This window comes from Alnus glutinosa, chromosome 1, assembly GCF_958979055.1.
Source record: "Alnus glutinosa chromosome 1, dhAlnGlut1.1, whole genome shotgun sequence".
Taxonomy (NCBI): domain Eukaryota; kingdom Viridiplantae; phylum Streptophyta; class Magnoliopsida; order Fagales; family Betulaceae; genus Alnus; species Alnus glutinosa.
This window is the reverse complement of record NC_084886.1, coordinates 19,292,016-19,580,373: the sequence shown is the minus strand read 5'-3', so window position 1 is coordinate 19,580,373 and position 288,358 is coordinate 19,292,016. Positions and strand designations below refer to the sequence as shown.

Here is a 288,358-nt window from a genome sequence, read left to right as displayed (position 1 = left end):
GATTCTGAAAATAAATATTGACTTCTATCAACCAAGTGTGTGTGTTTGTGTACAACAAAAATATCTTTAAATGCGGAAAATAAAAAGACAAGATATTTGTTGACGAAGTGGAAACTTTGTAAAGAAAAAAACCGCTCTGGTGCAGCCAAACCCAAAAACTCCACTATCCAAAAACAAAACAAGTTACAAAGCACTCGTACTCACAAAACCTATTGCAGTAATCATACCTTTAAATATAACACGAAGCCCATCATGAACGCTTCCCAACCAAGTCACCTACTTGAAGGGGTCTTTGATGAATTCCTTTACCTTAGGGCTGACCCCTAAGATAGACTTTACACGAACTGTTGAGTACATACCGGCAACGGCTAGAGAGCTAGCGGATCTTCAATTTTCCTTAAACACCATCTCTAAGCACTATGGAATTCATTACAAATTCATACAATTTACAAGCCTAGAGCCCCCTATTTATAGGCTTACAGAAAACCTAAATCTGCTTAAATTCGAACACTGGCTATCAAGCGTCCGGACGGTTTTCTGCGACCGCCTTCCAGAATAGTACAAATCTTTCCATAACAGGTATACGTCCAGACGGCTTGGCCGAGCATCCAGACGATCTTCGCTATAACTCCTTTTCACTTTTTAACGGAAGTCCAGAATATTCTGAAAAGCAGGATAGCGTCCGAACGTGTTGCCACGTCGTCCGGACGTCTTGCAGAAACTTCCCAAACAGTGTCGACTGCTAAAATCCAACTCCGTGTAGAATTGGAGAAGCTTGACCTAGCGTCCGAACGGTGTTGCTCTGACGTCCGGACATCTTCAACTCTGAAGCTTCTAGACACTACGGGGTGTCCAGATGCCTTCAAAGGCTCGTCCGGACGGTTGCACAAAAACTGATTTTTCTGTCTTAGAATTTGCAAGGAATCTTCATAGACATCTTCTAGAAACTTGTGACCCGTCACATGTTTTGAAATGAACACTGTCTGTATACATGAAGACTCTGAATAAGAACCGATCATCCTATTAATTTGCAACCATTACATAAAGTGTTTTTGTCATCCAGAATGTTGCCAATATAAAATACTAACAAACTCCCTGTTTGGCCATTCTAAGACAAAAAAAATTTGACCGGTTTGAAAAAGGGGGAGTATTTTTCTCTGAAAAGGACAAAAGGTAAACAGAGTATAAGAGAAAACCACAATTACTAAAATTCAAAACAACAAGAATAATAGTAAAGTGTCTCATCAAAAGCTCAAATCAACATAAGAGAAAACCGAAACCTCAAGATATCACATTTCCTGAATTTGAGCCACTTCAGCTTTTTGCTCTTGAAGCCAGGAAACCATAGACTGAAAAATTTTTAGTCACTTAAGTCTTCTTGCCCGAAACTGATCATCCGCAGAAAGAAATCCTATAGACAAGTGGTCTGCAATATGATAAAGAAGATTCACCACTGAATCTCTAGCTAGTGTAGATCTAAAGGAAAAGGTTACTGAAGACTCTCTATGAGCAGGGGAAATGAGTTCATCTAAAATTTGAGATCTCTAGAACATATGATTTCAACATTGATCTGTTTTCTAAAGAGCTCTTTGTCTGACACTATGCTGGAAGCTACTGGACAACATATTCCTGAAAATATTTAAACAGAAATCTATCCAAAAATAACACCACAATGAAACCAAATGAAAATAAATATTAGATCCTGTTAATTTCAAACATAATGTAGTATTATGATGGCTATCAATTGAATGCATAAAGAAATACAAAATTAGATATAGCAATCCAAAAGCCACAGATTAGTAATATCCATCCAGCATAAAGAAAAAGAAGAAGAAGATATTCATGCACAATCTCTCAAATCATAATCAATTAAAGATCCCAATATTCTAAAAAGAACCAAAACTTAAGAGAATAAGAAAAGTCAAAGGAAATACCTGGAAATGAGAAAAGATGTGCAGAGAATGCCAAAATCTCGGGATCAGTCCTAGAGAAAACACACACAACACAACATAATTGGCAAAAAGTAGTATGTGTGTTTGGCAGAGAAAGCAAAAAGCTCGGGTCCAGATGTGGTACATATTTGTCCAGACGGCATGCTGTCATATAAGAGATTGACAGAGCCGAGCGCGTTCGGACGCAAGAATATGTCCATTCGGACGCTTCACACTTGAAGCTGAAAAACAGAGGGAAATATGCAGAAATTTTTTTCCTAATGTTAACTTCAGAACACGCATGTATAAATAACTGATAAAACAGTCAAATAGCAATTCAAAAATATACCGAGATATAATTAAGAGTTAAAAGTCAATAAGTACAAAAATTTCCCTGCAGATAGAAATTTTTCAATAGCAAACTTAACTCATGCAATGCAATGCGTGTGTGTGTGTGAAAGCTTTCTCAATAAGGTATGAAGTTCACTGATATGACTTAAAGCAACCGGATTTTCTAAATTAGAGAGAAAATCAATGTTAAATCAGTCAAAAGTCAAATCTTATTTTACTAGGGTCTACCTACCCTCATTTGATACACTCCCCCTAAGCTGCAACACTTTTGTTTTACTTCGTCCTTTAGTGACCGTCTATTTTCGCAATGATTTGGTCACTGACTGTTTCTATAGGGACAAGTTCAACAACAGATTTATAGCACAAAAGCAGTGGATCTTTTTATTTATCCATATTTATTCAGTTTTGAATGCCTTTTATCACTTGGTGCTGCAACCTAGAAAGAATGCCAGAATTTATAGGTTCTAGGTTCAACTAGCGAGTTGGTCAATTTGACCATCTTAGCAAAAAAAAAATCTATCTCATTAGAATTTTCAAAAGCTAAAAGTCATAGAAAAAAGAAATGTACCTTAGAGGAGCCTTAGATAGTGCACATTTTCATCGCATGAGAAAAATAACTATCTATCAAATAGATGTAGTAGGGAAACTTTGTAGATATCAAACAAGAACTCTCAATTATATAAAAGCAAAAAGATTAATGCACCAAGAACTGAGACATCAGGTAAAAATACATAAGATATCTGAAAAGCTAAATACAGGAATAAATATCTGCAACTTTCTCCCCCCGCCCCCCTTTGACCTCAAGGAGAGAGGTTTGACTATACCAAGACAGAAAAGCAATGAATGCTTTCTCTGTCATCTCTAGAATGTACCTGCAGAAAATTTGCAAAGCAACCAAGAGAAAATCTAGGAATAGAAAATGTGGTTCCTTAAATAGAATGCAAGACAAAAATAGGATATATAAGATATGACAATCAATGCAATGCTAACATTCCTTGTATGCACTAGGATTTAGGAACCAAAATCCTAGGCATGGTGAGACTGCACCTATACTAGGTGAGACTGCACCTATACTCCCCTCAATGGGTGAATGGTCTCATTCTTTCTGACCCAACCCTGGTGTACCCGTGGTAGATGTGATCGGGTATTACTCATACTGTCCATTCTCCTAAGCATCCCTTGTAACAAGCTCAGCAACCTTTCATAGGCATGGTTGTTATCGGGCTTTTGCGGTGTTTTCTTGTAGTGCCTTGATGTGTTCTTCGAAACAGACCTCTATTGTTGCCGCTGATGCCATGGAACCTGATATCCTCTCGAAGGTAGAGTACCTGATGTGGTCTTAGTAGGCAACTTCCTCTGAGCATTCTTCTTATGAGCTTGGAGCTGTGGACATTTGGGTCGGATGTGACCATTGATGCTGCAGTGATGACAAGTGGGCGGGCTTCTTTTGTTAGAATGCTGCTTGACTTTCTATGCAAAAATATGGTTAGCATTCTTACAAACAATATTGCCCTTACCTTTTTATATGTCTCCTATGTGGAGGGACATATTTTGAAGATGAAGAATCTTCAACTTCATTTTTTTCTCAAAGCATCTTGCTTAATTCAAGGCCTGTGGAATTTTAACAAATAACAATTTGGCTTAATATGACCAATCTTTCCACAATTATGACACTTAGAAATAAACTTACTTTGTATTCTTGATTCCTTGGAGTTAGGCATCACATGTAGTTAAGCAAGAATTATCTAAACAAGCTGTATCTTCTATCACAGGCTTAATATCAATAGAATCTAATTCAGAATCAGAAGCATGCGAAGTAGAAATACTTAAATCAGTAACAATTAAATCAGGCTTGTTAGAAATATCTGTATGAATACAAAGCATACTTTTTAAATTATTACTAGAGAATTTTTCCAAGAGATCCTCTGATTCTTTTAATTTATTCTCTAGTGCATTAACAGTATCAAAAAGCATGGTATTCTCATATTTCAAAGAGTTAATCAAAACATGTGATTCAGATAATTGTAAAATCAAAGACTCTTTTTTTGCTTAATCTTCTTGAGTTCTTTATTGGATTTCTTAAAGAGTTTACCTATTAAAATAGTATCTTTAGAGAAATTATAAAAATCATTTTCAGAGAACTCAGGAAGATTTATGTTAGAAAAAGTCATGAATCACACTTAGAAAATAAATCCAAACATAAGTGAACCCGATTTGATACCAATTGAAAATAAATATTGACTTCTATCAATCAAGTGTGTGTGTTTGTGTGCAGCAAAAATATCTTTAAATGCGGAAAATAAAAAGACAAGATATTTGTTGACGATGTGGAAACTCTGTGAAGAGAAAAACCACTCTGGGGTAGCCAAACCCAGAAACTCGACTATCCAAAAACAAAGCAAGTTACAAAGCACTCGTACTCATAAAACCTATTGCAGTAGTCATACCTTTTAACTATAACACAAAGCCCAGCGTGAACACTTCCTAACCAAGTCTCCTACTTGAAGGGGTCTTTGATGGATTCCTTTACCTTAGGGCCGACCCCTAAGATAGACTTCACACAAACAGTTGAGCACACACCAGCAACGGCTAGAGAGCTAGCGGATCTTCGATTCTCCCTAAATACTCTCTCTAAGTACTATGGAATTCGTTACAGAATTCATACAATTAACAAGCCTAGAGCCCTTTATTTATAGGCTTACAGAAAACCTAAATCTACTTAAATTCGAACTCTGGCTATTGAGCGTCCGAATGGAAGTTAGCCTCGTCTGAACGGTCTTCTACGGCCGCCTTCCAGAATAGAGCAAATCTTTCCACAACAAGTATACGTCCGGACGGTCTTCGCTATAACTCCTTTCCGCATTCAAACGGAAGTCTGAAATATTCTGAAAAGCTGGACAGCGTCCGAATGTCTTGCAGAAACTTCCCAAATAGTGTCGATTACTGAAATCCAACTCCGTGTAGAAATTGTAGAAGCTTGACCTAGCGTCCGGACGGTGTTGCTCTGACGTCCAGACGTCTTCAACTCTGAAGCTTCTAGACACTGTGGGGTGTTCAGACGCCTTCAAAAGCTCGTCTGGACGATTGCACAGGAACCGATTTTTTTGTCTTGAAATTTGCAAGGAGTCTTCATGGACATCTTCTAAAAACTTATGATCCGTCACATGTTTTGAAATGAACACTGTCCGTATACATGAAGACTCTGAATAAGAACCGATCATCCTATTAATTTGCAACCATTACATAAAGTGTTTTTGTCATCCAGAATGTTGCCAATATAAAATACTAACAAATTCCATATTGACGAGTAATATTTTAGAATGCTACATGTGATCACCCAACACACCAAGAATTTGTCCATGAAAGATCTCACTCCTAAATGTATCAAAGTAACTCGCACTTGACATTTTGAGTTCAAATTCCACTTAGGATTGAGAGTAAACGTTATAAATAGTGGTTAGTTCAAGTTATTCAATTAACTGTAATTTATAGAATAACAACTATGGTGGTACAGTTTAGTACATTGTAACCACACCAACATATCAACTAGAAGTCTCAACTTCCATGATCAAAATAGATCATCATAATTAATATGTTATACTCTTATCAAATGGAATGCCCAATTCCATTACTACTCATAAACTAGGGTTTTTAAGTTACATTGTATTATTACTTAGATCTTCTGTGTAATAATAAGATTATTACAACTAAATCATATTCAATATAACTTAAGAACTACATATGCATAAAATGTCACACACATGTGTATAAGGATATGCCCAAGGTTCTAATAAACCTCAGAAAATAAACAAATTTAATAATAAACCGAAATTGTCATACAAATCAAATTTGGTTTTAAGATATTATCCCTAACATACACTACAAAAAAATGACAATTATGGACGGTTTTTAAAAAACAGTCTCTAAATAAATAAATATGGACGGTTCACTCAAACCGTCCATAAATGTAAAGATAGTTTGAAAAAAACCGTCCGAAAATGTAAATTTTTAGATGGTTTTGATCAAACCGTTAGGAACAAACTGTCTGGAATTATATATATAAAATCGTGTCAGAAATGGCTTGGATAAAAAAAAAATATAAATTATAGACAGTTTGAAAAAAACTGTCCAAAAATGTAAATTTCCAGACGGTTTTAATCAAACCATCTATAAATTCATAGACAGTGTGGAACAAACCATCTGGAACTTTACATTTTCAGATGGTTTGTTTCAAACCATATAGAAAATTCATAGGGTAGTCAAATGACGCGAATCGACACCCTCAGCCGTAGATTAAAGCACTATTGACGGCTTAAACAAGTCTAAAGAAAATGACGCAGATTGAGAAGAAGAAGAGCAAAATGTGAACCCCAGCCTCTCTGAACCCCACATCGCATATTCACTGAGCAAAGAAGGCGTACAAGCAAACACCAAAACAGGAATGGTGAGGCTTCAGGAACACAGTCGGCCGAACGACAGCCTTGAGGCTTTGCTATTCAGTGACTTCTGTATTTGTTTTGGATCAAAAGGGTCTTTCTTTTTGGGTTCATTGATTCATAAAGTTCTTCTTTTTTGGGTTCTGGTTTGTTATCATCAAAGTTGATACAAAAGGCCTCATTTTTTTTTTACAGATTTGATCAACCACCGGTTCAGCCTGGCAGTTTTGTTGTGATTTTTCAGATCTAGTTTTTACAAATCTGCTCAACCACTGGTTCAGCCTGGCGGTTTTGGTGTTATTTTTTAGAGGTGGTGGTGGGATTCGAGCATGCTGGAGGTGGGGGCGTGGTCCAGGGTGGGCGGAGTGGGGGTAGTGCAAGCGTGTTTCGAGGGAAAACCAAAAAAAAAAACGAAAAAAAAAAGAAAAAAAAAAGATATTAATATATAATGATATTAATATATATATATATAAAAAGAGAGAGAAATAAATCGCATGGATAAAAATATATATATATATTAATTCTGGACAGTTGGGTCCCAAACCGTCAATAACCCGAATTCCCTACCCATATTTCTAGACGATTTCAGAAATCGCTGATTTTTCATAGTGATAGGTAACCTCTGATACATAATGGACTCTTTGAAATGCTTGTCCCTCTCTCCCAAGTCAGAGTTATTCTAGTTCCTTCCAATGATCATCGTGCTCCTCGACCATTCCAGCTCTAGGCCCACTCGACTCTTTGCGTCACCATCAAGTACAGGCTCTTGAATAACTGTCGAAAATGGAGGCATTATTTTTTTTTTTATTATTTTTTAAAAAAAAAGGAGAAGAAGAAGAAGAAGAAGAAGAAGAAAAGGAGCAAAGAAAAAAGAGAAGGAAAGGAAAGACGAAGATCCAAACGACCTACCTCTCATGAACGGTACTCCTCGCCCACGATTAACTATTATGGGGCCCAACTGACAATCAGCATCCCAACTGAAGAACTTGGTCTCCCACTTTTAGGGGTTGAAGTGCTTGGCAGGCACTATAATGAGACTTTGGTCTTGGCAATAATGGAATCTCCATATTCTCACACAGGGTAGCTTTGAATGATACATGTATAGTATGGGTGAATATGCGGGTGGATAATAATCGTCCGTATCTACTATCCGCATCTAACCGATATTCGCACATGTGGATGAACTTGATGTGTGTTTTAAAGAGTACTCGCAAGCGCACGAATCGTTTGCAATATAGTATGTGCAAGTGCGAGGTCGAATCCACAGGGAAATGGTCAAATATTGGTGTCTTGTTTAATCAACCTCATTTTAACCTAGTTCCAAAGGTTTGAGGATTGATTCAAGAACAAAAGACTAAATAAAAGAGATGGAATGAAATATGCAAATTAAAAGGAACTAAGGCTAAGGAATCCACCCAACCAAATCCAACAACTCACACTCTTGGTTTCCATTTGAACACCCAAAGAACATTAAGCTTGGGGTGTCATTCAAGTTTCTCAACCATAAACCCTAGAACCATTAAATGAATCCAACACAAAGACAAATCACAATGAGTACCAATTTGAAATCAAATCATCCAATGTATTATTCAATCACAATGGATATCATCATTCAAACCGATAAAACAATGTATCCATCGGTTAAAACACATCAAATGTTCTATTTCCACCACTAACCACATTCATTGCAAAAGATAAAACATTAAATGAATGGAACTTGAACAAAAAATATGATATATCATTAAATATGCAAGTGGTACAGCAAGAGTGTGAGTGTCATCAGTGGAAAGGTTTCATCCTCAACCTTAGTTGAGGTTACTAGCCTTCCATGACTAAGAACACCACAAGAAAATGAAGAACAACCATGGAAATTAAAGAAAAGCTTTACAAAGAGGAAGTGTCTAAGAACAAAAGCTACTGAAATATACTACAAAATGCACGAAATTAAACCTATCTACTGTTCTCTACTCTCTCTACAAGGAGGCATGGCTATGGCTTTTATAGAAGAAAACTAGGGCTAGAAACCCATGTAAAATGACTCCTCTACCCTCCTCTAGGGTTCCTCTCTTGCTAGAGACAACCAAGAACATGAAACCAACGTGTTCTGCTGCGAAAATCAGAGGGAGAGCTGCTTTTTGTCATGGAGGAGCTTCTGATTGGGTGTTCTGGTGCGCTCTACAAAAGCAGGTTCTGGGAAATTTCGATCGATTGACTTTTATTATGATCGATCGACTTCGGGCAAAGTTTCGATCGATCTACTTTTAAGTTTGATCGATCGACTTTTCAGGACCTCCGAATTTCCAGGCATTTCCTTACGAAATTTGTCATTTCTCGCTTATTGACCTACAGAAATAGAAAAACACAAAAACTAACCAAAACTTCAGAAAATAACAAGGCTAAAGGTTTAACTAGTGCAAATCAAGGGGTCCAAATACACAATATTTGGCACTCATCAGATGCGGTTAGCAATTTTAAGGAATGCAAATGTGGTTAATAACCGCATCCTCATTCTCTTTGTATATATATATAAATTCACTTAAACGATATCGCTTTGGATTTGATAAATTTAGGACCTTTAGGTTATGTTAGGTTTTTTTCACAATCATCTCAAAGTCATACCTCATTACATTTTTTTTTTCTCTTTTTTTTTTTGGTAATCCAAATTCCAATTATTCTATGAGACAATTACCATCTATGAATGATAATCACAAATTGTGTAACAAATTAAATCTTAATTTATTTAAGTTTTCATATAGTAACAACTGCATTATGTAATCTTGCATATGGATTTAGATAATAATTCAAAATGCGGATAGCGGATAATAGCCATAATAACAGTGAGAATGTGGATATCTAAAAGTGATAATCGCATTTTGCAGATGCAGATATTGCTAATAACTACATCTGCATCTGCATTTTCACCCTCATTGTATAGGAATTCCCTAGTACAAAATTTGGGGCGTTCCTCTTCCTTGAATAGCTCTGGCCAAACCACACAAGAGACAATCAAGATCCTTCGTGCGTTGGATGTCAACTGCAAAAGGGTAAGCTAAAAAACAGTGAGCACTTTGAAGGAGATTCGAAACTGGAAACCGAAATCCCGCTTTAAAGATGTCCCCATAAAAGCAAACCTCATCCGCCCCTTCATAACGACTGACTCCATAATGTTATATGTTTGACATTGCTCCTCCAGTAGACTCGACGTAATCCATGAGCGCCACCCGCTGTCGGGTAAACCCTCAACAACATGACGAACAACTCCACTACCTTGAGCACCTGTATGAGCCATGGTAGATGGAGTGGCAAAACGAAGTAGGAAATATGAAATAGATAAAAGGGTCTTACGGCGCTTGAGAGATAGAAAAACCAAGGGCAAACTATTGGCAGTTTATTAGAGACAGATAAAAGCTCGGGACCTATAGCGAATAGACGACAATCATATGAAGAAGAAGGATTTAGCGATGGAAGAAGAATGAAATGTTGAAGGGTGAAGGTAACAACAACACTCTCAAAAAACCCCTTTATATGGGGTCAAGAGGCGTGTTTTCAAAATTCAAAGTTGGCCACCAACGGTACACGCTCGAATTTCAAAACGACACCAATGGCCAATTCCCTTAATTCGCCAATGTAGCCATAAGCTAGTGGAAGGGACGCTCACGCCATACGAGACTGCGTGCTTTTTCAGCTCACGGGTAGTAGAAATTGATTAGTATCGTCGGGTTATCTTAAATAATGCACGTATTGAGGCAACCAAAAAGAGACAATGGCCCCGTTTACTATCTCCCTTCCCCCCCCCCCCCTTCCCCTTTTTTTTACTGTTCATGTCAGTACAAATATTGACGACAACTTGAAATTTGTGGCTTCTTCAATGCTGACAATTTCCTATTTTACCCTTCTACAACAATGATAAAAATTTAACCAAACAAAACTTTTTCCCCCTCTCTGATATTTGCATTTCAACCTTTTTCCCTCTCTCTCTCTCTCTCTCTCTCTCTCTCTCTCTGTAATACCCGAGAAAGACACCCCACTTAAGTTATTAAAATATGTGCATAAATATAAGGTTTAAAGATTGCTCTTAGCCTAATAGAATTATGTAGTTATGCATATAGAGAGTTGGATCAGTAAAGCGAAGTCGATCGAGTGACTTTCTGGTCGATCGAGCGATTATAGGTCGATGTCGATCGATCGACTAAGTTTCGATCGAGCGATTTTATCCAGTGCGACGCAGCTTACGGGTAAACAGCAGAAAAGTGATTTTTACCTTTGATTTTGAACCCATTGCTTATGGACGGTTCCAAATGATTGAAACTTATTTAGTTAGCCTAAGTTAGCTTAGTTTGGTTGAAATTGAACTTGATATGGTGGTACAATTTAATCATGACACAAGATATGGAAGAAAATCTAATCTTGGATATTAGATGATCTTGCATGGATATTTCTCTCTCTTGCTGCCAAAGATCCGACCCTTGGAAGAATTTGTGCTGGATTGATCTCAGCCATTCGTAGTTATTATATATAGCTTGCATGGGACACCAAAAAACCAGCCTAAGCTCTCCCCATATCACTCACATAAGCTCCCTCCCCTTCACTGTTTTGGGTACTGAATCTCCCATTGAAAAATCTCTCTCATTCTTCTGTGAAAGCCAGCACCTATAGCCAGAAATAAAGCCTTAAATCTCCTCTTGTTTCTCAACAAAACACCAGTAATCAACATCTGAAACCTCTCTCAGATTCTAGCTCAAAAGCCAGCAACTTCCAACTCATTTCAAGCACTTTGCTTTGGAGTTAGACCTCCTTCTTCTATCCAATCTGTTGGGTGCGAATCTTGGTAAGTGAATCTTCCTTTCTACTCTCTAAAATTTAGTATGTGTTCCCTAGGATCATGAGTAATTTCTCCTCTTGAAAGAATTACACTCATGAAGCTTTAAACAAGCAAAATAGTAGCTTTGCTTTAATACTTTTGTGTGGGAATGAGCTGTTGAAATATAGGTGTATTGATTAATGAAAAGGAAGGTGTGTATGTGTGTTGTGTGCTGGAATTCCCTACATGAATGAGAATATTAAAGTATGAACTAGTAAGTAAGTGTATATGGGTATATGGCTAATGCATGTGTGTGTGGAAAGTATTATTTTGGCTACATAAGGGTATGAATGAGAGTTATATATATATATCAACATACTAGTGGAGTTAATGGCTAGTAAAAAAGGGATGTCTTAGTTTCATTATTCAATAACCTAAGATGGCATTCAATATCTTGATCAAGAGAACCGAAAAAAAAAACGGAAGTATTAGGACAACGGTTAAAATGATACTTTAAGGATAAATATAGTGAACATATTTGTAGCATCATTTCACTAATTTAGTATTACCATATGATTGGAATTATGCAGTTATAGAGAAAGACTTTTGGAGCAGAAACTAGTAAGTATCTCTAAACTTACTGAGGACGAAGCTGGTTGACTTTCCTATAATATTATGTTTACTGTTTTATTTACTTGTTTGCGCATGTGGCTTTGCATGTTTTATTATTTTTAATAATCTGTCTAATAACAAGCTGCTGGATCTAGATCCACAGTGGGTACGCGAGGCTTCACATGAGTTCCTAGGTTCTTAGTGAATGAGGAGGTACCTGAAAAGAAAATAATAAATACAAAAACTGGTGTACCTAGGTCACCAAGGATTCTGAGGTTTCCAGGAGCCTAGGCTCCCAAAGATTATAATTAAAAGTTAAAGGGAGGAAGCCCAGGCTTCAAATAACACGCTAACCGTGCCTAGGCCAACAGAGGAGTGGAAAAAGGGAAATACCTAAAACTATACCCTTAAAACTATCATTGCTTTATGATTACGTTTATGTTCATTTTATGTCTATGACTCGCGATCATGGATTATATTTTGTATATACATGTGATTATATGGCCATTACATTGTGTTGCATTAATTAAATAAATCAGCACTCATATTATTATTGGAAACAGCGGACTCACTTTAGTGTTTATGTTGTTTTCTTCTCTTTGTATGGCATTTGTAATGGTTCAGGCTATGAAGAAGAAGAGGATTATCAGTACTATCCCGACACATAGATGGTTCCTGGTTCAGTTTTGTAAGGCTGGATAGCCTATATTTTGGGACTACCCTGTTATAGTCCATTAGCCTAACTTAAGACAGTATTTATAATTCTCCGGTTATATATAGATATTTGGCTTGTATAATTATCTAGCCCTGTGTGGCATGACTGGTATTACTGTCTGTATAATTATGCTGACTGGCTCATTATATCTAATTTGAGGTATTTCAGTAGTAGCTCTGAGGTGTCAACCTATTCCCAATTTAATCATTCCGTTGTCAATAATTACCTCTGATAAGTTAGTAATGTCTCGTGAAAATTCGAAAATTTTCACCTACGCTTTTTGCAAAAGCGGGGCGTTACACTCTCTCTCTCTCTCTCTCTCCCTCTCTGCTCATTCACGGCTCTCAAAGTCTAAACCAAACCCACCGCTCCATCCCAACAAGCGATCAGCTCTCTCCTTCTAACTCTCTCTATGGTACAACAGGTGTGCCTATTCAAACCCCTAAAAAGTTGGAACTTCGACCTTTCACAGCTGGAGAAAATCCACAAACAGGTTGATGAATTTCTTTTGCCTTGACGCCGCGCCTCTCTCTCCGTTAAAAAAGGGGTGTCTTTTTGGCGTTCTTTGTAGCTGGTTAGAGATCAGTCGGTGTTTCACTTTGGGTTAACTCTGATCTTCTTCCAGTCTGCTTTACTTTATCTCTGTGACTTCAAAAGTCTGAGTTTTGTTGTTGTTGTTCTCTTTTTTGAAATCTCTTCAAAAAGATGCTGAGAATTGAGTTTATGAGGTGGCACATGCGTATGATCATATGATTTTTCTTCCACGAACTTTTTTTTTTTTTTTTTAATTTTTGTTTCATTTTCAGCTTTAACTGTTAGTGTAATTAACTCTGGATTGTCTTTTATTATTACCATTTGCGTTCTTCATAATTTTCTTGTGGCAGTTAGAAATGACAGTAATTGTTATTTTGTGGAGTAAGAGCATCTGTATTGAACTATTCAATTTAAAAGTTTCACCAAATTTTGAAGAAAACCCCAATTTTCCTTCAAGCATCCCACTCATCAAACTTTAGGCCAGGGCAAACAAGTCAAGCAGCTCTGGGACGTCTGAAATTTTTCATGCTAACAGTTACAACATTTTCAGGCTTTTAGGTTAAATGAAACGGGGGAAGAAGACGATGACAAGAGATTCTTTTATTAAACACATCGTTTCAATAACTTTGCTTGACTGGTGGACCACATGCTGGCATTAAGGGCTTAACACTTGTTTATCTTAATGTGTCAGTGGGATTAGAAAAAAAGAATGCATCAATGGGCCTACTTTAAAAACAAAAGCCGATCTACTTAAAGAAAAACACATCAACTTGCATCAACGCATTAGTCCAAACAACACCCCTTTTTTTTTCCTAGGCCGTCAATCCAAAAATCCAAACCACTTAGCTATTAATCTATATAAAAAAATAAAAGACAAACCACTTATTGTAGTTATAATAGCTTTTGTTACATATTTCAATTATATAAAAATTTATATGATTGTAGTTAGCTAAGATTGTGGAGAATAATAATGATTTCATCGAGCTCTAATCAAATTTCTAATGAGCTCGTGTCGAGGTCAATTTAGCATATTTGGCGGTAGATCATCGCTTAAGAAAAAAAAATCTGATTATCATTCTAATGATATTACATTTATATGTTTTAAACAATAATTAAATTTTGTTGAAGTATTTATTTCTTTCATTAATTTTTTTTTAATCAATTTTTGTTCAATTTTTGGTTTTCTTTTTCATTTATAATTTTTCTTTAAAAAAAATAATTTTTCCCTCCTAAACCAAAGTCTTGGCTCCGCCACTATTCCTCGGCACCCCTTTCCCTTTCATGGTGGCTGGGTCGCACAAGCGGAACGAGCTAGTCCAATTGTTGCTGTTTGGGAGTGAGTGTGAGCTCAAAGTTCATACCGTTTCTTTGGGAATAGATGACAAGCAGGGGCTATTTCAGTTAGTTTTGGGGATTTGACATGTGCGTTAGATAAGAAAATTGTCTGTTCTTAAGTTGTGATTTTTGATGAGCTGAATTCTCTAGATGAAATTCAAGTTGTGATTTTCATGATAGGTAAAGTAGTTGTTCCAAAACCAATAAAAAACAAAATCTATTTAAAATAGAGAAATTTAAATTTCTTTTTTTCTTTTAATCAATTTAAGTCTTACGTACGAATGCAACTATAGGAATAGGGGGGGGTTTGATTTTTTCAAACGGTCATAAAATTCAATTTCAAACTTACCTAGGTGTATATTATATTCAAAAAAACTGAATTAGATTGGAAAACATTAAAGTGGTTTTCTTTCACATTTTTATTCTTTTGTGTATGTTATTTATTTATTTCAGTTTTAATATTTTATCTTAATATTTGTTCAATTTTAGTTTTTTTTTTTTCATTTATAATTTTTCTTTAAAAAAAAAATTGTCCCCCCTAAACCAAAGTCTTGGCTCCGCCACTGTTCCTCGGCACCCCTTTTCCTTTCATGGTGGCTGGGTCGCACAAGCGGAACGAGCTGGTCCGATTGTTGGCTGTTTGGGAGTGAGTGTGAGCTCAAAGTTCATACCGTTTCTTTGGGAATAGATGACAAGCAGGGGCTATTTCAGTTAGTTTTAGGGATTTGACATATGGGTTAGATAAGAAAATTGTCTGTTCTTAAGTTGTGATTTTTGATGAGCTGAAATCTCTAGATGAAATTCAAGTTGTGATTTTCATGATAGGTAAAGTAGTTGTTCCAAAACCAATAAAAAACAATATCTATTTAAAATAGAGAAATTTAAATTTCTTTTTTTCTTTTAATCAATTTAAGTCTTACGTACGAATGCAACTATAGGAATAGGGGGGGGGTTTGATTTTTTCAAACGGTCATAAAATTCAATTTCAAACTTACCTAGGTGTATATTATATTCAAAAAAATTGAATTAGATTGGAAAACATTAAAGTGGTTTTCTTTCACATTTTTATTCTTTTGTGTATGTTATTTATTTATTTCAGTTTTAATATTTTATCTTAATATTTGTTTAATTTTAATTTTTTTTTGATATTCTTCCTGATGTAGGGATGCGTAAATATGTCTACAACTAGCGACTTCTCAAGTGGTCCTCCATTATGTAAATATGAAGTTCCTGCACGAATAAGGTACTCGTAGACCTCGAGCAATCCCGGTAAAAAGTGGTACGGATGTCTTAAGTACAAGGTAATTTCAAATATTAACTTTGTGTTATATGCCGTCATCCAATGTTTTATGACATTTATGTTTTCTTTCCATGCAAAAGGCCGGTGACTGTGATTTTTTTGTATGGGCTGATAAGGAAATGTCACCTTACGAGAAGGGTTTGGCGAAATACCTGAAAGAAATGGAGGACAAAAGGGTTGCTGATAATGACAGGTTCGATGCATTCATTGAAGACAAGTGCAAGTAACATTACGACAAACTGCGGCGGGACTTAGAAGTGGGTCAAAATGACAAAGTTGATGTACTGATTGGAAAAAAAATGCAAAAAACATTATGATAAAATACGGCGGGAGTTTGGGTTGGGTCAAAATACAACTTGGATGATGTTAAGGGCTGCATTGTTAGTTGCCATTTTGCCTTTAGTATTTTATGCTAGTGGTTACAATGGAACTAGAAGTACTAAGTTAATGTTAAAATAACAATTATGGATGCAGTTTAGTTGTATGTTTTCATTTTGAATGTTATATCTATATATGCATCAAATTGAGCACCTCTATATTTTGAATGTTATGTACATCTTTTTATCATGGTGTTATTAAAAATAGAGCATTTCGAACATGTATTGACACAAACAGACTTTGTGTATTTGATACTATGAAAAATAGAATTAAACAAACCTTCGTTTATGAACATATGCATTACTTAAGTTAAATATCATTGGTCAAATACCATACCCGTCTCTAATCCATTACAACTCAACATATCGGAGACCTAAGTCATTAAAACAATTATAACCAAATTACTTGTCATAAAATTACAACCAAACATATCCATCACCTAATACCCAAACTTTGATCTTCTTGACGTTCATGCCACATTATTCTACTCCCACATGCTATTTTTCATCGTATTCCGATATGCCCCCATGTACCTTGCACTCGACTATGATTGATATGGTCGTAGTCCAGGTGTTACATGCGTTTCACCTGGCATATTAACCAAATGTGATACATCAATCCAAGCTTCGCTGTATAGCTGTTGTAGAGCGTGTCTGAATAATGGATCAATATCCCCACAGTCCTTGCGGATGAAGTTGTGTATAGTACAACACGCAACCACAAGTAATCGTTGGTCCAGTACCTCGTACGGGGGCAAATTTTCCAAAATTGGGAACCAATTCTTCAAAATCCCAAACGTCCTCCATCGTCAATCGCAGTGAAGAGTGTCGGTAGTTAAACAACTCTTTATCAGTCCTGGGTTGGGGTCCGCCTTGGCGAAAGGTTTCCAAGTAGTATCTTTCGTTTCGATATGGAGGCAAGAACCCCTTGTAGCAACCATAAGCTGAATCCACTAAATAATAATATGCTACCAAATACATGTTTTTTCATTTATTGTAAGTATTCCCTCGTCTAAATAGTAAACCAATATTCCGGTAAAGACACTTGTTGTAGTAACAGTACCTTCGTCTGGCATTGGGAAGTTCATGGTTGGATCGTTTATTGTCTTAGTGAAAATTCTTGCGTCGTGTGCGCTACCCTCCCAACCACTGCAGACAAACATGAAACAAAGGTCGAAGTTCGTCACGCACATCACATTTTGTGTCGAGGTTGAGCTTTTGCCTCAAAAAGGGACGTCCCTGTGATTCGTCACGCGCGCCATCAGATGTGTGCCATCGATAGCACCTATCTGAAATTGGATAATGGTTGAAATTTGAATAATAACAAACAAACACACATAATAAAATCTGAGGACCTTAAACCACGGGTAAAATCGTAAATTACGGGCGACGTAAGGATGAGGAATCTCAGTGCTACAAGGTTGTATGATCATCTTTCCCAACCTGCAAAGTGCCCTGCATACGCGATGACAATATTTGCTAATTGTGGCAGTTGATCGCTGCAGCCTATCACACATAGTCCTCTGTGACTGTGCCTGTGCAACTACTAGGCAAAAGGCTGCTACTTGCTCAGTGATTTTAACATAGCTGCTACTTCTGAGATAACCATTATATTTTAAGGTGCAACATAGTTTCATGAAGGTGGGGGGAAACATTCTGAAGAGCTCATAGCATGTATTCGGGTTAGGATTGCTCAAACCCAATGGATCCACATTGGGCCCGTCAAGGAAGACGTGCGTTGCGGAATGCGCACAACTCGGTCCATGTGTTGCATCGTATAATTCAATTCTTGAAGCACACTGAACAGTCTATGAAATGAAGTCTCTAACTCTTCAAGGACCTCTTGTGTGTACCTTTTCCCATCGTTTTCATCTTCATCGTTATCCATAATATCTACCCAGTTTACAGCGTCGAAGTTCGAGCTCGATGTACCAGGGCCATCCATGTCAATTAATCGGATCAAATAATATCACCTACATGAGGATACTAACAACTTATTAATATAACTAAATAGAAATAAGTACACTAGATAAATATCATAAAGTTGAAAATATCACTACATAACCAAGGTAATAAGTCATAACATATCCAAACTACAAACAACTCTAAAAGGCTAAATATGTCTAGTGAAATGCAAACGACGAAACATAAATAAGGTTCAATCGTCATCACCCCGAACAAAACTGCATCCAGTCTCTCTGGCAAGCATCTGTCATCGCTACGAAAAGCTTCGCATAATTGTTGACGGACATGGCTTCACACGCCTTACGTTGTTGATGGGCATCCAATCCAAACTCAGCGGCCAACGTGTTTATTGTGGCAACAGCGTCAAGGAGCCAATCTCTTCCACGCCCGGTGCTACAACCTGCATTCCCAACAAATCCAATGGTCTTGGTCTTGATCAGCATACACTCAATGTGATTTGCGATGTTGTAGAATTTCTGGTTGAGGTCATGCATAACTGCCTCTCCTTTTGACGACCTTTTGCTACTATGTGGCGACTGGTATGTCGGGGATACAACCCGCTTACCCTTCCTCTTGTGAGTCCGTGGGGGAGGCTGTTGGGGTTCGGTGAGGACAATTATGGCTGGTGTGAGGTTCAGGTCAAAGCATGCAATGTCGTCGCTGTCTAAACTTTTCGGGGGGGGACCGTGTGCTAGCATGTCTATACTGACCAATTGCAGTTGTCCCTCCAAAGATGTTGTTCAAAAAGGAGTAGTTTACCGGAGCGCCATTCCTGAATTTGTAATATTTACTTGTGCCGTATTGTTGCAACACATTGTGAATCTGTTAGGGGATGAATAACATTTGTCAAGTTCATAGAGTAACTGCACAAATGAAGGTGAGAGACTTACCGATTTCAGTTGCTCCCATTGAAACTCATCTAGCGCGACCGTGTTGTCCACCTCGTTCCAAACTGCTCCAGTCGCAATGTGGCCAGTAAGGAGTCAATGAAGTTCTTCTAGTTTGTTCTCAATTTCTCTATCTTCTTCTTCACCTGATCTTGACTGTACTGGACGCCATCCCCCTCGACACGTTTGTTCAAATTAGCAGTAATGTTGGCGAAATGGCCCTTGAACAACTCCCGCACACCTTTTGTTACCAAATCCAACAGTTCATAAACTAGTGTCAACTCATGCTCTTCAGTCCATTTTATTTTACGGGGTTTCGACAGTGTGGTCGATGGGGTTGGTACAGGATGCTTCCTTGGGGACTTTCGTGGGGTATTGACATATGACATCTATGAAAAGGTTTCATATGCATGTACAATAATTTTATACACAATAAATGTTAAGGAATATAAATGACATTAAAACACATCACAAAGTTTAAAACAAATGACCAATCGTTGAAATATTGAACAACATCATACCGTTTTAGTTGTCGGACGTGGTCGTAGGAAGTACCGTGGGCGCTGGAGTGAACAGTCACAAACACAAGTATACAATTAATAACGAAATTTTAAGTGTAATTGTTTTATAGAGTGGAAATAGGGTAAAGGAGAAGCGAGGAAACATATAAGAGAAAATGGCCTATATTGCGGAATATATAGAATGATGCTTTGATGGCCTATCTGAGAATTTGGACCTATTACTTTCGATTTTAAAATGCAAATCAAAGAACACGATTAGTTAAAAATGCAAGCTAATCGAAGTTCAAAATAATTCAGTTCATTTAATTATTGCTTCTCTAGCTAATTTGAGTAAAAAAAAAAAAAAGATCAATAATAAATAAATATTTATTTTTAAAAGGTACATATAACTATCTCATCAAGAATACAAATAAAATTATATTTTAGTTGATTTATTAAATAAATTAACCATTTTGCTTATTAAGATATTTCTAAACTAAAGGTTGCTTTCATGTCCGCTAGCATGGAAATATATAGGATCATGAGTCATGAGAAATTTCTCTATATACAAATCGGATCCGGCTTGGGTGCTGTAAAAAAATGAGAGGCTGAGAATTAATCAAGTCTTTTTATTATTTTTTTGTTCTTCTCGTTTCTTACTCGGCGAATACGGAATACCTTTAAACATTCAGAAAGGAAAAGAAATAAAGACGAAAATATGCGTGCTTTGTGAAAAACGTAGGATTGAAGCGTAGTCTGGGTACTAGAAAGTGTTTAGATTCTCAGAGGTTTTTTTTTTTTTTTTTTTTTGATAATTATATTCCTTCATTTACGGGAAGAAAATAGAAGATTTTTCTTTCATTTCTTATTTTTGGTTGGTGTAATTTTCAGGACTCTGCATGTTGTAATATTTCTCCCATGCTTTTATTATATTTGTATTTTCTAGCATATTTTTAGTATTAATTCTTGAAATGGAGATTATATTTTTAATTTTAAAATTACGTTAATTTATTTTTTTTTTATTATATTATGCAGATTTAGTACCGTAATACTTTTGATCTTGAACAAGAGCATATAATATTCTAAATGAGTAAAAGTTTAAATGAAAAAATTGAAAGGTTGAGAATTAATGACAAAAATTTCCAATAAATCGGTTTGTAAAAAATTTTCTATAATCCACATATAAGATTGACATCTATCTCTTGACATATGGGAAGTACATATATATTTTTTTTTTTTTGAGTGAAAGCACATGTTTTAATAACATGTACTTCTCATATGTTTTTTTTTTTTTTTTTTAATTAATACTATTAAAAGACATATGTCATTTTTATTAATGTTGTTTTAATAGCATAAATAAAAAAAATATGCTTCTCACATGCTTAAATGACATATGTCATTTTTATATATGGATTGTAAGAAATTTCTTATAAACTGGTTTGTAAAAAAAATTTGTCCAAGAAGTAATCAAGTCTTTTTATTATTTTTTGTGTTCTTCTTGTTTCTTACTCGGCAAATACATTTCAATTGTCAGAAAACACCCGGCTTCATACTATTATTCAATCATTAACTATGAAAATAAAATAATACCGGTAAAAATTAAAAAAAAAAATAAAGACGAAAAAAAAGTAAAAGAAAAAGTCCACGCGTCAGTCCTACATCTTTCACAGAGCACGCGTATTTTCGTCTTTATTTTTTTTTTTCCTTTTTGAATAATAAAAAGGAACAAGAACAAGAACAAAAAAATAATAAAAAGGCTTGATTAATTCACAGCCTCTCTTTTTTTTTTACAGCACAGTGCTGTAGTTTAACCCAAGCCGGATCCATACAAATCAGTGACTCATTCAGTGGTGAATTAAGCCACTGAAAAAAAAAAAAAAAAAAAAAAAAGGAGAAAAGGAAAAAGGAAAAAATGGGAGGAAAGGCTGACGAGTGATTCTTCTACATGGCCCTACATTAAAGTGTTTGAAGGTATGTAAGACAAAGGAATGGTGGGGGCCTTAAAGCAGGAGTGAGTTTGTGGTTTTCACAAGTGTGTACTAATGGTCTTGTGAAGTCTTTGGGAGTTGGGAGCAACTATTTATGGGACGTCAGATTTATAGGCATGAAGCTTTCCCTAGTACTGGGGTACAAGAGTTCTGGTTGGATACTTTGTGCTAGCTTTTTCAAAATGTTTTTCTATTGTAATCTCACTTCAGGGTAAATATGGTGAATTTTTTTATCAGCTTTATGAAGGATATGCTCTTATGAGAGGTGAACCTAAGATATGCATTGTGAAATCAAGAGTTCCATTGTCTACAGTCATCCTTATTTATTTTTCAGTCTTTTGAGACTTAGCTAGGTTTTAACTGTTTAGGTCAATTAAAATTCCTTGAATAAGTTTCTAATTATTGCCTACTGTTTGTATATAATAAGTGCTTCACATATATCTTGTAGTAATCTGTTGCTAAGTGTACTTGCTATTAATTATCAGTACTCTCATCAAGTGGAGGAACACTGGTCTGAAAGGAATTGTTATCCAATTAAGGCTTCAATGAAGAAATTGATAAAGGTGGAAGTATCCAAACAATCAAACAACAGACAAAATGCTCCAAGCAAGGTTGCTCGGCTAATGGGAGTGGACACGTTGCCATCAGATACAAATTCTGTAGCTCAGCCAATCGACAAAAAGAATGAAAAAGTGGGAGTAAAGTTCTCAAAGAAGGAAATGGGTGGAAAGAGCTTAGTTGGTCATGTCTCTTCTGACTCAAATTCTTCCATACTGATGGAACTCAACTCATCTTACCGTGATAAGGACAGAAGTGCTGATAGATGGAGCTGAGAGCAGCTTTATTTTTTATTTTATTTTATTTATTAATCTTTGATTGAGAGAAGGGAGTTGGTTAACTTTGGGTTTTTTAAAACTTTTAAATAACGTGGATTAATGTGGCTACCTCTACAATTTCAGGACTTCAAACCACATAGATGTCATTAGAAGCCAAGGGAAAACAGTGAGTTTTACAAAGAGAGTCATACTTTTTTATAAATCATTCCATTAATTATGAATTATCATGTTATTTAACCAGCTATACATCAAAAGAATAGCAGCAATGACAAACACCATGACCCAGCCAAAGTCCAAGTATGCATAAAACAGAGGACTTGCAGAAAAACGCGCACACAGTAGCGTGAACAGTAGCATGAACAGTAGTGAATGAGCAGGAAAAAAAAACATAAATTTTTGGAAATTTTATTTTCACCTTTCCCAATTTTCCTTCCAATCAGACAAAACCCAAATCACAATGATCAAAGACAAACTACATGTATCAAGAGCTGGCATCAAAATCACCCAATATTTTACATCAAGTTGAAAAATCTGGGGAAGAAAAAAAAAAAAAAAAAAAACACACCTGTGAACGTGATCTGGTACTTGGACCCGTGGTTGCAAAAGTCATCGACCGTCCGGCCGGGCATGCACTGCTGGAGGCCAAGCACCTGCTTCCCCGTGCAAACCGAAATCTCTTGGACCCACTATACACTGACGTCGGCTGCTGCTGCCTTGTGGAAGATCTTAAAGACATTTATAGGCAAATGATGGAAGATTGCAAAAATCAAACTACCAGGGATGATTCGCACGGTCTAATGAGGGAATAGATAGAAAAGACCAGTGATGGGAAAAACAGATGGAGCGTATCGTACTGCTCTTGGATGCGAATCGCAGAGTGGTTAAGGTGTAAATGTAAGAGATAGATGGATATTAATGCAAATCGCCCGTCAAGGAAGACCTGCATATTGATGGAGACAGATGGATCAATGGAGTGAGAGGTTTGGGGAGAGGCGCTTTGACGGAGGACTACATTCGCTCAATCCATTCACTTTGGGTTGCAGAAATTTTTGGGGCATGAGGGTCTACGCACTGTGCAAGCTGGTTGGATTACAAGAATGGAGAAGAAAATGAAAGGTAAAAGTGAAAATCAGCACCTGCACGTTCTGTGTGAGATTCGGAGAAGAAATTCGTCAACCTATTTTTGGATTTTCTTCAGCTGTGAAAGGTAGAAGTCCCAACTTTTTAGGCGTTTGAATAGACACACATGTTGTAATAACCCCGACCCTCTTTCAAGGGTAGAATAGTCTTTACGACCTATGAGAATGGATAACTAGACGGGAATAATAAACACTTTATTTTTTTTACATATGAAAATTTTATTTCTTGTTATTAAATAACTGCTTCTATGTTTTATTAAAACACCTGCTTTTAAATTTAATAAATTTATATCAATTTAAGTTCCACTTTTATATTTTATATTTATAAAAAAATATGAGGACCAGATTTTATATTTTTATACAATTTTATTCTTATTAAAATACATGTTTTAGTATATAAAACCCTAGCAGCCAAAGAATGAAACCCTAGCCTTATAAATATCCCTCATAGCCGTCATTCTTCTCCCCGTACCTCATAAGAATTTTTACAAGATATCTCTTCCACCTTCCACTGCAGACAAGGTAACCTCTTGTTCCATTACTTTCTTTGGCACAGACGTCGAATGCACTGTTATTCTTCTATTTCTTTTCTTTTGTTTCTTTTGAGTCTGGATATCGTATTGATTATTATTTTTCCTTATTCCCTTTTCTAGCCGTGTACGACATAGGGGGATTAGCCTTAACTCTTTGTTTTTTTTTGGGACAAACCAACTTGTCCCTTCATCCCTTTTCTCTTTTATTTCTTTTGCTAATTCTTTTTCTGTTTCTTTTTGCTTTACTATTACCGTAGCCACACAGATTGGGTAGCCTTTAAGTTCTCTCAATTATTTTGTTTTCTCTCCCTTTTTGTTACTGTACGATACCAAATCCTGCGGCATTTGTCTTCTTCTTTTTCTCCTTATTCTTTGTTTTTCCGAACACCACCGGGAAGTATATGTATATATATATATATAATTTTTTTCTCTTTTCTCTTCTTGTCCTGGCCTATCTCAAATTCAGATTCGTTGTATTACAAAATTCTCTCTCTTTTCAATTCAACCGGATGCTACTTTGGGAAAAAATTATAAATTGTTGTTTATTTGATTGTGTTTCTTTTTCTTCTACTCACATGTTGCCATAAATTCTTTCCAGATGGATGTTTAATCCTGAAAATTCTATTTTGATACAAAGTAGTTTAAAGTAAACATTCAAACCTTATTGTAAATTCCTTAAAAATCATGGATTATTTTTATAAATTATTTTACTTAAGGGTATAGTTTGTGATATCGGAATTTATTAAACTCTATAATTATAAAAATAAAATATTTCTGATGACAATTACCTTTATGGAGTCGTATTTCTAATGTCAATAAAAGAAAACGTGTTATTACTTATTTAATGATTTAATTATTAGTAGAATAATTAATGTTGTTAAACATACCTAAAGAATCCATTCTCAGTAGGTTAGCAAGACGGATCTTAGTGGTGTCAGTGTGTAGTCTAGTGATTAGCACAAGGTTTTAATTTATTTAAACCTGTACCAGGTGACTAGTTAGCAGTCGAGATAGTCCAGCGACTTATTGCAATCAGAGAGGTAAGGGATCCTATACCCCTTTTCAAATTGTTTTATGTCATATTACTTTATCCTTTTTTTTAAAAAGTTATATTTGCAATTAATTGTTCTTGTTCTATATTTCAAATTATATTGATGCATGAAGGACTGTTTTAAAAATAGTTTTGAGATGAAAATTGTCGGTATAAATCTTAATCTTGAAATCACTGTTTTAAAAGAAGCTTTGTTTATAAAGGATTTTCTTGTTATTCGTAAATTGTGTAGTTGGTTCCCGAGACGAGAAATTACAGTTTTTTTTTTTAAATTAATGAGAAAAGGAGAGCAAAAACCCTCCCCACACGTTGCCTCCAGAGTTATCAAAGGAATAAGAATAGTTTTTGAAAATGAGGCACGTGTGTGTGGAGAAGATTATTATTTTGGCCCTAGAGATATTCACAGAGATTTACATAGTTGAAGCTCGGTACCGTTGCTTGGATGAAAGCGCAACCGCCCAGAGACTTAGAGAGAGCGGATCCATCCCTATGTCATGCTAAGTGCACTTCAATTAATTAGCTGACGGGGCAGGGCCTGTGGCCACAGTTTACCTGCCTGAGGTCGCAGTAGACCGCGCAACCCTAGTACACAGGGCGTAATAGTGTACATGGGCCCTATATATGAGAAGTCTTAATCGTTAACGGGTATTTTATATATTAAGTAAAATGCCGAATTTTGATTTGTGTTCTAGAAGTTTAGATTTCAAGTGTATTTTAATAATTGTTTTAAAGAAAATGAAGTTAACTCAACCGTTTTATGGTTGAGGGTTACCTTACTGAGCATTTTTCACTCACCCCTTATTTTGTTTTTGTTTTCAGGTTATGAGCAGAGAGACCTAGGCGGCCGGGATGGGATCTAGGCTAGCATTAGGACATTGCATCTTTGTTACCTTAATAAGTGCACTTGCACAATAAATTTAGTTTTTCTTTAGATATTCAATTATTGAATCAAGCATAATTGCTCTTTTCGAAATAACTGTTTCCGCATTTATTAAAGCTCTGATTTTTAAAATTATTATTATTCTCTTTATTTAATTTATTTAATTCAGCATATTAGCTAGGTTACCTAGTAGACCTTATGAATCTTTGCGGATTGGTGTTTGAAAATGGATGAACCTAACCCTTAGCGGTTTGAGGGCGTTACAGTTTTGGTATATTGAATCAAGTATAATTGCTCTTTTCGAAATAACTGTTTCCGCATTTATTAAAGCTCTGAGTTTTAAAATTATTATTATTCTCTTTATTTAATTTATTTAATTCAGCATATTACCTAGGTTACCTAGTAGACCTTATGAATCTTTGCGGATTGGTGTTTGAAAATGGATGAACCTAACCCTTAGCGGTTTGGGGGCGTTATAGTTTTGGTATCAGAGTAAAGGTTATAAGGTTCTGTAGACTCGTAGGAGCCAGATTATCAGGATAGACTTAGTGGGGTAATGGGAAATCACATTCCGGCCTAGTAGAGTCAGTCTTTTACTTAAGTTAGATTGTTGGGGAAGTACTCCCTTGCTTAGTTTTGAAACAGGTGGTTCCAAATTAGATGGCACCTATTACAAGCAACGAGGCCGACAATGACGTGGTTGGGAATGTTGTCAACAATGAAGTTGGGACTGCAAAGAATCAAGCTCCGAACCTGGAGGTTTTGATAGTATTAGCAACATAATCGGTATACATGCAGGAGGACCTCATCAATAGAGTATTGGCGATTGAAAGGGTGCTGAAGACTAACAAGAAGTACCTTAGCCTCGGGGAAGGAGAGTTGTACCCCCGAATGACGAACAAGGAGAGAGAAAAATCATCTTAAAGGAGAAGCCAAATAATCAGAGCTATGACTGGAGCTCGGCAGCACAACACCAACCAGGAGCCTTAAGAGATGAACGGCGTCGAGCGAACCAAATATGTGGAAGGATACACCTTGGGAAATGTTTGCACAAACAAGCAGTTTGCTATAGATGCAAAAGATCGGGCCACATTGTCAGAGTTTGTAGAGCACCTGCTAATCACCAATCGGGTCAAAGTCAATACAACGGACGAGGGAACATCGCACCAGCTCAAGTTGGCACTTTAAATTTGACGAACGCTAACGCCTACAGCAAGAGGGACACTAGTAGGCTTCCGACTTATCTGAGGAGTTTCGTTTGAGTAGATGGAAGTGCTACTGTGGTTGTCATCATCTTCTACTAAAAGACTGTGATCTAGGGTTAGAATTTCTAGAGTTAGAATTTTATAGCAGCCTCAGGAGGAGAATGATTTGGAGCAAGTCATGTGGAGGAAGATGTCTACTCGAGTAAAGAAAACGCCATGCCGTAGATACCAAGTGGTTGGACTTTCAAGAATTTTCCTTTGAAGAGCTCATTATGTTTCCTTCAAGTAAAGAAGTCAAACTCATCATTGACCCCTTTATTAGGAGTGGTGCATACCTCGCAGACATCGTATCAGAGTGGCGTAACGGAAGCGTGGTAAGCCTATAACTCACAAATACCATGTTCAACATTTACCTTACTAGACTGAAGTACCAAGAGTCGTTAGTGGTGTAAGATTTTTGTGTCCTTCAAATTCCAAGACATTTCCTACCTTGAGACAATAAAAGTTTCCTTCTAAACACCTTTTCCATAAATTCTTATCTTCACATGGCGTTGACAAAAATCTTTTGGTTTCAAAACTCCAAAGCTGACACTACTATTGTTGTAATATTACAAAGAATATTTATTATCCCCTATTGTTTTATTACTGTTTGACATTAAGTCAAATTCATGAGTTTTATAAACATATATATATATATATATATATATATATATATATATATATATATATATATATCTTACGTTTTGATTGAGCTGTAAAGAATGGAAAACGTTTGACCATTGATTTTATTTGACTGTTGGTATTTTAGTAAGCTTTATAAAGCATGGTTTGATGTCCACCCTTGTTTTTCCATTTTGTAAAGATATTAAATAAGTAAATAAAAGCAATTGCTTTACGTTTTGTTTTTACAATTGGTGATATTGGATTAATATTGTCCAGTATCAACAATAATATTTTTCAACCAATTATTTGTTTACATTTTATTTATTTAATCGTTAATTTTCAGATTTACTTTATTTCAGTTCTACAAGAATTTTGTGCACCATAAAAAAAAATTAAAAATAAAATAAAAATGATGATGTTATTTTCAGTATAAACTAAGTTCCCAATAAGCATTTTGATAAATTCATCTTTGACTTCCAACCTATTTTTTTAGCATGTGTTTTATATGTTTCAAAGTGAATTCGTTTTAGGCCAAAAAATAAAATAATTGTTAATTTTCATATTGATTTTAATTTTATTTCTACAAGAGTTTTGTGTATCATCCAAAGATTTATTTCCAACAGCTTATACGAAACTTGGCTCATTCGAATTGCAAAAAAAAAAAAAAAAAAACCTATCTAAAATAAAACCTCTACCATATATAGTGGTTTAATTTCCAATCTCACATACATTGGTTAGTGAGTACTTCTCATTCATTTTCTTCCTTCTTCCCATGGCAAAAATTTTTTGAAAGAGACAAAGCCCTAAAGCTTGGGATAGCCTACCTTTAGCACCATTCTCTTTTTCTCTTGTCTCTTTCACCGCTCACCAAGCATACAAACCTTGCTCTTGGGAGAGTAATCCTCGGCATGTACTTCCCTAGTACCATCTCCCTCTCTCCCTTGCAATATTTCAATTCTCCTCATCTTTTCTCTTCATTATGTATACTTTTTCCTTACATTGTCTCTTGTTGATATTTCTTCACACAACTCGGTTAGGCGGTTGTGGTATCCCATTCTTTTGTCTTTTGTTGTAGTTCAACATGGTTACCTTTTTGTGTTTGGAGTCCGTATAATTAGATATAATTAGGCAGCATTACCCGATAGAAAATGCAGTTAGACTGTCATTGAAGCGAAGTCCAAGATTCGTGGAGATCGAAGTACCAGTCAACGGCGATATGTTGCTATATGGAACCTCATACGGAAGGAAGTGTATGCCGCCGCAATATTGGGACAAAGTGGACGAAAACTATTAGAACCAGAAACATACGAGAAGATGTCAATAAACGAACACGAATCGACAATGACTCAGAGTCGTCAGAAGAGCTATACCAATGTGAGATGACCAAAAAAAAAACTACATCAATGCGAGCCGACGAGAATTGGAGTTCAAAGTCGACACGTTTCTTACCCGTTAAAAACAACTTATGATATGAGTCATTTGGCAAAGGAGTACGTGGAGGAGATTGTACGGTTGCACAGTATACCAGTGTCGATCATCTCAGATCGTGACCCACGCGTTACCTCTCGATTTTGGCATTGTTTGCAGGACGCATTTGGAACGAAGTTAAAATTTAGTACGGCAGTTCCCCCTCAAATTGACGGACAATCGGAAAGAACAATCCAAACATGTGAAGACATGAAGAGAGCATGTGCCCTGGACTTCAAGGGTAGTTGGATTCAATATATTCCTTGATAGAATTTGCCTACAACAATAATAGCTACCAAGCAAGCATCAAGATGGCACCATACGAAGCCCTCTACGGGAGAAGGTGCCGATCACCACTCTATTGGGACGAGGTTGGAGAACGACAATTGACGGGAACAGATTTAATCCAAGAAACTGCAAGGAAGATTACCCTAATCAAACAGAGACTGACCGAGGCTCAGAACCGGCAAAAGAGCTACGCGGATCACCAACGAAGAGATTTAGAGTTTGCAAATGGAGATAAAGTATTTCTGAAGGTAGCACCAATGAAAGGAGTGACCCGTTTTAGGAAGAGAGGTAAGCTGAACCCTCGATACATCGGACCCTACGAGATCTTGGATCGAGTTGGCCCTTTAGCATGTCGCTTAGCATTGCCGCCATATTTGTCTGGAGTGCACAATGTCTTCCATGTATCGGCATTACGAAAATATGTCGCAGACCCCTCACACATGTTGGAGGCTGAAACGATTCTCGTACGAGAAAATTTGTCATACGAGGAGGTACCCATGAAGATCATTGATAAGAAAGAGAACGAATTACGCAGGAGACGGATCCCAATGGTCAAAGTATTGTGGAGTAACCACCAATCGCCAGAGGAAGCTTCGTGGGAATTGGAGGAGACTATGCGTGACAAATATCCGTATTTGTTTGCCTAGTAACCGAATTAAGGAAGTTGAGGCAGATAAGACTAATTTTGAATGTAATAAATTCCGCAGAGTTATCGATATTTTTCTCTCCCCCTTCTTTTTGTAGTTAGTGGAATGGAATATGGCTATTTGTTAACTATTCGATTAACATGTGCAATAACGACCTCAGGGCGTACACCAGACGAACCAAAGCGCACGATCCTAGTTTCCGACCACGTCAGGCATGGGAACGATTGATTAAGGAGTTGAAGAAACATACTAAGTAGGGAGCACCCTACCTTTGAGGCCATTCAGTATGATCCGCCTACCGACAAGGACGAGATGAAGACTTTGCGTTGGGAAGAGCAAATAAAAATCCTAGACAATGATGACATTGACGAAGGGAGTACACGTTGCTCTGACTTTAGCTTTGAGGAAGGCCCGGTATGGGTACCAGAAGAGGAAGAAGCCGATCCAGAGGAGAACCCCCTCCTCGAGTACTATTCAGAAGAAGATATGTACGTCTACGTAACATAGGATAAGGTCGACGTTATAGGCGGACCTGAGTACAACTCCGATCAGGTACCTTCCATAGCTACTGTTGTAGTTGAGTGCTGAATTTCGGGGACGAAATTCTTATAAGGAGGGGAGATTGTAATAACCCCGACCCTCTTTCAAGGGTAGAATAGTCTTTACGACCTATGAGAATGGATAATTAGACGGGAATAATAAACACTTGATTTTTTTTACATATGAAAATTTTATTTCTTGTTATTAAATAACTGCTTCTATGTTTTATTAAAACACCTGCTTTTAAATTTAATAAATTTATATCAATTTAAGTTCCACTTTTATATTTTATATTTATAAAAAAATATGAGGACCAGATTTTATATTTTTATACAATTTTATTCTTATTAAAATACATGTTTTAGTATATAAAACCCTAACAACCATGAATGAAACCCTAGCCTTATAAATATCCCTCATAGCCGCCATTCTTCTCCCCGTACCTCATAAGAATTTTTACAAGATATCTCTTCCACCTTCCACTGCAGACAAGGTAACCTCTTGTTCCATTACTTTCTTTTGCACAGACGTCGAATGCACTGTTATTCTTCTATTTCTTTTCTTTTGTTTCTTTTGAGTCTGGATATCGTATTGATTATTATTTTTCCTTATTCCCTTTTCTAGCCGTGTACGACATAGGGGGATTAGCCTTAACTCTTTGTTTTTTTTTGGGACCAACCAACTTGTCCCTTCATCCCTTTTCTCTTTTATTTCTTTTGCTAATTCTTTTTCTGTTTCTTTTTGCTTTACTATTACCGTAGCCACACAGATTGGGTAGCCTTTAAGTTCTCTCAATTATTTTGTTTTCTCTCCCTTTTTGTTACTGTACGGTACCAAATCCTGCGGCATTTGTCTTCTTCTTTTTCTCCTTATTCTTTGTTTTTCCGAACACCACCGGGAAGTATATGTGTATATATATATATATATATATATATATATATATATATATAATTTTTTTCTCTTTTCTCTTCTTGTCCTGGCCTATCTCAAATTCAGATTCGTTGTATTACAAAATTCTCTCCCTTTTCAATTCAACCGGATGCTACTTTGGGAAAAAATTATAAATTGTTGTTTATTTGATTGTGTTTCTTTTTCTTCTACTCACATGTTGCCATAAATTCTTTCCAGATGGATGTTTAATCCTGAAAATTCTATTTTGATACAAAGTAGTTTAAAGTAAACATTCAAACCTTATTGTAAATTCCTTAAAAATCATGGATTATTTTTATAAATTATTTTACTTAAGGGTATAGTTTGTGATATCGGAATTTATTAAACTCTATAATTATAAAAATAAAATATTTCTGATGACAATTACCTTTATGGAGTCGTATTTCTAATGTCAATAAAAGAAAACGTGTTATTACTTATTTAATGATTTAATTATTAGTAGAATAATTAATGTTGTTAAACATACCTAGAGAATCCATTCTCAGTAGGTTAGCAAGACGGATCTTAGTGGTGTCAGTGTGTAGTCTAGTGATTAGCACAAGGTTTTAATTTATTTAAACCTGTACCAGGTGACTAGTTAGCAGTCGAGATAGTCCAGCGACTTATTGCAATCAGAGAGGTAAGGGATCCTATACCCCTTTTCAAATTGTTTTATGTCATATTACTTTATCCTTTTTTTTTTAAAAGTTATATTTGCAATTAATTGTTCTTGTTCTATATTTCAAATTATATTGATGCATGAAGGACTGTTTTAAAAATAGTTTTGAGATGAAAATTGTCGGTATAAATGTTAATCTTGAAATCACTGTTTTAAAAGAAGCTTTGTTTATAAAGGATTTTCTTGTTATTCGTAAATTGTGTAGTTGGTTCCCGAGACGAGAAATTACAGTTTTTTTTTTTAAATTAATGAGAAAAGGAGAGCAAAAACCCTCCCCACACGTTGCCTCCAGAGTTATCAAAGGAATAAGAATAGTTTTTGAAAATGAGGCACGTGTGTGTGGAGAAGATTATTATTTTGGCCCTAGAGATATTCACAGAGATTTACGGAGTTGAAGCTCGGTACCGTTGCTTGGATGGAAGCGCAACCGCCCAGAGACTTAGAGAGAGCGGATCCATCCCTATGTCATGCTAAGTGCACTTCAATTAATTAGCTGACGGGGCAGGGCCTGTGGCCACAGTTTACCTGCCTGAGGTCGCAGTAGACCGCGCAACCCTAGTACACAGGGCGTAATAGTACACATGGGCCCTATATATGAGAAGTCTTAATCGTTAACGGGTATTTTATATATTAAGTAAAATGCAGAATTTTGATTTGTGTTCTAGAAGTTTAGATTTCAAGTGTATTTTAATAATTGTTTTAAAGAAAATGAAGTTAACTCAACCGTTTTATGGTTGAGGGTTACCTTACTGAGTATTTTTCGCTCACCCCTTATTTTGTTTTTGTTTTCAGGTTATGAGCAGAGAGACCTAGGCGGCCGGGATGGGATCTAGGCTAGCATTATGACATTGCATCTCAGTTACCTTAATAAGTGCACTTGCACAATAAATTTAGTTTTTCTTTAGATTTTCAATTATTGAATCAAGCATAATTGCTCTTTTCGAAATAACTATTTCCGCATTTATTAAAGCTCTGAGTTTTAAAATTATTATTATTCTCTTTATTTAATTTATTTAATTCAGCATATTAGCTAGGTTACCTAGTAGACCTTATGAATCTTTGCGGATTGGTGTTTGAAAATGGATGAACCTAACCCTTAGCGGTTTGGGGGCGTTACAGTTTTGGTATATTGAATCAAGCATAATTGCTCTTTTTGAAATAACTGTTTTCGCATTTAATAAAGCTCTGAGTTTTAAAATTATTATTATTCTCTTTATTTAATTTATTTAATTCAGCATATTAGCTAGGTTACCTAGTAGACCTTATGAATCTTTGCGGATTGGTGTTTGAAAATGGATGAACCTAACCCTTAGCGGTTTGGGGGCGTTACACATGTTGTACCGTAGAGAGAGCTGATCGCTTGTTGGGATGGAGCGGTGGGTTCGGTTTAGACTTTGAGAGCCGTGAATGAGCAGAGAGAGAGGGAGAGAGAGGGGGAAAAAGGTTGAAATGCAAATATTAGAGAGGGGGAAAAAGTTTTGTTTGGTTAAATTTTCATCACTGTTGTAGAAGGGAAAAATTGGAAATTGTCAGTATTGAATAAGCCATAAATTTCAAGTTGTCGTCAACGTTCGTACTGACATGAACAGTAAAAAAAGGGGGAAAGAGGGGGAGGGGGAAGGGAGATAGTAAACGGGGCCAATGTAAAGTCAATGGTGCATGGACTAGGAAAAAGAGACAATATAAAATCAATGGTGCATAGACTAGGATAATGTATAATTATTTGTCTGAATTTGATATAATTTAGGCAGATAATTTTGAAATAACACATATGAGACTAATCTGGTCAGGTGGGTCCTAAAAGTGATCTCTTAGAATTACCTACCCAAATTCTATTAAATTCGAACAAATAATTATAGGCGATCCTGATTCGGTCCTCAAACCCTCGAAATATACACACGCCTCAACGTTCAAAAAGATGGGACATTATTGCGCCATCTGACACCACAAACGGTCCATTGCTGTTTTGACTCCCCGGGGAACAAGACATCAATGCGCCGTCTGACATTTAAAAAAAAAAAAAAAAAAAAGCCTATTGTTGCCGCGACTCCCAAGAAACCAACCACCAACACACTGTTTACCTCGATAACTACCATTTCAATTCACAAAGGATGAACATCGTTTCAACATTCATCCCTACAAATATGTTTCTACCACTTCCTAATAGCAAGTAATCAATAAACCATCGAGCCTATGGATTAGGATCCTCTCAAATTATTTGTCCGAATTTGAAAGAATTCGTATAGGTAATTATGAGAGACCACTTATGAGACTCATCTAACCAGATAAAAATAGTAATGCACAATCACCTATCAAGTCAAGTAGATCTCATAAGTGGTCTCTCATAATCACCTGTCAAATTTTTTCCAAATTCAAACAGATAATTTGAGACGATTCTTATCCAAGCCCACAAAAACTTTGAAGACAAATTCACTAGTGGGAATCACAAGGCCACCTCTCCACACTAGGAATCTGCTGGGAAACCCAAGGCTTTGAAAGTCACTTGGGCAGCCTGGTCACACGAGGTTCACAAGAAGCCATTAATAGTGAATGTAGAGTAGTTGCGGCATCTTAGATTATGATTTTCTTTATGCAAATTTTTCACCAAAAAGTTGACCACGGTCAACGCATATTTTTCTTGTCCAATGCCTACTAACCATACAACATTGTTATAAGGTGGGACTCCCTCAAGGACTTCAATTTTAGACGGTTTTCTTGCAATTTTCAGATAGCTGAAGGATTAAAGGGAAAAATTAAAATTTAATCCATATGTTTTCATGCAATTTTGATTTAATCTCTAAGTTTTTAATTTTGATAATTAAGTTTTTGAGTTTTAATATTGTTTAAATTAGCCTATTTCTCAACTTATTAACTAATTAATTAATAACATGTCACGTCAAATCAATTAATTAACACAGTATAGTTTTTGTTTGAGTATCCATGCAGTACATATGGTAAGTGGATTTATGAAAAGACGTGATTTAAAGTATCCATTTTCCTTTCTTCTTCGAATTCTGTCTCCGGCCGGCCGTGTGAATTTGCCACAGTCTAATCTGCTGCATTCAATGAAGTTTAGTGTTTGACTTTGGTGCTTCAATCAATTCCAAGACTCGTGGGAACCGACCACGCCCAGCCGTCAAAAAAATAAGAGAGATTATTGAGTTTCACGTGTTTTTGATGGGGCTATAGTGCTATACCCATATGACTTGTTTGGCTTGTGCAATAATTCGATGTCTTTCTTTTTTTTTCCCTTTTTTTTTTTTTTTTTTTTTTTTTTTTGGTTTAAAATAAATCGACATCTGAACGGATTTATGACTGTACGTTCCTTTCCAGATTTTCTAACTTCTTTAATTTCAATACCTCATTTTCTTTGTGAAAAGGCATCCCAAATATTTTATATTATTTTTCTTTTTTGTAAATTGATAATTAAATATGTGAAATTAACATGTAATTTAATAATAAATTTGCATATTTTTTGTACAAAAATGAACAAAATATAAGATTTATCTTCCTTATATGGCCTATATGCCACCCATATATATATATATATATATAATTCATTATATTTAATAATAAATCGTATATACGGTGTGTGGTATGGTAATTTATATTAAATTACCTAATGAAATCAATAAATTGATGTCAAATCAATTTAATTAATTATTTCTTGATGGGAGGAACAATTACGGTGTATACCAATTTTGAAAATCTTTGACCTATCCTATAAATAAACAGCATCGGTACTCTATCAGTACGGCATTAATTCAGTTAGACATAAATTAGAAGATACCTCAAATTATAATTTTGCTTTTCAGAGATTCGTAGAAACACTTGAGCAAAGTGGCTAGAAAATACCCTAATCTTTTTATTTTATTTCCGCTGCATATATTGTTTAGCATAATAATAGTGTGTATATATATATACACACAATAATGTTTATACTTACATAAAATGTACAAGGAAATGAAATCAAACACTTCTCAATTTGATAATCTATCTGAACCTTTATTTTGTACTCAAACCTAAACAGTTGTTATCATGGTGGAATTAATAGGGTCAAAAATTAGCTTTCGAGGGTCATTTCATACAAGAACGCTCACTCACTTTAGTATAAGACTTGATAAAAAATAAATAAATTAAAAATTAAAAATTAAAAATTCAGGTAGGTCCGCCACTGCTAAACAGCCTAGACATGTACATAATTGGGATTGGGTTAAAGAAATTATAATATTTAAATTCCAAATTAAATGGATCTTAATTAAGTGTGTGGTTTTATATAGAATGGTTTTCTTGATGAGAGATAACATTTTATTACAAATTTATTTAAACATTGATTTTCTTTTGTAATGTGTTTTTGTGCATGCGTCTGTTGTTGTCGGAAATCAAAAAGCTAAAAGGAGAGTACATCGTTCCAAAAAAAAAAGAAAAAAAAGGAGAGTACATATTATATATATATATATATGGTAGGAGTAATGACTACCATATATATATATATATAGAGGTAACATTGTTTGTACATACTCAAAAGAGCGCCACTAATGATTAAGCTCAAGTCTGAAATACCTTACAGAAATGCCTAGTCTAACCTTTAAAAGTTAGTGAAAATTGTGAGTCCACAACTCATTAAGAAAATACTAGCAACCAATATAATTTGTGAGAGGTCAGCCTCTATTTACTTTAAAAATTCTCTCCCTTATGTATATTAAAGTTATTTAAAATACAAGTTGGTTCTCAATGACAAGCTAAAATTGGCTTTCATAAAAAATGCATTGTTTTTAGAAAATCACCGCGACAATGCACCTTTGTGAAAATGTCAATGTAAAACCCTTTTCTAAATGTCAAAATGTGAGAAAAACCTTTCTTTCATAATACATTCTAAAACTAGAAATTCCTTAGCATTTTATTTTTCATCTATTACATCAAAGCATAATATTTACATACATTTCCATTCACTTGCTTGTAAATAATGATGAGAAAACATTATTGAAATCAAAGCATGCTCATGTTACAATACATATTCAAAATCTCTAATGCTAAAACATATCTCTAACTGAACTTTTGATTTACTTTACTTTTTCAATTTATGATTTCGTTAAGCATATTACCTCACTTAACATTGGGTTGTTAGGTGTACTCCCCTAATACTAGGTCGTCAAGCGTACTCGCCCACTTGACACTAGGTCATTAAGTGTACTCTCAACTTCGAATTGGGTCGTTAGATGTACTCACCCACTAACAATTGGTAATCAAGCGTATTCCCTCACTTGACACTAGGTCCTAAGCGTACTCTCCTACTTAATACTAGGTCATTAGGCGTATTTCCCACCTAACTTTGGGTTGTCAAGCGTACTCCCTTGCATAATCCTGAGCCTTAAAGTCTTCTTTTGTAAAATTGGTCTTTTCATTTCATTTCAATTATTTATACTTTCCTTGAAAACTTTTCTATAAAAGGGATTTCTTGCAAATCATGTAAATCACACTGTAATCATATAATGACATACAAATGATACTTAAAATAAGGCTCATATCACAAGTAAAACTTTGCATATACATACTGAAAGTAGTTCATAATAATTTCAGTGATTTCATCGGTGGGAAGCTTTACTTACCCTTTTTTTGCTAGATCCTTCACTTGTTCAATCCGTACTGTGTGTTCTTCTCTTAGCTTGGACTTCCCCAAGCTTTCCACAACCTCCTTCTTCTTTTTCTTCTCCTTTCTCTCGTCTCTCAACTTATCTCTCTCTCGGCCTTGAGTCCCCCAATTTTCCCCTCATTTCTCACGTGCAAATAGGCTCAACTGCTCAAGCACGTAGTGGTGGGTGACCTCGGTTAATCAATCTAGGAGTGCATTTTATAGGTTGTCACTTCGTCGCACCCTCATTGTCACTTTGTCGCACCGTACATGTGTGAATCAATCTCGACCGCTTATCTCCACCGACCATTCGCAGAAGCTACCACATGGATATGCTCTCTTGGGCAATCGAGAGTCCTTCTCGATCTATCAAGATCACCAAACTTCAATATGGCCATCCATTTTCTTGTGCAAAAACCAAGTTGGCAGGTGGCAATGCCATCTTGTTTGATCAAGAGTCCCTCTTGTCAATCGAGACTCTACACAAACTTAAAACTTTTGGTTTTCAACTCGGATTTTCAGTCTCCTTCGAGCTAATGCCTACAAGCCTTATTGATCTCAACTTAACTTGAGCAAGTCATATATGCAACTCAATATTTTTCTTTATCATCCTTAAATCTCTAATTAATTTTCGTTTCTTAATTATCCATAAAAACGAATTAAGGAACCACTAATTAATTATCCATAGTTTTTATGGAGGGGGATAGTGGACTGGACCACTTACTCAATGGGCGAGGAGGGTGATCGAATCACTCCAACCAGCTATTGGGGGTGGTCGATCATCCCCTTAATAGGGTGAAGGGTCGGACCACCCAACTACTCTCTTAGGGGTGGTTAACCACCCTTTTAGAGGTGGAAAGCAAGGTCAAACAATTTCAACAACTTTTGTCGAAGTTGGCTGACCAACTTCTCAAAGGGTGAGAGAAACAATGATTGGACCACCTAAACCAACTACTTTTTTGAGGTAACCAGCCACCTTGAAGGATAGTCCAACTAGGCTTAGCAATTCGGGTCAGCGGGTTGGGTTCGTGTCGACCCAATTGACCCGATTACACAATCAGGTCCAACACGAATCCAACCCGATTATTAATTGGGTTGAATTCTGGAACCCGAACACGACCCGCTTGCCAACCGTGTTATCCGAACACGACCCGGGTAACACGATTCACTGATTCAGCAATTTTAGCCGCTGGGTCTTCCGTCTTTGTCGCTGACTCGCTGTTACCATCAAGAATCCAAATTCAGATTTCAAAGTTTTAGAAACGAATCTCTCTCTCAGTCCTTATCCTCTCCAGGTCCTCCTTCTTTTCCCTCTTTAGCTCCTCCCTAACCCTCCTCATCTCCATTTCTCTCTTCGACTCCTTCTTCGGCCTCATCAGCCCCAACATGAACTCCGACACACTTGCCACTCCCACTAGAAACCCCAAGTATGGGGCCAGCAGCTACGGCTTCTCCACTGGAGGCGTATACGCGTTGACGCACTGCGACTCAATGTTCAATTTGTCCCAGGATTCCCAGAACCTCTGATTCCCATCCAACGATGGCAAAACTGTCCTCAAAACCCTAGAGTCTTCGAGAATCACCAGGATCGGTTCCGTGTCATAAAAGCCCATTCTTCACTAAATCACTAAATTCATTTTTTATTTTAATGAACCATGTTATAATTGCATTCGCAGATCAACCACGTTATGACTCGAACCCAATAATGCCAAACCTAAGCTCTGTTTTTTCATGTCGTGTTCGTGCCAGGTTCGCGGGTCGTGTCAAAAATTGACAAACCTAAGTCCAGCAACCCTTTAACTTTTTTTTTTTTCTTCTATTTTCTTTTAATACTTATATGACTTGATTCATGTTGTTCATTAAAAAATAAACGATCCAAATTAAAGGAATTATATGTTGAAAAATATATAATGAAATATAGGAAAATATGAACGCAATAAAATAATTAGGACTTCAATGCTGGATCACAATGACAATATCTTTAGAACGTTTTTTGTTCCCGTTTTAAGTGCTAAGGGTATATGACAAAATAGCACACATGACATAATAGATTAGGATCATCTCAAATTATTTGTCCGAATTTAAAATAATTCGGGTAAGTGATTGTGCATACGGCCACCCCCAGGGGCCGTAGGTAGCCACGCAGCCACCCCAGGGGCAGCAAGTAGCCAAGTGCCTACCCTCGACACTGCCTAACCAACAACCACCCATTTTCTATTTTCTATTTTATTATTTTTAAAATTGTTTTACAAGAAAATGAGAAGTGTTATAGAGGTTAGATCCAATGTTTTTGGTGTGTTATTATTATTATTATTATTATTATTATTATTATTATTATTATTATTATTATTATTATTATTTATTATTTTTTTCAAACTGAAGTGTTAAGTTCTTATTGAAGGCACAAAAATATGAATTTGTACAACAACCCACAGAACCAGCTCTTATCCTCTTACTGAATAAAATGAGAAAACATATGTTTCTTATTTACTCGGTCATATCATGCGTCAGTGTCAAGTTACCCAAAACATACTCTTTTTGAACAATTGGCGTTTCTGCCGACTGTCGTTCTGAGTGCGCACAAATTCATTCGTTTTACTGTTTCCTTACACATTCGTTTCTCTTGCCAGACATATCGCATCCTGCCGGCTATTCTTCTTACACCTAGGGACTCACCGGAGAACCAATGAATTAATATCCATTTTCATTATACTCAAAATTCACTATAATATATATATACACACACACAAAATAGAATTGCACAGTGCCATGGTGAATTAATCACTAGCCAACACATATAAAATATACATCTCATAATATGTACTTGATAGATCATAGTATAACATTCATGCAGCGGAAAACATTTATGCTGCTTAAATTAAATCCTATAAAACTAATAAATGTTATTTACAACAACAGTGCCATTATATTATCTATACGTTTAAGGCTTAATAAAATTATTAATTACACAAAAAGAATGATTGTACAAATCACATGTCACATCGACACGAGCCATATACAAAAATATTTGCAAAGTGGACTATTCGAGTCCAACACTTACAACTGTTACGATATGCTTAAAGTTTTTTAATTTTTTTTTTTTTTTTAAGTTTTTAATATTTTAATTTTTTTTAAGTTTTATTAATTTTAATTTTTCAATTAATTTTTAAAGATTTTTATTTTCTATTTTATTATATTGTGCCACGTGTCAACCCTCAGGGGTTGATACATGGCAGACCGTTAAATATTAGATGAAAAAATTGACGGAGGTTCCAAGTCTATCTTTTTTCAAAATCCAGGTACCATCTGTGATACGAATTGAAACTGAAATACCAAAAAATAAAATTTTTAAACTACAAATACCAAATATATTTTTAACCCTTAAAATTGAAAGTCTTTATTTCATACTTAGTTGTGTTTTAATCCGGTTAACTAAGATAATTCAACTCACTGTTGGGCTTGCATACTCTATGCCCATCTACATGGGCTACGCCGACGGATTATCCTAGCTTAGGATATGGGTTGTTATATGTCTCCTATGACTTCTTGGATACCTCAGATTGACCCGAAAAACACTTTTGATTCCAAAAAAAATCATGTATAGATGAAAATGAATAAATATTTGATTGAATGAAATATTAATCGTGATAATGATTTGGTTTATTACAAAAATAGGAGTTTCATAGGTTTGTGAGAAGTTCTTAGGAAGTAAGTAGTGTATTAATATAAAGTTGATTAATTAACACATGCAATGAAAGGGGAGGAGAGTTTGTGTTAGTTTATGATATGTAATGTTATCGAGAAGAGACATGATATTTTGTCACCCTAAGATACAACTTTTAACCACTTTACTCATGTGACAAGAACCGGTGGTCCCTTAACTAGCTTTAGGGTTTTTTTTTTTTTTCTAAAAAATAAAATAATAATAAATAAAAGTAAAAGTTTCCACGTGGGCAAAAATGGTCAAAAGTTGTGTGTTGAGGTAGCAATGTATCATATCTTAATTGAGAAATGCTAGAGTTCATGCATGTCTTTTTGGGGTCCTTCTATACTATCATGGCACCCTATTTTTGATAAATAAAAACTACAGCATGATTTCTCTCTCATGATTTTATTAAAAAATACAGGGTGTCATGTCAGCATATATAAAAGGACTCCAGAACGATAATAGAATGAGCTCTAGTATTCATCATTAATGTTAATGGGCTTGAATTAAATTTTAAATTATTTTATTTTTAGAAGACCACCGCCAATTATGTCGTTTAATTACTCTTATTTTATTATTTGAAGTGATTAAATATTTAATAGGAGATGAAGATACATTAATTAATTCCTTCGTGGAAGATGGAAGTTGCTGGGATGTTATCCTCCTGCCGCCTAATTCTAACACTAGAAAGATTATTCTTGCCCATTGGATGCAAATATTCCTGTATATATATATATATATATATATATGTGACTAGCTACGTTGCTCATTGGATGCAAAGCATGTCATCCTTTTTCTTCTCAGAGTTGAATAATATTATTCTTGCCCTAATCCACTATTCTAACTTTATGTACATATATATCATTTTCTATGCGTTCATTAGCATCTTTTTCTTTTGGTGGGACCATATTTTACTAATGGAAATTGCTTTCCCTTAAAACAATATTCTAAATATTAATGCAACCACATATATATATATGTGATAACGTAACACTTCAAAACATGCCGCCTGATCGAGGACCACTCCGACGACGAATTGAACCCCTTTTTCAACATCTTTTATGAGACACACACATATACAAATATATAAATATAACCAAACTAAGGAATAAGCATTAATTACGTAGCTAGGTTCGTAATTTTTTTTGACAAATTCATGAGGGCGGCCCTTGTTTCTCCCTAACTTTGCACCAAAGAAAAGCAGAGAAAATTAAAGAAAGCAAACTAGTCAAGTAAAGACCTAACTCACCGTCAGCTTAGTCAATTAGGACCAAGGGGCGTTCATGGCATGGATAAAGCTGTAAAGCAGATCGAAAAAGATCAATTGGTACTTCCAGGAAGAAGCAAAGAAAGACACTTGAGAAAAGGATTCTGGTAAGTGGTATATAGAAAGGTATATATCTGAGATATAGATATATATGGGTAGGTATATTCAAGAATCAAGCTAAGGGAAACTTCAATTCAAATGCAGATGTCAGAAAATGAGTTATAAATATATCTCACAGAATCAGATTCAAATTAGCTGTCTTTCGGCTGGCTTTTACGTTTCTTGAATTCAAGGCAGAGGGAATTCCAAATTGGAGATGAGACTTCGTCTATTTTGTAGACCAAAGATGATAACTTGAGAACATTACTTAAAAAAAGAAGCAAATTTACTTTTTGGTTTTGGAATTCATCCAATACTTGGTCTCTTTTGAATTTTCCCATGCATGCTTGTGTACATTGGAGTCAACTACCGCCGGCCAGAACCTTTTCAATCTACTCAAAAACAAGATAGAGCTTGGACTCAACGACAAAAAGTAATGTAAATAGTTTACAAGGATCAGAATCTTTTAGAATTAGGTTATTCCTCAAAGAAAAGATAATGCAATGGACAATTATATATATATATATATATATATATATATATATATATATATATATATATATAAAGTGAAATAAATAAGGGCTAAATACCTAATTGCCCCCTGTGGTTTAAAAACTTTATTTTTTGCCCCCTCAGTTTTTGTTTTTATCATAGAAGGTACATGTGTTATGGAAAAGACGAAAACTGTACCTCCGTTCATTTTTCCGTCCTAAACTAACGTACCACCATGTCATCCTACACGTGTCGACGTACCTGTACGACACCTATCCCTAGAGCAATGTCAGTGCTGACGTGGCTACTATATATATTTTATTTTATTTTAAGGACTTAAAAAAATAAAATAAAAAAATAAAATAAAAATCTAGGGGTGGCTCAGCCACCCCCATGGCCCTTGGGGGTGGTTCAGCCACCCTAAGGGCCAAAATGGGGGTGGGTCGACCACCCCGATTTGGCCTAGGGGTGGTTTGGCCACCCCCATGGGCCAAAACCTCTTCTTCTTCTTCTTCTTCTTCTTTTCTTTTTTTTTTTTTTTTTTTCCACTTTGGCCGAACCACTCCCATGGGCCACGAGGATTGATCAAAATCACCATTAAGCATGTGATTGATCAAATAATGATTTTGATCAAATGATGATTTTAAAAGCCACCTAATTTTTTAATGGACACTTGATTGATATTTAATGTACTATTAAAATTACTCCCCTCTCACGGATCATCTTCTTTTCTTTCTTTTTTCCTCCTGCTCTCCCCCTCTGTTCTTTCTTCTCCCTCACCCCACGCATCCCCCTTTTTCTTCTTCTTCTTCTTCTTCTTCTTCTCTAGCTTCTTCTTTTTTTTTCCTTCTCTCCCCCTCTCATGACCAACAAACTGCCCCCCCCCCCCCCCTCCCTCCCCGCCTTTTTTTTTTTTTTTTTCTTCTTCTTCTTCATTGATTTTTTTAATTAATTATTCAGATTAACTTCGTTTGTATAGTGAAACGATACTAATAGTTTAGTGTCATTTTACTGTTCAAACGATATTAAACGATTAATGTTATTTTCCAACCGACACTATTTTAGCGACGTAAAATGAATAGTGTCATTTTTTTCCCCAAAAACGACATTATTCAAGCAATACTTAACCTTAGTTTTTTTTGTAGAATAGACTGCAATTTATATGAGAATTAGAGTAGATAAGAATAATACAAATAGACTTCAATTATAACTAGGTAATCAATGGCGAAGCCAGGGGGTACGAGAGGGGTCAAATGCCCCCCTCACCTTTAAAAAACCTCTTTACCCATAGTAGAATTTTTTCAATGCTCACCCTCAACTACTCATCAGGGGGCAACTCTTTTTCAAGAGGACCGGGATTCACGACTCAAGCCGACGTTCTATCACTGTTTCAGACATTTTGGTTAATTAGGTGAGAGTTCAGATGAAAGTTGAAAAAGACAAATTGTATTTTTTTTCCAAAACGCACCTTTTAAGCTTCGTGGAAGGGTTCACAAAACGATTGTTTAAATAATTTAAAACACGTCTTTTCACTTATTTTCATGAATGGTTGTTTATGCAATGCGGCACCGTTTGTAAGAGGCCAATTGACAAGGCCTCGGTTAAGCTTTACGACCTACGAGGGTTTACTTTGTTTAAAGGGTATCGACTTTTTTTGTTTTGTTTTTTCAAATATAAGCAACAACGTCAACTTTAAACAATTAAACTTAAGGCAATGGCTTTTATCTATTAATTTTTAATTCCGAGCTACCGCGTGTGTGTAAAATTGGAAACACTTGACACTGATTTGGGGAATAAGATCTTCTTCATTTCAAATGAAATGAATACTATTCATTTTATTGTTAGGATTTAAAGTTGCTGCATCTAATGGTGTACATGATTTCACATTATTTAAATTTTTAAAAGACCTGCCAACATTGACTTCATATCACTACAGAAAAAAAACAGTTTTTTGAGCTTCTTTTTTTTTTTTTTTTTTTTTTTTTTTTATCTGTTTTAAGGCCTAAAAATGGCCCAAAATAGTTTGAGCCATTATTTTTTAAAACGGCTCAAACCATAGGGTAAGTAAATCTCGTCTTGAGCCATTTTAGACTAAAATGGTTCTAATTAAAGCCGTTTTAACCAAAACGGCTCTAATCAATTTGAGCCGTTTTAAACCAAAAGGGCTCCAACTAATTGGAGTCGTTTTAAAGACCCTTAATATGGCTCAAAATAAAGAAATAAAAAAAAAAATTTAAAAACGTTATTTTATTTTTTGAATCGTTTAAAAAAAATGAAAAAAAAAAAAAGAAGCTGAGATCCATCAGCAACACTCTCAAACACCTTCATAACCATGAGCAACCCACGTCGTCTTCCCTTTTGCACCCATTGCCTTCTTCTTTTTCCTTGGAGTCTTTTATCAAACACCTAAGCTACACACTAATGGTTTCATCTTCTATTAAGATATGATTTGCAAGCTTGATTGCCCACCTGTACACGATACACCATTATTAACTTTCATATTTGAGTTATATTTTCCTTTTCTAACAACATTGAAAAAAAAAAAAAACAAAACAAAACAAAAACAAAAAGCACTAGCCCACCCCCTATTTTTTTCGTAGTGTCTTTGATTCAAAAACGGCTCAAAAAACTGTTTCTCCTCCTCCGTCCACGTCTTTGATTCAAAATGCCCAAAATCTACGAAAGCCAGTAAACCAACGCAAATCGATGAAAATGTTAGGAAAATCACAAATATAATACAAATCAGAGAAACAGAGATCAGAGAGAGAAAGTGTTCGTGTGCGAGAGGTAGAGAGCTAGAGAGAGATATAGAGAGAGGACGTACTGGTAGTCGATGGAGAGCAGCGGTTGGCGGTGTCTGTGAGAGAGAGAGAGTGACGGAGATCAGAGAGAGAGAGAGTAACAAAAGAGAGATATATTAACGAGAGAGACGTGCAGGACAATTTCTTAAAAACAAAAACAAAAAAAAAACTTTTTTGAGATTTTTGAGATTTCGGGTGTGGCGTGTGCAGGCCCCAAAATTTGGAACCGTTTTGTGGCTAAAACGGCTCCAACCACTTATTTTTTATGTTTAATCAGTTTTTTTGAAGAAAAAAAAAATTATATATATGTTTACTAAATAAGCATATACTATACTAGGTAATTAAATATAGTATTACACATTAATTATAATACGTTGATAATAGTATTTATATAGTATATTAATACTTAGTATATAACATATATTGTATAATTAGTAGTAACTATATATATATATATATTATAGTTTCTTAGTTATATAGAATACACTTAGATCAATTAGATCTTCTATCGACCCTATGATCCTGTCATGATCGATTGGACTAGTATTTATGATCAGTCGCACGTTAGATCGAACATTCATTGTGTCAAGTTTGATTGATCGAACATTCCTATTACAATAGATCGGACTGATGCACTAGGATGAATTAGATATTCGATCAAACCTTCAATTGTGTCAAGTTTGATTTATCGAACATTCGTATCACAATAGATCGAACCGATGCACTAGGATGGATTAAATATTCGATCAAACCTTCAATTATGTCAAGTTTGATCAATTATTTGATCGTATCACAATCGATTAGACTAATGCACTAGGATCGATCAGAGTAATACACCAGGATCGATTGGATGAGTCTATCGATCCTATGATCCTATCATGATCGATCAGACTAGTACTTATGATCAATCGCACATTAGATCGAACTTTCACTGTGTCAAGTTTGATTGATGGAACTCTATCACAATCGTTTGGACTAATGCACTAGGATCGATCAAATGGTCTATCGATCATATTATTCTATCATGATCAATCAAGCTGCTACACTAGAATCAATTGGACGTTCAATCGAACCTTCACTGTATCAAGTCTGATTGATCTTTATCATGATTAATCAGACTAATGCAATAGATTCAATCGGATGATTGATCGATTGGAATAATAATTTGGATCGATCAGATCTTCTATCGATCCTATGATCCTATCATGATCGATCGGACTATTACTTACGATCAATCGCACGTTAGATCGAATTTTCACTATGTCAAGTTTGATTAATCGAACTATATCATAATCGATCAGACTAATGCACAAGGATTGATTGGATGTTCAATTAATCAAAGTAATACACTTGGATCTATCAGATATTCTATCAATCCTATGATCATATCATGATTGATCGGATTAGTACTTAGGATCAATCATTCGTTAGATTGAACTTTTACTGTATCAAGTTTTAAAAAATAAAAACGACTCCGTTTATAATAACTCTAACCCTATATACTATAAATAATATATATATATATATGGTTGGAGTTATTATAAATGGAGTCGTTTTTAAAATAATAATAATAATAATAATAATAATAATAAAAATTGGAAAACGGCTCAAATTAGAGGCCTTTTTTTTTAAACGGCTCCAATTAGAGCCGTTTTAACAAAACGGCTCTGATAAAAAGGGCTCAAAATGCCCTTTTTTTCTGTTCTTTTTTTTTTTGTAATGTATACACCATTAGATGCATCAATTTTAAATCCTAACATTTCATTTGAAATAGATAGTATCCATTTCGATCATTTAATGAAATGGTGAGGATCATATTCCCTATTATATATACTATGTGCATGGTGGCGTTCTATGGGGGTATATACAGACTACAGTGTGTGGGTGCACGTATTAAAAACAAAAAACAAAAAACAAAAACAAAACCACTTTTTAAAAAACAAATACAAGCATAGGAACAATAAAGTGTGGCTTTGATACCAATGGTAAAAATAAATAACATGCAACAAAAACATAGATTCAGTACCTCTTTTGCGCTGATATAGGATCTTGGGATGTTCCACGTGTCTAACAGTCCAAGTGCCTCTTCATACTCTAAAATCCAGAAAGAGAGAAAGGCTCTATTTTATGCCTTTTTCCTAGTATTTTTGCACACCCCAGTTAAATATTAAAAAAATAAAATAAATAACAACAATCTCTTTTTATTTCCATTCTCCATTTAGTGCCATTTAGGGCATATGAATGCACTTTCAATTCTTGTGGAGTAACTCTTAAAACGTTACTCCACAAGAGGGACAGAGTCAAAAATATTTATAAAATGAGGCCAAAGCATACATGAGAAATATAGGGATACATATACTTTGACCCTCTTAACTAACAACTATTTTTTATTTAGCTCCATGAACTCATAGGTGTGATACTTAGGGAGGGTCCCGAGAGTTTTCTAGAGAGAGAGAGAGAGAGAGAGAGAGAGCTTGAGTGTGCTATGTTCTCCGAGGGGGTGTGGAGGTTCAATTCTGAGCCTCCCTCCTCTGGTGTCTGCTTTCCTCCTTGCCCTTATAGGGTGGGGGAGGTTTTTTTGTTCCTCCCTAGTTAGATCCAGTGTGGTTAGGTGTCTTCCAGCCATTAGGGTTGTGAAGTTTTTTCCCCACAGTTAGATCCAGTGGTGGTTGGAATTCCCTGGCCAAAGCTTTCACGGGATTTGGGTAGGGGAGCTATTTTCTGGTGTGTCTCCGGCGGAGTTTCTGATCTGGTTTTTGTTTTTTGTTTTTTGTTTTTTCTTTTTTTTTTTCTTTTTTTTTTTTCTTTCTTTGGAGTCAAATCTGCTCACTCCGGCCAATTCTTCCAAGGCACGTGCCTCTCCACGGGGTCACCGGCCTCTTCTGGTCAAGCAACTTCCAGCCACGGCCGTGCTGGTTCCTCACGCTCAGCGCGTGGCCTACACGCGCCAGGGAGGTCACTCCCTGGTTCAATGCGTGTGGGTCACATTTTGCCCTCCATGGTGCATTGGGGGGTTCTCTAGTGGTTCTGGGATCTTCTAGTGGTCTTCTTCTGCAAAGGTGGTCCCTGGTGGTGGCACGTGAGCTACATGCGCCGTCACCGGTGACGGCGTTTCCCCACGCCTATTTGGGTTTCTGTTATGGTGTTTTTTTTTTTTTCTTTTTTTTTCTTTCCACAGTCTTCCTGTGTGATTCTTAAATGTTACTGGACTATTTGTTGGCTTAGGTGCTAGATCTACCCTCTATTATTTGTTGAGTATGCTTAAATGTAAAGAGTGATGCATTGTTGTCCTTGTAATGTTTATGTATTGTTTAAGTTGCCGTTCAAGTTAGATTTTTCTACCTTAGGGTGTAGGGGTCTTGTACCTCATTTCTCTGTATTTGTCCTTGTTAGGAAAAATATTGGCCTCATCGGTAGCCAGGCCCAACCTGAACACAAGGCACATTGGGTTCACCCGACTGGGCCAAAACGGTTCAAGAGAAATTAATCTGTCTAAGCCCGCCAAGATCATTAGGGCCCAGCCTATTCAACCAACCCGACTATCCGACCCGAATAGCCGACCCGGGCACCAATCGACACCTACGCTCGCGTAGATCTCAAGATTACTCGAGATCTAGGGGAAGTTGGGCACGAAGCAAATCTAGATCGTGTGCCTGGAGCCTCACCAGTGACGTCACCCATAAAGAATCGTGCACCCGGGATAAGCGGTCGTGGACCCGAAATATCCGTGCGCCCGAAGCCACGTCTTCATCGACTACCGATTCCCGTATATACAGGGAATCGATTAACTGCTCCTCAAACTCTATAAATACCATAGACCCTTCAAATATTGAGGTACACTGTTTTATCTCCTTGACATTACTCTGTGCATTTATCCTCAGACAATACACATACTTAAGTATCAGAGCGGGATTGTCGGCACCCCCCGACGCAACTTTCTCTTGCAAGTATTCGGAGAGAAGGAGCATACAGGTGAATCACTGCTCGACACGTCACTTACCGGAATCTGTCTCAACAGATTGGCGCCGTATGTGGGAACGACTTGTGTCGTTTTTCTACTAAAAATTCGCTATGGTGAACACTAGATCAGAAGCAAACAGAGTGCCCGGGGATGACCAAAACGTCCGGGAGGAAGGAAACTCTAACGATCCCCAACTTACTCGCCTGAATGAAAGAATGGAACAGATGGCCAAAAGTATTGAGGATTTGGCTACTATGAATGCCATCCTCCAGGCTCGGGTTCCGGAACTTCATCGGACAGCCACAGATCCAGAAAACCGAGAGGCCCGCAATAGTCACATCGGAGAGTGAAAGGAGGAAGAAAGACACAAAGGCAGCCAAGTTGAGGGATCCGGAGAGCGAAATGACAGGGAGGAAGAAATCCCTTGAAATCTTCCCCCTCCTCAAACTGAGACTGAAAGGGCGGTGCAAGGCATGATCGCTCGATTGGAACAAAGATGCAAAGTTCTAACTGCAGCTATCCAAAGAAACGACAAGGGAAAAGCTTCCCTAGTCGAAAATCTGTTACAAAAGACTACCTCTCCCTTCACCGAGGAGGTGGCCAACATTTGTCTTCCCAAGAAATTCAAAATCCCAAAAATCTCGTTTTATACAGGCCTTGAAGATCCAGTGGAGCATCTGGACAATTTTCGTGCTCACATGGACCGCCACCGAACACCCGAGATGGTAGCATGTCGAGCCTTTCCACTTACCCTCTCGGGCAATGCCCGCGATTGGTTCAGGAAACTTCCGTCGAACTCCATCTGTCACTTCGATGACCTCGGAAGGATGTTCCTAACACAGTTCATGGCCGAGAGGGTCAGGAGAAAGCCATCTGGATCCTTGATGTCATTACATCAAGGACCCGAGGAGTCTCTCAAAGACTTTTTCATGAGATTCAACCAAGCGCGGCTCGAAGCTGAGGTAGCAACGGATGACCTCATATACGGAGCCCTCTTTCAGGGAATCCAAAAGGATAGTGCTCTCATGGCTGATATAGCCCAAAAGCCCCCACAGAATCTAGACGGCTTTATGAGTAAAGCCGAGAAGTACATCAACCAGGAGGAAACGCTCCGAGCCCTATTGGGATCTGAGAAGACTCACCTGTCCACTTCCGAGCATACTTACCCGTCCACTTCCGAGCATACTCACCCGTCCACTTCTGAGCGTCAGAAGAAGAAAAAGGATCCTCAGAAAGAAGAATGTAGGCGTGTTCCGGAAGGAGAGGAGGCCAGACCAAAGCGAGACTGGGAGTCGCTCCGAGATCACAACTAGACTCCCCTCAACGCTCCCATCATGGATGTTCTCCTAGAGATAAAGCGAGACCCAATGTACCGAAAGCCCAGGCTGGTACTCGTGAACCCGAATTCACCATATGCAGATCAATATTGCGCTTCCCACGATACCACCGGGCATCGCACCGAAGCTTGCATTTCTTTGAAAATATTGATAGAACGCTTCATAGAGAATGGGAAGCTTGTTCGATTCCTTGCAAATCAAAGGATTCTACCGGACCCAGGGCACGGCAATCGCCCCCAGGAAGATCTCAATCGGTTCCACCAGAATCAAAACAATCCACGGAATGACCAAGAAAGAGATCAGGAAAGAGCCAAAGAACGAAAGCGCAGACCAGATCCTCAGGTTGCCCGAGAAAGAAGCAGAAGCCGAGCCCGTCCAGTACCACAGGAAAACCTCCCAGAAATACACACAATTGCTGGGGTTTTCGAAGGAGGAGGAGAGTCCAGCTCGGCTCGGAAGGCGTATGTGAGGCAATTGAACGACTTCGAAGTATACTCGGTGCAAAAACCTCCAAAGTCCCTGAAAGATGAGGCCCAAGTGATCGGGTTCTCAGACGATGACTATGCAGGGGTGTCTCTTCCACATACCGACGCTTTGGTTTTAAGCTTAGCCATCGCGAACCACAAGATACACCGCATCCTGATAGACACTGGAAGCTCAGCTGATATCCTTTATAGGTCAGCCTTTGAGCTCATGAAGATCGATCGAAGCAAAGTAAACCCGGCTAGGCATTTGCTTGTGGGATTCACAGGAGAACAAGTGCTCCCGCTCGAGTCCATCGAGCTCCCGGTCATGGCAGGAGCGTACCCGAGGTAGAGAACTATAATGGTCCGATTTCTAATAATAGACCGACCTTCGGCCTACAACACCATTCTCGGGAGAACAACTCTCAATGATCTCAAGGCTGTAACTTCAACCCCCCACTTGAGCATGAAATTTCCAACCAAGGAAGGGGTCGGCGTGGAAAAAGGACATCAGCAAATGGCCCGAGCATGCTACAACACAAGCTTGAAAAAGCTCCCTGAAGCTACGGGTCTCGGAGAGAAGACCAAGGAGGACGGAAAATAGCAATCACCGTTGGGGGAGCCAGTCGAGGAATTGGAAGACTTCGAGCTCGATGACTCGAAGAAGAAGATTCGGGTAGGCTCGCAGCTTTCCCCAGAAATAAAGGAGGCCCTGGTAGCATTCCTTAGACGAAATGAAAACGTTTTTGCATGGAGCCATGAGGATATGCCAGGGATACCTCCTTCTGTGATTGTCCACAAGCTAATGGTCGACCCGAGCCATTGACCGGTCAAACAGCGAAGAAGAACTTTCTTGCCGGAACAAAATCAGGCCATAGCTGAGGAGGTGCACAAACTCCTACAGGCCGGGTTTATTCGAGAAGTAGATTACCCAGAGTGGCTGGCCAACATGGTTTTAGTCAGAAAAACCACCGGGAAGTGGAGAATGTGTGTCGATTTTACCGATCTCAACAGAGCATGTCCCAAGGACAGTTTCCCATTGCCTCAGATCGATCTCCTAGTAGACTCTACGTCCGGGCATGAACTCCTAACATTCATGGACGCCTTCTCAGGGTACAACCAGATTCACATGGATGAAGCCGATCAAGAAAAAACATCATTCATTACCGACCGAGGTCTATATTGCTACAAAATGATGCCATTTGGTCTAAAAAATGCTGGGGCCACGTACTAGAGGCTCGTCAACAAAATGTTCCAAGATCAGATTGGACGGAACGTAGAAGTTTATGTGGACGACATGCTTGTCAAAAGCATCCGAGCCCCCGGCCACATAGCAGATCTGAGGGAGACCTTCGAGACACTGAGGAGCCACAAGATAAAGCTCAATCCGGCCAAGTGCGCTTTTGGCGTCTCCTCCGGGAAGTTCTTGAGATTTATGGTCTCGCAGAGAGGAATCGAGGTAAATCCCGAGAAAGTCAGTGCAGTCCTAGGAATGCAATCTCCTCAGACCACCAAGCAACTGCAGCAGCTGACCGGGAGAATAGCGGCCTTAAACCGGTTCATCTCCCGATCCACAGATAAATGTCTCCCATTTTTCAAGATTTTGAAAAAAGCGTTCAAATGGAATGGCGAGTGCGAGGAAGCCTTCGGGAAGTTAAAAGAATATTTGACCAATCCGTCACTCTTGAGCCGCTCGGATGAAGGGGAAATTCTCTATCTCTACCTAGCAGTATCTCCCTCGGCTGTCAGCTCAGCTTTGGTCCGAGAAGACTCTGGTATCCAAAAACCGGTGTATTTTACCAGCAAAGCACTCCATGGAGCCGAAGAGAGGTACCCTTGGATTGAAAAATTGGCCTTTGCCTTAATCGTCTTAGCATGGAGACTAAGGCCATATTTTCAAGCACATGCTGTACGGTGTTGACCGAGTGCCCAATGAAGAAGATATTGCAAAAACCAGACCTTTCTGGCAGATTGGTGAACTGGTCGGTAGAGCTAGGGCAATTTGACATAGAATTCCATCCTCGAACTTCGATCAAGGGTCAGGTCCTAGCTGACTTCCTCCTGGAATTCAGTAATATACCCGAGAGCGAAGAACTGCCCAAGAAGGAGACCTGGGTAGCATATGTAGACGGTTCCTCAGCTAACCGAAGAAGCGAAGTCGGTGTCGCTCTTACAAGCCCGGATGGAGAAAAATTCCAATATGCGATCAAGTTGGACTTCATTACTACCAATAATGAAGCGGAGTACGAGGCCGTGTTAGCCGGGCTCTCTATAGCTCGGGAGATGGGAGCAAAGAACATAGAAATCAGAAGTTATTCCTAGGTTGTAGTAAGCCATGTGCAGGGACTTGCTGAGGCTCAAGGTGAAAAAAATGATCCAATACCTCAACAAGGTATGTGAACATCAGTCTAACTTTGACAGGACTGCCATGACAAGCTGCTGTCTCGTAAGGTAAAAATGCACTCAGCCCAGTACCTGCTTATTAGAGGAGTACTTTACCGAAGAGGATATACCGAGCCACTTCTCAAGTGTCTCACGAACTCGGAGGCTGAATATGTGCTTAGGGAAATACACGAAGGGGTCTGCGGGAACCATTCAGGCTCTCGGATGCTGGTACACAAGGCAATGAGAGCCAGGTACTACTGGCTAACAATGAACAAGGACTCGGTCAGACTTGTTCAACATTGCGACAAGTGTCAAAGATTTGCTCGGGTGATGTACCCACCTGAAAAACTAAGTCTAATCACCTCGCCCTAGCCATTCGGGAAATGGGGGGTGGACATAGTCGGACCCATGCCACTAGGAAAAGGAAAGCGGAAATTCCTTCTTGTTGCAGTAGACTATTTCACCAAGTGGGCCGAAGCCGAGGCATTCGCCACCATCACCACCGACAACATGATAAAATTTCTTTAGAGCTCGGTCATATGTTGATTCAGCATCCCATATGCCTTTGTTACTGACAACGAAAAGCAGTTTGACTGCAGGCCATTTCGTAAATGGTGCGTCGAACTTTGGATTCCAAATTATTATTCCACTCCGATTCACCCACCGGCAAATGGGCAAGTGGAAGCCACGAACAAAACACTACTCAAAACACTGAAGAATAAGCTCGGCAATAAGAAAGTAGCTTGGCCCGAGTATGTCCCCAAGGTACTTTGGGCCTACTGAACCACAACTAGCACTCCCACTAATGCTACTCTATTCTCTTTAACATACGGTTCTGAGGCGGTCATCCCTGCTGAAGTCGGATCACCAAGCTTCCGGGTATCACACTACAATCCGAGACTCAATGATGAAGGAATCAAGCTCAATCTGGACTTGTTACAAGAAAGAAGAGATGAAGCACAGGTCACATGGGCAGCATACCAGGGTCGAGCCGCCCGTTACTTCAATAAGACGGTGAACCCACGGAAGTTCCGACTCGGTGATTGGGTCTTGAGGAAGCTAAGCCCGATTACTAAAGATCCAACCGAAGGAAAACTCGAACCCCAATGGGAAGGCCCCTACAAAGTAATACGATGTCACGACAAAGAGGCATATCATCTGATCGATACAACCTGTCGAGAACTACAGAGAGCTTGGAATGCCAAGCATTTGAAGAAGTACTTTATATGAATCACATGTAACCAATTATACTCTCAGTAAATTCAATTGCTTCAAAATTCGTACAGCTCAAATTTTATCCAGCTTATTTCTCAGTTCAAATCAAACCAGATCAAACCAGCTCAAATCAAATCAAATCAAATCAAACCAACTCAAATCAAAGTGTTGTGTTCCTCGGTTCGAAACATAACTGACTTGAAACACGCACACACCGGTCATATTCCTCGGTAATGACTCAGACAAATCCAAAATTTGTCCAAGTCATTGGGGGGTGACTCAGTTCAAATCAAACCAGATCAAACCAGCTCAAATCAAATCAAACCGGCTCAAATCAAAGTGTTGTGTTCCTCGGTTCGAAACATAACCGACTTGAAACACGCACACACTGGTCATATTCCTCGGTAATGACTCAGACAAATCCAAAATTTGGCTAAGTCATTGGGGGGTGACTCGGTCCAAAGTTAGACCAAATCAAATCAACTCAACTCGGCAGCTATTCAACAAGCAGCTATTCAACACATTCAAATTGAACAATAATTTTAATTGAACAATAGTAATTTTGGTTACAGGTTATCTAGGTTTAGAAATCTTAGTTCAAAATACAAAAAAAAAAAAAAAAAAATTACAAAATTGGGCTCCCACTAGAGTCCCCTTCATCCCCAGCTTCAACATCCTCGGTTTCTCCATTCCCGGGAGTACAATCAGAGACAGAAGGCCCGGATGTCAAATCATCTTGATACGGATTTGGAGAGTCCTCGGTCCAATCCGTCACGTCCGGAAAGAACTCCACGCCCAAGGTCTGAAGCTCGTTGGTAGCAATCTCCGGCATCCCAATAAGATCAGGAGTCACGGTCTTTGGATCGACCTTAAAAACTTACGGGTGAAGAAGCATAGTCCTCAAGCTTTCAAATCCCCAGTTTGATCCTCGGCCCTAGTTGAGGACTCGGAGCCAGGGGACCAAGTCGAGTTGCTTCTTCAAGCGCTTGGACTTGGACTTGGACTTGTAATGATGGCTCTTCTTTCGAAGCTTCTTGTGCCTAGCATGAGCCTCTTTTTGGCTCTCGATTAGAGCCCGCTTATCTGCTGTTAGTGAGTCCTTCTCCAACTGCACCTCTGCTACCCGAGCAGTCAAAGCTGCCCTGGCCTCATTAGCCTTGGTCAGGTTGGTCCACACCCGATCGAGGGTCTTTTCACTTTTTAGTGCTTGGGCACGAGCCTCTTCCACCTGTTTCCGAGCTAAAACCAAATCCTAGTCCCGAGCCTCAATAGTCCGATCTCGGATCTTAATGTCCTTTTTTAGGGCCTCGATCTCAAACTTTAAATCCTCGGTCCGGGACACGTCAAATTCCAGCTCCTGAATCCAGAACTGCATCTCGGCAACTTTGGCCTTCAGAGAGGCTTGACTTTCGATAGCCCCCCGATGGTTTCGCCACAAGGCTACCGACCTTATTATGCCCTACAAAAAAAAAAATGGGTGTGTAAAAAAAAATAATAATAATAATAATAAGTGTAAAAATTTATTTTCACCTCATGAAGCTTACTTGAAGGTGAGCATGAAGGAGTGCCTCCGTAAGTTCACCCGAGGACTCGGTCCTGGACGTAGATGAAGACTCCTCCGGGAGTATCTCCAGCAGGGCCTCTAAGGGACAGGCCAGTAAGCCCTCCCTCAATGAAGCTATCAATGCTCCCTGTAGGGATGTGCTGGCTTCCTTGCGGCAGGGCAAGGGGTTTTGAGCCTCGGATTGGGGTTCCTCAAGCACCTCGGCTCTTGGGGGGTCTATCACCAAGTTCTAATCAAAGCCTTCTTTGATCGGCACCAGCAAATCCGCCGCCCCGGATTCTAGATTATCTTCGCGTTCCATCACCATGTGGTCCCCGGTTCCCAAGCCATCCCCAAGTTCTAGGGAAGTTTTCGGTCTCCGGTGGCGGGTGGTCCCCGGACATCAATGCAGCCTCGGGCTCCAAGAGAGTCTCGATGTCTCCTATCGTGGATTGACCTAAAGGCTCGCCAGTGTTTGGCGCCACTGAAGTAGAGGAGTCCGGAAGAAAGCGTTTTGCCGGGATCTCCTGGGTGGCTAGAACGGTTGGCAGTATAATGTGTGGGCGACCGAAGAGGAGTTCCACTTCACTTGCTTGAGTAAGTGCATACATTTCTAGATCCGAGGCGAAACGGGTCCTCTTCGGTGACTCATGCACCTTTTCCTTTCCTTTGCTCTTAACCGACCTTCGAACCTCCTTCTCAGATTCTTCGGGTTCATCTTCTATTTGGATTACATCAAGGGCGGGCGCCTGAGTAATCTCGGCCGATTGACCCCCGAACGAATAAGCCCGAGTCTCCTTCTTGGTTTCAACCACCTTTAAAGGAACAGCCGAGGCGAGGGCAGTGGGAGACTCCTCCTCGGGAGCCTCATCCAATTCCTACCTAGGTTCAATCACTTTGGAGAGGATGGCCGAAGGAAAAGCTGTGGGAATCTCCTTCTCAGAAACCTCTGCTAACTCGGTTGCAAGTTCACTCACTTTGGGAGAAACGGCCACGGTAGAAACACCGGCCGGTCGGCTCTCGGATATAACCACCCCTTTCAGGATGGTTGTTGATTTGTTGACCCTTTTTGGCTTAGAAGAACCTATCGTCGGTTTTGCGCTCCTCTTCGGCAAAGGAGCAGCCGCCGAGGCCTTGGCCCGGGGGGCAGCAGCTGCTTCGCTCTCGGATTTCCTCACCATAGTTTTTCCCTTCCAATCATACCAAACTTTACCGGTGGGAATTTGGTATTTGAGAACTTTCCGCATGTTCTCCTCGGTGACAATATTGTCGTAATCTATCTTTGCGGCATTCCCCGGGGTCTGGGAGAACGTCAACATAGTTGCAACCCTCCTGCTCCCGATTGCATTCAAGGCTGGAGCCTCCCCCAAATCGGCTTGGATGGGTCTCCATTCTTGAGGCATCCTCTGGTTGCCTGGGAGGGGTGCAACCGACTCCCAGTCACCCGAGACCCTCAAAAACTCGGATCTCCACCCTCGGTTGTTGGAGTAATTTGGAGAAAGGTAGATAAAGATTGGGTTGTTCTTGATGGTAAACTCTACGACCCCCTCTCTTTTGTAAGTAGCCTTGTACACGTTGAAGAATTCAGGAATCGTCATCCGAGTTTCGAGTACCGAGTGCCATAGAATGAAGGATGCAAAGAGATATCTCCACGCATTCGGTGCTATCTGACTCGGGCAGACGCCAAGAAACAACACCAACTCCCAGCCGATGTCTGGGAATGGGAACCAAACTCCCGCCAGCAGCATCTGCTCGTAAAGAACGATGTCTCCACCTCGAATCTCCCTACTAACCGGACTCTGGAAGTGTAGTAGAACCGAGGGGGGAATGTCGTAGTTGTTCCGCAGACGATGCTCATCCCCAACTGAAACCTTCAAAACCCCTCGGTGATCAAGAGGCACGAGAGGTCGGGGAGCTGCTTCGCCGGCAACCGGCTCCTCGTCTAGATCGGTTGCATCCTCGTTCTCGAAAAGGGCCTCCTCTCCTTCAAGCTCCGGGATGTCATCCCCTTCAAATTCTTCCACACTTGACATTTTTTGAGATTTTGAGATTTGAGGGGAGAAGGTTTAGAGGTTCTAAAGAAAGAGGAGAATAGGTTCGAAAGAAAGAGGAGAATCCAAAGTAAGAAATGCTAAAGTACGGAAGAAGGGGTATTTATAAGGGGTGTGACCCGGATCTGCCGGTTTTCGATAACCGGAAGCTGAAAGGCCATGCTCGATTTTTGTCCTTTCGAACCGGCAGCAGAAGAGCCTCCGGTCAGTACCTGACAAGCCGCCCTATCCCTTGAAAGCCGAACTGTCGTCAAGTCGCATTAAATGCGCTTGTCGCCCACGTTAGCAAATCCCAGAACCCAGGATCTTAAAAATAAAAGCTCGAAATTCGAATTTGAAAATGAGCGGGATTCTCTCAAAAAGAGCGGGATTTTTCAAGAGTAATGTCCAGGGGCTCTTGGATCGATGCTCCTCGAGTGAAGCAACGGCGGACGAATTGAGACCTTCCAAGTATGCCACCGAGTCAGTTTTGAATTCAATAAAGTGAGGGCCCATCGCCGTTCTCGACAGCATGTCCTTAGCCCAATTCGAAATCCGAAGCCAGTTGAGATCAGTTGATTGTAACTTAATTCACTTAAGCATAAAATTTGCATAAAAGAATTGGGGGGTAAACTGTTAGGAAAAAGGCCTCCTCGGTAGCCAGGCCCAACCCGAACACAAGGCCCATTGGGTTCACCCAACCGGGCCAAAACGGTTCAAGAGAAATTAATCTGTCTAAGCCCGCCAAGATCATCAGGGCCCAGCCTTTTCAACCGACTCGACTATCCGACCCGGGCACCAAGCAAATCTAGATCGTGCGCCTGGAGCCTCACCAATGACGTCACCCATAAAGAATCGTGCACCCGGGATAAGCGGTCATGGACCCGAAATATCCGTGCGCTCGAAGCCACGTCTTCATCGACTACCGATTCCCGTATATACAGGGACTCGATTAACTGCTCCTCAAACTCTATAAATACCATAGACCCTTCAAATATTGAGGTACACTGTTTTTATCTCCTTGACATTACTCTGTGCATTTATCCTCAGACAATACACTTACTTAAACATCGGAGCGGGATTGTCGGCACCCCCCGACGCAGCTTTCTCTTGCAGGTATTCGGAAAGAAGGAGCATACGGGCGAATCACTGATCAACACGTCACCTACCAGAATCTGTCTCAACAGTCCTTGCCCTGGAACTTTTTTCAGTAATATATAATCGCACATGCTATTTGTTCAAAAAAAGGTGTGATACTTAGGTATATAAAAATTTCCACTTTATTGCAACTTAGTCTAATCCGTCAGTCTGGACCGTTATGTTGGACAGAAAATCAAATTTGATCAAAATCTTTCAAAAAGACCTTATTTTGAACATCGAGAAACCTAAATTACCATTTTTAATTATTAATTAGTTGAAAAAGAAATTTTTAAAAACAAAAAACAAAATCCAATATTTTTTTTAAATAAAATCTAAGACTAATTTTTTTTGTTCTTTCGTTTTTATTAAAAATTAAAAATAGTCAAAAATTAACCTAAATTTTTTTTCCATAAGACAAAAATATCCTTATTTTTAAAAAAAAAAAAAAAAAAAAAAATTGGGGTGGTTCTGCCTAACTAAAAATTATTAAAAAAAATTAAAAAATTAAAAAAAAAAAAAAAAAAAAAAGGGGAGGCTTTTTTTAAAATTTTTTATTTTCAAGAAAAATTACATTCTATTTTTTTTTTTTAATTTTATGAAGAATTTTTTTTTTGTTAATGATGGGATTGACAATTTTTTGGTAGTTTGGGATAAATTGATAGTTTGAAGAGAGTGTATGCGCTTTTCCTAATAATTTTTATTATAATAGAGCCAAGGGCCAAGTCATTTTTTCTTTTGGACAGAAGCCAAACTTAATTTTTTTGGTCCAAAAATAAATAAATTTAACTATTTATATATTATAGTAAATAATTTTTTATTTTTATTTTTTCAAAAAGATACTGGCCATATGTCTCTTTCCCACGAGTACTAACTAGGCTTGGCTGGCTGCCACCAACTTGTACATGCACTATAAATCGACCGTGGCCTTAATTTATGGGAAAACACCTGCCCGCAAGTTCTTGTTTGTCGAATGAGGTTGGGACTGCATTGGACAGTGCATGGCAGATACGAGGGAGGGGACCGGACTACTCATCATGGGGCTCCTCTTTCTTTACATATAAACAGATTAAACCCGACATGCAGGGCCCTTGAGGTTCCCAAAATGCACTCAACCTAACCATGCACAAAAGAAGAAGAAAAACAAGTAAACGTACAATCTTGTTGCCATTTCCAAATAAAGGCCCTTCGTTTGTGAGTTTCACACTCTCATTCTTACGGCTGGCAATACAACAGTACCAACATAATAATTATAAGAATGGGAAAAGCAGAAATATATATCCCATTTAGACATGATATACTTCACCTAATTAACACCCCTCTCAACTTTTATCTCTTTAAATTTTAAAAAAATTCAATATAGTATATCCATCTTTTAATTTTTATTATTTTATATATATTTTTGACATGATCAACCAAGGGGAAGGAAGTAGAGGGAGAATGAAGATTCGAACTAATGACCTCCAGTTCGTAAAGCGCGATCCCTAACTAATTGTGCTACTCCTTGAGGTCATCTTTATTTCTTATATTAATAAATGATAGTGATCAACAACAAAAAATATTTGAGACTTGCTTATAGGTTAAGGCTTCACAAGAATATTGCAATTGCGTTTGCTATTGTGGTAAAACATTTACAATGAAAAATGATACTCTGCCAGGTTTATGTTTGTTTCTAAAGCGTACGTTATTTTGTACTCTTACACTATAAAAAAATCTCTGCAATTAGTGACGTGTCAACAATAATGTACTTTTCGACACATCGCTAATTAGTGACGTGTTAAAAAATAACACTTCACTAAAATAATTAGTGACGTGTTAAATCTGATACGCCATGAAATTTGTTACGTGTCTCATTGACACGCCACAATTTAGAGGCGTGTCATACTGACACATCACAAAGTTAGTAGCGTGTCAAATTGACACGCTACAATTTAGTGGCCTGCCAAGATTGACACATCACTAAATGTTAAGTCGACATAATTTTTTAAAATATATATATATATATATATATATATATATATATATATATATATATTTGAAATTTAAATTTTTAGTGACGTGTCAAATTTGACACGCCACTAAATGTTAAGTCATATAATTTTTTTTTTAAAAAAAAAATAATAAATTTAAATTTTTAGTGACGTTTCAAATTTGACATGTCACTAAACGTTAAGTCAATATAATTTAAATTTAAATTTTTAGTGACGTTTCAAATTGGTCACGTCACTATTTAGTGACATATCAATCTTGGCAGTCCGCTAAATTGTGGCGTATCAATTTGACACGCCACTAACTTTGTGACGTGTCAATGAGACACATCACTAAATCTCCTCGAGAATACGCGCGCCAGCTGTTTCTCATTTCTTTATTTCTTTTCTTTTCCCCCCTTTATACGTTTCTTTTCCCCCCAATTTTTCTACCTCCCCCGCCCCTTTTCTTCTTCTCTTCTAATCCATTTGCCATTTTGTTTTTAATGTTAGGCACAACTTGGAGGTTAAGAGAAGGAAGCAGGGTTATTGTTTTCAGGTACACGTATGCATGGCTTCAAGTTCATGTCTTTGTTAAAATGCTTAGATGGGAATGTGGATCTCTCATTATGTCTTTGTTAAAATGCTTGATCTATGATTCTTCCAGCAAAATTGTGCTTGTTTTATTTTATCTCTGTTTAATCTATTTGGATTCATCGCATACTTTGGTTGAATATGTGCAAGGATTTGCATTTGATTGTGCCTTACAATATCATTTTTGGTTGATTTTGGTAGATTTTAGCTGATATTCTACTATGTCTTTTTACAGCCTTGGGTCCGATTCTTTTCCCAGCCATTTATAGGGAAGGCAAGCTATGTCCACTTCAATGAGTGGTAAATCTTCCTTTCAATCTTATACAATAGCTAGTTGAAAACAATGAGGAAGTGTCTCCTATGGGTGCGGAAGTACAAGGACGACTCAGTCGAGCGACTACACGGCGCCTTTCGAAACCTGAAGACCCAAAAACAGGAGTCAGCTATCTTTGCTCCGGCTTTTTTTTTTTTTTTTTTAATATACAATTTTAGTGACGTGTTGACAATAAAAAAAACACGTCACTAAAACTTAATATTTTTTTTTTAATATTGGAATTTAGTGTGGTGCTAAAAATTGACACGTCACTAAATTAGTGGCGTGTCAAAAACTGACACGCCACTAATTACACGCCACTAAAAGTTAGTGACGTGTCAGACCACCAAAAATACCACTAAATGTAGGTCATTAAAAACCAGTTTTTTTGTAGTTAAGTGCTTCATGGTATTTGAAAAATAATACTCAAGACTCCAAACAACACTTATAAGGGGGGTTAAATAGGTGTTCACAATATAATACAGAATTTAATGTTTTTCTTTGGAAAAACTTTAGCTTTAGGGTTAGAAAGTTGGGTTTTAAGTCCAAGATGATGTGCTCTAGTACGAGTTTCTCACTATAAAAGGGAAGATTTTTAACTCCTATATGTGTTGTTGTGTAGATCCTTGTGATCTTTGAAGTGGTTTATATGAAAGTTTTGGTTTTGATATGATAGGTGTGGTTTTTTGGATTAAAAATTAAGACTTTGATGTTTTAGTCTTCATTTTAGACCTTATTTAGTCTCTAAATTAGTGAAATGAGAAGCATTTTTAAGCCTTAAAACACTTTAAATTGTGAAAATGAAGGATTTTTCGAAGTTAGGAGTTTCTATTCAGAAACAGTTCTAACGATGGATGATCGTCCTAACGTTATCTGCACCACCCTTGCGCAGACAAGCTCCCTGCCCACATGCAAACTCATCACCAGGCTCCAGTTCCCACTAGTCAGACTTCTTGTAGAATCATTATCGAGACACTGGTAGAATTTTTGTTGATGAACTATGTGTAGTAGCAGCACAGTGGTTTGATTCCCACTTCAAAAGCCTTCGACACATGAACACGACTCTTGGCACAAACCCCAAGATCCTTGTGTATCAACACAAACAAAGACTTGGTACCAGTATATATCTAAACTCCTTTAGAGTCCTTTCAAATTTTGTACTTTAGAGATACAAAACAATGAAGCAGAACTAGTCTTTTAAAGACAGAAATCATGTGTTCTACGTGGCAGCGTCCGAACAGTTTACAATCATGTTCAAACATGATTAGAGTTTCATGCCCAAATTATTTTCCATGTCCGGACATCATCCCACATGCTAGGGAACATTAACTCTTAGGACTGCCTCATGTTCGGACACGTGTCCTTCACATCACTACCATAGAAACTTACTAACCTAGGTATGTCCACAGGCATATTCGGACAACTCAAGGAACATTTAGTCTCTAGAGCTCCTCATGTCTGGATAGCTTTGTCCTTGTTCGGACATTCGTCATACATACCGATCAGGTCCAGACACCAGAGGGAACATATACTCCTTGGGTCCTCCATGTTCGTACGTACCACATTGTCCAAGTTTGGACATCTATTGCAGTACTTTTCTTCTTGAAGAAATCTTCACCGTCTTTACTTGCACACTTAAGTACAGAACTACCCAATCCCCAATAAATAAAAACCAAGTTTTGGACTTCGAATATGCCAACCAAAACCTAACATTTCCTATATGTTTTGGAGAGCAGACTTTAGACCAAGCCAAAGAGTCAAGTTATGTTTCTTTGAGTCCTTGAATCCCCATTGAAAAAAATAGAAATAAAAATCCTTAGAATTGAATCAATTTGAGAGCAAAGAGATTTTTGAAGTAAGAACAAGGACATGGTAAAGCTCGATAAAGCTGCAACCACTTATGTTATCAAAGTCTGGCAACCTATGGTAGTCTTTGCCTTCCAACCAGCAACTCTATTAAGAACATTATCCTCAATCTCTTCAAATGATTTATTTTTACTCTTATGAATGAAGATGGAGAAGCCCAAATAATTAGCATTAGGGCTGATCATTCTATCTCACTTACTGGCCTACTATCAAAAATGAAGTCATTAATTTTGTTCAAGGGTTCTTTAAAAGTGGCAGAATGCTCAAAAAAAGATTAATCATACTCACATTACCCTTATTCTTCTAGTGGATTCTCCTTCTAAGGTTAAACAATTCAAACCAATTAGCTTATGCAACTTCAATTACAAAATTATTTCAAAGATATTGGCTAATCGATTAAAGTCCTTGTAAGCAAGGTAATCAATTCCATCCAATCTACTTTTGTCAAAGGTAGAACTATTCATGACAACTTTATTGTTGCTCACAAAATTTTTCACTTCATGAAAAATAAAAAAGAAGGGTGGACTAATGACTTTAAAATTATAAGAAATGCTAGAGCTCCTTCTAGCGTCCTTCTGGTATCCTTCTGAATGACGTGCATTTAATTTTATTTTATTTTGCTTAAAAATTGCATTTCGTAGGTCACCTTTTGAAATAATTTTTTTTATTAAATCCATATTATCCAGAAGAACGCTAGAAAAAGCTCTTGTATTTCCCTAAAATTATATGAATAAACAAGCTAAAACTTGACTTTTGAACTCCTTTAGCTAATAAATTAGACTTGAGCTGCAAGCTAAAACAGGTTTATAACAAGCCTGCATATAAAGTTTCTATAACTTGGAAAAAGTGGGCAACAATCCATAGGATATATATACACACACCTGGCTGATATATTTTTAATAAAATCCTACTTACAACAATAAACTTATTTTTAAATTTGTTGACAAATTCATTTACATTTTTATATGAAAAATTCCAACCTGGCTGACTTCTCTTATATACCATTTATCAACACTGGAATCAATCTTTGCTATTAATGATTTAATTAAACACTATTACGTTCAATATATTGATATGTAAGCTTTAAATTTTTATTTGATACTGTATTTTTTAATCTTTCCACTTATAACCATGTACTCTTTTTCTTTACTTTGAATTCTGTCATCAATTATATCGAGTGTTGAGACAGTTTCCGGTAGGTGACGTGTAGATCAGTGATTCGTCAGAGTTTTCCCTCTTTCTTCTTCGATCTGCAAACAAGAACAAACACTACGTCGGGGGGGGGGGGGGGGGGGGGATGCCGACAACCCCGCTTCGATGCTTAAGTAAGTGTATTGTTCTTAGAGAAAATGCGCAGAGTAAGGTTATATAGATTAATCAGCGTACCTTAATGAATGAGGGGACCTTGGTATTTATAGAGACTAAGGAGCAGTTGAGATTATTCCTATATATGCGAGAATCGGTAGTTGATGAAGACGTGGCCTCGGGCGCACGGATATTCCGTGTTCCACGACTGCTAATCTCGGGCGTTCAATCTTATACGAGCGGCATGACATTGGTGAAGCTTAGGGAGCACGATCTATTGTTTGATCATTTGATCTCTTGATCAACCCTTCCGTCATAGTCATGAGATCAATAAATTATTTTTCAAGCAATTCTACCCGTGGGTCAGCCATCAAACAACTTGGCTCTAATACCAAATTGTTACGAGAATTCGTAAACGGATCAAGTAATACGCCCTTCAAGCGGAAGAGAAGTCGTATTTAGCTTCTTATTTCGACCTATTTTGATAATTGAATGAAGTAGTGGTAGGAAATTAGAGATTTTTAAAGCCTCCAAAAACTAGGTTTGATAATTAATTTTGCATGCCTTGGTTCACTGCAAGCAAGGGTTTAAATAGGATTACAATTCAGAATTAGGTCAAATCCCCATGGGATTTGTAATACTAATAACACCTAAACTATGAGAATAAAAATAGAATATTTCCCTACTTGTCCCACAAGGCAATGAAATACTCCTTACTGCCTTGCCATAATTATTTTGCTAGCCGACAGTGGAGTATAACTCCTATTGGAATATAAATAAAATACTTTACTATATTTGCTATTCTTGTAACACCCTCCTCGTGCAAGTTGGTTTTTAAGTGTGAGTTCTACTCAAGGTTTATATCATTTGGTATCAGAGCTAATCACCATGTCAAGTATGGGATCGGGTGCAACTCGTTGAGTATGGAATCGAAAGGATTGCAGCTTTGTGGTTGAGTCACGGAGGAGGCGACTTTAGGCTGAATCAAAATGTCTCGGTACTATGTATGGACGGGACGTCATTGAATACTGATAGGTGAATGGAGCCACCAAACGAGAAAGGACTACCATCGGGTTAGTATCGATAGAGTGTGCTATCGTGGACGTCGGCTGCAGAGTGTGGAGGTATTTTATGATTAAAAGCGTCACACACAGCTTAAGTACAAGCTTAACAATATGTATAAAAAAAATTTGGTCACCCTCTTCTTGCAAGCCGGTTTTTATACCCAAGGTTTGTACAATTGGGTATTAGAGCCAATGATGTTGAATTCCCAATTTGATCGTTTGGCCCATTAGCTAGCCACTCAAGCCCAAATCATGGAATGATTGGAGAGAAAAATAAAAAAGAACTATTGAGTGACATTAAGGCAATGAAGGAGGAAGAAAGCAAAATCACTCGCTATTCTCCACCGTCAGCCAATGGCCCACAAAGATCCACAATGTCGCGACGTCATCCACAAACCAAGCCGTTCACAATCCACAACCATTGTCCCTTTAGTCGCATTCCACGGGCCAAACCAGTCATGACCCACCGCAACCTGCATCTTAGATGTGGCGCTACCCACCATCCCACCCCTGTCTCAGGAACTGGCAAGACAGATGGCGATATGATGATCTTGCTTTGGTTACACCGAGGGACAGATTCAATTACTTGTCACCTGCTCTTAGAGTGATACGTGGTCGGGGTGTGTCAGTCAAATGATAATTTGAATTTTGAAAAATGCTCATTTGGCAGTTATCACACACGCAATGCATGTATAAACAAGGGGAGGGGGGGTGGAAGACATCCTTTTTCTACTTTCTTTGACTCATGTTGTTTGAATTTTTCCTTTGACAACTTCTAATTTGCAACTTCAATGTTCTTCTTTGGTCTTTGTAGCTTTAATGCTTTTTGCTGGTTGGTTTCATTACCACAACGCTACTCCAAATTAAATTAGCTTGGCTCCAAGATGTATTTCAAATTGTTGCTTATCCAATGGCTAGTGGTGGTGTTTAAGAAGATGCTGGTGAAATCACTAAAGAAGTAGTTTGTGAAGTCGTCATTTTGGGCAGTACCTAGAGGTCCAAAATCAGGATCGAAATGCTGGAAAAGCTTCACCACCATTAATGTAGCATCCCAGCGACGATAACCTTGAGGGCTCCCTAGGAGGGGGAAGGAGCACGGAGGGTGGAAGGGGTGGATTTGATCTACTTTATAAAGGACATTATGGTTTCCAATCTTTGATTTTTGGCCCTGTGTTTAATCCCTAAGGTTTTGTCCATCATTCACTTGGCGTTGGCACAGTTGATGCCCAACGCATGGCGAATACTTACAGCTTGCAGTGGAATACGGTCGAAGTTCTTCAAAGAGGCAACCCTATCCTTTCCGCCACCGAGTTCTTGTATATGTACCAACCATTAGACAATAAACGTGGGATATGAATCTTCCATTCCCGCCGTCAAGACCACCGGCTCGTCATGATTGCGGGAAGGCTTTCGAGGTTAAAGAAGTGGGACTCCCAATTCTTCTATGTATCAAGAACTGATTGGGAGTTTGTTGTCAAAGATGCCGAGAGTTTGGTACGTGGAATTAGCTTCTATTGTGGGTGGGGGACCGCTCTTGACAAAGGTAAGCGAATGTTTCCCCATCATTTTTATTTTATTTTAAGGTTAAATAATTTTCTTGTACTTGTGGTTTGGGCCTAAATCAACCAGCTACCTCAGTTTTAAAAAGTGGCACCAGTCGTACATCAAATATATACCAATTTGGTACTTTTGTCCAAGTTCCATCTATTTAGTAATGGAGCTTCACATGACTGCGCTTAAAAACGCGACACATGCCCCTTATGCTACATATTTAAGTCAACTCAACATATCACAGGCGGTACTTGTGGTATTTAAGTCACGCCAAATGCCAAAAATATTAAAAGTTTACAAAACCAAATTTTTGAAACCAAGGTAGTTGGTTGATTTAATTTAGGCCCAAACCATGGGTACCCAAAAAGTATTTAACCTACATTTGATGATTATAAAACATCATTATTTTTTTTTTGGATAAAACATCATTATCATCATGATGCTATTTAATTTAGAGATTTTGAACAAACGTTTCAACATTCAAAGAAGTATTAAATTTGATTTCATTTCTATTATCATTCATTAATTACAACATTAAATTAATTATTTAAGTAAACCTTATAATGCTTTGCGCACATGAGAGAGTAAGCTGATCGACGAACGTAGATTGACCTAATGGGCTGGGAGCGTTACATTAACCGTACAATATCTATTCCTTTAAACTTTTTATTGATATAATATATCTACACATACTGTATTCTGGAATATTTCCATTTTGTTTTTCTTGTGTATTTAAAATTAAAACCAGTTTCTAATTAGACGTACCCTAAATTAACTGACCTATGTGCCTACATATATATACCATAAACTTTGTTATGTATTTTTGCCATCTACCAAGTGTGAATTTGACCTCAATCCAATATGATCCACGTATAATTTCTTGGACTAAAGATTTCACCAAAAAAAAAAAACAAATTAAAGTGGTTAATTTCCAATCGATCTCTTTTAAATAAACATCTTCATGTTTGAACAGATTATATGTATTCAAAAAGATATAAGGAGTCGCCAATTCCGTGTCTTCCACTTAAACAAATGGCTTTATCAGTAGCTAGCCAGCTAGCTAGTGGAGATCATGTGAGACATAACATGACAATGTTAAAGAGTAAATGTCGCAAGAACTGCCGTGAATGCTGCTTTCACTCCCGACAAGGTGGTGACATGGCAGTCAAAAGAGAACGGCAAAATAGTGTGGATGGGCCATAAAGATCTTAAAAAAAAAATTGTTGGTTCCACGCCTTTCCGGCGAAAGCACAGATGCAAGTGATCGAAGAGCATACCTTTAAAAAAGGTTGCGAGTACTGAGAGGGATATATATATAGATTCTCCCCGACGGCCGAAGACCCGTCATCAACTCGCCGCGTTGAATATATATCTTTTAATTACCCAGTAAAGAAGAGCGTCGTTGCTCCAATTAATCAAACGGGCCTTAACTAAAAATATATCTAAAATTAAGCACACAAAGCGTGGGTTAAATTTAATAAACGCCCACCACTCCTCGCTTATGTGGCCGGGTCTGGGGCATGCATGTAATTTACATAAAATTGGGGGACTGGAGAGAAATTGTCGGCGCATTCCAATCATCTATATATATATATATATATATATATATATATATATATATATATATATATATAATTGCTCACTAATTTCTGTATATGTGTATATATTTTTCAAAAAAGTTTAATTATACTCCGAACCTATAATATATATATATATATATATATATATATATATATATATATATATATATATATATATATATATATATATATATATATATATATATATATATGTTCAGCAATTCATTCACTATTTATTTTTCTTTTGGCTTTTGTGGCGTGGAAAGATTTGAAGCTAATGCTACGTTTGTTTCGATATAAAACTTGTTTTTGTTTTCAAAAAAAAAAAAAAAAAAAAATCCTACCTTTCAATATTTGCTAAACATTTTTAGTTAACCTAAAAAACTTCATTTAAGCTACGTAAAATTGATGTCCTTTTTTTTATTATTTTTGTAAATTATTTTGTAAGTTAGAACTTATGTTTCTTGACCTACAGTAAATCATTTTTCGTAGACTGCGGAAGTCGTTGTCCGCCGCTTGCCAGCATCGATAATTTTCTATACAAGCTGTCAAACGTCAAAAAATATTTTCAATTAAAAATATTTTCTAAAAAAAAAATATATTTTAGGTGGAAACAGATCGATGGAGGCCAATATGTACTCCAATTCTACTCAAACTGGTTGTATAATCTCGAGTTGGTCACCCAAGACGATCTCACGCCCTCCAGTACTCTATTATATATACCTGAGTTCATACGAAGGTTCAATAATAACGTACGAAGTCAAGAAAATAAATATTCAATATTCCATTCCCTATTGTTGTCTATGTATGTGAGTCGTGATCATGCCACGTAAGCAATTCGTTCACCATGACATCTCGTAGACATTTCACGTTAGCCGCGTCATTTTCATGGAATAGATCGATCGAATAACAGTTCCGTAAGAATACAAGAATCTTTACTACTGCCGTGCTTTTTCTACGAAGAATGTTTGAATAATATTTCATATTTTTGTTTTTTTTTTGTTTATTTTCGTGTAATAGAGATGTACAAATTTATTATTAATATGTAGAGCCACATTTAAGTTTTATAGATTTAATAATCAATTTATAAAAAAAATATGCGTCTCATCGTATATATACGAGATGAAAAGATCGATGAAGAGATACATGTATAATAAAATTTTAATATACTAGTACGGGAAGCGAGGGAGTTACGTTTCAATTTTCAAAGGGTAGGGCCATAAAATCCGAGCAAAATATTATATTTTTAATTTTTTAAATAGAAGTCAACCTCCAGGGAGGAAATAAAATAATCGCCAAACATGCCCTATAGAAAGGTGTCAATTGGTTTATATTATTTCCCGCTCTTTTGTCAACAGAGTGACAACAGAGACGAGAGAACGCCAAGGGGGAGGGAGACCATATTCCCAACCGACCACATAAATTAAAACCTTGGAATTTTTGAAGGTCTCAGTCAAAGCCTCGCCAAACATGCCTAGACTGGCTACCTCTCCACTTTTCCTCTGTAACTCCTATATATCAACCATACTTCCCTCTTTGTGTATCTCGCACTGCCCCCACCGGCCAGCATTCTCTCTCTCTCTCTCTCTCTCTCTCTCTCTAACATAATTAGCTAGCTATCTTTCAATGGCTTCCACAAATATTATGCCGAACCAAAATATGAAACATGTTTCATTTTCAGAAAACATTAGAACAACCCGGTCGCATTCATTTGGGCAGGTCCCCCTGCCGAAGAAAACTGAAGAAACCTCTACGGCGGCTAGAGTGTCAGTTGTTGCGGCTTCTCTTGTAGCGACTGCAGCACTGGCTACAGCCAGGCCGATCATCAAAACCGGCTCGAGTTTGGCTCATCTATGGAGACAGATTCAAGGCTCAAACGACTGGGAGGATCTTGTTCAACCAAAATTGCACCCGCTTCTCCGGGAAGAGATTGTCCGGTACGGGGAGTTCGTCAACGCGTGTTACAAGGCTTTCGATCTCGACCCCACCTCAAAACGCTACCTGAATTGTAAATACGGGAAGAAGAGTATGTTCCGGGAAGTCGGGATGGAGAGCTCCGGTTACGAAGTCACCAAGTACATCTACGCCACCCCGGACATCAGTTTTCCAATCCAAACGGTTGATTCTTGCGGCCGTTGGATCGGATATGTTGCGGTTTCCTCCGACGAATCCGTTAGACGGCTCGGAAGAAGAGATGTAGTCATTACTTTCAGAGGAACAGTCACTAATCCCGAATGGATAGCAAACCTAATGAGCTCACTGACTCCGGCACGTCTCGACCCGCATAATAACCGGCCGGACGTGAAGGTGGAGGCTGGATTTCTCAGCCTGTACACTTCCGACGAGAGCGAATGCAAATTCGGGCTCGGAAGTTGCCGTGAACAGCTTCTCTCCGAAGTATCCCGGCTTTTAACAAAGTACAAAGGCGAGGAGCTTAGCATAACAGTGGCGGGGCATAGCATGGGGAGCTCGCTAGCTCTTCTTCTTGCTTACGACATCGCCGAGCTCGGATTGAACAAAGAGAAAACACCCATCACAGTGTTTTCGTTCGGCGGCCCGAGAGTGGGAAATTCCGGCTTCAAGCAACGGTGCGAGGAATTGGGTGTTAAAGTATTAAGAATAGTCAACGTGAACGACCCGATCACAAAGATGCCCGGGGTTGTATTTAACGAGAATTTTAGGGTTTTGGGAGGAAGATATGAGTTCCCATGGAGCTGCTCGTGTTATGCTCATGTGGGTGTTGAATTAGTCCTTGACTTCTTCAACGTCCAGAATCTTTCATGTGTTCATGATTTGGAGACCTATATCAGCTTACTCAAATGCCCGAAACGACTACGCATTGAAAGGGATAGTACTACTGTAGATATACTCAACAGAGCCAGAGAGATGCTCATGGGTGCTCAACAGTTTAACCTGTTGCCGTGGAGAAGTTCTGCCACCGATACAGTAAACTTTGTTCAGTCACAAAAGACATAACAATTCTTTATAATAATTTATTTTTTGATTTTTTCGTGCTTCTATATATACATATGTATTGAAGTAGGATTTTAATTAGTATTTTGTACATTAAAGCAGAAAATTTTGATAATTAATCTCGGCAAATAATATATATAAACTTTTTTTTTTGATGAATAAGTGAACTTTACTAACCAAAAAAACAGAGTACAAAAAAAAGGTCTAAACCAACCAAACAAAAAAGAAACAAACAGAAAACAAAACTCTGTTAACAACTAGCCACAAGGAGAATACAAATGTCAAACCAGTATGCTCCCATCTAAATTCCACATCTGACAGATCGCCACGTTCTTCATGCTCTTTATGAATTTTCCTTTTCCTGATATTCTATTCTGATATATATATATATGTAAACTGCTGTTGTGGAAGAAGATTATTAGCAAATTAATCTTCGGTCTTTTTGTTTCCCGATTTTTCTTTTCCAGAAACGTTATATATATTGAAAACTAGATCATGAAGCTTCACCTTTTCTTTAATCCTAGTAATTAATACACAAATGCCATCCATCCTGAAGATCATATTATATGAAGCTAGCCATGCATGAACGAATGCCATCCATCAATCTTAGTCAATCTCAATTGGGAGTTAAGTTTTGTAGTTTCATTGTCATCATGCTGTTACCATCACCATTATCATCACCGTAATCCACGTACACTACCATTTCCTTTGCTGATCACTTGATCATCACCATCATCATAATCATATATAGCATAACACACATGACTATTAATTGTTGCTTTATCACCACTCACCTTCTTCATATATAGCATAACTAGACTTCTTATGAGGGCGGAACCCGGATTTGAGATGAGGGGGACGGAACTAAAAAATAAATATCTTTAAGGGAAAAAAATTAATTTTGAAAGGTCAAACTCTTAAAAAATATATATATATATAATTTAAGTGAATTTTTGAAAAAATTTAAAAGTTTTAAATAATTTTGGAGGAAATTACCCAAAAAGTAATTTCATCCTGGCTTCTTCATGTAAGTTATGCGCCATATAAGAATGCGCGGATTATTAACGATAGAAAACCATTGCGTGTTATAACAAGCAAATTTTCTCCTCCACGTGCGACCGCCACTATAAAGTTTGTTTAAGCAGGCCTTAGCAAAGGACAACATGTACATATATGGTTTGGTTGTTGAATGATTAAGCCCTCTATATACTATGGTGAGTGAAACCATCTTAATCATGAATTAAAGTTCCAATTAGACGCAATGCATTAACAAACCCTTGGAACATGATTCAAATGCGAGATGGGTCGATTGGTAAATATTTTAGAAACAAGAGTAAGAAAAGATATAAGAAGGAGAAGAAAATTAATTACAGAAAATTAATGTACGGGTACATGATATGACAAGTTGTGGTTAATTTCCTGACATGCAATTGTCATACAGCAGGGAGGTCCGACAAAAACTGACTATACAACCTTTTTCGCATTGACTATGTATATAGAAATCCACGCGATTTTAAGATTGTCAATGGCATGCATGGCTAAACAAAGATTTCTTGTTTATATATCAGAGACAATTTGAATTATATTTTGGCTGATTTATCTGATTTTTTTTACTATGTAATTTGATGGTAAGGGAAAATGAGCTTATGCAAGAAATAACTTTTTGCCTTTAGGGAAACAAAATATATAAAGAAGGGCTATCAGATGATGCTAATGGTCAATAAGAATGATTAAATGAATGAGATAACAATGTTCACGTGTGATGGCAGGTGCATGCACTAGCTAACTTTTTATATTTACTTGCTGATTAACATGCATATATTAATTAAGACGAAAACAAAACGAAATAATTAACCAGATCATATGATCGATCAATTCAAATATTGCTACTAAAATTATGTTAAATATATGAAATATTTAACTGAAATTAAGAATAAAGTATAGTTAGGGTTCAACATCACTAATTATTCTAAAAGTTTTACTTAATAAAAAATAACAAATTTAATAATTTAAATAATATTGTAATATAATAGTAATTGTAACTATCGATCGAGCTCATATATGCATATAAATATCAAAGTCAATTAACACTCACCTAACATCTGTAAGCTGAATTAGCAATCTGTACAAGAGTGACTTTTCAGATTCTTGCCGTTTTTTTTCTTCTAATAGACGATCATATATATGAACTAGTACTCTTGCTGATTCTCTTCTAGATGTCGCCTCACATTTGGCTGATTTTCTCTTTTGATAATTGGTGTGCTCATGGAAAATGTGGGATGCGGTCGTGATAGAAAGGTTTAAACCCATTTCACGCTTAATCATTCAATTATGAATATAAAATACATTAATGTTTTACTTGTTAGATATATAGTTGGTTTCTACCGTCCTATCCTACCAAATAGTTGTTATGGTTAAGGGTGTACAAGCGGGGCGGTTATTAACCACTAATAACTATCAACAATTGCAAATCGAAAATAACCGCAACCGGATAATCGAATAACCGATATCCCAATTGCGTTTACCGATTATATGATTTTAGAAAACCGGTTAATAACCGGTAACCCGTTTATATATATATATATATATATATATAGTAGATGGACCTCAAACTCAACCTTTATATTCAAAGAATTTTTTTAAAAAAAAAAAAAAAAAAAAAAAAAAAAAAAAAAAACTCAACCTATACATCCTACTAAATAGTTGTTATCCTGCTCTTTGGTTTTGGTTACGGTCGCTTCTTGCTTCTTTGTGGTGGCATGGGTTTAATTTCTTTTTTTTTTGGTGTCCAGCCTCTTAATCGAGTAAGCTAGGGGTAGAGCCAAGGAGGGATTGGGAGTGGCCATGGCTCCTTTTAGGTCTTTAATTTCTTTAGGTCTTTTTTAGTCCCTTTAGAGTTAAGTTCTTAATTCCGCCTTTTCCTCTGGTTATATGGTTTCTTTGTATTGTTTGCCTTGTAAGTTTGGTTTAATTAATATGTAGTTCTTAGCAAAACTTCTTGTTGCTTTGTTCTCCCTAGCTAGCTCACTTTGTGAGGTTGTGGGACATGTTTGCCCTTGTGTTTTCTATGTATTCTTTAGGGCATGTTTGGTAATATATCCAAGATTAAAATAGCTATTATGTTATTTGGTTGCGTCTACCAAAATGATGAGGAATAACCATTTCCCAAGAAATAAAATAGTTCTAAAAAAATATCCCCAAAAACCATGGGGTAGGGCGAGATGGTCGTGGCCACCACTGTTGTTCCCTTAATTTGGTGGCCCCCAGATAGCTTGGATAGATGGTTGCAATTAATCGGTCAGCAGATCGGGTGGTCTGAGCACCTTTGTACGTTCGGTGATTGGGGGTGATGCCGACTAGGAGATCGAACGGAGTGTTACTTATGTACTATTATTTAATAAGGGTATTTTACAAAATTTGATTGAGATCTGATTCCATTTGTTAAAAAAATTCCCATTCTTGTGAACGTTGTCACCAAACAAAAATGAATATATAAGAATGGTCATTTGATTCCAACTTTTTGTATTCCTCTTTGTACTCATTCTTATTTCTAGGTCATCATTATTTCAGTGTGCTAAACGTACGTGTCCTTAGTTTTTTTTTTAAAAAAAAATAAAGCTTACTTATCAAAAGAGAAAAAGAGATTGAGAGAGAGAGAGAGAACACAGAATTCAAAGCTGAAATTATACGTACTGTCCCATAACAGAAGAAACCATCTTTAAAATATAAATCAGATACACTGCAAAGAAAACCAATTACTATATGGCATTAATTGGACTCACTGTATATATATATATATATATATATATATATATACATTCTCTACGTACGCTGAATCTCATATTTAATTTCTGGCCAGCAGATTCGCAAACAAAAACGTGTTATGATCAGTTCGTGCATGCACGGCTGTTAATATTCACAGGATTAAACTCTCAAGGGTCAAACTAAGTGCATCCAAATAGTGTTGACTAAACTTTAATTTCCCATTTATTTCATATTTTTCATGAACCTCATGTCATGTGTGATATATATGTTCTTTATTATTTATATTTTATATGATCGCTGCTAGCTTCCTTTTTCTGTGTAAGTAATGATCACTACTTTGATACTTTCCGGCCACTTTAATTCAAAAGTGATCAGCATTAATACTATTAATTGCAGTGCTCTATCTCATTAGATGACGCAGATACCCCTACTAGCGTATCAAATTAACACGTATAGTACCACCCACACACACACTAAAAAAAAAAAAAAAAAAGTTGTTGTACAGTACTATCAATTATCTCTCTCCTAATTGACAACATAAAATACGTACGTACTAGGTTGGATAATGTAGACGACCACAAATTAATTAATTAAGATCAATAAACTTTGTGCATGTGATTTTGATACAAACAACAATATCATTTTCTATAGTAATAATAAACTAATTAACTTATCATGAGAAAAATTGTGACTTTTGTTTACTTTTCTATTAAAAAACCAATCATAAGACTAAGACGGTGGCTCTCTCTTGGATCATTATTACTTTCTTTGTGTTTTTCTCTCTCTCTCGATCTGTGCAAGCCGCAATTTCAACTGGGGCCATGCATGACCGAATTATAAATCAGCCTGTACAAGTACTATAGCATAGAATTGAAAAATAATTATGTCGGGTAAATATATACTTTCTATAATGAAATGTACAGCTTTGATTAATGCTCCGTTTGTTTCGACGTAAAATAGTTTCCGTCGTAAAATATTTTCGACGAAATCAATTTCAAAAGAAATTATTTTCTCGAAAATATTTTTCGGCGTTTGGTTCGCACGAAAAAATTACGAAAAGGGAAAATGCAACTGTCGCCGGAATCCGGCGACGACCGGTCGCCGTCGCCGGAATCCGGCGAACATGTTTGGCCGGATCCGGCCAAAATTGCCGGATTCCGGCAAGACACCTCCGGGACCGGTCAGATCCGGCCTGATCCGGTCATTTTGGTCGGATCTCTGCAGGATCAATGGCCGGATCCGGTCAGATCCCGCCGGATTCCGGCCATTTGGGCCAGATCCGGCCGGATCAGTAGCCGGATCCGGTCAGATTCCGCCGGATTCCGGCCATTTTGGCCGGATCCGACGGGGTCAGTGGCCGGATCCGGTCAGATCCGGCCGGATCCCGGCCAGATCCGGCCGGATCAGTGGCCGGATTCCGGCAGGTTTCTGTCCATGGCCGGATTCCGGCGGCCGGCGGTGTTCCGGCAACCGGATTCCGGCGGCTGGCGGTATTCCAGCAGCCGGCAGGATTCCGGTGGTCGGATTCCGACGCCGGCATTATTCCAGTGACTTGATGATGCCGGATACCGGTGCTGCCTATTTTCGAACGACCGACTATTGTAGGATTTGGACAGTCAGATATCAAACGTGCGTGTAAGGACGAAGGATATAATTTTGGAAAACAATTTACGGTTTTAAAAACCGTAAATCGTTTTCCAAAACTTAAAGAAGGTTTTACGGTCAAACCGAAAATGATTTTCGTTGACCGTTATTTTCGCCCCTACCAAATACCGTAAAATACCGAAATCATTTTCCGGAAATCATTTTACGCCGAAACAAACGGAGCATAAGTGTTAATGAAGCCGTTTGAGATTTTTAGTATTTTGGTTAATCACTTCATCATTTAATCATATATAATTAGGTTTAACCATTTTGTTAGAACAAGCCCCCTAATGTCCCACTCCAAATCCAGTGACGAGCCTGGAATGTGGAGTCAAAAAAATTAAAATTAAAATAAAATAGAAAAGAACGAATTTCAGCAACTATATATGTTCTAGCACCCCATGACTTATTAATATATAAGTCCATACTTAAAGGAAGGGTTTTGTGTAACGACCTACCATCAACAACACAATATTGTATGCTTTTAGTTTTCTCGAATCAGACTTCAATTCACAAGAAGCCACTCATCCTGGTATTACTCTCGCAGAAGCACGCTTAATTGCGGAGTTCTGATAGGTTCATGACTATCACGGTTTTAAAACGCGTTGTGTCATGAAGGGTACGAATATAGATATAAGCACATTTTCATTCACAAACGAAGTGAGACGTCATAATCACCCCATCTTAAGACCTAGCGTCCACGCTGGCAATCCTCATGAGATTCCTCCATTCTTGACATCCCAATGAGTGCCCATTGGCGACCCTCATAGGCTTGTACACACTCCCCCATCTCAAGATAGACAATGATTCTGATACCGTTTGTAACAACTCACCCCCAATGACACAATATTGTCCGCTTTTGGCTCCCACAAACCAGATTTTCTAAGAAGTCACACATCTTGGTACTACCCTGGTAGAAGCACGCTTAACTGCATAGTTTTGTAAAGTTTATAATCATTACTGCTTTAAAACGCATTGTGTCAAAAAATGTATGATTATACATACAAGTACATCCCCATTCCCAAGCGATATGAGACGTCACATTTTGACTCCTAAGCTATGCATGCGTGTAGGATCCAGGTGAGATGAGTCTCACATATATAGGTCTCATACCCATTATGAGTTTGTGTATAATGGGTGTTCAAAGTGAATGTGAAAATGAATTGTGCTATTTGCACACAAATACCTTGTACTCATATTGTCCATATACTTATTGTAAATGTGTGTACAAATATTATTTTTCAATAAAAATATTTGTGAGGGAAATTGCCCTTTATTTTGAGGGATTTATTTACACTAGAAAACAGAGGGATTTTGGGAGAAAAATGGCAGCATTTATTGAAATTTTTCTTCCTTTACGAGAAAATACAAATCGATCTAAATAAAATATATATATATATATATATAAATTAATAATATTATATTTAGAATATATTTTAACGAAAATCTTTGTCGGAAAATAATGTTTAATTATTTAAGGTTAGGTATACAGACCCCTAGCAAGGTCAGCTTTCCCTCTTAAAGTCTAAGCCAAAAGATGAAGTAAGAGAAGCCTACAGTGCCATACTAGGGCAAGAAACACATGGACAGTACTCTTTTCTGGTCGTAGACTCGTAGGTACATATGTTAAAACTTTCTCCTCTGTAAGAATTACGCTGCCGATCAGCCATTGTCTGCAGCTTTATATGACTAAAATACATCAAATATTTCATTAATAAGAGAATCTAGCTACCAATGAGCAAAGCACTGAAGATTAGTTTATATTAATATATAGTTAGGTGAATGACTTTTGGATCATTTGAGATTTTAATCTAAATAAATTTGGTTACTTTATTATAAAATTCTCTTGCATGTTTTTCATTCCGCGTATCAAAAATTCTCCTGATCACCATGAACCGCCCAAATTTGGCTTCTAATCAGAGCCTTAAAGTATATATATATATATATATATACATACACAGATGCTTTTACTGGCCGGTTACAAGTGATTTTTTGATTTTGTAAGTGGTTGTCTCCAAGAACATCGATCCTGGCATGCATGGATATGCCTTTTAGGCTTTTAGCTAAAGACAATGGTATGATCATGAATCAAATTAATGTCCCCGAAGATATCAATATATATATATATATATATATATATATATATATATATATATATATATATATATATATATATATATATATATATATGTTCTTTTTGGAAATATTGATGAAGATGAGAGCTACGAAAACTCTCCTTCTTCTGTTCTTTTTCTAAGTCTATTTGTAGTCTCCTTAATTTTGTAAAGAGTACAACCTCTCTTGGTCTAATCGGGATTAATGGGTGGTATCAAAACAGTAAAAAGAAGACTCTCCTGAGCCTGACTATTAAGCTTATATTATATTTTATGTACACGTGTTTCTTATTTTTATGTTTGTAAAAACACAAAAAAAAAAAAAACATAAACATGATCCGGCATTTTTATAGATCGAATAGTTGGAGGTGAGGAACTTCCTTCAACTTACTTTGAAGAAAAACTTTTTCCACTTTTTTTTAACAAATTTTGGGGGAATAGAGGGGCCACGACCCCCCTCCGGCCGCTCCCGAGTCTGTCTCTGACCTGAGTATTGAAAATGTTTTCTCTAACATTTTGTTTAGAGTTAAGTCTTGAATTAATGCTCAATCTAGTTTTCATCTCCTATTCTATTGAATAGACTTTGTCAAACCCTAATGCTCAAAGGCCATAATTAAACACACACCTAATACAAAATCAATATAGAATTTGAACATATAGGCTTCCATAATCCACTCTCTCAATTAATGTACGACTTAACTTTCACAATCTAATTAAGGTCGGCATCACATAGTTGAGCTCATTGTATTAATTTAATTTGTTGAAGGATGATTATTATAAAAGTTCAATATTTTTAAAGGGACAACATAACATTTGGATGTCCAGCTAGTGAATTAAGGATGATCCTACTACCCCATATCATGTTCTTGTGGAAATTAACGTACTAGATTTGAGGTTAATTGAACAAAAATTGCTTGATAATGTTCATAGCATGCTCAATAGTCAATATACTGATTTTGAGGAGCAAAATAACGAAGCTATTAATCAACACCTAAAGCTTGGGCATGGTTTCACCAAGGTACTTATTTAACCTTGGTTAATTTTCATATGGCCCAATTTTGAGCCGTATTCAAAGTTTCCTAATAACAACCCAAGCCCAAATATGTTGCATAGATATTGGACAACACCCAAAACCAAACAGAGTTGAGTTTGGGCCTATTTGGGCTTTGATTGTTATTAGAAAACTTTAAATATTACCCCTCTCTAATTAACTTATCATTGAGTTTAAGTTTGATAAATATATCCCTTGTTGGATCAAATTGTCACCCCATATCCTTTATGCATTCAACATATCAAGAAGATTACAGATTAAAAATTATCTGATCTATAGAAGGTTCAGCTTTATGCTCTATTGTTTAATATATATATATATATATATATATAAAGAAAAAGAAGAAAATATTCGATTAGTACGAAGGTTGGTGTGCTTGTTGAGTACAAAGAGAACGGTTAATCCATTAGTGGAAATCTCAAAAATATTAATCCAATTAATAGTCATTTGGTGGTGTATTAAGAAATAGTTATATCAGGTGTTCGTAAGTTAAAGAAAACGAAAGGGTAACAAGAAGGCCTTTTGTAGGACATATTCCTACTTTTTCTGCATCTTTAACCGTCGAAGCCAAAGGTATCCCAACCCTATAAAGGCTATAAAGGTTAAAAGTCAAGACCCTTCTTACCTTTCCACCATCTTCTGTACCTCTTTTTATCTTCTGTATTAAATGATATAGGACTAGAAGTCAGTGTAATTTTCTTCAATTTTAAAGACATCTGAGGCATCATCAATTGCCACTGAACCAATATTATTTTTGGCTCATTTTCCTTGTACGGCCTATCTACAAGAGATCTCCTCAGTCACTTCTCTCCTTCACCCTCTTCTGGTGTATTTAACAAGAGATTGTCACTACAAAGTTGTCTAAGAGTGCTTTAATTCTTTCAAGTTCAAATAAAAAGGTGTAAAAGATCATTTTTTTTCCAAGTGGATTTGAATAAAAATGTGACCAGTCCGGCCAGCTATCATTTCTTGAGCAGGAGTGAGCTGAAATATGTGCTTCTTGTTTAATTTAGCTGATCCTGGTTAGTTAGGGAAAGAGGTGAGATTTGTCTTGCATATAGAATTTCTTTAATCTTGGGTAAGAGAAGATTGTTAGAATATTTTTTTTTAATGGGCTAACATTGATTGTGGGTTCTGGTTTGCTAAAACGGGTTGGACACAGCCTAAAATGACAAGCTCAAATGTTGTTAGAATTATCATTGAGTTATTGGGTTTTACACACCTTAGCTAAGTAGGAGTTGGATTCTTACTGAATGTCGTAAACAGCCGCCCCAGTTGTGTGTGTGTGTTGGGGTAGAGGGGGAGGGTCTTCAGGCCTCTGACCATCTGCTAGTGATTTAAGGCCTAATGCTTGGTGTGGCGTCGGACATTAAGCCGAGAATTAGTCATTGGTCTGACAAGCAGTCTCTACGCTCGAAAGGTTCGATTACCACCTCGATAGGTCAGTCGTTCAGTGAACGAGGTACATTACAGTTATAGGAACCGACAGATACCTCGTATTAAAAAATAAAAAACAATATGTAGGCATGTAACCTTAAAGAGTATGTGATGAGTGAACTCTATATGGTTTGCTCTCCCCGTGCTCTCCACACAACACAATACTCTATCCTCATTAGTGGGAGAATTTTGGCTTGCCCTATTGACAGCCACCTTAGAAAGAAGCAAGGAAGGGGAAGACTTTTTGCAGCATATTTGATTCAAATCAAAATGCAAGTTTGAACAAATGTAGCTAGAATTATGTCTAAAAATTTTCCACTACATATTTTGATAATTTTTTATGTTCTAACATATGATATCAGAGCCACCTTTATGTTATTTTGTTTAACATTGCATTTTATGGCTTTTGATTCAAAAAAACTGAGTTTATGCAATAAATAAATAAATAAAATAAAATAAAATAAATTAACCCTTAATAAATAAATAAAAAAAGAGGACAGAAATTTCTTACAAACCAATTTGTAAGAAATTTTGTACAACTTACATATAAGAGTGATATGTGTCCTTTAAACATGTGAGAAGCACATGTTTTTTCTATTAATATTATTAAAATAGCATGTGAGAATATATGTCAATCTTATATATGGGTTATATGAAATTTCTTACAAACCGGTTTGTAAGAAATTTTTGTCCATTAAAAAAAAAAAAAAAAACCCTTGCGTACATGGGTTGTGCGGCTGTGGAGGCTTTGTGTGGGTTCGTGTAGGTGCTCTATGAAGCACAACAGAATATCCATTTAGTGAGCAAATTTGAGTGGGATGATACGAATCAATGCTAGCCGCATGTGTTGCTTATGCAGCAACCCAACTGCTACACGCCAAAGGTTTTGCTCGCCACAACAAGTTGAGTTGGCATGCGGTGACGTTGTTCGCCGCAAGCGGTGTAGAATAGTGGCGGCATTTCCCCCTTTAATTTACTTATGGCTATTGACCGGTGTGGCCACACCCCAACTAAGGGTGTGTTGCATTGTCGTAAAGTTACTAAAAAGGAAAACTAAGCTTTACCCCTTAATGTTTCACCTCCTTTCCAATTTTGTCTCCAAAATGAAGAAAAAAAAAAAATTTGCAATGCACCCCAAACAAGTTTCCTAATTTTGCAATGTAGCTAATTTTTCTGAAAATATCTCTAAAAAATTCATTTAAAAACAAAAAAATAAATAAATAAATAAAATTTGGGTGGCTCCATGGAGCCATGGGGGTGGTTCGCCACCCCATGCCTGCCCAAAATTTTTTTTTTTTTTTAGTTGCTTTTTTTTGAGATATTTTCGGAAGAATTTGTTACAATGCAAAATTAAAAAACTTGATTGAGGTGTATTGCAATTTTTTTTCACATTGAGAGGTAAAATGTAGTTTTCCTTTATTAAAACATAAACAAGCACACACGGTACCGGTAGCCTCATTTATTAATCATTTTTACATTTTATCTCTGTCTCATAACTTTTACACATAACCCGTATAATCATTTCATCACATATTAACATAATAAAATAGCCTTCAAAACATTCCACGCATCATTTGAGACAATATTTATAAAAGTAATCAACGTCACACATTTATTGCATAAGAATATTTTCATATGTTTCAGACTCTCCTAAAAAGGTAATTCGTGTTTTTCTTTGAAAGCATAGTACATAAAATGCACCGAGTCAATATTTATAAAAATATTAGCACAATGATAGCTTGCTTACCTCAATCACTTAATTCCCATTGGAAACCATCTCCGAATTCTCTAACACAGAAATCTATGTAAGAGCATCCACATCAAGCTCTCTATTTTGAACTTTTCACCAAATATTAGAGAAACTTCTCAAAAACCTCCATGCATTGAGCTCTCTATTATTTCTCCAAACTAACTCTCGTCAGAAACTCTCTCCAAATTTAACCCCATTTGCTCTTACGCCATTCACTTTAATATCATTTTTTTTCTCTTCCCGCGCGTCTTCACTTTTCCTCCTCGCCTTCAAGCTTCTGCATCATCTCTCTCTGGCGCGATGTCTTTTAGCTCCGTGGAGGACAGTTGCTGAAACAAAGGACTCTGTGGATTCGCAAACGGCGTTGTTGCTTGGAGAATGAGTGGGAAGAGAGAACTTGTCACGGGTTGATTCCTCATAAGACAAGAAATGCGGTTATTGAGGAAGGAAGCTAAAACTAAAGTGAAGGGAAGAAACAAACTGAAGTGAAAACTAAGCAAGAAAACTAGAAAAGAAGTTCGATCAGGAAATCTTGAGAAGGTTTTGGAGATAAGGTCATTGCGTCATCTTCAGTATACGTGGCGGCTTTTGGATGGAGCTGAGCAGTTTGTGTTTTACAGCTGGAGGTCGATTTAGTTTTTTTTTTTTTTTTTTTTTTTTTTGGCAAATAGGCCGGTTTAGTGGTATAGTTTAATTTTGTGAATGTGGTTATGTTCGTAGATGATTGTAGAGGATTGTTTTTGGTAGGAAAATTTGATGTTCATATAATTAAATTGGTTGGTGTCAAAACTAATAAAAAATAATATATGATTAAAATAGAGAAATATTTAGAGAGTTTGATGTAGAAAGTGTTTCAAAAGTGAGAGATAAAATCAAAAAAGTAGATTATTTAGGTTAAATTTAGAGAAAATTTTAGAGAGCTTGATGTGGATGCTCTAAGGGTCTATATAAGTTCTCGATCTTAATGATATCCTTAAATCTAAACTAGGGGCAAAATTATCATTTTGTCTGACCATTGAACGTTTGGCTATCGTGTCAATCGTTAAGCAACCCTATTGAATATTCGTTATTCTAACAGAACCTCTATTTCTAATAAATGCCCTAGCTTTTCACAATCTAAGGTCCTAATATGACTTCTAACACTATTCTAAGCATAAATCCAACCTCCACACACGTTAAAGTTCATCCAAATTCATCATCAGAAATCATCATAACAACTCATGAATCTACATCTAACCTCTCAAACAGTAAATAAATTCGCAAGACTAACAGAACATCATATACTTAACCATAAACTAAACTACCCATGCATTATCTAACCATCATTCCTTCAATAACACACCTAAAAGCTTAAATCCACAAGCTAAGAGGCGAAAGCTACAAAAATGAAACCAACCAATAGATAAACAACAAGATGGTAGTCTAATAACACTACTGAAACAAGGTTAGGCTAAAAAAATTGCCTCATTTGAAGAATAAGCCACAAGAGAGCACATTTTCTCTCCAACTCATTATTTCTCTCTTTCTAGAGTTTTCTGAACTGGAGAGGTGAAAATGAGGCTATGGGGCAAGAACAGGGGGTATAAATAGGCTCCAAGGTCGCACAAAAGGGTTAAGGTGTCTATCTTTTAAGTACTACCAGACAGGCATTGTAGCGCCCAAGATTTTAAGACATAAAATATAATGTCTTAGATTAAGACCTAATAATAATACAAAATAATATAAAGATTATATGAATATTTATAGAAGTGAATATTCAATAATATTTGAGGCACGTTTACAGTCTCAAATTGATTAGATAAGTTTAACGAACCTCAAATCCTAGAATACAAAAGAAAGAAAAGAAACCAGTCTGACGAGAGCGCAATCGATCCCCAAAAAAACGTTCGATCGCATAGGAGCTCGATCGCCAATACCTAGCGTTCGATTAACACCGAACTGAAGAAAAAGAATTACACAAGTTAGTTTCCTTAAGTTAGAGATTAACTATTAGTTATCATATATTATTCTTTGAGATGGCTCAATGGACAGCTCAACACCCACTTGCAAGCACCCCAACCATCGATCATTTTACCCTAGATAATCAAAACCCTTCAGAGTCTCTATAAAGAGAAGGCTTGCATTGATCATTCTTCACTCTTTCAAGGAAAACCAAAGCTCTCTCTCTCTCTCTCTCTCTCAAATTCTCTACAGCTCCTCCTTCTTCTCGGTTCAGTGCAGAAAACCAAGAAGGCATCCTATTTCCCTTATGTTTCTTCTCAGCCAAAACCTAAAAATAGAAAAAGAATTACCATCTCTTTCGGTTTCAACAGAAAAGCAAAAAGCTCTCTCTCCCTTCCTCTGTCTTCTCAACCAAACAGGAAAGGATCTCAAAAATCCTCTCCATCTCTCTTGGCTAACAGAACAGCAAAAGAAGAAAGAAAACAGAAACCCTCAATTCTCCCATTTTCTCTCTCAGCCAACATGGTGTTTAGCAAAGAAGAAAAACACTCACTCTCTCTCTCGGTGTCTCTCGGCCGGTCCTTGTTTATGTTTTAGGAGTCTCTTTTAAAATATACCAAAATCATTTGTGATATTTTTGGGTAAGTTCCTAAGGCATGATTTAGTTTTTATGATTTTTAAAGTCATTGGGTTATTTAAATATTTAATATGTGCTTAAAAATGATATTTTCAAAATGATGTATTTATTTTATAAATAGGGTCAAATACACTTCTGGTCGCTGAGTTTTAGAAACTTTATTTTTTAATATCTAAGTTTCAATTCGCATCACAGATAGTACCTCCATTTTGGAAAAATATCAAATTAGTACCTCAGTCAAGTTTTCCGTCCAAAAACTAACAGCCCTCCAAATGTCAACCCCTAAGTGTTGACACATGTTTTAATATAAAAAATAAAAATATTTAAAAATTAATTAAAAATTTGAAAAAACTTTTAAAAAAAAAAAAAAAAAGGTGGTTGTCCACTCCCATCGTGACCAAGGAGCCACCCACTTGACCGGTCTGGGGTGGCCGAACCACCCCTCGGCCATCTCATGGCAAAAAAAAAAAAATCAAGAGTGGACCACGGGGGTGGTTCGGCCACCTCCAATGACCAAAACCCATAAAAAAATAAAAAAAAATAAAAAAAATTGCCATGGGGTAGTTGAACCACCCCCCATGGGGTGGTTCGGCCACCCCAGACCGGTCAAGAGGGTGGCTCCCTTGGCCAAGGGGTGGCTGAGCCACCCCTCTTCTTTTTCTTTTCTTTTTTTCAATTTTTTTTTTGAAGTTTTTAATTAATTTTTAAAGATTTTTTATTTTTTATATTAAAACACATGTCAATCCTCAAAGGTTGACACCTGGCGGGCCTTTAGTTTTTGGATGGAAAACTTGACCGAGGTACTAATTTGGTCTTTTTTCAAAACGGAAGTTTCAAATGTGATGCGAATTGAAACTCATGTACTAAAAAATAAAGTTTCAAAAACTCAGGGACTAGAAGTGTATTTAACCCTTATAAATATGTTATTATAATGCCCGGATAAAATTAAGTATTTTATAAAAGCACTGTTATGCTACCCAAAATTATAAAAACTTTTTTAATCATTAGTTACACTAATGCTGTTATTCTGTCAAATTTTATAAAAGATAAAATATAAAATATTTATATTTATGTCGTTATATTGCCTGTATGTTTTTGAAAATATTATACCCATTATTTATACTAATGGGATTGTTATATCCATTTTCATAAAAAGAATATTACACTTTTTAGCATTTTAATGCTGTTATGATGCCTATTTTACTTAAAGAGTATTTTGGACATTAATTAATAAATGTCGTAATAATGTCCACCTAAAATATGTGGTAATACAACCAACTTATTTTTATATCTTGTTGTATCATCTAAGCGATATTAGGAAATTATGTTAAATAGTTTAGAAGTCAAAAGTAATAGAAGTGTTAAAATAGGTTTCTTAATAGTTGTACTAATACACTATCACATGTACAAAACTATATTGCAGTGAACACTTGTGTGAATATTTTCTAAAGCAGAAAAGGACTGTAAGTATAAATTACTTACAAAAAATGATGTTGATTTCCATAATATTATGATTGCAGATTTGTTTAATTGTGTATGTGTGAATGGACTTTGCATATATAACTGTTGTGACTAATGAATTTATTAATAAATAAAAGAGTTGGGAGTGACATCTGCCTGTGCCAAAAACAAATAAGCTTTATAGTTAAAAGAGCACATGGCTCCAAGGCAATACGTTAAACGGGAGTTATGTCTCCTAGAACCCATTAACCGGAGTTACGTCTCTATACTAGAAAGGAGTGCAAGAAGGAATAAATAAGACTGTGCATATAAAACCGACATCTTATCATTGCATTATGTGTTTCTAAATAAATCAGTAATTCATTATATTATTGAAACAGTTGACTCACTCAATTACAGTATGAGACCACAATCACATCAATGATTATGCAGGACAGGAGGAAGGTCGGGACTATTAGGATCATTATGACAATCCTGATATATGTGGATAAGACTATTTAATGCCTCTTTTATGTGATAGACCACCTTGTTTAGTCTATCATTTGTATATATGACAGACTTATCGTTTACATGTTTCTTTTGATATGTAATATTTTACATTATGGTTTGTATTAGGTTAAAATAATGGTTACATAGTATATGTGTTGCATGTGGCACATATGTTATCACTTTAGTGTGTATTTATTATGTAAGAACACGTTGTTCACATTTATTTATATTGAGGTATCTTAGACAGCTCTGATGTGTTATTAATTCCTAAGGATTTAGAAAAATATATATTCCACTGCAAGATTTTATCGTCTAATATGATAATATCACGTGAATTATTAGATATAACCACTTATACCTTTTTGTAAAAGGCGGGGCGTTACAAACATTGAATGTTCGATGGAAACTTTGAATGTTCTCCACCGATCGTTCAAATCCAAATTCGAACATTCAGCTGGACAGAAAATTCTTAAAAAGTCCAAGATCTCACACCTTACCAACTAATAACTAACATTAGCATCCTTACGTTATAATTAGAGCGTACTTAACCATAATTTTAAAGTGCAACTTTACTACCCAGGTGAGTAAAACTCACACATATACTTGTTATTTTAATTCTCTCATAACATAATTATTTTATGTATTAAACGTGGATGTTTACAACTCATATGAAATACATTTTAGAAGAATGTGAACTCCACTTTTGTGAAAATGATTGATGAATAATGGAAATATGAAGCATGTGGATTTTGTAAATGCATGCATGTAAGAGACTAAAGAATTGCATCGTATGACATGGTACACCGTGTAACGATATAACATCCATGGACTATTATTATACAAGTTAACCATATGGTCAAATAGATTTATTTTTATTGCTTGAGCTTAAATCCAATGGTTTCATAGGTGATTAGCGCACCATATACGGATGATGGTCACAATTACGACATAATTAGTGGTATGGATCACCTGGGGTCGGAGTCGTTGGACTCAATCGGGCGACTAATGATGATGGTACACGGCAATATCTATGACACCGGCATTATACTACAAGTCACTCGGGACATCACAAACCCTGCCGAGAATGGGTTAATATCATAGGCAGACCATATAGATATTTAACATATGACAATTTTACTTAATATATCATATATAATATCCATAATGCATTACCATGAAATTATTTGTATTCAACATATGACTTTATTTACATTATTGCTTGTGATTTACAAATTTTTGCTGAATAATTGATTTCACTACAAGATAATATATACGTCATATGTATTATTATTCACTAAGTTATGGACTTACGCTTGCATTTTTTTTACCTGTGGTACATGTGTTGTTTTATAGTTGGACTATCTTTAGATGTTAAATTCAAGAAGGACCTCGAGGCAATTGCGCATTTGGAGTAATTATAGAGATCTAGTCAATGCTTTAAGATTTATGGCAAGATTTTTGTCGGCTGCTCATGGTAATTAGAACTTTTGGGTAACATTGTAAACTTGGTGTTTGAGACATGTTTGTGTATTAAGGTTTAGCTCAAATCTTTTACATCGAAGATATGTATAGTATAATTGAAGTCAATGTTATGATTCTTAGTAGATGTTCTGGTTCTAATGATTAATGTTGATAGACATATCATATGTTTCCGCTGTTTAGTATTCGTTTTTTAAGAAGTAGAGATCCCTTGGTCTTACTCCTTATGAAAATTGACAGTGAGGAGAATTGTAAAGTTGATTACCAATTAATTAATTTCTTGGGGCGTTACAATTCCACTTCCTAGCTAGACACTCTATTTGTTGTCGATGCTTCCCATAACACCTTTCTCTGAACGTGCTGTCATTTCTTGAAGAAGAATGATCGTTAGAATATTCTTAGGAAAAATATTTTTATACTATCATTCGCAATCTAAGACCGTTTTAGTAAACTATTTGGAAAAAATTGCACAACTTAATACTTATACTTATTGAATATGAAACCTATCTCATTTTTAGACTGAGCATAGCCTATGCTCTTGTACAGTTTCAAACTTATAACTTATATCATATCGACCTAAATTCTAATAAGATCAATCCTATGTTTCTTAGAGCCAAACAGCTATGATACCATACTGTAACCCCACACCTTTAATAACAAGTCATAAGTAATAAAATCTAATTTGACAAGACATTACTACTAAAAAAATGCAGCAGAAAAATAGTAATAAATTTTTGTCTTACAATTGACCTTATAAACCTATCAATAAAACATACCAAAACTTTTATTGCATTAAATAAAGTTTGTACAATTTAAATCTTACTAATTATATAAAATAATACAATATGCCACATTCCACATGCTGCATGCATAAATGTCCCAATTAAACAAACCAAATTGAATTCGCTTAAGTTAGTATCCAAAGCTAAAAGATCACATAGCCTCAACAGTAGATACCTAAGCAAGCATATAGATTAATATCTCTCTCCTCTCCTGCAAAATCTATGTAATTGTGAAGTGACTCAAAAAGAATTCACAATTACACAAGCGGATTAATGAGTCCACCGTCTCAGTAAGTATAATATAAACTAATCTTTTTAAAACATGTGATAAGAGCTCCTTCCTCTTTTGGAAAATCACTCTATCTAGTGATTACGAAACAACTGGGGTTTTCAAGAGTGGTTTTATAAAAATCATAGCTGCTTGATAATCACATTAATTAGAGAGGGTTATTCACACTCCATATCCCAATTTAGAAGTGATAAAAATAGTTAATTTTATATATATATATATATATATATATATATATATATATCATCATATCTTGTAAAACATAATCATATCTGAAAACTCATAAAACAGTACATATTAGTTTCCCGAGTTCTTCCCTTCGAAACAACAATTTGTAGCCGAATTTGTAGGGCTATTTTTATACTCAATTATGAAATCATAGCCCGAGAATTTGACAGCCATTTTGGTTGAGCTTCGGTAATGATAGTTTGATCGAGCAAGTAGCGTAAACTCCGTTGGTCAGTGCAAATGATGAATTTGTTGCCCAACAGATATAGCCAACATTTTTTAATGGCAAAAATTAAAGTTATCATCTCCTTTTCGTATGTAGAAAAATCTAAATTTCTCCCCTTTAAAGCTTAACTAAAAAATACATGCATAAGATCGGCCCTAATTCTTGAGCCTAAAGTATCACATTCAATTATAAAGGTTTTGTTAAATTCAGTAGTGTTAGCACAAGCATGTTGTCATAGCCTTCTTCAACTGATTAAAAGCTTCTTCTGCTTACTTATTCCACGTGAATGCATCTTTTTTCAGATCAGCAACTATGTAAGGGGACTTGCAATGATGTCATAACCTTAAATGAATTTGTGGTAATAACCAATGAGCCCAAAAATCCCCATATTGCCTTAACGGCTTGAGGCCTGGGCCATTGAACCATAGCCATGAGCTTTTCATGATCCATGAAAACTCTCTTGCTTAATATTATACGGCCCAAATAATTCACATGTTCTTGCCCAAACTGAAATTTTCATTTTTTTCACAAATAATTGATTATCTCACATAATTTGTAAAACCACCTCGAGGTGTTTGATATGTTCAGCCCAAGATTTGCCATAAATTAAAATATTTTATCAAAAAAACTAGCATGTACCTTCGCAAAAGCTCCTTAAAAATTTCATTCACGAGGGATTGGAAGGTAGACGGTGCATTGGTGAATCCAAAGGTATCACAAGAAATTCATAATGCCCTTGATGAGTGCGGAATGCCATCTTCTCAATGTCCTCCTCCGCCATTGGAATTTAATGGTAACAGGAACGTAGACCTAGCTTGGAGAAAACTCAAGCTCCACTAAGCTCATCCAAAAGCTCATCCATAACTGGTATTAGGAACTCGTCATTTCTAGTTACATGATTGAGAGCTCGGTAGTCCACACATAACCTCCAAGAGCCGTTATTTTTTTGACTAGCAAGACCGATGACAATTATGGGCTTGTACTAGGCCGTACTACCTCAGTTTGTAAAAGGCACGTCACAATTTTTTCGATCTCATTCTTTTGGCAATGTGTGTAACGATAAGGCCGCACGTTGACTAGACTGCTCCCAAGCTGCAAGATGATCTTGTGGTTCTACAATCGATTTAGAGGAAGCCTATGTGGGTCCTCAAATACCTCTTCATAAGTTTGCAACATTGACCTCAGTTCATTATTGTTAGAGTTGGGTCATTTCTTCTGCGCCCAAGCACGATCATACCTACTTGTCTATCCATGGTGTTCAACTAAGTTAGTGGTAAAAATTGAAAAGGCCAGCCCCTTTCTCTTTTCTACAACTCCCTACACATCTCCTCCACTACATGATGCAAGGGTGCCTTAAGCCCTCTTAATTCCACTTATTCTCCCTTTCACCAAAATCTCAACCACAACTTGCTAAAATCCAAGTAAAAAAATCCCAACATCTAGAACCATTGGGTGCCTAACATGGCGTCACTCCCATACAAGGTTACTAAGCAGAAATCAACTACAAAAGGTTATTCTTGCAACCACAGCAACAATCCCTTGCAGAAGCCTTAAAATTCCAATTTCTTGCCATTAGCAACAGTGATTTCCTAATCCCCGTGTGGTTCAGCTTCAACCAAATCCTTTATGCCCATCTTGTGATAAGAAATTTGTGGGTACTCCCACAATCCATGAGGGATGTGATTTCGTGTTTACCCAGCATTCCTCTCACATTGTTCCTGCGTGGGAGATCCCATGATGGTGTGCATAGAAATCAGGGGCTCTTCATCTTCTACTCCATTTTGTTCCACAATATCCCCATCTTCCCATTCGTCATCTTCAATCAAAAATAGTGTTTTACATCGGTGGTCAAGGATGAATTTTTAATTAGTCACAATTGAAACACAAGCCACAGGATCCCCGATCTTGCATCTCTGTTGGATTCAACCGTTGCACGATGGAGTTTCTTGCTCTAAACGAAGTGGTCGACTGTAGCAACAGGATTGGGTCACCTAAATTTGAGCATCATTGGTCTGCAACAACGGGTTTTCGAATGCTCTACTTTTAGGTCTTAAAAATAATATACCTAACTCAATTGCTTTGGAGATTGAGGTAGGCCTTGTTGCTTGAACCTCTATTCTGATTATATCTTTTAGGCCACTAACAAAATAGCTTAATTGATGTTGGGAAGAAATCTTACCAATACGGGTGATAAGTTGTTCAAACGGTAGTTTATAATCTTTGACTGGCCCAATCTGTCGTAGCTTAGTCAAGTTCCCAAAAGGATCTTCAAATTGCGTCGGTCTATAACATGTGTAGAGATTTGCTTTAAGGTTCTCCCAAGTCACCAACCCTTGCTCTCTTGAAATAGTTGGTTCCACATATGTACTTTCCCCTCTAGATGGTAAGTTGCCAAGGGAAGTTTCTCCTGCTTCTTGATTTGCTAGTATTCAAAAAATTGTTCAACTCTATAATTCCAGCTTCTCAGATCCTCCATGCCGTTATACCTTGGAAAATCTAATTTACCCAAATTAGATGAACCCTAGGTGCATGTGTCTGTCACGGCTTCTGAATGAAAAGCCTTCTCCAAACTTGTTGCTTCTTTCAGAAATTAGATTGTCCACCTTGTTGGTGTTTTCGTCTAATTTTTTCATTTGTTGTTTCATCACTCTTCCCAGGTTTGAAACCTGCTATTCAAGACGATCTATCCGTTGATAAGCTATTGAAAAACCTGGCTCTAATACCAAAATGTTACAAGAATTTGTAATTGATAGCTTTACTGGCCTCTCAATAGGGAACGAACTCGAATCAGTCTTTTCTTCCTACCTATGGTTGCTAATTCAAGAATTAGCAATAGGATTTTTAAGAGGATTTGTAGCCTTTGTCAAACAATTCTGTTGAGAATTAAACTTTGCGTACATTGATTCACGCAAATGTGGGTTTAAATAGAGTAACGAGCATAGACAAATCTCAATTGGACTCTGATTTTTAATACTACCCAAACTAGGAGAATATCTTCCTATACTACCTAAACTAGGAGATTATCTCCCTACTGACTCTTAACCGACAATGGAGTAGAATACTCTTTATTGAAATAGGAAATAACTAAATACTAGACGATAACAATTGATAATGGAGTAAGACACTTCTTATTGAAATAGAAAATAATCTAACTACTACTTGCACTCCTTTAGGACTCTAATCTTGTAACACATAACCTACAATTATTTATTGTTGTGAGTTAATTAAGTTTTGCACGTAAAAAATTAGATTAATCAAAAAACCTAAATTCACGATTGATCGGTCTCTTTTCTGGTCGATCCAACTCATTAGGGTTGAGAAATAGATTGCAGCTGTCAAAGCTTAGTTGAAGTACTAGTCAACCAATTTGTCAAGAATTTTAAACAGATTGTATCGGTCAAAGATGAGTTGACTGACAATGACAATTGTTTTCAAGATGGATTGATTGAAGGATGATCGATCGAGGAGACAAAAACTAGATTTTAGATTGGCTCAGTCGAAGTTGGATCGACCCATACCTATCAATCAAACACTAATTTATCTAGACAACTGAGTGGCCACAAATATGTGATTTTCTAGGGCATTTTTAGTGTTTTGAGTTTTTCTTATATATATTTTCTTTTCCTATGATAAAGCGAGTGATTTTGATGGAAAAGAGAGACTTCTTGAGGCTTCTCTATGTTATTTCAAGTTTATCCTCTTAAAAGAAGTTAAAAGACTAAAACCCTTTAAAAAAAAAAATCAAATTGGGAAAGGATTACATTGGATCAAAACACTGAAACAAGGAGTGGGCTCATCAACAAAACACCTAATATGAAAATAACAATGCAGAAATACAACTGAATAGTAAGAAATAGGTCAAACAAATGACCCGGTACTCTTTTAAGGCCCGTATAAAGCGGTTACTAAAGCAAAAAGGCCACATGTAGGGATAAACTATCTGAACCTCTGCTAGGAAAGTGCAACAACCACCAGTAGGAAGCTGAAGCAAGAAAGACACTATAAAAAAATTGAAACAGGATTTGATGAAGAGGGAGTACTATCTCTAATAGCACAAGTCTCCACAACAAGTTCAAACCACAATATCATACGGAGCCTAAAACCCACAAAACCCGATAAAAATAAAAGCAAATGACGGAAATACAAAGACAACAAAACAACATATTTACAATGGAAAAAGCAAAAAACAGTAGCATCAACGATAGAAGAGGCGAGGAAAAGGCAAATGAAAGCCTTTAACCCACTCAAACGGCAAAAGGGTGATCGAGGATGGTGGCTAGGAGTTGGAAGGCCAAAGAGGAAGGTGGACTGACGCGTAGGAGTCCAGAGTTGACATATAAAAGTAGATCTAGCTTTGAAGATAACCAATCTAAAAACCAGGTTAGTTCCAAGATGGACAAAGCATGAGGCGCGGTGCAAAGCGACATAGAAAGATGAGCAACAGTGGAAGAGTGGAGGAGCGGCATGCTACTGAGATTGTGGGTGTAAGAGATATCTAACTAATGAGAAAACTCAAAAAGAGAAAAAAGAAGGCGGGGAAGGGAGGAGAGAGGGAGAAAGAACCATCCCTCCTCCCCAAATGGCTGCACCATCAGCCGAAGAGAGCCTCACCAAGGAGGAAATAATTCTCTACCTAGAGAGAAGGAAGAGCTTCTCTCTCTAAAGGAAAGAAGCGTAGAGAGCTAAGAGACTAAAACCTATTTTTGACATATAAGTGTTCTAAGTGTGAGAATTGTACATAATTAATAAAATCATCATGCTCATATAGAATCATAGGGTTCATCCCACAAAGGCCACAAAGTTAAAAAAAAATCTACACAAGCAGTGAGAAGTGTAGATTGTACAAATTACGAAAATGCTACGTTGAGAGCATAGAGTACATTGTAGAAGGACTTACGAATATTAACAAAAAGGAAGAGAAAATAGAAGGGATATCATTTGATGAATAAGATTGAGTGGTACAACATGCTTGTTTCTTTATGTGTGTAAGTTGGTATTATTTGCATTGTACAAGGCCCCTGTGTTTATATAAAGGATTTTCCTTGGAAAAATGTTTGGTTTTCATCTTTTGACTATCTCTTGTCCAGCTCCATACAAGAAATGGGCAAATCCACCATTGAATATGTGGGACCACATGGAACCAACATGTAATCCTATAGATTTAATGATGAATTTATAAAAGAGATGGGTAAAAGATGGGTAAGCGATGGATGTATAACATCTCTCTTTTTGTCAGCAAAGGATTTTTGTATGAAAATTGAAGTTAAGTTTTAATTGATATTGTAACAACCCAGAAAAAAAAAAAAAAAAAAAAAAAAAAAAAAAAAAAAACGCTAGCCACATCTGCGCTATTACCTCTAAAAGATTAGTCAATTTGAAGCTTTTCTATAATATAAAGATCAGTTTCATCTAATAACTAGGTAATGTAGACTTATCACACTCATAACTATCTTTATAAATCACTCATTCTATGTGAGCTATTCATCATCTTCTCAATGTAGGGCCAGGATATTACAAACTCTCTCTCGAACTCCAGATGTTCTCGTTAGAGCTACGTCATGCGGTACTCCAGTACAATATGGCCTAGCGTTACTAGGTGGCTCTGATACAATTTGTAACGACCCAGAAAAAAAAAATGCTAGTCATATTGCGCTATTACTCCAAAAGACTAGTCAATTTGAAGTTTTTCTATAAGTAGGCAATATGTGACTTAGCACACTCATGACCATTTTAAAAAATCACCCACTCTATGTAAATTACTCTTCATATTCTCAATATGGAATCAGGATGTTACAGATATTATTATATAAAGGATTTTGATTAGGACCTATTCACTCCTTTTAAGTCAAAATGCTCAAACTTTTTCAGGTGCTCCATCTTTTACAAAATATGGCCAAGTTTGATAAACCAAAACAATTATATGCATTAAATCTTGCAGCCATCCAACTGTTTGGCTCTCAAAATTGATTTCTATACAATTTCTTTTCTTTTCTTTTTTTAACCAAATAATTTATTCACACACCTATAGTTATTATTATTATTATTATTATTATTATTATTATTATTAAATGACATTTTTCACCTTTGTTAAAGGGATGATCAAGGTTATGAATAAGCTTTGGGAGTAAATTATTTTTTAAGTAATGCTATATATAACGCATTTTATCTCTATTTTATTATATTAATGTGATACAATTTTGTAGTCATTGTAATTTTTTTTTTTTAAAAAAAATTCTAAGTTTGGAAAAGTGCGGATTTTCAAGAAAATGAATCTTATGATATGTTGGGAATCATTTATGATAATCATCCACGTCTAAATTGTATTCTTCATAAACCTCCGCCTACATCACCATTCAATATTTCTTGGCCCACTATTAGCCAAACCACATAGGCACTGGGTCCAATGTGAGTAGGATCGCTTTACCATGCTTCATAATTGGAAAAATGAGCACCATGGAAATACATGCCACTCAGCCAAAGAAAGATGATGGAGAGTTGCCGTTTTTTCCTCTTTTGAGATGGTAAATATTTCTCAAAACATGGAGTGTGAATCAAACCTATGTTTGAATTGAAATTGAGATACTGCTACAAGTTTTTCCCCTTTGAATCAGATAGATTTCATAAATGAGCGAAACAATCAACCTATTGATATTGGAAGAGCCAAAAAATTCTTCCAATGTATCATTTCTAGGTCCAATGAAATTTATATATATTGGAAGAAGTCCTGTTAAATAAAGATTTCTTCTATAAGAAAAAAGAAAAAAAGAAAAAAAAAAAAAAAAAAAAACTAGAGTTGATTTAAAAAATAGTATATTGTATAGCATTACTTTTATTTTTTATTTTTTAGAAGAGTGTGTTGTATAGCATTATTTTTATTTTTTATTTCTTATTTTTGTGCTCTTCGTGAGTAAAATTATCAAGGAAAGAAACAAGAGCAGAAGAAATTATTCCCAAATCATTATTGGTTGCTTTTTATTCCGACCTTTGTTCTAGGGTGGGGTCTTTTACTTGTTGGGTATGCCTTAGCAAGTGAAACAAGAATGATATGCTGTCTCAAGCAGAGTGAGTGGTACGATAGCAACCCAACCACAATTTTGATTTGATAGCTTCGTATTCGTGATAAGTTTGAATCCGTGATAAGTTTGGAAGTGGTAATTTTATTTTATTTTTTATATAAATTTTTCATTTTTATTGAGTTAATGTGAAAATACCCTTCAATCCATCACATTTAGGCAATTGGGATATGAATGGGACGAGAGGTAGTATATAGCATTTTTTTTTTTTTTGAAAAAATATATAAAAAGTTTTATGACTAACCGCAATTTTAGAATAGCCTTTTAAATTTATAAGTGTACTAATGTGACCCATTAAACTATTAAAATATGTCAAAAATATCACTTTTATCGAAATATTCCTATAATACACTATAGTAGTTTACTTGAAAGTCAGGAAATTATTCTAATATCAATTGTCGGTGCAATAGTCTTTTTTTTTTAAGTGAATGACATGAGAAATTGTTTAAAACCCGTTACATCAGCCCGTATGAAATGAGTGTAAAAAGTAACATTACTTTTCTTTTTCTTTTTTTTAAAAAGCAAATTAAACCTTATGATTTACAAATAGCTTTGTGTAGTATCAAACTAAACTCAAAAGTCTCGAGGTATGCCAAAAAAATAATTTATTCATTACAGTCAAATTTCGTTCACTACATTAACATATTCCGATACTATGACATGTCATAACCAATAAAATTATATCACGTGTCTTATTTAAGTCAAAATCACACTAACAAAATATGTTAAATAACTTAAATCATAAGACTGATTTAATATATTTTTAAAAAAAATATATTAAATAAATAAAAAAAGAGAGAAACTCGTGGCTCTTATTCCTCCACGTCTGTTGTTCGCGCTGTCGGCGGGTTTTTTGTGCTTGGGATATGTGTGGGTGACCCGAGAACGTGAGAGACAGGAACGCGTGGAACTGGGTGGGTCAATGTTGGTCAACGGTGATGGAAGTACATCTCAGACATACATTGAATCTGATTGGTAATTTAGGTTCAATTAATCTTGAAGCGATGGATCCTTTTCAATAAAATCTTTTCTTTTGTTTTTTTTCTTTTTTTTTTGGGCTGAATAAAATCATTTAAATCTTATATAACCTTTGTTCTTCCTTTGGGTGACAGTGATAGATGCTGCTCACGTGGAATACACAATATGTTTTTCTTAAAAACAAATAAAATATATGGAAAATGTTTAAATATGTCACGCGCTGGGGAGTCACAGCCTCACAGACGGTAACCCGATCATGGTTGGGCCCAATGTTTGTTGGTATCCACCAATCACGTTTCACGGGTTCACGCCACGTTTGGGTAATTTTATTATTACGCTTGGAATCTATTCAAGAACTCCCCGGCCAATCAATAAAAATATATTTCAATTATGAGACAAGTTCTATTTACTGTGCGAAACACGGAATTAGCTCTTACTTCTTTCAAGTCAATGTGAGAGATGGGTCTTTCTTTAAGTGATTAATGCTATTATTTATATTTAGGAAAAAACGTTATTTCAAACAACTACCTAATTGGTAAAAGAAATAATTTATTTATATTTTTTATGCATTTTTTTATATCTACATACAACAAAATTTTAAATCCATCATTGAATTTGTGGGGCTCAATGTAAATCCATAAATTTAAAGGTAGATTTAAAAATGAGATGTGCATAGATGTATATGAGATGTAAAAATATCATTTTTTAATTAATAATGTCTCCTTCAAATTTTTAATTAGGACAATATCTCTCAAACTATCAAAATAGTGTCAATATTTTTCAAGATTGACAAAAAGACAAAAATGACTTTACAATTTTTTTTACAATAAAACAAAACCACTCCTATAAATTCAAAATATATATATATATATATATAAACCAAAAAAGTTAATTTAAAAGAAAATGAAATTTTTTAATTTCTTTAAAAAACAAAAATTTTAATTTTAAAAAATAAAACGAAAACTTATTTAGTTTTTTATTTAATTTTTAATTTGGCCACCATGGTGTTTTTATGTATTTCCATATTGAAAGTTTGGTGGAGACACTGTCATTGTCACCCCCAAAACACTTCTGACCACATTTATCTACGTAACAACTTTTATTTTTACTTTAAAAAAAAAAAAAAAAAAAAAAAACCAAAGCTAGCTAGATGACCACATTGCCACATGAACTATGTGGTTAAGAGTTGTGTCTTGGAATGACAAAATATCATATCTCTACTGTCAATTAAGTGGTAGTTTGAGAGGAGTATGTAGACTTTACTCTTATATTTATTTATTTTATTTTGATTGACATGATATATTTTAAATATAAAATATATATAATAAATGAGTATAAGCAATAACATTATTTTTTATATATAAATATTAAGGATTTGATTCCTACACTACATCATCACAACAATCACACAACAACCCTTCACATGATGGTGGACCCCAATGTGTGAGGCCTACCCTTATGTGAGGGGTTGTTGTGTTGGTGTTGTAAATTTAACATTTTCCTAAATATTATGTATGCTTTTAAATACTTACTCTTTAATATGATAATAAAAATTACTATTAATATATAATATATATATATATATAAAATCAGTCCAAAATTCAAAGTCAGAAAATAACGAACTTAAACAGCATTTCTCTTTTTTTTATTACCTTAAGCCCCCAAATGCATTTGAAAATGGGAAACCCGTGAGCTAAATTAATCATCACCTGCAGGTCATTCAATCGCCTCTCTTAGACTTTTCCTCAACAGGGCACAAGCATCCCCGCCAACAGGATTTTCTTTCCCATTTCAGCTCTCACTTTCTCTCTCTCTCGCTCTCTACGATTTGCTTTCTAAACAAACTCTTTCACTCCCACAATTCCTACGATTCCGCAGACATGTACCCGAACCCGTCTTCCTCATCCTTATCGTCCCAAAAGCCCATGGGCCCCACCGGCCTCACCCGGTACGGTTCGGCCCCGGGCTCCCTCCTAACCACGGCCGTCGATTCCGTCATCGGACCCAACCGCGAATTCTCGGCCCTTCGATCGCCATCCTCCCTTATGGGCCACCCCCAGTACTTCTCGGCCGACTCGTCTTCCATCACCTCCGAGTCAACCTGCAGGGTCAATTCCTCCGACGATCCCAAACAACAGCAGCAGCAGCAGCAGCAGCAGCAGCAGCCGCAGCCGCACAAAGGGTTACAGAGATCTTACGGTCTGAATGAGATGGCCGTCGTTGGGGATTTCGCAACGGCTAGTAATTTCAGAAGTGGCGGTGGATCTTCTGCTCCCTCGTCTTTGGTCCGCCAGAGAAGCTCTCCTGCTGGGTTTCTTAGCCATCAGCTCGCTTCTGCTTCTGATAACGGTGCGTATGTGCAGCGCTTTACTTTTACTTTTTACCTTTCACATTTTTCTTTAATTTGCTTTTCCATTTTTCGTTTCTGAAACAGCTTCTTCAATTTTGCCTTGAAAATGACACGATTTTTTCGTTGCTTGAATGAATGGCGTGCTAGAAAATTTTGTACGGGATGGTTTTTAACTTTACTAAGAAGCAGAGTCCTTTGATTGGTCGGGATCTGAGTACAGATGTACAGTGTACCACAAGTATTCAGACCCGTATGAATTGACGAAAATGACACGCCCAGGATAGTTTATATGACGAAATTAGCCTTCTGTTCTTCTTTTGGGCTTTTTCATTCACGTGCGAGTGGATTCATTGGCTTTAATCACGGTTTTGTCCTCGTTGATTAGTGTTGTAGTTAAATGCGGGATTAGGGGAAGTTAATGACCTTTGACTTTTCTTAAAAGTAGGGAGGGACTTGGGGAGGGCCTTTCTATGCGTCCAGGATTAACGTTGACTTAATTCAAGTACAAAACACGTAGTCTAGCGTTGCATTTTGTGTATGCTCTTTTACATAAAAATCAGTTTTTTTTTTTTTTTTTTTAATCATAAAAATCAGTTTTAAGTTCTCATTAAGTGATTTTTACTTAAAATAAAATAAAATGAAGTACTCATTTTTAGTTGTACAAGAGTCTACTAAATAGAATTATTCAACTTTAAATAACTGATTGGAGAAATTCCAAAGTACTGAATTTTTATTAGCTGTTAGTTTGTGTAAATTTTTTGAACATGGAATTTAACAGTTTTTACCTTCTCAAATGCTTTAAATCTTAACAGAGGCAAAGCATTTTGTTATTGTCATATAATTCAATCTTATATTAATTATTATCTACTATGAAATATTGAATCTTATATTTCATTTTTTTTAACACTTTTCCTAACCACACACATCATCCAGCTGATGGATCACGTGTGAGCATGGTGGAGTAGGTGTAATTTCTGTTCAGATCTCTCGATGATGGTTTTTTTATTTTAATCAGCCATGGAGGATAGTTCACCTTGGAAGATGATGATGCGTGTGGGATTATTATTATTATTATTATTAATTAATATTAATATTTTATAACATGAGGAAGTTTAAATGTGCGGTATAGATAAGCATCTAAGGCAAAGTGGTCCCTGTTGTAGAAAGGAGGGGAAAAAAAAGAGTAGGGCAAATTGGCGTTTTTCTTTTCCTTTCTTTTACGTTTTTGGTCCCACTTCTCCACATCATTTTGGCAATCATCAGCAGCAAAAATATAATTTTTGCTATAAATAATTAAGATTATCCATGCATCAATGTGAACTTCACTTGGGGTTTACGGAGGCCCAGATTCTTTTATTAGAGAAAGTGTAGACACTTACATTAGGAGGGTGGTTTTGTTATCACTCACTAACCTTTTTCTTTCTATCTTTTGTCTCTTTATAATATAGTTTGATACTTAATTTTAGCCAAAAGGCCACTCCAATGAGCTAACTCTTCAAAGCATTTCAAATAGTGCTAGACAATGTGAAAAGGCAAAAAGGACGGATATAAAAATATCATTTTAATGGATGATTATATCTATTTAATTTTCAACCTTCTTTTGGGACAGAGTGGTCTTCTGAGATTATTTTATATTTTAATAAGAAAGCATCCAATCAAACTGCAAGGTTTTTTTTTTTTTTTTTTTTTTTTGTAATTTCTTTTCTTTTCTTTGGGGCACATTGAAAGAGTTGCCTTGATTTTATGTCAATGGGGATATATTAAGGGATAAGGATCTCCATTAATTTATTGTCCAATTGCTATCAATTTGGGCAATACATATGAGAGAGCTCGCATGGGACCCACTTGCCTGAATAGGTAACCGAACAGCCCAAAATTTATTTGGGCTGGTAGGTTCCATATAGACTCTCTCACAAATACGTGTACAAGGTGTGTGTACAAAAATCATTTTCCCTTCTCAAATTGCTACATATCTCAATCCTATACTAAGAGTTAGTTTATTGGATGATAGGCTTTAGGGGGTTTTCTTATAAGTCTATGACCCCACGAATTTATTGGGAAACAACTTCTTTTCTCATATCTAAATAAATAAATAAAATAAGAAAGTACAATACACTTTTTGTAATTCTCTGTTAATTAAGAATACTATGATCAAGGTATACTATCCTCTTGGCATGGCGTGTCAGACTTCATTCATCTAGAGAGATGGTAGAGAAGTCGAGAAAAAATGAGTAAAGTCAAGAAGTGGGGTCGGTTAATTAAGAAATACAATATACTAATTTCATATTTTGTAATTTAATAGTGCAATTATATATTTAGATTTTCATCAAAATTCTTAATTTTCTATTCAATGTCAAAGCTCTCTAAATTAATGATGCCAAGAGGTTTGTTTTGTAGTAGTAGAGTTGAAGCCTGTGATGGATATGCATTAAAAATAATTTAAATGTTTCTTTCTAAAATTAGGGGAAAAAAAAAAACCAATTATTGATTTTTTGTTATGAATTAAATAAAAGATATTGATATTTTCTATTGAAAGGGGGAGATAGATTGAGTTGCAGAAGAAAGAGAGTGCTGAAAGTGGGGAGTGAGTGGAAGGAGATGGTTACAAGAAATTTCAACTTTTGTTAATTTGAATGATGACATGAGAATTATAACCTTCGATTTTTTTGTTTTTAATTTTTCCCTTTTGTGGGTCTATATAACCCTAGAAGGTTGGGAAATTCTTGTGATGAAATTCATTATGAGTTGCAATCGGTGGATAGCACCACAGAGTTGCTTCACCAGTGTCATCTTAGGACTTTGCAGCTGCTCCTCTGGCATGAGACTCCGGTTATGTCCTGTTTGATATCTTTCCCAATGCATCCAACAGCAGCACCTTCTGGATTTGGCTATCTAGGTCATTTGGTGTTCAAACTTCAGCAAATTAGCTTCGATACTGTTGTCATAGGAAATCCCTTTAGATGAGCTACCAAATACAAACATGCCCCAGGTGGGTATGAAAATCTATGAGTTTTTGATGCTGTAGCATTCAGCTGAACTATCCATTTTGTGGAAGTCAAAAACCAAGCCTATGGGCTCTCAATTTGGGAAATCTTTTTGGTCCTGTAAGTGTCCATGGTAGTTGGCTGTTATGTAATAGATTATCTTTTTGGCTATTTATTTCCTTTAGGTACTTTTGATTAGGGATTTAATGTAGGGCTGGGATTAGAGCTTCTTTTTCAGTTCTTATCTATCTCTTTCTATTGATTTTTTTGTTCTTTTTTTTTTTTCCTCTTTATTTCTTTCTCTTTCATCTTCCACTTGCCCCTTTAATCCATGCTTGTTTTCTTTACTTTTCTTTAATTGATTAATCAAATCAGATCTGCAAACATCCTTATGAGCCTGATAAACCCTAAATTCTATTCCCTATTCTTACTGCTATCAAAATCTCTAATCCCCATACTTTACCCTAATTGACCTACTATCTTTCAAATTAAACTTTAACCCTAATATCCCTGATCTAGCGCTGGAAATTGCAGGATTCAGCCTCTGTCCTGCATCAGTTTTATGATGGTAGACTATATTCAATGCAAGGGATCATTCTTAATGATGTATAAAAAATAAAGGGGAAACTTCACTTTAACCTCTCTGAACTTCCATCACTTTTGCAATGTCCTCTTAAATTTGAAAAACTCTCAATTTAGTGTATTGAACTTTAAATATTTTGCAATGTCACTCCGCTGTTAGGGTTTGGGATTAAATCAAACTGCAAAATGGTTGAAATGACCTTTTTACCTAGGCAAATTTTATAAATTTCAAATTTACCCTTAATTAATTTTATTTTTTTAAAAAAAAGTGACTGGCGCAAGGTGACCTAACATGGGTCACGACCAGACCCACGATTACAAGGTCAATTCTTTTTCTTTTTTTTAAAAAAAATGAGGTAATTTTGAGAACTTTGCACCCCTTTGTTATGATTTAACATAAAATCCTAACGAATAAGTGATATTGCAAAAAATTAGAAGTTTGATACACTAAATTAAGAGTTTTTGAACTTTGGAAGAACATTGCAAAAGTGATGGAAGTTCAGGGAATTAAGTGAAGCTTTCCCTAAATTAAATAACCTTGTCACCTGAGTGAAAGATTTTGTGCCTAAACCATGGAGAATTGGAGAATTCCATGGAGAATATTATTGTATCTTTTTTACATTTGTTGTATCTTTGGACGGAGGCTTTTTTGTCACCCGTGTCTATTAGCTTTTCTGATTTTCTTATTCGTTTTTCTTTGCCTTCTTAGGCGTTTCCTTGTGTATACTTTCAGTGTACTAGAGGGGCGCCTTACACTTTTTTTTATAAAATTTCATTTACTTATCAAAAAAAAAGATTTTGTGCCTAAACCACAACTTGTCATGTATCTTAACTGATGGCCTCTCAGTTGTGGTATGGAGTAAATGCAGAGAGAACTCCATTGGTACTCCATTTCCTTCCTCTGGTCAGAAATGCCAGGATGAGGAACTGCATGAGAAAGGGCACCCCTGATTCTCTTCCTTCCCCATATCAGGAAAAGCGGGGTGGAAAAGGACAGCATTAGAAAAGAAGAATTAAAATTTTATTAGTAATTCAAGAAGTGGTTCAAAAATTTCAGCTTGAATATTTACAAGATCAACAATAGATTTGTCTTTTTTGTTAGAAAAGAAGAAGAAAAAAAAATTGTCTGTGGTATAGTGGCCGCATTAGCAATTTGTAAGCCAGATGGAGGCCCTAACACTTGCCTCTAGTTTATGTATCAAACATCATGATAATTCTTAAAGCTCAATGCATGAGTAAAACTGCTCCTAAAATTATATGCATCAACTGAAGTTGGGCATGTTACTCAGCCCTTATTTTGTTCCAACCTGACTTGTGTAATGATTTTATCATATTCCCAAAAGGGGCTGAGGAATATCTGGTGTAATTATTGTATAAGTTTGGGTTCGGCTGAAAGATCAGAACATTCCCAACTTGTGATACTACCCCACCCTCAGTTTTTGAGGCCTTTAATGTGCTAGCCTAAAAAGGTTGTGCTTATAAGCACGGTAAATTTACCACCGCTGGGTTGGGTTCAACTAGCAATGTTGAAATTCTGATTGTGATAAATGTGTACTTCCACAGATGAAAACAACAAATAAAATACTATTCATATTAATAGTAATGTTAATTCATGATGATTGTTACTGTTATTATAAATTCTTTTTGGTAAGTACAACTTGTTTTTATAGGTTTTGAATTGAAATCTGTAACTAATGACAACCAAATGGCAGGCTTTCCAGTTACAAGGGGATCTGCAGGCTACATGTCAAAGGGTGGCTCTAATGGTGGACACGGAGTATCAAGGTTGAACTCTCAATTAAGCTTCACAAGGCAAGATTCTCTTTCTCAGATCTCGGAGGTAAGTGAGGATGTCATTGATGGCATTAGCTCTGACAATGGCCACCAAAATGCTAGGCATTCTTATGCCACTAATAGCTTTGGAATGGACTCCTGGGACAACACAAATTCTATAATATTTTCAGCCCCGCATAGCAAACGAGCTAAAAATCTTGACGGAGAGATGTTCCACTGTTTGCATGCTTTAGAAACTCAGGTATTAAAACTATTAATGGATCTTTCATTGAGGCCTTTTCACAGCAGTATATCTTATATATATAACATGCGACTTCTGATAATCGAAGGAATAAAGTGCAAACTTATAATTTACAGCCCTTGTAACTTGATAACTAAAATGTACATATGTATGAGTAACAAAAGGAAAGGGAATTAATGGCTAAGGAATGTTGACTTTAATCAACCTGAACTCATACAATGAATACATTAAATTATCCACCATGCATCGCCTTCAAGCTCATAGCTTTTGGATCCAAACTGATCCTGAAAATGATGTTTTCTCTTGTTGCCATGACGTCCACAATTTTTGGTGGATTAGCCAAACGCCTTTTTTTTTTTCCCTTGCCGGCTCATCACCCTTTTCATTATGGATAATAGCTCCTAAGTGACCCGTTTGTTTGTTCTCTTGAAGGTCCCATAAAAATTGATATTATGAAGTATCACATGAGGGTGGCTTCTGCTAAAACTCATTTTGCAAGTCAGCATCTGATATATTTGCTGCAGAATCTAAAGGTCGCATTTGCCATATTATACTCCCATGACAGCTTCTGAGTTCTGTTTGCCACTTCAACTGAATGGAGCCCTTTCAATTCAAACACAATTTTGTTTCGTGCTAGCCCAATATGCATCTGTAGTTTAATACTCCCTACGCTAGGCATACTTGGATGATATATCAATAGAGTGGCTTGCTTTAACTTCTCTTAGAAGTTATAGTAGTTGCAGTTTTCATCTTTAAATAGAAAAGAGGCTAAGGAATGATAAAGGAAATAAGAAAGAATGAGACAAGAAGGCAAGAAGTAACCCTAGATTTTAGTAATTATAGTGAAAAATATTACCAGTTTTCTAGACCTCTTTTTTTTTTTTTTTTTTTTCAGTTGGATATATTTTCTGCTGGATTGTGTCAAGAAATTATTCTTCAAGGACAAATAAAATTTCTTTGAGCTTTTAATTAGAGCATGATTTTGTAGTTGATGTGTGATTTTGCAATGGAGTTAAATAAGTTCTTTTCCTTGACCTTTGAACAATTCACAATTCTGGTGGTTGATGTTTCCTATCCATCGTCATTTCAGTTTAGCATGCCACAGACAACTCTTGAGATGGCCACCGTGGAGAAGCTAATTCATATCCCTGAAGACTCTGTTCCATGTAAAATTCGCGCTAAACGTGGCTGTGCGACTCACCCCCGAAGCATTGCTGAAAGGGTTAGTAAAAACTCTGAAGTAAATTATTTATTAATATTATATGTAATACTCACAGTAAGATCAAATTACTCTGTTTTGGTTTATGTATCACGAATCATGTAGATCTATTATTGTGAATGCATAATAATCATAAAAAATTGTCATTGTTAATGGAGCCATCACTTGGAATGCTGGATGGAAACAAAATCCCCCCTGGCCCGCGGGAGCACTTTCAGAGTTCACTATAAAAATAGGTTGCTTGTATATTTTTACTCGTGAAACAATCGCTAAAAGGTTTTATGATTACATTTGACTGTCTCATAATAAAAGGATTTTTTTTCCTTTTTATTGTGTGTGTGAAAAGGAAAAGATTTTGCTTTTGATTAAAGAGTTTAGCTAGAACATTTCCAAACAAAAAAAAAAAGTAATGCTACTAATAGGTTTTACCTCTTCTCTAATCCATGCTCTCTCTCTCCCTAATTTCATAGTTGAAGGCATGTCTACCAAGACATGCACCCAACAAATATGATGTGGTGAAACTTTATGACGTTGATGAGATATACAACATGCCGATTAAAGTTAACTTTCTCTCATGTGACCTATTATCTATTTTACTATAGAGGGCAATGCCTAGTCAAATGCGATTTGCATTTCAAGACCAAAAAACCTTCGCTCTAGTGCCTACAGATTGGTGGTGTTGGATAAAAAGATAGAGCTAACAAATATTTGTTAGAGTTGCCTTCCACTATCTTGCTTTTGGAAACTTCTATACTCAAAAAGCCTTTATCCCTGAAGATTGGGTTGGCTGCATGAGTCATTTACTAATATTAATGAAGATCATCCATTACATGTATACGTTTTTGGCACTCAGTCCTATTAGACCAACCACTTCAACACATGGATCTTTGGTTTTTATCTATTCATCAAGAATTTTGAAACTTTGCTATGTTTCTCTTTGATTTGGTGGTGTTTATGTATACAAGGAGGTTATATAAATAAGTCCCATTACTAACTGGATTGATGATAGTGCACTGATCAGTCACCCATGATCACTTGGATTGTGAATAATATAGAGACAGAAAGTAAGGTGGACAAATCCTTTAGTTAAAATTACAGGTTTTGAAGGAGCTGCTATTGTCATTGCAAGGTCAACTGTTCAGCTAACATTCTTCTCTCCTTTTTCCTCCTGAATAAAATTGTTCTTTTGTACCATCTATGGAGGAAGCAATTTGTGATTTACAAAGAGCTAAGGTAGTAGTTAGGAAGATGTGATCAAATAGAACTTTTCTTTCAACGTAAATCCTAGAAATGATCCTCTGCCAGTTAGTAAGTAGTGTGAATTCCTTAATTTGGTTTACGGTTGATTCTTCAATGGTCATATAAACGCTAATACAGTATTGGCTTATTTGATTACCATGAGATGTCGGGCTGTGTTATGTTTTGGCATTTTCATCAAGTCATTTCCTGGTTTTGATTCAAGTTCGAGACATTTTATGCTTCCTTTGTTGGAATATAATTTAATTTCTTTCGTATTGATCTTTATAAATATGTAGGGAAAATTTATACCGTACGAAAATGATTCATATTTTTAGCTACCAATCATTCGGAGATATAACATCCTTTCTCTTACAGAGTTCTTGAGAGAATTTTAACTTTTAAGACCCAGTTCTATAGTTAACTGCTAACAAATCTGTCAACCAATCACAGAAAGGATGAAGTAATACTTAAGGTGTTGTGTTTAAATCTTGCGAATATTTGACAGCGACCAAAATAAGTTGTTATCTCATTACCTTTTTTAAAGTTAAAAAGTCAGAGTTTTGTCACAGTTCCATGCCAAAGAAAAATTGTGCAATCAAAGATGTTTGAACTTGGAGCAAGATCAAAGTGTTGTATGGGATTAGTAATGCCACCAGCGTAGTGTCAGTGGTGATTATATCATTGTAAAATACTCCCACTTGAGCTGTTTTTAATGAAAAAGAGAGGTGTTGCTGCTGAAATCATGCTCTTAAATTAAGTCGTAGGTGTTGGGCATACTTGTTCTGGCCTGGATATTATTTAGTTGATTTAAGCAGACATGATGAATACCTTTGTCTAACAAACTCAGAGGTTGATGCATATAGTTTTGTGGTTATTTGTGTAAGAATGGCACAATGGTCATCAGGTTGTTAAGGGGTTTGAGGAAAGAATTTCAGGAAGAGATTTATCTGATGGTTTGAAATTTGTGCACAGCACCTTTTTGACAAGGGCAAGCACAGATTGTTGAATTAAATTCTTTTGCCCCAGGACATGGAGGCTCAGTGAATGATTATTAGATGGGGTTTAACTTCTTGATAGAAGTTAGAACAGCATTGAAACAGTGGTTAAGGATGTTTGGTAATAGCCAGATCCTTAGGCTTCACATTTGTTGAGTAATCATTGGAACAAAAGAGTTTGGAAGCGAGGGGACTGGGCACATTAATTCAAAGACGGTCAAAAGAATCAGACGGTCATGGGAGGTGTAATGGATCGTGGACAAGATTGATGACATGACAGCTGGTGGTATAGTCAGCCTGATAGGAGGAGTTGGTTAGCTTGGCCTTTATTGAGCAGTGCATTGGGTAATGTGGTTGCACACTGTATGTTGCTGTAAATAAGAACAATATTTCCAATAAAGATCACGTGGTACTGCACCCAGTTTGAGTATTAACTTTTGCTGTTAGTATGGAACAGTCCAGAAAGATAAAGAGCTATTTATTGAGTTCACTGGAAAACAGGTACACTAGAGAGTCAAAGATGTTGATAAATAAGACATAAAAGAAAAAAGAAACTTTAAATGTGATTTCCATTGAGAACTGCAGTTGGGAGGTGTGGTAAGTCACTTGGCTCTGGTGCCTCATGAAGCATTATGTTTAAGATTCGACTCCCCTTGAGTGCAAACAATTCTTTGGGACTACGCCACAGGCAAAAGCTCGAGTTTTACCCGACCCGTGTAGAGGTAGCGCTTTGCACGGTGTTCCGATGATCTAAGCCCCGGATACCCCAGTTATCGAAAAAAAAAAAAATTATGGGACAGGAATTTGTTTTAAGAGCTTCTACGCTGTTTTTGTGAAGGGGCATTTGGGTGGAACTGCAGTGAACTATGCAATGAAAATTTAGGAGAAATGAAATTCAGATGGTTGAATTTTCCCTTGCAAGAAGTAGGGAGTGACTCAAGAGCTGATAAAGTTAGGAAGCACAGAAAGTGGGATTACCCTTGCAAGGTGTAGGGAGTGAGTTCAGTTAACTACCTACACGAACATGATTATATTCTGTTAGCTGGAATAAGAGGTAAAGCTGCAAAGACTGGAAGATTGTCAGGCTGGTATTTTTCCAACAAGATAATATTGTTATATAGTCATGGCTGTGAAGGACTGAGGGAAGTCATTGTGACCTCTACTAGTACAGATTTGGCATACTGGCCACACCCTTAACCATCACTATAAGAGGGATTGGAGCACCGCATGAACCAGCTTTCACTGATCAGACTGAGTAACAGAGGCAGTAAAATTATTACAGCTTGTGAAACCTGCACTAAATAAATATAATTCACCATCATGGAGCAGTGAGTTAAGTGCAGAAAATGACAGGAGTTGCTTTGTAGATTGGTCTTAGTTAAGCCTAGAACAGCTATGGTGCTAGATGAAAAATGGCTTTCGTGAAAGTTAAGTGACATCCAGAGCACTGCTGATTTATCTATTTCCTCCAAGTGTTTGACAGGATTTTATGAGCAGTTAACCTGGGATGAATACTGTCAAGATCACAAGTGAGAGAGGTCTGTGGATGGCGCTGAGAGGAAGATGTGGCAGTGCCATAATCAAAAGATGTTCTTGGTGTAGTTTTTAAAATATACTTATGAACATACTTTAAAGATCTTCATTACAATAGATTACAAGATTTTTGTGGTTATAAATAGGACCTTTAGCTATATACGCATTTTAGAGGTAATCTCCATTGCTTTTATAGAGAAAGAATAATTAACATTTAAAGAGGGTTAGAATCTAAGTCATTTAATTTATTCATTCATTGATTGGTTAATATTAGCAATTCCTAGTTCTATGGTAGCAGTAGGATGGTATCTCAAAGATTATATTAACATTATAATGCACCTTACGATGTCATGAAAAAATCCTTTGGGACTGTTGTCAATGCCAGCTATGGACTTAACCGTGATACTGAGTGCATTTACTTTTTCATCTCTAGAAGGGAGAAATATTGTTAGTTGTTACCGATTTGTTCATTGAGAAATGGGATAAATTCAAGTGCACCTATTTTTTGGTGTGACTGTATGTCTTATACTGACTTGGATTTCTGTTTTATTTATATACGCAGGAGAGAAGAACCAGAATCAGTGGGAAATTGAAGAAACTACAAGACCTTGTCCCTAACATGGATAAGGTAAATAACATGAAACTCTTTTATTTTGGACTAGCAACAAATGTCGACTCATCTATTATAATATTAATTTAAATGATTAAATTCATAATTTCCTATCAACTTAAGTTTTTTGGATAATCAGTTATTTAACATTGTATAAGAACAGAAGTCCTAATTAAATACGAACCTTGACTTCACAGTTTACACCTTATTTCAGTTAAATATTTCACATATTGGGCCTCATCTATTCAATGGAAGTTTTGAACCCACAAGTGAGAGGGAGTGTGAGAATATTAATTTAAATAATTCTTTTGATAAGTAATAAACCAATCTTATTAAAAAAGTAAGGCGCCCTTTAGTACACTAAAAGTATACAAAAGGAATCGCCTAACTAGAAAGAGAAAAACGAATTAGAAAATCATTAAAACTAATCAACAAGGGGGACACATAAGACATAGTCCAAAGATACAAAGTGCGGTAGGAGGATTAAATCTCCTTAGAGGTATTCTCCAAATCCTCAAAGATAGAAAACCTAGAAATGTCCTCGGGGGGGGGGGGGGGGGGGGGGGGGGGGGGGGGGGGGGGGGGGAGTGAGATGATTTTAGCTGAGGGAGCCAAAATGGATTAAGGGGAGCCCAATTTTTATTCACTAAAATAGTCTTATGGATAAGGGAGACCAAAAGTGACATTGGTGGAAAGAGCGAGCAACAACATGATTATTGAGGATTTGACATTGGATATGACCTTAGTTAGGGCTGGATGGCAAAAAAGGATTCATGTAGTCTACTCCAATTAGTTGGAATTAATTTTAGTTGGCTCATCTAATTAATTTATTGATTTAAATGTTTCTAATAGTTGATGATTGATCTGCTTGTGTAGTTCTGAATTAATTTCAGTATTGAAGCTAGTTCAGATATGCGATGAAGACTTTAACACTTGGATTATGTAAATTCAATTTTTTGTTATTGAATTAACTATTTTGCCATAATAAATGCTATGAAAATATGTGCTATTATATAAAACTAGGTATCACTTAGCAATATATGACGGCATTTTTCAGTCTCACTGTGATGATGGTAGTATGTCTTATCAACTTTCACCAATTTCTTTTCTTACAAAAGACTTAATTTTTTGGGGGTTGGGGGGCGGAGGATGAAGGAAGAATCTCATATTCCCTTCATTTTCAGTACTTGGTGCTCTTACATAAATAATTTCCTTAACTAGAAATATTAGGAACTTAAACATGCTACACTGTTGTTGATCTTTATCTTTCAAATTGTCCTCCTTGTGGATGTATTCTATGACATATGGAAATTTCTCTTTAAAATGTTCTTGCAGCAAACCAGTTACTCAGACATGTTGGACTTGGCAGTTCAACACATCAAAGGCCTTCAAAATCAAGTTCAGGTGTGTAAAGTACCATCAGTGAGAAATAACAGAATAATTCAATATTTAAGACATTGAATTTTCTATGATTAAAGGATTAATAATTTCAATCTCTACTTATAATAATAATAATAATAATTAATCTATTAACAGGAAGCATTAGATTTTCTAAGATTTTAGACATCTGAGTACTTAAACCTTCATATGGTCTTCCGTTAACATTTATTTTCTTCCCCTTCTTCCAGAAGCTCCAGAAGGAACTTCAGAATTGCAGCTGTGGATGCAAACAAACCACGTAACGTTTGCTAACTGGAAATATATGATAGAGAGGTTTTCCATTGGAGTAAAATATCTTGTGAAAGATTGTAGGGCGGCCGAAGCTAGATTCACTTTGATACCTTACCAAGTTCGATCTAGTGTTGCAGCAGTGAAACCAGATGTATATAATGCAGGAAAACTATTGTCTCCTACTCCGTCTGGGAAAAAGATGGGTGTATCTGTTTCAGTAAAGGAAATTGTATAGAATGTAGTTCAATTTCCTTAACCTTGATCTTTTTTTGTACATCCATTTGGTATATGCTTTAATTTAGATGAGGGATTGGTTGGTTGGTGCATATGAAATGCAACAGCCTCGTTAAAATGTACCATTGCTTATGTTTATTGAGCTTCTATTTTGACAGTCTGAAGAGATGTCAATGCTGGTTCAAGACAGATTCATTTTGCGCAATTTGTATAATTATATGTTGCTGGAATCCAGGTGGATGAGCAGGCACTTGTGCAATCTTTCACCGATTACAAGATTGTGGGTAAACCTTAAATACATGAACCCATCCCATTACCTTCATGTGGAGGATTGTCTTGTCTCGACATTCTTATCATTAGGAGGGGCAATTTTTGACACTACCTGCAACAAGACACAAATCCAACAATAAATTAGGGAGTTAATGTTAAGATGTCTATCCTTTTAATTAAATGGTTCATATTAGGGTTGTAAAGACCTCCCAAATTAATTAAGTGGTAATTAATTTGGTGCACCTCTCCGAACTTATTTTTCAAGGAAAGAAGTTAAAATGATACTAAGACCTCCTAGGTAGAGGGCTAATAGCCAAAAACAAAACAAAACTGTGAGCTTGTTTGACAAACCATTCCCAACTCTTCACGGTAGCTATCACTAAATTTCAACACAAAGAAACTAGAACGTAACCAAAGTATCATAACATAACTTAACAAAATAGGGCTAACATCAAGTATCTCAGTTAAAGACCAGTTTTCAAGTCAAATATTGAATATTACAACCCGTCTAAGTCATGAAGACATCAAATATCATAAATATTAAGTCATTGAGCTCGAGTGAAATATGGGTCACAAAACAATTGATAATAACCCCATAAGAACCCTAAAATGTATCATGAAGAGGGTGATCATGGTCATGTTACAAATCGCCATTCGAAAGTGGGTCTAAATCCTCAAAAACCAAACTAGCGAAGTTGTCCAACGACCTCTTCCTTTTTTGGTCCCCAATCTCCATCGTCTAGGAGAAGTCCACCATAAAACAATAATGTTTTACAGATGAAAAATATAAAGTGTAAGTCCACAACTTAAAATATTTTACAGATGGAAAATATAAAGCGTAAATCTACGACTTAGTGAGTTAGCACACAAAAAACAAATCAATAGGTAATGAATTCAGCAAGTTTATAAAAGATGTATAAATCACATGCAACATTATGGAATAGGATTCTTGTTCGAATAACAATACAGAAAATTCATGTTGATGCATAATAATAATAATAATATATGAGATCGCATGTGAACAAGTCATAGTAGTTCTCATATGGTCTATCCGTACATTTAACCCTCTTACAAAAGTTTGCACGTCTCATGGAACCTTTGGTACAACACCGGTGCTCCTGAGAGATACATAGCTAGCCACCAGTGGCCCAACCGGGTCCAACCACAGGTGATCCACACCACTAGTAATGCCGCAAGTTGTGATTGCTATCCGTGGATGATCCCGCTGGTCACTCTGGCCAATGGATTAAAGGCATCTTAAATTCACAAACTCTCGACCAAAAGATCAAGCTCATATAATGGTATGCACATGCTTCAAATGCTTCACTTATTTTTACATGGTAGCCATGTTATACGATGGAATTATCATTTCATTTTACATGTATACATTTATAAAACTCAAACAATACATTCATTTCATTCATATTCCCTTTAAAAAGTTAGGAAAAATTGTATCATTGGTCCATACGATTAGCCTAAATAACAAATCGTTCCATTTGATATCAGAATGAATTCAGAGATCCTTGTGGTTGGCTTAATTTATAAATCGTTCCCTGGAATTAAATTTCATTAAAATTTTTGACAGATTCTGTTATGCGCCATGTTGATACAAATAAGATGGCGACACGTGTCACTTTTAATAAATATATATATATATATATATATATATATATATAAAACTTTTAAAAAAAAATATTAAAATAAAATGAAAAAAGAAGGGATGGGTTGTCGGGAACCCACCATCACCCATAATGGCATTTTTGCTTAAAGCTATCATATTTGTTTTTTGTTTTTTGTTTTTGTTTTTGTTTTTAAAGTGATATGCTAACATGGCAACAATGGAATATGATAATGTTTTATTGATCTTACATGGCAGCTTAAACACGTGGCACAAAATCCGCTATGGCATGTTTGAGTGTTCGAATTTTTGAAATTTAAATTCAACTATAATTTAGAGCACAAATTCGTGGCAAATAAAGTTGAAAATGTTGTTTGAATAATTTGACTTTCTAAGATAAAATTAGAAAAAGTGAGATAAAATCTGATTTATTTTAAAAAAATTTGAACACCGTAGTAAATAGAATAAAAATTCTTCTTATTCCCAAACATATCTTTAAAACTTTTTAACGGAATATGAATAAAATGAGTAAAAGAATAAACAATAAAAACACAAGAACTTCTGTTCAGTTTTGAAAATCAAAAGAAAAATAATAAGAAAGAAAAAGAAAAACAATTCTAAAAAAACAATTTTATTTTTTTTTATTTTTAACAGAGACATAAATCAATAATGAAGGCACAACATGCGCAGTATGTTTGTGCCAGCTTGACTACACAATCATTTCTCCTCCAAAATTAAAGACTTTTCTCTCTCTCTCTCTCTCCAAATTAAAAGACTCTTTCATTGAGAATGAGAGAGAGAGGATGTGAGTAGAAGGAGGTGGGGGTTCTTGTCGTTCATTTCATCCCATTTGATTTCATTCGGTGCAAACTCAGAAGGAAGAGAGCAAAGAAGACAAGGAAAGAAGAAAAACAAAAAATGTCGTCGGACGAGGAGTCGGGGGGAGAAGAGTACCTGTTCAAGGTTGTGATTATTGGGGACTCGGCGGTGGGCAAATCGAACCTGCTCTCCCGCTACGCCCGCAACGAGTTCAACATGCACTCCAAGGCCACCATTGGGGTGGAGTTCCAGACCCAGGTCATGGACATCGACGGCAAGGAGGTTAAGGCCCAGATTTGGGACACCGCCGGCCAGGAACGCTTCCGCGCCGTCACCTCCGCCTACTACCGTGGAGCTGTCGGCGCCCTCGTTGTCTACGACATTAGCCGCCGCACCACCTTCGATAGCATCGCCCGCTGGCTCGACGAGCTCAAGAGTGAGCTTCTCTTTCTATACACATTTTCTTCTTTGATCTGCCTGGCTTCTCATGCTTTTTGTCTTGTGGATCTGACCTTTTGTTATCATGGCTTTGTGGGCTGCTTCATTTGCAAGCTAGCTATCTACCTACCTAAAAAAGCGAAAGTAAAGTAAAGTTTGTTGAGTGAATCCTAGTCTTTTGATTTGGCGTCAAGCTTGGTCACTCCATTTCTACATGCTTAATCAGTTACGTACTTGATAACCCATTTATTTATGCTTATCTAATCGATTAGATTCAGTGCCTATGGAGAAAGACGTCATTGCCTGGTGTTAGTTGGGTCTTGGGAAGATAGATCCGGTTACTTTCCTCAGCTAATTTTGCGTTTTTGTATAAAGGGTCCTCTGTGGTTCACTGAAATTACCTATTCTGATGCACTTGTGCTATCTCCTTTGCTTTAGACCCAACTCACCCTTGTTTTCTTGCTCCCAAAATTCTTTGCTTGCATAAATGGCCAACTATGACATGTCACACACTTCAACCTCCCCAAGAAAAGGAATTCTATAACACATTGGTTGAAACATCCCTATGTATTCCTGTAAGAATATCCTATAACTCGAGTGGTACCTGCGAAGACAACAGACCCCAGAATCAGCCTCGAGAATTCTGGATTTCATGTGTGTGATTAGCTTGCATTAGATGCCTGTGGAAAGTGAAGCAAAAGTCCTTTCTGATTAAAGTCCATGTTTGGTTTTTGTGAGTCCAAAATTTCTTTGGACTTGAAGCACGATTTGTGAGAGAAAAAAAAAATATAATTCTCCATTTTTGGGTCGTTTTGGTTTTGTGGGATTTTGAATCACTGCTGCGGATATGGATTTAGACTTTTGAGCCCAGCTTTTCTCCTTTATGGCTAACAAGTGACCCTTTAAATTAATGCCATTTGAGATTCTAAAAATAGCTAATGAATCAAGGTACATGTTACTTTTCAATGAGTTGTGCTAGTTTCTACCGCCTATGCGTTGATAGACTTTTTGGGGAAAAAAAGTTTGTTGGGGGGGCAAAAATCTGTTGATCAATCTTGAAGTTATAAGGAAGGTGCTATTGCTGATTTTTTTTTTTCAATTCAATGAATTGAAACAGCTTTTTAAAGCCATAAGTAAAGCATAATTTTATAAAATGACTGGTTCACCAGAAAATTTGATGATAGGTACCTCAATTTTCTGTCTTGACATCATAAAGAAAATAGATGGATGTATATCAATCCACCATTAGAGTGGGCTTAACAGATTCAGTTTCGTGTCTCCAATTACATTCATTATGCACAGTTCCATGGAAACCAGTATTGCCTGTGCCCTGTCCACATGGACTCTTCAAATTTGTGATTTTGTCGTGCACAACAAAAGTTTGGATGTAAATAGGTGTCTGTGCACCTATTTTGAGGTACTTACCAAGCAAGTGTCCAACAGAGGCCTACCTGAGCACAAGGTCACTCTTGGATACTTTCTAATCTACTTGCTTTGATACTGGATATCTCGTTGTGGGAAATTCCCATCTGCTGACATTATTTTTTCTTTTTTAATTCAAAAGTAGACACTTGGATTTGCCAGATGTGATTGGAAAAAATTCCATATTTTCTAACTCAGCTGTCTCCCTGCACTAACGCATATCCACTTCAACACTAATCTTTCAAGCCAACCTGCTCCCCAAGGGGGTTCCGTGATGGGGATGGCATCGTTGCTGTTGATTGTGGAGTGGCGTTCATTGTTGACCATGTGATTTTCCCGTTTTCCTTGCCAAGCTTGTGATCTTGCTGATCTTTTTGAAGATGAGGAAAGTGTCCAGTAGGCGGTCGAAGTGGTCGATGAAGTGGTGATCTGAGAGAGACTTTGACACTGTATTCACTGTGGGTTTGGATCTATCTAACAAGGTGGGAGGGGTTATAGCTGATTGGATCACTTGAGTAACAGGCGGAGCATTACATGCTTGCTTTTGCATTTAGAATACTTTAATTGGTTCAGCAAAACAAACAAAAGCATGTATGCCGACCAGTCATTGGTCATGCACAATTGCACATTACCCAAGAAACCATTGATAAAGGAATCCTCCTTTGGTATCATGTAAGATCTTTTCTTCCCAAAAATGCAAAGTATGAGGGTAAGCCTTATCCCACCAACATATATTTTTATTTGAGCATGAGCAGATTTATTCACAAGAACGCACAGTATTGTGGGGAGTTTTGCTGAAGACAGTCAGGATTAGTGAGAAGTAGATAAAGCAGCTAGGCGTTTGTCCTGCTCTCAAGATGGAGTATAGTACTCAATGAAGGTCCGTGGGAAAAATGTGTCCGATGTTTGGGGTCTTATGGAAATTGTTCTAGTGTCCAATGGCCTAATGGGAATTGTCATCAGGATCACAGTTCAAATGCTCTTTAATTAGACAATTGTGGTACCTTAAATGTATATAACCCAAATTTTACCCATCCTATTGTGCATAGTTGCTTGCTGAGGGTACTATATATATCATTATAGCCCTCACTCTGACTCTCTAGTGTGGTTTTAACTTACTGTTCTTAATTTCTTTTGAATTATCGACTACAAGGTCAGGAATTTTGTTTGGAAATGGTGAAATATGAAGATATCTTTCATCTATACTTATTTATTGGATTATAACTAGGGGGTGACAATTTTTGTTCGCATGTCAGATTCAAGTCGTGTCAAGGCATGTGTTTAAGACTAGGTCGATTCTAATCCAATCCATTTAATTAAAAGGGTCAAACCCCTCAACCTTCAACCCTAACCCGTTAAGTTCATGTCAGGTTTGCAGGTCGTGTAAAAAATTGACAGCCCTTATGTCGCATGTTGGGTTCAAGTCGTCTTGATGCATGGGAATAAAACTATATATGTCGACTATAACCCGACTCATTTAATTAAATGGGTCAAACCCCTTAATCCTAACCTACTAATTTTCTGTCGAGTTTGCGAGTCATGTAAAAAATTATCAGCTCTAATTATAACTCTTAAGAATCATAGTTATTCGAATCACTTGAATCTTGCACATCTATTTGCTTTACTGCACAATAATCATGTCTTCCATTTCCAGTTATTCTGCTAGACGCTATTTGTATGTGCTCATCTTTGGAGATCTCAAGGTTTAGGTTTGATTGAAACAATCATGCAGCTCATTCTGATACAACTGTGGCAAGGATGCTGGTGGGGAACAAGTGTGATTTGGAGAATATCAGGGCTGTGAGCGTTGAGGAAGGCAAAAACCTTGCAGAAGCAGAAGGATTGTTCTTCATGGAGACATCTGCCCTAGATTCAACAAATGTTAAGAAGGCTTTTGAGATTGTTATTCGAGAAATATACAACAATGTCAGCAGAAAGGTCCTGAACTCAGATACTTACAAAGCAGAATTATCTGTCAACAGGGTAAGCCTCGTCGATAACAGGACTGATGGATCAAAGCAAAACCCAAACTTGTTTTCTTGCTGTTCCAGGTGATCGCTGTTCTCGTCTCCAGAAAGTTTGTTAGTTTGAGAGCTTTTGGTTGGTTTGTTAATTCATTTTGGTTGGTTGGTTGGTTGTATTGCTTGTTTGTTTGTTTCTTTTTTGATCACCAAATAAGAGAGCATTATAGAAATGAAATTGTCATCTTTAGTCCAAGTAAAACAAGAAGGCCTTTTCTTTTCTTTTCATTTATATATATATATCTTTTGAATACAAGGAGAATGTAACTGCACAAAATAAAGTGGACAGCCATATTCTTTTATCCTCTGTAAGATTGTGTTATTTATCGTGGGAATGTTTATTTAGCTGCTAGATTTGTTGACATTTTCCATATTTGACTGATGTTATCTGCTGATTTTATGGAAGGACAGCAAGTTGTGCCTTGTGTGGCTTCCTTTAATGGGTGTTTTAGTTTTAACAGTTGGTGTCATGGACTAGGTTTGGTATATTGGTAAGACCGTTGAAAAAATTACAGCACTGAAGCCAACCAAATTCGGTTAGGTAAAGCTGTTACTACCAGAAATCTCGCCTTGTTGATCTTCTAAAACAGAGAATGAAGTTGGTCTAGTTTCTTAGCACTCCAATGTGACACTCTGCCTTGGGGATGTTTGCAGATTATTGATATAGTCATCTTAGATCCAGGCCAAATATTCTTGGCTTAGGAAAGTGAAAATAATAGATTTCACTTTCTAGAGGGGTTTTACCAGATGAGCCTAGTGAAATAGAATATAGCATGCATCTTTACTCTTTTAAATTTCCGGGCCAAGTTGCCAAGTTGGTGTGTTTGGTCGACAAATTTGGACCAAAGGACACTCAACGTGAACAAAACCAAAAAATGGAGGGGTACACGCCAATCATGAAATCCACTTTATTATTTACCTTTTTCGTAGCTTCTACAAAATTAAAAATCAAGGTAGTGGTCTAGTGATGAGGGACTGTCATAGGACCACAAAATCACATCAACCAACTAGTAAATTGCCACTCTTGCCTATAATCCAGCCACCCAACCAATCACACTCCCATATGATGTGACCACGTGAATATGGATTTCACTTTTAAGTGCTGCCCTAGAAAAAAAACTACAGAATATATGCTATAATTATGCTATAATTTTTTATATGGGTCATATTTGATTTAATTTTCTTTTATAAAAAAAAAAAATTGAAATTAATTTGGAAGTTTTTTCACAATATCTCATTCATAGGTGGCATGAGGTGGCATGAGCCTGAGATCCTCACTCAACCAAATCAATTTTTGCAAAATTATTCAAACCTCTCTGTCTTTGTCTCTCTCTCTCTCTCTCTCTCTCTCTGCTAAGTGGTTTCCCCAATTACATTGCAGGTGGAGGGTCACCATTGGGTGTTGACATGATTGAGACCCCAACTCCCAAGAAAAGCCAACCTCACCACCATTTTCACCAACACCCAATACAAAAGATATGATCCAAACAAGTTGAAACAACCTCATAACAAAGAAACTAAAATCAAATTCCAATCATCAACAGCCACCAACGTTTAAATAAGCCAAAAAAATAATAATAATAAAAATAAAAATACAACACAAGACAAGATGTTCTTGGAAGCTGACCCATCATCATGACTTCAGTCACAACCATAATTCATGTTTCTAGAAGCTCTAGCTCCAATAAAAGCAGGAAAGTCTTTCTTTTTCCTGCTTGATTTTATGGAGATGGAGACAGTGACAAAGACCACCACCTTTTATTTATTTATTTTTTCCCCCCCTTTTTTTTCTTCTCATTGAGATCTCCAATTCTTGGCCATTTCAAACCCGTTTTTGCAATATTGGTAGTCCTCAATAGTTCTATCGATTTCAGCCTGGGTGTTCATCACAAAAGGCCCATACTGAACCACCGGTTCGTTCAGCGGCTGCCCTGCCACCAGCACAAACCTCAACGCCTTCGAAGACCTGTTCCACACGCTTAGACCATCTCCAGGACTCAGAACCAGGACATGGTGAGCTGCCGCAGATGATGAGTTGAGGGACCCAAACACCCCTTCCCCTTCAATTACATACACGAAGGAATTCCATGCTTCTGGGATATTCTGATGCAGTTGAGCTCTGGGTTTTAGAGTGAAGTCTAGATACAACGCCGGAGTTCGGGTGTAAACCGGAGATCGGATTCCCATCGATTCTCCTGCTATAATTCGGACCTCCACCCCATCACTCTCTGCCCTTCTTATGTCGTCCTTTAAAAGCTCTTGATACCCTGGTTCAATCCTGAAAACCAAGTTTTCCAATTTGGTTCAAGGAATTAGTATTCAATTGCTATTGGCGCCAAGAATTATTCAAAACATGGGAATTTATATAATTACAATTGTGGGATTCCGAGAAAATAAATTAAAGATTTCCGTAACGCCACCACCATCTTACCACTATGTTACTATGCTAACGTGGTGTTGCCAATCCATTTTTAGACCAGTCATTGTTAAAAAAACAAGTCGATGGTAGATTAGCAATGCCACGTCAGTATAGTGCGATATTTGCTCAACGAGAAATATTATACACTACACTTTTATCCTACTTTGCTAATGTGACACTCGGTCTTTGGATTAGCCATTGTTTTAAAAAAAATAAAAATAAAAATTCAAAAACTGATTAGAGGTGCCACATAAAGAAAGTGGTGAATAACATCACTCCAAGTAGGATGAAGCGGTGAAAATCCTTTTCTTAATTAAGAAATTCCAAGAATTTAGAAAAATCGGGTGATTAGCACGTAGTATTTTGAATGACTCGTAAAATATTAAGAGTCTGTTTGACATTGCGTTAAGAAAATGAGCTTTTATCTATAAAAAAGCATGAAAGAATATTTTAGACAAAAACCTTATTTTCAAGCTTTCTTTAAAATGCAGTTTTGGACTTTTTTAGAATAAAAAAGTGTTTTTAAAATTTTTTACTAAACAGACCATTTTTGTTTGACACAACTTTTAATGTACTAAAAATACTTTTTAACCTCCTTAACGCAATTTTAAACGGGTTCTAAGTTATACATAGAACTGTGAAGAAGGCAAGTGGGGCTAATGACATATAAATTTGGAAATAATGAAATTGTCGGTAGAAATAAGAAACCTTACATTTTGTCTTTGGAGGATAAATTGATCCAAAGCTGTAAACCCTTTGAAGTTCCTTCTCCTGAAGGCATTTCAGAGTGGATTATTCCTCTGCCTGCTGTCATCCACTGCACAAGAATCACATGAAACAAAATTTCAAATTTCCAAGTTTAAATTCTATTGATCAAATTATTCAAAAGATAATTGATAGCAACTTATGAGCCTTCAAAGAGTGAGAAGTAAAAATAGAGAAAAGTTACTTTTAGCTATTTTGACTAGTAAAATTTGATGAGTCTATTAAGAACGCTCTTACCTGCACATCACCCGGTCCAATTGTACCCTTATGGCCGGCAAAATCTTGATGAGTAATGCCTCCCTACAATCCAGAAATAGCAATTTCAGTTTCTTAACTATTCAACCTCCTAATAGCCAAGTTATTCAATAGCTTTGAGAGAAAAGTATACCTGTAACATGTATGTGACAGTCTCAAAACCTGTAAAAGAGATTTAACATCAGAATATAAGGATCATGATTCATGAACACGTATAATTTTACAAACAAAAATGAGATTAATGGTATGAATGCAGAACCTCTGTGTGGATGATCAGGAAATCCAGCAGGAGGAGCCACTGCAAGATCAAAACAGCCCAAAATCTCAATACCAAAATCATCAATCAAAGATAATATAAATATATATATATTTACGATTGGAATCACGTATACCTGAAAAATCATCTAACATCAGAAAAGGATCCAAAGACTTCAATTCACTCCTGAGAATCATCAAATGGCCCAACAAAAAGAATCAATACCCAGATGATAAAAACTGAAGAACAAGATGAAAATGAACCAAAATTGAAAGATATCCTCCAAATAATGAATACCCAGAAGCGAAAAACTCGAGAAAGAAAGAACCCATGAATCAAAATCGATTTAATACAATTTAAAACAAACAAAAAAGGCCCAAAGAAAGGCAAGAATATACCTTCCAATGCCTCTCCTAACAACAGCACCATCACCCTCATGTTGAAGTTTGGCCGGAACCTTCTTGGCCACCAATCTCGGTCTGTTAAAAGCAGGGGCTTGATCTGAATCAGACATGGTGATATTTCTGATTGTTGCTGGCTTTGTGTTGAAAAGTAGCCTGCGTGCTATAGCTCTCATAGGCGCCTTTGTGCTTGCCTTTCGTATTTATGATGAGCTTTGCTCATGTATTTATATCTAACGAATAGAGAGAATGTGGAAAAGATGAAGACGACGGAAAATTGAAAGGGCTCTTGGGTTGGTTGGGTTCAGGCACAGGGAAGTTGTAGGCGTGGGGAAACACTGGGCAGAGGGCCCCGCTTTTCCATTCTTGGACCAATCATGGATTCATGGTGATGATGTCAAGCTCCTGTCATCATGAGGCTTGTTCTACAAATCTCTCTGGTCAATCTACATGTATGGGACTTTTATCCTCTGCTCAACATCAACACCTCTAGCTTTAGTTTCCCCCTCACCTATATTCTTCTTTCTTTCTTTCTTTTCTTTTCTTTTTTAGAAAAAAGAAAAAAAAAATTATCACAACATAATTATTTTTATTTTTATTTTTATTTTCCTAAGATATCATATGTACTTAATTTATCATCTCGATGTACGCTGATATATATACTCGACTCGATCCGAATTAATGAAGTTTTTTCGAATGGGAAAGTCGGAATTGGAGAACATGGAAAGGCGCATGGTAAGAAATTACCCCTCTTGCCACATCAACAACTATTCATATATTCATTTTTGCAATGAATTAGGAAATACCCTTAGTATAGTCAATAGACATAGCACCATCTAACACTTAATAACAATCATAAAAGGCAAAATAATTCGGTGCCATTACCCTATCAAGCACTAGCACGTGACACCTAACAAGCTCCATACCTCACTAGAGGACAATAACTAAATGCCATGCCAAACCAGGGTTCTATCCTATTGCCAAATGACATCTGCCTCAAGCCAAACCGGAAGAAAAACGCAATGAGTATGTAAAGAAAATCAACCATTCTATGTACATTTATTGCAGACATTCTTCATTTCTATATTCAACTATTTCTCCTGTTTTAAAATTGGCATTCATGTCGATACTCTGACGAGTTTTTATCCTTATCTCAATCCTCTTTCGCAAGCTTTCTTGAGCGGTGGTCAGTTGTGCTATTTACCACACCATCAATGAGAATAATTTTTTTGGATTTATTTGATTGTATTAGTCTTTTTTTTTATAAGCCGGGTTGTTTGAATCATTCCAACTGTTTTGCTCATGATGTGAACATTAATTTCAAGGAAAGAGATGGATCGATCTTGTAGTGGGAACCCATCCAATGCCAAATGCTTCTTAAACCTATCCAAATGACATCCATCACACACACGTAAGCATTGCGTTTGCCTTTTGTCCTTTTTTATTTTATTTTTTTTTATTTTTATTTTTTAATTGGGTACGTTTTTATTTGTTCAACAATAAAGGACATTGACTTTCTCACTTGTGGATTAATGATCTTCTAGTTAGACGGCTGGCTGATCCCACTCCGCGATTATACGCCACTCGCCTTCCAATTGGATGGAACCCATTTCTCTTAAAAAAAAAAAAAGTGCAAATGTATAAAAAGGGTTTGAACAGCTTTCTCACGTGTAAATGTATAATATTTGAACCGACAAAATTAAGGGTCTGACCGGGTGACTTGGTTTGAACAGGTTATTTTTTAAAAAAATATATAAATAGGTCTGAACAGGGTTTTTTTTTTTTTTTTTAATATATAAATAGGTTTGAAGGGTTTTTTTTTTTTTTTTTTTTTAAAAAAAAAAAGTCTACATGTCCCCTCAAACTACCACCTAGTTGATCATGTTCTCCCTAAACTTTCAATTGGGACAATATCTCCTAAACTACCAAAAAGTTGGCAATGTTTCTCAAGGCCAGCAAAAAAAAAAAAAAAAAGACTTTACAATTTTTTCAATAAGACAAAAATACTAATATAAATTCAAAAGGAAAATTAAAAATAAATAAATAATTTCTTTGAAGAAAAATAATACAAAATTTTAATTTAAAAAAAAAAAAACAAAAAAAACTTTTCAAATTTTAAATTTGGCTACCCCTGATTTTTATGTATTTCTTTTTTAAATTTTAGTATTTTATTATGGATATTTTCGTCATTGATGGGAATATTGATAATGTTTTGGTAATTTTGGAGGGAAATTGTCTAAATTTAAAGTTTGGGGAGGACATTGTTAATTGGATTATAGTTTGAGGGGACTATGTAGATTTTACTTTCTTCTTCCTTTTTCTTGTTTCTTTCTTCTTCTTTTTTTTTTTTTTTTTTTTTTTTTTAATATAAACAAGTTTGAGCAAGTTGATGGGGAAGGTTGCAACTGGTAAGTTTCATTAATGGGTCTTCAAAGAATCAACAAAATGTGAACCACATAATATTTTTTGTGTAGCGGCTAAAAACTGAAAATGAGTTGTTAGGAGGCACTTCATATAAAAATACTTTATTAAAGAAATTAGTTAAAAGATTTCGTAAGGAATTAGTTTTGAGAGATAAAAAATAGAGAAATGATACATGCACTTCTAAGTATTTATTCTCAAGTGCATATTCTTTGACGTGACAATGATATAGGATCTAAAATCCAATGACAATTCATCCAAAATTTAATTGTAATTTAAAATGACTTAAATACTCTAACTTTATAATCAAAATTTACATATAATACTCTCAAAATTAAACAAATAAAAGGAAGAAAAAAAAAAAAAAAGTGGCTCATAGAGGTGGCACAAACCCTGAACCTGGGGGTGCCCGTGCGCCACCCCTGGCTTGCATCTAGGGTGGCTTGCGCGTCGCCCCAAAGCAAGCTCAGGGTGGCCACACGACTACCCCATAGGCCGAGGGTGGCTCGTAGGCTACCCCCACCGGCAGGCCCCCTTCATTCTCTTTTCTCTTTTTTCTTTTTTCTTTTTTCTTAAAAATATATATATTTTTTAAAGTTTTAAATTTTTTGAGATTTGATATTTTTCATACATTTGTATTTCTAGGTTTGATATTTTTTATTAAATTATTTTTTTAGAGTATTTAAATGAAATTTAATGTATAAAAATAGAATATTCCATCCGATTTAACGAGATTCCCTAATGGCATAGGGATTTTGGTAAGTAAATGGTAGTTCAATGCGGTTGGTTGGTGAGAGTGTCAATTTGTGGAGGCATATTGACAAAGGCTGGTAGTTCATGGGGAAAACTGTAATTACTCTTAAAAAAAATAGTTTATTTCTACTAATTAATAAGGGATAATTGCACCGGAGGTCCCTGTGGTATACCATAATTATTTTTCACTCCCTATGGTTTAAAAAGTTCACTGGAGGTCCTCGTGATATGCAATAATTACAAATCGATCCCTGGCGTCAAATTCTGTTAAAATTTTTAACAGATTCCGTCAAATGCCACGTCAGCGCCACGTGTCGCCAATAAGATGGCGACACGTGTCTATCGTAATAAAAAATATAAATTTATTAAAAAATAAATAAAAATACTTATTTTTTTATAAAAAAAAATTCAAAAAAAAAAAACAAAAAAAAAAAAGAAGCTGAAGGGGTGGCCCAGCCACCCCTTTGGGGGTGGCCTGGCCGCCCCCAGCCACTGGGGGTGGCCGCGCGCCACCCCCGGCCACTGGGGGTGGCCGCGTGCCACCGCCGGCGGCCTCTGGGGGTGGCGCGCGGCCACCCCCATGGGCTGTTGGTGGCCAGGCCACCCCTTTCCCATTTTTGTTTTTTTCTTTTTTTTTTTGTTTTTTTTTTTAAAAAAATAAGTATTTTTTATTTATTTTTTAATAAATTTATATTATTTTATTAAAATTAGACATGTCAGCGCCACGTGTCACCAATAAGATGACGACACGTGGCGCTGACGTGGCATTTGACGGAATCTGTTAAAAATTTTAACAGAATTTGACGCCAGGGATCGATTTGTAATTATTGCATATCACGAGGACCTCCAGTGAACTTTTTAAACCATAGGGAGTGAAAAATAATTATGGTATACCACAGGGACCTCCGGTGCAATTATCCCAAATAATAATTACAAAGGGTAATTTTGGTTTTTCAATGGTCAAAATAAGGGTATTTTCGAAAGATTTTAGTCAAATTTGATATTTAGTCCAACATAACGATTAAGACTAAGTTGCAACGAAGTGGCAGTTTGATGTACGCAAATGTTATACCTGTCAGTTCATGGAGCTAAATCAAAAATAGATGTTAGTTCAGTGGGTCAAAGTACATTTATCCTATATATTTATTTATGTTAGTTTGTAACAGTACCAAGTTTGCTCCCGCTTGTGGATTGATAAAAAGAAATTGGGATGCGGCAAAGGACAAATCAAGGAAAATGATTGGGTGAAGATCATAGTTAGAGATCATGAGAAGAATGCTTTGGCAACCATGTGATTGTTATGAAAATAGAATTTTACGTGAAGCAAATATTAATGTTAGAATATATGACATGGTAGGATATTTCCTTACATTAGAATATATGTTCTGGTAGGATACTTACCTTATAGGATAATTAATTTTTAGAAGATTGATTGTAATTGATGGTAATCAAATCAAATAATTTGATTATCATATTTAAGGTCCGTTTGGGATTACAGTTTCAATAAGTACGATTTTAAAAAAGTGCAATTTCAAAACGCAATTTTTAAAATTGTACTTAGCGTTTGGTAATATTAATTAAAAAGTGATTTTTCTATCAATTGAGTGTTTGGATAACATTAATATAAAAGTGCGATTTCATAAACAAATTATAAACAAGGAGATTTGTTTATAGTAGTAAAATAACTAACATTGTTTAAACCTTAATTTCCATGCCTCTTCAAACCAAAGTATGACTTATTAGTTACTATGTTTTGGTATAAACTATCACAAAATATCATTTTACTAAAAAAAGAAAAGAAAAGAAAAGAAATTTATTTTTCATTTAGATTGAATTGTTATATACCTAATTGTACATCTTTTTAACTTGGTGAAGGACTCTTATGCTATAAATATTCTATAATGTTTCTCTATAATTTATGTATATATACACTTTTTATTGAAATAAAGATTCCAAATAGACATAGAATGGAAAATAGAATAACAAACCATCAAATTAAACCAATAATATCTATCAAACTTAACTTTTACATAATTCACCAATAATTTAAACTAGTAGTTGATAAAAACAAGAAAAACTTAAAGTACATTAAAAATTAGCCTAAAACATAAATAATAAAGTATTGTTTACAGCCCACAAATGGACCGAGCTATGTTGTCACGAACCACTTTCATCTCCTCATCATGTATATTACCAATGTTTTCCTGACTGTTACTCCTTGTTTCATCATCATTGCTTTCTAGATTATCGGAGTTACTTTTATCCCACTTAAATCTCTTATCCTTCCTATCATGTATTCTAATAGAATTATGAAGGACTGCGGTAGCAACTACAATGAACATTTGGTCTTTAATATCATAAGATGGCATTTGCCTTAAAATTCGCCACCTATTATTCCACAAACTAAAAGTTCGCTCGATTGCACTTCTAAGTGATGAGTGAACATAGTTAAACCTCTCTTCTATCACATTTACTCGACCAGCTCATCGAAAATCTGGAAGGTGATATTTCTCTCCCTTGTAAGGTATCAAGTATCCTTTTATTAAGGGGTATCCAACATCAACCAAATAATATTTTCCTCCACATGATAATAATAATCATCTATACGATATGCATTCCTTATAAATAAGAAAAGAAAAATGGTATACATGTTGGTGGTTTCGGAAAGTTGGCAGATGGACTACGAATAGCATCTAAAAAAATACGCGTATCATGTGCTACACCTTCCCATCATGCCATAATAAATGTGAAAAGTAAATCAAAATCGCATGCCGCCATAACATTTTGAGTTATTGTTTCATAGATTCCAATGTATGGAATCTTCTTATCCTCTCTAACAACAACTAGGACATGTGTTCCATCAATGACACCAATGCAATCCTAAAATACAAATTTCGTTAAATTTATATACTTACTAAATTACTTTAACAAAAGGTATATATAAATTGAGTAATACTAATGAACAAATAAAATAAGTACTTTAAAATGTGGCCAATACAATTGACGATGTCGTATATTTTTTGGAACTTCACTGAATGTAGGGTCAGAAGGTTTGATGAGATCCATTGTCATTAGGTTAAGAGCTTTTATAATTTTATGCAAATGTCTACGTATAGTCTCACCAGAATCTTGAAATCGTTCTTGAACCAATCTATTACATGATCCCTGTGCAAGTGTCATCAAACATATACCTATTGACTCTTCTAGTCTGATTTGCCTCGTGTGTTGAAGTCCATATGTATGTTATAGAACATTACATAATTAAAAGAAAACACGTGGTTTCATTCTAAACATATGATGACATTTTGTCTCGTTACCACTCAATGTATATATTAACCACCTATACTCAGTTTCTTTAGAATTTTTACAAGGTTGTTTAGCAATGCGTTTAATGGCATACGCCACTACTTCACGACATCCAACATAAATAAGATGGTAAAATTCATCATCATCCCCGACATTATCATGGCAATGATCATCATTACCATAATCAATATAGTCATCACAATCCATGTATATGAAACCTAAAAAAAAAATATCAATTAATAAAATAGAACATTACAAACTAAATGTTTTGGAGAATTTGTTCAACAATCACAATCTAGAAAATCACATTGTTCAAATATAAAATAACATAAGCTGCAGCAAATGGAGAAAATAAAATCACATAATCCAAACATTTTTCTTTATCATTAAAATAAAAATAAATAAATTAAAAAAAAAAAAAAAAAAAAAAAAAAAAACAACAACAACAACAACACATAGTTATCCACTTGCTAATCAAATAGAAAAGTGACGTCCCCCCAACAATGTTGCTTCATCTTTTAGAAACATAAACTGCAAATATGGTTTTTCCATCACAACAAACATATCTCTCTTCTCTTTATTCTGAAAAATATGAGCCGCCATACGATGAAGATATGAACCCTCCTCAACACCATCCAAGGTGCACACACACTCCATGACATCACGAATACTGCTACCTGAATTCCCCGAACTAGTTGACTTTTTTAACTCTACAGCATCACTGATACGACCGAGCTCGTGTATCAACTTTGACACCATTCCTCCTTTCTTCCCTTTACTTTGCATGAAGGTAGCTACTCGCTTCTTTCTCTTTCTTGAGGTGGTTGTGTAGGATTAGGCAACTGTGTAGAATTAGGTGGTTGTGTAGGACTAAGTATCTCAATATCATCATGACCATTTTGAGGAATCGGCTCACCAGATGAGTCACATGACACATCCACGATAGTCTCAAAATTAGTAGGAAAAGCACTTGAAGAGGGGGTCCATGAAATTTCTCTTGTGACTACAGTATCTTTGAACATAATGTCTAATAAATGAAAGTTCTCTAAACATTTTTCTTATAATTTTGAAGTATCGGGAACCTCCTACATAATTAAAATGGTTATATTAATAGCTAAAAGTACGTAGTATTCCTTTAAAAAGAAAAAAGAAAAAAAAATGGTTATAAGAAATACACCTTTAACTTCCTATCTCACCACTCATTTGTTGCCGCTATTATTCATTTGGTTGCGTCCCATCTCAATCCAATTTCACTTCCTTTCGATTTGTTCCAAAGAATCCAATATTTCTTCAATGTATCCCACTTATTTTTGAACTTATGATATTCTCATGACTTACCAGTCTTATTTTTAAATGCCGCTTTAATGTTCCTTCAACCTATTTTTGTGAAGTGTATTTTGTCGATTACCCTAAAACGCCTCATCCACACAGACTTCACAAAAGATTGTAGTAAATTGGACTGTCCAAAGAGCTCTAGCATCTGAGTTACTTTGTTTTGATTCAAGGTTGGGATTGGAATTCATATTTTTATTTTTCATCTACAAAATTATATTTTTAAAGTTGGGTTAGAACACTAATATATAACAATGAGATTTTTTTAAAAAAAAAATAATAATAATAATTCAATAGCATTCTTAAATCTAATAAAACAGGTATGATCACTGAAAATGCCTATCATGCCATCTCTAAATATTCTTTAAGGTTAATCTCTACTAGTACCTTACATTTCTTAGTCGCACTTCTTCTTCTTTTGGTTTTTTTTCCCTGTAATGTTTCTACACTACACTATATTCATTAAAAAACAAAAAAAAAAAATTCCTACACTACGTAAAATCAATATGTAATTATTTGTATTCAAGGAAATATAACTTTTTGTAAGAGAAATATTTGGTTTTAATTGGATGAGTGGTACTGATTTATTTTCTCAAGTCTCTTCATCAACAGCAAATGCCATACACCTGTAATTAACCGCAGAGACGGTGGAAAGTGAAGAGGTCAAGTCAGACGTTTTTTCGTTTAGTTTTTTTTTTAGTTGCTTAGAAAATAAGCCATATGTCGCTAGTCAATCACTGTACAATGATTGTCACTGTACAATGAACAGTAATCCATAATTTCTTATACAGTAAACAACACAGTAGTTTATCAATTTACTGCGCAGAGTGAACAGTGATCCATCACTGTTCACAATCACTGTTCACAGCAGTGCGCAAAGCAAACAAATGAAACAATGATCAATCACTGTTCTGCGCAGATTGTAGTGATCTATCACTGTTGCCGATTACTGTTCAGTGAATAGTAATCTAATTACTGTTCAATGCAGTACACAGTGATCGATCTTGTCTATTCAATTTTAAACGTTCACTGATTTATAAAAAAATAATAATAATAATTTAAACGTTCACTGAAAATCTGCGTGAAACATGCATCGTCAAACGTTCACTGAAAATCTGTCTATTGAAGCACATTTTACCTGTCCTTTCATCATTCTTTTTCAACATATACGCATATAAAAGCACAAAAAACAAATGAACTACCCTTCTACCCTTCTTTCCTAACATAAAGCTCTTTCTACCATTCTTTTTCAATATAAAGCTCTGAACTGGTTTATCAAAGCAGTTTCAGTTATTCAAACAAAAACACACAAACAAGCAAGAAAGGGCAAAACTTTGCAAAAGCAGTATCACCGATCATAGAAAAAGAGAGTCTTGCTTGAAAAATAAGGTAAGATGCTTACCTGGGATTTGGAGACAAGATGTAGCGAAGAACGACAGTCTGGAGCAGGCCAACACCAGTGAGAAAGAGAATAGGGCAGAGAGAAGAACAAGAAAAAGAAGAAAAAATAAACGTTTTAACATATTTTAGGTGGGTATTCTTGGATTTTTTTTTTTCCTTCCCGCACAAAAATTTGGTCACTATCACGCCAAATATTTGCTATGCGAAATCGTGATTTTGGTTTAAATTCACGCCTTTTCAATTAAGCACCCCCTAGCCTGCTGCCAGAAATCGTGGATTTTTCCATGATTTTAGAAAATGCGATTTTTAAATCGCAATCCTAAACACACAATGTTTTGCGATTTCTTTTCAAATCGCAAATTATTCTTTTCAAATCGCAATCTCAAACACACCCTTATTTTTATTCCACCTCTATCAGTTGTAATAATTTTTACTTAAGTGTAATGAAATATGTAAAGATATGCAGAAAATTAATCTCAAACCTTATGTTTGAAAATGTTTAGGTTCCCTTTAACGAATCTAAAGGTTTAGGTTCCATCACAATCTAACAAATTATCACATTACGTGTTTGTAAAATCATTCACGTAATAAATTGTCATTACGAAATTATTTTCGTAACAATTAGTATCATAGCCAAGTTTTTCATAACCCGCAAGAGTATGGAGGATTACAAAGATGAGTGTTTTGGGTAAGAAAAATACATTTGAAATTTTGAGTTTCAGAACATTAGGAATTGCGCCTGTTCAAGTACCATAAAGACACTGTATAAAGACGTGTTAACGGGACATAAACTTTTAAATTCCTTCATTGAAGACACCATCAGAACATAGCTTAAGAGCTGTCCTGACGCCCACCCTATGATCACATGCCAAAAACAAGTTTTAAGCAAAAATTTCACCCTTTATTTTAAAACCAATCACATGTCTATTTAAAGACATTAAAAAATTAAACATTCAACAATAATGAAAATGGATGCACCCAATGTGATCAAAATGTGTACCAAAACACACAAATTTCAAAAAATATAATTGATTTTCACACACACACAATGCACTTAGAAATTTGGAATTTTAAAACCATGTCAAGTGTATTGTGTGGCAGAGCTCACAAGCAAGATTGAGACATTAAATTTGTAAGGGAATCAAGCTTTGACATGAAACCTCACATGTGAACTAGACTACTCTTTGGACAAAAAGTCAAACCTTATATATACCAAGGCCTAAAGACACTTACATACCCATTCCCCTTTAGTCAAAGCATCAATTTGCACTTATGTCCATTTGGTTGTTTAGTCTTTTCCGTAATGAATAAACGTCGACTCTTCCTATAAGGACTTAAGAGACAATCATTTAAGTATTGTGTTCACTAATTTTCATAGTTTTTGAAACACATGATATTTTTAATCACATTTGTTTTATACTGAGAGAGGTGATGTAATAAGTATTAGATCCTAGGTTCAACTAGCTTGTGAGCAATTTGATCCTAGGGATTACCTAGTCCACACACATGGTTGCCCACCAAGAACTAAACATGCGACCAACCCCAGCTTGTGAGCAAAGTGTGCAATAATAGTTCAACATTGTTCAAATAATCCATCTAAAAAATTCACACACACAAAGAAAACATCCATCATAAGTATCAATTTCCATGCAAAAAGGTACATAACATGATAAGATGAGTGAACCAATCAATGAATGACAAGTGAAAATTGAGGTACTCTAAATGTGTATACAAACAGTAATGGTATTCTCTCATTTTTATTCATCAAAGAAAACAAAACAAAAGAGAAAGAAACATGAATTGCAAAACTAAAGACAAAAAGAAAAAATGCAAATAAAAAGAAATGCATGCCCTATGATGCATGAAGCTCACCCTAGGCATGCCACAATCTACCTACTCTATGTAGGTCTCTTATCACTCCCCCTCAAAGGGCGAGTGATCTCAACTTTCTTGGAACTATTCATTTTCTTTCTAGGAATAGCCTTACCACCTTCCAATTTGTCAAGCCTAAGTACTGTATTTCTCATCATAGAGACAAGATTCTTCAACTAAGTCCTAGGAGGGTGGTCTTTTTCCTACGTGCCATAGACCTAAGCATATGACAATGGGGTCAAATGTGACCCACTCTACCACAGATGTGGCCCATAGGGACAAACCTTGGTGAAGGTTGTCTCCTAGAAGGGTTCATACCCTCAACCTTAGTTCTATCGCCCAAAAAATATCATTGTCTTTATCAACAGCTTTAGGGTAAATAGCATCAACAAATAGGAGAGAGAGAGGGGGGGGGGGGGGAGGGGCAAAACTTATATTCCTCTTGTTGACAGGTGTGGTTTTTGAAGTGGAAGCATTTCTGTCAAAACAAAGCCCACACTTGTCACTATAGGTTTTTTGAGAACTCAAAATATGGTTTAGCACTAAAAGAAATAGGCATATCATATTTGGAAGCAATAAGTTCCTCTTCTAAGCATTCAAATTTATCATCTAGCACATAGTTCTTATGCCTCAAGAAATCAGTAATAAAATTAACATCAAGCAATTTGGCACCCAAAGATTCATTCTCAACTTTCATCTCATTCAAATTTTTAAGTAGATGTTTGTTCAACTTTTTTTTGTTTTGTTTTGCACATTCCTTAAAAAGTTGATTATAGGCCTCTTGGAGTTTGAGTCTTTCATCAGAGTCATCTTGTGATTTCTCGTCACAAATCTCAACAAACACGAAACGTTCACACTCAATAGAACCACCAACATTCTTCATAGAGGTAGTAAAAGCCATGTAACTACAATTCTTCTCCTTGAATGCCTCGAGTATTCTTGTCTTTTCTGATCCTCTCTTTATTTCCTTAGGTGGCTCCTTATGATTCACCCTTTAAAAGATCCATAGAAGGGGTCTTGCTAGTCCCCTAAGAACTTTTGAGGAATTTATGAAACTTTCGAGCCAACATGGCTACGGCTTCAAAATTAGAAGAATCCTCATTAGAGGACTCCTCAACAACAACCTTCTTTGAGGACCTCAAAGCCAAATTCTTCTTCATTTTGGCAAAGGTAAGGATAGCTCGTAGGTTTGAAGAGAACCAACACTCTCTTATAGCCTCATAGCATCCACATCATGCTTTCCTCAATAGCAGTGACTTTAGGTCTAAACTTCTCCGATAGAGACTTCAAGATTTTTTTGAAAAATCTTGTTGTCAACAATCTTTTCACCTACATTTAAGTGGAAGTTGAAAATTTCATTTATCTGATCATAAAACCCATCAAACTTTTTGTCATCCTTTGTTTTAATCTCCTTAAACATAGATGTTAACATTTAAAGTTTGGAAGTTTTTACCCCCCTTAGTGCCTTCATGGGTCTCAAGGATATCTCATGCCTTCTTCATAATCTCACAATTAGAGATGTGTCAGAATTCTTCGGGGACACATCCATGAAGATAACATTAAACCTTTTATTGTTCCAGTTACACATGCTAGTCTCATCATTGGACCATTCGGCCAACGCCTTTTTGAGTCGTTTCTATCCTGTATCAAGAACACTCCCAACATTCTTGTCTAAGGACTTAAAGAAAGCTTTCATGTGAACCTTCCAATACGTATAGTTACTCTCGTCAAAATAGAGATGATTGATCAAAGATTGAGCTTGTGCCATGAAACACCCCCAAAATTAAATAATTATATTTACTTAACTTTGAGTGCTACTCATAGTGTCATCAAACCAATTAACTGGTAATTAGCTGAATTCATTACACTACACTAACTATCAGAGTATACTATAGCCGAAAGCATAATCAATTGATCTTATATTTTTAGTAATGAATCCTTTAACACAAATATGTATCATCAATTGTAGACTAAAAGCCTTTAAACAGACATTTCTATAAGATTAAACAACTATATATATCTACGCAAACCTAACAATGCGAGCTATTCGATTGGCATCTTCATCCTAGTGAATTTTTCACTCTACGGCTGCCAACCTTTTGATCTGCAAGACACAGAGATTTTCAACAGGTGGAAGAAAGCAACTGCATAAGTCCACAATTTAGTAAGTAAATTATTATAAAACTTATTGATGTGATGAGCCTTAAATGACTGTGCATTACACTCAACTTATTAGGAGTGGGTTTTTCATAAAATAGAATGTGATGTTCCCATTATTATATCATCTAAAAATTTAGGTTTATTTTAAAGAAGAGTGACATAATCCCCGTGACAACCACTAATGTTTTAATGCAAAGAAATCATGGCGTGTGTATATATATATAAACGTTTAATCACAGCTTTCCTTTGTATGGTCTATCAAAGCCGTTAACCCCTTCCTAGTAGGGTTGGCACTGTTCCAAGGGACCTGTAGTACAATAACAATGCCCCGGATATTGCCGCATAATGTAATATACTAGCAGCCGGACCGAATTCGATCTCGGTGGCCCATGCTATTAACGAAACCGTAACCGTGACCCCATCCGTACATGGTGCGCCCGTCACAAAAAACAACCATTGGATAAAAGGCCAAATATAAACATAAATCACTGTGACCATAGGGTCAAGCCCGTATAATAGTAAGTTCATGACTAATATACCGCACGTACTGGTATACCATATCATACGATACAAATATTATTCATTTACTTTAAGAAAATTATATGTAATCATTTATCCATTTGAAGTAGTCTAAACATGTTATAAAAATAATAGGCTCAAGATGTATCATTTTGAAAAGTAAAGCATACTCAGTCCTTTGACATGTCACATGCTAAAGTATAATCAGTTACGTAGGCATTTACTTACTTTAGTCGCTCATCCACAAGCCCAAACATCTCAAACTCCCCACTACTGTGAAGCATACCCTAATATTAACCATAACATCAAGAGTTCTAAACCATGCACGTAAAAATCCTAATAACACTCTGGGTATTCTAATCTATCCTTAAAACCCTAATTATTCATTTCTGGTCACTGTTGAACGTTCGACTTCAAGGTTGAGCATTCGACCAACAAGGATCAAACATTCGATCAAATGCAGTGAACGTTCGATGGGTACCAAAATGAATGAAAAACTCAAAACTTCTACTAAAACAACATTCTAACTTAACCGTAGCTTATAATAACTCTTCTAAAAACATATTAAACCATAATAACATGATCAAACATGAATAAGTTCATAATTTTTGAAAAATATAATTACCCATGTGATAAATCATAAACTCAACATGGCATGCTAGGAATTCATAAAATGCTTGACAATCAAAAATGTCAATGTATAATCATTGTGAAAAATGGATTAAGGTTCAAAGGTTACCTTATGAAGGATGTAACCACTCCAAATGCCATATTTCTCTCTCTAGAACCTCTCTCTCACTAGGTCTAAGGTTTGCTTAAGTACAAGAATGAAGGCTGAAGGCTGAGGGTTGTAGTGTACTATTTGTAGGCGTGGAAATGTGATAAGATTGGCTGAGATGACTGAAAAGTTAAAATGCTTTTTAGACGTGATTAAACGTTCAGGGAATACTTCAAACGTTCCAGTAGGATGTCGAATGATTGTGAAAAAAGACAGCTCGATCGTTCTAGAGAGTATCGAATGTTCAGCTAGGGTAACAATCGAACATTCTAGTGGGGCATCGAACGTTCATCTAAGATATGAAAGTTTCAATTATTTAGGTTTTGAAAAAGAAAAAAAAAATTAAGGAGTTCATTGAATTTTTTTTCAAATGTTAACCATGAGTGTTGGTTTTTATAAAACATGATTAAAGCAAATATTTGTTTTATATTTTATGTTATTATTTCAGGGTATTACATGCCATGACAACAGGGGTCATAAACACAATAATGACGCTAGTCTAAACAGAGTGAACCCACTCTAATATCAATTGAAGGTACCAGAATCCAACCCCACAACCCAAAAGCACAATATAAAGTAATCTACTGCAATAAATAAATAAAGATAAACAAACTACAGCTGCAAACACACAACAATCAACACAATGATTTTGGTGACAATGCGAAAACCCTTTGAGTATATTAAAGGTAAAACCACTTCGGGGCAACCAAACCCAAGAAGTCAATTACTAAAAATATTCAAAAGTACATACATAGTAAACTTACAATCCCTTTGTAAGAACTAATACTACGTACGCAAACTAACTTATCGCTTGCCTCCCTGCCTCTTCAATAGGCTCCAGCTCCTCATTGGCCAATATTCTTTATATGACTTTCCTTACCAACCCACCGATAGACTTCAAGCGGTTGAAGGTTTAATGAAGTTGTGGTTTGAATAACAAAACACCAATAGAGGGAAAGCATTAAAGGCTCTCAACAATGGCTCTCTTGGCTCACACATGTGAAGCTAGGAAATCTCTCAAAAGGATCGAAGGTGTAGACTTCACACCTTACACAATGATCATCCTATTCTATATATAGGATGATAAAATCCCTAGTTGCAACTTGTAAAAAGGTTTTATTTTTACTGCAGAATTTCTTGTGGCGTTAGGACAGGCCAAATAACGTCGGGGCGGTCACTTGGTTCATCGCTAACTTCAATGACAACTCAGCATCGTCAAGACGGTCTTGTTGATGGAGCTCTCTGGAAGGCATCTTCCATAGGCAACATCACAATAGTCTTGGTGACAGAGCTCTAAGGTAGTCAACTTCCACGAGTAACGTCACGATGGCCTGCTGAAGGTACAAGTGACAGAATGTCTCGAGTAGGCATTGGAAGTTACCTTTTGTTACTAGCGTCAGAATGTCTACTAACGGTCCTCTCGGGTAGGCTCTGGAAGTCTTGAATAACAACTCATGTCAGGTCAATTGGTGACGATCTTGCTAATGGTAGAAAAGGAAAGAACAAAAAAAAAAAAAAAAAATCAATTCTAAAGCCTAACTTTTTACACCAAAAATTTTAGAACGCTAGTTTTGATAATCGAATTTGGAAAATTTCTAAAACATAATAAAATATAAATTAAATGATTCATTCATCCATTTATATTAACTTAAGCTTTTGAAATAAATTGTGATTTAACATGGTATCAAATCAAAGTAAATGTTCTAAGTTCGAACCATGTATCTGTCATTTACCTTCAATTTCCATTACATATTTTATGGTGCATTTAGGAACCAAAAAGAATCTTAATTCTTTTTGCTACAGTGTTGGGTTTTTTCTTACCTAAGTAGAACCCGCACTTAAAAACCATTTTACTTGAAATTTCAGAATTCAATTCGAATTCCAAGGCATCATTAGACGTCTTTTTCAAATTCCAATGATCCTACTTTGTTGACTATTTTTCAAATTGTCTACTCCCTCTCTCTCTCTCATCCCTTTGCTAAAATAACAAAAGCCTTTTTGCTAGTTGAAAGCTGTACTTGACGCTGGTGGTCTAACATGACTGGAAAGAAAAAATAAAAACAAAAAATAATTATTTATATGAAATAATAATTTATTTTAATCATTATTTCACACTAATTTTCATAACACCAATCATTATACACAACTTTTCATACCTCAAATCATTTTCTATCATGGTTATCCGTGAACAAATAATCTCATACAACTCTCACTCAAACACAATTTCAAATATAATTTAAATTCTACTCATCACCCAAACACATTTTATTTGCCTCGAAATTCACAAATCAAATAAGAATTCAATTCTGATTTCAAAAATCCAACACCCAAATGGACCATTAATGAGTAGTACTACATGCAAGACTTCTACCCCCTAAATATGACTTGACTTTTAAAATTGTCATTGAATTTGAGATGAATCACTATTGAATTTTGATACAATAATGATTTTAAAAGCCATATTATATTCGGGGGGATAAAAGTCTTGCATATAGTATATATTACTCTATTTTAATTAAGAGAAAACTTGAGCCCACACGTGAAGGTGAATGTTATAATATAAATTAAATTATTAAATTTATCACTTCCTATCAGTTTAAGCTTTTGAGACAATTAGAACATTTATAGATTTTTTACATGTAAAATTATTTTCATTTCGACAAAAACATAGTTCTGCTTCTTGTTTTTCTTCGTTTGTCCCGTTAGACTTGTAATTAATACATGTGATTCTAATATAATTTTTATTAATTTATAATAAATTCTATAAACAATGGGTAATGGTTGAGATCCTTGCATCATATTAGAACCACTTGTTTTAACATTTAATACTAAAGCATATAAAATAATCTATTATTTCTTTAGAGAATAAATGTAAAGTTTCATAATCATAATTTAATGATAGTGTTCTTTCAACAATTTAAACTGTATAATCAGTTAAAAATGATAATTTTGAAAGTAAGAAAAAAAATAAAAGTAGAGTGTAATTTTTTTTCTTTCTAAAATTAGTAAACTAAGTTCTTCATTGTTTATGATATCACTCTGGTTAGACATTAGAGATCTAGAGGATAAGTTCATAAGAAGTGAATCCAATGTTTTTCATTAACAAATTGTTGATCTCACTAGATTCTAAAAGCTTAGATGAACAAAGGTTTTCTTGAATTTGGATTTTAGTGTGTACATATTTTATGCCATGTTAGCCTATGAATGCTAACATGTAGAACTTATAATCCAAACTTCAAGATATAACTCTTTTCCATCAGTTGGTATTGCACCTATGTCACTAAAGGTGTCAACCTCTTCTCCATAGGGCATAAACCTAATAGGCCTCATGCAAATAGACTAATATATACATATATATTTCAAAGTCATAGTCTTCATGCATTTTTAAATTAAGCGAGATGTTACACATTCATATTTTTTGTAAATTTATCACTGAATCTGTAAGACTACATGTTGATCACATGCGGTCTCCACATATTCAATGGTGGATCTGCTCATTTATTGTATGGAGATTGACAAAAAATGAGCGAAAAATATAAACCAAACATTTATTTTAAATTAATCATATCACAATAAGAATGGAGCCGGTATGTCTATCTAGCGGGACCAATATAATTATATTAAAAAAATATATATAAAGAATCTATTTTCTGATAATTAATTTATGACTTAAACCTTCAAGTTATATATATATATATATATATATATATATATATATATATATATATATATATATATATATATATATGCTTTATGTGATGCTATTCATATATAAAAATTATAATATAATTCAAAAGCGCATATAAAAATACATATTGACAACTTTAAGTTCATATGTTAAAAAAAAAAATAATAATTATGCTAATTAAAATCGATGCTCCTCCAACAAATAAAAGCTAGTCATCAATTATCATATTTGTACTAAACTTTTCAGTCATTTCCTTCACAATGTAGACAACTAGGTAATCTTCTGAAAAAAATAAAAATAAAAATAAAAATAAAAATAAAAATAAAAATAAAAATAAAAATAAAAATAAAAATAAAAATCCCTTATTTTATTTCTAAATCTTGTATTGACAATATTCATAGCTGAAAATCTCGCTCAATCATAGCAGTGAAAACCGAAAGAGTCAACAAGATAATAAACTTTTAACTTTCCAAGTTTTCACCAATCCTCAATATTTGTCAAAAATTATAAACAAGCTTTGTAAATCTAAATGATAAGGCACATCATGTTGGAGTGTTGCAATTATCATCTAATCCTGATAATCAAAGTACATGGCTTAATGCCTACTTTTCCCCCAAGAACGTGGGGTATCGCATATCACTAAACTTACATCTATCAAAGGGAGATGAATCAAAATTCATAGTTGACATGATGAATTTTGTCCAATTTTTTATTTATTTTTTTAAATAAAAGTATATATAACCAGATAAACAAATGAAAATTCTATCTGCTAAGTGGTTGGACGGCTACTCAGAATTCAATCTATGACGATTGAAAGTAGGAACACTAATAAACAGATTAGGATCTCTTATAATTTTTTTAAAATTACAGATTCTCAAATTATGTTAATTTAGGTCGTTTCATGTATCGAACGGTATAAAAAATGTTATCTATTAAAAATGTGACATGTTAACAATGAGAATTGAATATATTTTTATCAGGCTTTTATGCTTTATGTCGTAAAAAAGCTTTGAGCAAAAAAACTGTCTTTTGGTTTTGTAAAAAATAAGCGTCTCTTCAAAAGTGGATAACAAGCCTTATGATTTATGATTTTTTTTTTTTTTTGCCTCAATAACATGTCATATCTTTAATATGTAAACTTTTTCACGTCGTTCGATATAAAAAAATCAGCATAGATTCACTTAATTTGAGTATCTAAAATTCCTTTAAAATTGATGAGGATCCTAATCCCTAATAAACTTTTTTGCCACTATTCATAATGAAGATTATCATGGCCTATAATTCAGCACATGATCTTCAGTTATAAATAAGCATTAGATTTTTTTTGTTTTTTTGTTTTTTTTTGGAAGGTCTGAGGTCAACTTCTAGAAGCTTGGGTGGTGATTCCACCATATATATGTGATAGTGGGGATTGGGAAAGCATGTACGCAGTTGACTTTTCTATTTGACATTGAGGAACCTCAATAAAATTTTAAAAACATTCTAGGTTAGTGTATGCTTTAATTAATTGTTTTAAAAAGTTGTATTTTCCTGTATTGTTTAGAAAAAGAAATTGTTCCAAAAAATTGGGACACGTGGTAGGTCATTTAAGATAATTGGATTTTTATGGTGTTTATGATAAAAAAAATAAATTCCCTTTTTTTTCTTTTTTTTTTTTTCTTCACAAAATCAAACCATAGAATTTTTTGAAATTTTTTATAAGAAATCAAATAACCCTTTTACCTCGACATAACCCTTTCCTTAGGCAAGGGCAAGGGATCTCTATCTTTCTTCACCTCAAAGATGGGAATAACTTCAAACCAGTCATAGCAGAAAGTAGTGCCTTCCAATGAGAAGTTGACACGTAAGCCTAAAAAAAAAAACGAAAAAAAAGAGAAAAAAAGAAAGAAATCAAATAGAATCAAAACACCTGATGGATTTCTTCAACATATGCAAAATTGAGATCCGGCCGGAAAAATGAGCATACCGGCCGAATCTCAGTCTGTCACAGGTGGTCGGGGTTGGGTCGAGGTGAGAGAAAGAGAGATCCGGCCGGAAACCCACGCACATCGGCCGGATCTCTTTCTATCGCAGGTGGTCGAGATTGGGTCAAGGTGAGAGAAATAGAGATCCGATCAGAAACCCACGCACGTCGGTCGGATCTCTCTCTGTCGCAAGTGGTTGGGATTGGGTCGGGGTTAGAGGAAGAGAGATCCGATCGGAAACCCATGCACGCCGGCTGGATCTCTCTCTGTCGCAAGTGGTCGGGGTGAGAGAAATAGAGATTTGGCCAGAAACCCACGCACACCAACCGGATCTCTCTCTGTCATAGGTAGTCGGGTTTGGGTTGAGGTCGAGAGCGCCGAATCTCTCTTTCCCTCACCGGATATCTCTCTGTCATCTGTGATCCGGCCTGGGCAGTGCCATGGTGGGGCGGACGGGTTTTTCTTACTTGACGGTGCAGGTTGTGGAGGGTTTTTTTTTTTTTTTTTTTTTTTAAAGGTAAAAATGGGAGTTGTGAGAAGGATCTGGTACTTCAGCAATATTTCAATTTGTTTGGTTCTAGCTAACGTGTCGACTGATTATTGGTGGGCATAAACTCATTATTTTCTACCATGAGCGTATAGAAGGGGCACTCCCTCAAGATAACCCTTTTCCTTTCCTTCCAAACAAAAATTAGCTATAAATTGATTTGTAGCTAATTCTTACAAAATAGGCTAATAAAATAATTTGTATTTCTAAAACATGTGCTTCTTACATGCTTTTTTATTAATATATTAAAAAAATGTGAAAATAATATGTTATAAAAAAAAAAAACATGTGACTCACATGTTAAGGGACACTTGGCAATTATTATACTGGTTTGTATGAATTGTTTACAAACTAGTTTATAGCTAATTATGTCACTCCCACCCAACTTCTTTTTTTAAAAAGAAAAAAAAGGGAGTGGGGGGGGGAACTGGCAAGGAACCCTTTCTCTCCCAAATTAACATTACCACTATTCCACCATTATCTTACTATGTTGACATGGCATTGCCAATCTAACGCTGATTTTTTTTTTTTTCTTTCTTCTAACAATGGTTGATCTAAAAGTAGATTGGCAGTAGGGTTATAAATGAACAGAGCTACTTGTGAATATACTCGATTCATTCGTAAATACAAAACTAGGCTCGATTATTAACTGATACAAAACTAGGTATCTTTTGCATTCTTCCACATTTACACAAATACTTTTATGCAAATCGCCCTTTCTCTTAACCCCCTCCTTCCTCAAGCTCAAATCCACACATGACATCTTACCATAACTCCCCTCTTCAACATTGGGTGCGTCAGTGGCCACCACGGCACATGATGCCCGTGTGCGACTATCTTCGGCCTAGAAGGAGTGTTGGTGTTGGATGGAGCGTCGATTTGAGAGTGAAAACGATTGAGAAGAGGGAGTTTGCTGGTGGGTTTTCATGGTTGGTGTTGATGGCTGCACCACCGCGTGACGGTTTTTGGCCACAGAGTACATCAGGGTAGCCGTCACAAGCGTTTTGTTGACCTTTGGATGGTGGTTAGGGTTATAAATAAACCAGTTTGTTTGAAAACCCGATTTTTAAATTCAACTCGAACTCGAACTCATGACTACATAAACCCACTTATTACTGTAGAATTCACTCGATTATTAAGTGACACATGCTTGCTTATTACTTCAAGAAAATTGACTGCCAGTTAAGGCAATTTGTGGCGTGAGAAGGGACACGAATCTCATAAGGTCCCTTAACACTACTTGAATCTCCATAATGAAAATGGTATAGTAGCACACCAGAAGAAGATCCACAGTAGCAAGTATGTCACTGATAGAGGTTGGATCAAAGCCATACGTGGTCAGAACCAGCCTAGAGGACATATAAAATAAATAAAAACTACAAATCTGCATAGCCCGAAAGAGAGATCTAACTATGAAGAGCAATTACAAGAGCATTGGGGAAGACAACAAGTAGACGAGCGGCCCTAATTGAACTGGAGATGGAGGTGGTGCGTGCAACACACGTGTACCTAGGTGGTGCGTGGAGTGCACGTACAACAACAAAGGGTGTCAGTTGGTGTAGAGGAGATCAGTGGAGGCGGACATAGGGCATGTGTGCTGAGATGGAAAGCAAAACTCTGTAGATATGACTTAGCTGAATATGAAAAAAGAAAGAAGGAGAAGAAGAAGAGAAAAAGGAAAAAAAGGTGAAGTGGAATTTTGAAAAACCAAATGAGAAGATGTTGAAGGTTTGGGTGTGGGGTTTTTTTATATTATGTTTTAGTGTATACAAAATTGTCACAGCTTTTGTTTCATTTTATTTTTTTGAATTGGGTTGAAAAAATTAAAATTGAACATAAGCTCAAAATATAATAATAAAAATAGTTAAAAATTAAACAACACCCAACATGTACACTAGTGTTATCGGGTTCCGGTGTGTCCATGTCGTTAATTGGACCCGAACCCGAACCTGAACCCGAAGTGGAATGCAACGTCTACAATAAAGACTAAAACTTAAACCCTGGGAGAACAGAGGACAAGGAAATGGGGAGCGGGAAAGCGGAGAAGCCCTCAAAAAACCCTAAAAAGAAGCGGAAGCCGCTTGGCCCAAACAGAGTCGAGGCGAAGCCTAAGTCCAAGAGGAAGCGCGAGAAGAACCGGGCTGACCTAATCGAAAGCAAAAGCGACAATGAGAAGAGCCGAGACCAAGAGGTGCAAGCGGCTCCAGCGGCCGAGCAGCAGCTTAGTTTCTTCCTCGATCAGTTTCAGTCCGCCAATGGGGTCCAGCTTTCTTCTCTCGAGTTGGATTCAATCAAAGGTACTTTCGATTGCCCCTCTGTTTGGTTTCCGAGACCCGAGAAGAAAATAAAATCGGTGTTTGGTGAGTGATTGGTGTTCTGTGGTTTTCTGAGTCAATCAGATACGTGCATTGTGGAGCTATCTCAAGATATGGACCAAGAGGTTGAAAACTTGGGGAACCATATGAAGGCAGCGTTTGGCCCATCGTGGAAAGAATCGCTTTGTGAAAAGCATCTCTTAGAAGGAAAAGTTGATCCCGGGAGTCCCGCACTTCTTATTATTAGTTCGTCTGCCTTGAGATCAATACAACTTCTAAAGTGTGACTGCTTTTCATTTCGCTCGCAGTGATTTTATTTTTCTTTGTTCAAATTTGTCGAACCAATTGCATCGTTTATGTTGCTAGCGTATCTGTAATGTGCCGCAGTTTCATATTTTTTTTTTTTTTGTGTGTTTTGTAATTAAAATAATGTTTCTGAGGAGTTCGTTAATAATTGTGCTCCTATAGGGGCTTTCGGTCGTTGACGAAAGAGTGCCATGCCGCAAAGCTATTCTCGAAGCATATGAAGGTTGAGGAACAGGTAGGCTCTCTATCACTTCGATTTACTTCACTCGGCTCTACTTTTACTCTTACATTGCTAATGCAACTTTTTATTATGGTTGGGATAAATGATGCGGAGAGGTTTGAAGTTATTCAATAGATGCATGAGGGCAAGAGTAGTAGAGTTAAATGTTAAGTAGGGGGACAATGAGAGGAACCCGGTTGAGAGATTTAGCAATATGATGCTCTGAAATGATTTGTTTGTATTGTCCGTGCTCAAAGTGACTATAAGTATAAGGGGAGCCTAGTAGGATTTAGATTGAAGTGACAAGAAGCACTTGACTTTCGTATGGTTCAACTCTGTGAATCTCATCAAGTTCTTGATAGCTGTGCTGGTTGACCGTAAATATCAGGGATTGGGTCCCATCAATTGAGCACTTTTTTTGTCGATTAAATGCAGTGATAGTCAGTTTAATTCATGATCAACTTTTCAAACCAAATGGGAGTGAGTCATATAAGTCTTGAACTATGTTCTTTAATTTAACTTGAAGAACTACGAGTGCATCTATAATATAGAATAGAAATTTGGCATTAGTTTTAATCTTCCACAAAATGTATAGCACTTAATAAATTAGACAGGATCTAGATGACATATTTTAGTCATCTATTGAATTTATTTTATATAACGCCAGTCAGTTTTTTAACTTTTTTCATACAAGATTTTTCTTGCCTTTGCATCACCTACATTCTCTTTTTGGATTTTGATGGTTGCACCTTTTTTATGTGTTATATCCTCAGTTCTCCCCTCAAGTGTTAAATAACAAGTGGATGCATCTGCTTTCACCACTAATTTGCAGTTGTCTTATTGTGAACTTTGGGAATTGATGATAAGATAAAAAGATTGGCAAAGGCACCAGCGATGCTGAGATTATCCGTTTGCACGTCAGTCTGATCCCTAGCCTCATTAGTTATGACTTCTTTTTTACATATTGGTATCTATTTTATATTTTATTTTTCATTTTTTACTTCAGTGATCTTGGTTAGGCATCCAACTATCTGTGGTGAGTGAGATGAATGGATTTAGGGTTTATATTGGAGTTTGGGAAATGATGTCAAAATTTGAAAAGAATGACTGAAGCATTAGCTCTGCTGAATATTATTTTGCACGTCAGTCTGATCCCAAATTCTGTGGTTGGTTCAAATCATTCGAGGTTCTATTTTATATTTTATTTTTCATTTTTTACGTCAGTGATCTTTATTAGGCATCCAACTATCTGTGGTGAGATGAATGGATTTAGGGTTTATATTGGAGTTTGGGAAATGATGCCAAAATTCGAAAAGAGTGACTGAAGCATTAGCTCTGCTGAATATTATTTTGCACGTCAGTCTGATCCCAAATTCTCTGTGGTTGGTTCAAATCATTTTAGGGTCTATTTTATATTTTATTTTATTTTTCATTTTTTACTTCAGGGAGCTTTATTAGGCATCCAACTATCTGTGGTGAGATGAATGGATTTAGGGTTTGTATTGGAGTTTGGGAAATGATGCCAAAATTCGAAAAGAGTGACTGAAGCATTAGCTCTGCTGAATATTATTTTGCACGTCAGTCTGATCCCAAATTCTCTGTGGTTGGTTCAAATCATTTTAGGGTCTATTTTATATATATATATATATTTTCATTTTTTACTTCAGTGAGCTTTATTAGGCATCCAACTATCTGTGGTGAGATGAATGGATTTAGGGTTTGTATTGGAGTTTGGGAAATGATGCCAAAATTCGAAAAGAGTGACTGAGGCATTGGCTCTGCTGAATATTATTTTGCACGTCAGTCTGATCCCAAATTCTCTGGTTGGTTCAAATCATTTTAGTGTCTTATTTTTTATTTTTTATTTCAGTGATCTTTATTAGGCATCCAACTATCTATGGTGAGATGAACGGGTTTAGGGTTTGTATTGGAGTTTGGGAAATGATGCCAAATTTCGAAAAGAGTGACTGAAGCATTAGCTCTGCTGAATATTATTTTGCACGTCAGTCTGATCCCAAATTCTCTGTGGTTGGTTCAAATCATTTTAGGGTCTATTTTATATTTTATTTTTCATTTTTTACTTCAGTGATCTTTATTAGGCATCCAACTATCTATGGTGAGATGAATGGATTGAGGGTTTGTATTGGAGTTTGGGAAATGATGCCAAAATTCGAAAAGAGTGACTGAAGCATTTGCTCTGCTGAATATTATTTTGCACGTCAGTCTGATCCCAAATTCTCTGTGGTTGGTTCAAATCATTTTAGTGTCTTATTTTTTATTTTTTACTTCAGTGATCTTTATTAGGCATCCAACTATCTGTGGTGAGATGAATGGATTTAGGGTTTGTATTGGAGTTTGGGAAATGATGCCAAAATTCGAAAAGAGTGACTGAAGCATTAGCCCTGCTGAATATTATTTTGCACGTCAGTCTGATCCCATATTCTCTGTGGTTGGTTCAAATTGTTGTAGGGTCTATTTTATATTTTGTTTTTGATTTTTTACTTCGGTGATCTTTATTAGGCATCCGACTATCTGTGGCGTGCTGATGACTGGATTTAGGGTTTGTATTGGAGTTTGGGAAATGATGTCAAAATTCGAAAAGAGTGACTGAAGCATTAGCTCTGCTGAATATTATTTTGCACGTCAGTCTGATCCCGTATTCTCCGTGGTTGGTTCAAATCATTTTAGGGTCTATTTTATATTTTGTTTTTGATTTTTTACTTCAGTGATCTTTATTAGGCATCCAACTATGTGTGGTGAGATGAATGGATTTAATGTTTATATTGGAGTTTGGGAAATGATGCCAAAATTCAAAAAGAGTGACTGAAGCATTAGCTCTGCTGAATATTATTTTGCACGTCAGTCTGATCCCAAATTCTCTGTGATTGGTTTAAATCATCTTATCTTACCCTCTTTTTTTCCGAGTGCAATTGTCTAATGATTCTCTATGTTTTAATGTTTTTCTTTGTAATTGATGCAGGTATCATTGTTGAAGAATCGCGTTAATATTGCAAGTGGTACACCAAGCAGGTTGGTCATCATATTGAATTATAATAAGTTAGTCAAGACTTTGTTTTCTCAGTGAATCTCAGGCAGGTTGTTGTCTACCACTTTCAAATTGTTGCTGTGCCAAATGACATTTTTTTTTCCCTATCCTGTCTTTGAGCTCGTTTCCAATGCAGTTGAATAATTTGGTCATGCATACTTTTCATTCAATCCCAGGATAAAGAAGCTAATTGACATTGACGCTTTGGGACTCTCGCGGTTGGCAGTGATTTTGCTTGACATACACCCAGATGTTAAGGGCTATTCCTTGTTTACGCTTCCACAACTCAGGTTTGATTTTGATTTATGAGTTAATCCATCTCCATCTTCCTTGACATCATGCATTTATTGCATTATTGTTTGTTGTTGTTTGCAATGTTTTCCAGTGTTTCATATTGGATACCTCCCTCCAGTCCCCCCCTTCAACTTCTGTGAGGTTTGTTTGATACAATAGACCTCCCAGGAAATTGCGTTTTAAACATTTTTTGTTCTAGAATTGCACTAGATCTCACCTTAGTACAATAATAGATGTCGAAGTAAAGAATTCTTCGTTTTTATTTTAATTTTAAATTCACTCGCATTTTATTGGGTGGTGCTGAACCTTTGATATCAATTCTTGTTTGTTCAATATTATGAGAGGAGAATCTTTCGAATTCACTCTTATGCATTTTATTGGGCAGGGATGAATTCTGGGACTTGTACAAGAACTATTTTCACCAGCGCCTACTCCAAGGTGATATGCGTATTTGTCTCTATGGTCCATTAACAAGTGGCACCAAGTCCAGTGGGAAAAAAAGAGGAGTTACTGAGGATTAAATAACACTAATTAGGTACAAATTTTGAGCCAAATATGTTACGCCTCAATATTTTTCGATTTTGTTTCACCCAAAACACATCTCCTTCCAATTTGCGTTGCTAGTTTTTTCTTTCTTTCTTTCTTTTTGGTGAGTTTATCTATAAAAAAGAAAATAGTTGGTGAAATGAAATATTCACTCATTCCTTCTCTCTCTCTCTCTCTCTCTCTCTCTCTCTCTCTCTCTCTCTCTCTCTCTCACTCTCTCTCTCTGCTTTTTTATTTGGTATCATTTTTGCCAATCCCCTTCTGTATTGATGCATTTCGTTTAGGGTTGGGCATCAACTCCGGCGGAGTCGGAAATGGGGGTTTTAGCTTTCGTCTTTGCCTGAGTCGGAAAACCTCCAACTCCTCCGACAGGTTTAATTTTCAAGAAGTTTTCAGTTTTCATGATCACATCTCCACCATGAAAAGTCCAAAAAAAAAAAAAAAAAAAAAAAAAAAAACCTTTACTTCATCAATCTCAGCAATGGTTTATTGGAATATGAAGGGGATTTTGCATTTTGTTCCTCCAATCTCCAATAGTGAAAAAAACCCCATCAATTTGAACGGTGTTGGGGTCTAGAGCGTGGAGAGTGGAGAGGCGAATGGTGGAGAGTTTTGAGGAACAATGGTCAACAAGATTCCGAGTCTTAACGGATTTATAGGGAAGAAGTAACATATTTATAGGTTTCAAAATTAGATTATCAATAAAATGCAGTCCTAAATTATAGGTTGGTGTGCGCACTCGCTTCTAAAAAATTGTTAAATACGAAGTTGGCTCTTGTGTTTTTTGTGTGTATCAAATTAGTCATTGAGTTTTAAAAAGTGATAAAATTAGTCGATGTGCTTTTTTCTGATAGTGTAAAATCAGTCCTTTTGTCTACTTCTGATTACGTACCCTTTTTTCCTGGGCGAGTTTTGGTTGTAAGTAAATAATGGTGGTGTAGGGGCAATGCTCATGGGCTAGGCACAAAAGAAAACCATCGATTTGATGATAGACTAAGTGCGATTTTGTTTATGGTGATGTGGCAAGGCTGACCCGGAGTAAGAGGACTAGATAGAAAACTGATTTGGCAATATTTGATGATTGTCAGGCATATAGAGAAATGATCCCTACACTCATTTTTCACAGCAGCCTCACAACAAGTTGACGTGGCTGGTAATATTTTATTATTTCTTTTGTTTTCTTTTCTTTTCTTTTTGTAAAAAAGTAATAAAATATTACCAGCCACATCAGCTTGTTGTGAAGATGTTGTGAGAAATGAGTGTAGGAATCATTTCTCATGATTATATAGAGATGGTAATGTATAACGCAACGTGATTGGACTAAATTGCTTTTTTACACGTGGCAGATGACCACTAACAAAAATAAATAAATAAATAAATATAGAAGGAATGATTAATTTTAAATTGTCAGAAAGTATAAAGACTAATTTTTATTATTTTTGAAAATTCAAGGACTAATTTAGTACACATATCTGCATAGGCCTGGATCGATCGGACATGACAATACCAACTGATTTCAAATTGTACTGTCCTGTATAACCAATTAATAGTTTAATTATTTCTTGATTTCGAACCAAATTTTGAGGAAGAAAATAATAAAAAGTTTGTGACGAATAGTTGCTTATTCGGGATAGGATAAAGCATCGTGTTCAAACATTCTACTATTATCTTCTTTAATCAATAAATTTGCACCAATAGGAACACTATTGACATATTAATTGATCAACTCAAGGTTAAATGGTCTTTGATAAAAACGAGTTATATGCTTTAGAATATTAATTAAATTAGTTATTTTTTATTAGTTTAAATTTTTTAGATAAGTAGATATTTAATATGGTATTAAAGGAAAATGCTTTAGTTCGAATCTTGTTGTCTTCGTCAATCACCTTTATTTAAATTAAATATTTCACATATTAACTTAAATAAGTATAAAGTTGTATAAGCCAATCTGAACCCAAATCATTTAATTACACGGGTTATACTTCTCAACTAGTCAACTTTGACAGTTGACACAATCCATTTAAATAAGTGGATTACAGGGTCTACATAACCTATTTAATAAACTGGTAGTTTGGGTTAATCCGACTTGAATCACTTGTTTAATTAACAATATTCTCAATTATTGAGCATGAAAATGCCATTTTATACAATAAATATTGGCATAATAATTCCTAATTATTGAACATAAAAATGAATTATACTAATAAAGTTATATCTTTACAATTATAGATGAGATTGAGGATAATTTTTTTGTCTTAAGACTTTGGGATTTTAAAACTAATGGTAAAAATTAAAAAAATGTTTTAATTTACATGAGTTATGCAAATCGTTTGTTGGTTAAGCAAGTTGACACGAAATTTACCGGTGTATCAATTGAGTCTGATCGGGTGGATTTGGTTTGGCTCGAATTACATTTTATTAACCTCTAACCCACTCATTTTGTGTTGGGCTTATATTGGATTCGCGGATCGTATAAAAAAATTACCAATCATAGTTCATCCCACTACTAGTTTTAAGGTTTTAAAGGCTTCAAGTAGATTATTCTTTTTCTCTCTACCAAAAGAAGAAGAAAAAATAGGGATAATTACACTTAACCCCCCTGATTTATCCACGGTGTGGCGATTTACCCCCCAATATACCAAAATTGGTACATGACCCCCCCGAACTTGCCAACGTGTGGCAAAATCAACATTCCGTCCAATCGACCGTTCGTTTGGACGGAAAATCGGTCACGTGCAAGTCACGTGACCATTTAAGACAGAGACCCTCCCCAAGTCACGTGACTTGCACGTGACCGACTTTCCGTCCAAACGAACGGTCGATTGGACGGAAGGTTGATTTTGCCACACGTTGGCAAGTTCAGAGGGGTCATGTACCAATTTTGGTACATTGGGGGGTAAATCGTCACACCGTGGATAAATCAGGGGGGTTAAGTGTAATTATCCCTTTATTATTTGCCCCATCTCGTTGCCCTTGGCTCTATGCTCATGACCATACTAAACATTGACCATTGATATAGTTTAACTAAATGATTATGTGAAATAATTTAAAGAGTAATGCTATATACCACATTTTACGTGACAATTATCTCACATTGTTAACATAACAAACCTGATTAACCATTAATTTTTTTTGGGAAGGAAAGTACACTTTACCCCCCTGATGTATCTACCTATTGGCAATTTGTCGCCCAATGTTTAATTTTTAGTAGATGACCCCCCTGAAGTTGTATCTGTGTGTCACCGTGGATCTTCCGTCCACATGCCCGTCATTTTAGACAGAAACTGTGTCACGTGCAGCGCACGGTCACGTTTAACACAGTTTCCATCCCTAAATTACCCCTGACATCATCTAACCCACACATATCACTGTCTTGTGCCCCTCCAAAACATCACTTTCAAAATTTGTTTCCCACTCGACTTCACTCTCCACTCAAAAGGAAGAAGGCGACGAAGAAGGGGACATCGATTTCCCAATTTTGGTCCCCACCCGACACCGATATTCTCTCAACCAAACCGAAAAAGCAGGTGAATGTCTTTTTCATTCATTTTTTTTTTGTGATTTCTATATAGTTTAGGGTTTGTCGGCATTTGGGTTTTGAAGAGTGGGTGGGTGCATAGTAACTTTCGAGTTTTTGGGGGTTTCGGTTGTATGGGATTTGTTTACTAATTTCTAGGGTTTTGGGGTTGTTGGAGATTTAGGTTAAAAACATTACAACTATCGGGAATTTGGGGGTTTCGGTTGTATGGGATTTGTTTACTAATTTCTAGGGTTTTGGGGTTGTTGGGGATTTAGGATAAAAACATTACAACTGTCGGGAATTTGGGGGTTTCGAGAATTTAGGGGTTTCGGTTGACACTGATTTAAGTTGAGGGTTTGTATTTTGTTTGTTTAGTTTAACTGTGATTATAATAAAACTGTTTACTAATTTCTAGGGTTTGGGGATTTGGGATAAAAGCATTACAACTGTCGGGAATTTGGGGGTTTCGGTTGACACTGATTTAAGTTGAGAGTTTGTATTTTGTTTGCTTAGTTTAATTGTGATTATAATAAAACTGTTATTAATTTCTAGGGTTTTGGGGTTGTTGGGGATCTGAGATAAAAGCATTACAACTGTCGGGAATTTGGGAGATTCGGTTGACACTGATTTGAGCTGAGGGTAGGGGTGTAAACGAGCCAATCTTGAGCAAGTATTGCCTATCCGAGATCGGCTCGTTTAAGTAACAGTAAAGCTCGAGCTCGAGCTCGGCACAAACTAAAAAATCCTGTGCGAGACCGGTTCGTGTAGGAAAATATATTGTCCGAGCTCGAGTACTCGGCCCGAGCTCGGCCGATTCAAAAAAGAGAAACACAGAAAGGTTTATACATTGTGTAATAAATGGAAATTACCTTGGAGGCTTTCTCGGGACCGAATTGGATTTCTCGGACAACAATTTGGTGCAGGCCAATATGAGTTTCACGGGGAAGACCCATTTGGTTATGGAGGAGAACACTAGCTCTGCGAGTTGGAGTCCTCAGGAGCAAAGGAAAAATAGGATTCAAAGGAGTTCGTGCGATGATCGGAGTCGAGAGTGGGTGAAATTACTTATCAAGCTTTCTTCTGCTTCTCGAACAGACTTAATTGAGTTAGAATTTGTCTTTAAAGATTAAGGGTAAAGTCGAAAATAAGATGAGAGTGGGGTTTTTGAAAGAAAGAGGTGAGCATTGCATTGTACAGGTGATAGAACGTGGCGCATGGCTCAAGACTGGAGACGCATGATTCCGTCTTGTGGGTCTTGTGCAGTCACTTGCCAAACAAGTCATGGAGTCAATTGTCACTCATGTCATGCAGCCAGGCGCCAGGGACTCAGGCTGAGGCGTGCCGCGTGATTACCTGGGGCACAAGCTCTACAGTAAACGTTTTGGTCTTTTGGACTTTTGGTTTCTTAAGTGAAAAATCCCCTACAACGTTATTTTATATGGTCTCAAATGTAGGCTACATGTGGGTTTGAGATCAACGTGCAATGAGAGATAACCGATCAGATGGGATCTGTGATTGAAAGTAGGTGGATAGCACTTTGGCAGCATTCAGCAACATGATGCCACATGTTAATCAATTATAACACTCTACAGGACAAGCTACACGCATCGAGATGTTGAAATCTCTATAAGACTAAAATAATAACAAGCAAACTAGTTTTATTTTATTTTATTTTTTTCTTAAAAAAAGGGAAACTATTTTTATATGGGTAGTGCTAACACTGTCAAATAGGTTCCTTCTCTTTTTCATAAAAAAAGAAGAAAAAAAATTCCTTCTCTTTTACATGGGAAAATTAGTGACCTTTATGTTGTGTTTAGCACTCCAATATACGTACGATTTTTTTTTTTTTTCAAAAAAACTTGATTTATTCCTTTTAAGTTTTCACCACATTTTTAATTAGTCCTTAAAGTCAATTTACTGTATCCATATTTCTATTTTTTTCAATTTTACCAATCCCTTAAGATTTTTCGTTAAATCCTTACCGTAGGTGTCAAAATTTGTAAAATACCCTTGTTCTAAGGAAGAAAAAAAAAAATATTGCATGAATTTAAGTTTTAGTCAAAATTTAACGAAATTTACAAAAGTACTCATGTCTAAATCTTTAAAAAATTATATATATATATATATTGTATTTTAAGAATTTTGATAGGATTTAACGTAAAATCTTAATTGGTGGGTGAATTCATGTGTAAGTCGTGTATTACAACTGTAACCCACGATGAAAATTAAACGGTTGTGATTGAAGAAAAAAAATTTAACGATTAAAAACTTCCTGAATAAAAGTGTAGAAAAAATTATGAAAAATTTAAAATTATTAAATCAACAATATATGATTAATAAATATATAATTTAATAAAAAAAATTGAAGACTCATAAAACGCACTGTTTCATTATGGAAAATTGCTTCCACACGCACCGTTACAACTTAAAAAAAAAAATGTTTATATAATTAGACACTTAACCATAAATTAAAGTGAAGTATATTATTTACACACATCATACACAAATTGTACACACAACACAATCCTTTTAGTTTTTGGTGTGTTTTTATTTTTTACTTTTTTTAAAAAAAAATAAAAATTAAAAAAAGCTAAAAGGCATTGTGTGTACAATATTTGTGCAAATAACATAAGAGTTAGTGAGATCATGCTGCATACAACTAGGAGAAATAAATCTTGATTTATTATGTAGATTTGGTCAATCTCATTCCCATATTTGCATTTTTTAAGATCTTTTATAATTATAGGATTTCAATACTTACATGTGGATTTGGTCAATACTTACAATTTACTTAATATAGATAGATATAGTGATCGTATCATATAATCTAAGCATTATCATATGATCTCGAACAAAAATGTATTATCATTTAATTTTTTGCACTAAGAAAATAAAACAATAGTCAATATAAATACTAACTAAAATATATTTAGTTTTTTTTTTGAACAAAATCTCTACTTCTTCATTAATCCGATAACCATAAAAACAACTTGATCCCATAATGATAAGTTAAAACATTAACAATGATAATTATAATATTATCATGTGATTCATGTGGTCAATAGTCCTATATATATATTAATATAATGATAATACTTTCTTTCTTTTTAAGTCTATTGATAATACTAATTAGATCATATCTAACGGTTATATAACACAATAGGGATTTGATTCTTGTACAACACTAATACAACAACTGTACAACAACTCTTCACATGAAGGTGGGCCCTAGTATGTGGGACCCACCCTCATGTGAGGGATTGTTGTACAGTTGTTGTATTGGTGTTGTAAATTTAACATTTTCCAACACAATATTATATCATATGATCTAAATTATAATGATAATACAATTAATATCTAAATTGTGATTATAATTAACATATGAGTGATTTCAATCATAATAACTTAATTGGAGATTATATGAATCACATTCTCATTATATATGAATAATATGATTAGGTTTCATAAGTGTCATTATATCATATGATTAATGTGAATTCATAATTACTAACTTATGCATGTAATCTATATACCTTGACCCTAGTCATTGTATCTAAATATTACTAATAATTATTAAATACTTAAAATCTTAAATCATACTTAATCAGTGTATGAGTCTATCTCTAAGTACTTAAATACTTAACCATTATATTACTATAAATTTATATACTTATATGACATTATGTACCTGTAATTTATACTTATAACTTAATTTATAATTATATATGTATATATATTTATAAATTTGAATTATAAATCATATCATATCACTTGACTTATGAGATTATCTATGCATCTATAATAAGTATTATCACTATGAGTCATAAATCATAATTATCATAATTCATAAGCTATCTACTAATAATACTAATATCATATGATCATACGATTTAAGTATCATCATATGATAACATATTAATATGATCTAACAATTCGTATGATCTTAGATCTTGGATTATGTGATGTAATGATTACTAACTATCTAATAATAATACTTATAACATATAAAAAGTGATTACATGTCATATGTCAATGATGCCATAATGTTATATTATTATATGATCATATATTCCTATTATATTACATGAATAATAAGATTAAGTATCTGGATTGCCATTATATCATATGATTAAGAATTAAGTATTGATATTATTCAATTTTAATATTTTATATACATGTAACCAATTAATATATACTAACCAATGATCATTGTTAATTGTTACTTAATTTATGCTTATATATATATATATATATATACTAGTCGGACCTTAATAAACGAGTCGATCCTTATACGAGCGGGTTCACGAGCTTTAGTCGAGTCGAGTTTATACAAATTTGCATCGTTTAATAATCGAGTTTGATTTTCGTGTTTACGAGTAGCTTATTTAATAATCGATTCGAGCACGAGTCAAGTTTATTCGAGCCGATCTCAAGTAAGCTCACGAGTAGCTCAGCTCGTATACACCCCTAGTTGAGGGTTTGTATTTTGTTTGCTTAGTTTAATTGTGCTTTAATGACATAGGTCAAATAGAAAATACAGTGGACTTTATTAATATAAACATCCATTAACAAAGAAGCAATGGAATACAAAAATAAATAAATAAGAATAATAAAATTTAATACATACTTCAGACCATTTTTCTCACTAAATAGTTGGAATGCTACTTCAACCTCAAAAATGCACAAAAACTTAAGAAATTAGATATATAAAATATCAAACCTGTTCTCCCTAACTGGGTAAATATATAATCTAAAATCCCTCTCAGATAAGGTGAAAAACAATTAAACATTGCCACTGTAGAGCTTGAAAAGTAATTAATTACATCTTTGATTTGTTAAGCAAATTGAGAAAACGGATTAAGGGGGAACACCAATCACATAGTATTTCCATAGTTATTACGTCTTTATGATTTCAAAATAGCATAATAAGACGACAACAATTTGGCGGAATGGCAATGGAAGTCTGAGTAGAAGTTGAAATCTAATGTGAGGAACTAAGCCAAAATAGGCAACTCATAATTTTTTCATCTGCAAAAATAGCAACACAATCTAGCATATCTTTCAAGCATATTGAGAAACATTCAAGCCGTACCGCGAGAAAAATATGACTACATATACCAAATTCACAACAACAGTTGTTTTAAATCATAGTAAACATTTCTTGTCTTTGTTTGAGAGTAAAATTTACTTCAGCATCAAAAAGGAAAGCATCAATTAGTTATAGGATCTAAAAGCTCAAAGTCCATAAACCTCCTCTCCAGTTTCTATAATTCAAAAATCACAACAAAATTTAACCTTCGCAAACACTTGAGACATACCTATATGCACAAAGATACATAGACAACTCAGTCACTTCAATAAAAAATTTATCAAATAAGTCCTTTACCTTTTCACAAATAAATAAATCACAGCACACACAAGCCAAAAAAGAAAAAAGAAAAAGAGGCACAATTTATATAAAAAGAGAAGATTATGGAAAGCTAGCAGTAAATAGTAGGTATAACTCTCATCCAAATCCAACTAATTAGCTAACTTTCAGTAGTAGGTTAAAGTCAGTCCAATCATAAACTAACCAAGGAAGAAATAACTCAAAACATTCAAAACATTCTAAAACTAACCAATGATGTAGTCCAAGCATCCAAAGTATATGCTTTGAAGATAAAAGCATCCAAAGCATATAGTGGTCCCATGTTCTCTCTTGGTGCATAACATATTAATTCCCTGGGGGCATATTGATGGCAGTGGGTTCATAGCTTATTTTTCCTTGGATGAATTAGGCTGTAAATGTAATGTAATGTAAAATTAAAATTGTATATTAGTGGTCCCCTAGTCCAATTGATAATGTAATATTTTTGAATGTGTAGGATGAAATTAGTGTTTGAGATAAATTATGGGGGTAGGTTCGACAGAACATATGGAGTCATCTATTCAGGGGGGTGAAATGGTTGTTCATCCTCAAAGTGTTGATCCAGATAGTTTTACTTTTTCTATGCTTAAGTCTATTGTGGAACAATATGGGTACAATCCGGGTGACTTAATTTACTTTAGAGACCCCAATAAAGATCTAGTTGTGGGTTTGCATCTAGTGTCCTCGGATTATGATGTGCTTTATATGTCATCGGTACATGTGGAGAACAATGTTGTTGAATTGTATATTGTTTCTTTCCAAGATGATAGGGAAAGTGAGGAAGATGATGAAGAGGAAGATGTTCGAGGTAAGGTTGCTCTTAATGATCCATGGTGGGATGATAAAATTAGCGATGATGAAGATATTTTTGAAGTTAATTATGATGTCAATAGGGCTGACCCCTCAACTTATGAGTGTGTGGAGGGTGATGGAGAGAATGAGGATGGGGATGGGAGTGGGGATGGGGATGGGTTTGAGGGTGGTGCTGGAGTTGAGGGTAGGAGTGGGTCATCTACATCGTCCCACGGCATGCAGCCATTTGAAGATGTTGAGGTGGTTGACAATGTTTCTGAAATGGGTAGAAGTGACATCATGTTGTCACCACCTGTTAGTGATGAAGATTCTGGTGGGATTTCATCTAATCTTGGTTCGGAGTTCCATGCGATAGACCTTGTTAATCCAACCTCAAAGCTGAAGATGAAATTTTATAGTTTACAACTATTCAGAGAAGCTGTTAAGCAATACAATGTACAGAGGGGCAAAGACATACAATTTGTAAAAAATGAAAGAGCTAGATGTGTTGCGGTTTGTAGAGATCCCTCTTGTGACTACAGAGTCTATGGTAGACAGATGAGTGATGAGCAGTCTTTCGAAGTAAGGTCATTAAGACCTAAACACTCTTGTACTCGTGTATACAAGAGCTCAATTGTAAATTCTAGGTGGATATCAGATAAGTTGTTTGACAAGCTTAAGATTCAACCAGACATGCCACTTGAGGTGATACAAGATGAAGTGAAGAGAAAATGGAACGTAGAAGTGACCAAGAGCCAAATGTATAGGGGTCGAAAAAGGGCAGGAAAACAGATTTTTGGTAATCTAGGTGAACAGTACGGCAGGTTGTGGGATTACTGTGAAACTTTGAGGCAAACAAACAAGGGCAGCTGTGTTATGATGAAAGTTGAGAGACCTACCTCTGCCTCGGAATCTATGTTCCAAAGACTTTATATGTCCCTTGCAGCCATGAAGCAAGGGTTCCTGGAGGGTTGTAGGCCTGTTATCGGCCTAGATGAGTGCTTTCTGAAGCGTCCCTACAAGGGAACACTACTAGCTGCAGTTGGCAGAGATGCCAACAACAACATGTACCCTATTGCAATTGCTGTTGTGGAAGCTGAGATAAAAGAGAGCTGGACTTGGTTCTTGGAGTGCATTGTTTCAGACCTTGGGTCCCATGCGAGGCACGTTAGGCATACTTTCATTTTTGATCGGCAGAAGGTTAGCTTTATTACTTACATAACTTTTTTTTTTTAGAATTTTAAATAATTTTACATTTTATTACTTACATAATTTTAACACTGCCAAGCTGGAATAGGCAACCTCCTGCACCTGCACCTAGACCACCTCCACCACCCAGGAGGATGTCAGGCAGACTGAAAGTTCCAATATATCCCAAACCACCAGTTTGGATTGATCTTACTGAAAGAACAACAGATGGATGCAGAGGGAAAGTGTATGGTAAAAACCCAGCAACCCCAGCTGTGATATCGTCAACGGTTACCAAGGAGAAAGGGAACGGTAAAAGAATGGTGCATTCAATTGAGAAAGGGATACAGATCATGGACTCAAAGATGAAGAAGAAAAGGCCAGAGTGAAAGCATTGATTAGGTCTATTTATTTTTCTTTTTTTGGTGTAATGTTTTATTTTGGACAATGAAATATGTGTTTGGAGGTAGGGTTGCATGGTAAAAACTGCAGGGTTTTTTGGACAATGAAATGTGCAATGTAATTATATGTTTGGAGGTAGGGTTGCATCTTTTTTTCATTTCTATGTGCGATGTAATTATGTGTTTAGAGGTACAATTTGTTTTTGAGTAGTGCATTGTTGATTTGTGTGAAAAGCGTGATGCAATTGTGTTTGATACCAATAGTTTGGTTGTCAGACTGGTATGACAAATATGGAAGATTAGATGAGGCTAAGAAACTATATGTTGAGACTAAGAGACGGATATTCTTCTTAATAATTCTATGATTTACCTCCATATGACTGCTTGCAATAATGCAGGATTTCTTTTGTTCAAGAAAAATGAAAAGGGACTATGGCCTAGCTCCTTAACGTTGCCCTACTTGTAACACACATATTTATGCAATTGTCATTGGGCATGAGACTAAACCTAGCTTGTGTCCTGAGAATGAGAAAGTATGATAAGTTGATAACAAACCATAGCTAATAAACGTTGTCATTTGGTAAGTGATGTGTAAAATAGTAACAAGTGAAGCCCATTTTTTAAAGCTTTTCAAGTCTAATTTATTTATCTATTTCCACATACAAAAAAATAACCAACTACCAATTCACGTACATCACTTCATGTTTAGGTTACAAACTTGTGTCTAAAAGATCAACAATTCTATGGCACATACAAAAAATAACCAACTACCAAATCACATACATCCCTTCGTGTTTAGGTTACAAATTTATGTCCAAAAGATCAACCCTATACACATACAAAAAATGGCCTACATTACAACATAAAAATGGGGCCTACATTACAACATAACATGGCATACATTACATCGAAAAGGTCTACATTACAAAACAAAAGGCCATTGTCTTTAAGGTAACAACATACGACCACGTCCAACTTCAAACGCACCATTTGAAGTTGATCCTGCCATTAAAAGATACGCCACGATCAATATCCATGTACATAGAATTATTGTCCTATAATTTTTTTTCATTGCTTGATACTTGATCTGCCCAATCTCGATTTATTTACGAAGGGCGGCATTTTCAATCTCCATCTCTGCCTCCGCCTTTGCAACTTCAGTTTCAACCATTATACGACATTGTTCAGCTGCTTCACTCTCCATCTTCTCCTTAAACTTTGCAACTTCGATTTCAACCATTGTACAACAGCGGTCGGCTTCTTGAATCAAACTTACATGCCATTCCCGCAAACGGCCTACTACCCTCTCTCCATATTGACACATTTTAGGATCAATCCATTCCCAAAAACCACATGCCCGAATTATCTACAAAACTCCCCACAAAAAAAAAAAAAACAGTAAATAAAATAAGAACATTCCCTCAACCCTAAAAACAAACCACAACACCAAATGTACCTATAAATTAGAATAAAATTGCACTTAAAATGTTAAACAAAACTGCACTTAAAATGTTAGGACCATTTTAATAGACTACATTTTAAACAACTACAACTACTAAGAAACTACATTTTCAATCATCTCTATTTTTATGCATTAACGATCACAATTTCATGCAAAAACTCATACCTACATTAACAAAACAGTGGATTCGGACAGTTCATTAACAACTCAGTATTTCCCAAGAATCTCCATCAAGCCTCCCATAATTCGGCAGATTGGTTGTGTACGTATTTTAATTTTTGTTTCCTTTAAACAAAAACTCATGAAAGAATTGCTTTTCATTGTTCCAAAATCAAGCAAACCCATAAATGCGAATTAATTTTTCAAATCCAAAAGTCATGAACACTTCCCACTTTAACAATGGGCACAACCTAAACCCTAATTTTCAAAATAATGAAAATCTGCAACATTCCCATCATATAAATTTACAGTTAATGAGAGTTTTAGTTAGACTTATACCTTGCAATTCTCGCATTTTCGAAACCTTCTACCGAATTTTTTTTTCGGTGTACAAGGTTAACACACAAGTCTGATGCTCGCAATAACAAAGTGGCTTCATTGCAGATGTTGCCCAACTCATTGAAGAATCCGACTCTGAGGTAGCAGTCCCCGACGGTCCAGACGGTTGCATTATCGGCAATAGCAGGACTTCGAAACCTAATTTCTCCAGCTCCTACGGTCTGTTTCAGTGTGGGAGAAGACAAGAAATAAGCCAACAGGTCCCCACAATGGTCCGACAATATAAGTGATGTTTGGGTTGAGTGGGTTAGATGATGTCGGGGGTAATTTGGGGATAGAAACTGTGTTAAACGTGACCGTGCGCTGCACCGCCTGCATGTGACATGGTTTCCGTCTACAATGACGGGCATGTGGACGGAAGGTCCACGGTGGCACACAGATACAACTTCAGGGGGGTCATCTACCAAAAATTAAACATTGGGGGTCAAATTGCCAATGAGTGGATACATCAGGGGGGTAAAGTATACTTTATTTCTTCTTCTTTTTAAAGAGAAATGCTATGTACCACATTTTTATCCCACAATTACCCTATGTGGCAATCTCAACAAACCCTTTAATTTTTAATTTTTTATTATTTTTTTTAACAACGACTAATCGTAGTGTTGGTTGAAACTGTCATGTCAACATTGTTAAATAATTATATGATTAAAATTAGTTTATAGCATTATTAAATGATATTAATGTCTCTCTCACTTTCTCCCGTGTGTGTTTTTTTAATGGGTTGACGGGTCAACTCACAGACCATTTAACATGTTTATAAACGTGTCATTATGACCTAAACTCGTTTAACTTAAACCTAAGCCTTATAACTTTATGTTGGGTTCGCGGGTCGTGTAAAATTGTAAACTCTAGAATTACTATTAAACTTTAAATTTTATTGAGTTTTCGAAAAAATGACATGGATCGGGTTATGGGTATCCAAAAGTAGGAAACGGGCATCGACTCCCTCTATCCTGTTTGACCCAAAAGCAGACCTCCCTAGGGTTTTAGAAAGCCGGGGCTTTTAGTTTAAGATCCTCTGAGGGGTTTAGACGCTGAGATAGAGAGTTGGGAGTGAAGGAAAATACAAAGCTCTTTGTTTTCCTGTGATTGAACACAATGGCGACGGCACTGAACGTTCCTCCAACAACTCCTATTCCGACGCCGCAGCAGATGAAGAAAGAGGAAGAGAAAGTGGATTACTTGAACCTCCCTTGTCCTATTCCTTACGAGGAGATCCACCGTGAAGCTCTCAGTTTGTCCCTATTTCTCTGTCTCTCTGTCCTTCATTTTCTTTTTTGCTTTTGCCGGGCTCTGATTTTTAGTGGGTATCAGTCTTTATGGCTAGTATTTGGAGATTTACTTGGTTGGATGTTAATTTTGAGTTAATTGGGTATAACGTTTTAGTTCTTCATTGTTTGTTTATGTGTTTGAACTGAGGGGGATTTGCTCTTGTATTATGTCAATTTAGGATCAGGAGTCATAATTGCTAAAACCGTTAAATGGGCTTTATTTTTTTTTGATCTTTGTTTTAATTTTGATTATTTTTATTGATGCAAAGTAAGAGGGGCATGGAGTTTGTTGAAAATGAGTATTTGTTTGGATCAGTGTCTTTAAAGCCAGAACTATTTGAAGGGATGCGCTTTGATTTTACCAAGGGACTCAATCCGAAGTTCTCACTAAGTCACAGGTAGCTTTGGCCTTCTCATTTTTGGTTTTCAAGTTTCTGTCCATGTTTTCATATTTGTATATTGATTTTAATGGTAACTATGCATTGTTCACCACCGGACAGTGTGTTCATGGGACCAATGGAGATTCCTTCACAATCTTCTGAAACCATCAAAATCCCTACCGCTCACTATGAATTTGGTGCGAACTTTATTGACCCAAAGGTAACTTACCCTTTATTGAGTAAATTTGTTTATTTCATTTTTTTTTGATAAGCAAGCAAAAATATTAATGAAAAAAAGCATAGGGCGCCCCTAAGTACACATGAAGTATACACAAGAGAAACCAAAGCTAACCCGAGGAAATGTGAACAAAAACCACAAAAAAAACCCTAGAACCTGAAAGAACACCCAAAAACAACCCACATAAGAACCCAAACAGAAGCACCCACCAAAGAACCCAAACAAGAACAAAAGGAAAAACACCCAAGGACCCAAGATACAACCCACAAAAACCACCAAGGCATACAACCCTACATCATTTGGGCCTTGCCTTTCCTACACCTAGAAGAAGCTTTAAAGTCGCCTTTCCTACATCATTTGTTTATTTCATGATGATCTTTAATTAAATATACACTGCTGGCATGGATGGCTTTTACGTAGTTGATGCTTTTTGGGAGAATAATGACTGATGGGAGGCTCAATGCAAGACTGAAGTGTGATTTAACTGAAAATCTTTCATTGAAGGCTAATGCTCAGGTAAATGCATGTGTTATCTGCCCCTTAGTGCTCTTTTTGCCTTTTGTTCCTCAATAGTTTTTTGCTGACAATGTCCTTTATTATGTATAAGGCAGTTGATTATCTTTTCTTCTGATGTTACAGCTTACAAATGAGCCACATATGTCACATGGCATGACTACTTTTGATTACAAGGTTAAGTTCTCTTGCTTATAAACTTGTTTGTATTCTATCATTGTCCTTTTACCAATGAATTTGTAGTGAATTGCATTTTTTATTTGTTTATGTACTTCTTCCTGCTATGCCATTGGAGTGTTTGAGGCTGCAGTGGCACTTTATTTACTCAAAAAGTCTTTTACCTGCAAAAGTACTAAGAGGGCTATGCAATCTCATTTTGTTAAATTCGTACATGGCTATAGATTTTTTTGTGATAGAGTTTTGTTTACTTTTCATGAAAGGTTCATTAATTCTTTTTGTGCCAACAATTGATAAATTCAATGAGGAAGTGTCAAGTGGCACTTTCCATGTTCAAATGACGTTCTCTCAACTTTTGTTCTACAACTTTGAGTTGGATTTTATTTTACTAATAATGAGTAGTAATTTTAGCTCAAATGGAAGATCTTCTCCATATAAAACGAGGATGAATGTGAGGTTGTGGGTTAAAGACCAACTGGTGCGTGTGTTATTTGCTAATTCAACAATTATTACTTTCCATTTGCTAATCTTATTCTTTGTTGGACATATTTGAGTTGGACATATTTGAGTTGGACATTTTTTTTGAAGCTCTCCTAAGTTGGTAAATCTTTGATTAACATTATAGTATCTCTCAATTTCTTGAACCCATTTTATTCTATGCAGGGTAAAGACTACAGGACCCAGTTTCAACTAGGAAATGGTGCCTTATTTGGAGCAAATTATATTCAGGTATAGGATCTTCTGGAATCATGCCATATTTTTTTTTACTCTTCTTGTTGGACTGATTAATTTATGTTAAAATTTGTATTTTTGAAGCTGGATATATGGAAGAGAAATGGGTAGTATCAATCTGGAAAATATAATAGAATTTGTTGATCTAATCTGCTTGTATTATAGAAATACCAGTCCGAAATAAAACAGGTCCCTGCAAAAGATCTGTTACTGCAGAAAAATGAGAAATACAGAATCTGTTAATACTTCACTAGCTATGATCTTATAGAGAGATCATTCCTTGTCTTTTCTGTAATGGTTTTGCAAAAGACCCCTCCGCCTAATGTTTTTCTCTTCAATCATACAGAGGCAGGTCTCATAATTAACACTTGAACAGCCTCGTCCAAAGTGCTTAGAATGTTATCTAAATATCTTAAAGTTTAATAGTGTCTGGCATCCATTAGTTGAGTGGGTTTTGTTCCATTTTTTCAAAATTGTAATTGATTTATCTTTGTCCTAAAGTTTAATATGTGGAGATAGACTCAATCTATGTTTATGTGTTTGAGAGGAGAAAGAAATTTAGGTAGACCTACGACTTCAAAGATAGCTAGACTCATGATGGGATTGCAATGTGTTAAAAGGGCTAGAAATGTACAATGCCCAAGGTTTTTGGCACAAAGCAAGGAACCAATTTGCTAAGACCAGTTACCTTTTTTATTTTTTTATTTTTTGTTGATAGATGATATAACTCTCCACATTTACCAGGGTGTACCCAAGATTTGGAGTGTAGCAATACCAACAAACATGCCTCCTTACAATTGTTACTAGGTCGATCTATCCTTTCATTTCTAAGAGGTTTGAGGTTTGGTGTTACCAAGTGTGGTAATAATACAGTTTGTTTTAAGGTTGGGCAATTTAAGGTTTGCTTTGTTGATTATAGACTGCAAAAACATTGTGTCATTGATGAGATAGTAATATTATTAATTGTCTAAGTTGAGTGGTGGTGGGCTTAACATTTCCCATCTTCTGTTTTCGGATGACACTTGGATATTCTGCGGGGCAAACGTTGAACACCTCTGTCATTTGTGTTGCCTGTTCTTATATTTTAAGGTAGTATCAAGTTTGAAGATTATCTTGGCTAAATCGAAACTGGTCCTTGATGGTAATGTCAATAATGTAGAATATCTGGCACGCATCCTGGGATGCAGGGTGTCTTCCTTGACTATGAAGTATCTTGGTTTTCCTCTGGGAGCTTCTTATAAGGCTAAATCTTTTTTTGATAAGTAAGCAAAAATTTATTAAAGAAATCGTAAGGCGCCTCTAAGTACACATGTGGTATACAGAGGAACAACCAAAGCTAACCCGAAAAAACCCACATAAACCCTAGAACCCACCAAGGCACACAATCCTATGTCATTTGAGCTTTGCCTTTCCTACGCCTAGATGAAGCTTTAACGTTGCCATAATTGATGGAGCTTTGCAAATTCAGGAGCTCCCTCTTGCCTTCGGACTTCTGACGCGCTATCATCTTGTCTCGCTAAAATTATTCTTCCATGGCATCCCAAATAGCCAAGGTCTCCTCCCCAAAAGCACCATCTAACACCCAATCCAAGGGCATTCCATCCCAAAAATCAACGTCCTCCTCCCAAACCTCAATCTCCCCGTTGTGATCAAAACTGACAGGCCAAATCTATTTGGGATGCCATTATTGAGAAGATTGAGCGTCATTTGGCTAGTTGAAAGCAGTTGTACATGTCTAAGGGTTGTAGGATTACATTGATTAGGAGCACCCTCTCTAATTTTGGCTACTTATTTTTGGTCTCTTCTTCCACTCTCTTCGGGTCTTGTCAATTGTATCGAGAACCTTTAGCGGGATTTCTTGCGGGGTGGTATCATCGAAGAGTTCAATTTTATCTTACAGGTTGGAACAAGGTTTGTTCTCCAATTCAAACTAGCTGAAGTTGGGTTGGATGTGGATGTAGGCCCTTGCTTAAATCCTGGTGCAGGTCAGCCATGTTGCTGTTTTGCAGTTTGAAATCTTTTCCGATTTGTTGACTACGAAGTTAAGAAAAAAGCAAGGGATGTACTTTTTTCATCTTCACTAAATTTTTTACTTTCTTTTAACCATCGTTTAAGAAAGAAGGGACTTTTATTTAAAGATCAAGGCAGAGGAAGGCTGATCTATATATTCTTGTGATAATCCCCATGGCCCCTTGAACCACAGAATACTGAACACGTATACTGTACATGCTACAAAAAAATGCTCAGGGAAAATGCTATATGATTTTGCTCTGTTTTATATAAGTTGTTATAAACATCTTGCCAATTGAATAATTTCTCAGATTATGTATGTGATTTTCATTTTAGCAGCTTCTGTATATGTTAATTGTGATTTTTTATTTATTATATATGGTTTCAAGACAAATATGAGAGGTTCTTTTGGAATTCCATCATGACAGTTTTTGTATTGATAACACTGATGCTAGGTGGTGCAGAAATGCTGTATGCTATTCTTAGTATTTAACATGCTTTTGCTTTTGTAATTTTTTGTTTATTGCCAATCATCAACCTTTCTCTCTCTCTCTCTCTCTTAGACACAGAAAAAGCAAAAAGTATATGAAGAATCTTTTACTGAAAGAACTTAATGTTTTTCAGAGTGTGACCCCGCATTTGTCTTTTGGTGGTGAAGTGTTTTGGGCTGGTCAGCATCGGAAGTCTGGTATTGGTTATGCCGCTCGATACAATACGGATAAGATGGTATGCTGGCATCAGTTTGTCCTTATCACATAATCATAAAAGAAAAATGGATTCTTGGTGCATATATAGCAATTTAGTTATTCTGCTGTGTAAGGTTACTTAGCTGTTCTTTTGTCCACTACTGTGCTTCTCCTTTCTCATTTCTGTTTTCAAATAACCCCCCCCCCCCCCCCCTCTCTCTCTCGAAACACACACACGGAAAAAAACATTTTTTTCCCTTTAATAGTAGTGTGAAGAGCTATTCAAGGTGACAAGTATCTGAGATGTACATCTTCGCTCTTCCTGAAAGCTTAATGAATGCTGAATTCATTATGAGATGGTAATAGTTTACATGGAGAACCCTTTTGGTCAAGTTTTAGTGTAAAACCCCAAATTATATATTTGACTTTGGACCTACTGTGTTATGCATAGTTAAGACAATGAATGTGATGGTGATCTTACTTTGTTGTGGATTCTGAGACCGTGTCAAGCTTTCCTTGCTGATCTGTTGTACCTTAGCCTGTTTTTTTTCACCCGCCAATCCCCAGTAGTTTGGAGTTACATCAGTAGGTTGATCTTCTCTTCTCTGTTCTTGTCTTTTTCTTTTCTTCCTTTTTTTTTTGTTTGGGGGGAGGGGGGGGGGGTATTGAGCTTCTTTAATTCCCACACGCTGGTATGAAAAATTCACATATGCATGGTGGGGTCGATTAACCTAGTTGCTTATTTTCTACACACACATCCATGTCTATTATACACATTGTGGGGATTACTTCATGTTACCCACATTTTGGCCTAAACTGAGTTGCTGTTTGCTCAAAAGTTTTCATTTTTTTGTAACCTATTCCATAGTGCTTTTATGCTATATGTTTAATTCATTTGCTCTAATTCGCTATGATATGTGGGTGTATAAATTATTCTTTAACTGTTTGGAATTTGTAAAACGAGAAGTTTTTTTTTTTTTTTTTTTTAAATTTTTTAATTTTGGTTCATGTGTTTGGGGAAAAATTTGTGGTTCTTTTTGGGGTGGATATATATATATTTTTCTTAATACGTCATTCTTAGTTGAGTTGCATTAACCAATTTTCCTGCAGGTTGCCACAGGTCAAGTTGCAAGTACAGGATTGGTTGCTCTGAGCTATGTTCAGAAGGTATCGGAGAAGGTGAGTGAATCTAGCTGAAGAGGAATATGTTATGATTGTTACCAAGTTTTATTTCTTACGCATTTTTCTTCTTTTTAGGTTTCTCTAGCATCGGACTTCATGTACAACTACATGTCAAGAGATGTCACAGCCAGTTTTGGTTATGATTACATCCTTCGACAGGTAGCTTCTACTCTTGTAAATGCTCTGGCATCCTGGAATTGGTATAATTTGCCTGTCATTGTATGTATTTCTTAGTTGTTTTATGTTACATGTGTGGTTAGTTTTCAAATATGACTATATTATCATTATGATATGAGAGGTAATAATATATTTTTTCATTTTTGACATTGCAAGTTGATACCTTTTTATTTTTTATTTTATTTTTTCTTTCTTTTTTAATAGTCTGACTCTAGGTCAAGTCCATAGCTTAGGTTAGACACACCCTCTAACCAAACTGCACTTTATTGAGATGAGAGCCTTGTAGAATATGTTTGATCAGTTTACTTTAATCAGGTGGGTACAAATATAGACCATGCAGCCAGTAGGTACTATACTGAACCTGTTACAATTCACATGGAAAAAGTATGTTATCTTTCTGAGTGTAAATCCAGCGTGTTTTGATCCTTAATATCAACTTAAGGAAGTATTTTGCAATGTTATTAGATAATCGTATTTAGTCTTTGTGTGTGTGTGTGTGCCTATATAGGATAAGCCTCAGCCTCATGTGCGCGCACGCCTATATAGTATAAGCCTCTGCCTCGGTTTTGATACACATGCCTCAGTTGTTTGCCACTCATGTCTACTTCTATTTTATCAAGTAGATGTCTACTTCTATTTTATCAAGCAGCTGAAGGCCCAAATATGGGCTGCACTTCCATTTGTAAACTGGTTTCTTGGTATAAATGATCTAGTAATGCTTCCACTTATTTGGGATGATCTGTTAGCATTATGCTGAAGATTTGTGCAAATCCAGTTTCTTAACAGCATTAGCATATCGCACATCTCAAAGGTGTACAGTCCTTAATTTTTTTTGTTGATATTCCTACCATATTTTGCTTAAAGGCTCTGTTAACATGTTTAACAATCATGTAATGTGTTCTGGTTATTCTTTAAAGTTTATCTCTTGTATTCTAATGTTCAGATCGGCTCATATATGAGAAAATTGACTCACTTGGCTGCGACTTCATTGTCTTTGGTTCTATTTCATTTTCCTTTAGAGTTTTGTTACTGTAAAATTTTGTTTGGAATTGAGGCTTTGTTTGGTTTTTAAAACAACTAGTTGATCGGATCCTTAGGTGACCTAATCTTGTTGGGATTAAAGCTTAGTTTTTTGGTGTGTTTGGAAGGAAAGAAATCTTAAGTGTTTTGAGGATGTGGAGAGTTCCATGGAGGATATTTTAGCTACGTTTTTTCATACGTTGTATCTTTGGACGTTGGCTTTTTTGTCCTCATTATCGATTAGCTTTGTTGATTTCCTTGTTTGTTTTTCTATTCCTAGTTAGGTGTTTCCTTTTGTATACTCCCAGTATACTTAGGGGAGCCTTATGCTTTCAAAAAGACTAAATATACTTACTAAAAAAAAGCCTAGTTTAGTTGAGTTGAGAATTATAAGTTCTTGCATCTCTCTATGGACTAGATAACCTATTCCTTATTGTGTGTTACATATATTTTTTTATTTAAAGTTCTAAAAATACTGTTTGTATACTATTGTGAATGACTTATCAAAAAAACTATTATGAATGGTCCTAGGATTTAAAGGATTGGAAATAAAGAAATCCATGTTAAATGCACCCCTATAATGTTCAATTATTAGAAAATGAATTTTTGAAAGGCTGGTTAACAGATGGTATTCAAAGGAAGATCCTGTTTTCTTTTTGTCTGAAACCTTGGCATAGATCTAAGTTATGATCTCCATCCATGTTAAATGCACCTACAATGTTGTTCAATTATTAGAAAATGAATTTTTGAAAGCCTGGTTAACAGATGGTTTTCAAAGAAAGATCCTGTTTTCGTTTTGTCTGAAACCTTGGCATAGATCTAAGTTATGATCTCCCATAAAGTTTCGAATTAAAAAGAAAGGGAAAGTACAAAACATTATTTGTCTTTTAACAATATGGGGAATGCTGAAAGCCATAGTACGTGCCAAAGAAAAATGTTGAGCTCCTAATTCCCCAGTTGTAGTTTCTAACTTTCTAGATGATGAAGGTGCACAAGCTGAGCTCTAGGAACTGTCAAGGATTTTCTTGGATACATTAATTGAAGAAACATGATCTTAGGTTATTTGGAAGCATTTCTTTAAGTTAAGAAACTTTAGTGGAGGGGTTGGACTGTGGGGGCGTCTCTCTCTCTGGTGAGTGAGGGCGCGTCCCGCTTAGTTTTTGTGCTGGTTTTCTTCGTGCATTAGCTTCTCTGGTTGTTCATTTGGTTGCTTGGATGCCTTGGCTTCTTGTTGTCGACAATGGCTGAAGAGATTGGTGCACGAGTTTTGTGTTGGTGAGTAACAAAGGTCATATTGGGAGTTTTTTTATAGAAGTGAAGTCTTTTAAGTTCATCATCGAGCAAGGGGGTAACTCCGTCAAGCTAAGAATAGTGAAACGAGGGAAGGGGGCTATCTGCATTTGATTTTTTATGGGGAAAGAGGGAGCTTTTTGGTTACTCTTGACGGTCGATGAGGTGGCCAGAGTGGACGACAGTGGTGGGATTTGTATCACTTCCTCGGTATTCCATGATTTGTTTTTGCTAATAAACTGGAATTGTGCTCATTTAAATAGATGGAACAAGTAGTTCTTTGGGAATGTAGAGGGGAGGAAGAAGTCTTTAATGTAGGAGATTCAGTCTTTGGATTATTTACAAGAGGAGAGGTCTCTTGTAGAAGAAGCAAGAGTCAGAAGAGCCAAGGCGAAAGCAGATTTGGAGTGTAGCTCTTATGGAAGAAGTTAGTTGGAGGCATAAATATAATGCGACCTGGTTAAAGGGAAAGGGATCACAATACTAGATTTTTTCACCGCCTTGCCAACTCTCACAGGGTAGACAACTTTATCTCTAGCCTTAGCATCAATGGTAGCAGTCTTGATCGAGCTATAGAAGTAGCAGTACCATCAAATGAGTCCAAGTAATCCGACACAGGAGAAACAAACCCCTTCTGCAGAGTCTAAAGAGGGAAAATCGAAACCTTCTCATTTGGGGCACCAGTGAACTGTATCCATAAAGAGAATCTTGAAATACTAAATGATTGTATCATTAATTGCCTCTTGACAAACTCAACTCTCCCCAAATCACACGTAAAGTTTGCAACATGTCCAGTGCCAACAGAAGACCCCGTGTTATGGCAGCTTTGAGCCTTGCGAAGCAATCTCTGGGGTACGAGGAATTGACCGGTCCCAGCCCTTGCCCAACCAACACATCTGTGTATGACCAGTTAATAGTGGCTTCAGCCGGAGCCCACAACAGTGACGCCAAAGGGCGCCCAAGCAAGCTAGATGAGTAGTCTCCACCTAGAGACACCTCTGATTGACAGTTTGTATGACCAGCTCTGACATAAACATTTCCATTGCAAATTCCCTGACCATCTAAACTTTTATGAAAACTTTCAAACATTTCCACTGCAAAATATCACAAAATATAGATAATTGCATGCCATGTTACATTAATTCTCATAACATTGGCCATTACATTTTCTTTTGTCTTTATCTTCAATACATTAGAGTCTTGGACATTAAAATTTTTATTGTATCTTCATTGCCACATTCTACATTAACTTGTTCTCTGTTTGATACTCTAAAATGTTTGCCAATTGAAGCATTGACTTCTCTATCACGAACCCTAACAGAAAAATGAGCATCAACTATGCATTAGACCATATCTTGGATTTCTAGAAAACCAAATTTTTGTCTTCAGTATTAGTTAATTCTTTCTATCAAGTTGAAAAGGATCAAATGGTCATGCATACAAATCTTGTCAGCCCATCAAAATAATCTGTCCTTTATGAGTGCCATTTTTTTTTATAAGGTAATGACAATTGATCAACATCCATTGATGGGCCGACAAGATTTTCATGCATGATCATTTGATCCTTGCAATCTTGATAAAATAAATTAACTAATGCTAATGAGATAAATTGGGTTCCATGGCAAATTGAGGTCTACGCTAATTTGATAGTTTATACTCATCTTCTTGTTAGGCCTTGTGAAAAGAAATCAATGTTCCAAATGGCGGACATGTTGGAGTATTACAGAGAGACCGAGTTGACATGGAATTTGGGTGAGTAAGGTGTAATAACAATTTTAATAGACAAGCGATATGTTAACAATGACTCTTATGTTATGAATGTTGAACCTTAAATAGAAAAAAATACAACATGGTGGTGCATGATAAATAAGGACTAGTGTCATGGGCATTATATCATCTGGGCGTAGAGGTCACAGAATGTATAAGAAGATTGGTTTGCAGAGTGGCTAGAAGTTGGCTGGGCATACCGATTCATTGGCCATGGGAATATTGCACTTCATATAAATAAATGTTGTTTTGGTTACATGTAAAATGTCTAGCTGGTGCAATTGAAATGGATTAAACATCGGTGATCTAGTGTTCTGAGCAACAGAATATATCTTGTTATGTATTTTGCAGATGTAAATATAGTTTGTTTGTTTGTTTTAGTTAGTTTTTTATTTTTATTTTTTATTTATTTATTTTTATATTGCAGGATTGAAATATAGTTGTATGTGAAGCTACAGATTCTGAGACATGTTGCTTTGCAGTCCCTTATGTCACCATTTTATAATTGTCTGGGCTCATTGTACTTAGAATGCTTAACATTCTTCTTGCTGCTATATCCTCCAAGCAAAGCTTAAATCTTTATTTGGTTTATTAGATCTTTCATTCTCTTATTAAAGAAAAAAAAAAAGAAGGAAATCTGTCATTTGTTACTTCGCATTTAACTCGTACTTTAGAAAAGCCAATTTCATAAAGAAGATAACTCTCGCTGACCTCCAGATAGATCACAAAAGAAATTCTGAGGGGCTTGCAGCTGCAAGATCAATTTTATAGTTCTATCTATACACAATTTAGTCAGTTGAGAGCTCAGATTATCACTATAGAATGGCAGAATAAGATCTCATTTGGATGTTAGGTTGTTCAATCAACAAGGCTATAGTTTACTACCAGGACTTGCATCATGAAGAAAAGTATATGCCCCGGGGTCTGGGCTCAAGCGTTAAGGGGTGGGGTGGGGTTTGTGTAATCTGAGGTTCAATTTTTCCTGAAAAAGGATACACACACACACACACACACACACACACACACAACAATGTGAAGTATTATATGCATTGGTTTCTTCTCATCTTTCTCTCCTACCAGATAAGGGAAATGGACATCCCCTTTCCATCCTTCCCACTAAGCATTCATGAGAAAAAATGGGTATCTTTTCCTTCCTCCAATGTTTCCATCAGTTTATCTTTTCCATCCTTCTACCAAATGGGGCCTAAAGTCCAATCTTTTCATCCTTTGTACCTGCTCTGCAAGATCAGCCCTTTGGGCCAAATGGCACTTCCACTTCCCATAAGAATGGGGTGGTGGATGAGGTGATGGGTCAAATCTCACGGGGTATGAATTACTTACCAATTGAATTTAAAAAAATAGGGTTTTGCAAAGTTGGCATTTTTTTCCTCCCCCCTTGGAAAGGGCCCTCCCCGTGTGGAAAGACAATTTTGAGTGTTGGGAATATGAAACTACATTTTGAAGTAACAAAACCAATCAAAGGATAAAAATGAGCTGCTGGTGGATTTAACATGGAACGCCACAATTGACAGTTTGCTAACTTATATTAGTACTTCTGTTAAACATTAAGGAAGAGTTAACTACTTAGGAGCATATCCAAGTGTTCCCATTTGAAGCTAATAATAGAACAAGAATGAAGAGTAAATTTTTATTTCAGAAAGTCGATGAAAATTTATTGTTTCATTATATAAGTTTGGCCAAAGAAAAATACATGATCAGGATAGAACTTGTAGTAAAAGTTTAGTTTGACAGTTTATCTATCGAGACAGTTTGATTTCTTCTAAGTTATTCATATTTTATGTTTTTCCTTTTGGAAAACTAATAGACTTATTAAAAAAATTTAATCACCAAATTCGGCAATCTAGAATTAGTTACAGGATTGGATTGATGCTATTTGGTTGGTCAATCAATTGGTGCCAGAAATTTGTCTTTATGTTTCATTAGAATATATATATATATTGATAATTAATCAAGATATCATTCAAAGTTGTACTAGAATATATGTTTTTTTAGAATATATGTTTTACTAGAATATAAATTTAGATATTCAAGAAAAGTTGTACCTTTTTGATATATTAAAGCTAGACAAAATTATAATAGAATAATTCACTATGGAACTTTTGCATGGTATTCCATAAAATTTTGTCAAGTTCATTAAAGGGTAAGAATGCCAGAAAATCTGTATGGATCAGTGCCTTGCTGATGTGTGTGTCTAGCCTCTAGGTTAGGTGATATTTCTGTTGCAGTCTGCAAGATCCGCCATGTTGTGTAAGGGGGAGGGGAATTTCCTATGGAAAGTCATCACTCGACACAGGAAGAGGTTTGGAACCTCTATCCATGTCTCTCTGAGAATTCTTAATTGCCTAGTTGTAAACATTGATAGTTATTCCTTCCTATAGAAGAGAGGCTGGAGTGCTTTACCATAACTAATAGCGGAAATGCTAATTAGCAGTGTTGTTAATAAAACAGTGTTCTTATTCGAAATGTCTTGTTGACTTCAGCCTAAGCCCACCATTACTCTTAGGGTGGGCTCAGCCCCCAAGCCAGTTTTCAATTCGCTTCTCTCTCTCTCTCTCTCTCTCTCTCTCTCTCTCTCTCTCTCCAGCAAGGCTTCCTCGGAAATAGTCTGACAAGCCACGCCTTGCAAGATGATGGGATGCATGTACAGATGGCTCACAGTTATCTGCTTTCTCTTGGTTCTGATAGTTGTCATAGAAAAATAGGTCAAATATTTGAAAGTTCTTGTCACAGATTCATTGTGTACCGTTTGTGAATGACAAGCTGGATTCTGTGCCTTAACCTCAATTCACCATTCTGCCTGACTATTTCTTTATGGTTCTTACAGTGCCGCCTCAGAGGGAAGATTGATTCCAATGGTTGTGCGGCTGCTTTTCTGGAAGAACGACTGAATATGGGTTTAAATTTTATACTTTCTGCAGAGGTGAGGATCAATTGTTAGCCGGTGCTTTTTCCTTACCTGCGTGCCGGGCAACTGTGATTATGGGAAGTCCTATAATATAGTAGTCTTCTAGATGGATGCATATCTGAGATATGTTTTGTAAATTGTGGAGAACTTTTGAATTATCATTGTTGAACAGTGTAGAAAAGTTCCATAGGTTATAGATCAGCTGCTTAGATCTGCGTATTGACAAGTTTTCGGATGTCTTGCAGCTTGATCACAAGAAGAAAGACTATAAATTTGGGTTTGGACTGACGGTGGGCGAGTAGATGAGCACAACTTGATGCTGTTTTATCCTCATTGTTGGTAGCAACGTTGCGATCCTTCTTGCTTTATTTTTCCTATTGTCAGCAGATCAAAGAATCGGTTTTGTACTTCTATTATTTGTGGGTAGCATCAGATGCTGCCACAATCCTAGCGGTCATATTGATTGATTTTGAGTTACACCCTTGTTACCCTTTAGGGCTGTAGAATGAGATGAAATAATGAAATTTAAAGATATTTAGGGTTTAAATAATGTGATTGTTTTGGTTCTTTTATTTCTGTTCCTTTGAGTGGGATACGGAAAAACGCCACGGCGTCGATTGATAATCTTTTTTGGGGAAGCTTTTTGCTTTTTAATAAAAAATTAAAAGCATTAACAAACAGCTTTAAACACAATATTTACATAACTCTCAAAAGTACACTTTTTCATCCGAAAAGCTAAAAACATCGTCTAATAGTGTTATCAAACGAATCATTGTGGGAGGGGAACATTTGAGCTCATGAAAAATTCACCGTTCAAGCCTGCTACCGCTTTATGAACCCTATATGCTTGAAACCCTACAAGGCTTAGTATAGGGTTATACAGGGATTGCATAAAGTTCAAAACCCGAATGGAAAGTTTGGGAGAGAAAAAACGTGTTCACCAGCTTGATTAAGCTTTTGAATATAGTATTGTTTGCCAATTGACTTTGTTCGCTTGTCCAAGCCTCTGTATTTCAGTATTTGTGTCTGGTGTGTATGAAAGTGTTGTTACAGCCTTTGACAAATCAAATTAGGGATCCTGATTTTATGTAATAGGGTTGTGTCCTGTTACACTGCAATAAGGCAGTTCCTGTGAGAGGTCGTTTGGCTCTACTTGCTTGTGTCTTGCTTGTTTGGATTGTCTGCACACTTGTTCGAGTAGGTAGGACTTGGGTAGGCTATCTTATGGGTCTGCGTTATTGTCATGCAGTAGGACACATTTATTGAACAAGATCCACGTCGACCAATTAGTGGGAGTAAAATCAATTTAGTTTTAGCACTGTTTTTTGGTAGAGAAAAATGATGTACACCACATAATTTTTGGCAATTACCAATTGGGAAATAAGTAATTGGTGTTCTAAAAGGGATTCAACAACATCAACCTCTCTCTAGCCAACTATAGAAAAAAGGGTAAAATGGCATCAAGAAGTTTACCACCTCCCTTTTTTTGTAAAAAAAAAAAATAAAAATTATTTCTTCTTGATTTTTGGAGAAAATGTATGTATGTATTAGTTTTAAAAATACATACATACATTTTATGCTGGAAAATACCCACTTCATAGCCGGTGGGGGCTCACTATGTTAACCTAATCTAAAATGACCCAAACCTATTTTTCTTCAATTTTTTTTTTTTGCTGGAAAAACTTGATGTTAGACCACTAACAAAGATGCTAAGTGTTTGGTGTGCTTTAAGGGCCCTAGGTTTGATGGATTTCATACTAATGCTAATTATTAAAGTGGGTTTTTTTTTTTTTTTTTTTATTTAACAATGCAGTATACTATACCCACATTTCAATCGAATGATGTGTTAATAGAGTAATTCTATATATACAGTGTGTGTCCATAAAAAAATAAGGTGGCTTTTAAAATTACCATTTGATCAATCACATGCCTAATGATAATTTTAAAAGTCACATCATTTTTTGATAAACATTATATATATATATATATATATATATATATATATATATATATATATATATATATATATATATATATATATATATATGTAAAATTACTTGCGTTAATGTCCAGCAACTTCTATTTGGGTAAAAAAAAAAAATGAAAATTTAAAATAACACGGTCATTTCAGCCCAACAAAACAATTTTTCAAAACCTCAAAATAGAGAAAGAGGCAGGGAGAAGTTGAGGTTTCAAACCCGGTGTAGGGGTCTAGGGGATTTGGAATTCCTGGTACGTGATCGATCTGACTTAGAAAAACAAGCGTTGCACAAATTTGACCAAAAAGAAGAGCAAAAGATGACAAGAAAGTTGGGTAAATAAATAACATGAAACAAAATCTCCTTCTCCAGAGTGGTTTCTTCCTGTCGCTCCCCACAGTTGTGAACGGGTCTCCCACTCTCTCTCTCTCTCTCTCCAAACAATATCAACGAAATTGAAGTAAAAAATGACGGCGGCTCCGATGAAGATCGTGTTCGGGCTGCTGACGCTCGTCACTGTGGGAATGATTATAGGTACGCAATCAATTCATTCCTTAACTATAAATTTGTTTCTAATCTAATCTAATCTGAATCCTCAACCCAATCTCTAATTTTTCATTTCTCTTTTTCATTGCTGCTTCAACTCTTTTGCTTGATTTCTCTGATTTTCCATAAGGATGCCGTTTGTTTCTCGGGAAAAAAAAAAAGTCTTTCATTGGTTTTGTTCGAAAACAAGTTGTTATTAGATTCCTAATACTTCTGCCTTTTACCAAAAAAGTGGGTCCCGCCTGCTGAAGAGATCAAGGTTTTTTTTTTTTTTTTTTTTTTTTTTTGGATTCAAAAATTGATTCCATTCCTAAAGTGATGATGTTGTACATTGATAGTGCTCCCAATGCTTTATTGACCACCAACAGAGAGCTTTCTATCAGTGTAATTTTACTGATATGTTGTTTTGGAATTGCAGGTGCTTCATTTCAACTAGCATTTATACGAAAGTTGGAAGACTCCTATGGTAGATTTCTTGGGCATTCCCTCTATAATAAGCTAATATAAATTCTTACTAAATAATGAGCTCATATTATGTCTTACCTTTCCTTGCATATCATGCTTATATTATGTTGTATAAATATTGTATGTATGAGAAATGACTATCTTATGTTTGTCCATTAAATTTAGCTTCTTTTCCCTCTGTATCTTTTCCTTCTTAAATTGCTGTTTGACATTTGTTTTTTTATTTCTGAAATTATACACCAAGTTGAAGAGTTGACATGCTACTTATGTTAGTGCAACTCTTGGTACATATATTTTAGTTTTGCAGGCAGTTACCTGGTATTAGTGGGTGGGTTTGAAATTTGACTTTTTAAGTTACCTTAATAATTTATTGTTGGAGTTAATGAACAAGTGCAGGGCATATTTTGGAAGATTATATCTTCTCATACTTGCAGGAGGGTCACTTCACTTTATCTAGGAAGTAGAGATGATTGGAAGATAAGATACTTAGACATTAAGTGGAAGGAAGAAGCAGAGATGCTGAAATTTGCAGGACATTTGATGATATATCTATTAAATTATATATTTATTTTTTGTTTCTGATATATTTACTTCAGGGAAGTGAGCAGCAGTTTAAGGTATAAGTTTGTGGTTTTGAAATTGACTGATTTCAATGCAGTAGTAAATTTTCTATTTCCTTCACAGATGAAACTTAGTTTAGATTAATAAGACGAGTGTTGTTATATCAATAGCAGTAGTAGAGAATTTTTGGCAATTATAAGAGCATTAGAATTGTCTCAATTAATTCTAAAAAAAATGTTATGGAGCTTATTGTCAACATTATGCTATTCTCCTATTCCCAAGATTTTGATTGTTGATGGATGTTTATGTTAAAAAATATTTTTTCTGCTCGGATATATGCTTCCTAAGTTATATTTTGTCTTATTGTATTTTATCAAATGAAATACTTAAGATTCATATCCTTTCTGGGGACAGAGTTTCCACCATTTAGAAGATTGCAGGGGAATCAGAATGATGGCAATCTTCAACTGCCTGGAGGTGGGTATGCTTCCTACCATTATGTTTGTTCCCAAAATTGAGTTTTGCATCAGAAATTTTGATTCCATTTTATTCTGATTTGATTGCCTCTGCAAACTATAAAATGGACCCATGATGAGTTACTTATTTTAATTTTCAAATTGTGCCTTTGATTTATTACATCAACAGTTTATGTAGTATGAATTTGAAACATGTGTCGGACTTTGAAATGCTGTTTTCAATGATTTATCGATAATGTGACCGACATCTTTTTAGTCATGAACCAATAGGTATGTTTTCAACATTGTAGCATTTTTTTTAATAAGTAATCCAATCTCATAAAGGAGTGGAAGGGGGGCGCAACCCAAATACACGGGAAGTATACAAGAGAAATATCAAATTAAGAAAAAGAAGAATACATATCAAGAAATTCTAAAAAATTAGAAAAACGAGAATAGTTGTAAGCAACCATCAAAACATAAAGAGATTTGAACTTAATGACTTTTAATTCTATCACCTTCCTCTTACAATCTTCGAAGTTTCGAGCATTGTGTTCTCTCCAAATACACCACATTAAGCACAAGGGAATCATCTTCCAAACTTCTATATTGCAATGTCTTCCAAACTGTCTTGCCAATAGGCCAAAGGCTAGACAGAACCTTTGTGGGTCTTGAGGTGTTTTGTTCTCAGGTTTTAGGTTTGTTTCCTTGTGGGTTTAGTTGGGTTTATTTTGTGGTCTACTTCTTCGGTGTTCTTTTCGGGTTTTGGGGTTTAGCTTTTTTGGGCTTGTTTGTTTTCTTTGATTGGCTTTGGTTATTCCTTTGTATACTCCCAGTATACTTAGAGGCGCCTTACGCGTTTTAATAAAACTTTTCTTACTTATCAAAAAAAAAAAATGTCTCGTCTAACCCGTTGGGGCATGACCCACTCTATCCCGAATAGACGACGAAAGATCAATTGTATTATTGCAACAAATCTTTGGCTACTTCGCAATGGAGCAATAGATGATCAATGGTTGCCCTACTCTTCTTACTCGCAACACCAATCCACCACTATGATGTCCCTCCTTCTCAAGTTATCCATAGTTAGAATCTCCGTCCATACAAAGAATGCCACTCTCGAAAGATTCGTATTCCTCCAAATGCTCTTTCAGGGAAAGGGAGAGCCATAGGGGGGAAATAACGCATTGTAAAAAGATTTGACCTCAAAAACCCGCCTTTGGAAGGAATCCAACAAATCTTACCTTCACCACCTCGTCTCAACCTGAGAGAATACAAAAGGTTAAAGAATGAGGTAATCAAATCCACTTCCCAGTCATGCATTGATTTGATAAAAGTAATGTTCCACTGTAAAGTGTCATTAGAAAATTGCCAATGATTTGCCATTTAAGCCTCCTTGAAGCGAGTTGTAATTAAAACTCAAGGAAAGATGCCTCCAAAGTTTGAACCCTACCATGTATCATGCCAAAATTTGATCTTAGAAACATCACCCACCTCAAATCTAATAAATCTAGAGAATTCCTCCCATCCCCACCTAATATTTTTCCACACCCCAACCTAGTAAGACCCAATAACCACATTAGAACATCATTCTCCCCACATGTTGTCATAGTTAAATTCCACAACCAATCTCCTTAGAGCCTCTCTCTCCGTGGCATAATGCTATAACCACTTCCTCAAAAGAGATTGGTTAAAAAGAAACAAATTTCTAGGTCCCAAACCAGGATATCAGACTGCAAATCTTTGACCAACTTTCTAGATAGAATTTTCTATGACCAACTTCACCCCACTTACCAAAAAAAAAAACTCCACCCCACAAGAAATCCTGCTGAAGTTTCACAATACGATTAGTAATTCCAACAGGGACGGGAAAAGGGACATTAAATAAGTAGGCAAATTAGAGATAGAGTGCTTTTAATCAAAGCGATCTTACCACCCTTGGGCAAATAAAGCCGTTTCTAACCAACCAAAGGCTGTTCTGTCTTCTCAATAATACCCTCTCAGATTGATTTTGCATTGAAAAAAGCCCCTGACGGAAGACCCAGGTACTCCATGGGCAGAGAAGAAACCCTCCAACCAAGGATGCAAGCCAAGCCATCAACATCTTCCACAGCCCCTACAGGCTAACTTTGATTTGGTCAAGTTAATTTTCAAACCTGAGACATCTTCAAAGCATAAGAAAAGACAACGCAAATAACAGAGTTGATCTAGGTTTGCCTTACAAAAGATCAAGGTGTCATTCCGTAAATGGGAGATGAGACAAAATGAGCCCATCATTATTCCTAGACCCCACCGAGAAACTTGGTAAGAGCCCTCTATTCCCAGTTGTAGACAACATTCTACTCAAAGCCTCCATAACAACAACAACGAGAAGCTACAACGAGATTTCCTTTGGGGAGGAATTGGTGACGAGTTCAAGTATCATTTGGTGAAATGGTCTAAAGTGTGCACTCCAGTTTCAGAAGGCGGGTTGGGTATTAGAAATCTGGTGGTGTTTAACAAGGCTCTATTAGGCAAATGGATGTGGCGTTATGGGATTGAGAAGGAAGCTTGGTGGAGAATAGCGGTGGATTCCAAGTTTGGAAGTTTATGGGGAGGTTGGTGCTCCCTAGAGCCTACAGGTACTTTTGGGGTGGGGTTGTGGAAGAACATCAGGAAAGGGTGGAAGAAATTTGTAGGATTCTCTAGATTTGAGGTGGGAGGTGGGGCTAGAACCAAATTTTGGCATGATTTGTGGCGTGGGAACTCAACTCTTAAGGAAGCTTTTCCTGTTTTATTTGGAATTGCTCGTGCGAAGGATGCTTCAGTTGCGGATAATGTGGAGCTTGTGGGTGGCTTCAATCAGTGGAGCATGTGCTTTTTTAGAGAAGCGCATGATTGGGAAGTGGATACCTTTGCTGCTTTTTTCCAGGTATTGCACTCAGTCAGTTTTAATAGAGGTAGTGAAGACAAATTGTGGTGGATCCCCTCCAAAAAAGGTTTGTTCAAGGTTGGGTCTTTCTTTAGCTCTCTGGCTTGCGATGTGAGAAGTCACTTTCCTTGGAAGAGTGTATGGCGGACTCAGGCTCCTCCGCGGGCTGCTTTTTTCTCGTGGTCTGTGGCTCTAGGCAAGATCCTAACGGTGGATAACCTCAGGAAAAATGCATGTCATTGTGGTGGATAGATGTTGCATGTGCAAGAGAAGCGGGAAATCAGTGGATCATCTTCTCCTTCACTGCGATGTTGCATACGCTATGTGGAGTGCTATTTTTTCTTGTTTTGGTCTGTCTTGGGTTATGCCTCTGAGAGTCCTTGACTTGTTTGCGTGTTGGTGGACGGCTGGTAGGCCGAGGAGTGCTGTTATTTGGAAGATGGTGCCGACATGCATTCTTTGGTGTGTTTGGAAGGAAAGAAATGATAGGTGTTTTGAGGATTTGGAGAGATCCTCGGAGGATATTTTAGCTTTTTTTTTTTTTTTTTCATACGTTGTATCTTTGGACGGTGGCTTTTGTGTCACTGTTGTCGTTTACCTTTGATGAATTTCTTATTTGTTTTTCACTTTCTAGCTAAGTGCGTTCTCTTGTATACTGCCGGTGTATTTAGGGGCGCCTTACGCTTTTAATAAGACCAACTTATTCCTTATAAAAAAAAAACAACAACAAAAAGCATATGTGATAAAGGATCCCTTTATCCAGGGCACAAGAACTATTAAAGAAGCCAATGAGTGTTCTATTAATAAAAAACAGAGACTTGCATCATGGAAATACAATGTGCTATCCACTCACACCATTTCTCCCCAAAAACCACATTTCCTCAACATATACAACATGAAACCCTAATTAACATGATCATAAGCCTTCTCTAGATCTAATTTACAAAGCACACATGGTTACCTTGATATGATTCTACTGTCAAGGCATTCATTGGCAATAAGGTCTGAGTCTAAAATTTGTCTCCCCTTGATGAAAACATTCTAAGTCTTGGAAAGAACCTTCTCCAAAACCATTTCAGCTTGTCTCGCCAAGTCATTAATAATCTTAGTCTTTCTCAAATTCTCAACATCAGATAAAGTTATTTTTCTGCAATAACATCAAGACCTTGGAATTAATCCAAATGAAACTTTTTTTTTGCTTCTCTTTTTTTTTTTGATAAGTAGAGAATTTTATAAAAAGCGTAAAAGGCGCCCCTAAGCATACAGGAAGAATACAAAGAGGAAACCAAAACAGGAGAGCAAGAGGAGAGAGGAAAAACACCCGAAAAACCCAAAAACATAAGGAAACCCAAAGACCCCTACAAAACCAGCCCACAAAACCCAGAGACTAAAACATTACATTAGAGGCACTCTTGCCTTGCCCCGGCTAGAACCAAAACCCCTAGCATCATAATTAATAGTGCACTCTAGGTTCTTCACTTCACGACACCCTTTAAACTTAGGAGTGAGGACTGGAGCCTCTAAACGATGCTCCGCATAAATTAGAGCCATGAAGTCTAAGAAGGCCTTCTCATTCCCCTCGTGAGAAACCCCCAAAGTTTGAAAACAGAGGCTAAGATCAATAGCTGTCCCGGGAGAACCACCAAGCTTATCAAGACCACCTCTCCGCGAAGAATCATCAACAAAAGCTGTCCCGGAAGACTCGCCCACTTCTGAAGGAGAAGGAGGTGTACCCTTTGGGAGAAGAAAGCCACGCCGAAGGAAAGGCTGACAACCCTCGTCAAGAGCAGGAGTAGACATTAACCCATCCTTTGATGGTTCAAATAAGGGCTTGGTAGCATCCCCAAATGACGGCAAGGAAGGAGCTTTGGGAACACTGAAAGTCTCAAGAGCCTCCTTAAGCAGAAGCTTATCCATTTTGCCAACCTTATTCTTTCGGGAGTATTTTAAGCACAAACTTGGATTCCGACGAGTAAATAGGCGCTCCAGACTCCGACATCACAGGAAGAGAAAAATGCAGCCTTTCACCAAGGGCTGCCGCTTCTGATAAGCAAACGCCGGGGGCTGGACCAAACCCATCTAGAGCCGGAGGAGGAGCCGGCAAATCGTAATAAACCTCAGACGAAGACGGCAACAGAGGATCCTCACCTAGGGCGAATCTCACCAAGGACGCCGAAGACAGCTCAGCTGCAGAAAGCGTTGGGCTGCAACCCACGTCTGACTGCTCCGGAGCAGCGGCAATCACCTCCACTAAAGCCGCCGGCGATGAGACCTTCAAAGAAGAAGGAGAGTGCATAGCAGACATCGAGCACTCACCTGACGAACAACCTGAAGCAAATGGCTCTGGAAAAGCAACGACGCCCACCGAAACCGTCGGGCCCAAGGTCGAACCTGGACTCGCTCTCAAACCCACAGAAAAAGCGTTGGAGCCCCGTACCTGATCAAAACTTGACATGGAAGACTTCTTAGACCTACATCCCACTCTACTGGACCTATCCCTAAAACGCCTCCAGCCCAACCCATAACCACTCTTAAGCAACCGACCCAACCCAAATCTGCCTATTCTCCACTTCAGCCCAACAGAGGAGTGCAAGCCCAAAAAAGGCCTACGCTCACAAGCCCAACCGATCCACGCTTCAAAAAGACCAAGAAGCTTCCTGAGAACCCCAAACTCCTCTGAGGTGTCACTATCACACTTCTTCGAGCATGCCAAACTGCCTCTTCTGGACACGAAACCCTCTGAAGCGTCACCTTCACCCACTGTAGCCCTCTGCATGGAACACGCCAGACTGCACCCACAGGACCCTCGAAACTTGGAGCCACCAACAAGAGGGTCTTTACCCAGAGGATCAGCATACCACCTCAGCGAACGACAAAACGCCCGCGACCTTACCCAATATCTTCCCCGCCGGAGCGCCACAAGAGGATGACGACACCATTGAGGAATAAAAAAAAAACAACACTTTGCTCAACTCCCCAGAAACACGACCCCACCCCCGCCCGTCACGGCCTTCAGGGAACACTGCCATTCCTCTTCGGCCACCCACATCGTAAACCGACACCATTGGTAATGTTTGCTTCTCAACATTACCAAACACCTTCTCATTCTATTTTTTCAAGTCGATTTTCAAAGCTTTAAATCTTTCAATTTACACGCTAGGATAAAAGTAGGAGAGCCTTGAAAGCTGTATGACATCCACCACTATTTTACCTTTTCCACAAATCCTTCTGTTTTTAACCACATATTCTTGAACTTGAAATACTGTATGCTCCTTTGAACATCTCCACAATCTAGCATTATTGGAAAGTGATCCGATTAAATTTAGGGAGCCTCCTCTGAGAAACATCAGGGGACTGGACTTCCCAAGTAGGTGAGAAAGAAACCTGTCAATTCTGGGCCACAAAGGAGCGTCTCGGTTATTAGAGCATGGAAAATTTCCACCTACAAGAGGGATATCCATATGTAGCATTTTTTAACTGTTTTTGAAGAGAAGAAGCATGATGTAGCATCATTTGGTGAACTAATGATCCTTTTTTTTAGATCTTTTTTTGCCAAGAATTAGATGAGATTTGTTTTTTTCGTATCAATAAGAACTAGTGGAGTTTGGGAGTACCTCTTTTTTCTTTTTTCCTGATCTATCATATTTATCTTCTTCTTCCCATTTTTTTTTTTTTTTTTTTAATTTGCAGGTATTTCCCATTGGGATAATGACGAAGAAGCAAGAGTTTTACGCGTTGGATATGTATGTTCGTGATTTTTTTTTGTATGTTAAAAATTTGAAGGTCTATATCTCATGCACAAAAACCGGGGGGGGGGGGGGGGGGGGGGGTGGGGGATATGAAGGAAGAAAGCTGTACTTTTACCCTTAATTATTTGCATTTTGAAATAGTAAATTTTTCCCTGCCTCTGTATCATGATTACATTCCTTTGTAGGGAAATATTCCATTTCTTACACACGTAGTTATAAAATGATATAGAGTTGCATAGATGAATTAGGTCAGATTAGGACAGGTATATAGATGCGCTATTTACTAGTAGTTATTCATCAGCACAAAATGAATAACTTTTTTTTTTTTTTTTTTTTTTTTTTACTTATCAAAAAAAGAAGTTATTCATTTTGTGCTGATGTTTGTTTGTTACTTCTTCTTCTTCTTCTCTCTCTCTCTCTCTCTCTCTCCCCCTTGAAGCTAAATGCAGGATACTCTTTATCTCATTTTTTTTGTTCAACTGGCATATATTTGGTTTCAATATGAAATCTATTCTCTACATATACATGAAATTGTTTATTTCTGTATTCGTTACAATTCTTTTTTTATTTTTTTATTTTTTTAAATGTAGGTCAAACCTGAAATAATTAGCTGGTCACCTCGAATCATTGTACTTCATAAATTTTTGAGCATGGAGGTACGTGTATTTGCTATTTTATAATACCTTATCATGTTGGCATGGTTTCCCCCGGCTCTTTATATATTTAATTTGAGGTCAGGTTTGCAGGTGCTAAGGTACTTTTGAGCAAAAAGTGAAATCTGGAGATGAATTATATTTATTGAAGCTTTAGATCTGAAAAACATTTTGGTTTCTTTCAGAATCTGAGCACTGAATTCAATTAAACAGTATGATAAGTAGAACTGCTGAAGTTTGTGAACTGTGTAATTTGCAATATCATCCTTATACTCATGGCATGACATTCTTTAGTGATGAGTTGATAATACTGGCATGATGTCTTTGTCCAGTTTGTATACTACATATTACCGGAGAACTATAACTAGGATTTAATATTTTTCAAAAGAAATTTAAACTATAGAAAGCAACTAGCATAAAATGCAAATCATGTAAAGACTTCCTCTACTTCATATGGTTCCAAATATTGTAGAGAGCATATTACAATATAAGTCACATCCTTTCTGTTTTATGGTTAAGCTATAGCTTCTGTACTATTTGCTACTCCTTGCTCCCTCCCACTCTAGGCTTATCGAAAAGTTCTTTTCCAAAGCTTGAATAATTTATTTTGACAAGTCACAAAATTCATTAAAAACCAAAGGGCGCACCCAAGTACACAAGAAATATACAAGAGAAGCACCATGCCAAAAAAAAGAAAGGAAATCAATAAAGTCATGAAAACTAGAAATATAAAAACAATCATAGGCAATCATCCATTGGTAAAGGGTATAGAAAAAGAAGGCCATCAACTCCGCCATTGTCTTCAAAGCTTCGGTCATTTCTTTCTCTCCAAATACACCACACCATGCGTAGCAGAATCATTTTCCAAATAGCTTCACTATGAGGACAACACAACTTACCTCTCCAACAAGCGAAGAGGTCTCTCACATGGCGAGGCATGGCCCATGCTAACTCAAATAATCCAAAAATAAAGCTCCATAAGGCACTAGCAATCTCACAATGGTGTAAAAGGTGGTCAACAGTTTCCCTACTCTTCTTGCACATACAATAACAATCTACCATTCAGCGGGACAAGATGATTGCGCGCCAAAAGTCCAAAGGAAAGAGAGAGCTCCTGAACCTGCATAGCTCCATCAATTATGGCGATGATTTTATTCCTGCCAGGCGTAGGAAAGGCAAGGCCCACGTGAAGTAGGCTTTGGCGGGTTGTGGGTTGTTTTTCCGGTGCTTTTTGGTATTGCTTTGTAGTTCGGTTTCGGCTGGCTTGGGTTTTTGGGGTGTCTATTGTGGTTTAGGCCGTCTTCAATAGGCTTGGTCTATGGGTGTCTCTGGGTTTTGTTGTAGTGGGTGTTTTTTTTTTTTTTTTTGGGGGGGGGGGGGGGGGCGTTTGAGGGTTTTGTGGGTGTTGTTAGGGTGTTTTGTCTTTTGGGCTTGTTCTTGGGCTTTCGCTTTCTAGTTAGGTGTCTCCTGTTGTATACTTCTAGTGTACGTAGGGGCGCCTTACGCTTTTAATAAAACTAATCTTACTTATCAAAAAAAATAATATGCCTCTTTCTTAGGTTGTCCAAAGTGAGAATCTTACCTAAAGCGGTTGACCAAGCAAAAAAGCCCACTCTCAAAGGAGCCTTACTTTCCCAAATACACGCCCAAGGAAAGGGAGTGCTATCATGGGGGATTAAAACACTATAGAACAATCTCACATCAAACAACCCTTTCCTAGAGGGATTCCAACAAAGCTTGTCTACACTATCTTGTCTCAATTTGTTGGGATACAACTGATCAAAGAACGACGAAAAGAACTCTTAACTCATAATCATGCGCTGCTCTAGCAAAATTGACAGTATTTTGGGGGTAGCCAGTAGAGAATAGAAGGTGATCAACCGCATAAGCATTCCTAGAGGAGGAAATGCTAAACAACTCCAGAAATGTTTCCTTTAGGAGGTGATCCCCACATCACACATCATCCCAAAAACTAATGTAGGAGTCGTCACCCACCCCAAATCTAATGTGTCTTGAAAACACGTAATGGTCATGCGCCCATTGTGGGTGGACATCACCCATTGTACACGGAGGTGGCTCATGAAGCAGGGAAACCCGGTGCATTGCTAGGTAAAGGGAAGAGTTACAAGCTTTTGAATCAATGGGTAAGGTTCAGTCAGAGGTTGGTTTCGCAGATCGAGGTTCGGCTCCTCCTTTTCGTGTGGCAGACAATGCTTGAGGTTTTGCTTTTGCTTCTTTCCCTTCTGGTGCTTCAAATTTTGACAAGGCTGTGCAGGGTGGAAAGTGTGATAAGTTAGGTTTGTTTTGGGCGTGGAAGGTTAAGCTTGAGCAATTAAAAGGGGAGGTGGAGCGGGCCTTACAATGTGTGTATGAAGGGTTGGAATTGTTTGGGCCGGGCTCTAAAGATTGGATTATAAATGAAAAGGCCACTATTCTGAAGCCTAAGCCTAAGTCCAAGCCCAAGAAGGGGGTGAAGTTAAGGGCTATCAAACTGGTGCACAAGCTCAAGCCCAATTCTAAGAGGTTGGGTTTAGCCACGGATCATGGGTCTGAACACAAGCCCAAGATCCAATCTAACAATGTCGGGCTTTTTCCGCGTTTGGATGAGGGTTGCAGGGCCCTAAGCTTTCCTAGCCTTGTTTTTGCTTCGCCGGATGTGGTTCTACTACTAGCGTCTGCATATGAAGATGTCTGACAGGTTGGGTTTGGTATGGTGTGCCCAGGTGAAGTTCTATTTTTCTCCCTCCAAGGTTGGAAAGTCTCGTCGGCAGTAGCCATGTTTTTACTGGAGGATGCACAGATTTCACCGGGGCAGTGTTAGGCACCTAAGTCCTTGAAGTTCTATAATCGTAAATCCAGGCCCAATAGGGTATCGAATATGGATGATAGTCTGATCGCCAAGGCTGTGTCGCTGATAAGTGCTTCACTTGTTGTGCCTCCGTTCTTTGGGTTTGCATCTTCTCCACAAACCTCGTCGGAGGTTGCCCACGTTCCAACAAGCTGAGTTCCTTCAGCAAGGGGTCTTCTCTAGAGGGGCTTTCTCAGGCTGAGTTCCTTTGTTGTGATTCGTGCCTATTTGCCTGAGCTAGTCTAGCCTACGCCAGAAACGATGGGCTTGGTTTGTCCCAGGTCTAGTCAGTTGAACGGTCTCCTCTGACAAATTTGGCGGTCCTTGATCAGCATGGGGTTCAACACAAGGAGGAGTTTGGGGTTCAGCATGTTGAGGAATCCAAGATTGTGCAATGTGCAATGGAGATTGGCCCTTTATTGGGAATTTCTTGTGGAGGTGATGGGAAACAGTTACTGAGTCTCTTGACAAGCCTTGATAAGGAACATTGTCAAGAGGTCTCGGCTACTCTTTCCAATTGTGGCACAAAAAGCAAAAGGGAATTCAAAAATTTGGAATGTTCAATTAATTTTGAAGGCTCTAGATGTGGCAAAGGGAAGAGGGCTATGTTAGTATTATGAGGTTTTGGGTTGTGTTGTTGGGGGTATTTTCTGTTAGTTCTGGTGGGTCTCAAGGGTAAGGGTTGGAGTTTTGTTGTGGGTGTTGTCTTAGGTTTTTGTGGGTCTTTGTTTCCTTTACGTTTTCCTCTTTCTAGGTGTTCATTTTGTATACTTCCTTTGTACTTAGGGGCACCTCACACTTTTATTTTTTCTTTTTTAAATAAAATTTGACATTACCTCTAAAAAAAAAAACATTTCTCGATAAATTTCCAGAGACCCAGCCCATTGTTAAGGATAGTGCCCTAAACTCCAATTATCTTGTATGCCATTTTAGTTTAAGAATAAAGTTGTTCGATCTGTGTGGAGGGGTCGCTTTACACGAGTTCGAGGTTCACTTAACAGGGATGAGTATACAAAGAGTTCCTACCTTGGAGAGGCTCCTCGTCATCAAAGGTCTATATACATGTAAAGGTCCATAAGTTACATTGAATATGGTTTTAAGGTGTGAGTAATGAGATTATCACATACAAAATCTTAAACCATAAATCTTGCAACTTATAAATTATCGTTCATAGTCGGCAATGGAATTAAGCATTCTGCTTGATAAGATTATAACACATCAATCATGATGGTTTATCTTAATCATGTGAAGTAGAGATTTCTGATTGATGTGTTAGTGTGGATACAATGCATTGAATGAACCACGTGAGTTATCATTTTTTAATAACATTGTCAAAAGAATGAAACTCACGACTACTTATAATTTTATAATATTGATTCTAAATCTTGAGAGGATTGTGAACTTAAATATAAAGTGGAGGCCACTTTGATATACTTAGGAGTGAGGTCCTCGACGATCAAAATCTCGGTGTATTAGGTGATCACATGTAGCATTATGAGAATGCAACTCCTCATGAAGGATCCAAATCCTTTGATTAAATCAAATTGATAAGAAATATCCTCGTGAAATATATTTAATAAAATTAATGATTCTTAGTCTTTGGTCGGAGTGTTTTAGTAGGAGTTATTAAAATAATTATGTACATGGTGAAATAAGTATGAGAATAATTAAAAGATTAAATTGGGTACTAAAGGATAAGATGTAGTGAATTAAAGCGACAATCATTTTAGGACTTTAATTCAACTAAGGCATATTTCTTGGAGGAGTCAAATGTAAAATAGAAGTATAGTCATGGGATTAATTGAATAATAAAAAATAAATAACTAGAGTGCAATTATAATTGGAGCTAGTTTTTTTATTTTCCATTTAGGTTCCTCTTCAAGCTGATGTAAATTGACCTGATGGCACAAAGTCTTCTAGAATACTCCTTGGCTGGATATGGCACAAGATGAGGATAGGGTTTGTGAAACGCTAGTGGCCATTTTTTATGTGGTATGGAGGCTAGGTTTCTAGCATCTTTCATAAGCCTACATGTGCCTAAATAGAGACTTAGTGAAAGCATAAGATGCACGCTTTGAATTTAGAGCCCACTCTCTTGGTCATATTCAATCAATGAGAAGAAGATCCAAAGGTTCTAAAATTCCCAAGGCAATCGTGTTCTAGAGAAAAGAAGAAAACAAAAATCAGTCTTGTTTTCTAGTGCTAGCTGTGAAGCCCTAGTTTTTTTGATAAGTAAGAAAACTTTATTAAAAAGTGTACGGCCCTCCTAAGTATACAAAAAATATACAAAGGAATAACCCAGCTAGCCCACAAACGAGAACCCAAAAAAACCCACAAGGAACAAACCCACTAGCCCACAATCAAGAACCCAAAAAAAAAAAAAAAACCCACAACACACAAAATTCACAACAAAACCAAAACCCAAATACAGATGAAGCCCCATAAACAACCAAACAAAACCAGCACAAACCCAAGAAGAAAACCAAAGCTACACCCAATGGGATCCCACCGAACCGCTGACAAAAGCTCCACCTGACTAAACAGCGGCGTCACCAAGAAGATGAACCAACCACACTTGTCGAGCCAACAAGCAACCGTAGAAGACAACACCGGTCGGAACAAGAACTCATTAGCAATTTAGAACACCAGCACTGCAGCCCCAAAAAGCAACCTATGAAATATTTCTGAACTCGACGACCCGAAAGAAATCAGGAACCACTTCTGAAAACCAAATCAATGCCCACTTGAAAACCAAAGGAACCCCTAGTAAGTGCTTCTTCTCTGTGTTTTAATTTTAAAGCATGGTCTATCCATGTTCTCATGAAGAAATTCTTGGAATTATTCCGTTGTGCATATGTTGTACAAGATTTCAACACTCATAGAACCTATTGACTCAATTGGAGCACCATCCACCCCTATGACTACCATATTTAACATCCACTATCAATCTCCAAAGCGCCTCTCTCTCATAAGCATAACGCCATAACCACTTTCCTAAGAGGGCACTGTTGAACAAGAGCAGATTTCAACCCCCCCAACTCCATTTAGAGAGTGGCAAACATACCTTGGACCAGCTAATCAAGTGAAATTTAACCTTATCTCCCCTACCTTCCCATAAGAAATCCCGCTGCAACTTATCGATACGATTGGCAATGCTAGCTGGGATAGGAAACAAAGACAAAAAGTAGGTATGCAAATTAGACAAAGAGCTCTTAATTAAGGTAATTCCACCCCCTTTAGACAAATACAACCGCTTCCAACCAGTCAACCAACGCTCAATCTTTTCGATGACACCATTCCAAATAGATTTGGCTTTAGAAGCACCCAGCAGAAGGCGTACTTCATAGGCAAAGAAAAGACTTTGCATCCCAAGATCCTTGCCAAATTGCCTACATTACGAGCCCCGGTAAACCCACCACTATAAGACGTTTGAAGAAATTGTACCACTGAACGCAGCATAGAGGCGAAGTTCCTCCAGCCTTTGCCTTCTCTCCCTTTTGACACTAGGATAAAATCCCTCCGTCTACCACCACCGTACTCTGTCACGACCAAGAAACGCCCATGCTTATTGGAGCAACGCTGGGCAAGGAGAGCTGGGAACTCAACTCTGGAACGACGCCAAAACTCCTTCAACCCTTCCCCTAGTGCCAACTCCTCTACGGTTGTTAAAAACTAAACTATATACGCTTTACCCAAACAAATGGATGAAACTTTACCCCTACACCTTTCAATAATCTGCAACATTGAAGCTCTACCTTCCACCGCCAACTCGAAAGATTTGGATTCAATAGAACACCTTGATACCCCATGGGAAGAGAAAAGCCGGGCACGTGCTGAGGGAGGGAGGGAGTTTTCCAATCAGACCTCTAAAAGCACCAAACCGTTGCTTAAAAGTTATGCAAAGCAGAACAACAAAGAAGTCATGTAGCTTATCCAAAACTTTGTTGACAAGAGCTATGAAAGGTGTACCAAGTTTAAGTAACATATTACTTTTGTCCAGTCATCATATGTACGCAGTTGTTACTTATCAACAAAAAAAAATAAAATTTGTACCTAGTTGTTAGAAATCTCCATTGAAGGTAGAAGGGAGGTGTTGAATCTGGTAAGCTCCATCAACTACGGTGATTCTAGCGCGTCCTCCCAGCTTAGGAAATGCAAGGTGCACTTGGTATAGCGTTGGGGCCTCCCAAAGGTTTTGGGATTGAGGGCTTGAGTTTTTGAGGGGGGTTGGGTTTTCTTTTCTTGTTGTAGGTTACTTTGGTAGTTCCTGTATACTTAGGGGTGTCTTATGCATTTTTTTATAAAATCTTCATTATTTAAAAAAAAAAAAAGAAAAAAAAAAAGAAGAAGAAAAGATTATCAAACACCAATATGCACTTAAACTTCATTAATAATATGATTGACCAAGATCACTTCATTGGCAAGACATAAGCTCGTAATAACCATATAGGGGTATGGCTAGAATAACCCTTCAAAATTGTTGAGGACATGAACATTGTGAAAGTCCCCAAGTGAAGCTTTAATATAACATGTCAAGAAACCATCCTCCCTTAAATGTTTACGTCTTTAGGTTTGGACCCAATTATCATTTACCCTTCGAAAAGCTTGAATAGTAAACAGGCAACACTAGTAGTTGTCTTCCAATGTATGGATAGAAGCTTGCATTTGGGATGATTGGTCTCAAGCCAGCAACAGCTGAGTGGACCAATGTAATTGGGTAACACATCTTGAATTTCAAACTTTAGTGGAAGTTGAAGAGTCTCTGCTTGATTCATGGAAAGTTTAAAAACTTTTTTTTACAATTACAGATGAAGCTACAAAATAATTCTTCAAAGTGAAAATTTGTTGGTTTTTACAGGAATGTGACTACCTTAGAGCTATAGCCCTTCCTCGACTTCAAATTTCCACTGTAGTGGATACAAAAACTGGGAAGGTACACACAATGGCCCTTCTTTTCCTTCTAATTAATTTTTTAGTGGTCTCTAACATTAAGTCTTACTCTTTATCGCTCCGTCAACTATTTGGTAGATTCTGTGTTGCATGATTCCATCTTTTGCTAAGTTTTTTAGTCATGTATTGTTTTTTTCTTCTCTCTCTCTCTCTCTCTCTCTCTCATTTTTTTTTTCTTTTAAGGATTTATTTTTCGCCATAGGACGCAGCTTTGATACTAAATCTGACATATGACAGCAACAAAGGAGCTTTAGACTGGTTTCTTGAGAGATTTAGGTGACCAAAAGTTAGGAAAGAAATAGTCTGAGGCTTTCAGCTCATTTCTGTTGTTTGACATATATCATTATCCAGAAATAGTTTGACATATATGCACATACATATAATTTATCTTGTCACCAAACTATTTCTGGATATGTCTGGACCGTGTCCAACTTGTGTTGTATGAGAGAATTATTAATTATTTCTTTGGAACATATGATTATGTGGAATACATGTTGGAGCAGTGTCCGTAGGGTTGTAATTGAGCCGAATATTGAATGTTCAAGCTTGATTCGTTTTTTTTTTTTCAAATACAAGCCGAGCTCGAGCTTATCACCGAGCTAGATAATCTATTCAAACTCTATTAATTTATTTTTCGAACAAACTCGAACTTGTTCATGAGAGCTACTCAATTAACTTATTCATTGTATATATAAAGTAAATGTCATAATTGTTTAATTTTTTTTTTCGTAAATTCATACTAATTATTAGTTAATTAATTATTGTTAAGATTTTATTATTAGTTAATTAGATAAATTAACTCGAATCTTAAACAATCTAATCTTGAGACTATATGTTTGTTTTATAGTATGTAGATACATTAATCACACGCACACGCACGCACTATTAAGACTCACAATTACAATAATTCAAACTATATCTATTACATTACAAAGATAATTCATTTTTATCTTTTTAAATACTTAAGATGTTCTCATCACAAAGCTAAAAATAATGCAAAAAAATAATAAAAATGAAGTTATACAAGTTCGGCATGTTTAATAAACGAGCCTGAAAATTTGTGTAAGCTTTGTTTGTTTAATAAATGAACCGAGTCCGAGCTTGTTTGCGAGCGGTTATGTTCATTTACAGCCATAAGTGCCCGTGTCAAATGCATGGGAGCACCCCTTTTGGGCATTTGCATACTTGAATAAATACACACCCACATGCTTTTGCTCTGCATATTTTCTAGTTATGAATTCGTTATTGGTGGCTTAGTTGAATGGCTTAATCTTAATATTTGAAGCATTTGTGTCTCTAGGTCCTCATGTTATTCTAATTTGCACTTCTAAAATTAATATTTGAAGCATTTGATATTTCCAAACCTTGAATGGTGAATATTACTACCAAAACTGCTGTATTTACATATGTATGCTTTCTACCTTCATCGCACCGGGTCTCCAATGTACTCGTATTTTGCTATTCTACCCATCTTCTCTGGTTAATCCGGAGCAGTGGATATCCCCAAACCTTGATTGGTGAATATTATTACCAAAAAGTAGCTGTCCTTCATCTTGATTCGATGCTCCAGTACAAGTTAATAATTCTAAATACAATCATGGCTTGCTGCATTTCAAATTTGTTCGGTCAGTATCATCTAAATGTAGAGTGAGTCTCTATCAGAGTACCTCTAGTAAATTTTCATTCCCAGGTGCTTCATTTTAACTTTACTGCTTCAATCTGCCTAGTTTTAGGGCTCATATGCAGGGTAATCTGCTATTTCCCTAATTATTAGCTTTGACAAGTGTGCTTTACAAACAATTTAACTTGTCTAATGTTGTAGATACAATCATTAATATATACCAGCTGTAGATGATATTCATATTTTTTCTCTTCAGATTCATTTTTTCGACTACCTAGGGCATGCATATTTGCAAGGAAATCATGGAAGTCACTGAAAAAAAAAAAAAAGGAAAGTGAAGAAAAAATTTTGCTGGAGAAAATAAAGCAATTTTGTGCTTTCAGATTCTTTTGGAAACTAAAGGGTGAAAGATATTACCAGTATTTCATAGTTGTCACGATGTGATGGCATAGGATGGCCTGGTTTTTTGTGAATTCCAATTGCGGAGGTTGTTGTAAAAATTGTGTATCGCTAAGTGTGGTTGGGTTCATGGTGGCTGGTTGGTTGTCTGCAATTGGAGTCTTGAGCTGGTTTTGTGTTGAGTCAAAAGCTTTTGAGCTTTCAGTTGCACAAGGGGCATCAATTCTACACTTGGTTGAAAGAAACCAAAGGGTTTTTGAGCTGTCTATTTGGGCAAAGCAATTTTCAATAGGTTGTTGAACACGATGGAGAAGTGTCGTCTGAGTTTTTTAAATTGCCGAGGGATGGACAAAAGGCCTACTTAGTACAACGATGTTGTAATAGGTTTGGCTGGTATTTGGTGGTGGCGGAGTATGGGGTGGTGGTCGGCGAGGTTTCATTTTAATTTAGGAGGGGTGCAATAGAAATGGTTGGAGAAGCTGTGCCATTGAGTTGGGAAAGGCAGTGGCCTTTCCTGACTTACCTTTCGGTGAGGGGAGTAGAGCTCCTTTTCCACGTTGATGCACTAGTGGCTTGTTGGCCTACAACTTGGGTGGCACTCCTCTGGCGTCATTCGGTAAGTCGTGGGTGAAAGGTACTGATAGGAGGTCCTTTGTGGAGGTGTTAGGCAAGGTGGGGTTGACACAGAGGGGCACTTGACATTGGTGCTGCTAGCGGTCCTGAGTACCTAGGGGAGGGCTTTGTTGACATGTTGTTTGTCAGGGACTCGTACATGGCGAATATCCCGACTGCCTTGTTGTAGCACTTGCCTCTCTCCCCTCCCTCAACTTTGCCGGTGACAAGGTTGCATTAGTCCCCATCGACATTGGGCCTCCTGAATTGATTGTTGGTGGGAAGGATTACTAGTCAGGAGAGGTGTCGTGTTTGTTCCGGCAAGATGGCCCAAACAAAGATAAGATGGATGATCCTGTCGGTTTGAGAGGTGATGGTTTGGGGCCAAGCTAGCCTCTTTAGTTGCAAAAAATACCCATGCTTCCAACATGAGCTTTTTGAGAGTTGTCCCAGCTCCTTTAAATTCTGAATGGGTTTTGGTTGTTAAAGGGGAAAAGTGGGTTCCCTTGCTTAACTCCTTCCTCTGTCCCATCCATATTTGAGGAGGTGAGGGGGGCAGTGTTTGCATCAACAAAGGGAAAGCTGTTGTATCCCCTGAGATGAATGGGTGTGCTGTGGGTGATATGGAGAGGAGGGGCAACAGTTTTTGAGGAGGTGAGGGGGGTAGTGATTTCATTGACAAAGGGAAAGCTGTCGTATCCCCAGAGATGAATGGGTGTGCTGTGGGTGATGTGGACAGGATTGTCTCTCTTGTTGATGGAACTTTGCCTTGTTTAGATTTGGAAGTGTTCTTGAGGGTAGAACCGTTCCCACTAAGTTATTGCCCCCGTTAGAGTATGAGGCAAGCAGGATTAAGTCTCCAGCTTGGGCTTTGCATAAAGTGATGGAAATCAGGCATCATGTGGGGATATCGTGTGAGGGCTTCGAAGAGGAGATTATGGCCTTGCTCACAGCCATTGACGCGAGCCATTATCAAAAGGAGTCAGCCTCTAGGTCCAAATTGGGCAACAGAGAAAACAGAGAACTAAAAAGATTATCATGCTCCATCAGTTATGATTCAAAATGTGATAGCTCTAGTCGTGGCAAAGCTAAGGGGATGTCAATGCTTGGTTTTTATGACACCTAAGTTATTATCTTGGAATATGAGAGGGTTGAATGAAGCTGATCAACGCCTTAGAGTCAGAAACTTATTCAGGTAGTGGAAGACATTATTTGTTTGCAGGAATCTAAACTGGAGTTCATCTCCAACAATGTCGTGCGCAGTTTGTGGGGATGTCGTCATGTGGATTGGTGTGATTCAGCTTCTAGAGGGGCCTTTGGTGGAATCTTGATTTTGTGGGATAAGAGGGTGATGGAGAAAATTAAGGAGCGTGTGGGGGAGTTTACTGTGGCTTGCTCTTTTAGAAAGGTTGAAAATGGCTTCTCTTGGGCTTTCGCGAGTGTCTATGGGCCTAACTCCAACTGTTATAGGAAGTATTTATGGGAGGACCTGACTAGCTTGATTAGTTGGTGAAATTTGCCGTGGTGCATTACGGGAGACTTCAATGTCACTCGTTTTTCTAATGAAAGATTGGGTGACGCTCATCTTTGTCTTGCTATGGTGGAGTTCTCAAACTTTATTTTGGATCAAGGTCTCATGGATATTCCCCTTGTAGGAGGGACTTTTACATGGTCAAATAATCGGGAGTCCTCTTGGTCTAGAATTGATAGATTTCTTGTATCTTCGGACTAGGGAGACTAGTTTCCTGATCTATCTCAGAAGAGGTTGCCTAGACTTTGCTCAGACCATTTTTTCATTCTCCTTGATTGTAAGATATTTCAAGTTCGAGACTATGTGGTGAGAGGCTAAAGGTTTTGTGGACAGAGTGCAACAGTGGTGGACTTCCTATCATTTTCAAGGCTCCCCTGGCTGCACTTTGGCTTGCAAACTTAAGGCCTTGAAAGCTGATTTAAAAGTCTAGAATGAGCGTGTGTTTCCTAATGTGGATGATAAGAAAAGGCTACTCTTGCATGAGTTATGTGTTCTTAATGGTTTGGAAGAGGAGAGAGCCTTATGTGAGGAAGAGAAATTGAGGAAAGACAAAGTTGTTGGTGATTTGGAGAGAGCTACTATATTGGAGGAATAAGTTGGAAGCAATAACCGAGGGCACTTTGGTTAAGAGTGGGGGACAAATGCACAAAGTTTTTCTATAGAGTGGCTAACTCGAATAAGAGAAACAATTGCATCGAGTTGTTGTTGGTAAATGGATCAGTTACTTCCGATCAATTTGAGATCAGGGAGCGCATTGTGCATTTCTACAATAGATTGTTTACTTAATAGTTTAGTTGGCGGCCTAAGCTGGATGGCCTTGCATTTGATTCTATTGATGAGGAGGCGGCCACTTGGTTAGAGCGTTCGTTTGAAGAAAGTGAGGTTCTGGAGGTGGTGAAATGGTATGAACAGGGATAAGGCGTCGAGCCCTGATCATTTTACTATGGCCTTCTTCCAAGCTTGCTGGGATGTAATAAAAAAAGATGTTATGAGGGTGTTCCAGGAGTCATTTTGCTGTTTTTCATGCTGGGATGGCTCGTTTAGTGAAGGTTACCTATTGCCGGACTTTGGCTAAACGACCTGTCATTCTGGTCCAAGCTGCACGACTCAGCTTCTGAAACAACCCAAAATGACGTGTCATTTTGCTGCCCTGATACAGACACCACACACCGCCACTTGAGAACTAACGGCTGGCACCAGAATACGCCGATGATACTCAAAACCTCCATTAAAGTCCTAGAATCTGCCGAATAAGCACACAACACATCCATTCACGATCAATTCATCAAAAAACACATTTTTCAGTGTTCATGAAGGATCGAGCGGTCATCAAATCTGCATCGTTCGTCAGCGGTATGACCTAGATGACGCCGGTGGCACCTACTGTGGGTGGTGCGACCTAGATAATGGTGAACAACATCCAGTCACACAACCACAAAGACGTGGGTGCACTAGTTGCACAACCACAGGTGGGAAAAAAAAAAAAAACAAAAAAAGAAACCCAAATTCTGCCCTGATATCAAGTAGAAAAGAAAGAAAGAGAGAGGAAAATTCTCTTATTCAATTATGATATTTCTCATACGATTACATTATGTTTAAATAGGAGAGTATACAAACCTTAATATGGAAAGCAAATATTAGGAAATTACACTCAGAATAAAAGAGTAAATAAAATCATTATAAAATTAGGGAAAGAATAGTTTCCACCTTCAACACTGTCCAGTATTCTGGGATGCGCGGTGTCTTCTTTGCCTATGAAGTATCTTGGCCTTCCATTGGAAGCTCATTTTAAGGCCAAATCTATTTGGGATGGTGTTATTGAGAAGATTGAGCATTGTCTAGTCGGGTGGAAGAGGGCAAACTTGTCTAAGGGTTGTAGGATTACCTTAATAAAGAGCACCATGTGCAATTTGCCTACTTATTTCTTGTCTTTTTTCCCCATTCCTATGGGGTGGGCTAGATGATGAGTTCAAATGTCACCTAGTAAGCCTGGTAAGCTGAAGGAGGGTTGGGAGTCCCAAACTTGCTTCTGCTCAATTGTGCTCTTTTGGAGAAGTGGCTTTGGCATTAGGGGTGGAACTAGAATTTTAGGTTTTTGGGGACAAAACTAAAAAAAACTTTAAAATGTATTTGGGGGGTAAAAAATAAATTTTAGAGCGTTTATTTCATAAAAACACGAAATTTAGAAGAGTTTTTAATATATATATATTTTTTTTTGGGGGGGGGGGGGGGGGGGCTCTCTGTTCTAATGAGGGAGGGTTAGGAGTCCAAAACTTGCTTATGTTCAATCGAGTTCTTTTGGGGAAGTGGCTTTGGTGCTAGCAGCGAAAGCATGAAATTTAGAAGATTTTTTAATATTTGGGGGGGGGGGGGGGGGGGGGCTACTGCCCACCCAATCAATAACGTAGTTCCACCCCTATTTGGCACTATGTGCATGAGAGAGAGGCCTTGTAGATAGTCATAGTTGATGCCAAATATGGTAGCTCGTGGGGTGAGTGGTGTTCTAATGAGGTTCATGGGTCGTATTCGGCAAACCAAATGCCATTTAAGAGTGTTTTGTCATCATCCAATTACAATCAAACATACAGCTCTTGATATGAAACATTTTCTTTCCTCAAATGAACTGTTTTTTATTTTCTTTTTTCAAGACTCGCAATGACTGAAATATGTGTTCCTATTTTCAGGGAATTAAAAGTGATGTTAGGACCAGCTCTGGGATGTTTTTAAGTCCTGAAGAAAGGAAGTATCCGATGGTACAGGTTGGTTTGCTGTCAAGTTTATTTTTCAACTTCTGTAACTTTAGTATGAATCGTTATTCATGTTTGTGCTACTCTAGAAGATATCAAATGCTTGTTTGTTTCCTGTGAGATGCCATACATATTGTGGTTGTGGCCCTGTTGCTGTGGAGCTTATTTGTTTTCTTTTAACTGTTACGGTTGTCATTGTTTGTCTGTACTCATTGCTAATAAACATTAAGACCCCACTTGTTTTTCTGCACTCTCAGTGGCGATTAGAAGGGAGTTTATGGGTAAGTTAAGATTAAGACCCCACTTTCCACCTTACTTTCTGCAAAATGCATCACACATAGGCAAGCTTCTGCATGCACTCAAGCCTAAGTCTTGTTGTGTGCACCAGTGTGTCATTGAGAGGGGGAGAGTTGGGAGAGAAAAATTGACAAGGATGTAGTTACATGTACTACATAGCATTGCAGTTGGTATATACTATTTTATTTCTTAATCACTATTGATTGAGGCAGCCCTCACTTTATGTTGTTGGCTAGTAGTTGAGAGTGCTGTACTGAAATCTTCTTTTCTTGCACAATCAGGCAATTGAAAAACGAATTTCTGTCTATTCTCAAATACCAGTAGAAAATGGGGAGCTCATACAAGTATTAAGGTGGGGATGTAATTGGCGTACTAGTGATGTATTTTTTATGAACAGGAAGACTGATATGTTTTGTTACCAAGGCTAACATCTGCAGCAGCGCAGGTATGAGAAGGGTCAGTACTACAAAGCCCATCATGACTACTTCTCTGATACTGTAAGTTACCAAACCCTGGCTTCCCAAATATTGGGATATGTTTCCTTTATACTTATTGATCATGTCAGTTGTCTTTAAGTCCTTTACACTTTTTGTCAGTTCAATGTGAAGCGAGGTGGTCAGCGAATAGCAACAGTGCTTATGTATTTAAGTGACAATGTTGTAGGAGGAGAAACGCATTTCCCTTTGGTAATTACCTTTTAGATGCTTAACTTTTATTTTGTTTCTTCAGATAGATGAATGGTAGAACCATATGTGCTAACATCTTATTATAGTCTTTCACATTTTGAGCTTTTTTCCAATTTGTGTTATAAAACAATGAGTAATGCTACATATCATCCCCTTGTCCTCCCAAAAATTGATGTGGCTCTTAAAATCACTATTGAATTTATGATAGATCATTATATAATTAATATGTCCTGAGCTTTTCGTCATCCAAATATATTCACATATTTCTCTTTTATAGGTCTGTTAGCAAGTATTTAGCAAAAAGAAAAAGTTCTGTTATGAGTCCCTTGGTCAATAGACAACACTCAGGAAAAACTTGTTGGACTGCCGGTATAACTCTAGTGCCAAGGTGGTCATGGCTGTGGTTGATTATAAGTCATAGTATGATTCATTTCCTTGAGGTTTACGTGGATAGCGAATATAGGAGGCGAATATAGGAGGAAAATAACATTGAAAGGAAATTTTCACCTAGATTCATGAGCACATATGCTTGCTCCCTTGTAAGGTTGGGGTTTCTGAATATGGGAGTTATGGATCTAGGAAGGGGGATGACTTCTCTAGAAAGTGTACCTGCTACCTGGTAGCTTGTGTTTCATTTTAGCAAAATCTAGGTGGAATGGTCACCAGGAGAAGGGGAGAGGAGAAGGGGCAGGATGTATGTAAGATGGAGTTGCTGGATTTTTGTTGTGCACTAACAATTGAATTGGGATCGAGACTGGTTCAGAGCTGTTTGATCATTCACAAGTCAAACAGGTCATAAAATGTGTGGAGAAAAGTTTACGTCTGTCTTAGGATTTGAGTTTCTATTTCTTTCTATACAAGTTTCGAGGTTCAATTCTTTTCACATTTTTCCATCTTGGTGGAAAAAGAAAGAACCATTGAGGAGCTCATTTTCTTTTTCTTTTATTCTTTGTACTCTTGGACGGCTGCGTTCCTCGCCCCTTTAGTGCTTAGTTTTAATGATTTCCTTGTATTGTTTTCTTCTTCTTCTTAGCCGCCTATCTTGTATACTCCCTGTATACTTGATTGCGCTTTGCGTTTTTTAATGATATTACTTTTACTTATCAAAAAAAAAAAAAAAAAAATTAAACCAATGTTTTTTTTTTTGTTCTCTGTATAAACAAATAAAATTCAAAACTAATAGCATCTTCTTTGATACATTCTATGCCTGTGGCCAGTTGGTATAAGCTTAATGTCTAGACATTAGCCAGGCACTGTGATAGGCATCTACTTATGGTTTCTTGAGGCGTTTATCACCCTGGTTTCTTTTGACACCTCAGGTGCTTAGGTAGTTGTCTTTATGTTCAGTTATATTTGTTCAACACGGGCATTTAGCCTATATGAACACTTCATCACCATATCATCTGAACAAAAATGAAAATAAAACTAGAAAAAAAAAAAAGGAGAGTAAAGCATTATGTATTAAGAGATGCTGATGAATACATAGTACACTCAGCATATAAGGATTGAATCACATAGGTAGAAGCAAATGATAGAATATTGAAAAAGAAAGGAAGGAAAGAAATCTTCTATTATACCCTTGGTTAACATTTAAATTCTAAAATAGATTTGCACATGATAGCAGTTTTTTCTTGCTGCCGAGTTCACATATATGAGATTTTCTGCTGGTGTGTCCTCGCTGCTATTTTGCAAACTTTATTAGCAAAGGCTTAGTTCACATAATTGTAATGTCATATTGTTGGTGAAGTATCTAGGAATCGGATTTTATTTTTGGAGTGTTTGGTGGTTGAAAGTTTTGGGAAGACAAATGGCTTCCTGCTCTTCAAAAATTTTGGAGGGCTCTTGCTGAGAAGATTTCGTCAATAAGATGCTCTGACAAGTGGGCAATTGATGGGAATTGTAAATTCTGGAATTAGAAAAGGTCTGATAAAGATGGAAAATTTTATTGGTAACTTTAGTAGAATTCTTCAAATGTTCTAAACAGCATTCAGTATGGACAAGATACCAAAGAGATATGCATATCTTCACGAGTCATTTCTGATAATGTAAGTCCTCTATGGTAACCCATGTGAGGAAATTTTTGTGTTATTAGAGTTGATGAGGCCATTTTCACTGATCTAAATTGTGTGGAAGTTGAAATTGTGCTTCAGAAATTCAGAATAGTGATGGGAAACTAATTGCTGTCAAAGATGTTACCGGTATGATGATCTATTGATCTTGTGGTACCTATTGCTTCCTGCCAAGAATTTTATATTGCATTGGTTTGAGGATCCCTAAATTTGGTTGGTTCTGGGAGAGGAAGTTGCCTGCCAGGTAAATTCTGTTAGCATTATCTTGGAGACTTCAGATCAAATCCTGCCTTCATTGGGCTTTTTTGGGTCAGGAGTTCGTGCAGGGGTGGGGTGTTTGGAGGAGAAAGTTTCCTAAGAAGAATAAGAAGAAAGTCTTGAGTAGGAGATTCCATGATTGTCATTATCTCTCTGTCTACACTGGGAAGTTTTTCCTTGCTGCCTGCTAGCATTTGAAGGACGACAATATGCCTGGGGTTAGCTCAGAGTATTAGAGGTATCTGCACCCTTCAGCAGTTAGAAATGGAAAGTCTACAATCGAGCAGGCAAGATGGAAGTCTGCTGTGCATGTCTTAGGATGGTATGCTCTAAATGTGAATGGTTTGTGTGTTATGAATGGGAGAAGTGCTGAAAGTGTTAAAGATATTCCAGACCTGCGGCATCAGGGATTTCTCATGTTTAGAGATGCGGTTGTGCTTCTCTTAGATTGGCATGCTCCAAATGTCAATGATTTGTGGTGCAGACTTAAGATGCAATTGAGGATATAGTGTTTTATCTTTTCAAAGATGCTGCATCTGTTGCAGTTGAGTGAAATTTTCATTTTTCAGTTATTAAAAGAAGAAAAGGGATTATGCATAACTTTTGAATGTGAGAAATTTTAGTCCTAGGTAAGCAACACAATGGATTAGAGATAATTTAATTCTGACAAATTTATTCTTTGTCTATATGACATCTGTAGGTTTTCTTAAGGAGCCATTAAAGGTAACCAATATCATTGTTGCCATTTAGCTATGAGGCCATCTTTTTAAAAATAAATAGAACACTTATTTCATCATTATGGTTATATATCAATCTTGTGGTTGGTTGTTTCCTATTACCTTGAAAGTCAATAATGATATTCTTGTAAAGATGGCAGATTGGTTTTCTGTTATTTTTATCTATCAATCTATTTTGCAAATAATTCATGTTTTTAAGTTAAAACTTCCATCTATAAGATCTCGAGTGTTGATTTTCCTTCCATCCTAGTCTGTACAAGTATTATATCTTCTTGAAGTTTTATTGCACTCTCTGAAAAAGAAGAAGAAGAAGAAGAAGAAGTTGATTGCATTTTTTATGTTATAACTTTTGACTGATTAATTCTCAGGCTGGTTCGGGTGAGTGTCACTGCGGTGGGAAGATGGTCGGAGGATTGTCTGTAAAACCAAGTAAAGGAGATGCAGTGCTCTTTTGGAGCATGGTTTGTTTCCTTAATGTTTCTTGCTAAATTTGTGCATCTTTGTGATTCTTGTGAAGGCTGGTCAGATACGCTATTATTTTTATTTTCTCTCGATAATATAACGCCTGCCTTCTGAAAAAGACCAAAACAAATTAACTAAAAAATAGAAGAATGCCCAAATATGGTTTTTATTTATTTATTTTTTATTATTAAAAAAAAAAAGGTGTCCCATTTAATTAATTATGACTTGCTTGGTTAGAGATGGCTTCCATTGCAAATGTGCCTTCTTAGAGTGGATGAAACAAATTGAATTAATATTGTCCAGTTTTTAACCTGTGTCGCTTCTTTCAGGGGCTAGATGGACAGTCAGATCCAAATAGCATACATGGAGGATGTGAAGTACTTGCAGGGGAAAAGTGGTCGGCTACGAAATGGATGAGGCAGAAAACTACATATTGATTGCTCTAGCCTAGCCATATCTCAAAAATGCAGAAAGCAGCCGCAGCCGTTATATTAACCCTTTTTTTTTTTTTGAAATGACTAGTGAGCGTGAATAATTTGTCAGATGTAAATTTTGTATTTAGCATGAAATCTAAAAGTTGGAAATATTCAAACTACACAAATCGATATGACTAGGCAGGGTGAGTTAAGGACCTTAGGAGTGCTTTACAACCATTTTACCTTATAAGGGGGTGGTCGCACCACTCCACAACTTTCAACTCCCCCAAAGACCTCGATTCTACAACTGAGTATTCAATTCTCGATTTTTTTCACTCATTTTCCTTCTTTGGACATCTTCTTTTTTTTTTTTTTCTTTTTTTTTTTTTCTTTTTTTTTTTTTTCTTTTTTAATCCAATCTTCTTGGACCAGGAGCTTGGCCTGGACTAGGGTCATCTTTGCAGTGGTCTTCACGAAGGTCTCCAAGTTTGCAATTCTTCCCTTCAACTCCAACAATACCATCTGTGAAACGATGTCACTAGTTCTCACGGCGAGTCTACAGTTCAACTGGGCCGAGTCGGTGGTTATTAACCTGAGATGCCACCTTTACCACCATAATATTAGAATATTGGTAGCGAATATATAAATATTGATCTGAGCTCAACTCAATTGCTATTGACCTTGAGCATGGGAATTGAGGGGCAATTGGTGACCCCTTTACCGAGCGCCCCTTGGGCCCTCGAATCAAGATGGGCCTGTCAAGACAAGGAACGAAGCCCAAACCCATCATTTTGCTGGAATCGCACCTAAAACTTCCACATATAAAAATCAACCATCAGGGTCAAAAACATTAATCTGAATCTTTCTTCTTCTTCTTCTTCTTCTTCTTCTTTCTTTCTTTCTTTTTTTTTTTTTTTTTTTTTTTTTTTTTTTTTTTGTGTGAAAAAAGAAGACGTAAATCATACTCTCTAAACAAGCTCTCCAGCAACTTACCAAAACCACTATTTGAAATGCTCTACGATTTTCTCCGGCAGCCAAAAGGTAGGACGCCCAAGGTCGCTACTACGAGCTCATCTGCTTTACCACCAGCCATCTCTGCCTTTGCCTCTCCGCCTCTCCCTTCGGTTTTCTCTAGTATACATTGATCCAAGGTCGGATATGTAACTTCTTTTTCGATTTCTTTCTTGGTAATTAGAGGTCTTCTAGACCTTTCTTCCTTCATTTCCTTTCAAATATTATGTGCTCTTAGACTAAAATGTGAAAGGCAACAAGATATAAAGATTAAAAAACGTACAGCCGCAACTTTTTCCTTTTGTATTTTTTGGTCATCAGTAATGTGTGGGTGTTGAACAGCCACAGTTCCTCTTTGGTCATCGGTAATTGAGATCATGAATCTGATTTGGGGGCCTTATTTTAATTTTAATTTTTTTTCCCTCTCTTATATGAGTTATTATTTTTGTCAATTAAATAAACTTTGAAGTACTTAATAAAAACAAAAACTTAAGTACGTCAACTTGTTATCAATAAGTTTGAAGAAATTCTCAACAATCAAAAGTGTATATTAAAATTTTAATTTTTGTTGAACAATAAAATCATGTAGTAGAAAAAAAAAATAGTTTTGTATAGATTTATTACTATCAATACAACACCGAACCTGAGAAGAATAATTTTTAAACAAAAAAATATTATTATTTTATATTTAAATATAAAAAGGCATAATTTAAAATTATCGCCTTAAACTCTAAAATACATCAACCCGGCCTTGCCCTTGGGCATACAATTGTTACGTGAACAATGTCTTAAAAATGTAATGTGATGAATCTGTTAAGTGCCAATAGAACCTAAACCTTTAGATTTGTGGATGGAACATATATCTTTTACAAACACGAGGTTTGTGATAATGCAATGGAAAGATAAAGATACAAAACGAAACAATTAACTAATGAATAATAATTAAAGATAAATCTCCTTATTTAATTAAATTTCTACTACTCTATGATATTTAATTAAACTACTACTACAGTACTACTTGATGATAAGTTAAAGTAAAGATAACTTCAGGAGTTTCATGAAATAATTATTGTGAGTGATCTACTATCATGCCACCGTCCTAACTTGCCAGTGGTGGAGCCACGTTAGGGAGGCTGTGACCCTCTCAAATGTTACAAAAGAAATTCGACTTATGGAGAGAAATGAATGAACATGTGAAGAGTTTGTCTGAATGTGTCTTTATGTGAGAATTAAGTTAAACAATTTATTCTTCTTCTTTTCCATTGTGTGAAACAAAAGCTTGCTTTTCATGATATGTTGTTACCAAGGAGGTAACTTTGTCCTATGTTTTAGGGTAAATGTCCTTTTATAAAACTCAATATTTATAGCTCTTCACTATTTTATGATATATTAAGAAATGGAGCAATTAATTAGTAGTCAAAAATCAAAAACCAATTGTTAGAAATTAGAGTGTAAACATTTTACTCCAACAAATAGTGAGAAAATTAAAGGGAATTATTGAGTGAAGTGGCAGTGACCCAAATCAACACTTACAACAATAATAATAATAATAATATATTTATTTATTTATTTTTCACTCTTGAGCTATTAACTCTTGGTTTTATTTTTTATTTTTTCAATCAAGGTGTCCGTAGAAAGGCCGCAGGAAAGTGTTTATCTATTTGCACTTTTGGGCATATTTTTCAGTTTCCTTATTTTAGTGGGTTAACGGTTAGGACATGCATTTTGAGCATTCGAGGATTTTTCCTCGTTTGACCACAATTTTCGGGCTTTTGGGATAGAATCAAAATACTTCAAAGATAGTAGCAACTAGGAAGCCAAATCTTGTGAATTGTCACCATTTGGCAGTTACCCCTATTTCGAGTGAGTATTTACAACACTGCCATTTCCTAGATAGAAAATAATTTTAAATTAAATCGTAAAAATTATATTATTTAAGAGTTTATTTCAAAAACTTATGGTTTTAAAAATGTAAAAATATTGTAGTTTTCAAATTCCAAGCAAATGGATGCATTTTAAAAAACACTCAATTTTAAAAAGATAAATTTCGAATTTAAATGTTAAAAGTGTAATTTTACCTCACGCTTTAATTTCATTTTTAAATGGGCTCAGGAGTTGATAAGTTGATCATTTTTTTTTTTTTTTGACAAATTTTGCCAAGTGTATGGATTAGCAAAGGCCACAATAAAACAAGTTATGAATAATATATTTGGATGGAATAAATTTCTATGTATTTATAACCTTATAACTTTAGAGGCTTAGAGCAATTTGTTCCATTTTCTTAAAGCAATATTATTTTTTTAAAAATCTAAATTTTAAAATTATTTGAGAAGTTATTGGCGTACAATAACATTGCACAACTTATGCACAACACAAGATATATGGGGTGAGATTCACGTGGTAGATCCCACTCACATAGATCTCACCCATATATCTTGTGTTGTGCACAAATTAACAACACAAGATATATGGGGTGAGATTCACGTGGTAGATCCCACTCACATAGATCTCACCCATATATCTTGTGTTGTGCACAAATTATATAATTTTCGTCTGATTCAAGCAATAAAATGAATCATTGACGCCCTGTCAACCGTCCGATGACATACGTGGCAAGAAGATGCACCTTCTTCACCGTCGAATACAAGGCTGCCTACGGCTACGGGTTTTCGAGTTCTCCTTTGGTTGAAAAAACTCGTGTCCCGAAGAGACCGCTATATTTGTCAACGTGTTTTCGATTTTTTTTTTTTTATTTTATTTTTTCGAAAATTGTTCTGATTTGACGTAAACGTGAAAATTAATTTTAAATATTTTTTACTTTTAATTTGAAAAGAAAAAACAGGAAAAAAGAATTTTAACAAGCGAATCTACCTTTCCTGAAACGTCACCCTCTCAGGCCTACCGGTCTCCTTGACTCCTTGTTTAGTTGTTTGCGTCGATGCGGGGAGAGAGAGAGAGACAAAGGTGGAATCCAACAGAGAGTTAAACGAGAGGATAAAGAGGAAGAAAACATAGTAAATCTATTTGGTCTCTGAAACCTAGTCGAAGCTCATTTCGGGTGGACATGGCGTCGTCTTCTTCTCGGCCCAATCCCCGCCTTTTGGCGGGTCTGATTCTCTTCCTTCTCGTTGGCCTCTCATTTGTGGGCGCTGGCGATGTCAAACAGGACGACGACGAGGCGCCCCAGTCTCCGTTTTGCAACAATCCCTTCGAATTGGTAATTTTATCTAATTCCCCTCTCCTTCTCACTCCCTCATTTCTTACTTTTAATCATAAGATTGTGGTTTCTATTCGGTTTTTTATTACATTATTTTGCAATTATATGCAGCATATGATGAATAATTAAAATTTTTAACTTTTTTTTTTTGTGGGTAGCATTATAAATAGGTTGTGGGATCCAATCACACGATCTTTATAGGAACACCAAACATGACGCATTTTGGGTCTATCGGCGGAGAACTCTCTGACGCCGTCATGCTCAATTGTACTCTGTATTCCTAAATTACTTTTTATCTATAAACATGCCTCATGGGCTGTTATAGTATGTGGCTACAAATTTTGCATGTGATCGCTAGATACGATGACTGGAAGACTATTTTGTGTAATTTCTTCTATGCCTTTTTGGCTGGAGGTGTGGATTAGACCTTCACTTTTGGTGCTCATGCTTGCTCATTGTGGGCTAGGATACAGATAGAACCAGCAAGAATAATGGAGATTAGTAGTTCCCTGAATTTCTTGTGGGGATTAAAGTGTTAAATCAACACTTATCCCAAAAGGGTTAAGCTCGTAGGAAAATGTGAATTTAATCATTTAATTAGTATTCTAACATTTTCCCTCACGTGTGGGCTTAAATGAGACTTAACACGTGGAATATTTAACTGTAATAGGGGTTAAACTCTGGAGTCAAGTTTTGAATTCAAGATCTTTGCTTTGCTATCCTGTTAAATCTCCAGTTTTTCAAAAACTTAAGCTGATGAGAAATAGTGAATTTAATTATTTAATTAATATTCTAACATAAAGTGGCTCCAAAGTGATGCTCACATAACACGTCAATTAATTCATTATAATTGTTGGAAACAAACTAGAGTATGTTCTTATGTGATGTTGAGAATAGAATTGGTTAGTCGATAGCTAGATTGAGGAGACAGATTCTGATTTCTAGGTTGTGGGTAAATGCTGCTTACTCTAGTAGAAGCTATGTATAAGTATTTGCATTTTGAAGAATTTTGAATGGCATTCTTGGGTTGCTTTGAATTTAGTTAAATGCTTTCCAATAGTGCTGTTGAAGAAGTGCTAGCTGTTTGAAGCTGAAAATTCATTTGGAAAGTGAGTTCCTGAAGCACTAAGTAATGGGTTGCATTGAAAATCCATTTGGTAAATAGTATGGGTAGCAGTTAAGTTTGCTTATAGAGCTAGTTTAGAGAAGCATATTAGCAGCGGTTGGGAGGTATTCTAGAAATGTGCTGGGTCTAATATCAGGATGATTGCTTCATTTGTTTTTGGCATGATGTCTGGCATGGAGACATGCTGTTGAGACTTTTATTGCCTGAATTATTATGCAACTATAGCAGATTATATGTATCTAATTGGTAAGATTTTGTATTGAAACTCTAGGCTTTCAAGTTCTTGCTTAATTTCTTGTGCTACTTATCAGAAAAAAAGTTCTTGCTTAATTTCTTGTGCTGTAGGGTTACACCCATTTTATTTTGACCAAATAAAATTTCTCTTTATCTATAGAAAGAATTATAGAACCATGATGTAGGATGAGGAGTTTTTTGATATGGTTATGTTATTAGAAAATGAAGGAAAGGGGAGCAATTCAAGTGCTTAGGTATATAATAGGCATTTGAAAATAGAGACATATATAAGAAATTTGATAGATGGAGACATATATAAAAATTTGGATAAATGTAACTCCTAAAGTGCAACACACATTAAAAAAGAGAAGCAATTTGTTGTGTGCATGCAAAGCATAAAGTGATCCTAAAAACAGAAGCCTGAACTCCAACATTGATACTTCATGACCATCAAAAGTCTGAGCATTCCGACTTATCCAAAAAAAAAAAAAACCCAAGCATTCCTCTATCTAGTTGGACGTTTTTGTTATAATCTCTGGATTAGATGCTTTCTATGTAATCCCTGAAATGTTTCAAATCTTGTTATAATCGTTTTTGATTTTTTTTTTTTTCCAATCCTGAGTATGGAAAATAAGCTGACTAGATCTCTTTACTGCATTTAAACTTTCAGGTCAAGATCAAGAACTGGGTGGGGGGCGCTGAAGGCGAGACTTTAGTTGGGTTAAACGCAAGATTTGGGGCTTTGTTGCCTTCTCTTGCTGAAAATGCTCCAAGACTGCCTGCTGTGTTTTCGAATCCCTCAAACTGCTGTTCCAGTTCCTCTTCAAAGGTATTGCATCAGTTTTCCTTTTTTAAACTTGTATAATCTTCTTAGCTCTTAGTCATGAAAAATACTTGAACTTGAATACTCAAGCCTTTCCGTAGGAATCTTATTATTCCGCTAGAATATGAGTTGATGAATATGTGCCATCTAAAAGTTTTACAATTTTGGGAAAATCTTGGAAGCTTTCAAAAATTTGGGAAAAGTTCGTACAATTGAGATGATGTTACAGTGGATGATTAGTAAAGCATTATTGTTTTGTGAAAGTGGTAAAATCAATTGGGGTCATTATTTATTTTCTAAAGCATCAGGTTGAGTAAGGTCTTTTCTGCTTTTCCAGCTATCTGGATCTATTGTCTTGTCCCTACGTGGTGATTGTGACTTCACGACAAAGGCGGAAGTTGCACAGTCAGGAGGTGCTGCAGCCTTGGTGGTTATAAATGACAAAGAAGGTTGGAATTTAAATGCACTTGTACAAAGTTTAAGTAGAAAATTTCCCGTTTGTATTCTGATGTTTGTTCTTTTAGCAGCAGCTATATGTACTTTTTAGCTGTTTTGCATGTCCTGACTGACATGGCTTAACATAGAAGTCCAAAATATATTTCCCAATCTTTTGTGCTTTTGTACCCAACAGCACAAATTACTAGTAATTATTATTATATACTTTTGTTTAATTTTGCAGTATGGTAATTTATATATTTTTTTCACAATTAGTAGTAATTAATTTTGAATCATAATTTTAGTGATTTGTTTAATTCGTATATTAAGTATACCATTAATTAGTTAGCCAATATACTAACATATTAAATAGTTAGCATACTAGTTACTAAATGTTGATATGTTAGTGTATATTTATATATTTTTTGAAATCATTATGTTAGTGTCTATATGTTAATATGTTAGTGTATATTAAGTATACCATGGCCTATTTAGTCAATATACCATGGGCCGGATTCTTTAATTCACGCCAAGCCCAGTGGGTTGGTGCAAAAGCATCCCCTAAAGTTGTTGATTTCTGAGCCCAACAAGAAACACAAACTAGGGGTGAAGATTAGGGCTGGGAAAGGTCTGGTCCAGCCAGGTTCTAAGGCTCATTCAAATGTGTTTTTGTCTAAAACAATCAAGCTGCGCTAGAAAGGTGTGAAGTTGTGAACTGGGAAAGGCCTTTTCCAACCAAGCAAGCCCAATGTCAATAGGGTTTCCAAGCCGGGCTGTGACTCGAGTTATGTAACCAATTTAGTCTCTGATGCGGGTCGTGGTAGTCAGTGTCCCTCCGCCCTGGTTGGAGGTCTCCCGAAGACTAAGACGGTGGTTGAGGTGTGTTTTCCTTTGGTTGAGCTTCATCCTCGAGCGGGTCCTGATATGGCGATCGTGGGTTGGTTGATGGTGGGAATCTTGCCAAGGGTTCGCCGGTAGGTATGGATCATCCCCAGAACTTGCCAGTAGGTTGGGTTCTTCCCCAGTGCTCGTTGGCAGCTCTGGTTCACTCCCTGAAATTGACGATAAGTTTGGCTCATCCCCAGGATTTGCTGGTAGGTTCCTAGTGCTCGCCGGTGGCTCTAGTTGTGATGGATAAGGGTGGTGAACAACTTATGAGAGAGAAGGAAAGATGGTGAGGTTGCGCAGTGTTTCCTGGATGGGATGGATGGGGGTGGCGATGGTGAGGTTGGAGAGGTCCTTTTTTCCACTCTGTGTTTCTATCCCCCTGCATTGGGAAATTCAGGGTACTCAAATTGTCCTCTACAATGTGCTAAAGAGATCTGTTCTATTATGGGGATCTCATGTGGGTCATGAGAAGCAGAATTTGGCTCTGTTGATAGATATTGAAGAGGAACATCGTCGTGAGGAATTGGCTTCCCTCTCTAATCTTGGTATTAAAGGTAGTAGGGAGCTTAGAAATTTGGAGTGCTCCATTAACTATGATGCCAGAGGAGAGTTTTCTAGTCGTGGTAAAGGCAAGGCTCACACCTCTTCAGTTTATGGGGGGTGTCATCATGTGGGGCATTAGGTGGGTTTTATGTGGGACTTAAGGGTGTTGGAGAAGTTAGACGTGTGTGTGTGTGTGTGTGTTGGGGGGGGGGGGGGGGGGACTTTAACTTGTTTGTAATTCTGTTAGGGTGGTGGATTCTAGTTAGGTGTTCTTTTTGTATACTTCCTGTGTACGTAGGAACGTCTTACGCTTTTTAATAAAATTTTCGATTACTTGTAAAAAATAAAAAATTTAGTATACTAGCTGCTATTTAACATGGTGGTTTTTATTAACCAATAATCATAGTTAACTAATTTAATTAGTGAATATGTGTGTGTGTGTGTGTGTGTATTAAGCTAATTAATTAAATCCTACAATTTTTCATTAATATATCATATATTCATTTTGATAAAACTATATTATATACAAGTTATATAGTCTATATATGAAGCATATAGTTAATTGTCTATATATGAAACTTAGGGTTATTCGTACTGGTGTTAACTATAGTTAATAACTTAATATGTTAGTATATTGCGAATACTAGTATGTAAATTACATTCAATGTATGTTGGTAGCTAGTGGCAGAGCTAGGATTTTGATTTACGAGGTGCAAGATTAAAAGGCAGTTAAAAAATTGCTTAAAAGTATTAATCTAAAAATTGATTCAAATATTTTAAAAATTAATTAGGTATTAAAAAGTGACCCTATTAATTTTATTTTTAATCCTAAACCGTGATGGACATAAAATTTGTTGGGGAGGGGTAGGGCTGGCGCAAGCTCTTCAAATTTCTGCAACAAGTCGGAGTATAGGGCGGGCATTCCCGCTCTCGCATTGTGGCTCATTGCCATTGACGAGTCATAAATGTAGTCACGGGAATTGCATCCCGTAACAATCATCGCAACTTGGTTGAGTTGGTTTAGAACTAAGATTGAGTTCAGAAATGAAAGTACATGTAGTAAAAACTCAAAAAATGAGAATTGAAACCGCGATTAACCTCTGTTTGGCTAACTAGAAAATGTAGCAGATTTTATTTGTTATTTATTTTTATTTTTTTTAACTTTGATCAATCCGATGGTTGGGGTTTGGAATAAAGAGAGAGAGAGAGAGTACGCGAGAGAGGAACTTAGGTGGTCCTGCAGCTGGCGGGTCAGGGGGGTCATTTGCCCCCTCTCGACCCCCTCAATCTGCCAGTGTTGGTAGGAAGAGAATATGTGCTGGTGTTCGCAATACCAATTACCACTAATTAACTATATGCTAGCTGCCAGAGAATCATAAATTACGTTCAATGAACTAAGTCAAAGACACATACAGGTCAAAGACTCATGATCATGCAACTTGCTGCCTTGCTGGATTCCCACACCGAGAAAAGCAAAAATCAATAACACTACAAATTATAGATACCTTTATCCCACACCGAAAAGAAACAAAGAGATCCCCACCTTGTACAGCTATAAAAAGGGGTGCTTGTGGCTCTTACGCACCATAACTCTCTTTTCAGCTTAAGCCCAAGACCAGTTTTCTCTCTAAGCCCAACAATCCATTTTCTGAGGTGGTTTTGACGGGTCAAGGTTTGAGGGGTCCGGAGCCCCAACCCAGTGCTGGTAGTTCGCTTGTGTTGCAGACCGAGACTCAATGTGTTACATTGGAGGCGGTTTTGAGTCAGGCGATTCCTTCTCGGTCTTGGAAGGATGTTAGTGGCTCGGCATCTTCTGAGGCGATTGAGCTGGGTGATAGACTCCGTTTCTCTCTCTCTATGATGTCAGAATCTGGGACGCCTATATACCCGTCAGTGTTGTTGTCTTCCTTAGAGGTGGGTGAATCTTCGAGGGGAGGTGATTTTGAAGGGGCCGGTAATTTTTGTTTTCAAATGCTGGGGGTTCTCCCATGAGGGAAATGCGTAGGGCTTTTGAGACTTGATGTCTAAAATTGATGAAGAGCAATTTTAAGAGATTTCACTCCCCACTCTTAAGTTTAAAGGAAGGTAGTGTCAGCTATGAATGGTGATAAGGCGCCGGATCTTGATGGTTTCTCTATGGCTTTCTTCCAAGCGTGCTGGAATGTCTTGAGCTTGGACATTATGAAGGTATTTTATGACTTTCATGCTAGAGGTTTGTTTGAGAAGAGCCTGAATGTTTCGTTTATTTTGCTTATTCCAAAGATTCCTGGTGCTAATTCCCTCAAAGACTTTCGGCCTATTAGTCTTGTGGGAGGAATTTACAAAATTATTGCTAAAGTTCTAGCAAACAGATTGAAGTTGGTTTTGGAGAAGGTCATATCTAAATCTCAGAGTGCTTTCATCAAAGGGAGGCAGATCCTCGATCCGATCCTTACTGCAAATGAATGCCTTGATAATAGATTAAGATCGGGGGAGCCAAGCGTCATATGTAAAATGGATTTGGAGAAAGCATACGATCATGTAAATTGGGATTTTCTTTTGTATATGCTGAGGAGGTGTCTTTGGGGGAAAATGGTGTTCGTGGATAGCTCATTGTATTTCTTCTGTGCGGTTTTCGGTGTTAGTCAATGGCTCTCATAATGATTTTTTCAGTAGTTCCTAAGGACTGAGACAAGGGGATCCTCTATCACCCCCTTTGATTGTGTTTGTGATGGAGGCTTTGAGCCGTATGATTTCTGCTTCGGTTAGTGGGGGTTTGCTGGAAGATTTTAAAGTTGGTAATGCTTCTTTTTCACATCTTCTCTTTGCCGATGATATTCTGATTTTCTATAGTGCTCATTCTCCTCAGTTGAGATTTGCGGGGTCTCTTCCTTCTAGTTGAAGCTGCTTTGGGCTTGAAAGTTAATTTGGCTAAGTCAAATTTAATTCCAGTGGGGAATGTAGATCAAGTGGGAAGGTTAGCCGGCATACTAGGGTGTGGGGTTGCTTCCTTGCTAGTGAAGTATCTTGGTCTTCCTTTGGGGGATTCCTATAAGTCCACTCATATTTGGGATGGGGTAATCGAGAAGATAGAGCATCGACTAACCAGTTGGAAAAGGTCATACCTCTCCAAGGGTGGTAGAGTTACCTTTATTAAGAGGACCCTCGCCAATTTACCTACATATTATTTGTCTCTGTTTCCTATCCCGGGGAGTGTTGCTGCTCGCATTGAAAAGTTACAACGGGATTTTCTATGGGGTGGGATTGGTGAAGAGTTCAAATATTTTTTTTTGATAAGTAATTGCATTTCAATTCAATGAAAGTGCAGAGGGGCGCAACCCTTATACACGAGAAGTATACAAGAGAGCCTTTAAATGGTATTGGTAAAGAGTTCAAATATCACTTGGTGAGTTGGTCGAAGGTTTGTACCCCAATTTCAGAAGGGGGGCTATGTATTAGGAACTTATTGATGTTCAACCACGCTTTGTTAGGTAAATGGTTATGACGGTTTGGAATTGAGAGAGATGCTTGGTGGAGACTTGCGGTGGATTTCAAGTTTGGCAGTTTGTGTGGCAGGTGGTGCTCCCTTGAGCCTGTAGGTGTCTTAGGAGTGGGGTTGTGGAAGAACATCAGGAAAGGGTGGGAGACTTTCTTTGGTTTTGCTAGATTTCAGGTGGGGAATGGGGTTAGGACAAGATTTTGGCATGATCTGTGGTGTGGGGATACGGTTCTGAAGGAAGTTTTTCTTGATCTCTTTGGTATTGCTTGGGTGAAAGATGCCTCAGTTGCTGATAATATGGAGGTTTTGGGCGAATCTCCTCAGTGGAACGTGAGCTTTGTTAGAGAGGCGCATGATTGGGAAGTGGGTGTCTTTGCTTCCTTCTTCTAGGTATTGCACTTTGCCATGGTGAGTAGAGATCGTGCATATAAGCTTTGGTGGGTCTCTTCCAAGAAAGGATTATTCAAGGTCAAGTCCTTCTTCAGCTTTTGGGCTTGCTTTGAAGGTAGACGCTTCCCTTGGAAGAGTGTATGGTGGACTCAAGCTCCTTCGAGGGCGGCTTTTTTTGCATGGTCGGTTGCCTTAGGCAAGATCCTTACTGTGGACAATTTCAGGAAGAGGCATATCAACATTATGGACAGATGTTACTTGTGCAAGAGAGATGAGGAATCTGTGGACCACCTTTTTCTTCACTGTGATGTGGCTTCCGCTTTGTGGAATAACATTTTTACTCTATGTTTTGGGTTATGCCTAGTGGAGTTATCAACTTGTTTGCTTGTTGGTAGAAGTTTGGAAGGCCGAGGAGCGTTGCGATTTGGAAGATGGTGCCAATCTGTATTTTTTGGTGTGTTTGGAAGGAAAGAAATCTTAGGTGTTTTGAGGATGTGGAGAGTTCTTTGGAGGATATTTTAGCTTCGTTTTTTCATATGCTGTTTCTTTGGATGGTGGCTTTTTTGTCCCCAATGTCGATTAGTTTTGCTGATTTCCTTGTTCGTTTTTCTATTCCTAGTTAGGTGTTTCATTTTGTATGTTTTCAGTGTACTTATGCGTGGCTTACGCTTTCAAACAATAAGACTTTTTTTTTTGATAAGTAATTGCAATTATATATAAAAAAAACGCAAAGGGGCGCAATCCTTATACACGAGAAGTATACAAGAGAACCCTTAACAAGGATGAACAGAGAATAAATTTAAAAATTCTACATAAGTAAAAGCACTCAAACTAAGATGGGGCGCTATCCAAAAATATAAAGTATAAACTAAGATGGGGCGCTATCCAATAAGACTAAATTTTCTTCTTAAAAAAAAAGGGGAGTAGAGAGGTGAAGAACTTAGAGTGCTCGATTAATTATCATGTTAGGGGTTTTGGTTCTAGCAGGGGAAAGGCAAGAGAACCCTTGCTGTGATGTGTTGTTCTTTGGGTTTTGTGGGTTGGTTCCTGTTAGGGGGCTTAGGTTTCCTCTTGTTTTGGTGTCCTTTCGTTTTCTGTTTTGGTATTCTTTTTGTATATTTCTTGTATGCGTACGGGCACCCTTACGCTTTTTATAATATTTCTCTACTTTCTTTCGTTTTCTATTTTGGTTTCATTTTTGTATACTTCCTGTATGCTTAGGTACGCATTTATGCTTTTGATAATATTTCTCCGCTTGCTTATTAAAAAAAAAAAAAAAAACCTCGTTAGCTTAAGTTGACCAATGAGAGCCGAGTAAAATAGAAGGTTGCAATTTGCCATGCCACTCTTGTCAGCTCATGCGGACTGATGAGAATTGATAAAAAATAAATCCCTATTTGAGTTTGAGCTGAGCCGAGCCGAGCTCGAACAAACTTTGAGAACTTTGATTGCCCTGGTGGTTTTGCTGAGTGGAGTCCGAACAACCAAAAAACTTGGCTTGGCTCGACTCGATTACAACATGTTTTTAAGAAGTGAGTTAGAGGCAGAAGTCAAGGGCCCTTTGGTTGAGAGATGAGGATAAAAATACTAAATTCTTTCACCGAGTGGCAAATTCGCATTGAAGAAATAACTCCCTGGAGTCTTTAGTTGTTAATGGGTCTATGTCTTCTGACTCTACAGAAATAAGGGAGCATATTGTGCAATTCTACAATCAGTTGTATTCCGAACAATTTAGTTGGCGACCAAAAATTGGATGATCTTTCATTTCCATTGATGTAGATGAGAGAAATTGGTTGGAAAGAGATTTTGAGGAGAGTAAAGTGTTGGAGGCGATGAGAGACCTCAATGGTGATAAGGCCCAAGGCTTTAATAGATTCACTATGTTTTTTTCTAAAAGTGTTGGGAGGTATTGAAAGAGGGCATCATGGAAGCTTTCAAGGAGTTTCATAGCCGATGGAAGTTTGAGAAGAGCATTAATGCTATTTTTGTGTCCGTTATCCCTAAGAAAGCCAGTGCGGTGGACGTCCAGGATTTCTGTCCTATTAGTTTAGTGGGTGGTATTTATAAAATTATTTCTAAGGTCTTGGCGAACAGGCTGAAATCGGTATTGAGAAAGATTATTTCAAGTTCATAGAATGCGTTCATCGGAGGTAAACAAATTATGGATTTAGTTCTGGTAGCTAATGAATGTCTGGATGGTCATATTAGATTTGGGGAACCTGGAGTGTTGTGTAAATTGGATTTGGTGAAGGCTTATGTTCATGTTAATTGGGAGTTTTTGTTATATTTGTTGAAGAAATGTGGCTTTGGGGAGAGATGGCGAGCTTCGATAGCACATTGCATTTCTACGGTGCAATTCTCCATTCTTTTTAATGACTATTCTTCTAATTCTTTAGCATTTCGCATGGATTAAGACCAGGGGATCTGTTGTCTTCGTTATTTTTTGTGGTTGTTATGAAGGCACCGAGTAGGATGGTGTTTGTTACAGTGAATAGAGGATTCTTATTAGGATTTTTGGTGGGGCGAGGAATAATGAAGAGCTTACAGTATCTCATTTTTTGTTTGCCGATGATGTTTGGTTTTTTTGTGAGATAAATTGTGGACAACTCTGTCATCTGCGATGTCTATTCTTTTGTTTTGAAGCGTTTTCGGGGTTGAAGATTAATTTGGCTAAATCTGAACTAGTTTTTGTTGGCGATGTAGGTGATGTAGAAGGTTTGGTTGATATTCTTGGGTGTAGAGTGGCATCTTTGTTGATGAAGTACTTGGGTCATCGTTTGGGAGCTTCTTACAAGGCTATTCTATTTTGAATGACATTATTGAAAAAATAGAATGTTGTTTGAGAAACTTCATTCTTGCAAGTTCCCCTTTTCCTTGGAAGAGTATTTGGAGAGTTAAAGATTGGCGTTCTTTATGTGGACGGCGACTTTAGGTAAAATCTTGACTTTGAATAACTTGACGAAGATGAACATCATAGTGGTAGATTGGTGTTGTATGTGCAACAAGCGTGGGGAGTCCATTGATCACCTTATTCTTCATTGTGAAGTAGCAAGAGAATTATGGAGTTTGCTTTTTTCCATTTGTTTGGTGTTGATTGGGTTATGCCTAGAAGGGTGAAAGAGTTGTTGGTGAGTTGGAAAGATTAGGTAGGAAGTCGTTATGTTTTGTTAGTTTGAAGGTTGGCTCCTTTGTGTTTAATGTGGTGTATTTGGAGAGTGGAATGCAATGAGCTATGCAGATCGAGACACTTCAGTGTTAGAGCTGAAAAATATTATGTCCAAATCCCTTTACACATGGATATAGTAGTGTTCAATAGTCTGCTTTTTTCCAGTGTTCCTGAGTTTTTTGATTTTTGTTCTTCTTTTTCTCCATATTAGGAGGTTTCTCTTTTATACTTTCTGCATATTAGGGTTGCACTCCTCTGCGCTATTATAATGAAATTGAATTACTTATAAAATATAATTGTAATTTGATGTATTTAATTAATATTTAAACGTGCAAGACTCGGGTACTAAAATTGTCATCTTCAAAAATCTAGGAAGCTTTTTGACAAAGCTGCAAACCACAGGTAGTAAAACTAGATTTACCGAACCCCCCACCCCCCCCCCCCCAAAAAAAAAAAAAAAAAAAAAAAACCACTAGTCACTGGAAGCCTTTTCAATAATTAATGCCTTCATGTAGCTTAATGTTATTTAGATTAATGTGTGTGTGCAAAAAGGCTTTCATGTTGGCTAAATAAGAAAATTTGTTGGGCTTGGGTTTTAGTAATGTTACACCTGACTTCAAATGCCATTTTTGATATCTTTGAAAGCAACTTATATAGAATTGTCTGTAACTCTTTTCTTTTTTCTTTACTTTTTGTTTTGTTTTAATCCTGAAGATGTTGCTTCATACCATGATATGTTGAAACAGAGAATTGGACAGTTTGGTCAATGACTTTCATGGTTTTTTTTCATTTTCTTTATTACGATATTTGAAAAAGTTGTGTTTTACTATCATTTCAGATCTTTACAAGATGGTCTGTTCTGACAATGACACTGCTCAAAATGTATCAATTCCTGTTGTGATGATTTCGAAGTCAGGAGGAGAAGCTCTTAACAAATCTATGGCAGATGGACAGAAATGTGAGTTTCTGAATTTTTTATTTCTGTCAAACTTTGTTATATTTATTTATGCACATGTACAAGTTGTTCACTTGGACTGCTAGTATCCTTAAAAGAAGCAAGGTCCGAGGACATCCTGTCTCTATACAGGAACATTAGTTGGTTAGGGAAGTGGTGGATAAGTTATGTCGGTGGTTGAGGACCATCAATGAGACGGAAAAGTTGGTGATGGAGAAGTGATATTTTCCTTTTCACCGTGAGAAGTGAAATAGTCTTGGCTTATTTTATACAAAGGGGTGAAAGATGAGAATCATTACTCGAGTGTGCATGAAAGTAAACCAAGTAGATATGGTTCTTTCTGAAGTAAATGCGCTTCTACAATTGATATCCAACATCACAAGAAGTAAAATTTTGTATTTTTATTATTGGAATGTTTGTGCTTAGAGATGCTTACTTTATTGAAGTAATTGGCCTCATTCTTTGGTTACATGGAGTAAGGTATGCTTGAAAAAAGGGGCATGAGAGTGGGATGCACGAAGGGTCTCGATTTTCAATTTTCCCGGATTATAGACATCGTAGTTTTCCCTATTGACCTGTGTGACAATGTTAGGCCACAAAGGGCACGTAAGCTCAACCGAGGTATATGGTGAGAGTTGGCTACAAGTACTGATGAAAGAAGAAGTTGATGGAATCACTCAAGAGAAGAGTGGGTCAGTGGGTACTATTGGCAATTCCTCTGTTCATGCAAACCAAAAACAGAGGAGCTACTGATCAACATCGTGGGAGATCGGGGTGCATGGGGAGAAACTGACATGAACGCATGACGTTAGCCAAATAGTGGGGCACGCGTTGAAGGATCGTGGTTAGTGGATATGGTGTAGCTATGCATTAAATAGACATTGGGTGTCGGGTAGCACGCGAGGGAAGTTGTATTTCTTGAACTGTGGCATTTGCTTGCCCCCTGAAGTGGAGCAGATTATCTAAAGTTCAATTCAGTTGTGTCTGTACTTGTTTTGATCCATCAATTTTGGTATTAGAGCTATGGCTACCAATAAGGAGAGGATTGAAAAACTTCAGACACATTTGGTTGAGTTACATGACGGAATTTGGTGAATAGAAACAGAAGCTCAGGGATCTACGACCAAGCTGCAGAATGTAGAGGAGACCTTGAAGGAAATCATGGGAATTCTCTCAGGGTACCGTGGCCTTTCAGATCATCTCATGACCACCTTCATGGAAAGAGGCTCCAGTTCTCGTCCAACTGTGAACAAGGAAGATGGGGAACACCACTGTTTTCACCAAAATGCATAAAAATAGACTTCCCCAAGCCCTTATTCAATAATGTTGTCAATGGTGAAGCAATGGTTCCATAGTAGTAGTCAGTTAGTCCGAGGAAGCCAAGGTGCCCTATCACTGATCTAGGTTGTGGCCAACTCTGCATTGCCAAAATATTGCTGGGGTCTACCTGCACGCCTTGACCATAAATAATGTGGCCTAGTTATTCTACCTCTTCATCGCCAAATGCAACTTATACAAAAAACTGGTGCTTGAGAAAAATATCAAAAGTTTGTCGAATGGGGAACAAGTGACATTTCCACGAATTTTTGTAAATTAAAATGTCATCCAAACAAATATCAACTTATGCCAAGAAGGTCCAAAGATTAAGTTCATTGTAGCCTGAAATGTGGAGGGGGAGTTGCAAAGCCCAAACAGCAGGACAAAGTATTCGTAGTGGCCATTGTGTGTTTGAAATGCAATCTTATGCACTTCTCCTTGAGGCAGACCTATATTTGGTGATACCCTTCTCGAAGATCTAGCTTGGTGAAGAACTTAGCGCCATTGAGCTCATCAATGTTAGGAATAGGAAATCTATCCTTAACTGTTGCTACATCCAAAGCTCTATAGGCCGTACAAAATCTTCAAGAGCCATCTTTCTTCTTAACCAACAGGACCAGAGATAAATAAGGACTGTTATTGGGCCTGATGATTCCGGTGGACAACATCTCAATTACGTGATACTCAATCTCATTCTTCTGGAAGTGAGCATATTAGTAAGGTCTCACGTTGATGGTCATTGTTCCCTCCTTCAAGGGAATTTGATGGTCAAAGTCACGTGGTGGTGGCAATGCCCGGGGTTCTTCAAAAATCTGGTATTATTCTTGTAGCAAGGCCCAAATATCTCTTGGAATTGACAATCCTTCCGCCACACTCTCGAGCTTGATACAAAGGGCCAACTTCTCTCCCTCACTATACACTTCCCATGTCAAAGCCTCAATTGACACTGGTTTTGCAGGACCAGTCTGTTGGCCACGCAATGTACGAGCCAATATTCCCCATTGAAATTGCATGGACAGTTCTTTCCCGTCACAGAGTACTAGTCTGAGTTTCTCAAGCCACTGCACACCCTGAACTACATCCAATCCCAGCAATAAGGAATACAGGATAACAACAAAGCCCACTCCCTTGATTGTCATTTCTACCCGCTCATATTTCTCACGACATGCTAACTGCTCTCCGGTGGCGACTTTTACCGCAAACCCGGTGAATGTTGTCATGAGTAGGTGTAGATATTGGGCAACTTTCTCAGCGAGAAAATTGTGGGTTGACCAACTATCTATTGATACTGTGACAGGGTCTTTGTTGATAATAGCCAGCATGCGCATCATTCGTGGCTTGGACCACCCGGACAATGCATGTAGGGATATCTCCAGTTTGTCTGGTGTGGAAAATTGCTTGTTGGCTGGATGTCCATGATCCTCTTGCTCCTCCTCCTCCCATGCATTATCATTCTCAATCGAGACCACTTGTGGAACCCGGCATTTATGCCCCAGGGTAAAACATTCATTGCAGTTGAAACATAACCCCTTTTCTCGTCGACGTTTCTTCCCATGATTTTTCTTTTATTGGTGAACCTACCATCTGCTTAACTGTTGATGCGGATGCAGCAGCGTTTTTAGTAATTGCGGTTGGCTTTGGTAATTCATTTCTAGCATGCTTCTTCTGAGCCAACCTTTCATCACACATTCTTGCTATTCCAATGGCCTTCCTTTGCTCCTGTGGCTTAAACATTTTAACGTCAGCGGCTGTTTCCTCTTTCAACCCTCTGAGGAAGGTTCCTATCAGTGTCCTTTGTGGCCATCCTACCACTCTATTAGCCGAGCATATAAAATCTCATTGATAATCACGTAATGTCCGTGCTGTTTGATTCAGGACAGGGCTTCATCAAAGTCTTTGAACTCAGTTGGCCTGAACCTAGCCACCAACTCTTTTTCAAAGACATCCCAAGTGATCTAGACTCCTCCCGCCTGCTGCACACGTTGCAGCCACTACCACCATTTATTAGCTTCTCCTTCTAGATGGAAAGAAGCAAGTGCCACCCGTTGATCCTGAAAAGTGCCTTGATAGTTAAAAAATTGAACCACCCTAGTAAGCCACTTTGTTGGGCGAGTTCCCAGGCTGAAGAGGCATTCCAAGCTCTCGAGAAGGTGATTACGGTGATGCTGGTGCTTGCCATGCCAAATTTCTCCGACATGGGTGGTGGAGACCAATGCTTCAGACGGGGAATTGGTACAGTGTTGTCCCAACACGGAAGACCAGTTCCTACATGAGCGAAGCCTTGGGCCCTACCAAATGGGCTTGGCCCACTTATGCCAAGGAAATGCTAGCAATAGTGGAGGTTGTGTGGTGTTGGAGGCCATATTTTTTCTGGGTAAAAAATTTCAGATCCGAACAGACCTAAAAAGCCTATGTTAATTGCTGGACCAATGGGTTGTAACACCAGAGCAGCAGAGATGGATCGCAAAGCTTCTCGGGTATCAATGAAAAATCGTCTATAAACTTGGGAAGACAACTCAGTAGCAGATTCAATGTCATGACAGCCTGAATCCCCAATGTTGCAAGTGCTGACCAGTCCACTGTTTGCTATTTAGGCTGAGGTTAAGGAAATCAACCCGGCTGACCCCTATATAGGTTTCCATCCCTCGCTATGCATTAAATAGATGTAGGGTGTCGGGTAGCACGTGAGGGGAGTTTGTATTTCTTGTACTGTGGCATTTGCTTATGCCTGAAGTGGAGCAAAGTTCAATTCAGTTGTGTCTGTACTTGTTTTAAATCTTTAGACAGTATAGCAGTTATGTCGTTCTCCTTTAACATCTTCACCTAACTTTATTTGTCTCCATGTCACTTAAATTTCAGAAGCAGAAAACATCAAATTCCTCTCTACTTCTATTATATAAGTACAATATCAAAGTCATTGAAGCTAATAGTCATCTCTTTCTTTAGTCAAAACCCCTAACAAATAAGCGAAGATTTCATAAACTCTATTTTCTCATATATAATATACCCTGAAGATGGCTAATTTTTGCAGATAGCTCTGTATGTTTTTATCCTTCAAAAAGTATTTGAGTATCATATTTTGGTTATGTAGTAATTTTATTTTATATACATTCTCTTTCTGTTTTTTTTTTTTTTTTTTTTTTTTAATTTTTTATTTGAAACTTATTTCAAAATAAAATATAAAGGTTCAATATATTTTCTGCCTCTTGTATCTCATTTTAGAAGAAAGGTAAACATGATGAATGGTTGAAATTTTAATTTCCATGTAATTTGTACTAGTGCTTTTTCTCTCCCTTTCATATTTGTAGAGTAGATACTGTGGATTCCAAACATCCATGATCTAGATATGAATGAGTCAAATTGCTTATCCCGCAGTCTATTAGTGAACTATCTCTCGCGGGATGTGAAAGACGTTTTACTAGAAATATTCTTGTTATTGTTTCGACTCATATTCCTCAAAATGTAGAAATGCAGATCTTGCTTTAATAGCTCTGAATAAATTACATACGTGCATTAAGATATGAAGGCTTCTTATTCAAAACAAAGGATGAATTCCCTTTTAAAGAGAGACACTATAAAAATAGACCAATTTATGACCGTACTCTGGATCCAATGCAGAGAGAAGGTATGTTTTTAAACCCTTCATGACTCGTTTAGGAATAAACAATTCATGGGTGGTTGGAGTATCATAGGAGGAATTACTTGTTAATCTTTCATATTTATTTATTTATTTTCTTCTCTCACCCACAGGTGAATGTGTGCACGTGTGTGCTCTTTAAGATATTTATATTCTTTTTCTGTTTGCTTCTTGTCTTCGATGATTGTGATTGAATAGTACATAGCCTAATAGAAGAGGTGAAGTCCATGTATTCTTGGAAACTGCTTAAGAGGTCAGTGTTGGTTTTACATCCTCAGGGGAAGTATTTATAGTTTACATCTTCTTCTAGTGAGTACAAGCACCGGAGATGTTGAGAGAGCACTTAATTTTTTTTTTTTTGATAAGTAATAAAGGTTTTATTAAAAAAGCGTAAGGCGCCCTTAAGTACACAGGAAGTATACATAGGGAAAACCAAAGCAGCCTACAATAAGAAAGAAAACCCAACCCTCAAAAACCCAATTTCACAAACCCAAAACCTTCGGGAGACCCCAACTCTACACCATGTGCGCCTTGCCTTTCCTAAGCCGGGATGACGCGGTAGAATCACCGTAGTTGATGGAGCTTACTAGATTCAGAACTTCCCTCCTACCTTTGGTCTTAGGAAACGTTGCCTTAACTCCTCGATGGTAGTCCTCTTTAATGGCATCCAAAATCGCCAATGATGGATCCAAATCCTCAACACTATCCAATTTCCAATCCAAGGCCAAATCAGGAGGTAAAACACCCAGAGGGAAAGGGGAGTTGCCATCTTTCCCTAATTTTTGGCTAGCAATATGTATAAGCAAGAGTTGTTGATGTGAGTGTGCATGTGTATCTATTAATTACACCTTTGCTTCCAGCTAAGTTTTCATCCATCTATTATATTTTTCAATTATTAAGTTTGTTATTATCTTATGGTGTAATACATGGTTAATTGTAAATCATCTCTTGCAGTGGAACTTCTACTCTATGCTCCAGAACGCCCAGTTGTAGACTTCTCAGTGGCGTTCTTATGGATAATGGCTCTTGGAACAATTTTATGTGCTTCATTTTGGTCAGAGTTTACTTCTTCTGAGCAAACTGATGAGCGCTATGATGAACTATCTCCAAAGGTCTTGACATTCAACCCCCTCTATTCATTGCCCTAAACTTAATATTTGTGTACTTAAAGTTGAATTCCTGTCTCACAGATTTGTCTTGATTTACATTATAGGGAGCTTGGTTGTTATGCAAAATGACTGTTTGGCACTTGGTATAAAGTTTAGTTTAAATGCATGCTTCTGGATGTTCAAAGTCCGCTGAAATTGGTGTTAGATAAAAGAGAAATAATTTTTTACCGTCCTTGATCTCTTTACTCTTACAAACTTTTATGGTATATGTTGTTTTTGATATGTTACCTTGTTTATAATTGTCTTTGTAATGCTTATCACTGATATGCTATATGAATCAATGTCCAAGTATTCTACTGTAAACAGAAATTATGGGTAGTTCAGGTCCATTTTTATGTTGTTTTTTCAGATTAGGCTTGTGATCTCCCTTGATGGGCATTCCCTTACTGGTTGCTAGGCATTGTACTATCTATTACCATCGTTATCTTCGTAAATTTTTGGGGGCTATATCACGCTAGTAGGTGGATGATTGACAAATATGAGTTTATTGGCTGGAAATGTTCCATTGGTCAGCATTAGCATAGTGTTTACGCCTTGTTAAAAAAGATTGTTACTTTTATATTTGCACCTTCTAATAAGATCTCTGATTTTAATTTTATCTAGTAGAAAGAAGGCAGATGAGTCCTGTTATAGTCTTTTAATTGAATATTCGTTATCATAGATTGAGCTAGCACTTTTTGTATTTTAACTAAGCATTAATAACAGCTAATGGTCAATTGCATGGATCCTTTTTAGCGGTTTGGCCTATCTAAGGCCATTTTCTATGTTAACTTTCGTGATCATGCCCTTGCTTCTACCTTTTTCATGTTTGGCCACTCTTCAACACTTTTTAACTCCAAACTCTTTACTCCACCAACTTGAATTAAGTTGGTCTTTTGCCTCAGTGCATCATTATTCTTTGAATCTGATTGAACCATCTTATTCCAACTTATTTTATCATTTTTCTTGATTCTGCTCTTCTCTCCATATGTCATGATATTAGATACTTGTCTTATTGTCCTGTTCTTTATTTCCTAACATTTTCTTTCATACAACATAGTTATGACGTGTATCTCTTCATTGATACTCTTTTAAATGCTTAAGCTTTTATTAGAAATTTAACACCATTTAAGAATTGATGGAATTATAGAGCAGAATGTCTTAGTCTCCAATTAGTCGAGAAATTTATGCACTAGTCAGTAGTGAGGTATTCTTTTTTATGTTGAACCCTTTTCTCTTAGACAAGTACTATGTTTTCTTCTTTCTCTTCCTTCACAACCCATTTCCTTCTCCCTGACCCCAAAAACAGAAACGCCATATCCCATTTTTGCGGTAATTAGTTCCTGGCTGTTCTAGGCAAGCTATGGTGAATTGCTACTCTGTATTCTAGATCTCTTGTGAGATAGTATATTAATTGATAGCTTGAGATTGCCCCGTGGTGTTGACCTTGATAGAACTAGAAGGTAATCCTACCATCTCCAGACACTTTACAACTCAAAACACTTTAACTATGAGTGCAATGCTTGATAAAGGATAATGATGTCATTAGTGAACTGAGTGTGACAAACAGATGAACCCGTCAATCTGAAGAAAATCCTGTGTTCACATTTATTTTCTCTTTTGAGATTTTTGTCAAAATTTAGTTTTCTATCATAACGATTCTCTTCTATCTTTCTGCTAATCTCCAAGTCTTCTTTAATTCTTGAATTGTTGCATAGTTGTAGTGGTTATGGGGAAGAGTCTGAATTGAATCATGTTTTCTTTCATTTACTAGGAATCTTCCAATTCTGGAACAGACAAAGAAGACTTTGAGAAGGAGATCCTTGATATTAGTGCAAAGGGTGCTATATTTTTTGTCATAATGGCATCTGCATTTCTGGTGCTGCTATATTATTTTATGTCGTCTTGGTTTATGTGGGTGCTGATTGTACTTTTCTGCATTGGTGGTGTTGAGGTAATGTAGTTCTTTTCAAAGCTTGTTGATTTGCTTATTTATTGTGTTGTTCTGGCTGAAACAAGATAATTCTTGCATAATCATGTTTTGGGTTCTGTCTAGTGATACTCAAAATATTTTTTTTGGTAAGTAGTCGAAAATCATTAAAACGCAGAAGGGCGTACCCAAGTATACAAAAGAAACACCTAAAAAAAATAAAATAAAATAAAAGAAGATGAGAGATAAAATAGTCATGAAAACGAGAAATATGAAAACAATTATAGGCAGCCTTCCAGTGGTATAGGGTATTGAAGAAGAAGACCTTTAATTCCACCACCATCCTCTTCCTATCTTCAAAGCTTCAATCATTATCTCTCAAGATACACCACATTAAGCAGGATAGAATCATCTTCCATATTGCTTTAGTTTGAGGACTACCAAACTGCCCTGCCCAACAAGCGAAGAGACCTATCACTCGATGAGGCATGACCCAAGCTAATAAAAAAAAATCCCGAAGATAGAGTTCCTTAAGACACTAGTTATTTCGCAATGGAGGGAAAGGTGGTCAACGGTTGATACTCAAAATATTATATTTTCAAAACAATATCATGCACTGTTTTGATATTATATTCTCTTGAAAGGAGTTTTTGGTTCTGCTTTTAGTAACACTTTCCAGTAACACATTTTTAGAAAGTGGAAAAATATTTAATAAATCATATATCACTAGTAGTTATTGTTAAAGCTATAGAATTATAGAATATTTAGGAAAACTGCATACTAAACCGTATGGCAATGCATTAACTTTATAGAGAATAGAAACATCTAGATAAACACTAGACGTGATTTACATGAAGATAAACTGTAACAGCAACTATCTAGCTTATCTCAAGACTATAGAGACCTAGACTAATACAATACAACTAGTCTAAAGATTATCCATAGAGGAAGAATCTTGATCTAACTCTAACACTTTGCATTTATCACTAACGGATAATAAGTCTAATAAAAGCATCCATACCAAAAGCTTAAGTTAGTAGGTGAAAAGCTCAACAAGTATATAGACCCATAACCAAGCACGTACCCAACCAGTGTGGAACTTCCTTTCAGGACCACCTCCAACGTGCTGGCCCAACAAAACAGGAAAAAAAAAAAAATCCAACAGAATGAAACACCTCAATTTAGCCCAACAACCAGAACCAAATAGGCCAAGGACGTGTAGTCCAAAAACAACAGTACGAAGACCAAAATACCCTTGTATCTTGTCACCAACATATTCTTTTAACCCTAAGATGCTTTCCGAACAAACATCTTGACCTAATCATGTAAAAAAAATGTAATTTTTTTTTTTGTCAAAACAAACAGATTCTTAATGATACAGCTGTTGTTATGTATATATAATTTAAAATAATTTTGAAGAATATTTTATGAGGTCATGGTATGATCGTGGTTCCTATAGTTGGACATATGACCTTTCGACCTCACTTTTTTCCATTTCTCTCGACGGTTAAGATTTTAGAACATTGGCTTCCTATATTATTATATTTACCTAGTGATTTATGTTTTTAGAAGTTGGAGAGTACCCTATCGCGTTCTAATAGCTATTATTGCAAAATTTGTTCGAATTATCATCTCTAAAACATTGATATTGACAAAAGATGATCAATGTTACTCCCCTAAACTAAAACCTCAAGCACAAGGGCGTGATTGCCATTTCACACCAATACTAGTCTAGTGTCACCTTTCCTTGGCAAAATCAATATCATCATAATAAAATAAGAGAAATGCGACACACTCCTTGACATGGCAGTGGAAATTATCATTTGATTCAAAATTTAATAGTGATTCATCCAAAATCTAATGATGATTTTTACAGCCATGTCGGGGAGTGTGTGTAGCATTTCTCGTAAAGTAATGGGAAAAAAAAGATACCCTCTCTCTCTCTCTCTCTCTCTCTCTCTATATATATATATATATATATAAGATACCCTCTATATTCATTCTCCATAATCTTGTTAGAGCAGCTATAGCTGCACAAACCCATAAAAAAAAAAGATACCCTCTATATTCATTCTCCATAATCTGGTTAGAGCAGCTATAACTGCACAAACCCATAAAACAGAATATGCCGAAAAGAGAACATGTGATTGACGTAGATATAGAGCTAACCCCAATTTATTTGGGTGTGTGGCTTAGCTGAGTTGAGTTGCATCAGCAAGTCCAAGTCTTGTCAAGTTTTTGCTCCTTGCAAAATGTAAACAGAATTGAAGCTGTTTGGATCTTTCTTTCTTTTTTTTGATAAGTAATAAACTGATTTTATTAAAAGCGTCAGGCACCCCTTAGTACACCGGCAGTATATAAGAGAAAACGCAAAGCTGGAAATCGAAAAAAAACAGCCCAAAAAGAGAAAGAAAGAAGCCCACCAAACAAACCCACGAGAACCTAAACCTACAAGAACAAAGAACCCCAACCCAACCCTCAAGGAACACACAAGAAACCCACCAAAGTTTGGATCTTTCTTTCAATTGAAGGGAATAGATCTTTTTTTTTTTTTTTTTTTTGTGGATTGCTATTTGTTTATATTGTTGCGGCTATCATAAATATTGCAGCAACAAATTTTATGATATACTTTTGTTTCGTAATTAAGTTAGCCTTTTGTTTTCAGGGAATGCATGCTTGTATAGTCGGCCTGATGTTAAGGTATACTTGATATTTGCTTTTTCTTTCTGCTAAATGTATCAACTAGCTGGGAATTATGACAGTGTCTTTACCTTACTGTTCCTTATTTTTTAATATTTTTTGAGCAGAAAATGCAGAAATGAGCTAAAGTCAGTGAATTTGCCTATTCTTGGGAAAGTTTCAATTTTCTCACTTGTGGTGCTACTTTTCTGTCTGGCATTCGCAATTTTCTGGGCTGCCACTCGGAAGGCATCATATTCATGGATTGGTCAAGATGTTCTTGTAAGTTTCATGCAGTATTTGTGTGCTAGGGTATTTCTTCCATAGCATTAGTTTCTAAAATCTGAACCTTCAAACTGCTGGATCCACGGTTATGTTGAGTTCTGAAATGGAAATGACTGCAGTTTTTAAATGCTGAGTTGATATTTGCATAGAGTTGCTCGATTTGGATATGGAATTCGCTCCCCTTTCCTCTTGACTTTTTTTTTTTGGTCAAACCCCTGTCCATGTTGGAAGTGGCAAGCAAAATGAAATAATTGTTTTTATAGGGTTGTCTTGCATAAGACATGGATGTGCAATAGTATCAGACTAATGTATTTGCCTTTTGAATTTCTGCTGTGATTTAGAACCGATCAAATATTTCCTTAGTAATCTTACAACATTCTCTTTTTCTCATAAATTCCTTTTTTGTATTTTTCTGTTTTCTACACCTTCTCATTTATTTGTAGCAGTAGGTGATTCAGAGAGGAATGTGGATGAGAAGATTTCTGAACCATATGATAATCATTCAATTGTTCTTCTCTAGTTGCTGCACTCATGCTAATACATGCCTAGTGTTACACATTTGTAAATGTATCTTTCTTAATTTTTTTGATGTTATTTTGTCACCTAGAATGGAGTAGTGATCTTACTTATAATCATTCCCTGAGTTCAATGAGGGTGCACCTGAGTGTGTAGTTAGTTTGGTTAGCTTTAAACTGCTGTGTCCAGCACTGAAACCTCCAGCAGCCAAAGTCCTATGCCACTGAGTTTTGCCAATATGTATCTTCTAAGCAGTATGCACTAGTTTAGGGAAAAGGAGTCTTCTTTTTATGTAGGTCATATTGTTACAAATGTTGACTTTGTGCTTCTGTGAATCTATAGGTTTGATGCTTCATATTGTATACTGGCTGTGTAACTTTCTAAAGTCAAACGTAAAATTGTTTAAATCCTGCTTACTTCTTTCGTCTTCATTGCTTAATATGACTTTCTTCTTGACAGGGTATCTGTTTGATGATAACAGTCCTGCAGATGGCCCGATTACCCAATATCAAGGTATGTAAGTTGTTTGCTTTTGTATTTGACATCACGATTTGCATAACTTTGTTCTGATATCATTTTTTCGTACTGCAGGTTGCTACGGTACTTCTTTGTTGTGCGTTTGTTTATGACATCTTTTGGGTATTCCTATCACAAGCGATCTTCAATGAGAGTGTTATGATTGCAGTAAGTTTGGATCTCATTTCTTATGTTTCTTTTGCTTCTATCGTTAAATTGTGAATTTGTTTTGTTCATGTTAAATTACGAATCTCTTACTATATATGCATATATGCACATATTGGATTATGGCAACATTGAAGGAAAGGAAATTCTTAGAGGGGCTTTGTGATGGTGGGAAGTAATGTGGCACCTAAAGTTTCTTATTATGTGATGCTTTTGGCTTAAGTTTGCCATGCTTGTTCTCTGTGTTTTGGAAGTGAAAATACTTTTATTGCTTATTTATTTATTGCACATCTACTTGTATACCATAATACAATTGGAACATGAAATTGTCCCAGATGATACTCATTAAAAGGATATGTCCGGGACCAGATTCGCTTCTTTGCTTTCATTATTCTTTCTTTTGTTTTATGAAGGTTTAAAGAATACCTTGAAAATTATGTTGTGCTGGAATTATTAGTAAATCTTTTAGGCCGAACTGAGAAGGGAACTGCTTGCCAGGTTCTGCTAGTCAACACTTGCGTGGCAGAAAAAAGAAAATAAAAATAGGAGGGGATGTTTGAGTGTGTGGTTAGATTTTTTGGCATGTTTGGGGAAGTTTCCTTGTTGACACAATTCTTTTCGAGATTTGTGTCCCTTAATTTCCTCATGATAATTGGGATGAACTTACCACAAAAAATGATGGGGATGAGATCCTGATTGTCTGTGTCTCTTTTTTCTGTGTGCTGGTTTTACATGCCAGTTTGTTATTGATGAGAATAATCTTTGATGTTCTTGGAAGAAGCGTTTGCACTCTTTGAAGCACCTAGTTGGCTACAAAATTGATTTACTTTATATTCTTTTGCACTGTTGAGTAATTTGATTATTATTAAATGTAGACTATATGTGTGCAAATTCTGATAATATCAAGCAAAAATCCTTTAGAACCTTCGTCTATCAGAACAGGAAGGGGGAAAAATGCAGATACCTTATACTATGAATCGGCTGAGCATAGCCTCCTCCTCTTTCTCTCTTCTTCTTCTTTTCCTTTTTTATTTTTATGTTTTTATTTATTTTTTATTCAGCACTTACTGCCCCTATTTTTGTAGAACACCTGTGGAACTGATCTTGTTTGTGAATAATATGAAATTTCACATGCATCCTTATCTAAAATTTATATTTCTAAACTAATGCTGGAGAAGTTTAATATCATTTTCTTTTGTTGGTCCAAGGAGGGGAAGTGGCTATAACAATGTTAACTGTAACTTTGCTCATATACATGCTATGGTGGGGTAGGTTTCCCTAATGTTATAACACATGGAACTTGAGGGATGGAATTTTTAGCAAGCATGTGTTTTCGCACAACTTATACTGCTAAAAACCATTTCGCCTGGAACTATTTTGTTGGATTTTTTTTTTCTTTTCTTTTTCCTCTGCTTTCTCTTCTCACACTTTAATAAGCTTTTGAACAATAGATATTCCAACCTGTCCACATCTCTGTGATATCATAAAATTTCAGTGATTTGATAATAATATTAGATATGTGAATATGTTGTAACTAGATATATCTTTATGTGTTTTCTGAATGAGTTTCCATCATTGTCTGTAGGTTGCTCGAGGTGATAACAGTGGAGAATCCATTCCCATGCTTTTGAGAGTCCCTCGTTTCTTTGACCCTTGGGGTGGTTATGATATGATTGGCTTTGGGGACATTCTATTTCCTGGTTTGCTTGTTTCATTTGCTTTCAGGTAAAGTTTCGGTTTATTTTGGCTGTGATGTGAAACTACTGTGTTCAAGAATTATGAAGTATGGAGTTTCCTTTTTTCTTGAGCTTCATGAGCTTTTTTGCAATTGATTTCATTCGAAGGCCGATTCTGAATTTGTTGCTGAATGGGCAATACTTTTAGATTTGAGCTTTGGAAACTCGATTAGGTGTTTGATTCTTTTGGATCTCGTATCAAACACTTGCATAATATATTTATTATATTGAAGAATTGGTTTTAGCTTTATGTTTTACTTTTAAAATAGTTTTAACGGATACATATATATATTTTTTTGGCATTGATTGTCTTAGATATGACAAAGCAAATAAGAAGGGTGCATCAAATGGATATTTTCTTTGGCTGATGATTGGCTATGGGTTTGGTGAGTGCTCTTGCAACATCTATCTTCATCTTAGTCTTTTTGCATTTGCATAACAAAGATTTATCTTTCCTGTCAAGTTAGAGTATTATGATGTGCATCTGAAAAATATGAAACTTACATGAGGTTATATTTCAAGGATATGACCACTTCAATAAAATTTAAAGATGATCTCACCATTTTATATCCTCATTTTTTTATACCATTAAAAATCTACTTTTTCCTTTGTGATTTTCTCCGTCATCATATAATTCTTGAACTCAATCTGTACTGCAATTATGTTTTTTTCTAGTGCAGAGAATATGCCCCAACCCATAATCAATGAAGAGAATCACCAAGCTAGCCACCTCTTTGGCTTAAGACACAAAATCCTTAACTTAAAAAAGGAGGAAGTGATCTAGAATATTAACTCGAGTAAAAGTCATCTAGAGATTCACTAAGTAATGGGTGGCAGGAGGAGCCGAGTCTGGTAGAGGTGGAGTTGACACAGTTAAGTCATGGGTTGCATACACAAATGGCCAAGTCATGAGCACTAAGTTACCTTAGCATTGTCAGTAAAATTCAAAGCAATAACTAGACCAAATCAATGGCATTCCACTAAAAATGATCCACTAAACATTAAATTGGATAACAAAAAGACATCAGTAAAAGATTGAACTAAATTCGCGTCAAATAAACATCTTATTATGAGTATAATAAATTTTATGAGAAAGTAGACGCAACCCTAGTACAAAGGTGGTACAAAACTGACAACTCAATGGATTAAATGCAAATAAATACTTTATACTTTCTTTGGCATCGACTCTAAGTTTGATTCCTCTAAGTAGATAAAGAACTTTCTAGTTTAATATAGGGAAAATTGCACCAGTGGTCCATGTATTACAAATCACTCCATCTGATATCAAAATTAATTCAGAGATCCCTGTGATTGGTTTAATTTACAAATCGTTCCATAGAGTCAAATTCCGTTAAAAATTTTGACTGATTCCGTTAGGTGACACGTGTTGATCTAATAAAAAAAATATAAATCTATTAAAAATATAAATAAATAAAACTTAAAAAGTTATAATTTTTTTTTTTTTTTTTTTTTTTAAAAAAAAAAAAATTGAAAAGAAAAAAAGGAGTGGTTGCCGGTTGGCCAGCCACCCCCAGGGGCTGGGGGTGGCTGCACGCTACCCCTAAATGCCTTTGGGAGGCTACCCCTAGATGCATTCAGGCCACCCCCAGGCCCGGGGGCGGCTGCCACCCCTTTTCTATTTTCATTTTTTTTTTTAAAAAAAAATAATTTTTTAAGTTTAATTTTTTTAATAGATTTATATTTTTTATTATGATCGACACATGTCGCCATCTTATTGTCGTCTAATGGAATCTATTAAAATTTTTAACAGAATTTTACTCTAGGGAGCAATTTGTAAATTAAGCCAATTATAGGGATATGTGAATTAATTTTGATACCAGAGTGAGCGATTTGTAATTTAGGCTAACCACAGGAACTAATGGTGTAATTTTTTCTTTAATATAAATAGATTAAGTAATGAATGAATGAATGAAGATTGGTATATATAATTCCTCAAGTTCAGAAGATCCAATTACTCAGCAGAGTAATGAACACAAAACTGCTGGTTTCCACCATTCGCTTTTAAAACAACCTCAAAGGAAAATGCTTCAACTCTAAAAGGAAAATGATCCTTTATCTCATCAGTAACTATGCACATATGACACTTATCCACTATAACTTTCTCTGGCTTTTGCAATTGTCTGCTGTTAAAAGTGACCTTAGGAGGTACCTCTGTCTGCTAGATGCTTTTTCATTTTCTCCAAGGAAGACCAGTCTCCTCTCTACTATTGATGTCCGGTAACAAGAACTGACCACAGACATCTTTTTTATTTATTTATTTTTTTTTGTGAAAAGGACTTTGGTATTCTACTCTCTTTAACACTACAAAGTCAGATGGAGTATAGCAAGTCTGGAAAAGAAACCAAAGACTCTGGTTCTCAGTCTTGCAGCACCCTGCTATACTTTAAATGCTGAACATAAATTTCCACTGAAACAGCCCGTATGTTGCAGCTACCTCATATCTCTAAGAACAGAGAAGATTTTGGGAAATAATCTCAAAGCTTTACACCTTGAAATAATTCCAAAACCAAACTTGTTGACCACCCCAAGATTAAACCTATCATATTTTGAGAATCCTCTCCAGGTGCTCCTAATACTTTATACATAAGCCCACCCATGGAACCCCTAACTTCTGTAAAACACCCTAGCCCAGCCAAACTTCTTCTCTACTACCTGCTGCCCAAGATGACCACTCTCTGTTGCACGTCTCCAAGCAAGGAATGCCATTTATCTCTCTTCCTATTCATTTTCTTTAACGGAAGTACTGAGTGGAATATTTTGAAAGCAATGGAAGGGGACCATTGATAACATTCTAGGTAGGTTGATAGATATAGAGGGCATATTTTTCTCATATTTTGTGTCTCCTCTTCGACCCTTTGTATAGAACTAATTCTGATTATTTAAATCAGCCTAATCTGCAAGTTGTTTGGTGATATATGCTTTAGTGCTGATTATCAGTACTTTCTGAGAATTGGAACTTCAGGCCTAGTAGTCATGTTGGGGGGTTGCAGAAACTATATGTTAGGGTGTTGGCAAACATGCTAAAGAGGGTGATCAGTGAGGTTGTCTCAGTGCTCCATGTGTTGTAGGAAAAAGGATCTTTGATGTTTATTTCTTATGAGTGGATAGAAAACTGAAATTGAGATTTTGGGCATCCTTTGAAATCCCGTGATCCAAAAGCTTATGATCTTGTGAATTGGGACTTGGTGTTGTTTGTGCTTAATTGCGTATTGGTTTTGGGGAGAAATGGAGTAGATGGAAATTGACTTATGTCTTGGCAGTTGGGTTTTCCAGTATTGGTAGATGGTTTTATAGTGGAATTATCTAACAATCTTGAGGGTCCCAAGCAACCAGACTGTTCATATTGATGGTGGAAGCTTTGAGTAGATTGACTTATGTTAGAATATTAATATAAATTCACCATTTCTTATCTACTTAAGATTTAAGGGCAATTGATGATTTAATATGGTATCAGAAACCTTGACTCCACATTTTGATTCTATTTCAATTAAATATTCAACATGTTGTTTGGTTCCATGTGGGGTGTGGGGGTTAAAATATTAATTAAATGGTTGAATTTACGATTTCCTATCAGCATAAGCTTTTTGGCACAATTCGTGATTTAATGACTTCAGAGATTGTGTGGAGACATCTTGGGAAGTTTTTAGGTAGGTTTGGCAGGTTCAATCGGCATATTGCTCACTTCTATCTGAAATAGTATGATGCTTTTTTCTGGCCCATTTGAACACCCCCTCTTTTTTTGGATGGATGATAGTAATCTGCTCTTTAGAGGTCAGACTGATCTGCCATTTGTCTGACAATACGAGTTAGTGCTAATCTTCTTAAGCACCTTTTGATATCATGTAATTTTTAAGGTGTTAGCCATAATCCTGTTAGATGTTCTGGATATTTCTTTATAGGGGATATATCTTGGATTCATTGCTAGTTTCTAATAAACAGTCAAATAGTAGACCTTAACATTGGATGCCAGACATAGTGTGCAAGCTACACATTGAGAATGCTGATGATCATTTGAAATGGGAAATTGTGTTACTCATCCTTGATTTTGTGTTCTGAGAAGATATGAATTTCAACTTTGATTTCTTTAATTAGGTCTTTTAGAACTGCTAAATGGTTTCAGAGGGATTTATTTGTAAGTTCCTAGAGGTCTTAGGAATGAACCTTCTATCTCCCTTCCTGTACATTTGGTAATGGATACTACAAGTAGATCATCTTAGAGCAAGGGATCCTGAAATCCACTATTTATGAATGGTTCAAATCCTATGCACTCTCCTTGGTAATGCAATAAAGGCTTTCACAGACAACTGAAGTCCCAACAAATTCTGTAGGTTCTTGTTTCGGAATGACTACGACGACTTCTATAGTTGTAATTGACTGGTGGAATTGAATCATGGTATCCTATGTTGCTTCAGTATGCACAACTGACGTTGGTAATTTGTTAAGTTTCAGCCTTAATTTTTATTTTTTTTTCTAAGCAATACACGGGAAATGTGTCGGGGTAAGTGTCAGCCTTCACTCGGTCATTGATGTTACATCTTTACTGAGAACTGAAAAAAAAATATTCCTGTGGTTGTGTTAATTCTCTTCTAGGATTGTTGATAGTTCAAGTTCACAGTTCTATGTCTATGTTGATTTACGACTTAAAAGTTTTGTTATTTATCATAATAATACCTAGATTCGGTGCTTCTGAGCAGCTGCAAATGTTCCTATGTTGTCTTTTCCGTGATACTGACAGAAGGGTTTTTCTGCTTCAGGCCTTTTCTTTACATACCTGGGCTTATATCTAATGGATGGGCATGGTCAACCTGCACTACTCTATCTTGTTCCATGTACACTAGGTAATAAATTGTGTTATTTGGCTTTAGGTAGACTTCATTCTTTCTGGTTTGTTAATCGAAAGGAATTTTCTCTTCTACAGTAGGATTTTTTTTTTTCCTTGTCAATGAAATATTTGTATGTTCTGGACTGTTTCCATCCTTCGCCGGCTTTGTTTTCAGGTCTTATTGTTATACTGGGTTTGGTGAGAGGTGAACTGAAGCACCTGTGGAATTATGGCGCGGAGGAGTTGTCGTCATCATCATCACCATCTAGTGATCTTTCTGGAGAACCTTGAAGCATTAGATCAGTCACTATCTTCCAAGATGAGATGAACAAAATTTGCATTGTTCTCCCAAATATGCAGTGTAAAGAGGTTAATTCCGCGTTTCTTCATTCAATAAGGATCTTGACTCAGTATAATGTGAAGATTACTGTAAAGCAGTGTGGGGGTTCACATTTCAAAGCAAATTCATCTCTGGTATCTCTCTCATGTATATCATCTCTTCATTTTGTATTTATTGTCTCTACATCAGGTTCTCAATAAAATTGGTTGTAACGTTCTGAAATGTATAACCATTTTTGTATATTTGATTACTAATAATATTATACATGGAAAGAACTGTTAATTTTATCCTTTATTTGGTCAGTGAATTATATCGAATTAATCCTTGTGTTTATACTCAAACCTCTGGCAAATAGCCAAATATGGTGTGCCCACTGCCCATTAATGGTGGCTAACAAAGGAGAAGCTATAAGGGTTATCGATCTTTTTGATCCAAATTTATTTGTAAGGGAATTTTTATTTTCATTAATCAGATTCTTGAGCAACTCAAGCTTTTTTACTTCTCCCAACGTCTGTTGTCCCTCGAGCAGATCAATATTTTCTCATCCCAACGTCTTCTTCTTCTTATCAAGCCACGTGTCCCTTGTCTGCTCTTCCCCAACCTTTTCTTTCTCTGCTTTCAGCCTCTCTATAGTATACTTCCCACCTCTTCTTCTCCAAAGGAACCCCACTGTCATTCCTTGATCACATCATAAGGAATTAATGATGGCTGGGATGAAGACCCATCTCCACTGGGAATTCCTCACTCCTCAGGCGATGTCAGCGGCTCTTCCTCTCTCCGGTCTCCGGTGAGGGCCCATGGCGTGTCCTTTAGCTCCTATTGACACAAGCGTTATGGTGCGTTTGGAGGCAAAAATAATTTTGCCTTTTTTTGGCTACAGTAACAGTTTTTTTTAGGCGGGCCAGATGTTTGAATAAAAATAATTTCTGCCCAAAATGAAACCCGAAAACGCCACGAATTGATTGAAATTCGAATTCCAACGCAACACAGTGAACCATGTGGAAACTCAGGCGTCAGAGGGAAAGCGTGCAGGACCTGCAGGAAAAACGTGAAGGCCGAGCAAAACGCCTGACTTTCCTTGTTGAAGAAAGAAAGAAGAAGGAAAACACAAAGATCGAGTTTCCGGTACGAGCCTCACCTGCGAAGCAGGCTTTTCAGTCTGAAGATACCCATCACCTCCAATATATATGGCCGTTCGAATTGCTGTATCAGGATAGATAATCTTCTGCAGATCTCGCCATAGCAGCATTCTTGGATTTGTTTCAATTATTTTTTTTCCCCTTTTTCTCTATTTACTCCTCTTTACTCACATCCAGCAACCATTTTTTGGGCTGCGTGTTGTGATCGAGGGAGGTGGTGAAGTTGACTTGAAAGGTTCGCACGGTAGTTTGGAGTGTCTATAAGTTCGGCCTTTGGAAGGCATAACTCATCCATGCCTTGTAGCCAAGCTCATCACTCAGAGTCATCTTGTTCCTCTAGTGCTTCGAACTCCAATCTCCTCCAGTGAAGCCAGTCCACAAGGACGGTCTCTTGGAGGGTTAGTTCTAATTTTTTGTTTTAATTTTGTAGTGTAAACAAGAACATTTCTTATTCAGTATTTGTAGGAATGTAGATCCCGATTATAGCTGAATATTATTGAATATTCTTTTTTTTTTTGGTTTCCGATTATACATGTTACACTGAAAAAAGCTTGTAGACAAACATTTTTTTTAATTATTCCATTTTCAACCAAAAATGTTCCATTCTCTAACGAAAAATCTTTACATTTTTTTTTTTTTTTTTTACTTTCTATTGTTGGGTTCCCCGATTACTCGTGTTAGGAAATATAATACCATATTATTACTATTTTTTATATAGATAGACGAACCAATTTTCGATTATAGTAGATCTCTGTTTCTTTAAAAAAAAAAAAAGAAAAAGAAAAAGAAAAAGAAATCTTCTCAAACTGTCACCAGTGTTTTTACTTGGTGTAATATATGTAATTTTATAGATCTCTGTTTGTTAAAAAAAAAAAAAAGAATAATTCTCAAACTGTCACAAGTGTTTTTACTTAGTGTAATATATGTCATTTTATAATATATGTAATTTTCTGGAATAAGAAAGGATTTTTATAAACCAAAAAAATAAAAATAAAAAATAACATTCGAACGTTAGTACTATTTTTTACAACGGCCGGGTTTAGAACTGAACGGTTGCCCAGTGCTGTACAGCACATGCAATTCCACCTATTTGATGAACTGGAATATGGACTTGATGGATGAGTTGCGGGAGGAGATTCCCGACGACATATACGTCGCTGCAACAGTTGCCCTAACAAATGAACCACTTCAAGTAGTGTTCGTCCAAATTTTATTGTAATGTGTTATTTTTATTTTCATTAAACATTTATGTTATTTGAATTTGTTTTAGGACCTACCTATGTGACAATATTATAATGTGTTTTAGGACCAACCTATGTGACAATATTAATTGTTGTAATGTGCTTTGTTGGTATTCTTCTCCAAATGCTTGATTGTTTTCGCAAGTGACAATGGGAGGATGGATGGACCTAACCTCCCTTTGGTACACACGGAGGAAGATAGCGACAACGAATTTTTTAAGGAGTTGTCCATCATAATGTTTGCAATTGAAGCAGCAGAAGAAGATAATAACACCAGAATGCGGTACAAAACATGCAAATCCACCCATCCGATGAACCGGGCTATGGACTTGCTGGATGAGTTACGGGCGGAGATTTCTGATGACATATACGTCGCTGCAACAGTTGTCCTAACAAATGAACAACTTCAAGTAGTGTTCGTCCGCATGAGCAAAGAACACAGGAGACTTTGGCTATCAAAGCTGAAGCCCCTAGAGTGACAATATGTGTTTATTGTAATGTGTTATTTTATTTTCGCTAAACATTTATATTATTTGAATGTGTTTTAGGACCTACCTATGTGACAATATTAATTGTTATAATGTGTTTTATTGGTATTCTTCACCAAATGCTTGACTGATTTTGCAAGTGACAATGGCATGATGGATGGACCTAACCTCTCTTTTGTACCCGCGAAGGAAGATAGCGATGGTGAATTTTTTGATGAGTTGTTCATCATAATGACTGCCATTGAAATTTATATCTTTGTGCTCTGAGTTGAGGGAAGGCGGCCTCATGGTGAGTACTTGGTGTCTTGATGTTGAGAAAAGTATTGCTATTTGGTTCATGTTTGCATGAAGTTATTTGGTTTTTATTGTCTGTGGTATGTAAATACCATTGTTTGTTATGCATCTCTTTTGCTTCCACTAGGCACATTTTATTGTATAATATCTGTCGGATATTTTTTGGATTTGCTACCTGAACTGTTTTATTTTCAGTACCGTTCATGAACTATAATGGAGCCATGTGTTTGACTCGTTGCAAAGCTTTGTTCGGAATTGACTTGTTTGTTTTTTTTTCTTAGATTTATGTTTTTATTATTTTTATTATTATTATTATTATTTTCCACTATTATATGTGTGTATTTATCTTAGATTTAAAAAAGCAAATTAATTTATATTAAATGCAAAAAAAAAAAAAAAAAAAAATTCTGTATTTATTTTAGATTTAAAAAGGCAAATAAATTTATATTAGACTCAAAAAAAAAATCCGTATTTATCTAAGATTTAAAAAGGCAAATTAATTTATATTAAACGCAAAAAAGAAAAAAGAAAAAAAAATGTATTTATTTTATATTTAGGAAAGAAAATAAAATTATATTAAATGGAAAAAAAATCCGTATTTTTCTTAGATTTAAAAAAGTAAATTAATTTATATTAAATGCAAAAAAAAAAAAATCATCTGCAGTTATCTTAGATTTAAAAAAGCAAATTAATTTATATTAAATATTAGTTTTTAAGTCATTTTTATAATTATTAAGTACATTAGTTTTCGTAACTTCAATCATTATATACATCTTTTCATACCTTCAATCATTTCCTTTTCATGGTTATTCGTGAAAAAATAATCTTATACAACTCTCACCCAAACACATTTTATTTGTCGCGAAATTTGCGAACCAAATATTAATTCAATTATGATTTCAAAAATCAAACACTAAACGCACCAATATTTTCGGTAAGAAAAAAAGAAAAGAAAAAGAAAAGCCCTTTACTTCTATTTATTACGTATGTAATATAAAATCCAAAAAGTTGACTGAGATTATAAATCAGAGCAATATATACATATATTTACTTATCTTCATGTCTATAGAGAGGAGGCCCAGATCTCGAAAGCACCGAGTCAATATGACTCACCTTGGATATGATAGATATAGGATACTCGGCCGGGCCTAATTTAAGACGTGCACCAGCCCAATTTAAAACGTAAAGGTCGCGCTTTAGTTGGGAGCTATCGCATCCCACATCGCTCAGTTAGAACAATGAAGATGAGGTTATAATGCAAAGCAAAACGTAAGTGTCCGTCCTTCGGGACATCCGATAAAATTGGAACGATACATAACAAATTAGAATGTCCCAACGCAAGGAAGGCACGCATAATTCTTCTTATCACCGTAATCTCGCAAGTTCTTGCTTCTACGGCTTCTTCGTTCTTTTCGGTTTTTTTATTAAGTAATTGCATTTTTGAAATGTTTTTATGTGTTCTTTTAACCCTTTTTCGATAACTTTAATCCAGTAGTGCCCTCCGATGAGGAGTTGACATGTAAGTCAGGACAGTCATGAACATAAATATCAAATAGAATCAAAACACCTTATTTGATTTCTTCAACACTGCTATAAAACACTTGAGACTCAACTCTGATTTCTTCAAAACACCAGAAAAAGGCCTGAACGTCGTTATTCCCATATGCTTCCCGAGACGACCGTTGCCCAAGTTCGAATGCCGTCGCCTATGTCGGAACTTCTGAGAAAATCCTACACCGGTAACTCTCTGTCTCAAGCACGGATGGTTCTCCTCCACGCACGGATCCGACCAGGAACTCGGGGACTATGAAGACGAAGGTGCCAGAAGTGGAGGTCCACCTGTTCCGACGGGGCAAGGGTCTGATCGACGTGTTCAAGGCGAGACGGGGAGGTTGGGAACAGGATCAAAACGGGTTGCCCACATGAACACGGTTGGAAGAAGAACCTGTGTCCACCTATCCCGTTGACTGCTAGGACGGTAGAACCCGTTTGTATTACTCCTTTGTAAACAACACCAAAAGCACCCTTTTCCCAATTCTTCCTTGAACCCATCTGTAGTTTCTACAAGCTCTTTGTAAATAAAACAACGCAAATTCATGTCCACAGCACTGCCCTTCGTGATAATCTTCTGAAATTTCTTGCGGTAAATGAGGAAAAAGCCAACGCAAATCACACCAATTAATATAACGTTAACAAAAACAGAGCCACCAAGAAGCACCGACCCAATGATCAAATTGTCCTTGTCATTCTTCTTTAGTTCTGGGATTGGCAAACGAGGACTCGGCAAGGTGAAATTATTATTTTTTCTAATTTTGATAAGAACCATCCTGTTATTGAGGCCGATGTCCACTCTCCCATTTGATAGAGGCAGCTTCTTCTTCCAACAGCTATTGCCTAATCTGAAGATGGCAACAACACACATACAATCTTCCATGCAAGATTTTTTGCACAACTTTTCAGTGTAAGGCTTCAAGTCTTCAACAGCATGTAGTTAGAGAGCGGCCAATCTGTATTTGTTAGCTCTTCAAAAGTATAAAGATCTTCTCCAGGACTACTTAACTCATCTTCTTCACAGCCTTGTATGAAGGTTGGCTTGCCGCTGCCATACCTGTCATTTGGATCGAGTTGGGGTTTGGCATGGGCGTTAGGGGTGGGCATCGGTTCAGCAGACAATTAAGTCGGTTAATTCGGTCTGTTAACCGACTTTTGTCGGAATGTAGTCGGTGAATTTATTTCGGTTAAGTGGTTAATAAGCGGTCGGTTAAGTCGGTAAAACGGTTAATAGGTGGTCGGTTAAGTCGGTTAAATCGGTTAACATTCAGTTAACATGGGTAATGAAACGACGTTATTTTGATTTTTTTAAAGGAAAAAAGAAAAAAGAAAAAAAAGAAAAGGATCAAACGTTTCGTTCTTACTAAAATGACATTGTTTTGTTTTATGTCGGTTTGGTTAATTAGTCGGAATAAAAGGGGTTCGGTTCGGTTACCGCTTACAAGACGGTTTGGTTTGGTTCGGTTCGGTTACCGAACAGGCTTTCGGAACAAAATTTTATACCGACTACTGAACCGAAAATTAGTCGGTAAAGTCGGCATGCGGTCGATGACGGTTCAGTTCGGTTAGATAAGCGGTCGGTACGCAGTAGGCCGATAATTTGCCCACCCCTAATGGGCGTTCGCAGTGCGGTGGCGGTAGCGTCCGACCTGCGCAATGCCACGGTGGGGTTGCGGATTTGGGGCTGCAGAGATGCCGTCAGTTGGAGGAGTTTTTCTTTAGGGTGATCGTGATTTGGGCGATTGGGGGGGGGGGGGGGGGGGTTTCTATATTTTTTATAAGGGAAAAATGGTTATTTGTGAGAGAGATCCGGCACATCAAGCAACATTTCATTTTTTGGTTTTTAGCTAATGTGTTGAGTGATTATTGGTGGGCAAAGCACCCATATTTTTTGCCATAACCGGACAGAAATTGCACTCCAATTTTAATGGGTTGGTTTTAATTTTGGTTTTTGTTGCTTGATAGGGTTCAATTGCAGAAGGTGCTTTCTCAGTTGTATGGCACCGCCTGGCCGCTTCAGACTAAAACTTGCAGGTAAATTCAATTAAAAACTAACCCTTTTACGCTTATAATATACAGGGAGGCTCCATGCCTTCCTCCTCCCGGTCCTTGGACCTCCTAGTCTCTAGGAGGTTTTGTTTCCTCCATGGCTAGTTCCATTGGAGCTTAGTTTTCTCCTTGTCGTTAGGGCATGGAGTTTTGTTCCTCCCGGACTTGTTTCGGTGGAGGTTTTGCTCTCCTAACCCTTATTTGTTGAGGAGTTTGTGTTTCTTTTCTTGTTTTCTCTTTTCTGACTGAAAGGCCTTCATGCAGCGTTGGTTTGGAGGATCAGCCACTCTCCGTCGTGTCTCCAGTGGATCTCTAGCCGTGCTTCAATAGTTTGTTTCTCTGTGGGCTAGATCTGTAATTTTCTAATGGGTTTATCATGACACGTGCTTCCCAGCTGTGTTCACTGTCGTCAACTGGTCTGGCCGTCTCAAGCTGGTGGTCTGCACGTGTGGGGGCTCTCTTTCTATGGTTAGGCGTGTGTGCGTCACGCCATATTTCTCAGGCCATAGCTGGTGGGGGTTGGTAGTTGGCGGTGGTTTTGTATTGTTTGGGGAGCCTCGGGGAATGGCGCGTGTTATGCACGCGCCTCCTCAGTAGGCAGTGATCTTCTTCTTTGATGCTGGCAATGATGGTTTTTTGGTTGATTGTATATTCTTTTGTATCTTCGTTTTCACAATGTCTATGTAATGCACAATTTTAACTGGACTGTTTGTTGGCTGTGATAGCTAGATCATCCCTATTTCTTGTTGAGAGTGTGCTTAATTGTAAAGAGTGGCTCAAAAGGGTCTCCTTGTAATTTTGTGTATTGTTTAGGCAGCTGCTTTTAAGTCAGGCTTGTTTCTGGCTTAGGATGTTGAGGTCTCTTGGTACCTCATGTCTGTCTCTGTAATGCCTTATGACTTTGTTTAACAATAGATGTAGCACATGCTACTCGTTCAAACAAAAAAAAAATGCTCTTGGCGTTCAAGTGGCTGAAGGGGTTTAGATTTACAAAAATTGAGTCTTTGTGCAGTTTGTTGTGATTTTCTGCGAGTACTTTCACTCGTTTTAGTTTTGGAAGGGTTTTGGCTGGGTTAATTTACTGCCCTGTTTTTTTCTCTTCTCTCTCAAGATTACAATTTCATAGAAGGAATTTGTATTTGATTGAGTTTCTTGTTTCTGCTTGCGCCCTCTAAGATATAATCCCTTAGCTTTAGTATATAAATGATACAACTTGGAGTCTTTAATCAGTTCAAAGATATATAACCATCACTTAATTGTGCTTCAGCGCCCAAAGGGAGCTACTCCCCTGGCCTACTATTAAATCTAGCTTCTTGATGCGCCACCATACATATATATATTGACATCTGATGTATTAATTTGTTCATATTTGATTGTTGTTGTCTCTTATGTTTAATGATGCAAACAAGCTAGCTTTGTCAAACCGATTTGAGCTGTAGAAGCTTGAATTGGCTAAATTTAAATGCGTTTGATCTTTGCTGAAATCCGAAACAAATTTGGGTATCACTCGGTTCGACTGTTAAAAATATTATATTTGTTCTTGAACAAGAAACCTAGAACAGACTTCTATCTACCTACACTAGGGAGGGGAGATTTAAGAAAAGAGATAGAGAGGATTAACTCCCTTGATGTAGCCTGTGGACAAAGAACATTCAATAGAGCAAAAAGAATTTGAGACAGGATAAAACATACTTGTTCGAGTTTGATAATTAAAAAGCTTAGCTAGGCATAATTTTTCTTACCTTGATTCGTTTGCATCAACACCTATGTATAACTAGTCCGTATGTTTTGTAAACCTTCTTATGTTTACAAAGAATGATAAAACATTCTTGTACGAGTTTGGTTACGTTGTAGCTTATTGAAAAAGCTCAGCCTTAATTAATTTTAGTTGCTTGATTCGTTTGCATCTACACTTATCTTGATCACCTATATATGGACAAGTAATAACTGGTTTACAAAGACTAGTGTTGGAACTGCACCAACAGCATTTATGCTAGCTATATATATATATATATGGACTCTATATGTTCCTCCCCCGGCCACCTTTCCCACCAATATCTGCTTATCCTCCACCTCCATATCCACAACCACCACAAACCTCACCCGGCCTATTATCCTCCAGGTAACATTCGTTTTATGGGCATACTTCCTGCTGCTAATATTTTAATCCATCACATGTACTAAATTTCCGTGTTTTGAATCAGGTCCTTATCCAGGAATCAGGAATGTATCCTCCACCACCATACTGAAAGGGCATCTGAAGCTTGTGATTACGGAAATGAAAGTAGACATCAAAAGTTGAATCCTTGGTGTGGTTGTGTATGTATTTGGAAAGTGAATTCTTTCTGCATTGAAATGAAAATTAGGCAAGGGAATAAAATGAGAATTTCATTTTCATTTGGTACTTGTCAATTAAAAGGTTTCATTCTGGCTCTCTCTCTCTCTCTCTCTCTCTCTCTCTCTCTCTCTCTCTCTCTCTCTCTCATTTTGAGCCAAAATTGCTAACCGCAATCACCTTTTCACCCTTAACAATTACAACGTACGCACTATAAGTCTATAACCTATAAATGAAATGAGAAACAAACAACAACTAGAAGAGGTAGAACACAGTACGAAGTATTAGGTTTAACAGTAATAGTCATTAGACATCTGAAAAAGAAGGTTAATTTTTTTTTTTTTAATTTTAATTTTTTATTATGTTTAAGTCATTAGTGTCCACAATAGTCAACGCTATTGATAGACTATTAACGTCGACATCTATGTTGACGCTAAAGATAGACCTATCATCGTCGACATATGATATATTTGCTACAATCTTTAGTGTCGACCACATATATCATTAGCGTTGACATATGTGACGCTAGTGGGTCATCATGAACATCAGTGTCGGAGCTTTTGGATCGACCTCATTAGCGTCGACGTGGGGACTTTTAGAGTTCACAAAATGCGATGCTAATGAGTAACTTTTTTGTAGTGCTTTTCTGTAGTGCATTTAAATAAGGAATCAAAAATTGGTTTAGTTTCTTAAATTGATCGAATAAAAGTTTAAGGAAAGCTGCTGCTCAATCAGAATTCTCTCAAATTATTTGACTGAATTTGACAGAATTTAGGCAGGTGATTGTAAGAGACTATGTATGGGATCCGCATAACCGGATAAGTGGTTGGACAACCAAATTTTTATTTGGTCAGATTCAAATGGGTCCCATAAATAGTACTATCTCACAATCACTTACCTAAATTCTTTTAATTCGATCAAATAATATGAGAGAATCGTGATCCGTTGCTGCTAGTGCTCTTATTAATCGATGACACCGATGACACATAAATAAGTCTAGGCCCAATTAATAAAAGGGTCCACTACTCTATGAAAAGGTGGTGCAATTTTTGCATATATTTCTTAAAAATATATAATATAAACTTTGCAGTGTATATATATATGTAGGCAGCACCACTCAATAACTCAATACACACACTGTATTATTACATTTGGTACGTACGTACTCCTTACACAAACCAGAACAATAATATAATATATATTGAAAAGAGACAAGCTAGGAGCTAACTTTAATGCTCCATCTGGAAAAGCATGAGGAATTTAGCATGCATTATTTAAGGGTTAACTTTTCTTTTGCGTTTGCCGGCCGATTCTTCAAAGCTTAGCAATGGGGAGCGTGAGGAAGTTTGCACTTTTCAGGGAGCTGCACGGCAAGGTTTGGGTCAATTCCAAGGGAAGGCAGGAGGTTGGAGTTCTTGTAGGAGCAGAGACAGCGAAGGTCGGCGTTCGAGAGGACAGAGCAACAGTTGGCCGACGGCGGGGCAGGATTTGGAGGAGTCACCGCCGCCTTGCATGTCATTAGCCCAGAAACAGACACCTTGCATAAGGTTTGGGCGTTGGAAATATTGGCAACAAGCAGCAGTACTACTACTGTCACGACAAAGAGCTTCTTGACGGCGGCCTCCATTAATATTCACCAAAGAGATATATATATATATATATATCTCTTTGTCTCTATTTTAAGGCGTACGTTCTGGGTTTTGGGAGCTTTGGACCTGCTGTTCTTATATATAAGGAATGAATGAATGGTGCAAGGAGTAGGTAACCCGTGAATGTACAGAACTAGGTAAAAGTCCACGGCCCGTGACACCACAGTCGTATGAGAGGATACCACCAATAAATTGACTACAATTATTTGACTCAATTTGATAGGATTAGGAGATAGATGATTCCGAAATACCACTTCCATAAATGATTTGTTATACAATTTTTGACATAAATCTCGTTCAACTTTACCTAAGTCGCAATTTATCTTTATTTTAACATTTTTTTCTTTTAAAAAAAATGATCTAACATTTTCTCCGACAGTAGTTTTATCATTTTTCAAAAAAAAAGAAAAGAAAAAGAGCTTTCGATTAAGGTAAAGTTTGGCCAAGAATTGTATAGCAATCATTTTTCTAAACGGTATATCACAATCATTTATTTAAATTTTCTCAAATTCAATCAAATAATTGTAGTTAATTTATTGGCGGCATCCGATCCTCTCATACTACTGTGGTGTCACGGGCTGTGACTTAATTTGATTATTATTGTGTGTAGATAAATATGGGCCTACTGCGCGCATGCGGATAAGTTGCTAATTTTGTTTTACTTCTTTTTTCCTCTTCTTTGTCTTTTTTAAGCACCAATCGAGTGGCTTCTTCTAACATTCCACTACGAAATTTAATCATTTAATTGCCGTTGTTATTGATCCATAGCGGCAACAATTCATGGCCGCCATTGATAATTTTTTTTTTGTGTCAACGCTAGAGTAATTAGAACAAGTACAAAATGTCGTCATATATCACTAGCGACGAACTGTTTGTCGCCGCTAATGCCCTTCAAAAAAATATACTGTTTCAAGAGAAACTAGAAGAATAAAATAAAATAAAATAAAATATAACAATCAAACATGCTTAACATTGAGAGGGAGTGATTGACGGACAATGAAAAAGCATAGCTAGAATGATAATTAAGCAGCTAGCATAACTATTACAATATGCATGTACATGTTACATGAAAAACATAATATATCTATTAATTATCTAGGCTTTGAGAAAAGTACTATAAGGGGGAGATAAGCTCCAAAACTGAATTCTATTCAGCTTGGTTCAAACTAGCACTTAACATTCTGAGAGCATTCCTAATAGTTTTACCAAATTTTACTCACAAAAATAGCTAAAAGCTACTTTTCTCTATTCTGGTGAGCCACTTTTTTAAAATACCCCCCAGCAATCTTACTATTTTAACTATTTACTATCACTATTCCATTTATTTATTTTTTCAGATATCTTTATTCTTTCTCTACTTAATTAATCTTTTTATATAAGAAGCTACCATATATCTTCATCTTGAGATTAGATCATTGTTAAGAAATTCACAGAAGTTTTCATTTGCTTCTCAACCAAATTCAAGAAAGAAAGAAAGAAAAGATAAATGAAAGAACCACAAAGTTTATGTCAGGGATAAAGAAACCTTCATGTCCAGGAAATAAGGACATCATCGTGTGAGAGAGGTGGGAGATGAGAGAAGAAAAGAAAATAGTGTGTTGTGATCATGTGAGAGAGAAATGAGAAATAAAATTAGTGAAAGAGTTGGTGAATGAATATTACTCATCAAAACTTTTTGGTTAAAGTGATGAGGCTGCTGGAAGTGATTTTTTAGTGTTTTCATCAAATTGGCTCATCAAAACAGCTAAAAAGCTATTTTAGTGAGGCTACTAACCAAAACAGTTAAATATCACTTTTCTCTATTCTGGTGAGCCATTTTTTTAAAATTCTCCCAGCAACCTCACTATTTTAACTATTTATTATTACTATTCCATTTAAATAATATTTTTTTCATATTTCTTTATTATTTCTCTATTTAATCTTTTTACAAAGAATCTTTCATGTCCATGAAATAAGGACATTATCGTATGAGAGAGATGGGAGATGGGAGAAGAAAATGAGAGAAAAAAGAAAAAAAATGTGCTGATCATGTGTGTGAGAAATGTGAAACAAAATTGGTGAGTGATTTGGTGAGTGAATATTACTCATCAGAATTGGTGAGTAATTTCACTCATCAAAACTTTTTGGTTAAAATGGTGAGGCGGCTGGGAGTGGTTTTTTTAGTGTTTTCATCAAATTGACTCACCAAAATAACTAAAAAGCTATTTTGATGAGGCTACTAGGAATTCTCTAATAAAAGAATACTCTCAGAGAAGAACATGCATGGCTGTCAAGAGTCTTCATACTACCTGAACAGATAAGTACACCACTCAAGATGTCTTCGCGACTATATATGATGATGGGATCATTCGAAAACATAAAAGATAAGAGATAGTAGTATAGTATGGTATGACAAACCGTCAATTCCCATACTCATTGAGAAGAGCCTCTGTTGCAAAGAGTATATACCCCTCGTCCTGTTGCTGCATCTCTGCCTAGATATCCTAATTTATAAAAATTAAAAAAAAAAATTAGGAATTTTAAATCACATCCAGGACCAAATTCTATGGAAATCAGTGATTTCATGGTGCATGTGTTGTATAAAAACCACACTACGTAATATTTAACAATGAGTTAAAAAATCATAACCAGGACAAGTCCAAAAATCTCGTCTTGGTCAGTAGAAGTTGTGTTCATATCATCAAGCAAGTTGGAAATTTATAAGAATAATAGCTACAATTGTTTTCTTCTTCTTCTTCTTCTTTTTTTTTTTTTTTTTTTCAACCAACCAACCAACCAACCAACCATCTCTCTCTCTCTCTCTCTCTCTCTCTTTGTGTGTGTCTATATATATATATATATATATATATATATATATATATATATATATATATATATATATATATATATATATATATATATATATATATACACTTGACCTTGATAAACATGTCAAGGGAGGTTCACTAACTCAAAGATGTTCAAGCGAAAATTGTCTGAATCTCTTAATTTAATACAAACCAAAATTGTTCGATTATTTTATTATAATACAAAAAAAAAAAAAAACTACCAAAAATCAGTTCATCCCAACTATGAAGTTATTTCTAAGATCCCTCAAACGGTGTCATGGCTTGATTCACCTCCAATCAAGCTCCATCCAAATAGGGGTGTACAATCAGTTGCGGTTATTTCCTCATAACTGCAACTGCAATCGAGGTGCCCGATTATTCACTTTTAAATAACCACAACCGCAATCGGTTGCAATTATTAGCAACTGGCAATTATGCGATTATTAAAAATCGGTTATTAACTGTTAACCGCTTCTCATAAATTGTTGATTTTATTTCATTTTATTTTTTTTTCTTTTGAAATTCAACCATTTAATATTCAATGCTAAATGATGAGAACCTCATAGCCCTTCTTTTTCAGCTTCTCAAGGAATTGGGAGTTTTCCACAACCTTTTTGCTTTCACCGATGATGTAATAGATATCCCTCTGGCCCTCCTTCATCCTGGTCACATAGTCCTTAAGACTGGTTGGCTCATCATCGCTCTTGGTAGAGTGGTAACGGAGGAGCTCAGCAAGCTTTGTTTTGTTCTGGGAATCCTCATGGATACCGAGCTTGAGGTTCTTAGACAAGGGTGCAAACTCGAGCCGAGCTATGAAATGTGTGTTCAAGCTTGACTTGTTTAAAACTCGGGCGAGTTCGAGTTCATTGAGAATGCCATTCGAGCTGGGCCGGGTACTCGAGAAGCTCGGCCCAACTAGAGCTCGAGCTAGACTATTAAATTTTTTAATGTGTAATCAAAACGGAGTTCAAGCTCGAATTTGTGAATAACCTCTATACATTTATTTATAGCATAAAATATAATATGTGATGACCCGTTTTTTTTTTTTTTTTTTTTTTTTTTTTTTTTTTTTTTATATACATGAAAAATTGAATTGACTTCTACAAACAAAGTGTGTGCATAAGTGTCAACAAAAATTAAAGCACAACGGAAAGTAAATGACACACAGATTTTTGTTGACGAAGTGAAAACTCAGTTAAGAGAACAACCACTCCGGAGTAGCCAAACCTAGGAATTCCACTATTCAAAAGACATAGCTAGATACAAGACAGTAACACTCACATGTACCGATGCAGTGGTCGTACCTTGATCTCTGACGTGTAACCCAACACGAACGCTTCCCAACCAGATTCACCTACCTGAAGGGGTCTTTAATGAAATTCCTTATCTTAGAGCCGACTTCTAAGATAGACTTCGATTTACAGCACAGCACACTTGTAAAACGGCTTCAGAGGGATTGATAACTTCTCTGAGCTCTAATGGAATTCACACCGAATTCTTGCAGTTCTCAGTGCCCAGGGGCCTCTATTTATAGGCTGGGGGCTCAAATGAGCGTCAGGAAAAATATACCTAGGCACCGTCCGGACGGTGGACATGGGCCGTCCGGATGGACAACTGTGCGAACAGATTTTCCGAAATTTCCGCGGAGAAATCTTTCCTGTTTAAGGACATTGTCCGGACGGGATGGCACATCGTTCAGACGGTCGCACGTCCGCTGCAAGTAATTTCCTTATAAGGCTTTAGAGCGTCCGGACCATGGGGGATGAGCGTCCAGACGGCTATTCTTCAACACGCAATTTCCATATCGGTAATGCGCGCATCCGGACCATGATAGGCAGTCGTCCGAACGGTTGAAGTCGAATCGGCAATTTCCTTCTTTGATGCACGCGCGTCCGGACCACATCTGTCAGACGTCCGGACGGTCATATTTGAATTGCGATTCTTGCCTTACGGAGACGCGCGTCCGGACGGGATACCACATCGTCCGGACGGTTGACTGATCTTCCCTTTCTTGGAACTTGGAAAGAAATCAGAAACTGATCGAGTACTGGGAGGTGTCCGGACATGCTGCTGAAACGTCCAGACGGATGCAAGCTGGCACAGAAACTTCTCGATACAGTGTGGGGTCCGGACGGAATGAACTCTTCGTCCGGACGGATGATGCTGGTCTGTCTAGTGTCCGGACGAGATGGCTTGATCGTTCGGACGGCTGACAGGGAACTTGAATTTCTTTTGACTTGCAGACTCTGAATAGTGGAATCCCTGTTTATAGCATCTTTACACTTAAGTGATTTTGTCCAAACACAGAATGAGGCCAAAATACTAACAATACAAACATAAACGAGCCATCGCAGTGACACAACTACGTGTCGCTCAGCCAACATATGACACATGTCTCATAACATGCACCAGATAATCAGAGTATAAGATATATCTATCTATGCAGCAGAAAACATAAATCTGAATAGCGGAAATTACAACTTATACATCTATCACAAATTAATTACAACATTGAGCCATTTAACATCTATCTGTTTGAGTCTTATTAACACAATATTTACATAACAATAATGACTTAACAAAGAATAAGTGACACAAACGTCACAAGCCATACCAAACCTATAAAATAGTGGACAACCCGTGGTCCGACAATTACAACTGTCGCGGTGAACTTCAGTCATAATATCCCAAGTACATTGCTACCAACCCATCAACTATACCGAAATACCTGCAGCCAAAGAAACATCATCTACACAATTGTGGTGGTATCCACATCCACATAGGTGAAAGAATGAGTTCACCGCCTTAACATGAAACATACTAGGACCTCAGTGGTATAAGACTAACTAAGTTTTCACAAAGAACCAACCCTTATTTTATTTTTAGTCGTGCGTGCACTATATTAGCCACAATTTACCAATAGCTAATGCAGCAAACGCCGACTATCCAGAAAACATTTAAAACATACTATATAGCTGTGAACATATGTAGAAGTTCCAGTCATCCCTCCTTGGAAGTTTCTACATATAGACTCCTCTATAATAATACTTTTCATCGGTCGCTCAGACATATGTGCATACGATCACTCCATCACAGATATCACGCATACACATAGGTTATAAGCAAGGAACATGGCATCTTACTCTTCCATACTAGGATAACATCCGTCAACAAAACACTCGCAACACCATCTCTAATCGTATTTCAGCTTCGTGCCTTGAACGTTAGTAGATCATGAGAGCACTAGAGCTAAACTCAATCATGCTAACACGTCTTTCCTGAAGAACAATAACAGTCAACCTTCCTACTCATAGACATGCCATTACTCGCACCTAGGCAATCATGTATCCATGTACTTTCAAGTTCAATGTATGATCTTAACACATGACTATCCGATAGAAATATACATAAGCTCTATTCCATTAAAACTCTTATGCATACTAATACGTCTAGCAAAACTACTCATAGCATAAAAACATCACTCATAAAACAATGCTATACATGATATGCATGAACTGGGGCTAATAATGCTGCTGATACTGATATGCTGCTGATACTGTTATGTTGCTGATACTGATGATACTGATATGCTGCTGATATACTGATACTGCTGGTATGTATGCTCTATACTACATGCTCAATGTTCTGTGCTTGACCAGTATATATTTCACTACTGTATCACGCTGAAATCATGCAGTTGCTAAATCACGTCCTCTTAAAACTAAACAAATCCAGCATTTTATCCTACAATTTGAAATCATTCAAAATATAATTTCTTCATAAAACATAACCAATTTCAACATGACATGTTCTCAAACTCAAAACATAGTTTCATAAAACATAAATAGTTCCAACATGACATGTTCTCAAACAATTTTACATAATTTAAATCCCAACCACAGAACTTAACACTTCAAAACAATTCAATACTTTTCACTCTTACACTATCTCTTAAACATCATTGATATAGTTTAAACGTAATCGAAACTAAACAAATCATCTCAAAGCATATACATTTCATCATATGGTTGGTTCGGTTTCATAAACAATATATATATTTTTATCAATCCAATACATATCAAAATATATATTTGCTCAGTGAGTGGAATACCCACATCGGCTGCATTTGGACCCACGACTCGAACTCTACATTGGAGAACCAATTGAAGTCTCCAATCCGGACACTATCCTGCAAACATTGGTATCGTTAGACTACACCATTGAACTTTATATTCTATAACACTTAAACTACCCGCTTGCTCACATGTCGTGTTACCCGCTTCTAAGTCTAGCTAAGTATCTTAAACTATTATTAGATTAATCATTCATTATTGTTGTACTACCTTAATATTACTACCCTTTTATGGCTTATCAGGTATTTACTAAGTTAACAATATTTATACTTAAGCCATATACATGTATTTGTATACATATATACATATACACATATACATATACAATGCTTAAGCCTAATCCATGATACCTAAATATCACGTGTGCTTGTATAAGTAGATTAGCTACTACCCATCTAGGTAATTTAGATTATAGAACCTAAATCTTATATAACACACTAATTTAATAACTCTTATTAGTTTATATTTCAATCTCATAATCCATATATATAATATCACTTTACCTATTCTTGGATTTACTCTTCATTATGCTAACGTATTTTATTTACTCATTTACTCTATGTAGTCTTTACTCATTTATTTACCTTAGTAATTATCTTGTTCGTTTAACTACATACAAAATAATAACTAACTCAACTCCTTTTAGGGCACAATCCAAAACTCCGTCACATAACCAAAACTCCGTCACATAACCAAAACTATCTTCTCCGAGACTACTCCACCACATTAAATTCATTAGTACAACACCACACATCTCTCATTTCAACTCACACGGCCATCCACAGTAAATATACCATCACTAACACTTAAAACATGAACATGGCCAATTCCAAAGACAATTTCAACATCAAAATCATTAATAACCTAAAATCAACACACAATCAATGGAATCCCCAAATCCGAATACCCATCAACAATGGACACAAACCTAATCCAATCCCTTTGCCAAGAACAATGACCAAATCTAATTTAGCCAAAACCATAAAGCCCTAAACAGTTGAACACAAACTTGATCAAAGAACTTAAACTCAAAATCATCAAAGCATAATCATTATTCCAAACCATAATACATAGGTGAACAAGAACACTGCCAATACCTAAAACAGGGAAGAACAACAAGGCAACATCAAAATACCCATCCGGTTGACCTAAAAACAAGGGAATAACACAACTCCAAGAACATTGAGGTACACAGCTAAACAGGGGAATATCACCACAAAATCCTCAACAACTTCAATAATCAGCCCAAATCAGCCAACCACAATGAACCCCATCACGGTACACACACACTTCCAGCCATCCAAAACAGTGAACACCCGAAGCTCCCAAATCAGTAAACAGCCCACACAAAACCCATATAATCGGTTCAAATTAATAAATTCTTAAACTATGTGTAGCCGAAACACAATCAATTGAAAAGCCCCAAAATTATCAAACCCTAATTCCATAATAATCAAAACAATCCACAAAAATTATAGAATTTATACCTTGGGGATTTTCCTCAACAAATCCACAGAAAAACGCCACTGGCAGTCGCCGGAAAATGCCACTGGCAGTCTCCGGAAAACACCCATAGAGAACCGGGTTCTGGGTCTCGGGTCTCACGGTCACGGGTCTCTCTCTCTCTCGGGTTCAATGGGTTTCGGGTTTCCATAGGTTCCTGGGTCGCGGATTCAAGCTCCTGGGTTCGTCGGGTTCCGCGTCCTAGGCACCACCGGAGTTGACCCTCCGGTAGCATCAGCTGGAAATCGAGTCGCCGGCGTTCCCTGGGTTCCGGGCTCGCCGGTTCTCTCACTCCCGATCTCTGACTCTCCCTCTATCTCACGCTCTCTATCTCTCTTTCCCTCTTAATCTCCTTGACTCACTCCATCTCACTCTCTCGTCTCTCTCTGTGTGATCGGGTGAGAAGTACCAAGAAGAAGGAAGAATAATAGAAGAGAAAGAAGAAAGAAAAGAGGAAGGGGGGGGGGGGGGCTGTGCGTGAAGTTTGAGAGGAGAAGAGTATTTCCCCAAAGCAATCCACACCACACATGTGGTTGTGGATAAGACCAAGCTTTGATCTTTTTAATTCTAGCCTTTATCCCTTCTAAATTGCAACTTTGCCTCTAACTTATTTTATTCATTTCTCTAATAATTATTACTCAATCTTATTTTACTCAATTGCATAAACATAATCGCTTAAGACTTAGTATTAGTCCCATCTAATTTAATAAAGACAATTTATAAATGGCTAAATTTCCTATTTAAATTCTTGGTCTTTACATAATATGTAACTATATAAAGCATATTTTAAAATATAGTGCATAACTATTATTTATAATTAACAAATTAACAATATATTATTATATATAAGTAGAGAGTATAAACTATGGTATATGTATAATGTGAGCAAGTAGTATGTTTAATATACTCTGTATAACTAAGTAACTATAGTATAAGTATAATATATAACTATTGTTAACCATGTGTGATGTGATCATATATGTATGTTTACACACACACACACACACACACACACACACAAACATATTAATAAAAATATCGAGTAACATATTTACTTAGTATATGTTAATTAACTAGATAATATATTAGGTTATGAACTAACTAGTTAGTATGTTAACTAATACACACATATAAATATTAAGTAACATATATAACATATATAACATATATTACTTAATTACTAATATACATAACTCATTTTTAGTGTGTGTGTGTGTGTATGTATATATATATACACACAAGAGATATGAATGAGCTAACGAGTCGGACTAACGAGCGGGGTGAGCGATCCGGTCGAGCTTTAAACAAGCTGAGCTTGTGAGTCCCTATCGAGTTTTGTCGAGTGAGTTGGGTATGTATCACTTACTAATCGAGCGGGTTTCTATAGTATCGAGCTCGAGTTCAGATCGGGATAAACCGAGTGGGTATCAAGCAGATTGTCGAACAAAATGCTTTATTTATAGCCCTATTTGCACAAGCCATATAAAATTATGTTAAATACGCCATGCAAGTAAGTTAATTATTCATGTTCTTCATTAGTAAAAATAACGATTATGAAATAAACGTTTCATTTACTTACATGGAGCCTTTCACATTCTGGTTCACAAAAGATCAATCCTTCCTCATGTGGGTATCCTTATAGAGCTCAGTAGAATCAGGACTTCTTCCCCTTTCTCTTTTCTAAACATAATACATTTAATTAACATTTACACTAAATACCGTTCCACTATATATTAATATTATGCTATGAAATTCTTACTTTTTTATAAACCACATTGACGAATGAGCATGTGCCAGTTGTGTGATTCCTTTTCAATAAGCTTTTATTCATTGTATTCCGTTTCGACCGTTTCGGAGGAATTTCAACCAAACAATATTTTTTTTCCTTCAAAATTTGTTATAGTTGTATGCAAATCGTATTAATTTTAATTATTTATTCAATTTAATAAGATATATTTATCTTCTGTTTATCTGAATCAAATGAGTAAGGCTGAGCATGAGGCAGGGGGCGGGGGCGGATGCCCCTTTTTTGGCCCCGCACCCCGCTAAAATTGCCTTGCATTCGTTCGGGGCGGTTGGGGATGGGGCGGGGATTCGAAGGTATAGAGATTGCTGCATAAATTGATAAATTATGCAAAAATTTTCAATACTAATCTCTCTTTCAAAGACAATATACATAGCATTATAGCAATATTCAATATAGGCTATAACATACACTAACACTGCAACACATTACACACGGAAGCAACAAACAAGAGCAAAGTTGAAGAAATTTAATGATGAAACTAAGCAACTAACAATATAAACTGTTAGTGTATTCTCCTCTTTTTGGACAGATGTTTTAGCAGATATTATGAACATTTCCAATGCCAACACTGATTCCCCCGAAAATACCTGCAAACCCAAACAATAAACACAATAAATCACAAGAAAATACAAGTTTACAGTTTACTTCAAAGATTAAGAATAAACACAATACAAGTTTACAGAAAATACCTCTGAAGAAGATGAAGATTGGCTGTCGGTGGAGGCTAGTTTTTGGTGTTGAAGAAGATGAGGATCGGCGGCTCGGCGTGACGGCGCTTCCAGGGGACCAGGGGGGCTGCGGGACATATGAACTATGGACCGTATGGTGCGGCTGTGCGGGTACAGCGCTGTGCAGATACTGGAGAGGAAAAGAGGACTTAGTTTTAAGTTTGCTAGGGTTAGGTTAGCACGTAGAGAGCCAGAGATTTTTAAGTTTTTTTACCTTTTATTTATTTATTTATTTATTTTTAATTATGTGGTGCTGGTGCGGGGCAAGGTGGGGACTCGAGAATTTTTAAGAGGCCTCCCCGCAGCCCGCACCGCACCGTGCAGGGGGCCCAAATAAAGGCTCGTGGCCCACACCAAGAGTGCGATTTTGCTGTTAGATGGGGCGGGGTGGGGCGGTTCCTTCGGGTTGAGGCGGGTATTTGCGGGTATTGCTCACTCCTACAAATGAGTTACATATTGTTTCCCATTGATTCGGATGAACTCCATTCAGAACATTTTCCCTCACAGCAATCTTAGACATGGCCACTGACGCAACATCCTTCATATCAACGCCTTTAAATTAATTCTTTTATCGTTTCTTGTCCATACTCGAGTGAATCCTGGAATAGGCATGTGACGACCTTTTTCTTTTTATTTTTTATTTTTTATTTTTTATTTTATTATTATTATTTTTTTTATGCAAACATAAAACAAGTCATCACAGTGGCACAACTATTTGTCGCTCAGCCAACATATGGCACATGCCTCATAACATGTACCTGATAATTAGAGTTATATCTAACAGTGGAGAACATAATGATGTCATCATAATTTCAGCGGAAAGGCACAACTAAAACATAATCTGTTGATTTTACAAAAGAGCCATACACATGTCTATCTGTTTAAGGCTTAACATCATTACATCATATAACAAAAGAATGGCTTATACAAAAGAATACGTGACACCCATGTCACAAGCCATATACAAAATATACCAAAAGAGGGGACACCATAGTCCAACCCATTACAACTGTCTCTATGTGCCACAGTTGTAATATCTCAGATATATTGCTACTGGATCGTCATCTAACTTTGGAGTACCTGCAGCCAAAGGAGTAGCATCTATACGGTTGTGGGGGTAGCCACATCCGTATAGGTGAAATAATGAGTTCACCATCTCAGTACATAATACCGAGACCTCAGTGGTATTAAACTTACTGAGTTTTCGCAAAGAACTAACTTTTCTTTTATAGTCATGCGTACACTGTAACAATTACCAATTTTATAAACTTTTGTTTGAAAACTCCTATAGCTGATACAACAAACACCGACTAATAGAAAACATTTTAAGCATACTATGCAGCTGAGACTTATACGTAGAAGCTCTATTGTTGGAAACAACTACATACATCCTCACCTACTATATTACTTTTGATTCAGTGAGACTTAGAAAACAATGGCATTTAAGTCATGCAATCATCCGATAGAAATAGACATAAGTTCTTTCCCATTGAGACTCTTATGCATACTAATACGTCTAGCATAAAACTACTATATATCATAACGTGAAAACAATTCAATTATCATAAAACAAATGCTATGGATGCTTGTCATTTATCGTGCTTGTTTATGTTTCTTGTTCTATTTGTCGTTTTGCGTTTGCCAAGGAAATTGAACCCTGGTCTTGTTCGTTTGCCAAGGAAATTGAACCCCGGTCTTGTTCGTTTGCCAAGGGAATTTAACCCCGGTCTTGTTCGTATGCCAAGGGAATTTAACCCCGGTCATGTTCGTTTCATGCTCAATGCTCATGCACTAATACTATACATTTAATTTCATGGACATGACTTTAACACCTGATTTATTCATAAAACATAAACTGTTCAACATGTCATTTCCTCAAACAATTTGCATAACTTAAATTTCCAACCGCAGCAGGCATTAAAACATAGCTTAAAATTCCAACCGCAGCAGGCAATAAAACACTTCAAATCATATCTCAAAACACCAAACATATTTCATACTCATATCTCAAATCATCTTAAATCACATAAACATTATTGTCATATTTCAACATAATTAAAACTACTCAAAACATCCAAAATATATAATTAACATATTGTTGGTTCGATATGAAAAACACATTATTTGCATTCTTATAAAATACATAAAAAGTAACTTTTCTTAGTGAGTAGAATACTCATTTTGGTTGCGTAGATTTTGGCTCAACTAGGTTTCTTAAATTATCCCTTGCAATGTGCCACTGTAAAATTACACGTTGCACATTATTAACATTTTTTTTCTAATATTGGACTCATTTTTAGCTCTTAAATTACCCCAAGAACTAATCCATGGAAACCCATAGAATTTTCTAGGGTTCGAAACACACACCCATAAACCTTATTTACAAATTTAACCATAACCCAACTAACCCAAAACACTAGTTTAGGGTTAGGCACTAACTAAACCAAAATAATACTAACCCAAAATATTTGCTTAGGGTTAGGTATTAAAAATCACATCCTAAATAATTACCCATAATATTAAACATTAATCCTCGAATTATATTTTCACTAACCCATTACATAATAATGCTATCTAACCACAATAATGTTAACCCATAAGTATTTACTTAGGATTAAACTCATAAAACAACACTTAAATAAAATACCCAAAAGTTAGGGTTTGAGGAAAACTTACCAATAGATCACCAAACCCAAACCCAAAGTTTGGGTAGCTTCAAGCAAGTTCCAACAACTCAAACACCTAAAGAACAATGATGATTAAAATCACATTTCAATATTTTAACCCAAAAATCTCAAGAACACGAGTTTAGTGTTTTACCTCAAAATGATCGGTCGAAACGTAGATCCGAGTACAAGGATCACATTTCCGAAGACGGATTGAAGATCGGACCGTTAGATCTTTATGGATCAAGGTTTTTCGTAGAAAAATCTTAAAAGAAAAATGAGAAACTCCCCCCTATACCCTTGTTTGTCTCTCGGGTCTGACTGCCTTCTTTCCCTCTTCTTTCCATCTCACATTGCTTAATTTTTTTTTGAAAGGCCACATGGCCCTTCTTTGTTTAGTGGTGGGGCGCAGGTCTTGCACCCTGCGCCTCACCACTTCTTTTCTTCTTCTTCTTGTTTTTATTTTTTATTTTTTATTTTTTTTTATTTTATTGTTTATATATATATATATATATATATATATATATATATATATATATATATATATATATATATATATATATATATTAATTACTTATGTTCTTTTATATATTTTTTTATTTTTATTTTCTATTTCCTTATTTAAATTCTTTAATTCTTTTCTTTTTGTAATTTCTTTTCTTTAGACCTAAAAAAATTCCCTTGCATTTTAAAGACGCTAAATTAACTTAAATTAATTATTTACCCAAATTTCGTGTTTTATTTATTACAAAATGTCTTGGACATTACAAGGCACGTGCCATTTTTAGACATACGACGTTCTTATGCTAATTGCGACTCATGTTGAACTTGAAGAAGCCATGAGACATAATAATTAAGAAAACAATGGTCAAAACTTTATCACGTTATTTATAGTAAGTAAAATTACCTCAAACATTGAGAGTCGTATCTCAATATGTTTAACTACTTGTCATTTGAGACATTGGATCAACAATTATGATGGAGTTCACACATGTTGTTAACAAGCTCACTTATCTTAGATGCAAACTACAATGCATTCTCGCCAACATGTGCCCGCATGTTGTCAGGGATGTCTACAGCAACGAGACCATGCTTACGTACCTGCACATCCAACTTATTACACTTGCTCTTACCCCTTGTCCGTCTAACAAACATGCTAGCTTTTAGGCAAAACATGATAATGTAGGTAGTTATATTTGGCATAGTAATTTGTAAAATTTCTACAACAAACCCAAAGAAAACAAAAAATATCATTTAACAGACATATAATCCATATTCACTTACATGAACCAGTAGGGACGACTCCTTGTGAATCCAACCCAACTGCTAAGTTCATGCCTTCATGGGATCAGAAGATTCATGACAAGTATGGCCTTCCATCAACTGCGAGGGAACCGGCAAGTACATATGTGTATCGCCAACTATAGAATCGAGAGACTGCCTATCAGGCTCATCAATGTGGCCCTGACCTGGGCCTTGGCCTTGATCTCAACCATGGCCATGGCCTTTACCTCAACCTCAGCTTGGTCCTGCTCTTACAGTGTCGCGTTGTCCTCTCTCCATTTCTATGATCAATCTGTTGATAGCTTAAAAAACAAAAAATTAGTAGAGTATTTTTTGTGAGTTGTTTTTCTCAAAAAACAATAATCATGCTACTAATTAATTGTGAGTTTTTTTTCTCACAAATAATTTAGTTCACTACGCATAGAGTATTTACAAAAACACTACCAAGCATTATAAAATATGTTAATACACTTTGTACTTACCCTAAAAATTATGCATACGTTCAACATATATCATCATCAGAATTCAGATTATGTGTCACTATTGCTTAGAGATGATTGTCCGTCTTCAGAGTCCTCTTATGTTTAGAGCCTGTATCATCATTGCTAGATAACTATTCTTCATCATTGGAGTATGCATCATGGCCCTCATACGACAGGTTAACGTAATGCTTCCATCAAGTTGCACATATAATTCATTAATAGCTATTGTCGCGCCGTCTCTGCGTAACAGAGTAGAGTTTTCAACATTTGATTCATCAACAGGGGCAACATTTCTCCTAACACATTCACGTTCCTGGTAAAACTCATCATTGATTCATTGGTAGACTTCTTGGTTATCTCCCTCTAGTACTCTTGGAATTTCGTATGTGTTTCTATTTGTCATCTTATGCACCACTTTCCAGTTACCACCCAATTTGGGATCATCCAAGTAAGATACTGGTGAAGCTTGGCATGCTAAGATGTAAGGGTTAGACTCACTCCATTTATGAGAAGTATTTTCAATCATAAAGCCTTGGTCTGTTTGTATTCTCCTCGCGCGTACTCCCAATGTCCCACCAATAGCATTCAAATACATACACGTGATTTGGGCCTGATTACTCTGCTGGAAAACCAACATAGCCCAGAAGTGATATTAGAGAGGGTCCATGAGATTGATATTAAAAAATAAAAAATAAAAAACTTCCGTTTGAGGGGAAGTGTAGCAATGTGGTGATAGACTCACACATGAGTAGGAGATTGTTGAGTATACATGTGTGAGTAAAAGGTTTTTGTCCCACATTGCTAAGATGTAAGAAGAGTGAATGGGTTATATAGCATAGTTAAGCTCAAACCTAAATGCTTAAGCTTTTGGATTGTGTGGTATCTCAACATGCTATATTATGGGCTCACTAAAAAGACTCCCCAAGGTACTAATCTCCCTAACAAGTGGTATCAGATTCAATGGTGGTGTGTGGTACGGTGGAGTGGCGAAGGCGCAGACAAAGTTCCCTAGAGTAAAGAGAAAAATGTGCAAGGTGCGAGCATGAATGTGCGGCCTTTGAGCGAAGGACAAAAAGGTTTATGGCATGGGCTTGCCAAGGGTTTCTAGAGTAGGAACAAAGGCTCAAGCTGTGAGCCTGGACGAGGGTTTTCGGAGTAAGGAGCAAAGATTTATGACATTGGCAGAAACGATGGTCTATGGAGTAGGGAAAAAGGTGTGTGGCGCGGGTAAATCCACATAGCCTACAAGTAATCTTGAAGAAAGGCCCACAAGATTGATAAAGCTTCTGTTTGAAGGGGGAGGGGGGAGGGGGGGGGGGGTATAGCTATGTGGTGATGGACTCATACATGAGGGAGAGATTGTTAACTATACATGTGTGAGTGTAAAAAGGTTTAAGTCCCACATTTGAAAGATGTAAGAACTGTGAGTGATTAATATAACATGGTTGGCTCAAACCCATAGGCTTAAGGTTTTGGGTTATGTGGTGTCTCGACATGCTATGTTATGAGCTCACTAAAAAGACTTTTCAAGGTATCAATCTCTCTAACACTCCATGCCTTTAATTTTGTCGTCTCCTGAAAATTGAAATTGACTTCTAAAATAAGACAAGTGTGTGTAAAGTGTGCAACAAAAATAACAATGCGGAAAGTAAACAACACACAGATTTTTGTTGAAAAATCAAGAGAAAAACCACTCCGGGGCAGCCAAACCCAGGAATTCTACTATTCAGAAGACAAAGCTAGATACAAGATAGTAACACTCACATTAACCCGATCCAGTGGTCGTACCTTGCTCTCTGACGTGTAACCCAACACGAACTCTTCCCAACCAGGTCTCCTACCTGAAGGGGTCTTCAATGGAATCCTTTACCTTAGGGCCAACCCCTAAGATAGACTTTAGATGTAGCGCAACACACTTGTAACGGCTTCAGAGGGATCTTGAACTTCTCTGAGCTCTTGTGGAATTCAATACCGAATTCTTGTAGTTCTCAATGCCCAGGGGCCTCTATTTATAGGCTGAGGTGCAAAATGGGCGACTGCAGTAATATGTACGGACGCCGTCTGGACGGTGAACCTGAGCCGTCTGGATGGACAACTGTGTGACAGGTTTTTCCAAAAATTTCGCTGAAAATCTTTCCTGTTTAAGAGCCACGTCTGGACGGTCGCACGTCCGTTGCAAGTAATTTCCATATAAGGCTTAGCGCGTCCGGACCAAGGGGAATGAACGTTTGGACGACAATTCTTCAACACGCAATTTCCATATCTGCTATGTGTGCGTCCAGACCATGAGAGGTAGTCGTCTGGACAGTTGAAGTCGAATCGGCAATTTCCTTAACTGATGAGCGCGCGTTCGGACCAATGCTGACTGACATCCGGACGGTGATATTTGAATTGCGATTCTTGCCTTATGTATGAGTGCGTCCAGACGGGAATCCACATCGTCCGGACGGTGTATCAATCTTCCCATATTCTGAACTTTGAAAGAATTTGAAGCTGATCGATCACTGATGGACGTCCGGACGGGCTGTTGAGATGTCCGGACGGATGCAAGATGGAACAGAAGCTTCTCGATACAGTGTAGGGTCCGGACGGAAAGATAAGTCGTCCGGATAGATGTTGCTTGTCTGTATGGCGTCCGGACGGGATGACACGTCGTCCGGACGGATTAAGCAGTGGACAGATGGGCGTCCGGACGGGATAACACGTCGTCCGGACGGCTGACAGGGAATTTGAAATCTTCTATCTTTTTTGCAGTACAGAGTCTTTTGAAAATGCTCTGACAAGTGGAATCCCTGTTTACAGCATCTTTACACATAAGTGATTTTGTCCAAACACAGAATGAGGCCAAAATACTAACAAACTCCCCCTTTGGCCATTCTGGGATAAAAATCACTTGTCCGGTTTGGAAATACATTCCCGGTCCAAAAAATAAAAATTACTCCCCCTTTTTGTCACAAAGGGACAAAGGGTAAAACAGAGTAATAAAAACCAACTATAATAAAAATTACTCCCCCTAACGGTCTCATAAGGACCCGGGTAAACAGAGTAATATTAGTTTCAGTGTTTAACAAAATAACAGAAAATAACAAGAAGTCTCAAAATAAAAACAGAGGGAAATAAAATCAAACATCCTCTGGCATGTGTACAGTCTGAGCTGCATCATCCTCATCATCACTGCTGCCAGGGTGATGGACTCGAAGGCACTCCTAAAGATCCAAATGAGTCTGCTCCACCTGCTTGTTGATAGACCACACCTCTAGCTGCAAGGAGGAGATGAACTGCTGCATGGTGGACATTCCTCCCTAAATGGCAGCTAAGGCCTCCATGATCTGAGAATAATTTGCCTCTGGCTCAGATGGTGGGACGGTATGAGAGGATGAAGCCACGTCTGGAAAAGCAACATGCATAGCAGCAGGCATGTCATTATCAAAATCATCTCGTCGCAGCTGCGCATTCGACTTCATCAATGTCTTTTTGCTGAAGGGCTGCTGGATCTTCATTCTAGGCTCTCCATTAACATTGATACCCGACTGAAGGATGATCTGAGTGATTAGGCAGCCAAAGAGGAGACTGGTATTGCTCTCATCACGAGCCTTGAGCATGACTCCCAGAATATGCTTGCAAAGAAAGAAAGGCAAGCGAAGATGAACATCATAAACAAATTGGGCCTTCTTCAGTATCAGATCACTGCGCCTGGCAACTGGCTAGAGATTGTGCTAAACAATTTTGGCCAACATACGATGAGCCGGAGCAAGTGCACCAATCCTGATGTTAGTATGACGCCCCTCACCCTGTGGAACTGCATGGAAGAACTCTCGGAGATCGTCCATAGAGGGAGGAAGCACTACCTCATTGTAAGGACTGGCAGGCAGATCAAAGACTGGTACCCCGATGAACTGACTGATGATCTGGGGATCTATAGTGATGATGTGTCCGTCAACAGTGGACTGCAGTACCATCCCACGCTCATCATCTTGATCCACCTCAAGGTTGGCACAGAAGAGCCTGACTAGCCTGGTGAGGACGATGCAGGCACAACTGTAGAGATACCCCCAATTATAGGTCTGGATAGTCTCATAAATGCTATCCAATGGAGGCACCATGATGTCGGCACAGACCACGTTCCGCTCAGCGAGGACATTGCGGTCCATGATTTTGGCTTGGAATGCACTCTGCTCTTCCTCTGTCCTCTGGCGGACCCTGCGCTGGGAGCTGATAGCAGACATGATTCTGCAAAAGAACCAACAAGAATTTTGCCAGACATGATTCTACAAAAGTTTGGCAGAATAATAGCAGTAAAAAGGACTTTTGTAAAAATAAAGACAAAGAATATCACAATTAAGTCCAAAGAATTTCAGCATGGCAGATATATGCATCCCAAAAACATTCCAAAAAAAAATCTAACAGTTGCAAAATAAACTGAAAAGGAAAGAGACTAGAAAAATACTTGGAATGTGAGAGGAATATGCAAAAAGACACCCAAAAACTCACAAAAATAACTTACTCACAATCAGCCAAAAGTCAGATTTGTGCGGTATGGGGGAGAGAGCGGTGATCTAGGCTATTCATAGCCTCTTATGTTTGTAGTTTTATTACTGTTGTCTTTTGTTATTTTGAGACAATTTCTGCTTTGTTAAAACTTTTTGGATATATATTACTCTGTTTCCCGGGTCCTTCTGAGACCGTTAGGGGGAGTAATTTTTATGATAGTTATTTTTTATTACTCTATTTTACCCTTTGTCCCTTTGAGACAAAAAGGGAGAGTAATTTTTATTTTCGACCGGGAATGTATTTCCAAACCGGTCAAGTGATTTTTGTCCCAGAATGGCCAAAGGGGGAGTTTGTTAGTATTTTGGCCTCATTCTGTGTTTGGACAAAATCACTTAAGTGTAAAGATGCTGTAAACAGGGATTCCACTATTCAGAGTCTGCAAGTCAGAAGAATTCAAGTTCCCTGTCAACCGTCCGGACGATCGAGCCATCTCGTTCGGGCGCCCATCTGTCCACTGTTCCATCCGTCTGGACGACGTATCATCCCGTCCAGATGCTAGACAGACCAGTATCATCCGTCCGGGCGAAGTGTTCATTCCGTCCGGACCCTATACTGTATCGAGAAGTTTCTGTGCCAGCTTGCATCCGTCCGGACGTTTCAGCAGCATGTCCGAACGCCTCCCAGTACTCGATCAGTTTCTGATTTCTTTCCAAGTTCCAAGAAAGGGAAAATCAATCAACCGTCCGGACGATGTGTTATCCCGTTCGAACGCGCGTCTCCGTAAGGCAAGAGTTGCAATTCAAATATGACCGTCCGGACGTCTGACAGCTGTGGTCCGGACGCGCGTGCATCAAAGAAGCAAATTGCCAATTCGACTTCAACCGTCCGGACGACTGCCTATCATGGTCCGGACGCGCACATTACCGATATGGAAATTGCGTGTTGAAGAATAGCCGTCTGGACGCCCATCCCCCATGGTCCGGACGCTTGAGAGCCTTATAAGGAAATTACTTGCAGCAGACGTGCGACCGTCCGGATGATGTGCCATCCCGTCCGGACGATGTCCTTAAACAGGAAAGATTTCTCCGCGGGAATTTCGAAAAATCTATTCGCACAGTCGTCCGTCTGGACAGCCCATGTCCACCGTTCGGACGGTGCCTAGGTATATTTTTCCTGACGCTCATTTGAGCCCCCAGCCTATAAATAGAGGCCCCTAGGCACTGAGAATTGCAAGAATTCAGTGTGAATTCCATTAGAGCTCAGAGAAGTTATCAATCCCTCTAAAGCCGTTTTACAAGTGTGCTGTGCTGTAAACCGAAGTCTATCTTAGAGGTCGGCTCTAAGGTAAGGAGTTCCATTGAAGACCCCTTCAGGTAGGTGAACCTGGTTGGGAAGCGGTCGTGTTGGGTTACACGTCAGAGATCAAGGTACGACCACTGCATCGGTACATGTGAGTGTTACTGTCTTGTATCGAGCTATGTCTTCTGAATAGTGGAATTCCTGGGTTTGGCTGCCCCGGAGTGGTTTTTCTCTTAACTGAGTTTCCACTTCGTCAACAAAAATCTGTGTGTCATTTACTTTCCGCTGTACTTTAATTTTTGTTGACACTTATGCACACACTTTGTTTTTAGAAGTCAATTCAATTTTTCAATTGGTATAAGAGCTTGGTACACTCTGAGAAGATTAATTTCTTGAGTGTTTTTTTATTTGACTTCTATATTTTGATATGTCTCAAACTCTTAATTCTGTTCCTGCCTTTGATGGTACGAACTATGGCTATTGGAAGGCACTTATGCGTTTCTTTTTGAAATCTATTGACTGTTGGGGTATTGTTGAAACTGGTTGGACTAAACCAGAGGATGCAACACCTGAACTAGTCCTTCAAAAGAACGCTCGTCTTCCAAATGATAAAGCCTTCCATGCTCTATGCCAAGCACTTTCTCCATCTGAATTCGCCAAATTTTCAAATTGCGAATCAGCCAAAGCAGCATGGCAAATTTTGGAACCAACATATGAAGGCACAAAACTTGTAAAATCTGCCAAACTTCAAATGTTGATTTCAAAATTTGAAGAAATTAAGATGTTAGAGGAAGAGACATTTGGAGAGTTTTACTCCAAAATAAGTGACCTAAGGAACTCCATGGTGAGTCTTGGGAAACCTATCTCGGATGTAAAACTCATCCGAAAAATTCTCAGATCTTTGCCCGAGCGTTTCAGGATCAAGGTAACGACTATTGAGGAAAGCAAGGATCTTGAAGAGATGAAGATTGAAGAGCTGGTGGGATCTCTTCAAACATATGAGCTGTCTTTGCCCCAGGTCAAGATATTAAAGACCGTTGCCCTAAAGGCTTCCAAGAAGAAGGTAGAAGCCTCCTCTGAAGATGACTCTGAGGACGAAGACAAAGCTGTGGCTATGTTAGCCAAAACTTTTAGAAGACTGATGAAAGATGATCGGTTCAAGAAGAAGTTTTCTGATAAAATGAAGAAACCTCTCAGAGAAGCTGAACCAGAGGAAGAGGAGAAGAGAGATCCCAGAGGACCCCGATGTTTTGAATGCTCAGGCTTTGGGCATATTTGGGAGGATTGTGGAAATCTCAAAAAGGGCAAGGGGAAGGCATACAATGTGACTCTCAGTGATGAGTCAGAAGAAGATGCTCCAGAGTCTGACAAATTCCTGGCCTTTGTAGCCCCGTATGTTGAAGAAGAAGACTCATATTACTCGAAGCATAGTGATAATGAGGTAGAGCTCAAGGAGGCCTACAAGACACTCTACAAAGAGTTTGAGAAGCTGAGGGAAGGCCGAAAGCAGCACCTGAATGATCTGAACAGTCTGCAGACCAAGAAGAGTTCACTGTTGCACAAAGTACAAGAGCTCAAGGAAAAGCTACTAGAGACACAGCTCCAGCTAGAGAGAGTCACTGATGAGAAGTTGACTCGTATGCTGTCCATCCAGAAGAGCCCAAATGACAAGACTGGTCTCGGGTATGTAGCTTCCTCTTTTGATATTCCTTTTTCCTCAAAGACTGTATTTGTGAAACCTACAGTCCCAGTCCTTCCTTCCGCTTTTGAAGATAAACAGAAGGAAAAGGTCAATGATGATGTTCCAGGCACTCAGCAGCCTCATTCCATCAGAAGACCTCCTATTTGCCATCACTACGGTCTCAATGGGCATGTTCGGCCTCAGTGCTCCCTCTTGAAAGCTCAAAAGGTCAAAGCCAAGATAGAAACACCATGACAAGCTCATTATGGCGCTAGACCTACGGCTCAGCATCAAGCTCCTTGGCATCAGGCATCCTATCAAGTACCATGGGGACAAGCATCAAGGCATCAGTATCAAGCCCCTTAATCTCATGCTTCTCAGCATCAGCGGCCTCAGCAGCGGTTTGTACCAGTCAATTACAGAGGCACTTACAGGAGCAAACCCAAGCATTTGAGAAGGCCCCAAGAGCAATACTCCAGTGAGCCTCCTGTCTGGATGCAAAACATGATGGAGTTGATGATGCAGTCTTGTCAGCAACCACCCACTGGAAGGCAGACTTGGGCTGAGAAGGGCAATTACCCCAGGAAGGGGAACCGACGCACCTAGCAGGCTCGGGTGTTCATGCCTAGGATTTGGTTTCTAATCCTAAGGCATCAGGTTTGATTGCTTGCACTTTCACTTGTTATATTTGTGTGCCTACTATTCAATCTAGGAACTAGTTTGTTATGCCCCCTATTCTCTTAAGAGAGCATTGCAGGTACTTGTTGGGGAAGATAGAAAAAGCAGGTCGAGCGACTGTTTTTCTGTATTGGCATCATCAGGTGTGATCTTACCTTTGCATATGATGTCATTTCCATATTGCATGTTTTGTTTTTTTTAACAATAATTAAAAAAAAAAGGGTTAGTTTGGGGAGAATTTGCAGGACTTTTTCTTCTTGGCTTATTAGATATTGTATGTATCTTTACCTGATATCTCAATTCTGTGAGCATTAATTTACTTTGCTTAGATACATTTGAGAATATATGATTATTCTGGCCAAGTTAGTTTTCCTGGTTGTGCAAAAGTAGGATAGCTCTTTTCCTCATGCGATGAACAAGTGCACTATTCAAGACTCCCTAAAGGTACATCATTCCTTCTCTGACTATTTGTTTCTAGAAATTCTGAATAAGAGAAGAGGTTTGTGATAAGATGGTCAAATTGACCACAGGCTAGTTAAACCTAGCATCTATAAATTTTGGCATTTCCTCTAGCTTACAGTACCATAAGAATTGAGCAGTTATTCATATGAATTTCATGCTTTATAAATTGTCTATTCACTGCTTTTGTACTGAATTTGCAATATACCTTGCCCTCTATGAGAATGTAAATTTTTTATCTTGTCATTTATGGTACAAGTAAAACAATTCGGTGCTGTATCTCAGGGGGAGTGTATCAGATGAGGATGGCTAGGCCCTAGCAAATGTAAGGTTTGACTTTTGGCTAATCTGTCACGGATTCTCTCTCTTCTTTAGGAAATCCGGCTGCTATTGTCATGATTTTTTCAAACCTTGTCGGTTTAGTCTCCACTCACACACGCATTGAATGAGTTGAGTTGCCTATTTGATTTTTCTATTTTCAGGAAAACTATTTGTGCTAAATGAAATCTCAATTCTCATTTATATCTCTGTTTAGTTTTTGAGATGCTCTCTGATTGTGTTATCATTTGATTATACATGCGTGTTCTAACACTGACTTGAGGAAATTTGATCTCTGTAAATTTTCCTCAGCTTTTCTGGTGTTTCAGTGTGGAGCGTCCGGACGATCTACATTGACGTCCGAACGGACTGGTGGTCCGGACGGCTCTCTCTTGGAGTCCGGACGGAGATGGAGCCCACATGTCAGACAGGACCTGATGGAGTTCGGACGCGCGCTGTCATTACCATCCGAACGGTCTCTTTATATCGTCCGGACGCTCGCGACCAGTCTGCTCCTTCTCGAGGCAACGAGCGTCCGGACATCATCAATCCACCGTCCAGACGGGGACCCCATAGAGGCTATAAAAACCCCTGCTCGCCACATTCCCTCCCTACCGCACAAAATCATTTTTTTTGGCTGTTTGTGAGTTAAGTTGGCTTTAAGTTTTTGGCTTGTTGCATATTCCTCTCATATTTCAGGTATTATTCTAGTCTTTTTCTCTTCAGTTTTTTTTAAACTGTTAGAATGTTATTTTTTTTTTTTTTGGAATATGAGATGCATATATCTGCCATGTTGAAATTTCTTGGACTTAGTTGTGATATGATTTTGTATTTATTTTACAAGTCCTTTTACTGCTGTTGTTCTGCCAAATTTTTGTTATTCTAACAAGAATATTTTTGGAATATTTTTCTTTGGACAATTCTTGTTGGATCTTTTGTAGAATCATGTCTGCCGGCAGTCCACCCCGCAGGGTCCGTCAGAGGCTTGTGGAAGATAGGGCTGCAATTCAAGCCAAAATTATGGACCGCTTCATCATTGCTGAGCGGAACGTTCTTCTGTCTGATATCATGGTGCCACCGCTAGACAACATACTTGACATCATCCAGACGTTCAACTGGGGATATCTCCATAGCTGTGCTTGTGTGGTGTACACTAGATTGGTCAAGCTGTTCTACGCCAACCTGGAGGTGGTTCAGAATGATGATCGTGGAATGGTGCTTCAATCCTCCGTTGTAGGCCATCTCATCACTGTTGATCCTCAGGTCATCAGTCACACCATCCGAGTCCCAGTGCTCGAGATTTCGGCCAGCCCATACAATGAGGTGGTGCTTCCTCTATCCCTGGATGATCTCAGGGAATTCTTCCGTGCCATTCCCCAAGGTGAGGAGCGCTCTACTGCCATCTGGATTGGTGCCCTGTCATCCATCCACCGCATGCTGGCCAAGATCGTTCAGCAGAACATCTGGCCTGTTGCCTGGCGCAGTGATCTTATTCTGAAACGGGCCCAGTTTGTCTATGCAATCCACCTCCGCTTGCCTTTCTGCCTGTGCAAGCACATTTTGGGGGTTATATTAGAGGCCCGTGATGAGAGCACTGCTAGTCTCCCTTTTGGCTGCCTCCTAAACAGAGATATAAAAGAGAGTTGAGATTTCAATTAGCACAAATATTTTTCCTGGTCAGAAAATTCAAATAGACAACTCAACTCACTCAATGCATGTGTGTGTGTGAAGGCTCTTTTCCCACAATGTATGACTTTCGATGACATGACATAGAGCAAATAGATTTTCTAGACAAGAGAGAAAATCAGTGACAGATTAGCCAAAAGTCAAACCTTATAACTTGCTAGGGCCTAGCCACCCTCATCTGATACACTCCCCCTGAGATGCAACACCTAAGTGATTTACTTGTACCATGAAGGACAATGTAAATGTTTTACTTGCACGTAGAGGGCAAGGCATAAAGCAAATGTAGCACATAAGCAGTGAATATATATTTTAAAGCATAGATTTCATACGATTAACTGCTTGTTTCTTATGGTGCTGCAAACTGTAGGGAGTGCCAGAGTTTTTAGGCTCTAGGTTCAACTAGCATGAGGTCAATTTGGTCATCTTATCAAGGACTTCTTCTCTTATCCAAAATTTCTAAAAGCAAAAGGTCAGAGAAGGAAAGATGTACCCTTAGGGGAGCCCGGGATAGTGCACTTTTTCATCACATGAGGAAAAAAGTTATCCTACTTTTGCATAAACAGGAAAAACACTTGGCCAATGTAGTCAAAAACTCTCAATTATATCTGAGCATATTTAATCAATGCACAATGAACTGAGATATCAGGCAAAAATACATGCAATATCTGATAAGCCAAGAGAAAAAAATATCCTGCAAACTCTCCCCATTTTTTTTAATTTTTTTTTATTTAAACAAAAACAACAAGCAATATGGAAATGACATCATATGCAAAGGAAGATCAAACCTGTGTACGCTCAATGATGCCAATACAGAAAAAACAGTCGCTTGACCTGCTTTTTTTCTGTATTCCCCAAAAAGTACCTGCAAAGTTCTCTCAAGAACCATAGGGGGCAAACACAGCTGGTTCCTAGATTGCATATAACAATATGTCAAGTAAAATAAGCAATCAAACCTGATGCCATAGGATTAGGAACCAAATCATAGGCATGAACACCCGAATCTGCTAGGTGCGTCTGTACCCCCTCATGGGGTAGCTGTCCTTCTTGACCCAAGCCTGCCTTTCAGTGGGTGGTTGCTGGCAGGACTGCACCATCCACTCCATCATGCTCTGCATCCAGATATGAGGCTCACTGTAGTATTGCTCTTCTTTCATTTTCTGAGACCTTCTAAACTGCTTGGGTTTGTTCTTGTAGGCGCCACTGTGATTGGCTGGTACAAACCGCTGCTGAGGCCGCTGATGCTGAGGAGCATGAGACCAAGGGGCTTGATAATGATGACTAGGTGCTTGTCTCCATGGTGCATGGTAAGGTGCCTGATGCCATGGAGTCTGATGCTGAGCCGCAGGTATGGTGCCGTGATTAGCTTGTCTAGGCACTTCTTTCTTGGCCTTGGCTTTCTGTGCTTTCAAGAGAGAGCACTGGGGTCGTACATGCCCAATTAGACCGCTGTGATGGCATATAGGAGGTATTCTGATGGAATGAGGCTTCTGAATGCCTGGGACATCATTATTGACCTTGTCCTTCCCTTTGTCTTCAGCAGTGAGAGGAGGCTCTGGGACGGTAGGTTTCACAAATACAGTCTGTGAAGTAGAGGGAACTTCAGAAGAGGGAGCTACATACCCGAGACCAGTCTTGTCAGTTGGGCTCTTTTGGATGGACAACATACGAGTCAGCTTCTCATCGGTAACTCTTTCTAGCTGGAGCTGCGTCTTTAGTAGCTTTTCCTCGAGCTCTTGTACTTTGAGCAATAATGAACTCTTCTCGGTCTGCAAACTATTCAGATCATTTAGGTGCTGCTTTCGGCCTTCCCTCTGCTTCTCATACTCTATGTAGAGTGTCTTGTAGGCCTCCTTGAGCTCTTCCTCATTATTGCTATGCTCCGAGTAATACGAGTCTTCTTCTTCAACATGTGGGGCTACAAAGGCCAGAAATTTTTCAGACTCTAGAGCTTCAACATTGTATGCTTTCCCCTTGCCCTTTTTAAGATTCCCGCAATCAGCCCGAATATGCCCAAAGCCTGAGCATTCAAAACATCGGGGTCCTCTAGGATCTTTCTTATCTTCTTCCTCAGGTTCAGCTTCTTTGGGAGATTTCTTAACTCTTTCAGAAAACTTCTTCTTGAACCGATCATCTTTCATCAGTCTTCTGAAATTTTTGGCTAACATAGCCACAACCTTTTCTTCATCCTCAGAGTCATCTTCAGATGATGCTTCTACCTTCTTCTTTGAAGCCTTTAGAGCAATGGTCTTCAACTTCTTGACCGGGGGCAAAGACAACTCATATGTTTGAAGAGATCCCACCAGCTCTTCAATCTTCATCTCCTTAAGATCCTTGCTTTCTTCAATGGTGGTCACCTTGATTCTGAAACGCTCAGGCAAAGATCATAGAATCTTTCGGATGAGTTTATATCCGAGATAGGTTTCCCAAGACTCACCACGGAGTTCCTAAGGTCACTCATCTTGGAGTAAAACTTTCCAAAGGTCTCTTCTTCCAACATCTTAATTTCTTCAAATCTTGAAATCAACATTTGAAGTTTGGCAGATTTAACAAGTTTCGTGCCTTCATATGTTGTTTCCAAGATTTGCCATGCTTCTTTGGCTGATTCGCAGTTTGAAATTTTGGTGAATTCAGAAGGAGAAAGTGCTTGGCATAGAGCATGGAGGGCTTTATCATTGGAAAGTCGGGCGTTTTTCAGAGGGACTGTCTCGAGGGTTGTATCCTC

The 288,358-nt window shown here is 36.9% G+C and overlaps 9 protein-coding genes, 2 long non-coding RNA genes and 10 other non-coding genes across 24 annotated transcripts; 18 read left to right on the top strand and 3 right to left on the bottom strand.

Annotated features, from left to right (window-relative positions):
• Positions 1 to 72,459: 72,459 nt before the first annotated feature.
• On the top strand, positions 72,460 to 73,875 carry LOC133882729 (galactolipase DONGLE, chloroplastic-like). Its single transcript, XM_062321978.1, has one exon. It carries the CDS (start codon positions 72,526 to 72,528, stop codon positions 73,873 to 73,875), a length of 1,350 nt encoding a protein of 449 aa, XP_062177962.1. The 5' UTR covers positions 72,460 to 72,525.
• Positions 73,876 to 102,983: 29,108 nt separating this feature from the next.
• Positions 102,984 to 116,825, top strand: LOC133876333 (transcription factor bHLH128-like). The gene is made up of 6 exons (XM_062314605.1): positions 102,984 to 103,565; positions 108,845 to 109,167; positions 110,258 to 110,389; positions 114,716 to 114,781; positions 116,099 to 116,167; positions 116,392 to 116,825. Exons 1-6 carry the CDS (start codon positions 103,097 to 103,099, stop codon positions 116,443 to 116,445), a joined length of 1,113 nt encoding a protein of 370 aa, XP_062170589.1. The 5' UTR covers positions 102,984 to 103,096; the 3' UTR covers positions 116,446 to 116,825.
• A 2,431-nt stretch (positions 116,826 to 119,256) lies between these two features.
• Positions 119,257 to 123,629, top strand: LOC133876325 (ras-related protein RABA5c). Its single transcript, XM_062314601.1, has 2 exons — positions 119,257 to 119,811; positions 122,968 to 123,629. Exons 1-2 carry the CDS (start codon positions 119,475 to 119,477, stop codon positions 123,288 to 123,290), a joined length of 660 nt encoding a protein of 219 aa, XP_062170585.1. The 5' UTR covers positions 119,257 to 119,474; the 3' UTR covers positions 123,291 to 123,629.
• A 1,133-nt stretch (positions 123,630 to 124,762) lies between these two features.
• On the bottom strand, positions 124,763 to 127,671 carry LOC133876318 (pirin-like protein). Its single transcript, XM_062314594.1, has 7 exons — positions 127,350 to 127,671; positions 127,088 to 127,137; positions 126,955 to 126,993; positions 126,829 to 126,857; positions 126,678 to 126,740; positions 126,389 to 126,492; positions 124,763 to 125,534 (listed from the first exon to the last, which is right to left on the bottom strand). Exons 1-7 carry the CDS (start codon positions 127,526 to 127,528, stop codon positions 125,051 to 125,053), a joined length of 948 nt encoding a protein of 315 aa, XP_062170578.1. The 5' UTR covers positions 127,529 to 127,671; the 3' UTR covers positions 124,763 to 125,050.
• A 22,437-nt stretch (positions 127,672 to 150,108) lies between these two features.
• LOC133858649 (protein CMS1) lies at positions 150,109 to 154,984 on the top strand. The gene is made up of 6 exons (XM_062294122.1): positions 150,109 to 150,390; positions 150,493 to 150,688; positions 150,877 to 150,949; positions 153,915 to 153,964; positions 154,157 to 154,270; positions 154,660 to 154,984. Exons 1-6 carry the CDS (start codon positions 150,117 to 150,119, stop codon positions 154,793 to 154,795), a joined length of 843 nt encoding a protein of 280 aa, XP_062150106.1. The 5' UTR covers positions 150,109 to 150,116; the 3' UTR covers positions 154,796 to 154,984.
• On the top strand, positions 151,783 to 151,868 carry LOC133859020 (small nucleolar RNA Z122). Its single transcript, XR_009898686.1, has one exon. It is a non-coding gene; the product is annotated as a small nucleolar RNA Z122 (small nucleolar RNA).
• LOC133859010 (small nucleolar RNA Z122) lies at positions 152,008 to 152,093 on the top strand. The gene has a single exon (XR_009898677.1). It is a non-coding gene; the product is annotated as a small nucleolar RNA Z122 (small nucleolar RNA).
• LOC133859015 (small nucleolar RNA Z122) lies at positions 152,222 to 152,307 on the top strand. Its single transcript, XR_009898681.1, has one exon. It is a non-coding gene; the product is annotated as a small nucleolar RNA Z122 (small nucleolar RNA).
• LOC133859014 (small nucleolar RNA Z122) lies at positions 152,443 to 152,528 on the top strand. Its single transcript, XR_009898680.1, has one exon. It is a non-coding gene; the product is annotated as a small nucleolar RNA Z122 (small nucleolar RNA).
• On the top strand, positions 152,665 to 152,750 carry LOC133859017 (small nucleolar RNA Z122). Its single transcript, XR_009898683.1, has one exon. It is a non-coding gene; the product is annotated as a small nucleolar RNA Z122 (small nucleolar RNA).
• Positions 152,868 to 152,953, top strand: LOC133859013 (small nucleolar RNA Z122). The gene has a single exon (XR_009898679.1). It is a non-coding gene; the product is annotated as a small nucleolar RNA Z122 (small nucleolar RNA).
• On the top strand, positions 153,084 to 153,169 carry LOC133859016 (small nucleolar RNA Z122). The gene has a single exon (XR_009898682.1). It is a non-coding gene; the product is annotated as a small nucleolar RNA Z122 (small nucleolar RNA).
• Positions 153,289 to 153,374, top strand: LOC133859018 (small nucleolar RNA Z122). Its single transcript, XR_009898684.1, has one exon. It is a non-coding gene; the product is annotated as a small nucleolar RNA Z122 (small nucleolar RNA).
• LOC133859019 (small nucleolar RNA Z122) lies at positions 153,508 to 153,593 on the top strand. Its single transcript, XR_009898685.1, has one exon. It is a non-coding gene; the product is annotated as a small nucleolar RNA Z122 (small nucleolar RNA).
• LOC133859011 (small nucleolar RNA Z122) lies at positions 153,724 to 153,809 on the top strand. The gene has a single exon (XR_009898678.1). It is a non-coding gene; the product is annotated as a small nucleolar RNA Z122 (small nucleolar RNA).
• A 14,144-nt stretch (positions 154,985 to 169,128) lies between the features above and the next one.
• On the top strand, positions 169,129 to 183,067 carry LOC133876297 (mitochondrial import receptor subunit TOM40-1). Of its 4 annotated transcripts, none has more exons than XR_009901522.1 (11): positions 169,129 to 169,382; positions 169,736 to 169,817; positions 169,920 to 170,019; positions 170,458 to 170,553; positions 170,677 to 170,727; positions 171,391 to 171,456; positions 174,094 to 174,195; positions 175,266 to 175,334; positions 175,413 to 175,496; positions 179,497 to 179,576; positions 182,437 to 182,530. XR_009901522.1 is itself a non-coding variant. In XM_062314576.1 (11 exons), the coding sequence occupies exons 1-11, from the start codon at positions 169,247 to 169,249 to the stop codon at positions 182,817 to 182,819; spliced, it is 939 nt and encodes a 312-aa protein (XP_062170560.1). In that variant the 5' UTR covers positions 169,130 to 169,246; the 3' UTR covers positions 182,820 to 183,067. The 4 variants fall into 4 exon arrangements, 1 of the variants encoding a protein (XP_062170560.1); XR_009901524.1 differs by lacking the exon at positions 182,437 to 182,530 and adding an exon at positions 180,019 to 180,612; XR_009901523.1 differs by lacking the exon at positions 182,437 to 182,530 and adding an exon at positions 179,661 to 179,971.
• Positions 183,068 to 184,671: 1,604 nt separating this feature from the next.
• Positions 184,672 to 213,808, top strand: LOC133876289 (prolyl 4-hydroxylase 1). The gene is made up of 12 exons (XM_062314570.1): positions 184,672 to 185,030; positions 185,461 to 185,508; positions 186,483 to 186,545; positions 193,125 to 193,177; positions 193,774 to 193,839; positions 201,543 to 201,617; positions 208,482 to 208,556; positions 209,123 to 209,193; positions 209,287 to 209,338; positions 209,438 to 209,527; positions 212,960 to 213,052; positions 213,383 to 213,808. Exons 1-12 carry the CDS (start codon positions 184,964 to 184,966, stop codon positions 213,488 to 213,490), a joined length of 861 nt encoding a protein of 286 aa, XP_062170554.1. The 5' UTR covers positions 184,672 to 184,963; the 3' UTR covers positions 213,491 to 213,808.
• Positions 213,809 to 217,369: 3,561 nt separating this feature from the next.
• LOC133876279 (signal peptide peptidase-like 3) lies at positions 217,370 to 249,134 on the top strand. The gene is made up of 14 exons (XM_062314563.1): positions 217,370 to 217,697; positions 219,728 to 219,886; positions 220,218 to 220,329; positions 229,619 to 229,738; positions 235,644 to 235,801; positions 237,612 to 237,791; positions 240,433 to 240,467; positions 240,575 to 240,728; positions 241,707 to 241,760; positions 241,839 to 241,931; positions 243,514 to 243,653; positions 243,980 to 244,050; positions 248,440 to 248,523; positions 248,683 to 249,134. Exons 1-14 carry the CDS (start codon positions 217,545 to 217,547, stop codon positions 248,796 to 248,798), a joined length of 1,629 nt encoding a protein of 542 aa, XP_062170547.1. The 5' UTR covers positions 217,370 to 217,544; the 3' UTR covers positions 248,799 to 249,134.
• A 2,832-nt stretch (positions 249,135 to 251,966) lies between these two features.
• LOC133853877 (uncharacterized) lies at positions 251,967 to 255,954 on the top strand. The gene is made up of 3 exons (XR_009896758.1): positions 251,967 to 252,004; positions 255,526 to 255,594; positions 255,874 to 255,954. It is a non-coding gene; the product is annotated as an uncharacterized LOC133853877 (long non-coding RNA).
• Positions 255,955 to 259,065: 3,111 nt separating this feature from the next.
• Positions 259,066 to 259,656, bottom strand: LOC133876270 (putative lipid-transfer protein DIR1). The gene has a single exon (XM_062314554.1). The coding sequence runs from the start codon at positions 259,569 to 259,571 to the stop codon at positions 259,266 to 259,268; it is 306 nt and encodes a 101-aa protein (XP_062170538.1). The 5' UTR covers positions 259,572 to 259,656; the 3' UTR covers positions 259,066 to 259,265.
• Positions 259,657 to 264,882: 5,226 nt separating this feature from the next.
• LOC133863045 (uncharacterized) lies at positions 264,883 to 265,776 on the bottom strand. The gene is made up of 2 exons (XR_009899360.1): positions 265,565 to 265,776; positions 264,883 to 265,170 (listed from the first exon to the last, which is right to left on the bottom strand). It is a non-coding gene; the product is annotated as an uncharacterized LOC133863045 (long non-coding RNA).
• Between the last annotated feature and the right edge of the window lie 22,582 nt (positions 265,777 to 288,358).

Coding starts and splice junctions, on each gene's coding strand:
- LOC133882729 (XM_062321978.1), top strand. CDS start 72,526: ATGGCTTCCACAAATATTATGCCGAACCAAAATATGAAACATGTTTCA.
- LOC133876333 (XM_062314605.1), top strand. CDS start 103,097: ATGTACCCGAACCCGTCTTCCTCATCCTTATCGTCCCAAAAGCCCATG. Junction 109,168..110,257: donor TGCATGCTTTAGAAACTCAG/GTATTAAAACTA, acceptor TCGTCATTTCAG/TTTAGCATGCCACAGACAAC. Junction 116,168..116,391: donor GCCTTCAAAATCAAGTTCAG/GTGTGTAAAGTA, acceptor CCCTTCTTCCAG/AAGCTCCAGAAGGAACTTCA.
- LOC133876325 (XM_062314601.1), top strand. CDS start 119,475: ATGTCGTCGGACGAGGAGTCGGGGGGAGAAGAGTACCTGTTCAAGGTT. Junction 119,812..122,967: donor CTGGCTCGACGAGCTCAAGA/GTGAGCTTCTCT, acceptor ACAATCATGCAG/CTCATTCTGATACAACTGTG.
- LOC133876318 (XM_062314594.1), bottom strand. CDS start 127,528: ATGAGAGCTATAGCACGCAGGCTACTTTTCAACACAAAGCCAGCAACA. Junction 126,994..127,087: donor GATGTTAGATGATTTTTCAG/GTATACGTGATT, acceptor TTGATCTTGCAG/TGGCTCCTCCTGCTGGATTT. Junction 125,535..126,388: donor TTATCCTCCAAAGACAAAAT/GTAAGGTTTCTT, acceptor CTTGGTTTTCAG/GATTGAACCAGGGTATCAAG.
- LOC133858649 (XM_062294122.1), top strand. CDS start 150,117: ATGGGGAGCGGGAAAGCGGAGAAGCCCTCAAAAAACCCTAAAAAGAAG. Junction 150,689..150,876: donor AGATCAATACAACTTCTAAA/GTGTGACTGCTT, acceptor GTGCTCCTATAG/GGGCTTTCGGTCGTTGACGA. Junction 154,271..154,659: donor TTTACGCTTCCACAACTCAG/GTTTGATTTTGA, acceptor TTTATTGGGCAG/GGATGAATTCTGGGACTTGT.
- LOC133876297 (XM_062314576.1), top strand. CDS start 169,247: ATGGCGACGGCACTGAACGTTCCTCCAACAACTCCTATTCCGACGCCG. Junction 169,383..169,735: donor GATCCACCGTGAAGCTCTCA/GTTTGTCCCTAT, acceptor TGTTTGGATCAG/TGTCTTTAAAGCCAGAACTA. Junction 169,818..169,919: donor AAGTTCTCACTAAGTCACAG/GTAGCTTTGGCC, acceptor ACCACCGGACAG/TGTGTTCATGGGACCAATGG.
- LOC133876289 (XM_062314570.1), top strand. CDS start 184,964: ATGACGGCGGCTCCGATGAAGATCGTGTTCGGGCTGCTGACGCTCGTC. Junction 193,840..201,542: donor ATAAATTTTTGAGCATGGAG/GTACGTGTATTT, acceptor TGGTTTTTACAG/GAATGTGACTACCTTAGAGC. Junction 209,339..209,437: donor ATGACTACTTCTCTGATACT/GTAAGTTACCAA, acceptor ACTTTTTGTCAG/TTCAATGTGAAGCGAGGTGG.
- LOC133876279 (XM_062314563.1), top strand. CDS start 217,545: ATGGCGTCGTCTTCTTCTCGGCCCAATCCCCGCCTTTTGGCGGGTCTG. Junction 241,932..243,513: donor ATGAGAGTGTTATGATTGCA/GTAAGTTTGGAT, acceptor CATTGTCTGTAG/GTTGCTCGAGGTGATAACAG. Junction 248,524..248,682: donor TCTTGTTCCATGTACACTAG/GTAATAAATTGT, acceptor CTTTGTTTTCAG/GTCTTATTGTTATACTGGGT.
- LOC133876270 (XM_062314554.1), bottom strand. CDS start 259,571: ATGGAGGCCGCCGTCAAGAAGCTCTTTGTCGTGACAGTAGTAGTACTG.